Source organism: Colletotrichum orchidophilum (assembly GCF_001831195.1).
Source record: "Colletotrichum orchidophilum strain IMI 309357 chromosome Unknown Scaffold_25.1, whole genome shotgun sequence".
Lineage (NCBI taxonomy): Eukaryota > Fungi > Ascomycota > Sordariomycetes > Glomerellales > Glomerellaceae > Colletotrichum > Colletotrichum orchidophilum.
The window spans coordinates 97,611-334,629 of record NW_019172981.1 but is presented as its reverse complement, the minus strand read 5'-3'; the positions used below and the strand labels follow the sequence as shown (position 1 = coordinate 334,629).

At 49.1% G+C, this 237,019-nt stretch overlaps 76 protein-coding genes across 76 annotated transcripts, besides 1 other annotated feature; 42 read left to right on the top strand and 34 right to left on the bottom strand.

The window, feature by feature from the left end:
* Positions 1-4,375: 4,375 nt before the first annotated feature.
* On the top strand, positions 4,376-7,045 carry CORC01_04054 (OPT family small oligopeptide transporter; the record flags this gene model as incomplete). Its single annotated transcript, XM_022615702.1, has 5 exons — positions 4,376-4,645; positions 4,705-6,622; positions 6,684-6,808; positions 6,870-6,875; positions 6,968-7,045. The coding sequence occupies 5 exons, from the start codon at positions 4,376-4,378 to the stop codon at positions 7,043-7,045; spliced, it is 2,397 nt and encodes a 798-aa protein (XP_022477879.1).
* Positions 7,046-10,271: 3,226 nt separating this feature from the next.
* On the top strand, positions 10,272-10,842 carry CORC01_04053 (uncharacterized protein; the record flags this gene model as incomplete). The annotated part of the gene is made up of 2 exons (XM_022615701.1): positions 10,272-10,442; positions 10,510-10,842. 2 exons carry the CDS (start codon positions 10,272-10,274, stop codon positions 10,840-10,842), a joined length of 504 nt encoding a protein of 167 aa, XP_022477878.1.
* Positions 10,843-11,774: 932 nt separating this feature from the next.
* CORC01_04052 (uncharacterized protein) lies at positions 11,775-13,361 on the top strand (the record flags this gene model as incomplete). The annotated part of the gene is made up of 1 exon (XM_022615700.1): positions 11,775-13,361. One exon carries the CDS (start codon positions 11,775-11,777, stop codon positions 13,359-13,361), a length of 1,587 nt encoding a protein of 528 aa, XP_022477877.1.
* A 3,029-nt stretch (positions 13,362-16,390) lies between these two features.
* On the top strand, positions 16,391-16,954 carry CORC01_04051 (intracellular hyphae protein 1; the record flags this gene model as incomplete). Its single annotated transcript, XM_022615699.1, has 1 exon — positions 16,391-16,954. One exon carries the CDS (start codon positions 16,391-16,393, stop codon positions 16,952-16,954), a length of 564 nt encoding a protein of 187 aa, XP_022477876.1.
* A 634-nt stretch (positions 16,955-17,588) lies between these two features.
* On the top strand, positions 17,589-19,503 carry CORC01_04050 (sodium/hydrogen exchanger family protein; the record flags this gene model as incomplete). The annotated part of the gene is made up of 3 exons (XM_022615698.1): positions 17,589-17,838; positions 17,896-18,749; positions 18,805-19,503. 3 exons carry the CDS (start codon positions 17,589-17,591, stop codon positions 19,501-19,503), a joined length of 1,803 nt encoding a protein of 600 aa, XP_022477875.1.
* A 247-nt stretch (positions 19,504-19,750) lies between these two features.
* CORC01_04049 (uncharacterized protein) lies at positions 19,751-20,908 on the bottom strand (the record flags this gene model as incomplete). The annotated part of the gene is made up of 1 exon (XM_022615697.1): positions 19,751-20,908. The coding sequence occupies one exon, from the start codon at positions 20,906-20,908 to the stop codon at positions 19,751-19,753; it is 1,158 nt and encodes a 385-aa protein (XP_022477874.1).
* Positions 20,909-24,104: 3,196 nt separating this feature from the next.
* CORC01_04048 (major facilitator superfamily transporter) lies at positions 24,105-25,884 on the top strand (the record flags this gene model as incomplete). Its single annotated transcript, XM_022615696.1, has 5 exons — positions 24,105-24,379; positions 24,438-24,444; positions 24,500-24,949; positions 25,154-25,576; positions 25,636-25,884. 5 exons carry the CDS (start codon positions 24,105-24,107, stop codon positions 25,882-25,884), a joined length of 1,404 nt encoding a protein of 467 aa, XP_022477873.1.
* Positions 25,885-27,099: 1,215 nt separating this feature from the next.
* CORC01_04047 (uncharacterized protein) lies at positions 27,100-28,622 on the top strand (the record flags this gene model as incomplete). Its single annotated transcript, XM_022615695.1, has 5 exons — positions 27,100-27,435; positions 27,500-27,536; positions 27,604-27,674; positions 27,749-28,119; positions 28,172-28,622. The coding sequence occupies 5 exons, from the start codon at positions 27,100-27,102 to the stop codon at positions 28,620-28,622; spliced, it is 1,266 nt and encodes a 421-aa protein (XP_022477872.1).
* Positions 28,623-30,541: 1,919 nt separating this feature from the next.
* On the top strand, positions 30,542-32,123 carry CORC01_04046 (uncharacterized protein; the record flags this gene model as incomplete). Its single annotated transcript, XM_022615694.1, has 5 exons — positions 30,542-30,728; positions 30,785-30,841; positions 30,898-30,968; positions 31,056-31,435; positions 31,490-32,123. 5 exons carry the CDS (start codon positions 30,542-30,544, stop codon positions 32,121-32,123), a joined length of 1,329 nt encoding a protein of 442 aa, XP_022477871.1.
* A 96-nt stretch (positions 32,124-32,219) lies between these two features.
* Positions 32,220-33,694, bottom strand: CORC01_04045 (FAD dependent oxidoreductase; the record flags this gene model as incomplete). The annotated part of the gene is made up of 4 exons (XM_022615693.1): positions 32,220-32,701; positions 32,755-33,304; positions 33,366-33,585; positions 33,639-33,694. 4 exons carry the CDS (start codon positions 33,692-33,694, stop codon positions 32,220-32,222), a joined length of 1,308 nt encoding a protein of 435 aa, XP_022477870.1.
* An 805-nt stretch (positions 33,695-34,499) lies between these two features.
* CORC01_04044 (OPT family small oligopeptide transporter) lies at positions 34,500-36,932 on the top strand (the record flags this gene model as incomplete). The annotated part of the gene is made up of 3 exons (XM_022615692.1): positions 34,500-35,349; positions 35,400-36,661; positions 36,735-36,932. 3 exons carry the CDS (start codon positions 34,500-34,502, stop codon positions 36,930-36,932), a joined length of 2,310 nt encoding a protein of 769 aa, XP_022477869.1.
* Positions 36,933-37,188: 256 nt separating this feature from the next.
* On the bottom strand, positions 37,189-38,880 carry CORC01_04043 (uncharacterized protein; the record flags this gene model as incomplete). The annotated part of the gene is made up of 1 exon (XM_022615691.1): positions 37,189-38,880. The coding sequence occupies one exon, from the start codon at positions 38,878-38,880 to the stop codon at positions 37,189-37,191; it is 1,692 nt and encodes a 563-aa protein (XP_022477868.1).
* A 1,806-nt stretch (positions 38,881-40,686) lies between these two features.
* Positions 40,687-41,697, top strand: CORC01_04042 (uncharacterized protein; the record flags this gene model as incomplete). The annotated part of the gene is made up of 1 exon (XM_022615690.1): positions 40,687-41,697. The coding sequence occupies one exon, from the start codon at positions 40,687-40,689 to the stop codon at positions 41,695-41,697; it is 1,011 nt and encodes a 336-aa protein (XP_022477867.1).
* Positions 41,698-42,263: 566 nt separating this feature from the next.
* On the bottom strand, positions 42,264-45,663 carry CORC01_04041 (DSHCT domain-containing protein; the record flags this gene model as incomplete). Its single annotated transcript, XM_022615689.1, has 2 exons — positions 42,264-42,444; positions 42,497-45,663. 2 exons carry the CDS (start codon positions 45,661-45,663, stop codon positions 42,264-42,266), a joined length of 3,348 nt encoding a protein of 1,115 aa, XP_022477866.1.
* A 670-nt stretch (positions 45,664-46,333) lies between these two features.
* CORC01_04040 (cytochrome-c oxidase chain VIIc) lies at positions 46,334-46,637 on the top strand (the record flags this gene model as incomplete). Its single annotated transcript, XM_022615688.1, has 2 exons — positions 46,334-46,547; positions 46,609-46,637. The coding sequence occupies 2 exons, from the start codon at positions 46,334-46,336 to the stop codon at positions 46,635-46,637; spliced, it is 243 nt and encodes an 80-aa protein (XP_022477865.1).
* Positions 46,638-46,984: 347 nt separating this feature from the next.
* CORC01_04039 (pentatricopeptide repeat protein) lies at positions 46,985-48,835 on the bottom strand (the record flags this gene model as incomplete). The annotated part of the gene is made up of 1 exon (XM_022615687.1): positions 46,985-48,835. One exon carries the CDS (start codon positions 48,833-48,835, stop codon positions 46,985-46,987), a length of 1,851 nt encoding a protein of 616 aa, XP_022477864.1.
* Positions 48,836-49,224: 389 nt separating this feature from the next.
* On the top strand, positions 49,225-49,986 carry CORC01_04038 (37S ribosomal protein Rsm25; the record flags this gene model as incomplete). The annotated part of the gene is made up of 2 exons (XM_022615686.1): positions 49,225-49,598; positions 49,662-49,986. The coding sequence occupies 2 exons, from the start codon at positions 49,225-49,227 to the stop codon at positions 49,984-49,986; spliced, it is 699 nt and encodes a 232-aa protein (XP_022477863.1).
* Positions 49,987-50,362: 376 nt separating this feature from the next.
* Positions 50,363-50,923, bottom strand: CORC01_04037 (uncharacterized protein; the record flags this gene model as incomplete). Its single annotated transcript, XM_022615685.1, has 1 exon — positions 50,363-50,923. One exon carries the CDS (start codon positions 50,921-50,923, stop codon positions 50,363-50,365), a length of 561 nt encoding a protein of 186 aa, XP_022477862.1.
* Positions 50,924-51,559: 636 nt separating this feature from the next.
* CORC01_04036 (uncharacterized protein) lies at positions 51,560-54,160 on the top strand (the record flags this gene model as incomplete). The annotated part of the gene is made up of 4 exons (XM_022615684.1): positions 51,560-51,583; positions 51,725-52,078; positions 52,138-52,968; positions 53,021-54,160. 4 exons carry the CDS (start codon positions 51,560-51,562, stop codon positions 54,158-54,160), a joined length of 2,349 nt encoding a protein of 782 aa, XP_022477861.1.
* A 4,791-nt stretch (positions 54,161-58,951) lies between these two features.
* On the top strand, positions 58,952-60,382 carry CORC01_04035 (tyrosine phosphatase; the record flags this gene model as incomplete). Its single annotated transcript, XM_022615683.1, has 4 exons — positions 58,952-58,984; positions 59,221-59,777; positions 59,836-60,028; positions 60,086-60,382. 4 exons carry the CDS (start codon positions 58,952-58,954, stop codon positions 60,380-60,382), a joined length of 1,080 nt encoding a protein of 359 aa, XP_022477860.1.
* A 1,093-nt stretch (positions 60,383-61,475) lies between these two features.
* Positions 61,476-61,986, bottom strand: CORC01_04034 (uncharacterized protein; the record flags this gene model as incomplete). Its single annotated transcript, XM_022615682.1, has 2 exons — positions 61,476-61,837; positions 61,911-61,986. 2 exons carry the CDS (start codon positions 61,984-61,986, stop codon positions 61,476-61,478), a joined length of 438 nt encoding a protein of 145 aa, XP_022477859.1.
* Positions 61,987-62,765: 779 nt separating this feature from the next.
* CORC01_04033 (DnaJ domain-containing protein) lies at positions 62,766-63,911 on the top strand (the record flags this gene model as incomplete). The annotated part of the gene is made up of 2 exons (XM_022615681.1): positions 62,766-63,306; positions 63,376-63,911. 2 exons carry the CDS (start codon positions 62,766-62,768, stop codon positions 63,909-63,911), a joined length of 1,077 nt encoding a protein of 358 aa, XP_022477858.1.
* Positions 63,912-66,638: 2,727 nt separating this feature from the next.
* Positions 66,639-67,271, bottom strand: CORC01_04032 (uncharacterized protein; the record flags this gene model as incomplete). The annotated part of the gene is made up of 1 exon (XM_022615680.1): positions 66,639-67,271. One exon carries the CDS (start codon positions 67,269-67,271, stop codon positions 66,639-66,641), a length of 633 nt encoding a protein of 210 aa, XP_022477857.1.
* Positions 67,272-68,920: 1,649 nt separating this feature from the next.
* CORC01_04031 (uncharacterized protein) lies at positions 68,921-71,683 on the top strand (the record flags this gene model as incomplete). The annotated part of the gene is made up of 1 exon (XM_022615679.1): positions 68,921-71,683. The coding sequence occupies one exon, from the start codon at positions 68,921-68,923 to the stop codon at positions 71,681-71,683; it is 2,763 nt and encodes a 920-aa protein (XP_022477856.1).
* A 965-nt stretch (positions 71,684-72,648) lies between these two features.
* CORC01_04030 (3-oxo-5-alpha-steroid 4-dehydrogenase) lies at positions 72,649-73,691 on the top strand (the record flags this gene model as incomplete). Its single annotated transcript, XM_022615678.1, has 3 exons — positions 72,649-72,732; positions 72,809-73,012; positions 73,092-73,691. The coding sequence occupies 3 exons, from the start codon at positions 72,649-72,651 to the stop codon at positions 73,689-73,691; spliced, it is 888 nt and encodes a 295-aa protein (XP_022477855.1).
* A 547-nt stretch (positions 73,692-74,238) lies between these two features.
* On the top strand, positions 74,239-75,545 carry CORC01_04029 (uncharacterized protein; the record flags this gene model as incomplete). The annotated part of the gene is made up of 2 exons (XM_022615677.1): positions 74,239-74,981; positions 75,083-75,545. 2 exons carry the CDS (start codon positions 74,239-74,241, stop codon positions 75,543-75,545), a joined length of 1,206 nt encoding a protein of 401 aa, XP_022477854.1.
* A 1,789-nt stretch (positions 75,546-77,334) lies between these two features.
* Positions 77,335-78,993, top strand: CORC01_04028 (uncharacterized protein; the record flags this gene model as incomplete). The annotated part of the gene is made up of 1 exon (XM_022615676.1): positions 77,335-78,993. The coding sequence occupies one exon, from the start codon at positions 77,335-77,337 to the stop codon at positions 78,991-78,993; it is 1,659 nt and encodes a 552-aa protein (XP_022477853.1).
* A 1,931-nt stretch (positions 78,994-80,924) lies between these two features.
* Positions 80,925-82,427, top strand: CORC01_04027 (uncharacterized protein; the record flags this gene model as incomplete). Its single annotated transcript, XM_022615675.1, has 3 exons — positions 80,925-81,227; positions 81,285-82,086; positions 82,141-82,427. 3 exons carry the CDS (start codon positions 80,925-80,927, stop codon positions 82,425-82,427), a joined length of 1,392 nt encoding a protein of 463 aa, XP_022477852.1.
* A 1,043-nt stretch (positions 82,428-83,470) lies between these two features.
* Positions 83,471-84,612, top strand: CORC01_04026 (alcohol dehydrogenase; the record flags this gene model as incomplete). Its single annotated transcript, XM_022615674.1, has 5 exons — positions 83,471-83,629; positions 83,720-83,803; positions 83,855-83,927; positions 84,149-84,275; positions 84,384-84,612. The coding sequence occupies 5 exons, from the start codon at positions 83,471-83,473 to the stop codon at positions 84,610-84,612; spliced, it is 672 nt and encodes a 223-aa protein (XP_022477851.1).
* A 4,181-nt stretch (positions 84,613-88,793) lies between these two features.
* On the bottom strand, positions 88,794-88,997 carry CORC01_04025 (uncharacterized protein; the record flags this gene model as incomplete). Its single annotated transcript, XM_022615673.1, has 1 exon — positions 88,794-88,997. A coding segment is annotated over one exon (204 nt), but the record flags the coding sequence as incomplete, so codon positions are not given.
* A 453-nt stretch (positions 88,998-89,450) lies between these two features.
* CORC01_04024 (uncharacterized protein) lies at positions 89,451-89,600 on the bottom strand (the record flags this gene model as incomplete). Its single annotated transcript, XM_022615672.1, has 1 exon — positions 89,451-89,600. A coding segment is annotated over one exon (150 nt), but the record flags the coding sequence as incomplete, so codon positions are not given.
* A 1,447-nt stretch (positions 89,601-91,047) lies between these two features.
* Positions 91,048-91,200, bottom strand: CORC01_04023 (uncharacterized protein; the record flags this gene model as incomplete). Its single annotated transcript, XM_022615671.1, has 1 exon — positions 91,048-91,200. A coding segment is annotated over one exon (153 nt), but the record flags the coding sequence as incomplete, so codon positions are not given.
* Positions 91,201-92,282: 1,082 nt separating this feature from the next.
* CORC01_04022 (uncharacterized protein) lies at positions 92,283-92,420 on the bottom strand (the record flags this gene model as incomplete). Its single annotated transcript, XM_022615670.1, has 1 exon — positions 92,283-92,420. One exon carries the CDS (start codon positions 92,418-92,420, stop codon positions 92,283-92,285), a length of 138 nt encoding a protein of 45 aa, XP_022477847.1.
* Positions 92,421-111,161: 18,741 nt separating this feature from the next.
* On the bottom strand, positions 111,162-111,632 carry CORC01_04021 (uncharacterized protein; the record flags this gene model as incomplete). The annotated part of the gene is made up of 2 exons (XM_022615669.1): positions 111,162-111,396; positions 111,493-111,632. The coding sequence occupies 2 exons, from the start codon at positions 111,630-111,632 to the stop codon at positions 111,162-111,164; spliced, it is 375 nt and encodes a 124-aa protein (XP_022477846.1).
* Positions 111,633-113,083: 1,451 nt separating this feature from the next.
* Positions 113,084-115,555, bottom strand: CORC01_04020 (3',5'-bisphosphate nucleotidase; the record flags this gene model as incomplete). Its single annotated transcript, XM_022615668.1, has 3 exons — positions 113,084-114,290; positions 114,468-114,622; positions 114,944-115,555. The coding sequence occupies 3 exons, from the start codon at positions 115,553-115,555 to the stop codon at positions 113,084-113,086; spliced, it is 1,974 nt and encodes a 657-aa protein (XP_022477845.1).
* Positions 115,556-123,603: 8,048 nt separating this feature from the next.
* CORC01_04019 (amino acid permease) lies at positions 123,604-125,499 on the top strand (the record flags this gene model as incomplete). Its single annotated transcript, XM_022615667.1, has 2 exons — positions 123,604-124,106; positions 124,305-125,499. 2 exons carry the CDS (start codon positions 123,604-123,606, stop codon positions 125,497-125,499), a joined length of 1,698 nt encoding a protein of 565 aa, XP_022477844.1.
* A 507-nt stretch (positions 125,500-126,006) lies between these two features.
* Positions 126,007-129,720, top strand: CORC01_04018 (uncharacterized protein; the record flags this gene model as incomplete). Its single annotated transcript, XM_022615666.1, has 7 exons — positions 126,007-126,242; positions 126,345-126,559; positions 126,624-126,773; positions 126,958-127,131; positions 127,214-127,238; positions 127,312-127,893; positions 127,953-129,720. 7 exons carry the CDS (start codon positions 126,007-126,009, stop codon positions 129,718-129,720), a joined length of 3,150 nt encoding a protein of 1,049 aa, XP_022477843.1.
* A 379-nt stretch (positions 129,721-130,099) lies between these two features.
* Positions 130,100-130,598, top strand: CORC01_04017 (uncharacterized protein; the record flags this gene model as incomplete). Its single annotated transcript, XM_022615665.1, has 2 exons — positions 130,100-130,251; positions 130,451-130,598. 2 exons carry the CDS (start codon positions 130,100-130,102, stop codon positions 130,596-130,598), a joined length of 300 nt encoding a protein of 99 aa, XP_022477842.1.
* Positions 130,599-131,112: 514 nt separating this feature from the next.
* CORC01_04016 (uncharacterized protein) lies at positions 131,113-132,225 on the bottom strand (the record flags this gene model as incomplete). Its single annotated transcript, XM_022615664.1, has 3 exons — positions 131,113-131,814; positions 131,879-131,919; positions 131,982-132,225. The coding sequence occupies 3 exons, from the start codon at positions 132,223-132,225 to the stop codon at positions 131,113-131,115; spliced, it is 987 nt and encodes a 328-aa protein (XP_022477841.1).
* Positions 132,226-135,100: 2,875 nt separating this feature from the next.
* CORC01_04015 (uncharacterized protein) lies at positions 135,101-137,005 on the top strand (the record flags this gene model as incomplete). Its single annotated transcript, XM_022615663.1, has 2 exons — positions 135,101-136,081; positions 136,160-137,005. The coding sequence occupies 2 exons, from the start codon at positions 135,101-135,103 to the stop codon at positions 137,003-137,005; spliced, it is 1,827 nt and encodes a 608-aa protein (XP_022477840.1).
* Positions 137,006-137,233: 228 nt separating this feature from the next.
* On the bottom strand, positions 137,234-138,624 carry CORC01_04014 (alanine racemase domain-containing protein; the record flags this gene model as incomplete). The annotated part of the gene is made up of 4 exons (XM_022615662.1): positions 137,234-137,661; positions 137,730-138,216; positions 138,282-138,398; positions 138,454-138,624. The coding sequence occupies 4 exons, from the start codon at positions 138,622-138,624 to the stop codon at positions 137,234-137,236; spliced, it is 1,203 nt and encodes a 400-aa protein (XP_022477839.1).
* A 684-nt stretch (positions 138,625-139,308) lies between these two features.
* On the bottom strand, positions 139,309-140,499 carry CORC01_04013 (cytochrome P450 17A1; the record flags this gene model as incomplete). Its single annotated transcript, XM_022615661.1, has 3 exons — positions 139,309-139,996; positions 140,068-140,379; positions 140,447-140,499. The coding sequence occupies 3 exons, from the start codon at positions 140,497-140,499 to the stop codon at positions 139,309-139,311; spliced, it is 1,053 nt and encodes a 350-aa protein (XP_022477838.1).
* Positions 140,500-142,047: 1,548 nt separating this feature from the next.
* Positions 142,048-143,151, top strand: CORC01_04012 (uncharacterized protein; the record flags this gene model as incomplete). Its single annotated transcript, XM_022615660.1, has 1 exon — positions 142,048-143,151. The coding sequence occupies one exon, from the start codon at positions 142,048-142,050 to the stop codon at positions 143,149-143,151; it is 1,104 nt and encodes a 367-aa protein (XP_022477837.1).
* Positions 143,152-143,588: 437 nt separating this feature from the next.
* On the bottom strand, positions 143,589-144,626 carry CORC01_04011 (uncharacterized protein; the record flags this gene model as incomplete). The annotated part of the gene is made up of 2 exons (XM_022615659.1): positions 143,589-144,445; positions 144,512-144,626. The coding sequence occupies 2 exons, from the start codon at positions 144,624-144,626 to the stop codon at positions 143,589-143,591; spliced, it is 972 nt and encodes a 323-aa protein (XP_022477836.1).
* A 1,055-nt stretch (positions 144,627-145,681) lies between these two features.
* CORC01_04010 (uncharacterized protein) lies at positions 145,682-146,554 on the top strand (the record flags this gene model as incomplete). The annotated part of the gene is made up of 1 exon (XM_022615658.1): positions 145,682-146,554. One exon carries the CDS (start codon positions 145,682-145,684, stop codon positions 146,552-146,554), a length of 873 nt encoding a protein of 290 aa, XP_022477835.1.
* Positions 146,555-147,108: 554 nt separating this feature from the next.
* CORC01_04009 (uncharacterized protein) lies at positions 147,109-147,651 on the top strand (the record flags this gene model as incomplete). The annotated part of the gene is made up of 1 exon (XM_022615657.1): positions 147,109-147,651. One exon carries the CDS (start codon positions 147,109-147,111, stop codon positions 147,649-147,651), a length of 543 nt encoding a protein of 180 aa, XP_022477834.1.
* Positions 147,652-148,032: 381 nt separating this feature from the next.
* Positions 148,033-149,728, bottom strand: CORC01_04008 (FAD binding domain-containing protein; the record flags this gene model as incomplete). Its single annotated transcript, XM_022615656.1, has 2 exons — positions 148,033-149,591; positions 149,704-149,728. 2 exons carry the CDS (start codon positions 149,726-149,728, stop codon positions 148,033-148,035), a joined length of 1,584 nt encoding a protein of 527 aa, XP_022477833.1.
* A 216-nt stretch (positions 149,729-149,944) lies between these two features.
* Positions 149,945-151,817, bottom strand: CORC01_04007 (major facilitator superfamily transporter; the record flags this gene model as incomplete). Its single annotated transcript, XM_022615655.1, has 4 exons — positions 149,945-150,601; positions 150,666-151,056; positions 151,123-151,475; positions 151,542-151,817. 4 exons carry the CDS (start codon positions 151,815-151,817, stop codon positions 149,945-149,947), a joined length of 1,677 nt encoding a protein of 558 aa, XP_022477832.1.
* Positions 151,818-153,482: 1,665 nt separating this feature from the next.
* On the top strand, positions 153,483-162,608 carry CORC01_04006 (amino acid adenylation domain-containing protein; the record flags this gene model as incomplete). The annotated part of the gene is made up of 5 exons (XM_022615654.1): positions 153,483-154,423; positions 154,476-155,359; positions 155,567-159,839; positions 160,047-161,038; positions 161,617-162,608. The coding sequence occupies 5 exons, from the start codon at positions 153,483-153,485 to the stop codon at positions 162,606-162,608; spliced, it is 8,082 nt and encodes a 2,693-aa protein (XP_022477831.1).
* Positions 162,609-163,225: 617 nt separating this feature from the next.
* CORC01_04005 (uncharacterized protein) lies at positions 163,226-164,470 on the bottom strand (the record flags this gene model as incomplete). The annotated part of the gene is made up of 3 exons (XM_022615653.1): positions 163,226-163,984; positions 164,051-164,179; positions 164,240-164,470. 3 exons carry the CDS (start codon positions 164,468-164,470, stop codon positions 163,226-163,228), a joined length of 1,119 nt encoding a protein of 372 aa, XP_022477830.1.
* Positions 164,471-167,274: 2,804 nt separating this feature from the next.
* Positions 167,275-168,212, top strand: CORC01_04004 (uncharacterized protein; the record flags this gene model as incomplete). Its single annotated transcript, XM_022615652.1, has 3 exons — positions 167,275-167,563; positions 167,660-168,065; positions 168,128-168,212. The coding sequence occupies 3 exons, from the start codon at positions 167,275-167,277 to the stop codon at positions 168,210-168,212; spliced, it is 780 nt and encodes a 259-aa protein (XP_022477829.1).
* Positions 168,213-171,631: 3,419 nt separating this feature from the next.
* CORC01_04003 (uncharacterized protein) lies at positions 171,632-172,924 on the top strand (the record flags this gene model as incomplete). The annotated part of the gene is made up of 1 exon (XM_022615651.1): positions 171,632-172,924. The coding sequence occupies one exon, from the start codon at positions 171,632-171,634 to the stop codon at positions 172,922-172,924; it is 1,293 nt and encodes a 430-aa protein (XP_022477828.1).
* Positions 172,925-173,749: 825 nt separating this feature from the next.
* On the bottom strand, positions 173,750-175,250 carry CORC01_04002 (protein kinase domain-containing protein; the record flags this gene model as incomplete). The annotated part of the gene is made up of 5 exons (XM_022615650.1): positions 173,750-173,922; positions 173,995-174,160; positions 174,226-174,521; positions 174,613-174,941; positions 174,991-175,250. 5 exons carry the CDS (start codon positions 175,248-175,250, stop codon positions 173,750-173,752), a joined length of 1,224 nt encoding a protein of 407 aa, XP_022477827.1.
* Positions 175,251-176,085: 835 nt separating this feature from the next.
* Positions 176,086-176,169: a sequence feature (Short protein (CORC01_04001, OHF00684.1) was converted to a misc_feature.).
* Positions 176,170-177,870: 1,701 nt separating this feature from the next.
* On the bottom strand, positions 177,871-178,968 carry CORC01_04000 (uncharacterized protein; the record flags this gene model as incomplete). The annotated part of the gene is made up of 1 exon (XM_022615649.1): positions 177,871-178,968. One exon carries the CDS (start codon positions 178,966-178,968, stop codon positions 177,871-177,873), a length of 1,098 nt encoding a protein of 365 aa, XP_022477826.1.
* A 2,325-nt stretch (positions 178,969-181,293) lies between these two features.
* On the bottom strand, positions 181,294-182,186 carry CORC01_03999 (uncharacterized protein; the record flags this gene model as incomplete). Its single annotated transcript, XM_022615648.1, has 3 exons — positions 181,294-181,742; positions 181,927-182,011; positions 182,076-182,186. The coding sequence occupies 3 exons, from the start codon at positions 182,184-182,186 to the stop codon at positions 181,294-181,296; spliced, it is 645 nt and encodes a 214-aa protein (XP_022477825.1).
* Positions 182,187-184,399: 2,213 nt separating this feature from the next.
* On the top strand, positions 184,400-186,898 carry CORC01_03998 (uncharacterized protein; the record flags this gene model as incomplete). The annotated part of the gene is made up of 7 exons (XM_022615647.1): positions 184,400-184,693; positions 184,778-184,793; positions 184,854-185,066; positions 185,128-185,594; positions 185,690-186,174; positions 186,242-186,605; positions 186,671-186,898. 7 exons carry the CDS (start codon positions 184,400-184,402, stop codon positions 186,896-186,898), a joined length of 2,067 nt encoding a protein of 688 aa, XP_022477824.1.
* A 1,104-nt stretch (positions 186,899-188,002) lies between these two features.
* On the top strand, positions 188,003-189,878 carry CORC01_03997 (C6 zinc finger protein; the record flags this gene model as incomplete). The annotated part of the gene is made up of 3 exons (XM_022615646.1): positions 188,003-188,128; positions 188,184-188,645; positions 188,697-189,878. 3 exons carry the CDS (start codon positions 188,003-188,005, stop codon positions 189,876-189,878), a joined length of 1,770 nt encoding a protein of 589 aa, XP_022477823.1.
* A 253-nt stretch (positions 189,879-190,131) lies between these two features.
* CORC01_03996 (isotrichodermin C-15 hydroxylase) lies at positions 190,132-190,287 on the bottom strand (the record flags this gene model as incomplete). Its single annotated transcript, XM_022615645.1, has 1 exon — positions 190,132-190,287. The coding sequence occupies one exon, from the start codon at positions 190,285-190,287 to the stop codon at positions 190,132-190,134; it is 156 nt and encodes a 51-aa protein (XP_022477822.1).
* Positions 190,288-190,311: 24 nt separating this feature from the next.
* On the bottom strand, positions 190,312-191,908 carry CORC01_03995 (isotrichodermin C-15 hydroxylase; the record flags this gene model as incomplete). Its single annotated transcript, XM_022615644.1, has 4 exons — positions 190,312-190,530; positions 190,597-190,911; positions 190,976-191,776; positions 191,843-191,908. The coding sequence occupies 4 exons, from the start codon at positions 191,906-191,908 to the stop codon at positions 190,312-190,314; spliced, it is 1,401 nt and encodes a 466-aa protein (XP_022477821.1).
* A 1,165-nt stretch (positions 191,909-193,073) lies between these two features.
* Positions 193,074-193,916, top strand: CORC01_03994 (glutathione S-transferase; the record flags this gene model as incomplete). Its single annotated transcript, XM_022615643.1, has 1 exon — positions 193,074-193,916. One exon carries the CDS (start codon positions 193,074-193,076, stop codon positions 193,914-193,916), a length of 843 nt encoding a protein of 280 aa, XP_022477820.1.
* A 1,134-nt stretch (positions 193,917-195,050) lies between these two features.
* CORC01_03993 (1-pyrroline-5-carboxylate dehydrogenase) lies at positions 195,051-196,966 on the top strand (the record flags this gene model as incomplete). Its single annotated transcript, XM_022615642.1, has 4 exons — positions 195,051-195,182; positions 195,248-195,720; positions 195,776-196,725; positions 196,794-196,966. The coding sequence occupies 4 exons, from the start codon at positions 195,051-195,053 to the stop codon at positions 196,964-196,966; spliced, it is 1,728 nt and encodes a 575-aa protein (XP_022477819.1).
* Positions 196,967-200,702: 3,736 nt separating this feature from the next.
* On the top strand, positions 200,703-202,409 carry CORC01_03992 (transmembrane amino acid transporter; the record flags this gene model as incomplete). The annotated part of the gene is made up of 5 exons (XM_022615641.1): positions 200,703-200,846; positions 200,918-201,179; positions 201,248-201,439; positions 201,508-201,899; positions 201,975-202,409. The coding sequence occupies 5 exons, from the start codon at positions 200,703-200,705 to the stop codon at positions 202,407-202,409; spliced, it is 1,425 nt and encodes a 474-aa protein (XP_022477818.1).
* Positions 202,410-203,915: 1,506 nt separating this feature from the next.
* On the top strand, positions 203,916-204,236 carry CORC01_03991 (uncharacterized protein; the record flags this gene model as incomplete). Its single annotated transcript, XM_022615640.1, has 2 exons — positions 203,916-204,051; positions 204,127-204,236. Coding segments are annotated over 2 exons (246 nt in total), but the record flags the coding sequence as incomplete, so codon positions are not given.
* A 298-nt stretch (positions 204,237-204,534) lies between these two features.
* On the bottom strand, positions 204,535-206,481 carry CORC01_03990 (uncharacterized protein; the record flags this gene model as incomplete). The annotated part of the gene is made up of 4 exons (XM_022615639.1): positions 204,535-204,572; positions 204,623-205,482; positions 205,549-206,127; positions 206,210-206,481. The coding sequence occupies 4 exons, from the start codon at positions 206,479-206,481 to the stop codon at positions 204,535-204,537; spliced, it is 1,749 nt and encodes a 582-aa protein (XP_022477816.1).
* Positions 206,482-207,933: 1,452 nt separating this feature from the next.
* On the top strand, positions 207,934-209,823 carry CORC01_03989 (uncharacterized protein; the record flags this gene model as incomplete). The annotated part of the gene is made up of 3 exons (XM_022615638.1): positions 207,934-208,725; positions 208,776-209,112; positions 209,171-209,823. 3 exons carry the CDS (start codon positions 207,934-207,936, stop codon positions 209,821-209,823), a joined length of 1,782 nt encoding a protein of 593 aa, XP_022477815.1.
* Positions 209,824-211,207: 1,384 nt separating this feature from the next.
* CORC01_03988 (uncharacterized protein) lies at positions 211,208-213,798 on the top strand (the record flags this gene model as incomplete). Its single annotated transcript, XM_022615637.1, has 5 exons — positions 211,208-212,289; positions 212,426-212,740; positions 212,794-213,303; positions 213,361-213,374; positions 213,578-213,798. The coding sequence occupies 5 exons, from the start codon at positions 211,208-211,210 to the stop codon at positions 213,796-213,798; spliced, it is 2,142 nt and encodes a 713-aa protein (XP_022477814.1).
* A 587-nt stretch (positions 213,799-214,385) lies between these two features.
* On the bottom strand, positions 214,386-216,722 carry CORC01_03987 (ABC transporter transmembrane region 2; the record flags this gene model as incomplete). The annotated part of the gene is made up of 4 exons (XM_022615636.1): positions 214,386-215,112; positions 215,192-215,865; positions 215,923-216,138; positions 216,198-216,722. The coding sequence occupies 4 exons, from the start codon at positions 216,720-216,722 to the stop codon at positions 214,386-214,388; spliced, it is 2,142 nt and encodes a 713-aa protein (XP_022477813.1).
* A 964-nt stretch (positions 216,723-217,686) lies between these two features.
* On the top strand, positions 217,687-218,047 carry CORC01_03986 (CSL zinc finger; the record flags this gene model as incomplete). Its single annotated transcript, XM_022615635.1, has 2 exons — positions 217,687-217,881; positions 217,967-218,047. The coding sequence occupies 2 exons, from the start codon at positions 217,687-217,689 to the stop codon at positions 218,045-218,047; spliced, it is 276 nt and encodes a 91-aa protein (XP_022477812.1).
* Positions 218,048-219,086: 1,039 nt separating this feature from the next.
* On the bottom strand, positions 219,087-219,700 carry CORC01_03985 (uncharacterized protein; the record flags this gene model as incomplete). Its single annotated transcript, XM_022615634.1, has 2 exons — positions 219,087-219,241; positions 219,307-219,700. 2 exons carry the CDS (start codon positions 219,698-219,700, stop codon positions 219,087-219,089), a joined length of 549 nt encoding a protein of 182 aa, XP_022477811.1.
* A 2,784-nt stretch (positions 219,701-222,484) lies between these two features.
* On the bottom strand, positions 222,485-226,190 carry CORC01_03984 (leucyl-tRNA synthetase; the record flags this gene model as incomplete). Its single annotated transcript, XM_022615633.1, has 8 exons — positions 222,485-223,250; positions 223,302-223,464; positions 223,511-224,678; positions 224,728-225,296; positions 225,349-225,475; positions 225,528-225,779; positions 225,834-225,921; positions 225,973-226,190. 8 exons carry the CDS (start codon positions 226,188-226,190, stop codon positions 222,485-222,487), a joined length of 3,351 nt encoding a protein of 1,116 aa, XP_022477810.1.
* A 566-nt stretch (positions 226,191-226,756) lies between these two features.
* CORC01_03983 (uncharacterized protein) lies at positions 226,757-227,266 on the top strand (the record flags this gene model as incomplete). Its single annotated transcript, XM_022615632.1, has 3 exons — positions 226,757-226,982; positions 227,035-227,105; positions 227,159-227,266. The coding sequence occupies 3 exons, from the start codon at positions 226,757-226,759 to the stop codon at positions 227,264-227,266; spliced, it is 405 nt and encodes a 134-aa protein (XP_022477809.1).
* Positions 227,267-227,401: 135 nt separating this feature from the next.
* CORC01_03982 (uncharacterized protein) lies at positions 227,402-228,027 on the bottom strand (the record flags this gene model as incomplete). Its single annotated transcript, XM_022615631.1, has 2 exons — positions 227,402-227,899; positions 227,959-228,027. 2 exons carry the CDS (start codon positions 228,025-228,027, stop codon positions 227,402-227,404), a joined length of 567 nt encoding a protein of 188 aa, XP_022477808.1.
* Positions 228,028-228,585: 558 nt separating this feature from the next.
* On the top strand, positions 228,586-229,325 carry CORC01_03981 (frataxin; the record flags this gene model as incomplete). Its single annotated transcript, XM_022615630.1, has 2 exons — positions 228,586-228,945; positions 229,053-229,325. The coding sequence occupies 2 exons, from the start codon at positions 228,586-228,588 to the stop codon at positions 229,323-229,325; spliced, it is 633 nt and encodes a 210-aa protein (XP_022477807.1).
* Positions 229,326-230,021: 696 nt separating this feature from the next.
* Positions 230,022-230,492, bottom strand: CORC01_03980 (uncharacterized protein; the record flags this gene model as incomplete). The annotated part of the gene is made up of 1 exon (XM_022615629.1): positions 230,022-230,492. The coding sequence occupies one exon, from the start codon at positions 230,490-230,492 to the stop codon at positions 230,022-230,024; it is 471 nt and encodes a 156-aa protein (XP_022477806.1).
* Positions 230,493-231,708: 1,216 nt separating this feature from the next.
* CORC01_03979 (uncharacterized protein) lies at positions 231,709-233,073 on the bottom strand (the record flags this gene model as incomplete). The annotated part of the gene is made up of 1 exon (XM_022615628.1): positions 231,709-233,073. The coding sequence occupies one exon, from the start codon at positions 233,071-233,073 to the stop codon at positions 231,709-231,711; it is 1,365 nt and encodes a 454-aa protein (XP_022477805.1).
* A 955-nt stretch (positions 233,074-234,028) lies between these two features.
* On the bottom strand, positions 234,029-235,020 carry CORC01_03978 (RTM1 protein; the record flags this gene model as incomplete). Its single annotated transcript, XM_022615627.1, has 2 exons — positions 234,029-234,741; positions 234,852-235,020. 2 exons carry the CDS (start codon positions 235,018-235,020, stop codon positions 234,029-234,031), a joined length of 882 nt encoding a protein of 293 aa, XP_022477804.1.
* Between the last annotated feature and the right edge of the window lie 1,999 nt (positions 235,021-237,019).

Here is a 237,019-nt window from a genome sequence, read left to right as displayed (position 1 = left end):
GGGCACTAACCTCGAGTTTAGGCCTTCGTTTAGGATCGAGAACACCACTGCCGCAAAAGCCATGGCTCGATCCCTCCGTTCGACATCTACTCATCGTTTCTACACAAAATTGGTCCTGTTTCAAATTCACATGGAGCTGGAAATCTAACCAATAACAGCCACTTGATCGAGGCAATATCTCATGTTCGTCCTCGAAAAAGTGATCACGGCCCCATAGTGCGTTGCCTAAAGTCATTGTAGGAAACAACATCAGTGCTGCTAATGCTTACGAAGAATCTCAGCAGCTGATCAACATTCAGAGTGTAGAATTAAAGTACGGGTGAACATCCCGATGTTATAAGCATTCTAATTGACGACTACAAAGAATTTTGGTGTGCAAAGTTGGTAAAAGATACTCGCAGCTGGAATCTCACGTGAGCTGGGTTCGAGAGCAACGTGGACGTTGGATTTGTCATGAAGATGAAGTTTGCATGGAACAGGAGCCATTTGAAGACCACTAGACGTTCTTGGTAAAGCATCAGTCAAGATACCGCGGCATCTGTTTCTAGATAGAAGACATACGCTTAAAGATTATCCTCCAACGCGATGGTGAGCGTCGATTTGAACTGATCTCTAGCGACGATCTGATGATCTTTGGTCTTAATAGTTGGACAAGAGGGGGATCGGGTCTTAATATCTCAGAGGCAAAAGCAATAACTGCATAATTGGGAAGCAGACCTTCAAGCCAGGACATCATCACAAAGGGCCAGGATCGGCATGCGCAACGTTGCGCGTAGGATTCTTGAATGTGGCTTGCTGTTGGCGCAGGCACATACATACTAATAATACTAGCCTTTGATCCTCGACCAAATCGATGTCAAGGCTCGCATACTCGGTCGGACAAGACCGAGCTGAACGGGTATAACCCGGACCGTTAAAGTGTGCCTCGATCCTGCAGCAACCAACCCGAGGTCGACTGAGCCGTCAATAGCTTGCTTCGGCCGGGTGGCGGCACCGAAAGAGGACCTACCATGTCATAGACTAGCTCGAAGATGATAAGGACCGAGCTGTCATTCGCCTGAGCAGGTTTATCCGGACGAACGCCACTACCGTCTCTTATCCCAACTTCCAACACACCTCGACGCCCCGCCACATGCCATTGGACGTTTGGCCGCACCTTTTGATCCGACTGATACGACATGCCACCGAGACCAGGTGTTGCCCGCAAAGTCAGTGTGCATTCGGCTCCATCAGCAGACCCAGAGGGTGAGAGACCCAGCGTACCGGCCTGGCGGGAAGCTGCGTGGGGTTTGGAGACATTGCCAGTTTGGGATTGCCTATCTCTGGGATCGCCTGCTCCTGTTTTCCAGATGGCCAATGGCAAAGACCCGGGTGTTCTTGCAATCATCAGGACATGCCATGCTTCGTCGACAAGCCTTCTGCAGGACGGTCCACAAGGCTAGGTAGGCCGCATGCTTTCCGGGCATGTCACTCACCTACCCGAGATACCGAGGAGACGCTGCAACAGTCTGGATCAGAATGCCTGCTGCCCACCCCGCAGAATATATTTTGGCATAAGCGTTCGGCGGCCGGGTATCGCGGATGGAACTTCACAACATCTTTCGCCATCTCGCGTGCCTACACTATGCCCCGGGAACCACACGAGATGGTGGCATTGTGTACGGATATAAGTTGTATACATGGAGATTGCCCAGGCACGTGCCAGGGAGCCCATGTCTGTTTGCCGCCGTGTAAATCATTATCAGTTGTGTGAGATAGTGTTGCCGTGTGAGGAAGGCATCTTCAGGCGACACTTGTCAACGCTTGAATAAGCACAAATTATCCCAATCTAATGGTTTGGTTGCCGGCCAGGGTGGTGGGGGGCATTCGTGGCACCGTGCCATCGCGGCACGGCGGTTTTTTCCAGCTGGCGGGGACCTGGGGAAATGACAGGAGCTTTACGTACGAGAATCTTTAAATCCAGTCGTTCTCGATGGCCTTAAACTGCTACCAAAGCGCCGGAGATTCTGTCGCGTGTAGAACGGTGAAAAGGGCATGAGTAATCGATGCGATGGTGATTTGTCGGGGTAACACAGGTTGCTTGCCTCTTGTTTGTTCCTCGGCGCCTATTTGCTGATCAAGTTTGTCTGTTGTGCTACCGCGAAAGACGGTGAGACAGCTGGATGAGAAAGGATGCCGAGGTTGCTGCCGAGTCATTCGCGCCGATTCGCTCCTTTCTCGAGGGATGTGCTGAATGAATGACATATCCCGTCTCATCACCAACGCAGGAATACCGATATAATCAAATCTGATCATCACCGCATTGCAAAGGTCCTTTTGCGTCGGACTATCGCGTGGGGCGGAGGTCACCCATCAGGAAAGTCTGCAAGCGCATTCGGACGAACCAACCCTCTCCAGCAACTCGGATCCCAAGCGGCAGGCATCTGCCCACCACAAAGGGCGCGCCTACGGAGCACAGAGGGACGTTTGTCACGCTTCCAGAGGGAACAAAGGTGGGGGGAGGGGCTTCAGGAACTTTTTGTTCATCCACTTGTGTCCAGAATGTATCCAACAGTCTAGTGTAACTTGCTCGTGCTTGTGTCATTAACCTGACAACCTTGATGCCAACTTGACGCCATGATTGGCTCTCTGCCGACGCAACATGACATGGGTGGCCTCATTTGCCGTTTTTTCCGGCGTCCTTCCCGAACAGTGCAGATTGGCGTCCTATTGTCGCGTCTCTGAGTGGCCAGCCGACATGGAACTGGCTTCTCCAGCTCAAGGCATATGCCTGTGGCATCGTTGCCTCTCGCGTGCCCTTGCAGGGGTTTAACTCGGCTGATTAACTGAGAAAGGCTTGGACTCGAAGGGGGACAGCCGCGCCAGACAGGCATCATCCTCGGACCCCAAGGACCCTTTGCTATCGGCAGATCCACTAAAAGCAGGGCCCCAGGCCCTTTTGCTTTGAGATGACTTTTTGTCAGAGGAGTGGCGACGCGGGTTGGTTAGCTTCCCTCACCTTGCAGCCAGTCCAGCCACCAACGCGTTGGTCTTGCTGCCCTATTCCTCTTTTTGGCTCTAGCCGTTTAGCCCAGGGCGGCTTCTGGCGATGCTTCCCACGCTTCCCCGACCTTGGCCACCCGTCCACTGCCGTCTTGGATATTGCTTGAGTTGCTTGAGTTGTGCTTGGCTGCCACTCTCTCTACCACACCTAGCGACAACCTGTCCTCTGAGTTGCGCCGCCTCTTGTGCTTGGCGCCCAGCCCTCTTGGCGATCGACCCGAGATGCCGCGATGCGGCTCTGGGAGTGGCCTGCTGATTGCTGAACGTCTCACCTGTCTGGCAGTCTGACATTCTGGCAGTCTACCAGCTTCTACGTTGTGCGCCCCATGTCATCAACTCCAATACCAGAGGTTGGGAGGCGGCGGTGACCGGCGGCGGCAGCGGAGGATGTGGCAGCGGGATGGATCAATTGCCAACGCCCCAACGCCCTTCCCGCCCAAACGGCGCTCCCTGGCCCTGGCCTAACCATCGAATGACAAGAGGCCTCTTGGCCGTTTCTGGGAGGCGGACAAGCTCCGTGACCGCACGGTCGACACTCGGCAGTACCGTACCTAGTTTACTCCAGTCATGGTGGCCACCGAGAAAGGCCTATCAGGGGGTGGAGAAGACACGGGCGGAATGTGTCCACCCCCAGAGAACCCCTCCCACACTCCAGCCCGTTCACCTCGAACCGTGGTGGTTCTTCTGGAGTCTGCGAGGGTGTCGGACGCGGGTTGGCCGGTTGGTCGGTTGACTCTGCGTGCCGTGGTATCCTATCAAACGGCACGATCACACGTCTTTCAAGCAGCCAGAACCAACCCATCCCGCCCTTCTAGACGGTGGCGAGGAAGAACAAACCCAAGCTAGAGACGTTGGACGACGAGCGATTGGTACACAGCAGGGGCGATTTCGTTTATCGGGCATGTCAGTGCGCCTGTCAAGGTCAAGCTACCGGTGTGGTGTAGGGTACACCAGACACACACACCCTCCTCTCATCCAAACAAGCTTCCGCTGCATTCAGCGCAATATCTACAAAGTAGACTTTTCGTATCGCCCGATGCTCCGCCAGGGGTTGGCCCGCTTCGTCAACGACTGACTCCATTAGGCAGGTCCTTATCTCGGCCCACTGGTCGCCGATATGGCAACCGATCATGGAGTCCATCGACGAGGCCCTGGATGTGCGACGCATCTAAATACTACCCGACGCGCCTCCCTCGTCGTGCTCGATTTTGGTCTCTTCAGCCCACTCGCTCTACGACCAGACACTCCCCCCTTTGAGTTCCATTCTACTGAGAACTCAGGGTGAACCCCCAAATTCAACAACCCGGAAACAGCAACTGAAAGATTGCCAACCATGGCCTTCAGCAAGTGGAGGGGCAAGGTCGGAGAGCGGCCCATCGTGGTCGACGCCGTCTCGACCGGCGTCGATGCCAACGGACTCGAGACCGTCAACCCGGACGCCGAGCTCAAGAAGTTCAAGAAGATCCATAAGTGGGATCCCTTTTTGGACATTGACAAGCTTGATGCCGCCGACGCCGCCGTCCAGTCTGGCGACTACGAGAAGGAGGCGGCCGTTGAGGCTGCTCTCCACGAGGACTCTCCGTACCCCGAGGTCCGCGCTTCGGTAGGTGTTTTCATCAACTTCTCTGGTCTAGTTACGGGCATCATGACTCACATTCTCAGGTTCAACCTTTTGACGACACTGACCTGCCCATCAACACCATCCGTGCGTGGGGTATCGGTGCCATCATGTGCACAATCATCGCCGCCTGCAACATTCTCCTCGGTCTCCGTCGATCGCCCATCATCATCACCTCCACCGTGGTGCAATTAATCTCCTACCCCTTGGGCTGTGCCTGCGCCAAGTTCACCCCGGAATTCAAGTTCAACCTCTTCGGACACGAGCTCAACACCAACCCTGGTCCCTTCAACGTCAAGGAGCACACCGTCATCACCATGATGACCGCTGCCGGTGCCACCGCCAGTTACGCCATCGACATTCTCCTCGCCCAGGAGATCTTCTACAAGCAATATTTTGGCTGGGGCTTCCAGATCCTGCTCATCATCTCAACCCAAGCTATGGGTCTGGGTATCGCCGGTATCCTCCGCCGCTACCTCGTCTGGCCCGCCGCCATGGTCTGGCCTGCCAATCTCATCACCACCACCGTCATGCACTCGCTTCACGATCACTCGTCTTCAGATCCCGCCCTCACCAACGGCTGGAGGATCGGTCGCTACAAGTTCTTCCTCATTGTGGCTGCCGCTACCTTTGTCTACGAGTGGATTCCCGAGGTGTTTGCCCAGTTCCTTCAGGTCTTCACTTTTGTCTGCTGGATCGCCCCCAACAACGTCGTCGTCAACCAGGTCTTCGGTGGTCAGACCGGCCTCGGTCTCATTCCCATCTCCTTCGACTGGAGTACCGTTTCCGGTTTCTTGCTCTCCCCCCTGCAGACTCCTGCTTTCGCCATTGCCAACGTCGGTGCCGGCATCATCATCATGATGATTGGCTGCATCGGTCTTGCCTGGGGCGGACCCGACTTCTACCGCTACCTCCCGATCAGCGCCAACACCAACTTTGACCACTTCGCCCAGACCTACAACACCAGCCGCATCTTGACTCCCGAATTCACCTTCAACGAGACTGCCTACAAGGACTACTCTCCTCTCATCCTGGGTCCCGCCTTCTCTCTGTCTTACGGCATGGGCTTCGCTGGTCTCATCAGCACCCTCGTTCACGTCGGTCTCTTCTATGGCCGCGACATTATCGACCGCACTCGCTCTGCCTCCAACGAAGAGGCTGATATCCACCTGAAGCTCATGCGCCGATACAAGGAGGCCCCCGAGTGGTGGTTCATGATCATGTTCGGCATCAGCTTTGCCTTTGGCATGATCGCTTCCCAGGTCTGGAGTACCCATTTGACCTGGTGGGCCTACATCATTTGCATCATCATCGGCGCCTTCTTCATTCTCCCCGTCGGTATCATCCAGGCTGTCACCAACCAGCAGACCGGTCTCAATGTCATCACTGAGATGATTATCGGTTACATGTCCCCCGGCCGCCCCGTCGCCATGATGTTGTTCAAGTCCTGGGGCTACATGCTCTGCTACAACGGTCTGCAGTACGTCTCTGACATGAAGGTTGGCCACTACATGAAGATCCCTCCCCGCACCATGTTCGCCGCCCAGACCTTTGCCGTCGTCTGGCTGTCCCTCGTCCAGATCGCCTCCTACAACTTCCTCCGTGGCAACATTGAGGGTATTTGCACCCCCCACCAGGCCCAGGGCCTCACCTGCCCCGGCGCTCGCACGTTCTACAACGCCAGTGTCATTTGGGGTGTCATCGGACCCCGCCGCATGTTCGGTGCCGGCCAGCTTTACTCCTGGGTCAACTACTTCTGGCTCATTGGTGCCGCCTTGCCCGTCATCCAGTTCTTCCTTGCTCGCCGCTTCCCCCGCAGCTTCCTCCGCTACGTCTTCTTCCCTGCCATCTTCGGTGCCGCTGGCAACATTCCCCCTGCCACCACCTGGTGGTTGGGCCAATGGGTTATTGTCGGTCTCATCTTCAACTGGTGGATCCGCGGCCGCTACTTCGGCTGGTGGAGTAAGTCTATTTCCCAAATTAACTAGTCTTGGATATCACGTTGTGCTAACCTGTTCCTCAGCTCGCTACAACTACCTCCTCTCCGGAGCCCTCGATATCGGCACTGCTCTTTGCATCGTCATCTCTGGCCTTGCTCTGGGTCTTTCCAACACCAACTTCCCTGATTGGTGGGGTAACACTGTATTTGTACGAATCGCTTGCCTTCCCCCTTTCTATTGTGGTTCACATGCTAACATTTTCGAAACAGAACAACGTAAGCCAACTTCCTTCCGTCCCGTTGGACTTGAAGCTCCTCTTCATGAGTTCCCTTTCCGATTTCGTTGTGTATACTAACTCTTCTGACAGAACCTCGACGCGAACGGTGCTGCCGTCACAAAGATTTTGCCCGACGATGGTTCTACCATCGGCCCTACCCACTGGTAGATCAAGAGAGGCAGTAACATGTCTGCGTGTTTTGTTTAAAATTAGTACATAATGTGTGATAATATTGATATTGGAGATGCCACTACTCAAAGTAGTCGGCTTGGAGCGTAACAAATCTTATGACAATGAAAAGATATCCCTTCTTTAAGAAAGACACCCAAGTTCAATTTTACCGCGAATGACCGGTGACCTCTTTGCCGACTTTCACTGACGCTTTCCAATGCACCGAATAATATTGTCGGATTGGAAGCCCAATTCGACCTCGAGTCAGTGCCGGCGCAGGGGCCACCTGAGGGTCTCTATATCAGCGTTCAACCGGCGATCCAACCCACGGTTGGAACCTCTCTTTTCCTCTTCACGCAGAGATCAATACAAGTTAATTGACCCTTCGTCACCACGGTTCAATCGAACAAATCACCCTGTGATACGTAAACCAACAAAGGTGTTTAGCGCTGAAAAGATTACGGACGTGGCTACGAGTTTGACACGGGTTTTTGATTTGCAATGGAATGTTGTCCGTCACATCTGAAGTGCTTTTCAGAATCAACAATTAGGGTAGTGATGTGCTGATGCAATTCATGAGGCTGTGTCTGACCTCCTCACAATGCCAATTTTCTCGCATCGAGGTTGGGTTAGGTTTTTCGCCTTCACCTCGCGTCCTGAACTATCACAACCTGTGGGCCTTTGCCCCTTCCAGGCCTATGCCGGCACGCTCCAGTTGCTTTTCGACTGGGATATAGGCGATGTAGTAATTGCGTGTTCAGAGCAGCCTTCCCATCCGCGTAGGTGTCTGGTATGGCTGTAGCTCAATAGAAATCCGACTTAGGCCTCGCAGTATTATCATGATCCTACTTGCTTTGCATCAGCTGACAACTGGTCCGGGAAAGGAACGCTGGACAAGTTATTAGGCATTGACAAAGGAATCGCCAGGCAAGCCGACTGGATCGTTCCAAGCAACGAGACGTTGACTTGGCTTGGCCGGCCAAATTAAACCGGCGTTCGCTGCCGTCCCCCACCATCTTCCTGCACGTGCTCCAATCTCCGGCATCCGATGGACCATGAAGAAGGCCGGTCCCGGTCATCACCCCACTATGGGCCCTCGCATCGCAGGTACGGAAACGGATGACGCTGCGGGCCAGCACTGTGCTTGCTTGACTGCGGGGAATCGCGGGAAATCACTGAAAGGGGAGGAAAGACTCTACACACATACCTTGACGAATTTACGGTTCCATGTACTATTGTGCCTATAATTAACGATCTCCACCTGAGCATGTCAATTGCACCTCAAAGTCAAAGCTTTGGGCACACTCCAATCAGCAAGAATTGTTTCTTCGATTGCATTACAATGGCAACTATGCTATGGCTCATCTTTCAGTCCTCAACTCAACCGACAGTAAGGATTCAGTCGCATAATGTCCTCATGGTAGAGGGCTGTCATGTTGAAATTGACTAATAAGTTTCCATAATATTGAGGTTGTGTATGACCGCACAGTAACCTACTAAGAGACTAAACTAGTGAATACATCAAGCCAAAGTTACTTATGTCTCTCACTGGGCGGTAAACTTTGGATGGAAAGGCAGCTTAAGGTAAGCTTAGATATCTGACCTCGGTCTCAAGCCCTCATTGAGCAATCACTCTGACCCACTAGAAGTACAGCTCGACCGACTGTCACTCAGCACACTCTTCAACTAAGTTACCTGCTATTAGTCTTAGACTTCTAGTTGCCAGTAATCATCTTATCCCTGCAATCCCCATCATTCACTGACACGCTTCCCAGTACCTGGATTTGAGAAAGTCGCGGCAAGTTTAACTGGGCATTTGAAGTCTCGAAGACCTATTCTCAACCCTACTCATCTTCCCTCTCGTAGACAACTCATGTAACATGCCCAGGGCGAGATAATTTTAGTGTTGTACTTGTGTTCATATATCTGCTGAGCTGCTTATATCTTTATTTGTAACTGACTTGTTCGACAAAGTAGATTGAAGACAATTTTACTAGCTCTCTATAATTCTCTTCTATGCCTCTTTTCTAATTCGTTTAAATTTTTCGGGTGCTCTTATTTCTTAGCTTCTGACGGATCTGGCCCAATAGCTGAATATATATGTTAGGCATGCACTTAAGTTGCCGCTGCCGGAGCCTTTGACACGGCTCGAGTTGGGCGGATTGTGTCACAAACCTCGGATTCGGACTCGGAACAACAGACCAGCAACTTAAAAAAACCACTGAAGCTTTTATCCACAGCGCAAGCAGCCGGGAAAATGCATCATTGCATGCTGATACGCTGCTCAAGTCAGGCGCTACTCCAGCATTATGCCTTGTCTATTGTCAAGCTGAGCTGGACTTTGGAACATACCGTCGGCGAGCACGTGGTGCAATTTACTTGGATTCGTGCGGATTTGAGTTACGAAACCACGTGAATCACCCCCAACGGACCGAGGCAGTGAGGACGTGGTTACAGAGAGAAACGCCCCGGCCCCACTGCAGCCAAGGAAGCTTGCTACTAACAATTCATGCCAAGAACAACAAGGCTGTACGACCTAGTGTGATTTGACCAATTGTCGGCGCCGGGATAACAGTGGGGTAGGATTGGGTATGTTTTCTCATAATAGTTGGCAAAGACTATTGCTGCGATCGCCGGCCGTGTGTGCGATGCATGTCGACCGCCGGCCGAATAATCGACGAATCCTTGCCTAGTGTCTTCCCTGCACCTGCTACACATTACACTTCCCTATGCATAATCGTTTTCGGGAGAGGGACATGAGTTTCTTGCTCGAACCTGTTTTTCGGGACGCCTCGTCAGAAAGGAACCCATCAAAAAGGCTTCCCTGGGTTCTGTCGGGGGGCTCATTAGAGGCGGAGGATCGCTGGGCGGCCTCCGCATCGTTTCATGTTTCGAGGCCAGAACATGGGCCACAGCTCCCAAATCGCCGGGCGCTTGAAGCTGAGGTTCTCTAGACACGTCATAGCTCAGGGCTCCCCCAGATGTGTTTGGTTCATGCTCTAGGGGTCAGCTACTTTTTGGACGGACAGAGGTGTATGTGGTCCGAGGTAAACAACGGCATGTGAATCACGATGATTTGATTCTACGGATGATAAAAAGGCTTCAGATTCACCTTGAATCATACTGGAGTGCCTTCATCATCATCTCATGATAACAGAAATACATTTCACCAACGTAACTACCATTAGCAATTCCCGACAACAGTCAACGCACAATTAGCACAATGTCTTTCGCCGATCTTACTAAGAGCTTGAGCGACATCGAGCGCAAGGTCAACAAGTCCATCAAGATTCTCGGAAAGGGCAACGACATCAACTACAAGGATGCCATCAAGCTGGGCTCCAAGTCAAATTCAATCGTCAGCACGATCAACAAGGGCATCAAGGACTACTCGGTGAGTTTTCAGTACCCCTGGGGTTCTGTCACGCAACGGTTGGGACTGACACTCGAACCAAAAATAGAACTTTGACCCCTCCGAAGATGAAGCGAAGAAACTTTTGGGACAGATGAGCACCATCGTCGACTTGACCGAGACCCAACTGAGCGCCATGGTGTCGAACCAGGCCCGTTTCGAGAGCTTGAAGGTCGGTGGTCTCGTGAAGAAGAACGTTGCCAAGACCGAGGCAGCAGGCAAGGAGCTCTCGGCGGTCATGATTGCCAAGGCTCCCGCAAGTGTCAAGGGCGATGCTGAGGCACTGGAGAAGAGACGCGAAGCTGCCTTCAGCAAGGCTACTGGAGCATTCGCCGGATCCACTGGTGGCGAGGATGAGCAACTCGGAGACGATTCCGACTAAGTGTAGCGCTATCTCACAGTTCACTATGTACAATGGCTACAAATAAGAGTTTACCTTACGGAGAGTCTGACGGAAGCTTTTGATACCTACTTTTAAGAGTGCGCATAACCCAACCAGTCTGACGGGTGTTCCACGCTATATTGAAGCCCATCGTTAGAAGAGCTGGTTTACGATAGCGTTTATGTCGCCTGGGTGTCAGTGTTGCCAAATACATCTCGATTCGAGATAGCTGGACACAGCAGCGGAAGTTTGTGACAGACGAAGAGCCTGGACCACCATGCGTCACTTCGGTGGGCCTCGGTTGCGGTACGGCCCGCCGCTCTGGGTGGACTTGAGTGTAGACCATGCCGACATACTGACTCGAATTCATATTCCGCATCCATGTCCTCTGAGGGAAATATATCAATCGATGCAGCTGAATATGCGAGACATCCTTCATTAGTCGCCTTCATCATGGAACAGAGGGGGCACATTCAAAATTTTGAAACCTGTGAACGAGACACATTTCCTACCTCAAATTTTACGGCCGGTGAACTGGGGGAAAAGGGTGAAGGGGCCCCTCGCAGTCTCTAATTGAAGAATTACGAGTGAAACTATTATGAAAATTGACAAAATAATTTCTACTCACTCCTTGTATTAGCTTAAGAGCTTCGCAGGTTGATCCCCAAAGCCAGTCAAGCCGGAAAAAAACCCTCATGAGAGTTAGTATCGGAGTAGGCAAGATCTTTGAGCTAACCCAATAGGGACTAGCTCTCGTCTCAACACTGGTCTTCTTTGGGTGGAGCGCGGGTTAAGTTGTTGCTGCCTAGGAAATATCGAATATCGGGTCTTGGCCGCTAGGGAGGGGTTGACTAGGTTTGCATTCCACTAGAGCCATGACAACCTCAAATTGATCTCCCCATCGATGGGTTGATATACTCACCCACGCCAACATGGAGACTCTTCCGCAGGATATAGTTGATGACATCATCTCTTACTTAGTACCACAGCAGCACCCCACACCAATACAACCTTACGACACGCGTGTGCGACCAATTCGGCCACTGGCCCTGATAGCCACAGTCTCGCGTCGGCTACAAGCCGCCGTGGAGAGAGCTACGTTCAGATCTCTCAAAATTACCAGCGACGAATTTCCGAGGTTCACCGAGCTTCTCACTCCGGCGAGGCGGTATCATCTTACCAGCTTGATCGTTACCATCATTCTTCCGGCTTACGACGAAGCTGCAAGTCACAGAGCTGAATCGCCTGAAGAACGACTTGTCAATGATAAGAGCTATAGCAATGGAATCAAATCGCTATTCGAAATCCTTCGTGGGTGGGAAGACCAAGATCCGGAGTCAATAAGCTGTCGCCTTGCATTACTCATAAATCACCCAGAATCACCTTCTGACAGGCCATGGCCGACCAAGTACGTCCCATGGGGTGAAATCTATCCCGAGGAGGAGGGAATTTATGAGGGCCGGTACTTGCATTCTTTCATCGAGCTAAGAGATTGCCAACTTCTCCCAAGCCTCGCCAGAGTCAAACAGCTCGTGATGATGCATCAAGAGGGGAGGTACGGTCGCCGTAACACCTACCCCAAGGTGCCTATTATCCTTGCTTCCAAGATGCCGAATCTCGAACGCTTGAAGCTTTTCATGGACGACGACGAGAAAAGGTTTGGCGACATTCGAATTCGTAACCGGAATGAAGCGGCACAGGCTATTCAAGAGCTGTCATTACCAGCACTGAGGAAAGCCGAGTTCGAATTCTTCCAAAGAAGATACCGGAACGAAAGGGCAAGGCCACCAGCCTTGCATGAGCCTGGCATCCCAGACCCGCTGAGCTCGGCTCTCTGCGTATTTTCAGAAAACCTTGTAGACCTGAGTGTCACCGGGGCCTTTGACCACTCCCTCCTCCGGCCAATGCAGGGTTTGAACAAGACAACATGGCCAAACCTCAGATTTCTCGACATCAACATGCACGCTACTAGCCCTTCAGGAACTTGGTACTTCATAAAGTCAGACGGTAGCCCTGACCACCGACCTTACAACCACCGGTCCAGCACAAACAACGCCCACTCGGATCTGCACAACGAGGAGTTTAGCTTCGTAGAGGAGGCGGCGTACGCTCGTATGACCCCGGCCGAGGTCTTCCGATGCAAGCCCGACGACGGCCAGATGGCACCCTTTATCGACGCCTACGCCGACGCGCTGAGCGTGATGCCCAAGCTCACCTCGGCGGCGTTGAACTTCCAGCTCGAGTACGAGGCCGAAGACGACGAGCCCATCTGGATGTGCGTCGCGTACTTTGCGCCCTGCCGCACGGCGCCAAAGCACCCGCCGAGGATGCTGTGTCCGCACTGCAACCGAGGCGTCACGCGCCAGCTAGTCAAGTTGTACCTGGACTGGGAGCCGAGCGAGGCGCTGGCGGCCAAGCTGCGTGCGATTGGGGACGAGTTCTACGAGGCGCCGATGGTAGAAAAGAACATGGCTGAGTTTATGGATCAGCATGAGTTGGATGATATTACCGACGCCTGAGGGCGGAGAGAAGGTTTTCTCTGGAAGTCGAAAGCGGAGCAATATTGCATCCTGAATAGGTACATGTATATAATTTGGAAAGTAGCCCTTGATTAACGAAAGGAGACGAGCCTTTGTATCAAATGCCCAGCACGAGGTATATCACAACTATCGTGGCGTTTGGCATAACCGGGGTGGCTATCGGGTAGTTGAGACTGGATCAGGCGGGTAGGTACTCACCTTGAGCCACGACTTGAACGGCGCTCGGAACGCTATATACCCTACTATCAGTTTTCTTTCAAAGTAGCTGGAGCCATTGATTACCATGTCAGGGGCAGGTCATCTTTATGAAATCCAAGATAATAGAGTAAATCTAGTACATAATCAGACCCTTTTTCTTTTTTTTTTTTTTGGCACGTACTCAGGCTTTTCAAAGAGAATAGAAGACTAAAGAATTGATGTACACATGGCGCCTATTTTGTATCTAGTTATGATACAGTATTTAGACAGACTTATTCTTTATGACAAATAGAGGGGAAGTATAGTCTAGTCAGAATCATTCATCACACAGCTAGTTGATGAGTATGAAATCTTTATTGTAGCAGGTGTGATAAAATCTGGGACAGATCGGAAGCCACTCGTTTAACAAGCAATGCAGGTTCGAATCCTATTGCTCTAGATCACAACCCCAAGTCGCTTATGTCAAGAACTTGGAGGCTTACGCCTGGGGTAGTTAAAACGCCCAATTCATATCATTGACACATACGTCGTCTCCGTACTGGTACGGCTTCCCACGATAGTCATGAGGAGAGATAGACCGTCGACTCCTCTAACCTTGTCAAGATTACACCTCGACTAGGTAGTCATTCCATGCAAATAGAAAGTGTTCCGGGTGATCAAACACGGCATGTTTCTGGAGCCGGTCACAAAAGTCAAAACCAAGGCAAAGTCAACATAAGGTAAGCATAGGTACTAAGCATATCACTGCGGTGCTGTCCGCCATTTCTTTCTCCCTTAGACCATCTTGGGGCAACAATGCCAGGTTTTGTTTCGGTGCATGTGCTTTTGCAATCGAGACGAAGATTATATGGTCACCAAGCTGGAGATTATGACCCTCTTTGGACTTTGTGTTTATATTAGTGCTTGCTGAAAAGGTGCATCACTTTGGTAGCTCGCCTCATTCAGCTTTGCACCCAAGGGCTGCCACCAAATCACACTCACATTCGGCTTCAAGAAGAGCGGTTTCACCTGATACATGTAGCGGTCTAATTGCGGAATGCCTCTCGGCGCCCTTACCGGCATGATACCTAGTTTGAAAAATTAGATTCGCAAACACAAGGCCTTTACCGTCAGGGAGTGCGGCAGAGGGCTCCTGTCTTCACAGGAGAGTTGGCTCTGACGATTGATTCACTCCAGACAATTGTCAGCCGTAGAATTCCCCGATCTCTCATCATATTTCTTATGCGAAAAGCCCGGTAGGCGCAGTCGCTCGCCTCATGATGCTCCAATCTTCATGCTTCCTGAAGTCTTCCAAATGCCAGTTTCATCACGATGGATACGTGGAAAATGGGAGTGAGTTCCGAAATTCACAGAGACACCACTTTTGTAAAAGACAAATCAGGTCGACCGACCTCTGCTTGGCTAAATATGCAAGAGTCATCTGGGTGTGGCTTAGGGGTTTAAAATTTGTAAGACGTGTTCCCTGGCGTAAATCGGATTCGGGTCCCGTCTCGTGGGTGCCCACCAAAACGGGCTCTACACTAGTTCGTCTGTTCATTTTTCGCAAATCATCCCAGTTTGCTGAGTGGCAGTGCCATGCGTCGGAACAATTGCGCCCTTGCTGGAACTTCTAGAAGGAATGGCATTTTGTCATTGGCCTTCATTTGCAACAATCAAATTCTAAAAGCATATATCTCTCACAAGCACAAACAGGGAGATCCGCAGTCACAGCTCTGTGTCTTCAACTAATATTGAAAGCAAGCATCACCTCGTTAAAGAAAATCACAGCAAGCAAACCGGGAACCTCAACATCCAGCGCGCTAAATAGAAAGCTTGTGTTGGGCTCTATCCCACCCGTCCCCGGGACTGACTCGAGAATCAGCGATTCTTGTGGTCATCTCTGAAGACGTCTGTAGCATAGAGTTCGACAACATGCGAGAAACCGTCTGAGAACGGGTGCTAACGCCGTCTCAAGTTGCTGGGTCCGTCTGTCCCATCCTCGGCAGCTCTTCCCTGTCAAACTCTGAAGCACGGCAGAACCAGTGCTTTGCGTGATTTGAAGTCTTGGACTGAGCTAGAACCTGACACACTCGAGCAGCCCCCGCGCTGGGCTGGGCTCCCGTTTCAGCGTGTCTCCTTCTCGCTATTACGACGCGCATCTTTCCAGACTCCCCCCCCCCCCCATATTTTAAGCTTTTTGGCTACTTGCTGTCTGCGGCGTTCACGGGCGACCTTTGTTTAGCATCCCCTTCCCCTCCTCCGCAACAACATCGAAGCCAACGCTCCCACGCTACCACCCTCGCAACCCACATTCTGCCCGCTGGCTTTCGCTTATACCGGCTCCATCTAAGACTCTTAGGGCGGGCGACAGGGCTTAGTGTCTGTTAAGCATGTTACATTGAGGTGGATCTGGCAGCATGCCGGAGTGGGCAGCTCAACCTCGAACTCTCATGTCTGGCCAATCGCACTGGGTCTTGCCAACTGGCGGACTTGACCCCAGGCCGTCCGGTGACTTTTGGGAAAAGGGCATACAGGAGCGGTATCATCTTTGATATAAAGTTGACTTGACAGACGAGGGGAGGGGGCCGTCTCACTTCTTCTACGGGCCAAGCCATTCTTTTTCTGTCCACAGTCTCCCTGTTCCCAAACCAGACGCTCTTTCAGTCACATATATCCCCCCGACATCCCACACCTAGTAGGCGTAGGTTTTTGTGCACGTTGTCGATTCTGCCACTCGTTCGGTCGACGAACAGTCTGTCACAGCTCTTTCATTCTCTTTCTCTTTCTCTACACATATCGACACAAGTCAGCAGCCAGCATCCATCGTCACCATGCGCTCCTCAACCCTCTACCTCGCCCTAGCCGGCCTAGCCAGCATCGTCCAAGCCAACCCGATATCTCAACCAGACGCCCAAACAGACCCCCGAGGCATCATCACCCGCGGCCTCTCCCACCTCCTCTCCTCCCGCTCTGAACCAACACGCTCCGGGCCGCCCCCGACAAGACGACAAGCAACGACGCCACCGCCCCCTGTACCAAGCAATCCCGGCTGCAGCATTCCCCCAGGCGGCGCCGGCATACCCAACGCAAGCCGCAACATCACCCTGACCGTAATTGGTGGTGACACCCTAGGCCAGATCGCCCGCCTCCTCAACTCGGGAATCTGCAACATCGCCAAGCTCAACAACATCGCCAACCCGGACTTCATCTTGATTAGCCAGGTCTTGCAGGTGCCCATCAACATCGCGAACCCGGACAACGAATCGTGTCTCAACCGCGGCGGAGCGAACCCGCCACCCGCGAACCCGCCCGCCAACCCGCCGCCCGCCATGCAGAACTCCACCGCTCCCGGCAAGGCTACGAAGGTCAGGCGGAGCGGGGACCATGTTTTCTGAGCTTGGTCACGGGCCGCCGTTAGGCTGATTGGGGAATCATTCAGCGAGCTCACCACAACGAGCTTGATGGTTTGTTCGTGGGAGCGAGATTGGGAAATGCGCACCGTGACGGTGTGAATAACACGACACTTGGCAGCTGGCAGCAGGTCTAAGCTGGGAATTTTCTCCTCAACATTTGACATGGTTGGAGGTGTGAAGGATTAGGCGGTTTTATGTTATTGTGGTTTTCATTTCGTCCTTATAATTACCCTGGCTGGAACAGTCTGTTTGAATGTTGAAATCACAATCACCAAAAGTTTTCGTTGCATTCATGTGCTTGACGGACGACTTGCTATCATTCAAACACATTGCCCAATGTGCCTTCTTCGGAAAGCATGACGTCAATGCGCCAAGGGTTGTCACTGAGTCAGCAAATGTGTAGGGGATGGGAGAGTTTGAGAATCATCGCCAAGAACTGCGTCAATTTTTTGACTGCAACTATCAATCGTGACGATAATCACGCACGGGATATATGCAGTAGGGTCTCAAACCGGAGGGTAAAACCAGCTGCCATTCTTGATATGGACGTTCTTCAAGCCTTGAAGATTGTCGTCCCATCCAAAACCACGCCTGATCTCTGATCATCACCGCAACCATGGCTGCAACAGAATCATCGCTGGCCTATCACGAGCCATCCATCACGACAATCGCCATCCTCTCCGTTTTCCTTCTACTACTCAATACCATAAACTACACTCTCGACAAGATAGTGTACTGCGGCTTGATCGGCCAAGTATTCCTCGGCATCGCCTGGGGAACCCCCGGGGCAAAATGGCTCTCCAAAGAGATGGAGCACTCGGTAGTGCAGCTAGGATATCTCGGCCTGATCCTGATCGTCTATGAAGGTAAAATTCTTCACACACAATCCTATTTCCAAAGAGAAACTAACTCTCGGTGCCCAGGAGGTCTCTCCACATCTTTCAAATCCCTCAAAGCCAACTTGCTACTCTCAATCGGCGTCGCCGTCACCGGCATCGCTGTCCCAATGGGCCTCTCCTTCACCCTGAGCTCCCTCATCGGCGCCTCACTACTACAGGCCTTCGCCGCCGGAGCAGCGCTCTGCTCGACTAGCCTAGGAACTACATTCACTGTCCTAGGCACGAGCGGTCTCACAACAACCCGCATGGGCGTTGTCTTGACCAGCGCCGCCATGATGGACGACGTCGTAGGCCTCATCATGGTCCAGGTCGTGTCGAACCTCGGGGGTGGCGGCAGCGGCGATACTTTTAATGCCGTGACTGTGGTCCGGCCGATTCTCGTCTCTCTGGGTTTCGCGATCGTCGTACCGGCGGCGTGTAAGCTCGTCGTGGAGCCGATTACGCTACGTCTGAATGCGCGACGGGAGAAGAATCCTGGGTCGAAACTCGATCAGCTTCTTCGCTTACGACAGACGGCTCTCGTCGTTCATACGTGTTGGCTGTTTGGGCTCATCGTAGGAGGGGCCTTTGCCGGGACTTCGACCTTGCTTGCGGCATATATTGCGGGTGCTACCATCAATTGGTGGGACAGCGAAGTGCCTCATCTTCCATCCCGCAACAAGGGCAAGCAGAAGGCGATCAGAGGTGAATGCGCAGCTGCTCCGTCCGACCAGAAAGGTGTCGACGCGGATACTTCAAGACATCCGAATTCCGAAAGCTCAGCTGCGGCCGTTCCGAGCTCTAACAGTGTTGAAACCAATGTCTACAACTCTGGCATTGAGATCTACGAACATCACTACAGCAAGGCTGTTGAGCGCGTCCTGAAACCGTTCTTCTTCGTAAGTCCGCAAGCTAAACCACTATTGTATTAACACCACGCGCTAATCTCAATAGGCCTCCATCGGGTTCTCTGTACCAATAACGAGAATGTTCTCCGGCCCTATTGCTTGGCGTGGACTCGTCTATACCATCTTAATGATGGCTGGCAAGCTGATCTGCGGCGTCTGGCTGTTGTCTTTCGCCAGTCCGCTCCAGGCCGTGCAGCGGATCGCCAAGAAGGTCTCTGGTGCGGGGAGAAAGCAGTCGAAGAAGTTAGCTCCCGGTACGCAATGTGCGGGGACTGAATCAGATGCGGCGGCGAACAAAGAAGAGGATCGGCCGCAACGGCAGCCGCAGCAGGAGCAAGAGCGGCAACACAGTCTGCATGAAGTCCACACGGAAGACATGCGTCTCAATCAGATCGAGCCGCGACAAGCCGGGAATACTCCAAAGAATGCTTCTCCGAAGCCGGAGATGCCCGTATCCGTTTACCCGGCATGCATCCTCGCCTTCGCAATGGTCGCCCGTGGTGAGATTGGCTACTTGATATCTGCATTGGCCGAAAGTACAGGCATCTTCAGCGGCGGATCAGACGCACCCGATCAGCCTTCGGAGATGTTCTTGATCGTGACGTGGGCGATTACTCTCTGCACCATCATAGGACCAATTTGCGTCGGTCTGCTGGTGAACCGGGTAAAGCGGCTTGAGTCACTCAGTGAGAAAGGGCCGACCGGAGGAAGACAGAATGTTCTCGGCGCATGGGGTGTCGAATAGAGGGCAAGAAGGAGGGACGCCCTTCCGGTGAGAAATAGACAGGCAGTTGCAGCGTTCTTCCTGAACCTACTTCATGTTGGCATGGTACCAGCCTCAGGTAGCGGATGCGCCGGGCACAACTCCAGCCTGTAGCCAAGCAAGGTCATACAATGTAGCGTCTGAAACCGATACAAAGACTTTGACGTTCCTGACGTTCATGTACGTGTCATTCGGCATCATCTGTATGGATTGAATGTGTTGTTCCGAGTCATGCGCCGTCGAGTGCCATTCCTTGTAGACCCGACTGCTCCCACCATTGCTTCAGGGCGTCAACGTCGCACCAGTCAAACTGCTGCGGTTCCTCGAACCACCACCGATTGCCGGGATTTGGCTTGTCGCTGACATATTTCTTGAGGCAACCACCATCAAATCGGTGATTCTTGACTCCGACGAGGAGTACAACACTCCCTACCTTGGGGGTGAAGGCCTCGGCATCGAGAAAGACGGTTAAGATGACTTGTTTGCTGGTGCTCGGGTCGACGAGCCGGGCAGTTCTTTGTGTGTGGTGCGGTGGCATATGGGACGGCTCGACTTCGGATAGAGATGCGACGACGGCGAGAACGTTGACAGACCAGTTTTGCTTGTAGGGCAAGTTTGGGATGGACCGCAAAGAAGTAAGCTTCAGCGGCATATTTGGATCTGTCCAGTCGCGTGGCAGGGCCACAAGCCCTCCCTTGTTCTTCGCTTGCACCCTGCGTTGAGTTGCCTTTGTCTCCGACACTTTCATGACCTCGAAGCCCTCTTCGTCTTCATCGTCAATCTCTGCGGTTGCCCCGGTCGAACGGGCGCGTCCCATTCTTGGCCTTTGAGTCGATGTCGGTATCGGAATCGGGCGTGGCTCTCGTGCTTTTGTGGGACTCGCGACGGGTTCCACGTCGCTGTCGGAGACAATATCGTCTTCGGTCTCCTGTTCTGGCGGAGCTTGAGGTATCGCGTCGGGTTCTGTCAGGGCTCTGTGCCATCCAACAGTAACTAGGTCACGGACAATCAGACAAACCATCTGTCGAGTCCCTCCCGAGCGATCGCCGTCACCAACAAGGTCCTGGAGACGAATTGCAAACTCTCCCAAGCGGACGTAGCAGCCGACCCGGATGCCTCCAGTGTCCAGGAAGCGATGCATCTCTCCACGGAGGAGAGCCTGTATACAGAGCTCGCCATCCCCCAGCATCAGCCGCATGGTCCTCCATCGTTTCGACCGTGGCACAGGGAGCGACTCGACATCTTCGACGAGGAAGATGGAACCGGGAATGCAGTAGCGGGTGCGCAGGAGATCGTTGATCAAGGGTTTCGGAACGAATGACTCGGCGTCATTGGCAAATGCTACCTCGGCTGGGGTCGTCGACTTTTCGGGCGCGTTGGGGGACATGTGGACGCGTTCATCGTTTTCGCGACGACGCGACGTGGGAGTCGAGGGCGAGGGCGTCGAGTGGTGATGTTTCTGTCAAATAACCCCGCCAGTGGAGGGATAATTAGCGTGAGGTCACTGACAGGGCCGCGACATGGCGGGCATGCCCACTGAAGATTCGCTAATGCAAGTCATTGCGTAGCTTTACGCAACAGCTAGGGACTAAGGTACCCCGGCCCGGCCTAGCAGCAGGCCCTTCCCTCCCCACTGAAACCGCGTCTCCACCTCATGTGACAGAGCTCAACCTTTACTTTGCAATGGAACTCGACTTATTCGTGGGACTCATTCTCAACTAGCACTTTGCGTTCTGTCTTTTACAGACACTTGGTATCTAATATGCCAACTGCTACATGACTATCTCGCACCAGGCAATCGCGTTACGAGCTTGGCCATCACATAAGATCTTTACCTTCACATTAGCATCATTACTCCTGTCTGTCTCAATGTGTCGCAACTTTGTTTGCCTGATCAAACAGCAGGAAACCTGCCAAGATTTTAAATTTCAACATCATAATTTTGTGTCCAAACATATGAGTACAAATACAGCTCCGAAGACAGGGATAATTATCATATCCTTTAATCCCATGTCATTACCATTTGCCCTGATTCTGATCACGAAGGGGAATATCGTGGGGCATTAACCTTAAGGCCAGCAGAGCTATTTCTCTCTTGTTCAAACTCGTCGCCTCCTATCTTGGCTGTAAAACTCAGCCAGCTCACCAAGACCTCTGTGACAAGTGCCCCTCCCTCTATTAGCGTTTTCAATGAGAGGGTAACTTCGCCCCCCGCCCCTCCAAGGCCCAGCCCAAGTTGAATCTGAAAGTCTTTCCGCAATATTAACCAGATAATAGTGTCAAGCAAGCCAGAAAGTAACCAAAGACAAAAGCCCAACATGAATACCTTCTTTTGCTATGTCATCAATTCTTTTCAATGCTTTCGTTATCACTCCTTATCAGAACCTAAGACTCGAGGAGATTGACTGGCAAATATTCCACGTGAGAAGAAATAGTTCGCCTCAGGCCGGGGGCGACACATTTTGGACTGTGATGAAAGATGAAGAAAAGGCTTTGATGGTATCGCTTAGGAGCTGTTACATATAGTCCTTGATAAAGTGGCACTAGAGTTGCAGCGGGCGGTGTCATGCTCCTTATGACTGGGTCAGCTTTGCGAAAGCGACACTGGCAAATCTACAAAGTTTGCTTGTTTATGTTTGGTACCGAAAGATATACGACCAAGCGAGCATCGACAGTCTCTTTCGACAATCGGATACTAGGGCTCGCCTGAACATTCTCTGGCGCCACTAAGAGAGCCAAACGAAGGATTTCGTCCTTGACTGGGTCTGCACCGAGAGTGACGACCATCCCATTCAACTTCAGCCACATAAACCCCATGCATCGCCGCATCAGCCCCGGAGCCGAAGCATGATAACCACCAGCTCAGACTGCCAGTTTTCTTCGTAGCGAGAGCATGTGAAATGAGGGTCTGTTGCCGACAAACAACCTCACCTTAGCAGAAAGATGAGACTTCGTATAGCTCAAGTCGCGTCAACAACCTTCACAACACAAATAACTTTGAATGGCGCACTCGCTCGACCTGCAGCGTTGCGTTCGACATTTTGATGGGATACTATGGATTTAAGAATGATTTGTAGACGTACTTACTCCAGGTGCGGAGTTGTTAGAGAGCCGCCTTCGGCCTCCCAAATGGAGGGAATCTCCATCCAAGGACGTGGTTCTTATTTCTCCTCGTATTACATCAGCAATCCGCGTATCCAGGTTCAACGCCTGTATCGCCCACTAACCCAGTAAGGTGGCCCTCCTGGGACAAGATCGATGCTTGGCCAAATTGTAACCCCAAGTCCGACAGCTGAGGGCCTTGGCACATGCAATTAAGGTCCCAACACTCCATCCTCGGTCGTTTTTGGTTACCACTGCTGCCTTGAAAGGAACAAAGATTCAGAATGGCGGGCCCTTGCAAGAGCCCGGCGCTGCGGCAAGATCCGCCTCCGCGTCCTAAACAGTTACTCGGTGGTGGGGAAGGGAACGCCAATTTAAAGTCTTGATTCCCCCGCAGGGGACCTGGCCGGCGGGAGTTATGCAAGCTCCGGACTGGCTTATGCAAACCCGGGTCCGAATGACTTGTTCTGCAGAAGTAATAGACAAACAGCATAGACACTTTGCGGTTAGTACGCTTGCTATCTCGAATGCAGTTAAGGCGCTTCCAGTGTGCCGCACCAGACTAAGAAAAAAGCTCGACGCGGTCGTGCGATAGATCTATTCTGAGGTGTCCCGGGCGTTTAAGTATATTTAGCTTGCGCCCATATTTGAGTCGTGATACGCAAGATATGTGACTCTCCTGACCCAATACGAGAAAGTTCACGTTACCGATATTTACCTACCTCTATGTTCCGCACGGATACCGAAATGGGGGGACGCAGACGTTGAGGCTACCATCCTCCCGGACTTAGGGGGTGAAATAAGCACCAGGAGTCTGAAGATTACCCGTCTAATATTTTGATAGAAGCGCTTGGTCTCCCAACAGGCAATCAGATTCAGACTGACATGATGGTGAGCCACGACGGGAACGAAAAAGCGAGGAAAATCCTTCACTAGAGCGAACCATCAACACGCAGTGCCCCGTGTCCTGCCTAGTTCTGCCATGTCAGCGCCGCCTTTTCTGCCTTCTCTCATCAAATGGTTCCAGACCGTCTAATGTTCAAGGAGGGGGGTAAATCCCTGCGCCAATCAGGTGTCGTCCAATCGCTGAGTAGCTCGCGCTCGCTTTGTCAGGGTATCTCGCTTTCGGATTATTAATTAATAGTGTGGGAACCAGTCAATCCCGTCCAACTAGTGCCGCGTATGATCCAGCCATTGCACAATTTTGTGCATTCCGGACCTGGCCCCCTTCTCAAAATCCCGGGGTTCCTATGTGACTCTAGGTCTCATGCGCCGAACATAATGTAACTATCTTCCCGTCGATTTTCGAGCTTTAGTTTTTGAGGTTCAAGCCAAACATTTCTGCTTTTATATACCTACGAATAGCGACTACGCTGGACTTCACTCCCGGATTCTATGTTCAGCAGCTGACTTACACCACCGACTTACACACGATATACGTACACACCAGGCACCTCGGTATCAGCACATTGTTACACACCATGGCGGATACAAAATCCCCGGACTCTACCCCGATAGATGGTGACATTGAGAAAGTAATCAGCCCCAACGCCACAGATCTTGAAGGCGCAGCCATCAGACCCGAATATCGACAGGAGCCAGTGGGAAACACAAAAGATGTCGCCGACAAGGAGGCTAACCAAAATCCCATCCTCGTTGATTGGGACGGACCCGACGATCCTGAAAATCCTCAAAATTGGCCCATAAGGCAAAAGTGGCTCAACATTGCCACCATCTCAATGTTGACCTTTGTCACGTAAGTCTCGACTCCATTCCAAAAGACAAAGTACATCTGCTAACCCTAACCCCGACAGGCCACTTGTAAGCCCTTGTGGCAGGATTTCTCCAATCGACCGAGCACTAAAATTCTTCCCAGGGATCCTCAATGTTCGCACCCGGCATCCCCAAAATCATGGTCGAATTCGGCGAGACCTCGGCCACCATAGCGACGTTTGTCGTCTCGGTTTACATTCTCGGCTTCGCCTTCGGTCCTCTCATCATCGCTCCTATGAGCGAGGTCTTGGGTCGCGCGCGGCTCTACATCTACGGCAACATGCTCTTTACCATCTTCACTGTCGGAACCGCTCTGTCCCAGAACATGGCCACGATGTTGGCATTCCGTTTCCTCATGGGTTTGGCTGGTGCCGTGCCAGTGACCATCGGCAGTGGCAGCATCGCAGATATCATGCCAATCGAGCAGAGAGGCCGTGCCATGTCTGCCTGGGCTTTGGGACCCCTTCTTGGACCTTGTATTGGTCCCGTTGCTGGAGGTTATCTCATCAATGCTGCAGGATGGAGATGGGTGTACTGGCTTGTTGCAATTGTGGTACGTGTCTTCCTAACAAAATAAGACAAGTACGGAATACTGATCAGTTTTCAGGCCGGAATTTTCATTCCCCTCTCCTGGCTCATGATGAAGGAGACCTTTGCTCCTCTCATTCTCGAACGTAAGGCAGCTAGACTGCGCATGGAAACCGGTAACATGGACCTCAAAAGCAAGCTCGACGATGGTTGCACCACGAAATAAAAGTTCCAGCACGCCATTGTGCGACCCTTGAAACTCCTCTTCGTTACGCCAATCGTCACGCTCATGGCTCTCTATGTCGCTATCGCGTACGGAATCCTCTACCTACTCCTCACGACTTTCTCCTTCGTCTACAGAGACCAGTACGGCTTCGACGAGGGAACTATCGGTCTCACTTTCATCCCCGCCGGTATCGGTATGATAATTGGGGTGGTCACCTTTGGCGCGCTCACCGGCTTCATCGTTATTAGAAACAATGCAAAGGGACTCGTCCACATACCTGAGGCCCGTCTTACTCCCATACTCACCATACCTTGTGGTGTGGTTCTCCCTATCGGACTCTTCATCTACGGATGGACCACTGACAAGGGGGTTCATTTCATTGTTCCCATGCTCGGCGTGGTCATCTTTGCCACTGGGCTCATGGGCGTCATGGAAAGCCCTAATACTGCAAACGAATATAAGAGCGTCACTAATTCGCTAAGCAGATGTGCATTCAAAACTACCTTCTCGACACGTACCCCCGATACGCGGCTTCCGTCACCGCCGCGCTAGCTGTTCTTCGATCCTTGGCTGGTGCTCTTCTCCCCCTTGGAGGTTTGGAGATGTACAACACCCTCGGCCTCGGATGGGGCAACAGCTTGCTAGCATTCATCTCGGTCGCGTTGATCCCTATCCCTCTTGTCTTCTACATCTTCGGTGAGCGCATCAGGGGTAGATTCAAGCCTAATCTATAAAATTCTGTGTTTGGGATATCCAATGGTCTATGTTTCAAGAGCAAGGCGCAAGGGGGTAGCATTCTATGGTGTAAGAAGTGCCATCCTGCATGGATGATGAACCACACTGCATTGGACGCATAGTTGAGAGGATAAGGCTTGGCGTCGATGATAGTGGAGGCGGGAATAAGGGGTGGCTTCAAAGCAAAGCGCACCTCTTCCGACAAATTTGAAAAGTTGAGGTTGGAAGTTGAGGTTGTAACATTGTGGCCGTGTTACTGGCGATGATGTCTTCATCACGGCAATTTGCTGACTGGAATGGGCAGGGCTACTGTATCTTTGGCACAGTAAACAATCAATTACTGGGACTTGGTTCTGCACGTTTCCTCCTCAAACCGAATGAAGTCTCAGACAATACGGAGGTGCCGTTCAAAAGTTTCTGCTAGCCTGCCAAGACAAGACAGGGAATATCACCTGGTCAACAGCATCATTATACAAGTCTATTTTATAAATTTAAACACCTCTTATACACGCCTTGAGAATAATCTTTTAGACCGTCTACTTTTTTATAATATCTCATTATAAATAAGATATTGTGAGACGTATTTATCCTCATGTGAGGTCAGATTATCTAAGCAGCCTCAGCAGAAACTTTTGAACGGCATCTCCGTACTAGCCTCGTCAAATATAGGAGGTAAATAATAAGTGCCCGCTCGTGATGGATGGCTCTCAAGGTGATGGTACGTACTTTAGCAAGACATGACGGTCCAGATTAGATCCAAGATGCGGGACAATGAATCGACGCATGCTAGCTCATTGCCTGTTGCCTATGAGAGGGAAGAAAGAGAACTAGATGTAAAAAGTTCAAATAGCTGCGGGTGTTCCCTACGAATGAGAGTCTTTGGATGACGCCACGCAAGCCGGGTGCGGTGTAGGAATGCATTTGCGCGGCAGTTCGCGGCGGTCGCATCATTCCAAGACAAATCCGTCCTCAGATACGGCCAGCCCGATAGATAGCGGCAACTCAATCTATGCCCTGTGGCCACCCACCTGGAGGGACCGTTTGGAGGGTTTTGTCCTGGTTTGCCCCCTCTGATTCTCCTTCATCTTCAAATCCCGACACCCCGGGACCCTTGTTTCGACGACACCAACTGGGCATCACATCTTCAAAACAACCGGCGCGAGCATGGATTCTTTCTCATGATCAAGTCATCATTTTGAAATGTGGTCGGATCCATGAGAGAAACATCAGCCCGCGACTCGATTACCACAAACGCAAGAACCTTGCCTGTAACCCTCATAATCCCGGGTCTTTGCCACCTAGTCGACTGCTTCATTGTTTGCCGTTTCGGCCGTAATCTCAGGATATCCAATATGAGCCACACGACAGGACCACCTGGAGGGCTTGCTCCAGACGCATCCCTACCAACCGACACCAGAGCGCCCTTGGTCATCGGCATTATGTCAATGTTCATTGCCATAGTGGCTGTCTTTATGGTCATCCGGATCTACATCAGGGGGTACCTTTTGCGAGGATGGGGGTTAGATGACTCCATGTTCATTTGGTCTTCGGTAAGTTTAGGTTTTCAAACCGCTGAGAGCCACCAATAACCACATTACTGATGCTTCATCGAAGATTCTCGTGATTGTCCAAGGTGCAACAGTACTATGTAGTAAGTAAATACAGCCGTGAATCTTTTCAACTAGGCTCCTTAACTGACTGTGTTCATTATCAATCAGACGTGATCTACGGAAGTCTTGGATCGCATATCTGGGAATCGTCAGCTGAAGAATTACAGCAGGATCCCCGCGTAAGTGTCAAGACCACGAGGACACAAAGTGGCATCCAGACTTACTGTAGGATATTTGCTGACGTCCATTAAAGTACTTGGTAACGGCAGTTATCATGTATCAATTGGCTTTCGCTTGTATCAAAGCAACCTTCCTCCTCCAGTACCGTCGAGCCTTTGCACTGCCTCACATAACTTTATTCTGCGACATATTCTTGGGAATCATGTTCCTGGCACTGTCGGGGCTGCTGATTTCTGCCATACTTGTCACAAAGAATTTTCTGAAACCCGCGACTATCCCAGACCTGGGGGATGGACCGTTCCTTAGATTCAGCTATGTCAATGCCGCCGTGCATCTCTCAACAGACGTCGTCATCTTCATACTGCCACTGGCACTTGTAGGAAAGCTGCGCCTTGCGACGATGCAGAAAGCTGGCCTGATTTCCAGCTTCGGGGTCGGAATCTTGTAAGTAGGCCTGCGTCTTCATCGCCCAACCTCTTTTCTGAACCACGCACAGCACCAGCGCAATCTCGGTATTGAGGATCGTCAGCCTGCCTTCTGCCACCAGCGGCGACGATGCGGTCTATCAAGCCGTTCCGCTGGTTCTCCTGAGCATGGCCGAGCCCACGTCTGCAGTCGTCTGTGCGTGCGTTCCGATCATGCGGCCGCTTCTGGCGTGTTCTGGTACTTCGAGATATAGCAGTCAAGGCTCGCGAAGACCTCTGCCAGGGGCGACTGACGATTCGGCGGGACAAAGACGACAAACACCCAGTGTGCCTCCACAATCACCCACAAGCACGATAAGTCCATTGGTGGCACAAATGACACACATATCGACTGTTGCGGGGAGCACAGGTGGGGATTTGGAAGGAAATATCTCGAGCCAGCGGGCCATAGGGAGCATCAACGCAAGGAACCCTCTGACCATGCACCTATCTTCACCCACCAGACCGGAGCAGGGCTCATGATAGCTTGGCGTTATTCTTTTCTATTTACAAAGCAGCTGCAAATTTTGGATCTGGCGTGGCGTTGAAAAATACATAGGCATTGGCCTATGAGCGAAAATACTACTGAGTCCCGTCACGGATGAGAGACACGACGCAGGTTCCACCGAAGCACCTCCCTATATCAAACTACGCAAATGGGCAGACTCCTATTCTCCAAGATGAGAGACATTCGAATCATCGAACCTTTAAGGATTAGCTGCCGGAACTCTGGGAGATCTTTCACACGAGAGCGCCTTGCAACGAAAGTTTTGGGCGGAAATGTTGTTAATCATAGTCAAGATTGCCAACATTGAAGTCAAGGATATCATCAGCCAATATTTTCGGGTCTGTCTCATGAAGCAGGATCAATATCCTGAAGCGAGTTCAGAAAGCAAACACAGACCCTAGCAGCGGCGCAGATATATCACTGGGGGTAGGGGGGACAGGTATCAATCAAGTGGAAAACTGCAAGGCCCGCCGACGGCACTGTGCTGGGATTCACTGTCCTCGAACATTGAGGCAATGCCAGGTCGAACTTCCCAGGTTACTCGTCGACTCTCAAGGCTGGTGCTGGCTCGGACTGTTGGCTGTGGACACGAAGTCATCTCCCAAATCACATTCTGGTTTGATTAGCAACAGCCAAGCCGGGAGTCGAATATGTTGTTTGGGAAATTTCTACTGATTTTCAACGGCGAGAGAATATCAGCAGACTTGCTCGAATAATTTAGCTACAGATTTATGACTTAGGCAAAGCTGTCAATACCCGGATCTTATCACCCGACACGAGCATCTCAGTATCTTCTAAAGTTTGAATCATATACATACATGTAGCCTCAAATGATAGGATACAGCACGATGATGCCTCACAGGCGAAAGTATCAAGTTGAGACGTCCGGTTAATTCTTTCTTGGCCCATCTCAGAATGGGTTTTCTGCTCTGGGCATGCCAGCCGATAACTCGTACGGGGGCTGCAGAAGTGGGTTGCAAAGCCTAGAGCCCCATATATACCAGCGCGAATCATTGGTAGAGATATTTGAATGCTGAGTGTTGTTTCTTTTTCGAATGCCAGCGCGAGAACCCCACCCTAGCTTGTCTTGCCTCTCTGTTGGTTGTGCGGCGTGCCTCCGAAGATGAGGACGGTGGGGTTTCGACAAGGGAGACTAGCTCGATGCAGTAAGGGGGAGAATGGCTGCCCACGGACAATGCTAGGGCTGTAAGGGGGTATAGGGGAGGCGACTCGGCCAGAGAAGCCCCAGATTTCGCAAAGTCGGCTGCGGATCTCTCATGGAAGTCAGGTCGAAATGTGCTTGCTTGCTTTCGGAACCATGGTCCTCAATCTCAATCTCGGAAAGAGGATCGCGGAAGAAAACAAAGAGCACTGGCACATGTCAGCTGTCAGTTTTCACGCGTCAGAATAATAGCGGGAAATAAGTTGGGGCTTGAATCTCAGACAACATATTGCTTATTTTCCCCCCGACTTATCACAGACGGCCGCTTGGGCGGATCCCATTGAGATGACCTGGACTTCGCTTCGGAAAGTTGTCCACTCAAACATTGGGCAAGATTCCTTGTGAAAAAGTGAAGGAATTTCCGCCGCTGACAGACCGTAAGCTGACACGGCAAAAATTCTGTTTGCTTGTCAGTTCCCTGTCGCCGCGGAACCTCCCCATTGCCTGGGCTGTGCACCACATGCACGCTCCGATGGAGTAACACAGCAGGTTTCCAAGGGATGACCAAGACCCCAGCATGCCATTCCTTGTGAATAAATCAACCCAAGTTCCCGAATGATCAGTTTCGGTCCTCGTGGTGGCTTGTGCTCCTTTTCCGTTCCTGAGCTCCTTTCCCACCAGTGACCTCCTTGTTCTCGGCCTAGGAGGCGTGACTCGTCGTTGGATGTTCAGATGGCCTCTTCCGAGCCCGAATACATGGCCGAGCCGCCAGAGGGCCAAGGGCGATTCGATGCAGGCACCATCACAACCAGCGCGCTTGCGTTGGGCGGAATACTGACTTCACTTTCCATCATCTTCGTCAGTCTGCGAGCCTTCACGAGGCTATCCCTTGTGAGACGAGGACTTGGTCCCGATGACTGTGAGTAATATTCTTCCAACTATATGTCAATTCTGTTTTAATCCTCCCTCATGCAGATCTCATTGGTATTTCGCTGGCTTTGGCCATTATCTTCTATGGGCTCTCAGTCAAATGTGAGAATGCCCCGTTCAGTTGCCACGTGTGGCGAAGGCGTGTCTAATTTCAGCAGTGTGCGAGCTCGGCGTGGGTGCTCACCTTTGGCAAGTCGAGCAAGCCGACTACTCGCCCTCATTCCTCCTTGTAAGTTGTACTTTTTTCGTTAGATTGACTTGGGATTCAGCGACCATTCACAGATCCCGAAGACCTTGAACTAACGCAGTAGTTCAGCATAGCATCGTCACGATAGTGGTCTACTCACTCAGCGTAACCACGGCAAAACTGTCGCTCCTCGTCCTTTACTTGCGTCTTTCACCCGAGCGGTGGTTCAGGATCGTGACAATGACCCTCATTGGCTTCGCAACCTCATATGCACTGGTATACATGTTTCTCATTCTGCTTAGCTGCAGGCCAATCCAGGCCTCATGGGATCTTTCGGTGAGGGAGGGAGCGATATGTATCGACAAAAACCCGGTCTACTTGGTGCTCAGTGCCACCAACATCATCATGGATGTCGTGTGCCTTGTTCTTCCTCTGAAGATCATCATACCTCTGCATATGGCCAAGCGGCAGAAGCTGTCCCTAATCCTACTCTTTGCTACAGGAGGCTTGTAAGCTGGTGTCTCATGCAAAAGTATACGAACCGGTGCTGATCTCTTTGCCAGTGTCTGTATATGTGCCATCAGACGCACGATTCTTTTACCGCCTCTGTTCAAAAGTACGGACTACACTTTCGACATCGATAAGCAACTGAACTGGGCGTCGATCGAAGTCAACGCCGGTATCGTTTGCGCCTCCGTTCCGGCGCTCAAGCCTTTCTTCGTTCGCTATCTGCCCTTGTTTGTCACGTCGCACATCACCGGCTCCAAATCGAAGAAAACAACTCCAAAGTACCAGAATTACCAGCACTCAAATCCATACTCGACCACAATCGAAGCCAACAAGAAGCGGCGCAATGTTCAGTCAGAGGCTTACGCGCTGCACTCGCGTGATGACCTATCTCTTTCTTCAAACGATGTGCGCAAGAATGGGTCCAAGGAAGATATTGCGAGGCTATGGTCCGGTAATGCATTCCGCAAAGATAGCAACAGTCACCGCAAGACCATCATAGAGTCGAATGTCATAGACGCAGATGATAGAAGCGCAGTCATGATCGACGAGATACAACCAGTGGTGGAAACCACCCGCCGAGGGAAGCCGCCGCAGAGAGTGGCAAGCATGAACGGTATCAGGGTCACCACAGAGACGCGGGTTGAGTACGAGGTGCCATGGCCAGACCATCACAGTCCCAGGGGATGAAGACTCGACCTTGCTCTGTCTTTTGCCTCGGATAGGTACATCTCTCGGTACCTGGGCTAATAGACTACACTTATGGATTTCATATTCATCTTTTCTTCATGCACTTGTCAAGTGCAGCATATCTCGTAGGTCTTTCACCTCTGTACCAGGCCTCGTAGCCACAGGCTTCGACTTTCTGTTGCCATACTTCCACTCCCTCCTCAACCCCCTTTCTTTCCCCTCCAAAGCATCTGCAATGTAGTCGCCGATGATGGGGAACATCTTAAACGCGTGTCCAGAGTCGCCTGTGGCCAGTAGTAGCGATGGGTGCTTCGGGTGGTTATCAATGAGCCAGTGGGAGTCGGGAGAGTCGGTGCACCAGCACACCCGTGCGCCCAGAAGCGGCCGACCCGAGAATTGCGGCATGACCGTGTCGATGAAGCGATTGATAGCCGTAGCTGCTTCGTCGGGGATTCCGTCGTCGGGGTGCGTGCTCGCGTAGCGAGGGATCGAGTAGTGTTCCACCTTGCCCGAGGGGTCGGTGTAAGTGCCGACTTGGTACTGGTAGCCTGGGGATCCGTCGCAGATCTTCATCCACTCTAAGAGGATTGTTAGCAGACAGATCTCTGTGTATTAGTGTCATGGCACTTACTGGTTTCTGGATCCGGTTCGAATGTGAAGCCCAGCTCAAAATTGTCGACTACGGGGATCCCCTTCCACTGAACAACCTCTTCATCACTCAACTCGATGTGGGCCAGGGACCAGCATTTCGTCCACATCTCCCGGGATAACTCTGGCAGTACCTCTGGTGACGCCGCTCCAGTACAAAGGATATATCGATCCCCGCGAACCACGTCGTCAGAGGCGACTTTGATCCCGTCAAGCCTGCCTGAACTGTCAATGCTCAGCCCAGTCATGGTGCCTTTGGGACCCGATATGAACTCGACGCCCATGTCCTGCGCTTCTTTGCCCCATTTCTCGAGAGACTTCTTCGCATGTGCCCAGCCGCCTTGGCTGTTCCAAAGTCCCTTCCAGTTCTCGATTCCGTCTGCGCCGCGGAGCTGAGGAACGTGCTTGGCAATCTGCTCTTTGCCCTCCACCATTTCAAGGCTGCCAGCCTGACCAGCCTTTTTGAGATTCTCGTACGACTCTTTGAGGTGCTGCTCTGCCAGCGGGTCCCCTAAAGTCGTCACGATGCGACCCTGCGAGGTTTATGAGGAGCTGAACGAAAACGATGATGGTTATGGGAAAATTTTGACCGACCGTCTCATGGAAGATCCCTTGCCACTCTTGACACCTCCAAGCATTGAGTGCTTCAAGAGCCAATTCGGTGTACAGCGGCTCATCATATTCCGTTCTGATGATTTTGTTCAGGTCGTACCCCGCAGAATCAAGACTGGGAATAGGGTGACGATCGAGGCATCTGACATTGGTGTAGCCACGCTTGGCAAGGTGATATGCGGTACTGATTCCAAATGTGCCCCTATCGAGGTATAGTTAGAACGGCTCAGGCCGAAATAGTTCTGGCCGACTTACGCGCCGAGGATGACAATGCTTGATGTCTTTGGTAGAGAGGGGGTATCGACGTTCATTGCTGACGAATGGTTTCGATTATTTTCGAACAAGGGGAGGAGATTTGAAAATGAACTGTTCCAATTTCAAAGTTGAAATATGCTTCGAAGGCGCTTCTCGGTACGTTTCGATGAGATATGTAGTGACCAAGTCGGCGTTGCCATACCCCCAAACAACTCTCCAAAAGAGGGCCAACTTGGTCAAAACATCGCCATCCCATTGGCTCTTTGTCTCACCCCTCGTCTTGCACAGTTACTAGCCTGACCCCTACCATGTAAAGCACGCATCTAACCAGTCAATTTCAGGGATCTATGCCGGCTTGGACCTTCCCCTCCACCTCGTCTCTCCTCACCGGCCTCGGAGATGTAACGTCGGAACCCTGGACACGCCAACAAGCTTTCACAGCTCCACATTACTGGCGCATTTCACCATCTCTTCACAACGACAATGGCTGTACACGTAAACGGGCCGCGGGTGAAGTCGCGGTAGCTCAGGCCAGATAGCTTGGACCTTCCACAGTGTTCTTCCCCGGTCACTTCTAAATTTCAATAGCCAGCGTATCATGGAGAAACGCCCGCGCCACGCCTATCTCGACTGCGGGGTCTGGAGACCAGGTCGAGAAAGACAGCTTGTGATGGAGGATTCATATTCCTGAAGGCCGATACCTGGTAGTTCGCCCATGTGAGACTTGCATCTCGGCTCAACGGCAACGGTAATATATAACTACAGGCCTAAAGTCACCGTTCCGCATCAGTAGTAAAGTTCAGACCAGCTCAAATCGCCATTCGTTCACATCAACACTTTTCGGACTCACCTCCGGTCATCATGTCTGACGCGACAGACCAGCACGGTAAATTGGCGGCGGAGGGGCCGCAGCTGCAACCCGATGTGGAATCTCGCGACCGCGATGTCGACGACCTGGACAAGGCGATGACCTACGCCATTGACGAGATCGAGGAGCATTTTGACATCGAATCCGACAACTCGCCGTACCCCGAAGTCCGCGCCAACGTGCCTAACACGGACGATCCGACCGTACCCGTCAACACGCTCCGCATGTGGGTTCTCGGGGTCCTCTTCACCATGATCGGCACCGGTATCAACCAGTTCTTCTCGATGCGCTATCCTGGCGTCACCATCTCGTCTCTGGTGGCACAGCTCATCGCCTACCCCGTCGGCTGCGCCGTAGCCCGTATCCTGCCGGTGAAAAAGGTGCGCGTCTTTGGTCGCTGGGACTTGGTGATCAACCCGGACCACTACTTCAATATCAAGGAGCACGCGGTCATCACCATCATGTCCAACTTGTCTTTCGGGCCGTCGTGGGCCACCGATATCATCCAGGCGCAAAAGGCGTCGGCGTTCTATGGACTCGACACACCTGTCGCGTATCAATTCTTGCTCGGCCTGTCGATGCAGCTATTCGGGCTTGGTATGGCTGGGTTGGCGTACCGCTTCATCGTAGAGCCTCCTCATATGATCTGGCCCTCGACGCTGGCCAACGCGGCGCTGTTTCAGACGCTTCATGGTCGGGCGAACCCCATCGCGGACGGCTGGAGGATCACGAGATATCGGTTCTTCCTATATATCTTTGCCGGCGGCTTTCTTTGGTATTGGCTACCCGGGTATCTCTTCACCGGTCTGAGCACATTTGCCTTTGTGTGCTGGGCCGCGCCAAGTAAGTCCCATGTGGAGTTGATGATGGTTCCGATCCACTGACAAGAGCAGACAACGTGGTGGTCAACAACCTATTCGGCATGTCGACGGGCTTGGCCTACCTACCTGTCACCTTCGACTGGTCTCAGATCGCTTACAACGGATCTCCTCTGGTTGTTCCGTTTTGGGCCCAAGCAAACGTCTTTGCCGGATGGGTCATTCTCTTCGCCCTCGCAACACCCATTCTGTACTATACCAACACGTGGTATACCGCGTTCCTCCCATTCTCGGGGGCAGATACTTACGATAACACCGGCAAGATCTACAACGTTACTCGCATAGTGGGCAAAAACGGCAACTTCATCGTGGAAGAGTATGAGAAATACAGCCCTCTCTTCATGCCAGTAACGTTTGCGCTCAGCTACGGCACATCTTTTGCAACCATGACCTGCGTGCCGACCTACATCTTCATCAACTATTACAGAGACATCGTCGGTGCATTCAACCCAAGTCGGAAAAAGGACGTCCATACTCGCATGATCGAGAGATACCCGGACACGCCATGGTGGTGGTACGGCATCATGACCGCCGTTGTCCTGGCATTGACCATCATCGTGCAAGAGGTCTACAAGACCCAAATGCCAGTCTGGGGCGTTTTCTTAGCTTTCGGTTTGGCCTTGATCTACTTGATCCCGACTGGCAGTGTCTACGCCGTCGCAAACCTCAACAGCAATGTTCTCACCGTCCTTGGCGAAATCATCTCAGGATACGCCATTCCAGGGAAGCCCATCGTCATGCTCATCTTCAAGTTCTACGCCTACACGGGGCTCAGTCAAGCCATGATCTTCTCCTCGGACATGAAGCTCGGCCTCTACATGAAGATACCCCGGCGAACGCTGTTCGTAGCCCAGCTGACCGCCTGCATCATCGGCTCTCTTACGCAGAACGCCGTTCTCCTGTGGATGCTGAACCACGTCAAGGACATCTGCCACGAAAGCCAGCCCAACGGCTACACATGTCCGCAAGGACGAGTCAACTTCTCCTCGAGCATCATCTGGGGTGCCATCGGCCCCGCTCGGCTATACAGCGTCGGCAAGATTTACTCTGGCCTGCTGCACCTGTTCTGGATTGGTGCACTGCTGCCTGTAATGACATTCTTTCTCAAGAGAAGATTTCCAGACAATAAGTTCCTAAGATACCTTCACTGGCCCCTCTTCTTCGCCGGGACGGGCAACGTGCCTCCTGCCACCGGGCTCAACTACACTTCGGCGTTTGTGGTCTCCTTCATCTTCAACAAGTGGCTCAAAGGCAAATTCCCGCAATGGTGGGCAAAGGTATGTACCTCTACTGACACAATGGCTCGCCTCCCAAGATTGGGCGGTCCTTATACTGACATGGTAATGACAGTACAACTACGTCCTATCGGCGGCTCTCGACTCTGGCCTAGCGATTTCTGCCATCGTAATCTTCTTTGCTCTGGTTTTCCCCGGTGTCCAGCTCAGTTGGTGGGGTAATAACATTCAACAGTCGACAATCGACGGCCAAGGCATTCCCTTGAAAGCTATTCCGCTTAATGGCACTTTTGGCCCTACAACCTGGTCTTAGCCACGTCTTGTTCTGTTGTCCATCATCAGTCAAAGAATTTCCTGTACTTTCATGGCACTGATAAACCATGGTTTCCAGTAGTGAACCCCAAGAAGACACACTTAATACGACTAATTAACACATTGCGTCATAACACTCGCATGTCGCCGCTACACGTAAGCACAACACATCACAGAAACTGGGTTCTTGGCTTCGCACAAGGCCATCAAGACTTGCATTCATCTTTGGAGACGCGTTGGCGCCTGAATTATGTAGGTCAAGCAAGGCTAATGTTGTGACAGAGTGGCGCAACGAATCGAGCCCAATCATTAAACGCCTTGGGACTGGGGGAAAGTTGGTGATCCAAAGACAGGAATGATGCCGCCTCTCGTTGCTTCCAGACTTTTTCGATGACAGAACGCGTCCGGGTGACGTTTGAGAGTGAATCTGCCAACCGATCGAGTGCATAAAGAACAAGCGGCCGTGCGTAGCGTGGTGTCGATTCGTCGTCAGCGTCGACCTCGGCCCATTCGAGCTCCTCTGTGGGATCGAGCTGACAAGCAGCCATGAAGAGTGGCCACGTGAGCCCAGCTTTTACACCTGCCTTAAGCAGCATCGCGACGAGGCGCAAGATCTTCTTCACATTCTGCCGGATCACTGGTGTTGCGGGAGTGGAGTCGTCGAGGGCAGAGTGAAGATATAGCTCCACCGTCAGCCGCTTCAGCTCGACGGTATTCTTGATGATTTTGTCTTCGCTGTCGCTCTTCAGATGCGGCTGCTGAAGCAGAAATGTCAACCTCGTACGCTGGCGCTCGAGATCCTGCCAGCAGTCCTCCGCCGTCGCGGACGACGTATGGTGATACTTGAAGCTGAGCTCCGTAATCTCGCCAATGATGCTGACGAGGTGCGGCGAGCAGCCCATCCAGAGGTCGAGCCGCTCGTCCTCCTGCGCGGACCAAAAGTCATTGCCAAAGATGGGCTCCTCGCCGCAGGCGGTTCGTCCCATGACGTCGTGAAACGCAAAGTACCGCTCGGTGAACTTGATGATTCGCTGCCAGGGGCTCTGCTGCCGCGCCGCCATCTTAGCGGCGTCCGAAGTCATGCCTCGTCGTCTGAACCTGATGAGGTCTCGGGCCCCTCGCAGATGCGTGACCCAGCGCTTGTTGCATTCTGCAATGATTTCCAGCTGGCATAGCAGCATTATCAGGACGAGGATTTCCGAGTTGGCCGCAATGTCGATGGACGACTTGTTTTCGAGGGTCAGGCGCAGCGATCGGATGACCTTGGCCGAATAACTTAGAGCTACCGGCTGATAAGTGTAATCTGACCTCGCTCTGTGCGATGCGGCGAGGCCTAGTAAGGCGTGCATGAGGGCCGGCGAGGCGGAGGAGACGGCAAAGGGGAAGACGAGGGCGGAAAAGGGAGATTCGCTTTTGGCGCACGGGACTGTCATGGGACAAATTCGATCAAGGTAATAAGATAGCAAGTGCGATTCGGCCTGGCTGTCAAGTTGAACGTACTTTACCGGCCGTTTGATGGAGTCCAACTTCTTTCTCAGTGTAAGAGCTGCCGATTTGCGATCATCCGTGGAGCTGTCATCGCTGGAGAACGTTGAAGACTCTTCCCTCTCAAAATCGGCGATAAAAAAGTTCAGGAAGCCAAAAGAGTGGACGTAGGTAGGTAGACTCGAGTAGTTGTCCAGGGTCGAAAGCGTTGTCGCGGATTTATTCTTGTTATTGCCAGCAATCCCAGATTTCGACCACACCCCGGCCCTCCCAAAGGCGCGGCCGACATAGTCCGTCTCCCATTTGAGGATTCGGGCGTAGATGCAGTCGGCGTAGCCACGGGAGGTACACGGCCCGCAGTGAGGTTTGACCTCATCGCATCGGATCTTGTGGAGACGGCAGCGGTGGCAGCCGCGGTGGCTTCGTCGAGATACTTGCTTGGACGGGTCTCTCCTGCGCGGCATTTTCTTTTACTAGAGATTTGCGAGCGAGTTGTGGTAAGGCCTCGCTCGAAAGGTCGGATATTGGGCTAATGAAGACCGCAGCAAGGGGTCGATTGCTTTGGCGCTGATGGGATTGAATTGTGGATTTGACGATGGGGCGTGACACGGAACTTCAGGAGAGGATTCCGGGGAGACGGATGGGGAGGCCGGGGTTGTGAGGGGGCGCAGTTGTCCGAGTGATGGAGCAATTCGTCGGCTGACTAAACGCCGATATGGAGCCTGGCTCCGACTTTTTAATCATCGTCAACACTTGGGCTTTGAGATAGAGTTCACCGGGATGGCTGAGTTGTTAATCGAAGGTTCAGGGTAGGGAGAAACACCCAGATGGGAAAGCATTGGGTCCTCAAATTCTGGGAACTGCCAATCTTGAGGTGACTTGATGTTTTACTACTCACCTCAGACCAAAGCCAAAAGATTAAAGTTGAGCTGTTGCCCTACCTTATCTCGAAGCAACGTAGCTCAACTAGACTGCTATTGTCCGACTCGTTATGAGATAGATATGTGTAATAAACCCTTGCCAAACCATGGTCGAAAGTAATGAAAGGAGATCAGAACCGGTGAGAAGTGGTGATGATCTGTGTGATTGAAAGTGAGTACTAGTAAAAATGGCGAAAAGAAACTGTGTCCCCGTTGTTTTGATGGCTTATCGACTGCAAGTTCTCTTCGGGATGTCTGCTCCGCAACTGTATCATGAGCAGCGTCGCCCGATACCAATTGCTCTCAGGGATAATGCTGACTTCTGACAGTGGCACTGAGTTTAGAGCAATCTGCGACAAAGCGTCTCAGAGCGGGGTGACTTTCGGAGAGGTCAAAAAAGGACGGCCTAGGCGGTATATCTAAACTGTATCCCGTAGTAGCCCTTTAGTATCAGGTCTCAGGGACTTGGTTAATGTAGTGCGTGTCAGGGCCTTCTGTAGCTCTTCAAGGAGGGGTTGTGGAGATCCCAAGGTGCCATCGCGGGCTTGAGCATGACTCACAGCTCCACCCACGAAATACAGTGAGCAATGCCGCCAGATATCGTACTAATCAGCATAGGTCGGTTAGCTCAGTTGGTCAGAGCGTGGTACTAATATTTCACCTGAAATGTTGTGTAATGCCAAGGCCGGGAGTTCAAGCCTCCCACTGATCATATCTTTTGTCTATGTGACTGATTAAAGGTGGAACGTTTTGAGGTTGGCAACACCGCAATTCTTTTTTATATTTTTTTCTTTGTGCAAGGTTCAGATTCTCGGAGGTGCGGGGTCTTGAGCGCGGGTGCGCAAGTAATAGCAGGGGTTTAATGCAGCCAGCCGTATTCTCCATGTCCAAGTCGGTGCTGACTTACACCTGGATGCGGAAATGGTCCAAGAGGCAATAGAAAAAGCCAGCGATGAACGAATAACAGGATGTCTATTTATTCACTGGCTTAAAATTCAATAGAAGGAAAATAGCCATGTAGACCGGAAGCCAGATATAAAACCATGTGAAGTGAAGTCTCGGGCAGTTAGTTGCTTTTAACCTGTTTTTTCCGACACAGGGTGATTTGGCCAGCCTGTGACCCTTTAGATGCATAAGAGGATGCCTAGTCTGATATGTTGTAAACAGTGTGCGATAACGATAAGTGTCATCGAGAATGTCACCCCAGCTCCAATTCAGGGTCTCTCGTCCGACAAGCTCCAAGCTACAGCTCCCCAAAACACAAATTCAAACCAAATATAAAATTCACAAAACCCCCTTTAGCTCGCCCGACTTACCACTCCACAGTCCTCTCAAAACAATGCCGCCAACATGACAACCCCGCGCCCATGGACCCCTCCCCTCCTCCTCCGCATCCGCTTCACAACCTCCCTCCCAGACCTCGACCTCGACATCCCCTCCCCCTCGCAAACAACAGTCGCCGCCCTCAAACACCTCATCCGCGGCCGCCTCGCCCAACCTGATTCCCAGCGCCGCCTCCGCTTCATTCACCAGGGCAAGATCCTCCCCGACGCCTCCGCCCTCAGCGCCGTCCTCCGCCCCCTGCCGCCTCCACCACAACACTACCCGTCCTCCTCAAATCCGACAACGCCGTCGACGCCCGGCGCCGGTTTCGATGATCCAAAGGGGAAAGGCAAGGCGAACGCACACGAGACGGCGCCGCCGCAGAGGGTCTACGTGAACTGCAGCATCGGCGACAGTCTCACTGACGAGGAACTCGCCGTCGAAGCCGAGGCAGCTCTACGCGCGCCTTCGGAGCGGGGCGGAGCGACCGCGCCTTCCTCCGGACTAGGGGATGGACAGGGCCACGGCCAGCAAGGCGGCGGTTCCTATGGCACCCAAAGCAGCCACCACCATCACCACCAGCAACGTCCGACGCCGAGGGGCTTCGACAGGTTACTCAACGCAGGCTTTACGGCGGCCGAGGTAAACCAGCTGCGCCTCCAGTTCCGCGAGATCCGCGCGACCCAGTACACGCCCGACACGATGCCCAGCCCGGACACGATGCGCTCGCTCGAGGACACTTGGATAGATACCAATGCCGGCGGCGCATTACCAAGCGGTGGGTCGGGGGCGGGGGCGGACGGAGCCGACGGGAACGGCGGCGGCGGCGGTGGGGATGATGCATTTGGCGTCATGAGCGGCATACTAGACGTCCTTATCGAGGGTCTGATTGTCGGCTTCTTTTGGCCATTGGGGTGCCTGGGCTGGCTGTCGAGGGAGGAAAATATGCTCTCTGGCCGGTGGCATGATTTCATTGGGTTCGGTGTTACCTTGAGCATCATTATTGGCGTCATCAGAGCCTTCTCGGGCGATCGATAGAGCGAGGCCATGTTGGCTTACAACGTTCTTGTGGACCTGGGTATGGGGAGGGGTTATGCCTTCGGGCAGCTTGCATGAATGCTTTGCGACGGGTGTCACATTATGCTGTATTATACATGGGCGTCACCGTGGCTTTCTCGGGCAATCAGTAGTATGATTGCGCATTTTCTTACTAGGGGTTTGGGCGTTGAGAGATGGATGCTCATTGATTTCAGGTGATGGTTTCTTCCACTTTATTATACCAAGCATCAGGAAGGGAAGACCGGGGGAGCGCAGCATGAATCACATAGATAGAGACAGCGAAAACACAAAAAGGGCCATTATCTGCTTCATTGGTGGCCATGGAGAAAGCGACTTTTTGAGAGCCGCCACTCCGAATCCGCACACACAAAGATTCTACATGCATGGTATAAAACCTCGAATAACCTGCAAACGCCATGATGTCCCTGGGGCTACCTAAAAAAACAAAAGTACAACGGGCTGGAAAGGGGGAGGCGGGAGGGCTATTCGGCGACTGCCAGTAAAAAAGAGGTGGCCAAAGTCTTGAGACAAACCTTTTTTGAGTTTTACAGGTACAAACTCTGGGCCGCAACGATGTCACGGCGAATCTTGGCGAGACTGTCCTCGAACTTCTGGGTGAGCTCGTCGCTGCCCATGACCTTGGCGCCCTGGCCCATCTGGCGCAGGAGCTCTTCCAGGCGACGGAAGAGGCGGATAAGTGAGCCCTCGTAGGCATTTGTCATTTTGCTGTAACGTGTCAGTGGATCAAATCCAACGAGTGCTTGGGGGGGTAACGTACCAGATATCTGCAAACGGTTTGCCTTGTGCCCATGAGTAGACAGTCTCCATCAACTGCCACTTGAAGCCAGCCAGGTACTCCTCCTCATTGAGTTCAAGCTTGCTCTCCCGGCTGACCTTGGCAACCTGTTTCGCCTTGGCCTGTACTTCCCGATAGGGCTTGGCCAATTCCTCACGCAGCTGCGCTGTCTCAAGCTTCTCGTCCAAGACGAAACAACTGAGCGTCGCGGCAATGAGCTCAGGTGAGAGCTCGTTGAAGAAGCGATCAAACAGAAGCTCGGCAAGAACAAGTTCGTGACCCTCGGTCGACGAGATCTCGCAAGCGACACGAGCCTTGAGCTCGACAACCTCCGATTCGTTGAGGAAGCCAAGACGGCGTAGGACACGCTTGCGCGCCTTGAGCTCATCCATCTGGGCAATGCTGTGGAGTCTCGCAATCTCCTTCTTCTTGGACTTGATTTGTTCGCCGAGCTTTTCCTTCGCGCGATACTGGAGGTACAGCTCTGGCAGCAGCGGCGATCCGTGAAGTGGGTTGGTAAGAAGACGCGCCTCCAACATCTCAATCTTCCTCATTAAAGCTCTGAAAGACTCGTCGGTGATGCCCATGTTCTCGACGGGGTCCAAGATGGGCAGTCCGTCTGGGAAGCGTCTGTGAACCTCGCGAAGGGAGTTTCCGACTTCGTTGAGGGCAGACTGGGACTTACAGTCCTTTGGCATGAAGACTCTAATCTGACTGATTGTCTTGACGCAAGTCAACAGGCAAGGGATAATCTCGAAGCGAGCTCCATTGTCCGGCTGTTCAGGATTCGAGTAGGGAACCAGACCTGATGGCAGATCCGAGGTCAAATGTCTGGAGCCTTCGGCGATGGGTGCGCTCTTCTGGTCCACGACCATCATGACATCAATGAGGCAGGACTCCTGAGGAGGGTACTCGGGCTCGCCAGGCTTGCGGTTACGATCACGACGGATCAGGTTCGCCACGACACCCCAGCCGAAGTCGGTGCCACCAATGGTATTGTTGGTCTTCTTGGGGTCATGAATACGAACCAAACGGCCAGGCTGCATGAAGTCGGTGCAGTGCTCTGGGTGCTGGATGACAGCACGCATGTCGCTGGTGTACTGCTCCAGCTGGTTGCGAAGGTTGTAGTAGTCTTTGACGGTAGCCTCATCAGCGATGGACATGCTGTCCCTCTCTTGCTGGAGAGCGACCAAGTCCCGTTCCAACGCTGGTACGCTAGCACCTGTCTGGAACTGATGGAAGCAACGCTCAAGCATGAATTCAGGAGAGATGGCTTCGATTCTCAACAGGTTGAGAATCATGTTGTAGCCAAGGTAGAAGGCGGAGTTAAGACGGTCCTGCTCACCCACGACCATGCCGCGGGCAGTGTCAGGCTCCATCTTGTCGTCGATCATCATGATGACAATACCACGCGTATCCAGACCTCTACGACCAGCACGACCAGACATCTGGATGTACTCGGACGGAGTGAGAGGTCTCCGTTGAACTCCATCCCACTTGTTCGTCTGAGTGAAGACGACGGTCTTGGCAGGCATGTTCAGACCGATGGAGAAGGTCTCGGTTGCGACAAGCACCTTTATGAGCGACTCTTGGAAAAGAATCTCAATAGTCTCCTTCAAAATAGGAAGAAGACCAGAGTGATGCACACCAATGCCCTTTTGCAACAGAGGGAGCAGGTTCTGAATCTGAGGAAGCTCTCGGTCAGCCTCAGATAAGCTCTGAATGGCGTTGTTAAACACGGTCTTAACCATGGCCTGCTCGGAGTCGTTATTGAACTGGAAGTGGGAGATCTGCAAAGCCAGGTTCTCGACCTCCTTTTTGCTGAAGTTGAAGACAATGACAGGGTGGAAGCTCTTCTGCATGATCATGCGAATAATTTTGGATATGTCAGACTTCATGTCGGACGCCTGTCCACCCTTCTGGGTCTGTTTCTTTGCACCCTTGCCCTTCCAGCTCGCGTTGGCGTTGTTGGGGTCCTGTCCCTTGCCCGCCTCAATAAGGGCCATGGTCTTCTGGAAGTTGCCTTCTCTGAATACGCCCTTCTCATCGACGACCAAGAATATACCACTGCCGCCTGCAGGGAAGAAGTAATTCTGAAGGGGTGTCGGACGGAAATCGGTGTAGACAACGTGACACGCCTGGTGATGGATCTTGGCGATCCATTCGGCAAACTGGAAGGCGTTGGGAATGGTAGCTGACAGGAACACGTAGCGGACCTTATCAGGAAGAAGAATGATGGTCTCTTCCCAAACAACACCTCTGGTCTTGTCTCTCATGTAATGAATTTCGTCAAAGACGACCCAGGCAACCTCGCGCATGATCTCAGAACCACGGTACAACATGGAGCGCAAAATCTCGGTCGTCATGACTAAACAACTCGCAGTAGGGTTGATCGTGACATCGCCAGTCATCAGGCCGACGTCACCAAACAGCGCTTCGAAGTCTCGGTATTTCTGGTTGCTGAGCGCTTTAATGGGACTCGTGTAAATTACCCTCTGGTTGCGCTTCAGACATTGCGCAATCGCATATTCGGCGACGACAGTCTTTCCGGCAGAGGTGTGGGCAGAGACCAAGACACTCTCCTCTCTCTCGATCGAAGCGACAGACAGGGCCTGGAAGGGATCGAGCTTGAAGCTGTACTGGCGCGCGGGCTCCGCGGGTGGCTTATGCTCGGAGAGGGGGACGTATTCGTAGTCAAGATCAGGTGGCAGAGCGACTTGGTGCTGGATGTTGTGGGACAGTACAAGCGATTCGTCCTGGGCCGGGGTGAAGACTGCCGCGCCGGCAACCTCTCGGGACTGGGCAGTCTGGAAGGTGTCGGTCAAGACAGGCTGGGCCTCATCTTCCTTCTTCCTCCGCTTATCCTTATGGGGCTCCTGTTGTTCGTCAGACGAAGCGGCAGCGTCCTCAGCTTCTTCTGCATCCTTGCCATCCTTGGAGGTCTCGTCGGCATCGGGCATGTCGTCGTCCTCTGGCTGTTCGGCGACGCCATTTTTTATTCCGCCATCGGCTTTGCGCTTTTTGCTTTTCTTGTCCTTCTTACGCGACTTCTGAGGAGGGTCGACGACCTCGGTCTCGTGTTCGGGCTCGCTGTGTGACTCGCTTTGCGCGTCGGGTTGAGCGTTGAAAACATCGAAGAGCTCGTCCATGGTGGGCAATTGTTTGCCGTCAAGGGCTGAATTACGAAGTCGGGTGTCTGCGCCTTGTTGGTCTTATGTATGGCGTCAGGGACTCAAGGTTTGTTGGCGGTCCAATCGCAATGGACAAAATTACAGCCTTTGCAAACTGAAAGTACAAAGAGACGGGACGGAACACTGCAAATGCAGCGATGCGTCTCTTGGATTCTGCGGTGTGAGACAAGAGGCAGCTCCTCAATTTTGTAAGGTCCCAACAATGTGCGTCGGTCGCAATTCACAGGTGCCCGGGCGAAAAAGTTGGCGGGTCGAGCCAGGCAAGCAACGGAAGAGGCAGAAAAAAAATTCCAAAATGCATGCATGACGGTTGATGGGTCATCCAGGCACGGAAGGCGGTCACCCACCTCGGTAGCTTCGAAATCCCAGTCGCGGGACTGGACCGTTGGCTGCTACCTGTGGCTTGACATAGTCACGTGTGCTTACATAACTGGGAACAGACTTGGAGATCTCTGGAGCTAAGCCGGCTCACACTCTCAGACCACTCTTTTGGATGACTTCAACACCACAACCGCATCTCTCTTTACCCCCATTGCGCTTCGCGATCGCCTCATAACACACCGCCAAAGTAACGATAATCTCCTGAGTACTCCCAGGAGTTCAATTGACGCTGACCCGGTCTCTGTAGATGTTCGCCCGTGCCGCCGCTCGCGCGGTCCCCAAGACTCCCTCCATGGTCGCCCGCCGCGGCTTCCAGACCACCCGCGCCCAGATGTCCTCGCCCTACCACTACCCCGAGGGTCCCTACTCCAACATTCCCTTCAACCCCAAGGGCAAGTTCTTTGGCGTCGGCTTCTGGACCTACTCCTTCGTCGGCTTCTTCGCCCCCTTCGGCATCGCTGGTGCGTGCTTTTTACCTATGCTCCGGGCTTCGCCGAGATCGAGTACTGACGAGTTTCGCAGCTTGGCAAACTTACAAGCCCAAGGTTTAAGCAACCTATTACGTATTTTCTTGAGTCGATCGCCACTGTAGAGCATGGATTTGGTTGAAACGGAGGACGACTGTGTACACAAGCAGAAATAGAGACTTTTCGTCCTCAATGGATCAGCACGGGAACCGAAATCATGCTCTGCCGCCATATCGTTCTACGTGATAGGATGCGAATCGCAATACGGGAGCTACGCGACGCTACAGAGTATACTCGCACTGGAACAAATGAGAGATTCCAATTGACATGCCGATGATGAACGGCACCCCGACTGTGAAACAAGCCATCAACGAGGAAGAATGGACAGGTAATTGAAATTACTGGTATCTTTGTCTATTGTATAAGTTATTTTACATAGGCCGTTTCCTGACCGCCTTGTGTTTCTTCTGCTGCCCGGACATATGTCGGAAGATGTATGAATCTTTCCCGTCCATGAGTCTGGCAAGATAATGATCCATGAAGTCCGCTCTGTCCGGAGCAAGATCCCACCTCTGCTTAAAATCTTCGTACACCTCCAATACCTTTTCGTTATTTGTACATTTCATGAAGGCCCGAAGCGCCCATATCATGAGCCAGGTATCGAGTCTTAGACCCTGGACTTTATTGTCAATCGCCTCGAATAGCGCCTGCAAGACATTCTCCAGCCGTTCAGCTGTCCAAGGAGAAAAGGGAGATGCGCCGTACTTGCTGAATCCCTCGAATATGGCGAGGAAGATGCTGCCATGGACCGGAACTTCGAACTGTGGCATCTCGTCCAGAAACTGAGCAGTCTTGCTGAGGTTTCCCTTTGTTATGGCGAAATGCTTGATGAGAATACGGTACGTTCGCATATCCGGGGTCTCATGCGCAAGCTCTTGCAGCTTAGGTTGAAGCTCTGGTATCCTTTTGCTGACACGTGCAAACATGGAGTGGATCTGAATGACGGCCTTGTCCAACGTGGGATCCATCGGCGGTATCTTGGCAGCCGCGGAATAGCTGTCTTTCATATAGCCGTAAACCTTCAGCGCCGCATCCTCGTCTCCACATCTCAGGAAACTGGAGATGACACAGTTGAGGACCACAGTGTCAACCATCTCCCCAGCCTGCACCAATTCCTTGTATGCAGCCCGGACGCCGTCGGGGTCTTCCCGGAGCCCAAAAAAGTGAATGAGGCTGACGTGGTGAAAGCGATTGAAGCTGTATCCGCGCTTCTTCATCTCCTCGTAAAGCATCTCGGCCAGTGCGAAATTTCCAGCTTTGGACGCTGCATCGAATAGGATGTTGAAGGTGACAGAGTTTCCCTTAACCCCGGATAGCTTCTCCATCTCCTTCCACAATTGGAGAGCGGCCTCGGCTTCGGTGTCCGTGACTCTACCAACGTATCTGCTAGCCAGGGCCAAGGCATGGTTCCATTCACTCTGTCGCAGAGCGATCCCGCAATCCTTTGCATCGCCGATGAGGGAGAAGTAGCGTAGCATCGTCTGCGTCTCCTTCTTCACCGGTGTGCCAAATATCCTGAGCAAGCGATGGCGCAGCTTTGCCGGCATATGAATCATCCGAGGTTCCGGTAGCGCCGCGTATAGAGCGTGTATGGAGTCCAGATCAACCCTTTGTGGATATCTCATCTTGATGCTCACAGCAGTGCCAAGCTTGGTGACGAGCTGTCCGATATCTTCGTCGCCACGTAGTGCTTCGTAATATGAAGGATACTGCTGGTCCTCTTTCCTTTCCGATATCGTGAGCTGAGTAGGCTCCGGCTGAGCATATCTGTTGAGAAATGGATCCCGGGCGAGTTCCAAGTGTTCCTCGACTGTTCCAACATCTTCGTGCTCCACGAACCCGAGTAGAACCTCCTTGTTCTTTCGCAGGACGACCTGATCCGTTCGGCTAGCTGAGGCGGCGGCGGCGGCGGCGGCGGCGGCCTGGCTGTATGATTGAGTTCGTCCGCGGGTGGCCGAGGTCGAGCACGTCGAGGCACGGGGGCGGATAGAGAAGGGCGCCGGCAGAAAGGTCGACAGCAGCCACGAGGCTGTCCGAGGACATTGAGTAGCCGGTGGGCGAGTGCATCGCGCGTGGCCCCTATGGTGCTGGGACGCCGGCGCCCTCGAAGGTCTCTCGGTTCGGAGCTCTGGCCGGGAAGAAACTGCAGCTCGAGCTGCGCAGGGTCGAGCCGAGAGAATGGCACCGCATACGGACCCGTCTATCCGGCTAAGTACTTTCATGGGTTGTCGAGCATTGCGGCCAGGGCATCACCGTTCCATCGAAGAGCACGCGCTCGCTGGCGAGTAGGAAAAGGAATTGGCGTTTGGGTATTTGGTGAGCTGCCAGCTGCGTTACTAAAAGCTCCGGGATGATTGGGATAGGAATATTATTTCGCTGGTGAAATGCATGGGTAGAGTGGGGCCGACCGCAAAAGCCGGTGCCGGCGTTAGGATTGGCCGACGCTCCAAATTTCTGAGATGCAGTTCGCGACCGACGGAGCTCAGCACCTTCCTGGGGAGACGTTCAGTTAGGAACAGTCGCTGTGCCACCTCCGTCTCGATCTCAACAGTAAGTGCCAGATTTCCCAAGACATGAATTACTAAAAACCTAATAAACTTGTTAGATCAACATGGGTCGACAGATCAGGCCTGCGCGGATCTACCAGACCGTGAGCCAGGAGCTTACCACCAGAATCCTCCCCAAACATCAATTCCAAGAACCACCATGGTTCCAGGTCATGAGAGACATTCCCCCTTCCGAAATCCTCACAAGGCCGGTCACGGTAACGGGCACATCCAACCGCAAGCTCCGTAAGCCGCGCAATATTTTTAAACCTCAACCGATAGTGCACGAGGAGGACTCCTTACGGACGACGTTCTTCAAAGACCACCCTTGGGAGTTGGCGCGCCCAAGAATGATTTTGGAATCAGATGGCAAGGATTATCAGAGATGCGACTGGTCCAGGGGTCTCCGTCAACCTGGGCTGCCCTTGACCGGTGAATGGTGAGGCCATCCCCAATGCCCAGCTCCCTCCCCAGTTTGGAGCCCCAGCTAACATGCAGACAGCGTCATTCAGCGGCAGCTTTGGCTCATGCGCAACAGATCCCTTCCACGAGCAAAGGCCTACGACACTGCGAGAAAGGAGTTTTACGCATTGCGCCAAGAGGAGGAGATCGAGAAGCGCGTTGCCAGGGAGGAGGCGAGACACGTCGGAGCGTACTTTGGCAAGAACAGATTGCAGATCGCACAGGATCTGGAAGACAAGGAATACGAGGTCTGGAAGGGCTGGGCCAGCCACCAAGCTGTCGCGCTCGAGCAGCAGCGCAGTTCCACCTACGCCACCTTCGGTGAGGAAACAGAGGAAACCCCTGAGGAACCAGCAGCGGTTTGAGCGGAGAAGTCCGGGGCCTTGTAAGTATATGTACTACAAAATTCTGTATAATACCACTGTTCCAGCATCGAACGACGGCAGCGAACATAAAGGAGCATCCGTACCTGTGTTGTAACCGGTCGACTCGACTGCCGTGGTCGTCATGGGCGTGATGTTCACATCTCAAGAATGCTACAACGGGTCACTTGGTTTCTTCAAAATGCTAGTATATTGAAGTATTACTAGTGGCAATGGTACGAACACCTGCTAGTACAAGATCATTGCATGCATTATCTGACCTGGATGAATAATTTACGGCGATCTATTCTCTTCTACTACATGACTGTTGACCTCGTCTCGCCACAACAGTTTTTATATCCTTGACTCAAATACGCCGTCATCTCTTCCTTTTTACAACCATGCAACCCGCATTGGTAACACCGTATGTCTTGGCCACTTGATAATGTTGAACCAACAAGATATCGGCAATCCCGGTATAGTGGAACAGTTTCCCGGTCAGACTCAAGGTGCGGATTCTGGCCCACGACTCGATGTAGAGGACCTGCATGGCGTCCTCCGGAACGACGTAGAACACCTTGAGGAAATAGGCCACCAATCCAACGATGAAACCGGTAGCTGGACCATTGGTGAGGATGATGTCTGGAAACTGTTGGCGGCTTCTCGCGCCTTTAAAAGGGGAGGATAAGAGCAAGGGGAAGATCTGGACAACCGACATCAAGGCAGTGAAGGGCGTCGTCAGTAGGCTTTGGTGAATCTTCCTGGCTCTCGCAACGATGTGCTTGTCAAAGGTTCCCGCCTGCTCTTCACCGTGGGTAGTTCTGAGCTCGTCTTCAAAGGCATCCAAGTGTTTGAGTGACATTGAGTCGCCGCTAGAGATGAGATAGCGTCGATGCATGCTGGGAACGTTGGGAAAGTTGATTTCCATCATGGCTAACATTTCTTTGGTGTGGCCGCCTGAGCCCAATACGATTAGGAAGTATGCTCCCTTCAATAAGCCGAGGCTGGTTGACTCTTTTGCGGCAACATCGGACAAGTGGATGGGTCTCTTCAGACGAGACTGCTGGACTTGGAGATGACGAGCCTAAAGAATGTCATTACGGACTGGTTCTAGCAGAGTAGAGATGTAGCGCTAAATTACCGTGACGAAGACAATGAACAAGACAGCTCCTAGAGCCAGAGTTGAGAATGAGGCCTTCCATGATGACTTTAAAATAAGAGCAAGGCCGAGAATACAGAAAGCACATGGGATGCCGATCAAGGTAGATGCACCCGCCATGGCGTCGTCTTTCAGATTGCTTTATATCTGTGCTCAAGTGCCATGCCTCATTACGAATATGCTGCTGCGGCGTGGCTCGAGTCTGTAACAATTAGTGTCAACAGTACTTCGTGAACAGCTGTTCTTCGCCCTGTAGGCGAACCATTACTTACAGCTGACCTCCTGTAAGTCAATGATGTTACTTTCCCTCCTATTTAGCAATTTCTTGGTTGAATGAAATATCAACAGCGTTTTGATTGTGTTGAAAACAACAATTCTCACTTGTCGCCGAGGAATCAAAGGTCCTCAATTCATGAGATGGACAATCTTCAAGCGCTGGATGTTAACGCACAGCTGGCAAAGTCGCTGAGGAACCTAAATTGTGGGGATGTGATTGGGTCCAATTGAACCGCCTGCATGCTTTGTGCTGCCCTGTGTTGTGTCGAGGGCGCTGGACTGTGAGCTTCCGCCTTGCACCGTCAGTTAGTGCAGCCCACTAGGAGGTTCCTGACAGAAAAAGCGGATGACCTCATGTGCCTGCTGGGACTTGACGACCCCTGTGGCTTCCCCTGCTTTCTGCCAGGAACACGCCCAGACCGCCCGGCAGAATCCAGAAAGTTCCGGGCTACAACAATATCGAGCAAAGACATATCGTCAACCTGCATAAATGCTCTGTGTGGCCCGAGGAGCCTTGAACCTCAAAGCGCCATGGCGAACTTGAGAAGCGGCAGGCTGCTTACCTGCTTTTACTGCGGGAAGCGCTCATCAACGCGATACGATGGCCTGATTCGAGAGTTCCTGTGCCTGAAATGCGACGCAACCAACTACTTGGACGAGGTAAATAAATAAACCCACGGCGCATCGCGAGTCGCGGTTGCATCTGACAGTCACATCAGCGCGGAGACATCACCGACCCTCCCGTAGCCAAGACAACCTCGACGCCTGCTGCGACGACGTATGCGATACCACGATCTCAGTCTCCCGACTTTAGCAGCCCATCACAGAGCATCTTCTGTGCGACATGTCTCAAGAACCAGCATTTGTTCACCAGCTCCCTGGCACAATACCTACCCGAAGACCCAGATCACCCCGACTATGTCGAGCTCGAGAGGAACATGTACAAATTTCGCCGCCGACTCGAACAGCGATACCCCCAAATTTGCGCCCAATGCGAACCCAAAGTCCAAGCTCAGTTGGATCAAGCTGGCTATACGGCGCGGACCGACCACTTGCGACGCATGATGGATAGGAGCAGGAAGGTCCGGGTCGCTCCAAAACAATTGACGTCGCTGGATATCGCGGCCAAGGTGGGCAAGTGGCTCTGGTTTGTGGGAATCTCTTGTCAATACCTGTGGCATGTCGCGTCGTTGTCTGTTGTCTTTGCGGTGGACCAGAACGAGGGACCACTGCGCGATCCCGATGCCGAAACAACAATGGCTCAAAGGCTGTCGCTCGCTCTCACACTGCTTCTCCCTCACCCTGAGAGGTTGATATACTGGAGTCTATGGGCAAATGCTGTGAGCATCTGGTGGAATCCAAAATTTGTCCAGGTCTTCCGCGGTTTCTCTCGCCATATCCTAGGTCTGTCGCACTGGTATACCTTTCAGGGGCTCATCATCTTCACGAGATTTCTGGCCATGAGAATGACCGAACTGAAAGGCGGTCGATCGGCCGAAGGGAGCGCCCAGATGAGCCTTCATGGACTGATGGCTCTATTGATGTTGGCTGTAAGCACTGCTCCTCCCAGTGTTTTGAGATGCTGCTGACTTCATGTTGTAGATATACATACTCGCCCAACGATCTGTACACGTCGACATGACACCACTATTCCAAAACACCGGAACACCTGCTGCGTCACCACCGAGACCGCAACAAGCGCAAGCTCGAGAGGATGACAACAAGAACATGGCTAATCTCCTCGACGACATCCTGGCCGAGTCCAGCCCGAGGCCCGGGATTCCTCCGAGTCCAACGAGTGTTGGCTCAGCTTCACCAGCACTCTTCCAGCGGGAACTGCAGCACCGATCGAGCAACCGAAACATTGGCATTAATACTCCTCATAAGCTACCACAGCCCCAGTATTCGGAGGAAATGGACTGGTCCCCGACTCAGTCCAAACACCGAGCCTTTAACGACTTTGGACCTCCGAAGGCCCCGAACCAGGTATTTGGGCAACCAGATCCAGGCCCGAACTCGAGCCCGTTCTGGTACAAGGTTCCTCCCGCGCCGATAACACCGGCGCAGAAGCTTCGCAACGGTCCCAAAGTGTTGACGAAACCGGTGGAGAAAAAATCCATCTTCTCAACCGGCAGGACGGATGCGTCTCAAGCGCGGGGCGAAGACGCGAACGGCGACGCGGGCAGGGTGGCATTCGCGCAGCCCACGTTCTTCGCGCCCTCGGCATCGAACCCCAGCGATCCACGCAGCTCCCTGGCCGATCTACTCAATTCGAGTTTCACGCTGAGCCTAGACGACGACGACGACGAGGGAGAGACGACGACAACGACGGAAACAGGAAATAGGCACGCCGAGCCTGCGCTCCCCGGACCCTCGGTACGAACGGTCGGTCTGCGTAATAACCGCCTACTGGACGTTTTCACCTTGGCGATCCTCCTCGGCGCGTGGCTCCACGCGACGTCTGCATCATACCCGTACAGCCGGGACGTAATGCTTGGCGCCATGCTGCTAAGCATGACCATTGCCATCCACCTCACCGGCGACGCAATCAGGGACATGCGCAACGAGAACACGCCCACCTGGGCGTCCATCATCAACACGTCGCTGGGGATAGCGGAGCTAGCGGTGGCATGTCACTTTGCGCTCCAGATCTGGAGCGATCGGACGCCGACGTCCGGATTACATGGCGCTTCGGTCATTGGTGCGATACTCGCACATGAGATGTGGAACGCTGCTTGCTAGAGACGGTAGATCCCGTTTGGAGGTGTGGAGGGAGAAACATCAAGAAGAGAAACTTGGAATGAGTAACACGAAGCATTGGGTTGGCATTGTTTATCGGCGTTTGTCAGACTTTGGGTATAAGGCTGCATAGGGGTACATAGTAGAGCATTGCCCGGGCGACCACAGGGAGTTTTTACAACAGAAGAGAAGGTTTTGCTGCGTCTCTCGGTTGGTTATTGGTACAGTGGAACTTCGTCATTAGATAGACATTGATACGTCGAACGGTGTCACGCTCCGTCGGGGTGGCCTAAGGGGCTTGGTGAGATGGGATTGGAAATGGGATTATCGATCACTGCACACTGCCGCTGTTCCACGCTCTTTTTTCCCTCTCCTTTCTTTTCGCCCGCTCTTATTCTCTCTCCATCTGTCTCTAGAGAAATGTGACTTGTTAGCCTCTGCGAGTGGTGTGGTCCAGCTGTCTGTTTGGCACCGCTAGCCCGCCCATTAGTGGTGCGACGCGCTTTTACTTTCGGTCGAGTCGGGTGCGCCGTTGAGCAGAGCTTACACGGCTGACCGAGACGGACGGATTTTTACTCGGCTACCCTCCGAGGTAGACCGACGCTACGGGCCTACGGCGTAAGCTAGAATTTTACTTTGATACTGCTCCAAGCTAGGTCGTGTGCTTGTGTGCTTGATGGGGGAGCTAGCACACGCCAGAGGCAACGCCATCGCGTCGTTCATCGCATGGCTGGACTCGCCTGCATGCCGTCGGAGTTGCGATTGCATAACGCTACCGTGTTTTCGTGCATCGTGGGCTTTGGGAGAAGGGGGGGGGGAAAGCATGGGGGTTTATTTTCTCGGACGGTGCACGCGAGGCGGCGAGGGTCGTAGAGGGGTTCCACTAGTTTACGGTCGGCCGTGGGAAGCAAGATGCCCAGGATCATTGTCGGCATCTCAACTTTTTTGGGCCTTCTAGGACAGAGACCCGAAATTGTGGACAACTGAGAGTGAAGCAAGAAAGTCCGATAGACGTTGATGAGAAATGCGGGTAGTCTCCGCCTGCGGTGGGACGCAAGCCCGCCCGTTCGCGAGGTTACCAGACTTAACACCGAGATCGTTACGGATCATCCCTGGTCAGCCTTCATTGAGAAAGTCTGACAGGTATCCGCCGCTCGGTGCCGAAAAAGGCGAATGTGGCCGGTCTCCGCGAGCCCTGTCGGCGCCAACCAAGGGTCCTAGCTCGGTGAGTGGAAGCGGCTTTAGTTGTATTATTATCCTTGACCAAAAATAAAATATAGTGCAGAGAGAATTTTATATTGCGAAAAAAGTTCATTGTGCACCTGTATACATTATAGTCGCCATAAAGTTACGGATACCGTAGCCTGAAAACATTGTGAACGTGTTCGTTTTCGTGTGATGCTTGCGGGGGTTGTTCAGTTGTGTCGGTATTTCCGAGTGCGAAAGTTTTTCTTGATTTGAGGCTCGGTAGGGCAAGCCAGCGTCACCGAAACCGTGACGGAGGCGGCTCGAGTGTACAGGAGGGCAGGCAAAGGCTTCAAATGTTTGGCGAAGAGTGAGGTAATGCCGTCACGTTGAAAGCCTGGTTGAGACGGAACTGGGTTGGTTCGAGTTGGAGTGTTTGCTTTTTTCCGTCTTTTGCGTCAGCTCAGGTACACCAATGTACCTACATTTCTTTCCTCGCCGTAGGCCAAGGTAGTTACCAGGAATTCGGTACAGAAACCCCCAAGCCCACCTCGTCCGACCCATGCGTGGGATTCCGTACGGCTTACGCAGCCTGACAGACTCTGCTGAAGCCGCGGATGTTTGCACCATAAGACCTGCTCGGTCCCTCTGAGGGCAAATGACGTACCAAACAGGCTGGCACTACGTAGACAGTGACAGGATGCCATGGTCTGGAATGACGACGAAGCACGAGGGGCCGAGAGCAGAGCCTCCCTTTGTGCCTGCCATAACTGTGCATCATTAATCATCATTAATACTATTCACTAGATGCCATGTGTTTTGTGTGGAATTGAAGCGAGTCCAGTGAGAGACGAGGCAGGGCCAGGCCTGGAATGATCATTTAAGAGTCTAGCATCTCATACCGAACTCTGGCGCACCTCTGCAGCGGTTGCAGGTCGACTGAGGCGGGAAAGAGTCATGCTGCCAGGCATGGAGATCAGTCATCCAGCCTCCGTACGTCGTCGGCGCTCGATCGACGCAAGACGAGGCTGTCCGTGTGTGGCTGGTTGACGCCGTCTCGACTCTGCCCCCCGCGTCCGCGTGACATTTCCCACTAGCAATGACATGGCACGACAGGACGCAAGTGGAACAGCGGCCTTGACCCGGGGTGATGCAGGCGATGCAGGCGATGCAGGGCGCCTGTCTCTGAAGGGGCCAACCACTGCTGGACAACACCCATGCAGTACTCGTAGTCTGTAGACGTCGACCACACGACGCGCCTGTTGATCGCTGATCGCCCATGGTAGTGCGCTTATGGGAGAGTGATATTTGGAGAATCCCTGCCCGACTCTTCCCCCTCACTGGTCCAGTGACACGTGAGTGGTTGGAGACTGGTACGATGCATCAACAGCACAGTTTGATGTAGCTCGACCGACGGACTGTTACGAGCGGGACCAGGCATGTTTCTGAGATGCGACTCTTACTCGTGACTGGCAAAGTCTGGGGAAAGTCGGCGTCTGCCAACCAGTGCACTGTGCCTTACTCCATAGGCTGTTGATCCTTGGGGTTCGCGTTGTAGCGAAGCAGCCGTAATAGTAGGTAGCGTGGACGAACGCGCATCGCTCTGTCAGCCGGGTTTGAAGGGCCAAAAAAAACCGCCACTCGCGGAAGACGGGAAGAGGAGATCACCGATCATATCAAGTTTTGAGTTGAGATAGAGAGGCCCAACCACGCCGTCACGCCATCTCTGTGACGCGGCGGCAGAAAGATCAGTCGGTGCTCGCCGCCTTCCCTTTTCCTTTGCCTAGGTACCGTCCTCGTCGTGCGCCCCGTCGCCCCGTGGCTGAGGGTTGCAGATCATCTGTGGCTTCGTCAGCGCTCAGATCATCGGCGGGTTTTTTGCTCTCTGCCGCCGTTTTGCTGGTCTCTGCGCTTTCCTTTCCCTCTCTGTTGGCTGGTTCCTGATCGCTTGGCGTCCCGTCGCTGTTGTCACAAGTTGTTATGCTGTTGAAAGCAGTGCGAGACTGCCCATCCAGCCATCGTGGCATACTCTCACAGGCCTAGCATGGGGCGTGAGGATGCCAATGCTTCGTTGCTGCTTCGTTGCGCCGCCAGCGGATATCCATCTTGCCAGGTTGATGCGAGTTATGATGTTGCTGTGGATGGCATCTTCAGTACGCTTTGTGCTCCCCTCTGGAATTGTGGTACTAAACTCCGAGGGAAAGACGGTCGTGCAAGCAGGCAAGTTGCTGGATAAGAGTTGAAGGGATGTCGAGGGACGTGCCTCGCATTTCGCAGCAAAAGGGTGCTAAGAATACGGTATTACCAACCTTACCCTACCTTAGGTATGCCTAATAAGGGATTAGAAAAGGTACGTATCGCAGTCGAGGGCAGGCAGTCTGTACCTCTCCTTTTCCTCGCCCTTCCCAAGGTTTCTGTGTACGTACCCGAACTCCCAAACAACGGCCTTTCTGCCTTTCCAGCTTGGCTTCCACGGCCTGCGGTGGCCCCAAAGCTTACAAAGTCAGCTCGGCTCGGTGGCCCAGTGGGTGTCGCGGCGTCGCCATCCCAGAGTCGCACCTTGTTTGTTTTTGGTCTAGTAGACGTACCCTTGCTGCGTCCCCCACACTGAGATCTGATGTATCTCTAGCTGTGAATCGGGCGAAAGATACATGGTCAGCCGAGTCTTCACTCTTCCCGGCCTCTCTCTGGCCTGAGGTCTGCATTGGCCAGGTCCAGCCCACCTCGTACTGGTCACCTTGGGCGCGTCGCATTTTCCCTTTTTTGATTTTGATTTTTTGTCCCTGTCTGTCTCCAGCGCCCTCCAGTCTGAAAGTGAACTGTCCTACCTAGCCAGCAGTCAGAGGTGTCGATGTACCTACCACCTACCACCTGTGCAGGTACGGCAGCTCTGGGCAGGTACGTCTCTTCCCCAAATTTTGTGATGCCAACACCCCACCCCTCCTCCTTTTTCTCCCCTTCCTGGTCCTCTCTTCCATGCTCCGACCTCCGCCTTCTAAGTCCGTCTCCCATTCACTCAGTGCCATCACCCTTCACCCATCAAAGTCAATCTTTTTTTTCTCCTGCCTCACCCTCCCCTCCCTCCTACCAAAATTCGAACCAATACTTGGGCCTTGAACCTGAGACAACCCCCAAGTCAGATCAACAAGAAGAAAAAGGTACGTAGCGGGCCTTCCCCGTCATTTCCCTTCCACTGCTGCAGGGCAGGCACACAAGTACCTTGTCACCAACCCCAAGGCCTACGGGTACTTGAGCCTTCTGGTGCTGGCGCGCTTCCTCCTCCACCGCACCCACGTCCCGCCCACCTCACGCACCGCACCGTGGACCATTCATCCAACCCATCCCACACATTACGATGCTCATTTACTAACCCGCTCCTCCCGCGCGCACCCAGGGTCCTCTGCCTCTTTCTATCTCTGCCTCACTTCTACAGCCAATACCAGTCAACCGTCCCAATAAACCCCCGAGCACTCCCCATCTCTTTCTCTCTCGCTTCCACAACTGGGACTCCCAAATTCGTCACCGAGAAACCTTGCGAAACCAACTGTCACCTGCGCCTGCGAGTGCGACACCACCATACAGACCACCCTAGCCGCGACTCTCGACAAGATGGACCTCAATTTCCAACTTGCCGCCCGTCAGGTTTCCGCCTGTGCTCTGTAGAGACACGCAAAGGGACATTTTTCAACACTGCCTCTTGTCCCACGGGAGGAAAAAATCCGATTACACGCTTTTCAACACTCCTCAAAAAATAACTACCAAGCATCACCGCACAGCGCTGTGCTCACACGACCTCTTACCCTTTCCTAACCTTTCTCCGAACCCTGAACTCTACCGCCCACGAACCCCAGAAAGCATACTTTGACGGCCGTGGACAGTCACGCGATCAAGCTCACTCCACGATCACTCCACCCACGGCTTACACCAAATCCCAAACAATGGCTGGTGCCGTGGTCTCAAAACGAAGTGCGAGACAGTTTCTCGAGGACGAAGGCGGCCACCCTGCAGAACATCCCACCTACCACCCCGCGAGACGCAATTCCAAGCAAGAAGATCCCATCCCCATTGAACTGGCCGAAAAGTACCAAGTAAAGGGACCCTCGCGGCAAGGATCGCGCGAGTCCGTTGCCGGCTCCGACTCTACTTTGGACATTTCCATACAAAAGCAGATCATGATGGCGATGGAGGACGAAGCCCAAAAGGCCGCAACTCCCGGAGAGAAAGTTTTGGCGAGGCGCGAGGACGGACTTCTCAAGGTCGCCGAGCAGTCAAAAACCCCCCCGGCCTCACCCTCGTCCCCTGGCATTGAGCGAATCTTACCCATTGACGGAAGGCCTGTCAACTTTGGCGTTGTTGTCCCTGGAGTTTATCGAAGCAGCTACCCCAAGCCTGAGGACTTTGGCTTCATCCGTAATCTTGGCCTCAAATCGATTGTGTAAGTCTTCTTGGCTGTTCAAGTATTCCTGGGCCTTTTGTACTAACCAAAACTTCAGTACTCTTGTCCAAAAAGACGATGTTGACGAGCCTTACACTGCTTTCATGTCCAGCAATGGCATTCGTCACCATGTCTTCAACATGAAGGGCACAAAGAAGGAAGCCATTCCCATTCGTACAATGAAGGCCATTCTCCGGCTGGTTCTGAATAGAGAGCATCACCCTCTTCTTATTCATTGCAATCACGGCAAGGTATGCTTACGGACATGGGCAAGTCTCCAGATAGTACACCCACTAACATGACCATAGCACCGCACTGGCTGTGTTGTTGGCGTGGTCCGCAAGGTGACCGGCTGGGAACTCAACACAATTGTCGACGAGTACCGGGCATATGCCGAGCCCAAGATCAGAGACTGTGACGTTAAGTACCTCACCGACTTTGATCTCTCAGATCTGTCAAACCTTTTCGTCCATGAAGCGAATATGCGGTTTCGGATCCGGCACTTTATGCGAGTGACGCTCTTCACTGTCTTTGTTGTGTTCGTCTGGTTCATCTCAGGGCATAGAATGCAGACCACAGCCAGACGAGTCAAAGAAGTGAGGTGATTGACCCTCTCATGGACATCACAGACTCTGGGCCCTTTGCATGATTCTTGGCATTGGGCAGACGTTCACCGGTGTCTGAACTTGGTGGAGCGCAGCACTGCACGGTGCAGCATTTCAGAAGAAAACTGGAGGCCATCACCCCAGCATCGATACCTTACACGAAGACAGCAGAAGACCAGAGAGCAATAGTGAAGGGCAGGGAGAGAAGGCTACTACAGCACCGGTGAGAGGATGATCGACGAAATGAGTCGAAGTATATGAAAGGGCACAGGAGAACAAGGACACACAAAAAGTTTGGTACATTGGGACAACCGCCCAGAAATATGCAGCACAGACTGCCAGGGCAGGGTCGGCTACTTCATTTTTCCTTTGTATGGATAGACAGAATACCGGGGACTCATCAAGAGCTGAGATGTCTCCTTTTGGCGTTTTACTCGAGACTTGGGAGGTCATCGACAATGGCATTTCATCAAGTACAGTTTTCTTTTCGGCTGTATTGTATTACTACCTTGGTAGAGTGGGTTGGACAGCTGACCGTTAGGAGAGGTAAATGACATACATCTCTGCAAACGCAATGAAAAACAGTCACAGTAACTGGATTGTGCATTTTCAAAGTTGGTGTACATGGTATTCTAAAAAGTCCATCTTTCTCATCTAGTTGCCGGCTCTCAAGTCTCTCTACCCATACTACTACTGCCTTGAGGAAGCCTTGGCTCTCCGAGGGCTCATCAAAAGCAATAGCATGATGTGTCGATCCATCATCCCCAGACGCCGGCGTTTCGCGTAACGGTGTTTCGTCCCATGACTCGACACCTCTCATTATCCGACGGGCTTCTCCTATAATCGTACAATCTTTCCTATACAGTCAAAACTACTAATATCCACCTTGGCTTGGCATTTCAAGTATTTGCCCATAACTCGGGCCGTGCCAAGACCAACCACCCGGCAAAAGAACGGCAGCAGTATGGCAGAAGTTCATGAGAAGGAGCAGACGGAGGAACATCACGCTCGTCCGCCACATCCTATCCCTTGTCTTTCTTCTCCGCACTCCCGCCACTGGTTTTACCCCTCTCTCTTCCTCTCTCTCTCTCTCTCATGACTCCCCGCCCCAGCGATTCCTCTCTTTCCTCTCTACCTCGTCCTTCTCCCGGTCGCCATTGGCGTAGACCCACGCGCCGGCGGCCGAGTTTGCGAAGCCCATACCAATGGCGGTGCCGCGGACCAGGCCTCGGGCCGTGAACTTGCTGCGAATAGGTTGCCGGCGGCGAAGGGCGAGGAGGGCGTAGAGGCCCGAGAGGGCGCAGGTGAAGCCCGCGCTATCGGTGGGGAAGCCGGCGAGGTTCACGTAGCTGCTGAAGAGGAGGGCTGGCGCGAAGGAGGCCGGGAGGATCTTAAGGGGGCGGCCGTGGAGGGCGCCGATTAGGATCGCATGGATTGCTGGCGGGAGGGGGTTTGCTGGGGAGGTGGTGATGAATGTGTTAGTGGGGGGGGGAGGGAATGGAAGGGTTGAACGGGGGAGGACGCGTACTGCCATAGTCGTGGATCTTGCTAAAGATTGATGTCTTGACGTCCTCCGTGTCTGGTGCGCTATTGTCGGATGCCATAATTGCGGCGTTGCTGGGGCTATGGTGACGTCGGCGCAAGACTTGGTTGATTCCGCGCTCGGAGAGGGAAAAAGAATATCGTCACTGATTTTTTGGAGTCGCTGCTAGGGGAGCTTTACCATAGGAGTGCTTAAGGTACCTACCTTACCTAGCTTAACCCCGTATAAGTGACGTGGGTTATCGATAAGAGGAGACCCTGTTCGGATGAGTCAGCTGAGCCTCATACCCAATCAGCTAGTCTGCGGTGCCGGTACGCCGGGGTGTCTGTCAATTTCGACCTCCATCGAGTGGATTAGAAGTTGAACAGTGTCTAGTTCCCCCAAGCTGGTCGGAACCATTGCGATTTGGTTCTCTTTTTTTTCACCTCCCTCTTCCGAGATAACAACGCGATTCCCTGCGTCGTAGAAATCAAGTATTCGACGACGAGTCCTTGACGCTCTTCAAGAGCTAATTGCAAAAAAGACCTCAAGTCAGCGAGAGCTGTCTGCTGCAGCTGGTGCGGGGGAGCATCAAGGACGCGGGCTCCAGCCTTGCATCGCCTATCTTGCCAGATTGGCATCACCCACCACGCAACATCGCATCATCCAACGAATGCGCGTAGTACGACCGCAACGTTTCTCTGTCTCCCAGATCTCATTACAGCGGTCCCATACAGAATATCGTCGATCGCAATAACTACTTGATTCCGGCCACCCTATAGCGACCACCTCGGTCCGACCTAGCAACCATCTCCACACCAACCAAAACACACACATATACACAAAGCAACCCGTCGAACCATGCCGAGCGCAACAGCCTCGGGCGCAGACACGGGCGGCGCCCGCAGCCGCGAGCACAACCAAGGTAACCAGGCGCGCGCGTACACCGTCGACCAAAAAGCCGCCGTCCTGCGGATCCGGAAATGCTCGCCGACGGCCTTTTACGACATCCTCGGCATCGAGGAGGTGAAGACGACAGTGACGGAGAGCGAGATCAAAAAGGCGTACCGCAAGCAATCACTCCTCACCCACCCGGACAAGAACGGGCACGAGCACGCCGACGAGGCCTTCAAGATGGTCAGCCGCGCCTTCAGCGTACTGGGCGACAAGGAGAAGCGCGAAAAGTTCGACCGCTTTGGCACGGATCCCGATTCGAGGTTCGGGCAGGCGCAGGCGCAGAATCCGTTTAGCGGATTTGGTAGGCGGCAGGGCGGTGGAGGAGGAGGGGGAGGGGGAGGAGGTGGTGGTGGTGGAGGTGGTATGGAGGAGATGACGCCCGAAGAGATGTTCCAGCGCTTCTTTGGCGGCGGCGGGTTCGGCGGTGGACCTTTTGGAGGTGGAGGTAAGAATGAGCAAGCCGGAATGAAAGATTGAGCGAGCAAGGCGGTCTTTGCTAACGACGGCGACGCAGGTTTCGATACGGGACCTCAGTTCGTGTTCAACTTTGGCGGCGGTCCGGGATTCAGGGTACACCAGTTCGGCGGGGCGCGGCCGCGGAGGAGGCCACGCGAGGCGACGGAGCAACAGGGCGGCGGGCTCTCGACGCTCATGGGCCTGCTCCCTATCCTGCTACTCTTTGTTTTCCCGCTCATCTCCAGCCTCTTCAGCGGCGGCGGGCCCGCGGCGCCGAGCATCGTCTACGACAACCCCAAGGGGGCCTACACGCTGGGGCGGACGACGCCCAAGCTCAACGTCAAGTACTTTGTCAACCCCAAGGAGGTCGAGTCGTTTTCCAAGGGGAAGCTCAGCCAGCTGGACCAGACGGCGGAGAATAATCTAGTGCGGACGCTGCGGTTCGAGTGCGAGAATGAGATGATGGCGAGGCAGCGAATGTATGATGCCGCGAGCGGGTGGTTCTTCCAGGACCCGGATAAGATGCGCAGGGCGGACGAGTTTGAGATGCCTTCGTGTAAGAGGCTGGAGACGTTCCGTGTGGGGAGGTCATGAAGCATGAAGTGCCGTACGGTGTTTATTTCTGTAATATGACGTCTAGAAGGGAGGAATAGAGTCAGCAGGGGAAGAGAGAGCGCCGATGAGGCGGAGGGGCATTTTTGTATGAAATGGAAAGGCTCGGAATAGCTGAGAGACGGACCCGGTTCCCGGTGGGAGTACACATTTTTTTCCCCGTCCTCCTTTCCTTTTGGCGTTTTTTGGGAGGCTTTTGAGATTCATAGCATTGTTGGGAAGCTGCCCGTCAGGCATTCTTCTCCAGGCCCTTTTCTGCCATCCTCGCGATGCAGATGCAGTATTCTTCTCATATATTCTTCATCCCTCCTCACGTCCTATCCTATCCCTCTGAAACGCGATTCGTTCTCCACGACTACCCATCCTGGTTACTAGTTTTTTTTTTCTATCCAACAATTTCCTATCTGTTGCGGGCACACATGACTTTCTCGAGATGATCCACAACTACAACTTTACCTTACTGCCCTGCGACACGATGTTGGAAGCATTCCTATTCCCCACAACGTCGTGGGACCGTCAACCCACAGGCACTCCAGCAGCGAATCCCTGTTCGACTCAACATCCCCGATGGCACAATTGGCTAGCGCGTCAGACTGTTAATCTGGAGGTTGGTGGTTCGAGCCCACCTCGGGGAGTTATTCAGTGGTTAGATTCCACAGCTTCGGTTGAGAACACTTCTTTTTGTCCTTTTCCCCTTTCCCCCTGTATTTGGGAAGGGGGGGGGAGAGGGGGGGCGACCTGTGCTCCGTACAGGGTAGTGAGTGTATCGAGCCTATCGTGGATGGACGGGATTATGAAGTGATGTGGCGGTCTTTTGTTGGTGAAAAGGATTTTGACCAATTTTGTCTTGTTTTTGCGACACTCTGTTGATTCCTCCATGTGAATGGCTTGCTTCGCCTTTACTGGTATTACATACTAGCAACACTTCAGATCCAAGTCTTGCTGCCACATGGTGTTTATGATTTGAAAGCAGCACATGTGTTACGAGTCCGTAGTTGCATCAGTATAAAGATTTACATCTCCACGACACCTTCCGGAGAGGAAACACGTCTGCCCGATTCATCCTCGTTTCTCCAGCCACGCCGGTGAAAGTTGGGTGGATTACATTCGCTGCATATTCTAGTATCTGGGTTCATCCGAGGTAGGATAAGTCGTTGAAGAGCCGCTTGGTATCATCCGTCGGTGGATTGGGACGGTTCCTCAAACTCCCCGAGACGTTGTGATACCAGTAACAAGCGCAAAATCCGCATCCGCAATGGGAAATTCATTTTTAAAAGACTTTTTGTCTTCCAAGAGGAGATCTGAGCTCTGCAGCCTTTTCTCAAACTTGGGTCCCCCCCCCCCCCGTCCTTGTTTGTTGATCGCAAAGGGCTTCGCGGAATTATCGGAATCGGGGAGTCTGGATACCTGACGGTGCAGGTGTCTACCTCGCCGCCTAGCCTCTGGTGGACGCTCTCATATCATTGCCGTACTGATATCGGCCGCCGAGGTCTCCGATGAAAGAGGACGGGGGATGGCCGGCGGTCGCAGTGGTAGCTCTGCTGCGCCGGATCGAATGGCCCGGAGCTGGCCATTCGAAAAACGCAAGCGTAGACTCGAAACAACTTAATCCAAATGTCATGAAGACGGAAAACGATAGCTTCGTCACGAGAAATTGAATGTGACCTAGAGATGGATAGCTTTTGTGACAATGGTCGCCCGGCCCACCCCCTCCCACCTCCACCACCCCCCCTTCTCCCAAACTTACGAACCGATTATGATAGTGGTTCGGCAAGAAAAGAGCGTGAACCCGCTGAATCAGCTTTATCTAGAGAGGTTCATTGAGGTAGCTGCAGGTAATTGCCGCTGCGCCGAGGCGAATTCCATCGACTGTCACCATGGAGAAAAAGGCGAATCCGGTGACCGTTCCTGCACGAAGTAGACCTCCGGCCCGCCCGTGTCGTCGAAATTTCCGGAAGCGGGACGGCGGAGTAAATGCCCCGAGAATCGTTCGTGAAATAGAAAGTTTGTTTATTGAACCCGGATCCGAATGATGAAGTCTGATCTCGTGACTCCTGCGCCTCGAAACCGGGCGCAGCTCTCCTGAGTGCCGGGGATGTATGGCTCACGCCTCAAGGGTAAACTTGGGTGCTGGGAGGGCTGTTATGGAGATGTGCCCGCTTAATAACACTTGAAACGAGGAGAGGGACGGAAAGAAAAGGTTTGCTCAAAGTTTAGACTATATACGGAGGCCTCTGTTGACCGACAGCTCCTTGCAGTCCCAAATCGGAACATTACTCAAAAGAAGCATCTCTAGATCAGGCTACATACAGGTCAACGTGCCTTCTCTGAGTAAGAGATGAGTAGTCGCCAAGTGAAATAGAATGACGGAAAAGATGCCACGACAGAAGCTTTGCAACTCATGTGTCTCCTCCAGGTAAGAAAAAGGACGCAGATTGCATCAAACCCACCCTCACCTAGCGTCAAACCGTCCCATGCGGTAGGTAACGAACGGGCACTATGGGGCACATTCGAGAGATGCGGTGCCGAGAGGAGGTGAGAAGGGGGGGACGAGAGATCAGGAATCGAGATAAAATCGACTGCCATGGATTCCCGGAACAAGGTTCACAGGCTTGGACAATGGCCTTGGTGTTAGTAAAGCCCACCCATAATGCTTCGAACGAGATTCATGCCACCGGGGGTTGTCTCTTTTCTCCCAGGTCTACTTGGTCAATGGGAGGCTCGTTGGCTCGCAAAGCTGTAAATCCAGACTATGCACATAGCCTCGTGGCAGGAACCGGCGTGTCCCCCGTCTTTGACCCCGTCTTGAAACGGAGGCTCGGGCCTCGACGAGTTGCAAAAAGGGCTGAGGGTTGTGTGAACTGTGGGTGGGCTATATGCGCGTACACAAAGCCCTGCGAGCGAACAGAGCTTTTCCACGACACTAACGTGGTAGGCGTTGGCATCCCGCAGTCCGCTGCTAAGGGCGGTTGGCAGATGGAACTTGGACGGGCGGAGGGCTTCTTCGTGGTGGACGGAGGGGCGGGGTCTGTCCCTGTCCGGATAGGTCACGGGCACGGAGCACCGGACGGCAAGCTGCGTCATTGCGCGGGGAGCACCCATGAGCAATATGGGTAAATCGGCCGGTACGTACCATTTGATGTGTGGCTGAAGCTGTGGACGCCACAGTTTACCCCCACTGGGCAACGGCGTGGGTACCTCTTCCCAAGGGTACCGTTTCTTGCTTTTTTCTATTTCCACTCGCCGTCTCTGGATGTTCCATGATGATTGATTCAATCTAGTCTCGGCCGTCTGGATCAGGCCGTAGGTGAGAACGGCTCTTTTGTTTTGCTGCCCAGTCATATCTCGGTACCGCAATGTCGTCCTCTGAGCATCAGACAGCGGGCGGGTGGTTGGCGGTGGATTGCGCGCGTGTTGATCGAATGGACGCGCAAGCTTTCGGCGACATGCTGTGCCATCTTACCCGGTAGCTCGACAGGAAAGCATCTAGGGGAGCTGCAAATTGTCGAATGGCCATGTCGTCGTCACCGTGCGTTTGCCGAGTTCGCCATATCCGCTAAAGAATGCCCATGTACTGATTGTGCTGTTCTTATCTTCCCACGGAATCAGCCATTGGCCATGACATTGGGCCCTATACGATGCTTTGCTGCATTGTAGTGAGTAGGTCTCATATGATTCCTGCAACGCTGCGGCCTGTATGCTGTTGCCTGGCGACTCTGCTTTATGGACGGAGTAGACGACTCGAGGACGTATTCAAGGATGTTCCCATGGGGTGACGTCTAACCCGGGCCAGTCAATGAGCACGTTGGAATTGCCGCTGGCTTCCGTCCCATAGGTGTCTGTCTGTATTGGAACCAAGCGCTCAGCGCTCTACGAGAGAACCTCTGGTCGCAGCTGCGGTTCCCTGTCCGCGTAACTCAAAGTGCTTGTGCCGCGCCGGGCCTGCGTCCAGAGGGCCCACTTGGTCGTGCCGCAGCGGGGAGGCGATGGTACAGAGTAGGTGGTGAAGCGAGACGGAAGATGGTGTTAATCGTTGAATGGCTTCTGGGATACTCAGGGCTGGAGACGCAAGGCAGGAATGGCAGGTGCTTCTCCGTAACAGCGTTTGTCCGAAGTCTTGGATAGCTGGCGTCTCTGCTGCCCAGACTCGAAAGAACACCGCCGGGTCCCAGTTCAAAACGTCGAGGTGTAGTAAACCTAGGAGAGGTCCGCTGAGGACTTGAAGGAGAAGAGGGAAAATGGGGAAACTGGAACGAAGAGGGGGCCACAGTCAGCGGTACGTACTGCTAGAGGTACCTTACGGAGGTGGGGAACGAAACCTGGAAGTGTAAGGCGCACCGCCACTGGTGCATGCCCGGCCAGCGTTGCGCCGTGTGTTTGCGTTGCGTGGGCTTCCTCCGTTACGACGGCTGCTGTGCTGCTTGCTCCTGCTGAAGTGCACCGGGGTTTGCTTGCTCGTTGCCGCCGCAGCTGCTGCAAGCTGGTCTTGGCTTCCATTGCTTTTGGCTTCCCAGCAGGTTCCGTTCCAAAGTTCCTCGGACTCTCTTTCTCCCAAACTCTGGCAACCTCAAGACATTTTGCTTCATTCACTTGGCAGCCTGCCTTTCACAGCATCCGGAATACACCGGGCCTCAAGAGCCTACCGCTTGACTATCTACACCACCAAACGGTCCCGGGATTGCCGTTGGACGGATTGTCTCTTGTTGGCTGCTAATCGCTTCCAGCGCAGTAATTGAGAGGTTTCCATTAACAGCCCACTACGAATGACGACACCCACTGGAGCTTCAATCTCACGCTCGCTCTCGACCTTGCCCAGCCGCTTGCTGAACATTCCCAACCTCGCTCGCAGCTCTCTCGACCGTCGCATCTTCTTCAAACCGAGCATACCCTGATCTCTCATTAATTCTCTTTCCTTGCGACGAGGGTCAGCCATCCCAACGAACCCATTCCACTGTACCCCTCCAGTCCGAGACCTCGGGACCCTCGTCGACATGGTTACCCGCAAGCCCGTCCTCAACGAGACCTCCCTCGAGACCAGCGCTGCCCCGCGTGTTGAAGACATGCGAAAGGAGGTCTGGAGGACAACAGACTCACCGTCTGACGTGGACAGCGTTTGGGACGATGCTTCGCAGCAAAAGGGCGCTGCTGCTCTAAGCCAACAAACGATACCCCACGACATTCCCGAGTCTCTGAAGCCTGGCGGGGTTGCGGCACAGGGGCCCGAGATGACCAACGGAGTTTGGAATGACGTCGCTGGCCACCAACCTTCAACCGCAGGCGAGCCAACGAGCGATTTTAACGATGTACCGCTGGTGTTACGGCCAGGACCACCACGTACACGCTCCGACACGAACCCATTTAAGCGGAAGGACGTCCGTAACGACTCCAATCCAACATCGCCGCCGGCGAACGGTACCCCGACTATGTCCCCGGCGCAACCACTCTCTCAGATGAGCACCGGCGAGATCAGTAATAATCCATGGCAGCCGGCCCTCGATCATCACGCTCAGAGAGCAGCCGCGGCCGACGCCCCGCAGCCTCTGCGTACTCAGAACAGCGGAGAGTCCGAGCGCGATGCTTGGGCTGCAACCCAAGAGCCAAGATTGCCCGCTATTTCGACGTCTCCTGCACTGCTTTCGCTCCCCTCGGAACCCACCTCACCGGCATGGGACGACCTGCCAGAGAACCAGACAAAGAAGCCAGTAGAACTGCCAGCAGCGTCAATTCCCAGCGATGAAATTGCGGACCAGAATGCCTGGGACGACCTAGGCGGTCAGAACAAGGGCAAGGGGAAGGCTCCAACCCCCGCTCCCGTTGGTCTCCCTCCCACAGTCGAAGACGGTCCCATGGATGATTGGAACCTCATCGACGTGGAGCCGCCAGCTGGCCCGCCGCCAGTCAGATCGCAAGCGCCAGACCAAATTCGCGAGAGGTCTGAACTGGTCACTGACGACAAGGTAGCGCCAGCATTGCCCCCGCGGAACGATGATGAAGCGCAGCCTCCGCGCCAACCCCCGCGGCCTGTGGATGGCAAAGCCGAAACATATCAGATCAAGAATGTCCGTTGGCATGACCACAGTGCTGAGAAGAGTCCTCGGGTCTCGCCAATTCTCGTACAGAATGCCAACGGCCCTTGCCCGCTCCTTGCTCTGGTCAACGCGCTTACACTAACGACCCCGTCATCTCAGTCGGAAACGGCCTTGATAGAGGTCCTCCGCTCCCGGGAACAAATCAGCCTCGGTTATTTATTGGACGCTGTCGTTGATGAGCTGATGAGGCGAACACAAGAAGCTTTGCCTGATGTGTCCCAGTTGTACGATTTCCTGAAAGGGCTTCACACGGGAATGAACGTTAACCCACGTTTCGTTCCCACCCCCGAAATCATCAAGGCCTTCAAACGCACCTCCTTGACTCACCTACACCCGACCGAACGGGACGACTTGATACCTGGAACTTTCGAAGATACCAGAGAGATGGCGCTGTACGCTGCCTTTGCGATTCCGCTTATCCATGGGTGGCTGCCCACTAAAAATGATCCGGCCTACTCTGCTTTTGAGCGTCAGGCCGCCTCTTTTGAAGACGTGCAAACGCTTCTATTCCGAGACGAGGAGCTGCAGGAAAGGTTGGGAGAGCTGACAGAAGAGGAAGAGCGGATATACTCAGACATACAGTCGATAAAGGCATTTTTGGAGACTTCAGCGACCCAGTTGACGCCATCTGGATTGGACGTTATAACCAAAGCCATGAAGCCTGGTTCTTTTGCCATTCTCTTCAGGAACGATCACTTTTCAACATTGTACCGACACCCTGCGACGCAGCAGCTGCTAGTGCTTGTAACTGACGCAGGATACGCCACCCACGATGAAATTGTGTGGGAATCCCTGGCTGATGTGAACGGTGAACGAACCGAATACTATTCCGGTGACTTTAGGATTGTGGGCGGAGAGCAGCCGCAGGGCAATTCCCGGGGACAACCTACCTCAAGAAACAATGCCCAAAACCGACCCAGAATCGACACGAGTAGCGTCAATGATGGAGACTGGACTACTGTCCCCGGCCGCGGCCGCAACAAGCATCTCGAGGCGGCAGCACAAGGTGACGAGATGCCCCTGTCGCCGAACCACGAGCAAGAAGATCGGGATCTCGCCCTCGCGCTTCAGTTGCAGGAAGAGGAGGAACAACGCCATAGGGCAGAACAGTCGGCCCGTCGACGCGAGAGCCAGCTTAGCGAGCAGTACATTGAGCAACAAGCCCGATTGCAACAAGGCCCAACGAGCAGACGTGCAGCTGATAGGCAGGCGGTCCGGGCCGGCGTACACAGCAACAGCAACAGCAACTTGGCGGCTTCTCGCGGCAGCCGCCGAAACTCGAGCACCAACATTAGCAACGCTACGGTACCGCCGACGTCGGGTCGCCAGCCGGGGCAACCGCCTCAGATGGTGCGGCCGCTGGTTCCTCCCACGGTTCCCGCACGCCGGCAAGGTGTGAACCGACCGGCTGACGAAGGCCTGGATGATGCCCCGCCGACATACGAGCAGGCGCAGGCGGCTGCCAAGTACGAACCACCTCTCGGGCACCCTCACCATCATGCGAGTAGTCCTGCCAACCGACAAGGTAACGGCGGGGCCGGGCCGTCATACTCACTGTCGTCCTCGAGGCCGGGGATGGGCAGCGGTCGTGGGCGTGTGCTTGGACCTGGCGGAGTGGTGGGAAGTTCGCAAGGAGGAAGAGAAAGGGATTGCATCGTAATGTGAGCGAAAGCGGCGCTCCGGCGCTTTGGTGATTGGGGCGTTTTCGTGTCATTTGAAATCTCCTGCAGGGCATGGACAGACTGCGGCTCTGCCAAGCAGAGTTGCACAAGCCTTTTTTTTTTTTTTTTGGTTGGTGGAGACGGGGGGGGAAGGGGGGGTGCGGGGGGTGGGGGGGTGGGGGGGTTGGGGGGGATTTGGAATGGTCGGGAGGGGGTGGAGAGAAGGGGGCTGAGGAGAGGAGGGTTGCACCAGCCTTTTTTTTTTTTTTTTAAACTGTACAAACAATTTTTTTTTTTAAACAGCGGGCGGCGTTGGAAACATGACTCTCATAGGATCGATAGCTGATGCGAGATCATATTTGGCGACGTTGGGGGTCCCTCGGAATTGTGTGAGCTCCCTCTTTAAGAAAAAAAAAAAAAAAAAAACGGGGGCGTGGGGGTGGGCGGCCGGGCGGGGGGCGGGCAGCCGGGGGGCGGGGGGGGGGGGGGGGGGGGGGGGGGGGGGGGGGGGGGGGGCCCTCGGAATTGTGTGAGAATCCTCTTTAAAAAAAAAAAAAAAAAAAAAAAAGGTTCCTTAGCATATTCCTCGAGCTGTGGTGGATGCTGCAAGGGGTAGCTGTGGAGAGTGCACAGAGGAACCTCCCGATTTGAAGAGCAGCTCAGGAACCCCCACCAACAGCTTGATTGAATGGGGAAAGCGGTCTGGAGAAACGTGGGCAGACCTGCAGGGGTCCCAGCGCGTCGCAGAACGGCACCCGGAGCCGCCGCCACCACTTTCCCTTGCTGTCATTGATTTTGCTCCCATTTAACATTTCACAGCGGGGGTTTGGTGTACGAGGGAAAGCATATCACACGTCGCAGTATTCATGAGGGTTTGCTCAATTGATTTCTCCTTTTGAAAACCTTTGCGCTGTCTCTCCCAATTGCCTACACTTGAATCGTCTCAGATACATAAGAGAACGAACAGGAATGTCACTGATCGAGGGGTGGCTCCCGCCAACGCGGGAGAACTGGGAGACCATCACGACGGTGTGGCAGCTTTCCTGGCCTGTGGTACGCACCAGCCCTTGAGCCGTTGGATCAATACATTTGTGGCTAATCTGTGTGTACATCTTTAATCGAGGTACAGTTCGGCTCGCTGCAGTATGTCATCAACTGGTACGGCATGGGCAAGACCTCGGTCACGAGCCGCCTCAACATCCCCGGCCGCCTTGCGTGGTTCCTGATGGAGATCCCGGGCGTCACGGTGCTGTTGTACATTATGAATATCCTGCCGCGGCAGGTCGGCATCGAGGATCTGCCTTGGCAAAATAAGGTGTTAGCTGGTCTATTCGTACGTCCACCCAATCCCCGGCCTCCCCTTGAGGTTATATAGAGACCAATGTTTGGCTGACAGAGTAACGACCAACCAGACTATACATTACGCCTACCGCGCCGTCCTCTTCCCGATAATCCAACCCTCCATGTCCCCAATCCACGTCCTCGTCGCCGCCTCCGCCGTCCTATTCCAGCTCATGAACGCAACATGCCTGGGAAGCTACCTCGCCGCCTACGGCCCCACGACAGCCGCAGCCTGGGACTCTGCCCTCGGCCGCGGCGGGATCGCGCAGTTCGTCGCAGGCATCGCCGTCTTCTACGTCGGGCTGACGCTAAACTACTTCCACGACGAGGAGCTGCGCGAGATCCGCCGGACGGAGCAGCGGCGCCAGGACAAGATTGCGAAGCAATCGAGACAAGAGGGCAAGGAGATGGTCAAGGGCGTGGACAAGCACTATCGCTTGCCCGAGACGATGCTGTTCCGGTATATGCTGTACCCGCACTACTTTTGCGAGTGGGTGGAGTGGTTTGGGTTCTGGATGGCGAGCGGTTGGAGCGTTCCGGGCAGGGCGTTTTTCCTGAATGAGATTTTTGTCATGTTTCCCAGGGCGAGGAGCGGGCGGCGGTGGTACGTTGGGCAGTTTGGGGAGGAGAAGGTTGGGAGGAAGTGGACTATTATTCCGGGGGTTTATTGAGGTTCGTCTTGGTGGGGAACCTTGCGAGTTCCCGCGATGGTCTGAAGGATTTAAGATGCGCAAGACATTTGCCATCAATAGAGTGGTGGATTTGAACGCTCGAATGCCTCTGAACAACTGCCATGTTATCGAAAGTTTTATCGACCAGAGAATGTGAAGGTTCTGCGTCGCTTCGCTCACGGTCCCGTTCGTCTCTTCACACCCTCGCTCCAAGCCCCCGGCTCTCACCCTTTCCCCCTCCTTTTTCTATCCTTCCATGTCCTTTAATTCTCCTACTCAGTTGGGTACCACGCTGGGTAGGGTAGCGAAGCATGAACGTGGTCGCTCGAAAGCATATTTTGACGGACGGATTGCTATCGGAGAAACGATTTGCTGATATTACTAGATGTTTGCCTCCTCGAGAATGATCTTTACCGCTACCTTTTCCGTACTTTCAATGACACATCCATCTGAACAGTAATCTTCACACTGAGTTAAATTAGAAACCCGTGAGATTTCAGCTTCGTCAGCCAGGAAGGCAGCAGGTTTCATCAGCAACTGTTCATCAATGGCCGCAATGTCCATAGACTCCCTCCCAAATGAGATTCTTTTGCTCATCGTAGGAAACCTCGAAAACATAGTTCCCCGCTCTCCAGGCGACATCAAAGAACTAGAATACAAGCGAGCGTCTTCAGATAACGTTGGACAATACCGGCCATTGGTACCCTTCAGCCACCACCGCATTCGCAAGGACCCAGGGAGAAGAAATGACATCCTCAACATGGCGCGGGTCAACCGCCGGTTCTCGGACATCTGCGCCGAAGTTCTGTACCAGCGTATCGTCGTTTTCGAGGACCGCTGGTGTACGAAGTCGCGCAGCCTAAGGAACACACTGGCCGGATCGGGTGCCAAGCTCCAGCAAAAGGTCACACATCTGCTGGTCGACTATTCCGACCATTTCCAGCATGGGGAATGGTCAATGATGAATCCGCTGAACCTCTCCGGACTGAGGACCCTCGAGCTGGCCGGCCACGAAAACTCCGTAAAGAGGATCCCGTCACAGCCCCTGGCCCACTGGTTCCGCATCATCCCCAAGCTTTCCGGTCTCGAGCGTCTGGGGTTCTGGGGCTTTTACAACTTCCTTCATGACTTTCAGGCCGCAAAGATGCCCGTCTTGCCGCGTATCACGGACCTGTGTCTACACGACTGTGACCTTGCCGTGGGCAGACTCAACCCGAGGGAGGATTCCGCGGTGGCGTGTGACTTCTTCGGGCGCTTCCCGGCGCTGCGCAGCCTGGCCATCACGGAAACGTGCGGACGCTCCGGCACGACGGCCCAGGGTGGGACGTCCTGCGCTACGACGCCTTTGCGCCGTTTGCGGACACGTTGGAGACCTTTACCTCGCACACCAGGGGGCCGGGGTGGTTGAGGGTCGACTCCGCGATGGCATACCCCCTTCAGGCCTCTGAGCTCAGGGCGGTGAAGCATTTGAAGGTGCCGAGCCTCCTGGAGCTCATGTGCGGCGGCGTCGACGGCGAGTTTGAAAAGACTGTCGAGACGATTGAGCTCATCGACCCCGACTTTGACCTGGGCCATGCGCCCCGGGTGCTGAGGGGCGGTGTGTTGCATGGACCCGTCTCGTACAGTTGGCGGCCTGTTCGAATCATTCGGGAGCTGCTCAAGTTCCTGGTGGGACAATGCCGGGACGTGTACCAGCGCGTTCGGGTCCTTGACATTCGGAGCATCAATGAGGTGGTTCTCAGGTTTCGGTATAGAATGACGGAAGAAAAGGATGACATACGTGGTGTCGTGGCGCGTTTCGCAAAGATTTTCGAGGAGGAACTTGGCGTTGTTTTGTTGCATTCCTTATCCTGATGGATCCTGATGGGAATTCTCTAAATAGCAAATGGGCGGCCTTCCTCATCCGTTTGTGTTTAGTTCAACAGTATCAAACACATGAAGATATTTTATAAAAGGCATTCGAAGGGTGATGACATACGCGACAATCACGGATATGAGCACTAGGAGGATTGCAGGTTGTAGGATATCGAGGGACTGACTAGTTGTTAAGGTACCTTGGTAGACATGTCGTACCTGGTGCGACTTACCGCTAGACTTGACAAGGACAAGTGGTAGAAAAGAATCAAACATGGTGAACCTTCTTACTTATTTTCGTGTTGTTTACCAGGAACATTGGGGGATTCCCGTGCGAGTCTATTTACGATTGAGAACGACATCGAGGTTATTTCCCGAGATGGACTCAACTCTACGCCCCCGAAGCCACTATTTCTATCGAGCCTAGTTGATTGTAGGTAGGTTATGAAAAAATAGCAATCTTTGGAATCTGACCTGACCTCAATTTCAAAAGCCGTTGGATAATTTGCAATCGTTCCAGTCTTTGAGCAATTGTCAAGGCCATGGTCATTAATGACCTGACGTCTTCTCGAGCCTTTCTTTTTGACCCAGTCCTACTACCTGGATAGGAAAGCTCGGTTCTGCTATTTGAAAAAGAAAAGCTCAGAGAATCTCGATGTGAGCTCTCTTATCAATCCTCTCGAGACATGCACTTGGCTTGTCCCTTCATCAATATTTAGACGATATCACCATACTCTTCGCCAGCTCAGGCGCTTGGAGCTTCTGAAATAGCAATCGATCGAGGACCTCTTCAAGCCAATCTCGAACAAGGCCGCCTTCCATCGAGTTTGTACATGACGGGGAAGACAGAGACTTGGCCGCCTTGCATGAGGATGTTCGAAACGAGAGCCCGAATAAAATTCGGGGTCTCGTAGCAATGATTGAAAATAATTTTTGAAGGAGGTGGCCAAAGGTTCGGGTTGTTGATATCTCCATTCTCTCGGCTCACTTTCATGGGTACCAGGTTGCGCCACACGTTCTGGGGCAAGCTCGCCAGGTCATTGAGGACGTGAAAGAACGATTTCAGCGGGAGCTTGGTATTGAATTTTAGATATGACGAGTTTGACGATTTCTAGACTGCCACATTATCAGCCAGAACTCTCGCACAAAAGGAATTCCGTGTGGATGGGCGGTGGTGCGTTGGAAGAAACACCACCAAATGGCCTCGCAATTGAGTTGAAAAACCAAAACATGAAAGAAATAGGGAAAAGAACTGAACCACTTCTTGTCGGTATTGTTGGTTAGAGTATGTAACTTGAGGAGGAAGCAATTATGACCAATGACGTGGTCAATATCTGACGGAAGAACCACGTCCTCAAAGTAATTAATAGTGACGCTGCGTTATACTGTGTTATAGTGTTGTCTAGCAGGAACAATGCTGCAATGTGAGTCTGAGAACCCCTAGTGCTAAAGCTAAATATCAGACATCGGATGTAAGATGCAGAACGGATGCGAAGAACTAACTTATATGCCGATGATTGGCAGACTTAATGACGCGCGGAGAGGATTTGCGAGACCACTAGAAGACACTGACATGTTTCATTGCCAGCACCAAGAAACGAGGGGAAGAAAGATCAAGGGGCCGATCCTGGTTTGCTCCAAACTCTAAGCTACATTACCTTAGTCATGCGAAGATTTACCCCAACATTATAAGACGTCGAGGGATTGCAGCATCGTGGCATCGAAGAAATAACTTCAGCTCTCCGCATCCCAGATTTATTGGTCTCCAAAAAAAGAAACACTGCTCAAGATGCACTTGACTTATCCTGACCTCGTCCGCCGGCTCCACGACCTTGAGCGTCTCGCCGAACCCCCGTTGGCCGGAGAGCGCGGCGGGTGTATGTCAAGCTATGACCGGGCCTCGCGCTATGACCCAAAGGAAGACAAGTACATCGACTGGGACGCCAATGACGATGGGCGAGGCATCATCCGCGAAGAAGGCGAGTGGGCAGTTGCCTTTGAGCAGCGGGGTCCTGGAGTCATCTGGCGGACCTGGTCCGCCATGCCTGATGTTGGCCGAATCCAGATCTTCATCGATGACGCGCATCACGTCAAACCTGTCATTGACATGCCTTTTCGGGATCTGTTCGATCGGTTTCAGGGGATGCCACACAACTTTCCCTCGATAACGCCTACCCTGTCGAGGGGTCGAAATTGCTTCATCCCTATTCCCTACAACAAGTACGCCAAGGTCCGCCTTGGACCTGGCTGGGGGGCATACTATCACTTCACTTACACTTCGTTTCCCAAACACACAACACTGCCGCACTTCAATGGCAATTTCGATCGAGAGGCTTGTCTAGCGTTGGCTGCTGCCGACCGCGAACTCAGTCGCCGTGGTTGGTCAGCGCTGCCTCGGTCAAAAGGCGACACACTGGAAACATTGACTGTCACCATCCAACCTGGGAAGAGCCATACTGTGCGGGAGCTGACTGGCAACCGAGCAATCACTGGCATGCGCGTGGTGCCGTTGGACCTCGTCCAGGACTCTCACCGCACCGCTCAAATTCTTCGAGAGCTCGCTATCCAAATCACTTGGGATCACGACAAGTCGCCAAGCGTCTGGGCGCCTCTGGGTGACTTCTTTGGCAGCGTTCCTGGCATTCAGACTTATCGTTCCTTGCCTCAGGGCTCGACGGACGGTGGTGGGTTTTACAGTCACTGGTTCATGCCATTCTCCGATCGCGCCGAGATCATGTTGGTCAATGATGGCAAAAAGGAGCAGAAGTTGTTTTTCACCATCTGCCACCGCCCACTGGAAAAGCCCGCGAAACACATGCTTCGTTTCCACGCAAAGTGGCACCGGGATGCCTTCCTCGAGAAGCCCATCAAAGAGGGCCGCGAGATCGACTGGCCCCTCTTGATGTTAGATGACGGCCCCGGACGGTTCTGCGGCGTGCAAATGCACGTGTGGAACCACTGGAAAGATCCCAAGGTCCCGTCAAAGGACTGGTGGTACGGCGTCGGCAGCGAGAAGTCGATCGACTGGTGGTGGGGCGAGGGTGACGAAAAGTTCTTCGTCGACGGTGAAAAGTTCCCGTCAACGTTCGGCACCGGCTCTGAAGATTACGTGGGCTATGCGTGGGCGGCCGAGCCGCCATTTCCGACCTTCGACAGCGCATATGCCTGCCAGCCGTATATTGAGCTGGATGCAAACGGGCACACATCGGTCTGCCGCTTCCATGTTTGCGACGACGTACCTTTTCACAAGAGTTTCGAGGCCTACGTCGAAAAGTACAAACCCAACGACTGGGGTCACAGAAACAAGTGCCTCTATGCTGTGGTTGCTTACTGGTATCAGAGGGCCGGTGGCTACGATGCATATGAGCGTGTGTCGGTAAATGAGCGCTATCTCCAGGTTAAGGAAGATCGCGACCGCCCAGTTGGCAAAGGTGGGGAAGACCTCTGAAATCATGATGAACAATGTAGTAAAGTGTATGCTCTCTAATTGACACTACGAGTTGCAGGCATCTAGGGGTGGATCATAACGTTCTTCTCTCCAGTTGCGGTATTAATAGTGGTGAACCACAAACTTTGGAGCTGATACTTTCAGACTATACGGATATTATGCCCACATGTGAGTCGAATGTGTGTGGACCATCTGGCCCAGGGTGTCAAGGGCCGGCGGAGTAAACCAAACGGCGAGCAGAAACTCAAATCGGTCGAAAGTGAGTGGCCACTGTCGGCTCGGGTCGGGATCTCATCTCGTAAGCGTCGGTTTGAGATTGCGACACTTTCTGCCTCGTTCCCACGTCATCTCCCAACCTGTGGAGCTTTTCGCATCCTACCAGGGACGTATTGCCTTATTCTCATATGCGCCATTAAATTACAACCACGGGTTGCGTTGTAGTGATCTCGGTACCAGCACAAAACTGTTCCGACGACTGTCGAGATTACAGCAGAAGTTTGCACGGACGACGGGGTTCACCTACCACCCGTTCCAGTCAACCGGGCCAACTGGCTGGTAACTTGAGCCTCACAAGCATGGGTGCGCCTGCTGGCGGATTCAAGTATCAGACAACTTGATAAGCTTCCCGGTGGGAGGCCAAGGTTGCACTTGAGCGACAGGGTAGCCACGGAAGGGGCTTTCTGAAGCCTAGCAAGCCCCGTAAGAATCGGCCAAAGCAACCCTGGTACGGCGAAAGGACACCCCGTTACATGGGGTGACCCTAGTCACCCATACGACAGACTGCGAATTTAATGAGTTCCGATGTACCGGCTCATAGAAAAGTCCGCGCAGCTGTGGTCCAAGAAATGAGTAGGTATGGAGATGGGTTGTATTGTCTAACTTGGTACTCCGTAGAGATTCTGTCACACCTGGTGAGTTCAACCTATCTGGCAGGGGTGCCGCGGAGCTTCTGGATCGGGGGAGCGGTTTACGGATACACCTCAACTTACCCCCCCCCCCCCCCCCCCCCCCCCCCCCACCCCCCCCCCCCCCCCCCCCACTCACCCAAACTTCAATTATTTTATTATGTTTGTTTTTTTATGTTTTGTTCTTCTTCTATTATCACTATAAACACCCACACCGACTCTGCCCCACCCGCCCACCGGGAACTCGACCTACCCCTATCCACCCACAATGAGTAATAGATTCATGTTCCTATTATGTTCTTACTCTGATGAATACGTGCTCCCAATTTCTATCAAAATGTCCACAAGAAGTCTTGGAATATACTCTTAAATCCTCTACTAACTGAGCCCTAACCCAAGCCCGAATCCTAACTACCAACTATAACTGTTATTAATCTTTAGTCGTCTATATTATTATCAGGATACTTACATGTCTCTGGCATGATTCACTTAATGTGGTGGACTACAGTGCACGGGCCTGGGGGGGTAGGCCGAGATTCCAAAGGGGGGGTAAGGTGAGGCGACTGCAGGATCGGGGGGTGCTCACCCACCCGACTGATCCTTCCACCTCACACTCATTACAAGTGACAATGGGGACAGCCAATTATAAGGGCCTAGAAGGACCAGGGACAGATCCCAACGGCTGCAACGGAATGCGAGAGTTTCTGCGGAAAAGTTAACATCATGAGTTGAACCCAGCAGCAATATACAATTTCGAGCAGCCAAATGTATGGCGGCCTCTCTGATAAATTGATGATAAGGCATAGCCCTTCCGCCCAAGTCCATTTACCCTGGACAAGAGAATTGGCAGGACTCGACAGGTAACAGATAGATAGCCGGACCACGCTGCGTGAAACCTAAAGGCCGGTAGGCGGGCTATGGGAAGATGAGGCATTCTGGCAGGTACGGTATAAAGTGGAAGAGAACGCCGTCCCAGTTTGAGAAAATCAGTACCCCTGGCCAGGTAATAATGGACGACTGCAAACGATGATATCGAGCAAGCCGTTTTTCATGTTGGTCAGAGAGGTCCGGGTGTTGTACTGGAGTTGTCTGAGTTGCGTTGTGATATTGGTGGTTTTCTTTAGTTACAACTCGTTCCCGCACTTCGACATCCACTCGATTCAGTCTTCGGGAAAGAAGACCAGCACGCAAACGAAACCTGAGGATTCGTCAATTAAGAGTGGTGGAAGTAACGAGGATGGGATGTTTGACCATGGTTCCAACAAGAATGAGACGTTGGATTCAGAGAGGTTAAAGGAACTGAAATATGCAATCATTCTCCCGACATATGTAAGTTCTTCTTATTGGGAACGTTTAGAGTCCAAGTGCTAAAAGAATGATACCCAGAGCGATCACATTCCGCTTGCGATCGAATTCTTACAGTCGTACATGTGCCTTTGCACTGACCACTCGGATATCGACTTCCACGTTGTCGTGTCAGACTCGAACGAGGTCACAATGTTCCAAGATGCGATGAAGAAGTTGAAATCTTGCGGGCCATCCTTTAGCATTTTCCCAACACCTCCAATGAACATTAACGGGCCGAAACCGAACATCAACATAATCAACTTTTTCGACATCCTTCCCCCGGTCTTCCACTCCATGACCACCGGCAAGATAATGGGCAATGATACCTCGGCGGTACTGAAAGAACGTGGAAAGTACCAGTACCAGACGATCAAGAAGATGGCGGCGGCGGCGGCGGTGGATCTTGATTACGACTATGCACTATGGCTTGACTCCGAGGCCATTGCAGTACAACCCTTCAGCATGCGCCAAACGTTTGACACCTACGTGAAGGCGCCCACAATATGGAGGTCGCAGATGACGAATGACGATTTCATGCGAAAAATAATTGGCAGTGCGGCCGATGTGCTCGATCGATCCTTGGATTCATTTGGCTCCGACTTTTGGAACCTGGAGAGTAATGAGTGGATTTTTGAAAAGGCCGTCTTCAACGATATGGTTCAATATGTGGAAAAGGTTCACAAACAGGATTTCTGGACGGCGTGGGTCACGCATGGCGGACCATTCGAGGTGAACCTATACAACATGCACATCCAAGCACGAAAGTTGGAGACTACGGACCCTCTGTTCACCAAATATCGTATCATTGAAACTGAAAGAGAGATGGCGAAGTTCGGCATGAGTAAGTTTTTGATCTATTGTTCAAAGCATTCTTGAGTCTGACAAGCTCCCCTAGTTGACCCAGCAAAAGCCGTGATCGACGCTATAGTAGGACATGGTCTACTGGAAGTTGGCTACAAGCTGTTGGCAGTCCCTGAAATAGGACCGAAATTTTCATCCTTGTTGAACGAATACGGCGAGCGGCTTCTCCGCTTCGAAGATCTTGACGTCGGGCCACCAGAAGTTGTTGATCGATTTTTGTTGGACACACCGATATATATGTTGTGCTCGGGAGCTCCACCATTGCATAGTTGGTGGGAAAAGAGGAAGAAAATATTTGAGCCAGAGATTGTTCATGAATAATACCCCATTTGCTTTACATCACCAGGTCTATCGGCATTCGGAATGTGGCCGATGCGGAAGAGTGACAAGTGCAACATGTGGCGTCTTACGCCAAAGTCTAGCTCTTCAAATTAAGACGGGACACATGACCACTGGTGCCATTACCCCATGATACGGCGCCCGTAACAAAAATTACCTTTGCGAATGGTTCAAGTCGAGAGCCACCAAAGACGCAGCGCCCAGAATAGGCGGGGTTGCAACGACAGTCTTTCCTCCTCGCATAAAATCGGTCCCAAAAACCTCCTTAGGGCCGTTCGTGGCCATGTAGGCTGGCTTGCCGTCTTCCGACAGGGTAAAGTCGTCAACAAAGGCGATGTTGATGGCCAGAGCCTTGACAGGGCTAGCAGTCGTTCCGCTGGCGAGGGAGATCGGAACTGTGCCGAATAGGCCTTGACAAGCTTATGAAATAGAGTTTGTTATCGCCAAGGATGTTCGTTAAGCCACATGGCAAGAACATGCTTTTCCCTTTGCGAAAACTTCACACAGTTCGCGTTGACTGCCGCTTTCCCGATGCTTCAACAGGGAACACATCGGCGGAACTCCTCCTCTCGCTTGACTTGACTTCGTTGGAAGGGGCGGGAAGCCGTAAGGCGACTTATGCACTTACTGAAGTACGAGGCCGAATGCGAGTTGTACGACACCTTCAGAGAGTCGACGGCTGCTTGCTTAAATCCAGGCTCTCGGAGGAAGTATATTATATCCGTGTAAGTAGAAAAACAGTCCTTTATCGGCTCGAGCACGGGGCTAAAGTATTTGGCAACGTTTCGTGGCGCCAAATCAGGGGACGGAGACCGTTGGGTCCACATTCTAGTTGTCAGCTAGTCGCATATTATCGCCGTACTCCATCGCCATATCGCGTTCGCTCCAATTATGTCACAGGGAATGCGTTCACCAACATGACTTGAACGGCTTCGTGTCCAAGACCTTGTTCAATTTTCGGAGCCCCAAATCACTTTGATCCTCTGGAGATAGACGTTTAGAATATCTCGTCAAACACAATCAAAATGGCCAAGACTTTTACCTTCCAAGACATCCCAGTCAAATCGCCAAGCTTCGGTGCCATGGGCCTGAGTTTCGGCATGGGAAGCAAGTTAAGCCTCGAAGAAGCTGAGCACGTGCTTCTCCAGGCGATTGAGCTGGGATGTACCCTCTGGGACACATCTGTTGGTTTGCAACTCAAAAAAGCGTTCCTTTTTATTCCTGCGCAATACTCCTTCTAATGCGCACATTTTCTGAGACGCTGATGGCGACAGATCTTCAACCAGGTTGTTTACGAGGCTGGTGTCGACGAGAAGCTCTTAGGCGACTTTACCAGAAAACATAACGTTCGCGACAAAGTTCGACGTCTTTGAAGCAAGCGGTATCACCAACTCTACTTCCCACATAAGGAGTGCATTGAGCACACAATCGAGAGGCTCGGTTTCACACCTGACCTCTACTACCTTCACCGCATCGACCCTAGTGAGCAATCAGTGAAACCAAAAAAAGGGAGAAAGAGGAAACTTTGGATTACTGGTCTAAAGACACACCGCTCGAGGAATCGACCACGACGCTCAATTAAATCAGATAGGCTGGAAAGACCAAGTACATTGGCCTCTCTGAGTGATCAGCGGCAACCCTGCGCGAGGCCAACTCTAGTTGGTAGCACTTTGGAAAATGCTCTGACCTTTAACAACGTATAGTTGCCAATATCGATGCTCTCCAAGCTGAGAACTCGGCATTCGAGACCCTCCACGAGGCCGATGGCTTAATTGAAGCTGCCAGAGAGCTTGGAGTGGCATACGTGGCTTACAGCCCACTGGGTCACGGGTGGCTTGTTGATGATTTCTAATACAAGAGCCCTGACGACTTTGCCCTCCCCGATTTTCGTCGTGGAAGTAGGTGAAAACAAGCAAACCGAAGTTCACGCAACGACAGAGTGATAAAGACACTACGTGGAGGTCCCAAGTTCCAGGGTAAAAACCGTTACAAGAATAAGGCCATCGTTGACGAGATCAAGAAGCTCGCCAACCGTAAAGGATGCAGCCTGCCTCAAATTGCCCTTGCGCGGGTTGATGCTCACCGAATGATTCCCATCCACGGCACAACCAAAACCAAGAGACTGGAAGAGAAGTGGGTGTCGAGGAACGTCATTTTGACAGAATAGGAGGAGAAAGAGATGCAGAATATAATCAATGCGGCCAATCCACATGGAAACAGACACAACCAGAAACAGCAGGCCAGGATCGGCCATTGGGCCAGACATGCGGTAGACGAAATTATGTTAATTTCGACACCACTTGAAATGCTGTCGACATTGCCATGGGATGTGACTTTTCAAGTGACTAGATCATTTCGAGAGTATTTATGACACTCTGGCATTACCCTTATCGCTTCCACGACTCATCAAATGTCTTAGTGCCTGATTTTATGCTGTCTAGTACCATGCGGGGATGCTTGATGACGGAAAGGAGGATTAATACGATTGCGTATGAATTTTAACTCGGTGGTAGAAGAAATAGTAGAATATCAACATTGAAATCATAATGTGTTAGTTCCGACTGTTTGTTGCCCTTCTTTGTAGTTCAAACATGTCTCTACAGTTGATATGATCAACTGCTGGCAGTGAATAGTGGCCTTCAGATCAAAGTCGACTGACTCTATCTCTTCAGAGGACAAAGAACAAGGCGTAAATTAGGGAACTGGAACTAGGTGACATAAAAGCTTCTCTCTCGGGCAGTCTTCGTCCAATTCTTGTCCCATAGGCCAATCTCGAATAATCCAACTCTTTGTGCCACCAGACCAGGCCTTGAGTGCCAGCTGAGAATGCTTCTGGCCATTGAACCGTAAGGTATCTCCACCTGAAGCAGCCCGATCTCAGCCAAGTCGTCATTGTTCGGCAAACTTGTCCAAGTGCCAAGTCTCAAGCAGGACAATTTGATCTCGGGCAGCTTATACAGACTCATATCCATGATGACGACGCCACCCGCCGATGGGACTGAACGCCTAGTGAATTTGATGGGACTGATGTTTTTCTTGAGCATGGAATACCACTTGGGGACCCCAGCTTTATCAACCGAGTATTTGGTGAGAGATTTCTCGGATATCACGATCTCAACGGCATAGTTTTCAATGCCTAGAACACCCCACTCGAGCTCGCCAAACTCATAATTACTCTTCAGGGACATGCGGCTAAAGACAGGACAGAGGCTTTTAAGGAATTGAAAGATTGTCTAGATCTCGGCCTTTGGGGTTCAAATATTGAAACCCAATTGGCGGAGGTTTCTCCGCTCGTCTATTGGCGCATGGGTATCGCACGTGGCCATCGATAGATATCCATGACCATGACGGTAACCATGTGAATATCTGTTCAGACTGTGCTATCGGGACGGGATCGAATGTGACGGAGATCTTGAGGAGTGCGGGCCAAAACTCGTTGCTCGTAGACCTCTATACCTCTATTCCTCCACAACAGTCCTCTCTCCAGATCGCAATACCACGTCCCAGCTACAAAACAGCTAACGTCTGGGTCGGGCCTGTGGATATTATGTTCAAAGTGCGCCGCTGAACCGGCGATCGCGGGAAGTTGATCTTCCGGCTTGCGGAGAGACCTCCCAGAGTAGTAGGCTTCGACGACGCGCAACCAGTCTTGTAGCCACGGCCGAACCCGCTCAAAGCTTTCAGCTAGCATCGTTCTGTCGGTTATCCGGCCCTCTTCATACGTAATGGCTTCATCTTGAAAGGAGCATCTGTGCGAGTTACCCATTTAAGCTTAGAATAAGCTTCGGAGCTTATCGAAGTGCGGCATTCCCAGAGCACTTGAGTCTTTGTGAAGTAAATGACTCGTTTTGAAAGTTGCCTTTCTTGGAAACACCAACCGCGTGAGAACAAAGAGCCGCTGGTGATTGGCTGATTCCAGTCCGCCAAGTAGAGTTGACAGGTGATGGAGAACTTGGCCTCCGCTTGGTCAAAGGCCTTGCGTATGAGGCCATACTCGTACGCTGGATTGGCGCCTCGAGGTAGGAAGAAATCTCCTCGTCCATCCTTCGAGCCAGATGCGACAATGGTACAGATAGCCATTGAGTGGATGATGTCCATCAGTGGCAATTCGCGGTTCTTGTCGGCAATATCGTCTTGAACGATACGCAAGGAATCAATGCAGAGCCACCTCGTGTTAGGCTTTCTTGTAATCTTGACGGCATGCTGAAATGTTGGGGATTATTCATCGTGACGAAGACTACTTGATATGATCTGCGGTAGAGTTGCAGTTGTCCTCTGCGACACATGGCTGGGATCTCCCCAATAGTGACTTAGTGCGGTGTAAGAAAGCCCTAAACCGCCTTCATCTCACTTCAAATCAGCGGAGTTCACCAGAACGATTTTCTCTCAGTCCTTGCCGACTCGCACCAGTCTCGGAGGTGAAGCAAACTCTGTCTTCACAAAAAGATTCCCTACATATGAGCATGAATCCAAGTGGCTTCTCATGCACTCATCCAGCCAAGAGTTAAGGAGTCTGAAAACTCCAGGGAAATCCGATTGTGTGGCCAAAGGGGAAGCCGATGTAACAATGACTGGCTTGCAATCCGATTAGCGCTTCTCGACCGGCTCAAAGTTCTTTCAGCGCTTATACCCAAACAAACAAATTAAATATAAGGTTCGTATTTAATTATTTACCTTATTTTTTGCGCTATATTTAATTATTTAATAAATAATTAATAAATTTAACTAATTTCCTAATTAGGAATAAATAAAGTTATTACGAAAGTTTTTATAATATTAATTTATAAATTTTATTTTAATTAGCTTTTTTAATTAAAAAATTAACTTTTTATTTTTATAATACCGCCGTAAAGCTAGTTTTTAAGATATTAAACCTTTTTTAATATAAAAGATTTTATTAATAATTATTATAAAATTAAAATTAATTTCGTAAAGCTAAATATTTTTTTGTAATTTATTATTATTATTGTTACGGCCAGCTAATCGTAATAAGGTTTATATTAATAAAAGTCGGGGCTACGATACTCATAAACAATAATCATCGTAAAAATAGCTTTAATAAAACTTATTATTTATAAATCGTAAAATAAATAAGGTTTTAATAATTAATCGTAGTTTTATTAAATAAGTTTTTAATAAAAATAACTAAAAGCGATCGTTAAATCTAATATAAAAATTAATTATTAAAAAAGCTATAGAAATTTATCCTTGAGCCTAGCTTAGGCTATCTTATATATAAATCTTAATTATAAATATATCCTTTATAATATCTTATTTATTATTATTTAACCGTTTATTAAACGGTTATCTATTTTATATTTTTATAATCGTTTATTTTATTTATTTATAAGCGTTTATTTTTTATTTTATTATATAATCGTAATTATATAACTTATCTATAGTTTTTTTATTTTAAAAGAGGCCGTCTAAGTTTTTATTATTATATATATAATATAATAACCGCCGTAGGTCTTATAAAGCAGGGCCTTAGTTTAATAATACATATTAAATTATAATATTAACTCCTCCTTTTAAAAATCTAATCTCTAGGCTTATAAATAAGTTATTTATTCTTAAATTAAAGAATTATTAAGTATTTTTATTAAAATATATTAATACTATATTAAATCGAATTAAAAAATCGAAATCGTAAATAGCTATATCTCGTCGTCGTTTATTATATATTATTCGTTTCTTTAATAAAAGTATAAAAATAATACCGTATTCGAATTATCGTTTTTAAATAATTTATTATTTAGTTCTTTTTAATTCTAATATTTACGGAATATATTATTATTTAAATATTTTATATAATACTTTTATTAATATTATTTATATTTATAAATTTCTTAAGGACTGTTTTTTATAAATCTTAATTAATAAATATAATAAATCGTTTAATAATAAAATCCGATCGTTTTAATTATAAAAAATAAATAAAAAAGTCGTGGTTTTAAAAAAAAATTATAAAGCTATAAAAAAAAGCTAAGGCTTATTAAAAAGTTTAAATTAAATTAAATAAGTCGTTATTTAAATTAAAACGCCTTCGTTTTTAAAAATAAATAATATTTAAAAAGAGTCGTATCGTATTAAAAGAATTTCCTAAAGATACTAAGAGTATTTCTTTAGTAGCCTAGGAGGCGTAAGTTAATAATACTTTTAGTATTATTAATTAAGACGTTATAATAATTAAGAATTTTAGGTTTAAGTTTAATTTTAATATTCTTTAAAAAGCTATTAAAAGTTTTAAAAGTTCGTAATAGGTTTTTATATATTATCTTCATATCTATAATTTTTTTATTTAATAAAATACTCTTTACGTCCTTCCTTAGTTTAATAATTAATAACTTATTTAATTTTATATTTTAATTTATTAAATTTAATAATAATACGATCTTTAGTATATAAGCCTTTAAATACCGGCTTTAAAAGTAAAATATAAAAAACTAAGTAGTATCGTATCGTATTTAAAAGTTTTAATTTAAAATTAATTAATAAAACTTTTTTAATAATTTCGAAAGGTTTAAATTTTTTATAATTTAATTTATTGTTTAGTCGTTTTATTTTAATATTATAATAAAAAAGGTATATACTATCTCCCTTTTTTAAAATTAATTTATTAATTTTTAATCTATCGGCGTATTTTTTTATCCGTTATTATATAAATTTAAAGTCTAAAAAGGCTTTTTTTTAAATCTTTTTAAGTTTATTTACGTTTATTACGGCTTTTATAACCTATAGTCCTTTACGTACTTTTTTATATATAATTAATTAGAATCCGTAATTAAAATAAAAAAGGGATTTTTTTATATTTTTACTAATTATATTATTATATATAAACTAAGCTATTAATAATAATACTATTTAATTATCTTAATTATAATTTATATAATAACAGAAGTATATTTTAAAAATTTAGTTAATTTTTTTCGTTTATCTATCGGTTTATAAATAAAAAGAAGTTAATAATTTATAATTTATATTAAATTACGAGATTAAAGATTTTTAAAACTTAACGGTAAATAGCTTATCTTTATTAAAAACTATTTCTTTAAGTAAACCGTAATTAATAATAACTATTTTAAAAAAGGTATATATTAATTCCTTAATATTATTTACTTTTTTATATAATATAAAATAAATAAACTTAATAAGTCGGTCGATGATAATTAAAATATTATTATATTATATATTTATAAATAGTTTTTTAAACTTTAATAATTTAATAATGAAATCTTAAGAGATTAAATACTATACTTTTAATAATACCGGTAAAAGTTATAGCTTTTTATAAGGCTTATAAAGGCTATTTTTATTTTTTTTATAAATATCGTAGTTTTTAATAGCCTTAACGACTTCTATTTTTATAATAGTTTTATTATAATATTAATAAATCCGTTTTTATATTTTTATAATACTTTAATAACCGTATACTTAAATATTATAAACTTTTATAATAAATTTAAAAGTTATTTTTTTAAACAGGCTAATATTAACTCTTTTAACTATTATAAAAAGTTTTATAATAAATATAAAATTATTGTTATCGTTATATTTAAAAATTATTTATATTTTTTTAAGGACCGTAATTTAATAATTAAGTTATTTATTAAGAGCGTTTATTTTATTATTTTTTAAACTTTTTTAATAAATAATTTAGAAATTAAATTTTAATAAAAATTCGCTTTATCTAATTTATTATTTATTTAAATTTTTATTTATTATAAAATTCGTAAGGTTTTTATAATTTATATAAATAGTAACTTTATATTTAATTTTTAAAAACTATAGTTTTTATTTTTTAAAAGTTTTAATTATAATTATTAATTCTTTATTATAAATTTATTAATTTAATTCTATTTTATTAAACGTTTTAAAATAAAATATATAAAAGTAAAATACTTTTTATTAGTTTTGTTATTTTAAAATAGCTTTTATAACAAAATCCGAAGCGTCGGTCTCGATTTTAAACGGTTTTTTTAAATCCGGAATTATAATTATTAATTCTAAAATAATTAAATCCTTAACTTTATTAAAAACTTCTTTATATTTTTTATCCTATATAAAGGTTATATTTTTCTTTATTAAGTTATTAAAAAGTTTAATAATATTAATATAGTCTTTAAGGAATCGTTAATAAAAGTTAATAAATTTTAAAAATAACTATACGTTTTTAATATTAATAAGTATAGGCTAATCCTTAACTATTATTATTTTAAATACCTATATATAGATTCATTTTAATATAATTATATAATTAAAAAAATCTATTTTTTATATATAAAATTCGTATTTATTAAGCTTAGCGAAAAGCTTTACGTTTTAAAATTTTTAAAATATTATATAAACGTATTTTTTATATATTTTAAAATTAAAAAAAAATAAAGATATTATTAAAATAAACAATTATAAAGATATCGATATATTTTTTAAATACGTAATTAATTATTATTTAAAATATAACGAGTACGTTAATAAATTTAAAAAGTATAACTAAGTATTCGTAAAATCTTTTACAAATTTAAAATACCATTTTTTATTTATCTTTTTTTTTAATTCTAATTTAGTTAAATACTTTTTTAAAATTTATTATAATAAACTATTAAGCTCCGTATAATATTTCCTTAAGTTCTATAATAAAAGGTAATAAATAGTAATTCTTTTTAATAATTTCGTTAAGTCTTTTATAATCAATTATAAATCTAAACTTTTTTTTATTTTTCTTAAATATAAAAAAAATTAGTACTTTTATTAAAAAAGATAATAATTTAATATAACCCTTTTTAAATCTATTATCGATATACTTATTAAGTTCGTTATATTTAAATTAATTTATAAAATATAGTAAATAAAACTTAAATTATATTCTTTTTTTTAATTCGATTTTTAAATTTTAATTATTATATTTTAATAATCTTATTTTTTTTTAAAGCGAATAGTTTTATATAAATCCGGTACTTTTTAAATATAGTTTAAAATAAATCCGATCCTCGATCGTCCGTACCGGGTACGAATATCCTAATAGGTTCTATTATTTTAATAAAAGCGATATATTTAGTTTATTTTTATTTAGGGAATTAATATAAAGGCATACAGAATTAATATAGAGGCATATACCTTACAACGGCATACATATTTACCATCGTAATTAGCTTAAAATTATAATACATTCCTATAAAAACAATAAAGGTACTTATAATAATATTTCGATAACTTAATAATTCTAAAGCTCTTACTAAATAGTATATACCTTAAATTATTCCTTATAAAGTATTTATAAAATCCTTAAGGGTAATAAAAAAATAAATAGATAATTACCTTTACTTTAATTTTAACGTTAACTTATAATAAATTATTTAAATAATAAATAAAATAATATAATCGTAAATTCTTTTATTCGCTATTATTTAATATTATTTTTTACTCGTTTTACCGCTTCTAAATATTAAGTTATAACGGCCTTTTATTTATATAACCTTTTATTATCCTTCCTTTATTAAGAATACTAAACTAACTTTTTATTTACTATTAAAATTAATCTAGTGCCTAACTAGAGATTAAATAGCCGGCCCTTTATAAGCTCTTAACTAATAATAATTTATTACGGCTTCCCGGCAGGCGGCCTTACTTACGGCCGATTAAGCCTTAACTATTTTATATTACGGTAGTTTAATATTAAGATTATTAGCCTTGCTAAGGTAACGTAAGCTTTATAAAAACTTATTATACTATATTTTTTAATTTATTATAAAAAAATATTATAATTTTTAAGTTTAAAATCTAATAATAAGGATTAAAAAAAGACGTTACTTAAAATTATTACCGCAGGTAAACCTTTTATTTATTAAAAGTTAATAATTCCGTTATCTTTAAAAAAATCTTATAATAATATAGGATACTTAGCTTAACTAATATAAAATAGTTATTATTATACTCTTTAATAAAGGATAAAAACGGCCTCTTTTTAAAAAGCATTACTTTATATATAAGTCGGTATTACTTAATAATTAATCTAAAATATTTTAATAAAACTATAGTCCGAAGTTTATTAAAATATTCTAAGCGGGGGCCGAGATAATCCCGGCCGGTAAGTATTTTATCTTCTATATAGGCTTAGTAAAAGCATAGCTCTTAATTATTAATTATATCCTATATAACGTCGATAAGCCGATATAAATAACTAAGATTATTAAAAAGGTAGCCTTTAATATTATTATTACTTAACTTAATACTAAAAGTAATACGAATATTAAAATTTTAATATTAATAAATAAAATAGCGAGCTTATTATACTCTTATAAATAAGTATATTAAATATAAATATTATAAAATCGGGCGTTAGTTATCGAACTTATTATAAAGCTTTTTCCACGTTTTCTTAAAAAATTACTTTATTTTAATAAAAATAATAAGCTTTTATATAATAAATACCCCGTAATAAATATACGAGATAGCTTAATTTATTATCGTATTAATATAAACGTAGTCTTTTTCGCTAAACTCCATTACTATTTATATTATTAAATAAAGATCCTTTTTATTAGACTTATTATTATTATTATTATTACTACCGGCTTTAATTTACTTTTATTTAACTTTAAGTATAATATTAAAATTAATATAGTAAATATAGAGCTGTTACTAAGTATTTAGAAACTCTTTACTAAGTACAGCTTTTATCTATTTATTATAGTTTATAATAATAATTATAAAGCGACGAATTAAGTGTTATTTAATTAGTTATTTTATATTTTTAAAAAGAAATCGGAAGCTTTTTAACCTTTTATTATTAATAAAACTAAATATTATATTATAAATAGATCTAAAGCACGTCTACCTAGTTATTCAAAATAATAAAAGCTTAAAGCGATTAGTATTATAAGTATTATCGAAGTTAATTATTTCTAAAAATCGCTTCTATATTTAGAAATAATAAAAAAAGGTCTAGATAAGTTTAATAAAGCGGTCCGGCTTATTATTAGCCTACTTAATAATATAAGGAATCTATTACTTATTAAATAACTTAATTAATACGGCCGTTAGTAAATAACTATTTAATTTTTCTTAGTTTAAACGTGCTTTAACGTTATAAATATTATGCTAAGTAAGTATAGAATCCGGGAATTATTTTTATATAATAATACGGACGTTACGTACTTAAATATTAATATGACGGTTTATATTTTTAATAAAATCCTTAATAGGTTAGGTAAGCTTTTAGTATAAAAGGTAGGTAAATACCTTAAGGCTTAGTTAATAATTATATTAATTATAACGAGGGTTTAGTAAGTAATGTAAAAACTATTTCTTTTCCTTTTACGCTTTTATAATTATTTATTATTAATAGCCGTACTTCCGAAACCTTTATTGTTGGATACTTACGCTTTTTAAAAGACCAGGTTTATTAAATTAATTATATTAAAACGAATATTATATAAACCGACCTATCTAAGAGGTATATTTATACCGCTTTACAATACCGAATCCGTTAGCTTTTATAAATATATTAAGTTAGTTAAAAAGGGCTTTTACAATAGGCTCTAGGCTACCTAGGATCGATAGGTTTAAAATAATATTTAAAAAAGGGGAGAAGGATTTTTTAAATTAGGTATAATAAGAAGCTATAATTTAAAAAAATAATAGACTTAAAGGAGGGTCTTATCGCGGAGGTAAATATAAAAATAATAGGTTTATTTAAGAACCCTATGTTTTTTATTAATAGCGGTTTAGCTTATATTATTAGAAAAGGGCGGTCGTTAACTTTTTATTAATATTAATAACTTATTAAATAAGTTTAAAAGTATTATTAAAATATTCTAAAGTATGTTATTAAAGGTTTTAATAATTATTATTAAAAGACGATAGACTCCGCTCTAACAAAATATAAAAGAAAATAATATATTAAGTATTTTATATCCTTTTTAAAAAACGGCGTATAAAATAAAACGTAAATTTAAAATACTCGGTATTAAAAGGAGAGGCGTTACGGCTAAATAAAAATTAAAATAATATAGTAAGTTAAAAGGAATCGGTTTTATTAAGGAAACGGCGCTTAAAATAAAATCTTAATTCGATTCTAAAATAATAAGGCTAATAATAGGATAATAGTCGTATTTTTTATAATAGCTTGTGTTAGAATAATAATAACTGGGACTAAACGTACGGTATATTGAGAGTAATTGAATCTCTGTTTAGTCACGTGGATATTCCGATACGTAACTAGCTCTGGTCGCGTATGTAGATATATTCCGAAACGCTTTCCTTATTATACGAATTTAAGAAGATTATTATAGAATAGAATTACTTTTTTAATTATTAACTTATCACCGGGATCTATATATATATCCCCCCTAATCCGTTTAATATTAATTAGTGAATTATATCGGATAATTTATAAATTAGTTAGTATGAAAAGATAAGATTTAAGCTCGTGGATTAAGCTGTGCGAGCTTTTTATGCTTTATCTTTAAACTGAGATTGTGTTGCCTTATTAATAAAACTAAGTAAAAAAAGTTTAGGACGACTTTTAATTTTAATTTTTATATAAAAAGAACTCTTTATTGTTATTTTGAAATAGAACCGGATAAAGAATTATTTTTATATAATTAATAAAATTAATAGTATACGTTATTGTATAATAAATTTAATAAGATATCGTACGATTCGATACGATTACTACTTACTAAGACCATATCGGTATTATCTTTAGACCTTTAATTATTAAGAGGGAAAGAGATAGAACTAGCTTAATTAAAGATTAGAGTTAATACTTTAATAGACGAATCTTTAACTGAACTAGACTCTAAACTATAAGCGATATAAACGTATAAAGACGTTAGCGATAGGAGTGCAATCCTTTTAAAAAACTAGATTAATATTATTAATTTAGTATTTTGGGATAACCCCGTCGACCTCCGTATAAACTTATTAAACTTATAGATAACTATTTATTTCGTACGAGCCTTAATAGACATTATTTAACTTAATTTAATAAAAGGATTATTATAAACTTCGCTCCTTAAGGATTTTAAAAGATAAATAAGGGATTACTTTTTTTAAATAAACCGTATTTTTTTAAAAAAACTCGTACGAATCTTTAAAGATAATGATCTTCTTATGCTAATAAATAGGAATTATATTAATCGATTTGTATAATTTATAAATATTTTTGAGGAAAAGTTAAAGGAGGCTTTATGATAATAAAGTATATAGAGATTAATCTCTTGTATATCGATAATCCTTATACTTATTCTTTTGCTGCTATAGATTATAGCTTAAAAAAGAATTAAATAAACGTATAAATTAAAACCTGTTAAATTAAATACGACTAATTAATTAACCCCGAGCGAGTTTCCTAGACGAGTCGTATAATAAACCCTATTAAGAGTAAAATTTTTTTAAAAAGTCGAAACTTTTTTATAAATACTTTATTATATAACCTTAGATTAAAAAAAACCTATATTTATATACGACCTTTTATCGAAACGACCGATTTAAAATAGCTTATATAATCCTATTACGATTACTTTATTTTAAAAAGGATAGAAAAAAGAAAGGAACTATATTAGGAAACCGTACGATATTTTTTATAATAAGGTCTAAGTATTTATTAGTTTTTATTATCGTTTTAGAATTATAAAGGACTAATACTATGTAGTTTTTTTAAATATATTTACCGATCGTGCGGAAGAGTTTTATTTATATTATATTAGACTAGATAAGAAATAGGACTAGATTTATAATATATTAGATAGCTATTTTAATATTAATATTAATTATAATTTTTACTAGACCGATTAGATAATATTTATATTCGTACGAGTGAAAAGGGAAAACTTAGATAAGATATTTATAGAGGTCCTAGAGATGCTTTTAGATAAATTTTAAATTGTATAACGTGCTTTAAGAGAAAGATATTAGGGAGAAGTTATATTTTATATAATAGTAATTAAAATATGTCGCGGTGTTTTAGAATTAGAGTTAGCGATGATTTTTTAAAAGTTAATATATAAAGCGTTCTTTTTAGACTTATGGGTATCTATTTAAATGGCTATAAATAGGACTTTTATATTATACGATATTAATTAAATCGACCGCCGCTATATTTTAAATTTTTGCCGCTTTTAGAAGCTATCGTATAATTATTTAAAACTACTTTTTTTAAGGAAGCTACCTTAGGAATTAAGGAATAATACGAAACCTTTCGTACGATTATTTAGCTTAACGCCTTAATACTAAGGGTTTTTAGATAAGAAGTGCTTTATGTATAAGAAGGTAAGGTGCTAGTTTCGGAACTACTTTATAAAAGAACGTAACTAGACTAAAGAATAATTTTTTTAAGACTATTTACGAATATAATAGAATTCGTACGACGAGTTCGAGGTATACTTATTAGAATATAAAAGCTAATTAAAAGACGCTTCGTACGATAAAGAAAAAGAAAATAGTAACGAATTTATTTTAATATACTTTACGATATTAATATTTTTATATTATACGACGGGATAAGATGTATTTACTATTTTTAAAATTACCGATATTTAATTTTTTTTATTATACAATACGTATTTTACGACGTATTAAAAGGAACTATAAGATATAGGAGTAGCTAAGTTTTTAATAATAGGGAAACCTTAGCTTTAAATATATTTAAAAGAGTACCCCCGTACAAAAATTAATTAGAATTTAGGATCTATAAACGTATAATTCGGTGCGATTAAAAGTATATTATCTATAAGGTCGGTTAAGATTAAAAACCCTATTGGACGAGTTATTTACTACATCTTAGATATTTTAATACCCTTTTTATTTTTATTATAAGATATAAACCGTTTAAGGGCGTATTTTAATAATATAGATAATATTATCGTACGACGAGACGGTACGACAATCCTAATCCTAAGGAAATAAGGATATCTATTTTTTAACTTTAGTCGTACGGAAATAAGAGTGTTTTTTATAAAGGGTTAGCTCCGAAGATTATATCGACGTTTTAGGCACCCTCGTACGGATCGACTATACCGACTCCTAAAGGATGTTAGGTATAATAATATAAACGAATCAATCTTTTAAAAAATTTAAACCTTTTATTATTATTACTAATTATACGACCTAATACCAAAAAGATTTAAATTTTTTTTAAAAAATAATTATTATTTTAATTACGAAATTGTTATAGATGTCGTACGACTAAAGAATAAGAATATCTTATATATTATCGATACTAAAACTAGCTTTTAAAAAGTAATATTTTTAAAATTATTTTCCGTATGAGATACTTAAAATGTACTATATAAATATTAGATTTATACGTATATAAGACTATTAAACTATATCTCGCACGACCTTAAGATAAACTTTACGTTAATAAAGTTTAGGATATAAGCGAAAATTATAAGTATATTATATAAAGAGATGCTAATCGAAGTATATTAAGTAATAGGAAAAGTAAAGAGGGTATATATACCTTTACGACGAGTATACGAAATCTTATTTAAAAAACTTAGTTATAATACGGATAAGAAAATAATTTTTTAAATAGTAATTAAGGCTTTAAACGACACTATTGGACTTAATAGAATTATATTAACCTTATTAGTCTTTAGAATATACTTAAGGATTAACTTCGATTTATTACTCTTATTAAATATTATATAACGGGTAGAAGTAATTTAAAAAGCTATAAAAATATTTAGAATAATTAAAATAGATATTAAGATTAATCGTACGATTAATATTCGGAATAGACTTAATATTTAAAAAGTCCTTTTGCTACTTTTTTAAAACGACGTTTTTATTTAAAAAAAAAACTAAAAGTAGATAAGACTTTATAAGGTTATGAGTATTGACTATATAATAATTACGGTGGATATAGTTAATAACCCTACTTAGTTTCGTGCAATATATATTAAGCTATACTATTAAGAAAAGGCTATATATAAAGACTAAGACCTAAACTAAAGAAAAGTTTAATTATTATAGCTATTAACTTAACTAAGGTTAAGAGGGAGGCCGAAGAAGAAAATAATATAATAAGGCCCCGTACGATAATCGGCACGACTCTACTTAATTTAAAAAAAAAAGATAATTACGATTTAATTATTAAGCTACGATAAGATAATATTATTACGACTCTTAAAGGACCGTACGAAAAATTTAATACTATTAAGATCGACGCTTTTATTATTTAAAAGGTTTTTGCTTTTATACGATACGATTAAAAATAATATAGATTTCTTTATATTTATAAGATTAAAATAATATAAGAAATTAAAAATAAATTTATAAAACTAATTAAAAAATTAAGATTAGTTATTTAAAGGTATAGGGACGAAAAAAAGGAAAGTATCCTTATATAAATACCTATCGTTTAAAAAATAAGCTAAAGATTAGTTTTAGCTCTTAGTCTTACTTTTATACGAGATTTTAAAGCGTAAAGCGAACTACGAAATATTATTTAAGCCTATACGTAATCATACGATAAGTTTAGTAAGACTATCGTCGCTTAACTCCCTAAAGAACTCTAAGATAAATACCCTAAGGGAACGCTATTATATATCTTTAAACCTTTATACGGATTAGTAAAGTTAAGGTTATATTAATATAAAACTTATTATACTTATTATATCGATAATCTCGATATAATATAATTATTATACGACCTATACTTATTTTATACGACAAAGAATTTAAAAGATTTTAGGCTTATAGTAATATAAATTAATAATACTTTTAGTTTTATTATTATACGATTTTTAGAGAAGGAGGAGGAATAGTTTAAATTTTATAACTTTTATACGAAGCTTAAAATAATTCTAGTTTAGGACTAACCGATCGAATTTAATAAAGGCCGTATTTTAATCTTAAATAAGGATATTTTATTTAATTAGAAAGGATAAATTAAATAGCTTTATACGATCGATAAAATAGTACCCGATATTTTTTAATAATACGTTATATAGCGAGTAAAAAGGATATATATATTTTTTATATATTAGCTCGAAGCTGTATATGACTTCTTAGTAGCGGCCTAGTCTAAAAAACTAACGTTAGAAAATATAAACAATTTAAATGTACGATTATAATAGTAAATTAATAATTTAAACCGAGGGTTAAAATATATGCCATTGGATATGTTTTGTATAAGTATTTATGTCTTTATCGATAAATTATTTATTAATAACTCTAACTTCTTTTTTTAATTTGGATTTTTAATTATTTTTAGTAAGGAAACTTTTTGTATAACGATAGAGTTTAAAATTAAAAGGAATATTATTTATTAGAGTTTTATAAAGTATAAACGTGTTATACGAAGCGTTTTAATAAGTAAGCTTTATGGAATGGTAATTAGGTTCGATAGTACTATTGCTATTCGTACGATATTAAATAATATCCTAAATACTTTTATGTGTCCTAGGATTCCTTTTGTTATCTATTTTGACTCTCGGTCGCTGTACGAATGCTTAGTTAAATTAGGTATTATAAACGAGAAAAGATTTATAATTAATATAATATTATTGAGGGAATCGTATAAAAAAAAAGAAATCTTAGAGGTAAGATAGATTAATAGGAAAGATAATCCGTCAGACGCTTTTATAAAGAAGTCTCTAAATACAGTACTTAAACGACTTATTTTAATTAACTATTTAAAGATTAGAATTAAGGTATATGTAGATAAGTTAGAAAGAGAAGAAGAATATACTACTAGTCGTACGATATAACTAGTATGTATAGAGATTGTTTTTATTTTAATTAAAAATTGTTTTATTATTTATATTGTATGCCTAAGTATGTATTTATTTTATCGATCCTTTCTTATTATTTCCTTATCGCACAAACTAAACTAAAAACCTTAGATCCCTTACTTTAATATAATAAGATACTTTTTAGCAATTTTAATACCTTTAATCGTAAAACGATTTTTAATCGCACCACGAGGACGATTACTACTAAACCGACCTTTACTAAACCGACTTCTACTAAACCGACCTTTACTAAAACGACCTTTACTAAGACCGCTATTTCTATTATTATTATTATTCTCGTACGAACTACGATTAACATACTCGCAACGAGTATTATGAGATTACTAAACGTATTCAGTATAAGCTCCGTTTTAGTAGTTATAAACTCATACGTACTTACGGAACTAAGTATTAGATTATTAATATTTCTAAATATAACTTCGTACGATAGAGCTACGGGATTAAACTAAAATAGCTCGGAAGTAAACCTTACGACGGATAATACGAGTAAATAGGAAATAGAGATCCTCGTTAATAGGGAAACGTATTTAAATATCGCGCGAGGGTATCTAGGTAACCTAGCGCTTTTGATTTTGGAAAGATATTAATATAAATTAAAAAATAATAAGGAAAAGACTATACGAATATTAATATAAAGAGAGATTATAAGGTTACGATTCGGACTAGATTTAATAAGTAGAGTAACGTAACGAATACCTTAGGGATCCGTATAAACTTTAATAGCTCCTATCGGGGTAATAAACTGAGTATTCTAGTTACCGAGAACGAGCTGGTTAGTAAGAATAAAAGATATATTAACTCGTACGAAGTTAATATGGAAAGTTATTATTAATATATAATAGAAAAAGCTTTGTTATTTAGGTTGTTTATGGAATTAATATAGAGGTAAGAAAATAGAGGGCTAAAAGGGGGGCAGAAGCTGCTTTTATATACCCTCTTATATAAATACTTAAGTGAGTATTTATAGAGGTAGTGAATTAGTATAGAAGGTCTATACGGGTGATTTACTATAGCTACTTCGGATTAAGTGAATTAGTACGATAATCGTATATGTGATTTACTAATGAGTTTAATCTTAATATCGACTTATCCGTTAGTTAATAAATAACTGTTTTGTTTTTATTTAATTATATAACGGATTGTTATTATATTTATTTAGGTTAAGGGCGTAGGAGTTTTATTTATTGTTTTAGAAAATAAGTAACTATCGTCGTATAATAACTTATTTATTTAGTTATTAATTAACTCGATAAGACGATAATTAGTTTAACTTAGTTATTAATTTAGGGAATGGCGTACGTTTACTAATAAAAAAAAAAAGTTTTTAATATTAGAATAATAATAACTAGGATTAAACGTACGGTATATTAAGAGTGACTGAACCTCTGTTTAGTCACGTAGATATTCCGATACGTAACTAGCTCTGGTTGCGTATATGGATATATTCCGAAACGCCTTCCTTATTGTACGAATTTAGGAAGATTATTATAGAATAGAATCACTTCTTTGATTACTAACTTGTCACCGGGATCTGTGTATATATCCCCCTTAGTCCGTCCAACAGCTCGGTTAATAAGTCGTTAATTAAGTCATTATATAATTAAAGATCGCTAACTTTATAAAATTAGCCGATATTAAAATAACTACCGATTAAAAAAGGAGATAATAATATATTTATACGTTAGCGTTTTAGAGGATATATTATATTATTAAGGCTATATTCCGTAACTCGGCGGCATAGATTATGCCGGGGTTTAGCTATTAAAAGCAATATATATTAATATTAAGTATAAAGACTACGATAGTAAAGGAAATTTAGAATAAGGAAAATATATAGGAGTAGACCGGCAGAATCTGGATGTATTAATAATAAAATTTTGAGCTAATTAGGATAGTAGATGTGCATGCCGCTGTAAGGTGCATGCCTCTATATTAATTTTATATGCCTCTATATTAATTCCTTTTATTTATTAAATATTACGTAAGACTTGTTTAAACCCTTTTCCTTAAGTCGTTTAATAACTAAATCTATTTAATAAAGTTAACCGGTTTTTTAATTTATTCGTAGATTATACTTTTATAACTACGAGATTCTTAAAATAACGTCAATATCTTCAATCTCTATAATATCGTATTTTAATTATTTTAATTAATTATTAATATATATCATAAGGTATATAGTCTCCTAGTTAATATATCCATCGTTATAATTAACTTATTCTTTTTTTACCGTTCGTAAGGTATATAAGTTCGTTTTTTATATTTATAATAATTTATATTTATTTACCGTTCTTAATAAAATAAAGATTCCTTAAGCGCTATTATTAATAATAACGTTTATATCGTATTCGTTTATTTAAAATTTAAGTCGTAAATATTCCTTATCAGGGAGTATTATAAAATATAAAAACTTATTTATTTTAACCGCTTTTTATTATTTTTTAATAATTAATATACTTAGTTTTTTAATATCTTAAGGGCTAGTACTCGTTCTTTTTTTATAAGCCGTTTATAATTAATTATTAAATCAGGACGCCTCTATCTTTTAATAAATAAATATAATATATTAATAATATCGTAAATATCATTCATTTTTTTGTTAATAAGTTCTCTCCCCTTAAGAAATAATTTATAATTTCTAAATATTTTAATATTAAATTATATATTTAGAATATATTGGTTATATAGGTAATCTTTTAAATCCTTAGTAAGCTAATTTAGTTCTTTTTAAAAGCTTATAAATTCTTATTATTCTAACTATTTATTTAAATCGGCTTCCTCTTTAATAATAAAATCGTTAATATTAAATAATATTTTATAATCGATTTTTAATTAAATATATCGTCGAGCGACGTCGCAAGGTTTATTTAAGTTATAAAACGATTATTAACTTATTAACTATTCGTAATTTAATATATTAATATTATCTAAAAAGGGGTCGTAATCTAGTCCCTTAATACTAAATTCCATAAATATATCGTTAATAATTTCTTTACTTAAATTATCTAATTTAATATTTTTTTTAAATATAAAAAAGTTTTATTTTAAATAAAGTATATTATTTTTTATTATTATTTTAAATTATTTATATAATCGCTATTATAAAATAATAAAGACTATTGCTATAATTAAATATTAAAAAATATAAACGTTTATTGTATAATAAGCCTCGTTTAGTTCCTTAATATATTAATAATAACGTTTTTTTAATATCTAAAGTCCGTATATTAAATATATAATATCTATTTTTTTATTAATTTCGTATTTTAATTAAAAAAAGTCTTTTTTTATTTTAGTTTTTAATCGCTTTTAAAATCGTTATTAAAATAGGGCGAGTATTATTTTTATATTTAATTACTTTTTCTTTAATAATCGGCCGGCTTTATAATAACTAATTAAAATACGAATATAATCTTCGTTATAATCCTCTATTATTAAAAAGCGTTATTCATAATATTAAATTATTTTATTAAATATTTATTATATTATATAAATAGATTTATTTAAAATTTATATTTTATAAGCTAAGATCTCGTTTTTTAACTAAAATAGGTCGTTTTTATTTTTAATTACTATCTTTTTTTTAATTTACCTCTTATTATCGTAAAAGTTTACGCTCGTTTAAGAAAATTAATAAGTTATATTTTAATTATTTTATATATTATTAATAATATTTAAATATACTCTTTATTATAGTTTTCAATAATTTTAAAACATTAAACTACTTTTTATTTATTTATTATAATAAGGGTTCTATTAAAGGGTTTCTTAAGGTATTATCTTTATTATTTTTTACTATCTTAGTAAATAAGGTAGTTATCGTCGTAATATATAGTCTAAAAGAGTAATTTATAAAATATTTTTTTAAAAGTGATATTAATTTATTTCTTAAGGATAGGTCGTTATTAAATTTGTTTAGGCTATTTATAATTTTTAATTATATATTTTAGCTTATTATAATTATAATATTTAAATTCTTTTTTTTAATAGGATTAGTCCCGTTTCGTTATATTAAAGTTTATAAGTCTATTATATTATTTATAAATAGTAGTTTATTAAGGGTTATTATTCCCGTTATAATAATATCTTTAGTTAAAGTTATATTAAAATTACTATTAATATTTATATTTTAAGTTAGGTTCTTATCGTTATTTTTTTTTTTTTTTATAAAAACGGTTATTAATTTTAATTATAAGTTCTATATATTAAAAGAAATCGTTTAGTTTATTAATCTTAATAAGTTCGTTCTTAACCTTATCTTTTAATCTTTAATAAAATATAAAAATCTTAATATCGTTAATAAAATTAAATTAAGTATTAAAATATCTAAACTTAACTAAATAGTCCTTTATTAATTTAATTTATCAAAGTTATAATATATCGCGCTCGATTCATCGTTTTTTATTTAAATTTCAAAAAAGCGATTTAAAAACTTTTTTAAACTTATTAAAGTTATAATAAATATTTTATATTTCGATAAAATATTTATTAAAAGTCTTTTTCTTAAAATACTCTTTTTAAAAAAATTTAAATTATTTAAAAACTCGTTTTTTAAAAAAGCTAGCGGCGTATACGACCTTCTCGATTTTATTATTAAAATCTTTTTAATAAAAGTTTTAAAAATTTTTAATTTAAATTAAGAATCTTTTTAAAATTCTAAAGGTCTTATTAAAAATAATAAATATATTAAATTTAAATTTTTATTATCTTTTATTAAAAAAAATAATAATAATATTAATAATATTTTAAAATATATTTACTTAATCGGCGAGGTTTAAAGCTTTTTAACGTTTACTTTTAAGTTTTTTAAATATAATATTAAATATTTTTTATATTTTAATAATATCGCGGTCGTTTTTAATTTAAGCTTCCGTTAATTAAACGGTATTAATATTAAAAAGTTTATTTAATTTTTTATTACATTTAATATTTTTTTAATAGCCTTACGTATCTAAGCGTATATTATTTAATTAAGGATTACGTTTTCGTTAAAATCGAATTTAATATTAAGCATTTTTAAATCTTTTTTAACTTAAAAGAGTTTAGTATTTAAAACCTAAGGCTATTTATTTTTATTAAAAAAAAATTAAATAAATATCGTTCGTACTATTTAATAAGTTTTTATAAAATCGATTTACTAAATAAAAATAATTAAAATATTATAATTAATTAATCGTAATAAAATTTATATTAATAAAAATTAAGGCTATAATATTCGTAAATAATAATCGTTTTAAAAATAACTTTAATAAAGCTTATTATTTATAAATCGTAAAATAAATAAAACTTTAATAATTAATTATAATCTTATTAAATAAGTTTTTAATAAAAATAACTAAAAGCGATTATTAAATTTAATATAAAAATTAATTACTAAAAAAGTTATAAAAATCTATTTTTAAGCCTAGCTTAGGCTATTTTATATATAAATCTTAATTATAAATATATCTTTTATAATATCTTATTTACTATTATTTAACTATTTATTAAACGGTCGTCCGTTTTATATTTTTATAATCGCCCGTTTTATTTATTTATAAACGTTCGTTTTTTATTTTATTATATAATCGTAATTATATAACTTATTTATAATTTTTTTGTCCTAAAGGAGGCCGTCTAAGTTCTTATTATTATATATATAATATAGTAACCGCCGTAGTATTACGACTTAACACGCATTGCCAGACCAAGGCCCTGCCCTACAGGACCTACAACGGCTACTATACTATATATATAACAATAAAAACTCAAACGGCCTCCCTCAGGACAAAAAAACTATAAATAAATTATATAACTACGATTATATAATAAAATAAAAAACGGACGCCCGCAAATAAATAAAACGAATAATTATAAAAATATAAAACGGACGACCGTTTAATAAATAATCGGATAATAATAAATAAGATATTATAAAAAATATATTTACGATTAGGATTTATATATAAGATAGCCTAAGCTGGGCTTAAGGACAGACTTCTATAGCTTTTTTAGTAATTAATTCTTATACTAAATCTAACGATCGCTTTTAACTACTTTTATTAAGAACTTATTTAATAAAATTACGATTAATTACCGAAGCCTTACTTATTTTACGATTTATAAATAATAACTTTACTAAAGCTATTCTTACGACGACTATTGTTTATAAGTATCGCAGCCCCGACTTCTGTTAATATAAACCTTACTACGACTAGCTGGCCGTAATACGTAGGTCCTATAGGGCAGGGCCCTGGTCTGGTAATGCGTGTTAGGTTATAACAATTGTAAGGATTATAAAAATATTAAATATAAGTTTATTTAAAATTAAATAAGTTAGTTAATAGTTAATTTATTATTAGATTAAATTAAAGACCGGCTAAAGGATAATTTATAAGTAATATTAATTAAGCTTAGGCGTATAATTAATTACTATTTTTATTATTTAAAATATTAATTATTATTAATATTATAAGTCTTTTATAATATTCTTTAAAATCGTAAAAGTAATAAAAATAATTTATAATTATCGTAATAAAAAAGGGAAAAAAGGATTTATTATCTCGTTTATATATTATTTTTATTAATAATTATAAAGCTTTTTTTTTATATCGAATAGCTAATAGTTTTATTTAAGTATAATTTATCTTTTTTTTAACTATTTTAATTTTTATTTAAAATAAAAAATAATTATTATAATATAAAATAAAAAATCGCTTAATTTAATATAATATTTATTAAAAACTTATTAAATATTAATAATTAATAATTAAAAATATTTTTATAAATTAAAATTATTATTAAGAAATAGCTCCGCCCGTTCTTTAAATATATATTTAAATTAAATAAAACAAAGGATATTATTTAATATTAAAAATTAAAAAAAAAGTTAAGATATAAATTAATAACGAATTAACCGTTAATAAAATAATATTATTTATATTAATTTTAATTACAATATTATAATTTAAAAAGCCGTAAAATATATTTTTTTTTTAAAAAGTTTATTATATAACTTTTTTTATTTTTTAAAATAGTTAATAAAATACTCAAGACTTATTATTATTTTTTATAAACGGTTATAGCCGTCTTTTTTATTTTAGCTTTAATATTTTATTATTTAAAAGTAAAATAACTTAAATATTGTTTTTAGTTTAGCTAATAATTATTAATTATTATTATTAAGAACGTTATTAATAAAGATCCGTTATTTTAAATTTTTATAAATTTAATTAATTATTAAAAAGGTATAAATCTATTTTTTTTTATAAAAAGCGCTATATTATAGAATATATTATTATTAAATATTAATATAAGCTTTTATAACGACTTTTTAAAAAAAATAAATATATTATTTTTGTTAATCTTATTATTAATTTTAAAAAAGGCTTTATATTATTGAAGCGATAAGTAAATAAATTTAATAACATTTTAAAACTTATTAATAAGGCCTTTAGTATATTAAAAGTTAAGATCTTTTTAAAATTATTTAGCGTTAATTAGTATATTTAATTTTTATTTAAATGTTTTTTTATTATTACTAAATAAAAAAGCCTTATTAATAAGGTTAAAAATATAATTATAGTATTTAATTTTTTAGTTAAAAACGTCTTCTTAAGTATAGGTATAAAATAATATAAAATATAAATAACCTAAGTAAATATTATTATTTAAAATATTATTATAAATAATTACTCCGATTTAATTATTTAATTTTTAATCGTTTATTATAAATTTTATAATTTAAATAATATTAACTTTATTATAAGTATTATATTAACGTTATAAAATAATAAAATATTATATTTATTATTTAATATAATTTAAAAAATAAATAAAAACGGCGATAATAATATTCCGTATTAACGAGGTTTATGAATTAAATAATAAATAGACTTTTATTATTAACTTCCAAATCTTTATTTTAATTATATTTTTCTTTTTAATAAAGATCCTATTTAGCTCTTTTTTTATATTTTTATATAATAATAAAAATTCGTTAATAATATTATAATTTAATTAATAAAAAAAAATTTAGAAATAAAGATTTTAAAAAGTTATAAATAGGCTATTATTATTAATAATATATTTAATTATTAATTCCTTAATTCTCGTTACTTAGCCTTTTATAATAATATTAAAAATAAATTTCTATCTCTTTAGTATAAAGTCGTATTTTAAAGATTTTAATAAATATAATAACTTATTAAAATTTAAATTTATTATTTAATATTTTAATTTTAAATAAGCCGTTATTAAGTTTATAATTATTATTTTAAAATAAATAATAATACTTATTTTATTATAACGACGATAAAATTAAAAGATTTTATTTTAATTATTTTTATTATAAATTTTTTAAATAAAGACCTTTTTTAAACGGATTTACGATTTTTTTAGTTTTACGCTTTTTTATAATATTAAATTATTATTTATAAAAGTTTTTTTTTTTAAATTATTTTTAAAAAGGCGAGGAGGTTATTACGAATATTAAGGTCGGTTAATAATATAAAATTAACGTTTATTAAGGTTTATAATTATAAAGTAATCCAAAGCGGTTATAGTATATTAAAAATCGTGCGATTTATTATTAATTAATTAATTATAATATAACGAATCGATTAATATATAATTTAATTAATTTTAATAATAATTATAATAATTATAAAAAGTTAAAAATAGTAATATATAATTTCGTTAGTTTTATCGATATTAAAAAAAAAGGGTATTAATTAATTAAAAAGGTTTTTTTAAATTTTAAATATTAAAGGGTATTAAATCTAACGCTATATACTATTTAAGCTTTTTTTTTAATAATAATTATTAATAATATTTTATATAATTAAATAATATAATACCTTATTTATAATTATAAATAAGGAGTCGTAGGTTCGAATTTTATTATAAAAGTTTATATTATTTATAATAAACTTAGCGGTTTATTTAAATAATATATATTTTTAATTAATTTAGCTTTAGATTTTCTTTTTTTTAAACGATTTTTATTTAATTAAATAGGTTAAATATAAGGCCTTACGATATTTAATTATTTGACTTATTGAAATCCTTATATTTGATTATTTGTTTGATTTATTTGTTTGATTGATTTGAATGGGTAGGTGCGCTGAGTTCTTTGTCTTGCTGTATAAGTCCCAATCGGTCATGTAGATACTTGGTCTCTTGGAGATCGTATCATAGTGGATGTTGAAGCAGAGCTGGCTAACACAGCCACGCAAAGACAGTGTCAACAACGGACCAGGTTCTTCTTTCCCAACAGGACGCAGAGCGCTTGGGAAAGTAGAAACGTGGTTGTCGACGTGCCTCAGTACGGAGAAATCCGCTAACTGCGAGGACTTTTTGGGCCTCGACGTAGTCCATTTACTCTTTAGAACTCCCTTTCTTGTCGATTGTGACTCCACTGTGCTGCCTCTGCCCTGCTTCAAGAGCGTCGTAAATCAAGGTAGAGAAGTGACAGCCTCGTTAAGCCGAGAGCTGCATTCGTTTGACAGCTTCATCGCAGATCTAGAGAAAATGCGAAGAAATTGAACCTGGTTCGAATAAGGGTTTCGGTATCTTCAAGCATTCGGCGCATTGGAAGTTCTTTGATGATTCCCCGCGAGGGTATTTCTCGACTTGAGCCATGGATGATTAGCTGGGGAAAAGTTTCGTAGGTTTATTCAGAAAGTCCTATCCACAACTATTTGTCAGGTAACGGGGACGCCAGAAAGTTCAGGCCATCGTCATGCAATTAAAGCCCGTTGCTATTTTGTCATTAATGATCCAGAGTTACCTACGAGGAACAACGAAAACTGTAGCTGCAGCTGGATCGGGTGAGAATGTTTTCTTGTCTAAATAAAGGGCGGAGAATCACATGGTTCGCCATTGCCTATTGTAGGCTAAAGAAACATGCAGTAGTCTCTCTGCATGACTAGTTTTCTTTGGGAAACGAACTAAGTTTCCACTGGTTAACGATGTCTAGGATGGTTGCACAGCATGTCCAGCTGCTCCCGCAGGTCACTATTGTCATTGATGATACCCTACCCAACAGGGCAATTGACTGGTGTTACTCTGCCAAGCAACATACGAATCCACGAATCAGTCAACCACGCTCTGATAATCCGCTTGTCCTACGATAATCGACGGTCACAACGAAGACCACGACCCTATGGCTCTAGCCTCCGACGTTTAGGTGCAGCCCATGTGAACAGAATATTAAGTACGGCTACTGCTATCAGCTCACCTATGGTTTTCAGCCCGGTATCCATAATCCTCCACTTGGACCGTTGTGCCTTAGGGATGTCATTCCACGCAGTATATGTATAGTCTTTATGCCGATAAGCACATTGTTCAAGTTGAACACTCTATTTCTAAGGTTTCGAAAACAGCAAGTCTAGCGGCTACATCGCTTCCAACAGCTTCTTTATTGCCCGGTGTCTGTTTGGCTCTTCTTTGTCTGCCCTCTTTGTACACGGGTCTTTATCTGAGTTCCTTGCCATAATGAGTTTGCAGTAATCCTTCCCAATACTACTTGCGTCATTCTATAGTTGGTCCTCGGAATCAACGCAAAACCGAAATGGAATAGTATGTGGCTATCTTACTATCTCTGCAAATTTACATGTAGGTACCTAATCATGGATGAAGTTATTCCCGTCTTTCAAAAGACAGTCCGCATGAACATTGGTGGCGGGTATTCCATTGATGTCTCAGTGACGCCCAGCAGCCCTAATCTACCATTAGACTAGGCAGACCAGGATTCGGATCAATCCAAAGGCATCAGCATCGTGGCGCTAGGTGTCGGGCAAATGTGGGGTGGAAGAGCTTGCTGGCATACTGAAAAGTCCTGTTTGAAATAACTGATTTATTTGATCAATCAAAATCGCTGGAAAGTAAACTTGCTAAGCCTACGCATCAAGAACGCCATTGATTCTATTTAGGAAAGAAAGAAGAAAAAGAAGAAACAAAACATCGCCGCTTAAGCGTTGACGCAAGAGAACTTGGAAAGTTTGAAGAATCCGCATTCGCCCGTCGTAGTCTTCCAGGCCTGACAGTTGCCGCAAACACGGTCCACCGTAACTCTACAGAAATGATGATAGCCGCGGCCGTCGACGCCGCGCCAATTCGAGGTCGTCAGGCCTCGGTCGGCGCCGGGGATGCGGGCCGAGACGGTGGAGCCAAGCTCGATGGGGCGGGCGAGGCCGTCAAACGTGCTATATCCCGGGTACCAACCGTCAGTTCAGTGCCTCATACCAGACCAAACTGTCAAGAACGATATTTTTTTTTTTTTGGAAAGGGAGATGTCTTACGCTGTGCACTGGCAATCCTGGGGGGCGGGGCAGTTGCCGCGCGCTACGAGCTCGGCATTCTGAGGAGCAGGCTGGGCGCTGGGGGCAGCGTAGGCAGTCGAGAAAAGGGCAATTGATACAAAAACGAGTGAGAACTTCATTTTGATGGAAGTAGTCTTGAAAGAGTGAATTGAAGTAAAAGGCCTAGGTGATGTACTGAAGGAGTAAAGGAATGAAGTTGATCGAGCTTGGACTGCAGCTCATTTGCCGTGAGACCTCAACGGTCATCTATATCTTTCATTTCAGATGTCATCCCAGCGGCTCGTCTTGGCTCATTAAGGTTTCCCCAAAATCGTCTAGGAAGACTGCGATGAGACGAAACTAGTTCGATAGAGTTCGGATTGACCCGAAGCTCTAGTACGCCTCGTCTCATGTTGGATCCAGCAATTTCCTCGTGGGTGGCGCCGCTGTGAGAGCAATCCGTTCTTTTTCATGAGGCAGGAAAGGAAATTTGATTGATTGCTTCAGACTATCGTATCGGAGGGCCCGGGGACGTGCGATTGCGCAGCCAACATTAGGTCTAGCCTGTCTTGCGAGTCAGGAAATGACCGAGTTGCTGGCAACTCGGCTCCAGAAACTCGGCTAATTTGGGCCAAGTACGAGATTATATGTCGAGAATGCGAGATGCGAAAGTCAAAGAGTGCGAGTTGTAGCCAAGAGGTAATTGCGAGACGCTGGTGGCATATCTATCTGGGTGCGTCCAACCTTTTGAAAAAGTATGGTCATCGTCCTTTTGCAGCACTGAAGGCACGAATAATTACGCTGAACTTCTTGGCTGGAATTCGTTTCGTTTTCTACACGTATCATATCAGACACCCGGTTTTCCTTTAATCGTAGAAGCATGAAGTATTTCAGTATATAGCAACTCTATAGAGTGCGAGTGCTCCACTCTGATTTGACATTCCCAGTATTTCTGAATTAGGCACTTGGTCATGTCAAAGTCGGTCGGTTAAGAGTCCTCCTGGTAGTTGTCCTCGCAGTTCGAGCTGATCGTGGTGGTTTGGTAGGATGTGCTAGTGCATGTCTCTGAGAAGTCGCCAGTCGCGACTTGGACAACAGCAATGGCCAGCAGGGGGAGAGTAGCAAGCACAAGCGTGATGAATGATGTGATGACAGAATAACGATGAAAGAGGGTAAGTAGCAATTTTGTGTTTGTAATGGAGGTAAGAGGCGAGCTACTAGGAGTTGTGATGTGCTCTATATGCCATACTAGTTGAGCCGACCCTTATGCCAGGTTTGGCCTAGTGTGATGGAGGCACGGTGTCCTCGAAGAGAACGCTGCAAACCCTGAGGAGCTGCTGAGTCACGATTACTTCTGAAGCTTGAAACATGAGGTGGAAAAGCTAAATCACTTGAAGCTCGCATTAGTCTTGCCGCGCAACGCGTGGACAGCAGAGTCGGCATCAGTTCGCAGGCTGTCTCTCAACTTCAGAGGCTGATTTCGTCCCCGACGAATACAGGGTGCGGCTTGATATGAAGTCCAGCAGGCGCTGATAATGCAGGTATCAATTGTCTCTAAATTTCCTAAAACTCCGACGGGACCACCCTCTCTTCACCCCAAGAGCTCGTGCAGACCTTCTTCCCTCAGCGTCTCTCTCACTGCCTCTAGAACCCTCGCGTGAACCGACGGCGGTGCCGCAATGAAACCGTAGTTGGCCTTCATTTTCCGTCCCGCGACGAGATTGACAGGGTTGCCGTCCACGTCCGTAACCTTCCCGCCCACCTCCTCGAAAAGCAGCATGGCGCCCGCGTGGTCCCAAATCTTGGCAAGTCGGTCGCGCCGCCTGTAGGCCCAAAACGTGCAATTCGCCTGGCCGAGACCGAGGACCGTCCACCGCAGCACCCAGCCGAGCAGGTCGTTGCCCGGGTACGCGACGCCGAGGCGGTTGGCGACTTTTTGGTGGATCCCCGGCGCCCCCGATTCGGAGCCCTCGATGCAGGTCACCGAGACCAAGGATTGCGTGTCCACATCGGCATGGCGGGGGATCTTTGCGGGCGCGAGATCGATTGGGCCTGGAAGCGGCCGGATAAATGTTCCGTGCCCTCTGACGGCGAACATGATGCTGCCGGTGCCGGTGGGGTCGATGGAGTCGTTGTTGATGGGCGCTTTTGCGTCGGCCGAGAGCAGCGGCAGACCGACGATGCCGACGCTCTGCTTCCCGTCCTCCATCAAGCATACGTTGATGGCGTAGAGCTCGCCTCGCACAAACGTCTTTGTCCCGTCAATGGGGTCGAACACCCAGAAGCGACCGGTTGGTGAAGGATCGCTCAGGCCGCACCAGTCAATCATGTCGCACATCTCTTCTGGGGACGCCGGCAGCTTGCATAGTGAATCGGCCTCCTTGTCGTTCTCGACCTGCTGCAGCAGTGCCCATACGGACGCGAGGAGTTCGGGGTTTTCGCGGAGGTCGGCGGCGGACTCTTCGCCCACAAACTTATCGTCGGGGAAGGCGGCGTGTAGTGTGCTCGTCAAGAGGGCCTGGATGGCGAAGTCGGCGACGGTGACTGGGCTGAGGTCCTCCTTTGTCACGACGCCCTTGTCATCTTTGACGAGGACGCGGCGGCTGAGCTTGGCGCCATGCTGGATTGCTGCGATGGCAGTTGCCAACTCCCGAGCGTACGGTCCGTCCATGGTCGTCGTTGAAGGATGGGATTTGCCGTGGAGTGAGATGAGATGAGGTGGGTGGTGGTGAGGAGTCTCGATGATAGGTGGGGTGGATTTGACAGCGCTGATCGTGCAGAGTGGGTTCAGTGAGTACCTAGGCAGTTGATGAGTCAGACGATTGATGTGGATGCTGATGAGAATGCAGAATGCGGTTGCGGTTGTTCATGCAGGTTTGACGTTCGCAACCTAAAAGAATGTGGTGGTAGCCGTTGATGTCCTGGCATGAGAATGTTTGAATGCAGTTTCTGGAATGGCACCGATGATGTCAGACCACAAGGTTAGGCGCTCTTTTTCCAAGTGCCTTCCCGACGCAAATTTTGCCGGGAGAACTCCGGTGACGTGGTAAGCTGTGGCCCCGGCATCGGTGTCGGCAGCCCCGGCTCGAAAAGCGGGCCCCGTCTCCGCCTTCAAAAGCTTCAGATCCGACTTTGAGGGGCAACAACATTCAATATGGTAGGAGCTTATACATGATGCATGAAGGGTATCACAAGTTCGTCGCTGCTGACCTATCTTCGTTACCAAGTTGAAGTTGAAGAGAGTCTACTGAGTGCCACTCCTTGCCCAGAATCTCATTTTGGCAGGCCCGAAGTGCAGGTTTGCATGATGTATTTCACTGATGGAACATCTGGTAAGCAATACTGCCACTCAAGTCAAGGCAAGAGAATGTCACTTACTTTCTTTCCACGTGCGTCGTTTGTGGAACAACACGCCACGCAAATACCACAGCCGGGCACACCACACAGCTACCAATGCATCTCGCATCGCCCGGTCCAAGGACACGAGAATGTTGAGGCTGTACATGCCCGCCTGGGCTTCCTCCACTGCCAATCTCGATCCGTTACGGTCGAGCCAGTCAAAGACTTCATTGTTGCGCCGAACGTCAAATAACAGCTCTCGCGCCTCGTACTCAATCCTGTTGTTCGCCTTACGACCTACAAGCCACGCTTTACACTCGCTCTTTCCGATTTTCAGAAATTTGAGCCCGATGCTACCCAGACCGCTCCGAGATGTTGGTTTAATGTAGTACGGGAAAGCTTCTTGAATGATGGCGGGCGGGCGCTCCAAGTTAAAGATGTGCCTCGGATTCGAAACGATTTCAGGAGCAAGGCCGGAATCGTAGGCGCGTTTCTTGATACTGTAGTCGATACGGCTGAACTCCACCAGTGTATCAGTCTCCCGCAGAAAATCTATCTGATGGTTGATCTCAAAGATGCCAGGCGCGTCGATGTTCCGGGAGTTGGCGGAATGGATGTACCGGCCTGCCAAGCGAAGTGTGTCTGGTGGAATGCCCTCTTGGACGGCAGCAGCGTCAGCCGCGTAGTCCGGCGGCAGATCCGGATTGGCGTGGGATTCAGCCATGTGATTCTCCGATCCCTTCTTCTTGGTCTCTACGGAATAAAAATATTGTAGTGAGACTTTGGTTATCGAGCTGCTATGAAGAAAGATTATGCAGCCGAAATAACACCTTGGTCATGTTACTTGTTGGGTAAATTGCAGTGAAATGAAAGCGCAGAGGTCGAGCGTGGTGGCATGGTTTTGAAGGTTAATGAGGTCATGCGCAACATCAAATGAGCCGTGAGAGGCCCAAACAGCAAGCGTTGACCGGGCGTGCTTACTGTACGTGCAAAGAGCTAATCAATTGGCTCGTTGCTACCGCTGCCTAAGCAGGTGGGCGACAAAGAAACATGGGAACGCTACGTCGTGCGGAACTACGGCAAACGCATCACAATTTGATTGGGTCTTGTGCTCTGTCAGCAACTCGCCCAATGCGTGTGCGGCATATTTGAAATACCGCAACAACGAAGTCAGCTGCGCTCACGTAGTTGCCCGAGTTGTATGGAAACTCAGTTTTGCAAAGATGTATGGAGTTCAAGACAAGTTGCGCCATTTCCAATCACCCATGAATCACTTGAGGTTCCGAGTGATGATCCGCCAACTTTTGTGTTCTGACTTCTTCCATCAGAGCATGCGTTTCAGCCTAGAATTGTATTCATTGTCCATTTCGCGAAGTTGATTTAAAAGTTGTTTTTACTTGCACTTGAGGTTATATCAGCTCGGTGTAGCAGATGGCTAGTGTTGTTATCAGCAATACCTTCAGCAAAGTTTGGTCTAGTGCAACGGACTAGTGCAACGAATGCAATGAACGTTCTTTGAGAGTGACACTCAGCCTCATGTTGATCTCATGGCAAGGTAGCAATTGAATCTGTGCGATTGCGGAGAGTTTACAGCCCCAAGCACTTGCTCCCATATGCGTTTTTGTCAACTCAATAAGACGGACTCGCAACAGGGTTGTGGATTCTGGTCCAGCAACTGTTTAATGTAAGGCCAGACAAGGGTGCTAGACCTCTAATCCCTTGCGGCAAAGTGTAAAGGGAATGGCGGCGGTAGAAGATGCTTTTCCTAGATAGCAACGTCTCTGCAACTGTACACTGGCCGTAGGCCTTCCAGCGCTTATACCCAAACAAACAAATCAAATATAAGGTTCGTATTTAATTATTTACCTTATTTCTCGCGCTATATTTAATTATTTAATAAATAATTAATAGATTTAACTGATTTCTTAATTAGGAATAAATAAAGCTATTACGAAAGTCTTTATAATATTAACTTATAGACTTTACCTCGATTAGCTCTTCTAATTAAAAAATTAACCTCTTACTTTTATAACACCGCCGCAAAGCCAGTTTTTAAAATATTAAACCTCCTTTTGCGTAGAAGACCTTATTAATAATCGTTATAAAGTTAAAGTCAACTTCGCGAGGCTGAATATCCTCTTATAATCTATTATTATTATAAAAATCGTAAAGATATTAAATATAAGCTTATTTAAAGTTAAATAGGTTAGCCGATAATTAATCTATTATTAAATTAAGTTAAAAACCGGCTAAGGGATAATCTATAAGTAATATTAATTAAGCTCAGGCGCGTAGTTAATTACTACCTCTATTATTTAAAATATTAACTATTACCGGTATTACAAATCTTTTATAATACTTTTTAGAATCGTAAGGGTAATAAAAGTAATTTATAATTATCATAGCAAAAAAAAAGGAGAAGGACTTATTATTTTATTTATATATTATCTTTATTAATAATCGTAAAGCCCCTTTTTTATATCGAATAGCTAATAACTTTACTTAAGTATATCTTACTTTTTCTTTAGTTATTTTAATCTTTATTTAAAATAAAAAATAATTATTACGACGTAAAACAGAAAATCGCTTAATTTAATATAATACTTATTAAGAACTTATTAAATATTAATAACTAATAATCGGAAATATCCTCATAAGTTAAAATCATTACTAAAAAATAGCTCCGCCCGTTCCTTAGGTATATATTTAAACTAAATAAAACAAAAGATATTATTTAACATTAAAAATTAAAAAAAAGGTTAAAATATAAATTAATAACAAGCTAACCGCCGACAAAGTAATATTACTTATATTAATTACGATTATAATACTACGATTTAAAAAGCTATAAAATATATCTTTTTTTTAAAAAGTTTATTATATAACTTCTTTTACTCCTTAAGACGGTTAATAAAGTACTTAAGACCTACTATTATTTCCTATAAACGGCCATAGCTATCTCCTTTACCTTAACTTTAATATCTTATTATTTAAAAGTAAAATGGCTTAAGTACCGCCTTCAGCTCGGCTAACAGCTACCAGTCGTTATTGTTAAAAACGTCGTTAATAAAGATCCGTTATTTTAAATCTTTATAAACTCGATTAGTTACTAAAAAAATATAAATCTATTTTCTTTTTTATAAAAAGCGCTATATTATAAAATATATCGAATTCTACTTTATATCGTTATTAAATATTAATATAAGCTCTTACGACGACTTTTTAAAAAAAATAAATATATCGTTCTTATTAATTTTATTACTAATTTTAAAAAAGGCCTTATATTATTAAAACGATAAGTAAATAAATTTAACAACGTTCCGAAGCTTATTAATAGGGCCCCTAGTACGCTAAAAGTTAAAATCTTCTTAAAATTACTTAGCGTTAATTAATATATCTAATTCTTATTTAAATACCTCTTTATTATTACTAAATAAAAAAGCCTTACCAATAAAGTTAAGAATATAATTATAGCACTTAATCCTCCGATTAAAAACGTCTTTTTAAATATAAATATAAAATAACATAAAATATAAATAACCTAAATAAATATCGTTATTTAAAGCATTATCGTAAATAATTACTCCAACTTAATCGCCTAATTCCTAGTTGTCTATTATAAATTTCATAATCTAAACAATATTAACCTTATCGTAAGTACTATACTAACGTTATAAAGTAATAAGGTATTATATTTATTACCTAACATAATTTAAAAAATAAGTAAAAACGGCGATAATAATATTCTATATTAACAAGGTCTATAAATCAAATAATAAGTAAACTTTCATTATTAACCTTTAAATCTCTATCCTAATTATATCTTTCTTTTTAATAAAGATCCTATTCAGCTCTTTTCTTATACTTCTATATAATAATAAAAATTCGTTAATAATATTATAATCTAACTAATAAAAAAAGGCCCGGAAATAAAAATCTTAAAAAGTTATAAATAAGCTATTACTATTAATAATATATCTAATTATTAACTCCTCGATTTTTATTACCTAGCCTTTTATAATAATACTAAAAATAAGTTTCCGTTTTTTCAATATAAAGTCGTATTTTAAAAATTCTAATAAATATAATAACTCGCTAAAGCTTAAATCTATTACTTAATATTTTAATTTTAAATAAGCCGTTATTAAGCTTATAATTATTATTTTAAAATAAATAATAATACTTATTTTATTATAGTAATAATAAAATTAAAAAACTTCGCCTCGATTATTTTTATTATAAATCTTTTAAATAAAGACCTTTTTTAAATAGATCTACGATTTCCTTAGCCTTACGCCCTTTTATAATATTAAATTATCGTTTATAAAAGTCCTTTTTTTCTAAATTACTTTTAAAAAAGCGAAGAGGTTATTATAAATATCGAGGTCGGTCGATAATACGAGATTAACGTTTATTAAAACCTATAGTTATAAAATAATCCGAAGCAGCTACGGCGCACTAGAAATCGTATAACTTATTACTAATTAATTAATTACAATATAACAAATTAATTAATATATAATTTAATTAATTTTAATAATAATTATAATAGTTGTAAAAAGTTAAAAGTAGTAATACGTAACTTCGTTAGTTTTATCAATATTAAAAAAAAGGGGCATTAATTAACTAAGGAGGTTTTTTTAAATCTTATATATTAAAAAATATTAAATCTAGCGCTATATACTACTTAAGCTTTTTTTTTTTAATAATAATTATTAGTAATATTCTATATAATTAAGTAGTATAATACCTTACTTATAACCGTAAGTAAAGAGTCGTAGGTTCGAATCCCACTACAGGAGTTCATATTACTTATAACAAACTTAACGGTTTACTTAGGTAATATATATTTTTAATTAACCCGGCCTCGGATTTTCTTTTTTCCGGACGATCTCTATTTAATCAAATAAATCAAATATAAGGCCTCACGATATTTAATTATTTAACTCGCTAAAATCCTTATATTTAATTGTTTGTTTGACTTATTTGTTTAATTAATTTGAATGGGTAGGTGCGCTGAGGCCTTCTTCCTTGCTAGTATTCCCATGCAGACTTCCGACTCCATCGATTCCCCACAAGGTGTAAGTAAAATCTCCTCTTATGATCTGAAGCGTGGAAGATCATCGTGGATCTCCAAGCATTTCCAGATAATCAGTGTTTACCTACTTTGTCCGTGGATGAACAGGAGACCCACAGGCTGTGGTTCGTGAAACAAATCAGCCATAGCTGTGGATTACAACAACATGTAGCAGTCCAAACCGAGTCGTTTTAGGCATGATAAATTCAAGAACAATACGCTTGGTACCTGCCTATCTCTGGGAGTTAAAAGCTCGGAGAGAAAGATTTCATCACACAGCCAAGACTACGATTGGGCGATTCCTTTTGTTGGTAATTGTTGGTATCCCTATCGCAGGATAATCTGGGTTCGAACCGTAGTTTTAACGTGGTGACGAAGGCTCAATTGACTGTATGTTGATTTCTGCGTGAAGTGGAAAAGAGAGGTTCTAATCGTAGGCTAACCGGTCAGTTAGCCCATCAGTTGGAAGCTGATATAGAGGTCCGTAGATGGCCCCTGCGCTTGCGCTGACTCGAGGTCGAATTGGACTTCCAAACGGATAGTCATTATTATCCAAATCCGTGCTTCAATCCTACAAGCACCCATGACCTACCAAAGTTCACCAGGAACGGCTGGGTCAAGGATAAGAAGCGCTTGTGACATTTAAAGCCTCGTGCGGCTTGCTAGGGATAGCCCGATAGACTCATCTAAGCGACATGGATGACCGGTGAAAGGTCTGAGTACAGCTATTGGACGCTGAGCGCAAACAAACCAAAAAAAACTCTAACCTTTAATTACTCCGAGAGGTTTTCTCGCACCGTGCTCGCTATGGTGAATTCATCGCCTGATTTGGGAAGCAAGAGGGTGAAAACTCTGCGAAACCTTGAATTCAGCAATAGACAACAAGGTTGGCATTAGATAATTGGACGACGCATCGATTCATTCCAATACACCACATGTTTGCAGCCGAGGCCAACCGGGCCCGCGGTGCCGTACAAAGTCGCTCCCTTGGGTGAGTCGAGTCTCTTTACGGGAATCAGTCGTCTGACACGGGCGCCTCATGCATGGATCTTTTCTTCGACGGCCCGAGTCTGCGCGCAATTATTCGTCGCTAGCAGCGCGTATCCTACGTCATCGAGCGGGAGATACAGAAAAAAAAAAAAAGCCTTGCTGCGGATGCGCAAGGTACAAAAGGACCCATGAGAGCGCCAAGCCACGCAGAACGGGTCAAGCGGCAGGCATTCGAGGAACGGCATGGTGGAGTCTCTCGGTCCCGCAGGGGTGGGGCCGTACGGTGTTGAGCAGTGGTCCACTATGGCCCATTGTACGGTTCCGTTCCAATCAAGCCGTCGGAAGCATCCACGCCGTAGGACTCGGCGTCCTGCGCGTCGTGCCATTCTCCACTCCTCCTCGAGGCAAAGACGAGACCTTGGCAAATGGGAGCCCGTCTCTCAAAGTCTTTACCCTTGCGCCCGCCCGCTGCAGTTCCTTGGGTGTTTCTGTGACTTGCCTGGGTCCTCTCTGCTCAGGATCCCTACAAAACTTAATGGGCACGCCCAGCGCCGCGGCGGGAGCATGCCCAGCAACACCTGCCCTACCCTATCGGCCAGCCATTGCGGCTCAAAACACCAAAGTCTTATCTGTGCGCCTGATGATCGACTCCTTGCGACGTCGACCCTGAAGGTGAGCTTCTTTCAACGACGACTCATCAAATCCTCGTGGGTGACATTTTGCATCTCACCGGGAACATACACCGCCCGCGGTAGGCTCCTTTCAACGGATCCCTCCACAAATTCGCCGCCCACCGACTCGAGCCTGTGGAGTAGTCTCATTTGGATTGGCCCGCCCCCCTTGGAATAGGTAATGAGTGTGAAGTGTCCCACATCCCTTTGGGTTGGGCATTGACTGGCGGCTGCATATAAAGTGGATATTGGCGAGCCTTTTGAGACACGCTCGTTGGTCGTTTAGCTAAGGTCTTGCACTATTTGTCCTAACTGCGACGATAGTGATTGGCCGGTTCTCGCGTGTTTAGATGACATGAAGACAAATATTCGTTATTTCTTTTCCCACTGGCTCAGAGGAGCTGGGCTTTTTGCCGCAGCCGGGCAAAAACTAGTGCGACACTGCGACATGGTGTCTTTGGATACCCCCCGGATTCGCCCCCAGCCTCGCGCCATTCTGCCTTGGTGCCTCGGTCTTGAGGAAGTATTTTCCCTCCCTCCGACTGCACTGGCGACTGCGGCGAGTAGGATGATGGAAGTCAGGCAGACTCGCGTGTCGGCATCTCACCGAAACACCAGAAACAAAGGGAGATTGGCCACCGACAACATAGCCCGGGATGATGAGTCCGTCTGATGCTCATTGGCTCCCTCCCCCGGGCAGCCAGCGTCCGTCACACCAAGTGGCCCTCGCGTAGTGTACAGATAACCCACGGACTAGGTATCTGTTCTCCATTTCTTCCCCCCCTCAGCAAGTGAAACCCTTGTGGCCCTTCAGACAGCGCTGACAAGTGAGATTGGGATGAGCGACAACTCTGTTGTATGGGGGATACGTATCTGATAACCCCGCATAAAACTGCCTGAGATGGCAATGTGTCCCTGCAGATAAAGCTGGAGATTGCGCCTCCCCCATTCTCAATCCTGCGAGGCGAACGCTGACTTCCGATATCTCTGTCACTGTGCTGATATCGATAAGCCACCACTAGTGATATGTGTTAGTCAAGGCAAACTCGATACAATCCCAGACACGGTGGAATTCAAAGACGGCTCAGAATTCCCATGTCGGCGAGCACTGCGAGCAAGTAGCCGCACCCAACCAAGCCAACCCCCGCCCAGCCCCCCCCGAGCGCCACACACAGGCCCCCCCAACCCGTCACTAAACCCCCACCCCTCCAAGCCTCCACCAACCCACCACCCCCCCCCCCGCCCCGTCCAATGAAAAGATGCATTCAGAAAGCGGACGCTAACACAGGGAATGACGACATTGCGGAAATATTCTGCCTTAGCCCAGCGCCGCGCCGAAGGATTGGGATGGGGTCGAATCCATGGATGGCAGGGGTTGCCACAACGCCTGTGTACGGAATCAGGGACGAACCCAGTCAACTCCACACAGACTTTTCCAACGTTCCTGGCCCTCTAGTAGGATACTCGTCGTGTCCCTGAATTTCTGATGCACTCAACGCCGAGAAGCCGCGGGTTAGTTTGAATAGTGACCCGGCCTCTGCTGTGGATTGTTTAGCTGCAGAATTCAGTTTTTTAAAGAAAAAAAGGCTCTGCATTGGTGCGTAACTCGGCGCGGCGCATTCTCTCTCTGGCTCGCTGGCTCGCTGCGGGTAGTGTATCGGTATCGTTACACTGTGTGTGGCATGTGGCACGTTGCCTTCAGAAAGAAGTTCGCCCAGTTCGCAAAGGTTTTCCCCCAGTCCCCTTGAACGAGACGCTGATCCATCTGCCTGCTACCTGCCACCCTTAAAACTAAACTCTCCCCCATTGAGATCCCTCGCGTGCTTCGTTCGAAACGTCTCGTGCTCTCTTCCCTTCTTCTGTCTGCTTCCTCCCTACATCTCGCATTGTCCCACGGTTTCCACTTGGCTGAACCGTTGGACCCTCCTCCACATGCACTCAGTGGCCTCTTCCCTCCGCCTCTCACCATCATACCTCTACGGGGACGAGTCCAGGTGAAGTCGTCGCGCCTGAACGAGCCTCCACTCTTCCACCATGTCGGGTTCCGAGCAACTCAAGGGCCCGGTCGAAACCGTCCCTGGTGAGAGGGTCTCCCTCGATAGCTATGGCTCGTCCGTGCGACACAACTCCGATGGCCTCCAGCGCCGCCTCAATAACCGTCAAATCCAACTGATTGCCATCGGAGGCACCATCGGCACCGGTCTGTTCGTCACCATCGGCGGTGGTCTCGCCAAGGGCGGACCCGGCAGCCTGCTCCTCGCCTATACCCTATACGCCTGCGTCGTTGCTCTCGTCAACAACTCCATCGCCGAGATGAGCACCTATATGCCTGTGTCTGGTGGTTTCATCCGCCTGGCTGGTGTTTGGGTTGACGATGCGCTCGGCTTCATGGTCGGCTGGAACTACTTCATCTACGAGGCACTGCTTATTCCTTTCGAAATCACTGCGCTCAATCTCGTGTGTTCCTTCTGGAACGAGAAGATCACAGAGCCGGGTCCGACAGCGGGTTTCTGCATAGCCATCATCATCGCCTATGGGTAAGTCATTATCAAAGTCTTGGGGACGATTGACTCTTTTCTTCTCTATTACAGAGGCGAGCAACTAGACCGAGCGGACACTCTAGAGCTCGTCGCGTGCCCACCGTGAAACCCTCCTCATTCTACTCACTGCATCTTTCCTCTTGCTTCGGTGGTGCTCGTTATGTATGCATGCTAAACGTCAATGTGTGATTATAGTCTTCTGAATGTTGTTGCCGTTGGCATCTTTGGTGAGGCAGAATTCTGGCTATCCGGCGGCAAGGTCCTGCTCATCTTCATCCTCTTCCTCTTCACCTTTGTCACAATGGTGGGAGGAAACCCCGCGCATGACGCCTACGGATTCCGATATTGGAAAGAGCCTGGCGCGTTTGCGCAATATATGACGCATGGTGACACCGGTCGCATGGAAGGCTTCATGGGTGCTCTGGCCACGGCCACGTTCACCATTGTCGGCCCAGAATATATCTCCATGATCGCCGCCGAGGCGAAGCACCCGAGTCTGTACATCAAGGGCGCCTTCAAGACCGTCTACCTGCGCTTCGGCCTCTTCTTTGTGGGCGCCGCCCTGACGTGCGGCATCGTGCTCCCCTACAACGACCCGACCCTCGTCGAGATCTACCTGGGCACCGGTGGCGGCGGCGGCACCGCGGCGGCGTCCCCGTGGGTCATGGCCATGGAGAACCTCAAGATCCAGGGTCTGCCCCACCTGGTCAACGCCCTGCTCTTCACCACAATCTTCTCCGCCGGCAACACGTACGTCTACTGCGCGACCCGGTCCCTGTACAGCTTGGCGCTCGACGGCCGCGCCCCGGCCCTGCTCCGAAAGACCACCAAGAACGGCGTGCCCATCTACTGCTTCGCCGTCACCATGATCTTCCCCTTTCTCTCTTTCCTGCAGTGCGGCAGCGGCTCCGCAAAGGTCCTGAGCTGGCTGCTCGCGCTCATCACCGGCGGCGGCGTCATCAACTACCTCGTCATGTCCATCACCTTTATCAACTTTTACCACGCGTGCCGAGCCCAGGGCGTCGACCGCAAGCAGCTGCCGTACTGCGGATACTTCCAGCCCTACGGCGCCTACCTTGCCCTCTTCCTCCAGACCGTCGTCATCCTCGTCTACGGGTGGTCCGCGTTCCGCCCCGCGTTCGACGTCGGCAACTTCTTTTCCAACTACACGATGCAGATCGTCGCGCCTCTCCTGTTCATCTTCTGGAAGGTCCTGAAGCGCACCCACTGGCTCAAGCCTCACGAGGTGGACTTGACGTGGGACCGTCCCATCATCGAGGCCTACGAGCAGCACGCGATGGTGCACGAACCCCCCACCACCTTCTGGAGAGAGATGTTGCAGATGATTGGAATTGGTCGCAATAAGGTGATCAAGGGCGAGAAGGCATAAAAGAGTAATTTTAATGATGATGAGGGTGGAAAGCGCGTGATACCCCAGTGTGCTAAATATACGGTCGGCTACATGTATGCAGCGTAATATAAAAGTTATCATCATTTCTTCACCTTGCAACAAAAGCTTCAGTTCAGTCAATTTAAAGGAGTCTATAGACGCTTCCTCCAATCCTCATCAGTGCGAAGGCACACCCTCATCCGCTGTAGCGTAATTATAGCGGTAAAAAATACAGTAAGCAAGCAGCCTGAAGGTTTCAGCCCGCGCGGTATTAGTGCGCGACCGACGCCACAGCTGAAAACGCGTTCTAGGTCCATTTCAGCTCGGAAAAAGATATTTGCTCTTCCGAGCTTCTGCCTATCTGATCATTCAGAGCGCATATGGACTTTCAAGCGTCGTTGGCGGAGGGTCTCTTAAAAAGGGTGGGGCAGCCCGTCCCGTCACCGAAGAGGGCTGAAGTACGACTCACATCTCATTCCTGCATAGCCTAGCAACCAAATACGGAGAATGTCAGTCGCAGACAGCCTGGTAGAATCCGTCGCGACATTCAGAGGAGTCCTCACTTCAGATGAAAATGCCGCGCTCCAAGCTTCGCTCTCAGACCCTCTTCCTGATGTCGGTGCGGTGATCGCCTTCACGGCATCCCTTGATCGTGCAAATGCTCGTCGCAAGGGGCCGAGTATTGCCTCTCGGCTATATTCCATTATTGAATCTTTTCAAACATTTTCTGCCATGGTCGAGACGTATGTTTCTTCAAACCCACAGATCGCTGCTCTGGTTTGGGGCTCTATAAAGCTGGCGCTAATGGTCTGATACTACTAATTAACCCCAAAAACATAAGCTAGCACAGTGCTTACCTACATGCAGATCTTGAGCAACTTTACTTCCTACTTTCAAGAATTCTCCAAAGTGTTGATCAAAGTCGAGAGGATTCGTCCCATGTTTGAGGAATACAAAACCCTTTTTCCCGACTCCGAGGAACTTCAGAAGGCCGTCTGCGAGCTCCACGCATCTATCCTCAGATGCTGTACACAGCTGATCTCCATCGTTCGGCGCGCATGTACTTCTCGCCTCCGTTAACGGAAAATATCCTTTTAGTTGCAACACCGCTGATACCAGTGTAGGGCCCGTTCATCTTCTCCATGCGGTGTTCCAGTCACTTCCTTCCGAGATGCGAACCTCAACTGATGCTATGTTTGACGCGGTGGAAGTGGTCAAGGAGCAAATCTCTATGGCCAAAACTCGGGCGCAGGTTCATGAATACAAACAGCAGAGTCAGGAAAGACAGATTGCGAGCAAACATCGATCCCTACTAGGGAGCTTCCTGACTCTCAATCAAAACAAGGAGCTTGTAGATATCTCCGAGTCAAAAAGACAGCTCGCTCACCAAATTTTAAGTCTGAAAGCTTCCCCCCTCCTTTGACATCCGATAACGAGCAATCTAACGTCTAGTATTAGTGGGAAAACGAAGAGAGCTTCTTGATGGTCTTTCAAAGTACGACTATGTCACGGCTTTTCAACAAGCCCGCCAGAAAAGATTCAAGGGGACTGGAGAGTGGATTGTCTCAGCTCCTCAGTTCATCGACTGGCGGAAGAGGCCAACATCTGGGATCATAACCTTGACCGGAAAAAGTACGCATGGATGCCTCTCTGCGTTATCTGCGTTATCAGCGCCGGGGGCTGGGCCTCATACTAACATATGGTTCTACTCTAGTTGGTTCTGGCAAAACCATTTTAAGGTATTTCAATTCTACATTTCTCTTGGCATGGAGAGTATCCGATCTTTAATCTCAATGGCTCATATCTTTCAAGCGCAGCCGTTATCGACTCCATTTTTGAAAAGGATGGCACCAGTTTGCCCGTTATGTTCCACTTCGTTCGATTCGATGAACCAAAGTCCATGGATGCTGAAACTATTCTGAGATCTTTGATTCGCCAAAATCTTCAACCCGAGTCTATGACGGAAGAGATCACTAATAGTCTTGCCAATGCGGCGAAATCTCTCTACAGCCCAGAGTCGCTTCGCACGCTACTTGAAAGAAAACTCATCTCTCAACAGGAGACCTGCGTGGTTATAGATGCTCTGGACGAATGCCAACATTCTCATCAGAGAAAGATATTGCAGGCACTTCTGTCAGCGATAAGCCTCCCATCCATAAATTTGAAGCTGTTCATTTCCAGTCGAGGAAACCTCTCTGGTCTGTTTCAAATCCGACAAGAAAAACCTCAAATTTTGTTCGGCATCTCGACAAGTTCTGACGCTGCTGCTCACGACATTGAAGTCTACATCGAAGATGCCCTGGAGACAAAGGTCACTGAGGGAGAACTTGCATTCGAGGACCCTGGAATTAAAGATGAGATACGAACAGAGCTGTCAAAAGGTGCTCAAGGGATGTGAGTTACCACGCAAGCGTACGGAAGCTTGACATGTCGTTTGGCTGATAAAATATCAGGTTCCTATGGGTCGCGCTCGAAATTGAGGACGTTTGCTATCAGTGCAATGACGAGGCCATCAGATCGGTACTACGAGATTTGCCGAAAAACCTAACAGAGACCTTTGATCGCGCCCTACAAAGAATACGCGCTAGACACAAGAACCAAGAAGCAATCGCGCAGAAGGCCTTGCATGTCGTAGCGGCAGCCAAAAGACCCCTCAAGCTTGCCGAATTACGCATTGCCATCTCGATTGAAATCAACCAAAGCCATTCAAGGCCAGGCCAACTGGTGAACAATATTGATCTAGTTGCGCAATGGTGTGAGAACTTGCTCTATGTTGACGACTCAACAAATACCGTCCAGTTTGTTCATCATTCAGCGTTGAAATACATTTTGGAGCCCAGTAGCTTGGCGGACATTACCCATTTTCACCGACCTCTGGACGATTGTCATCATGAGCTGGGCGAAATATGCGTCACATATTTGAACCTGAACGACTTCAGGACGACAATGATCAAGCGGCCCAAGCCCTTGCCTATTATGGACCCCAATGCAATTCAACGAGTGGCCCTCAACGCTTCATCGGTGAAAAATAGCGTCGTAAAAGGACTGGAAACGCTGCGGAGCGGATCTCCAATTAGACAAAACGTACCGGTACACACGGCCTCGGTCGCGCGGCTGGAAAGGTATCGCAACCAGCCAGCCGCCGTCGTGACTACCGAGTCGGGCGGCGCTCAAAACTTTGATATTGGGCGTTTGCTTGACTACGCCGCTGAATTCTGGATACATCACACGTCTTCTTTCCAATCGGGGAAAACCCACGAGGCCATTTGGGAAACATGGCATTTCATGATCAGCGGCGCTCATGACCTAGCAAAGACTCCGTGGACAGAAGAAGACTATGCCCAAAAGTCTGCCGTCGCAGTGTCTTGGGCAAAAAACGTGGAGCACGTAGCCCTTCTCGAGAGGTTCTTCTTCGCGGAGAACTATCCTGCAGAATACGACGCCGTGGATGTGCTGTCTTTATTTGTCAACATGACCTCGAAACGGCTCCTCGCACGCCTAATTTCTCGCCTCAGTCACTCAGACTCCATTGATTGCTACGGAAGGGCAATTGCTCGAGGGTTGATAGCCTCGCCCGCTGTGCTCTTTAAGGAGGTTTCCTGCCAGTGCGGCAGTTCACGAGATGGCCTCCTACCTGATTTGTGCCAATCTGCAACGCTTGGCACCTACCAACCAAACCCAGCCGGTCCAAACTTTAGTGAACTTGCATTTCTTTCAGCAGCGTGGTACGATATCCGGATCACCCTCCAAAGACTCCTCTACTATGCCCCTCCCTGGCTTCATAATCCTACTGCCATGGGCAAGTCGGCATTGCACTTGGCAGCAGAAGCCGGCAACGTTACCGCGACCAAGCTTCTTCTTCAAGAGGGCTTCGAGTTTAGGGCTCTGACCAAACCGGAAATTGGGAAGAAGACGCCTCTTCAAATTGCCATGGATAGAGGGCATGGGATCGTGATGAAGATTCTCATAGACTGGGGGAAAGAGCACAAAGATCGTCCTCCCCTCTCAGATGTGCCGGAGTGGAAGGGGAGAAGAAACACGATAAGATCAAACAGGTGGGGCAAGTATCCTCCTGAAGCTGAGAGATACCTTGACCTGCAGGAGATGATATCTGGGACCAAGGTGCCACGTGTTAGGGCGGATGATAAGCATCCCACAGCGCTTCCTCACATCTTGAAGGCCAATGGGTTGGATTGGGAAGACAGGGCTAAGTTCTCATGACTTGGATATGTAGTGCCTCGATGGCATTCCGCAGTTAGGTACCTACGTTATATGTAAGCTTACCTCTATTGTTGTTTTGGTAGCTTCAAGTGTCTGTATTGATTGCATATGTGTATTTGCGACACCCATGTGCTGAAGACTTTCAGCTTCTGCGTGGAAGCTCGTTATTAGCTCGTTACTTCGTCTTCTTGGTATGCTACCTTGAGTCAGTGGCATAGACCCTGGAGAGGGCACCAGGCCAGTCACTCTGGGAACATTCTTTATCTCGGGTAGAATGGTACCTTAGGTAAAGGTCCACTGACAATGATGGATGAACCAGCAGACAGGAGGATGGCGACGATCAAGCTAGTGTGTATTACCCGTAGCAATCTAAGCATTCATGGAGTCAATTTTGGAAGCCTGCCTCGCCCTGAGCAAGAACTCTCGAGCTCAAGCAAGCAACTTGCTCATTGTTGTAGATGGCGTTGCCACGATCCATGAGCCGAAAGAGTTCTTCAAGGCTGGAACATACTTCATCAACGGAGATGAAATGTGTGATGATATCGGGCATGGAAAACCTGGTCTATACTAGGATGCTCTCATCAGAGGCATATTCTGGTCTCATGTAGTGATTATGTACTCATACGTCGCCTTCTATTCCTGCCTGAAATAGATGGCATATCAAGATGAGTCCCAATCACCAAGGCCAAAACTCTACTGCCTTTATTGCGTGCTAACCCAGTGTTATCAGATATTCCGAGCGCTCTTCGGGACTGCATTATGGAAACCTCAAGGGTGGGTACAAGTATGAATTCAAGTACGTGCCGCAGTATGATGTAAATACTGGTGCTGAGACGGCGGATGGGCTGCGACCCGCGAAAGGTGTTTTCCCGTTCTAGATCTTTGGTCTCGTTGTCTTCTCCAACGCAATGCTGCTTACGGCCGGCTCTTGACTGTGACAGCTAAGCTGGCCGTCTCCTATGCGGCCAACAATCCTCTTCAGGCAATCTTTGCTGTTAGTTCTATTAAAATAGAGGATATTGTTCGTGTGCAAAGGTTCAGAACCCCTCCATCCATCCTCTATCCCACTCCAATATCAGCCGGTAGTGCTGCGAGGACCTTTGATTGCGACATGGCCTCAGTGTTAGAGTCTCTTCATTTCCCTGGAAAGAGCACACCAACTCAGGGGCATCATCGAGTGGTGAACCCTTAAGTTAATGACTACTTGACTGGTGGCCTAAGCGTGTTTGATAGACGTGTCGACTTGTGATTTTCTGCTGGCTGTAGGTGTCGTAAGGTGTGCGAATGGATTAGAAAACATCGCCTTGTTAAAATTTTGCTCTATTACTATGAGCGGTCCGTTCACGTTCTCTTTTCCGTAGGTAAAATCTACTGCAGGGTATCATTTTCGTTCTAACGGTACTTCAAATCATCCCTCCGAGTCGGTCTCGCACCGGAGTGCGCTGCGTCTAGCTCTGCTGTATTCGATGCCGCGGCATCTAGTTCATAAGTCGGCTGCGTCGCGGAATCCATTTCCGCCCGTGGCTCTGGAACTGCGAGCTCACTCATCCCACCGCCGTTTCCTCCGTATCCTTGTCCATCCTTTCGTTCGTATGCCCACGCCGATGAGCCCTCTCCCAAAGCAGGGGTTGACTCAGCCTTGGCACCAGCCGCGTTGCTCTTCTTTCTCCGCCAGAGGAAGAAGATTCCCGCCGCGAGTAGGGCGCCGCCAGCGACGCCTCCGATGACAGCACCGGCTATCGCTCCGGTAGACAATGAAGATGATTCACTAGTTCCAGATGCTGTGGCGGCACCCGTAGACTCGGCCGTGGCAGACGCTCCGGTATTGGTGGTCGCGGTCGTGGATGCCGCAGTCGCAGTCGCTGATATTGTGGCCGCTGTCGAGGTCGTCGACGTCGTGGAGCAGGACGATGTGCTGACTGGCTCGGCCCAGAAGATGGTTGACGCAAGTGATGTTACGGTCGTGGGAGTACATAGCAGGGCGATCCCGTTCGAGTTGTCTCGGTACGTGCCGTTTTGCCCGGACTGGCAGCACCACCCGCCATTGTCGAGTTTCCCTTCAACGCCCCAGAGTGTCCAACTCGAATCCGGGCACTACGATGATGCATGGTCAGCCCTGTCTTGGTCGTCTCCGGAGCTGAAAGGGATCCATTCTCACCTTGGGATATTCTAGCGACAAAGCTCTGCAGTCTGCGGGATCTGTGTGTGGCCAGGGGATCAGGGTATTGCTCGATCCCGAGGTCGAAACGGTATCCACTAACCTTCACAGCAGTAATTGCCCACGTAGTCACCATCACCGGTGCATTTGAAGCCAGAAGGGCAGCACCTTGGCTGCGCTCCGGTGCCGCACTCGACGGGTGCGCTCGGCGGACACGATCTGTCGTTTCGAAGTGCCCATCCTCCTTCATAAGCGCATTCTTGCGCAATAGATTTGTGGACCGCGATGGATGCTGCGGCCACGATCGCCCGGAGACTAAATTGCCATCTACTCGTGTCGGAATTCATGGCTTTGCAACGGCAGGACAATGTTCTCCCGAGGTGACGATGGTCCCAGGGAAAAGAAACGGAAACATGTCAGAGCTCTCAGAATGGGACCAGGACCATAAAACAGGAGTACAAAAACACCTTGGTAGGAGGAAAACAGAATTTAGGATCCACAACGTTGCGGAAACCAGTGCAGGGGTGGAATTTCGTCAAAGGATTCAGCTGACGGGGACCTGAATGGTCAGCCCTGCGGGCGACTGCATATTTGCCGTCCTCCATACGAGGCGAAGCTGGTGCAACGGGCCGCTGGTTCGTCGGCTTAGCGGGTGGAATCTGACATGTGCCACCATTGGGTGCAGAGTCGTTTCTTCTTACGCGCTGCCAAGCGTTGGCGAATGACATGTTACTGCCTGTTTGACCAGTCCTCCCGGTATAAGCCATTCCGAATAGGGGAACTGATCACCGAATTGACCATTCAACTCGCCAAAGCAAAAAAAAAAAAAAAAAACACGCCGTCAGATTTTAGGAGGGTGGAGACAGCGGCCGCTAAACCTGGTTTCTTTAATTCTGTGGGCATGTTGACCGCTTACTTTTCTGTTGGGACAGAGACAACCTGTCTAATGAAAATAACGGCGACCTGTTGCTGGAAACATTTTGCAATAAAAAAGGGTGGCAAACAATTTGCATTGGCGGCCGTACTGTTTACGTCTCAGAGCGTCTGGATACATGTACATATGCCCCTGTGCCTCTTCAGGGTTACCTGCATGGAGGTACGGACACAAAATAGTTATTGTGGCTACCTACCTGGTCTGGGGTAGATCCACTGGACGGAAAGCTAAATAGGTAGCTTAATCTTGCTTTGATGCTGGTTTTGACGCGATTCATTGCTCGCAGACACTTTTTGACTTGATGCCCATGTCTTGCTTGTGATCTGACTTTGGCCACGACCTTCTTTTTTCATCACATAAACAACATGGATTTGCCGTAGGTGCAGGAGCTCCGTAATTGATGTGTTCTTATACTTAGGCACATTTTGATACTCGCGTTCATTTCAGACTATGTGTGACGGTAAAAGACTCACTCGCCGGAGTTGACTCTGAATGGTGAATTCCACAAGCCTTTTGAACCCGGAAGATGCAAAGTAAAATATGGTATATCATCTCGTTGCGTGTCGCAGCCGCCGAGATCTCAACAGAATATGGCCTCCGCTGGAACCCAAACACCATGATCGAGGAGAGAGAAGAGAATATAACATTGATCACTTCGATGACTCTCGGAATCTTGGTAGGCTACTTGTGCCCAATCATAGAAGAAAACACCCAGTCCAACATCCTCCACATAGCACGTACCGGCTTTCCGCCCTCAAAGTTCGGATAGGATTCCTTCATTGCCTGCTTCACAGCCTCCAAGCATTCGTTCTTGCGCTTGCGCAAGTTCTCCAGGTCCAGCCAACCGTAATTGCGATATCTGTCCTCCTACGGTTCCACCTAGCCCTACGAACTTAAAATAATGATAGCATCCTTACACGTATCGAAGACAGTACGCGGACTTGTCGGGATGAAGCTCAACGTAGGTAATTGATTTTGGAGAACGTTGAAAGAATTCTTCACCGCCCACGTAACAGCGTCGCCACGCCAGTCGACCTACTTCTTGTGGTGGGTCGGCCTCTTAGCGCCGCTCTGGGTATGTCCCCCTCTATCTCTCTCACCATTTCTCTGCATCTCCTCATGCGTTCTCTATGTCTTGTTCTCCTGCCTGTGGCCTTAAAGCTCACACACATGATCAGACATAAAAACTACCGCTGCTTGAATGGCTTCATACCTTTATCCCAAGAAAGGATATCCCAAGGACGCCTTTTCATGGTTCCTCCAGCACTGCGGTGGGGCAGCCATGGTCCCGGAAGATATAAAAATGGCACTTGACATTCTCAGCAACTAGCCTAACGGGAGACATCAATTCCACAGGAAAAAATTGGAGAAAATTAAGTAGGTAAGATAGGTAAAAGGGCGACTGCGAGAATCCGACCGAGAGAAAGGCTTCCTCCAACATTGGCGTCCAAAAGCCCAAGGGTAGAAAGTACAGCGTCGAACTAGCTGATCACTATATCTACCATCTACGAGGCCAATGCCAAGACCATCGTGGCTGCTAAGAAATGTAGTCAAGCTTGGTCACAGGCTCTATGTGACGATGAGTTTCCGCCTGCACATCTCTTGGGGGGTTTTTTTTTCCTTCCCCACATTGGGATGTATCTCTCGCAAGCCCACACGAATCACTCAGACTGGGCTATCTTTATAATTGCCGAAGCTATATTGCCATCCCTACCAGTATGGAAGCGTTCGTTAGCCGACCACCCCGCAAAATGCTTGTTGTCTTTGAACGCCACGTGGATCAGCTGGGGAGATCTGATCAACTCTCCTCCACATCTCCGAACACCCAAGATAGGTTGAGGCTGGAGAGGGCTAGGGTGAGCTCAGGTGGCTGTCAATTGAGGGCAACAATGACATAGTCTCAACTAGGCCCTCGTAAGGGTAACCCGGCCGAGACATGGATGATGCGGGGTGACCAATCTGGTTCTTTACCGCGCTGGCGCCGGCGACAAAGTGGGTCAGGCGGATCCGGCGGACCGCGCTCGAGACACGAACTGTGCCTCTTCACACAACCCCGGCAAATTTTCCTTATCTGGTCCACGCAGGTGCATCCGTTCGACATTCAACTTCGTGTCAACTACCTTATCCAAGCAAGATCAGTCTATCTCATCAAACACACAAGCGTTTGCGGCTTGCTCTCCATTCCATTGGGGGGCAGAGTTCCTAGAGTTACCATTCCGTCGGGACGTTTCACTTTCGGCTTTCTTGGCGTCTCTCACTTAACGGGGCCCCGGCCGTTCAGCCATCAAATGTCAACGAAACCCCGCCGCACCCTTGCGGGGCCAATCTTCCGCGTCCGCACGGGGTGTCTGACGTGCCGCGGTCGCAAGAAGAAATGCGACGAGACAAAGCCGCGGTGTCGCGGCTGCGAGCGGAACCGCCTAGAGTGCCGCTGGCCCCCAACGTCCTCGTCCCAGGCCGCCTCCTCTCAAGCCTCCCAGAGCGGCGGCACCTCGCGCTCACCCCGCGAGACAGCAAACTCACCAGAAACAGCGCGGCAGGACGACGGTCAGCCTGTTTCTCACTCGATCGCCTCACCGTCAGGGTCTACAGCGGCACCTCCGAGCCCCCAGCATCTCCCCGATCGTTCACTCAGTTTCTCGTTTGCATCACAGCCCGCGTCCTCAGAATCGCCGAGTGCCGCCACGACGGACTCGAGCCCGAGCCCAGCAACTCAACTTATCACAACGGACCCCAGTGGAATCATCGTCACGTCTCAGATACCGGAAGAGAACACGGCGGCTTCCATAGGACTTCAAGACTCTTCCATCTTTGCAGTGTTTAACCCCGATGACCCGGACGATGACGAGAGTACGGGCCAAATGGTGTCTTCCCCACTCCAACCAACTTCGATCTTCAGAGACCACCATGTACCGAGGTCGATGAACCTGCTGGCTGGCCATCAGGACAGCAACTCTCTTGAGCTTCTCAGCCATTACCTCAGCTCAACGTCGCTCAGCATGGCCAACGGATCCACGGCTGACAATCCATTCACTGCACAATTGATACCGCTCGCTTTCAGTAGTGATCTCGTCTTACAGCTCCTTCTCACGCAAAGTGCTGTACACCGAGCAGCCAAGTCTCTAGTGCCGACCGATCAAATCGCCACAAAATATTACAACCAGTCGCTACGACTCTTCCAGCAAAATATATCCACGTACATGGGTGGGCAGCATGGCGAGGAAACACTGATTTTGGGCATCGGTGCCTTGATTCTATGTTTGGTCGAGGTATGTTGTACAATCACATGCGCCAAAGGCTCCCCCTTCCCCTGGCTTTGTATCATGGCGATATTGATGTCCCAGTAGACTGCCAAAGGTGACGTGAATGGCACCATTTTCGATCATCTGATGGCAGCCCAGTCTCTGATCCTGCCCTTTTTATCTGCAAACAACACGTTTTTGCACAAGACCTTGAAGGACTTTTTGACCGAATACTACATCTACACGGCAACAGTCAGCATGATATCTATAGACGCACGACTTGGCGATCAGCTGTTCCTCAGCAACGATCTTATCCTTCTCGCCACCGAGCTCGTGGCGTCCTCGTATATTGGCAGTTTGTGCGGATGCTGGCTGGATTTGATTCTCCTAGTACCCTCCATCTTCGACCTAGGGCGTCGAATAATGAGCCACATGGACGAGCCGAACTGGCGACCATCAGCCGATGACTTTATCCTGTTTTCACAGCTGCAGAGCCAGATCCTCAACTGGCAACCCAACCCCACGGTGACTGAAAATGTTGCCTTGGCGGGATATATATACCAAAAAGCCTTGCTGCTCTATCTGCACACGGCATTACATACTCTCTCCCGGGAAGAACACGGTTTGCAAGCAATGGCCATTCAAAACGCACTCGGCGGAGCTCTCTCACATCTGGCACAACTAGACCCCAGCGTCCGCATAAACACCAGCTTGTGTTGGCCCATTACCATCATCGGATCGTGCGTCACGGATACAGGACAGCAAGAGTTCTTGCATGAGAGGTTGGGCCACATGTTTGCTACTATTGGGCTGGGCAATATTCGCCAGACGTCGGTAGTACTGCAGCACCTCTGGGACCACAACGAGGCCACGCCGGCAGATATCGGAGCGGGTCCCTGGCAGATTTGTCGGGTCATGAACGAGAACCAGATTTGGATTTCATTCGCATAGACGCGCGCAAGAGGGAAATGATTGATACGAATAGCGGTGGCGTTTACGGGTATTCGGGGGGAAACGAAGGACGACGGCAGTGTAGAAAACTCTTGGCACATATCTTGATTACAATGCGTGTACAGCTGTAGAAGGTTTTCAAACGAGAGCGGTCGAATATGATACCATGAATCTTTTTTTCTTCACGTTTTGGACAACAAAATGCTTCCAATATTGTCGTATCAATCATCACCACCCCTTCCACGGAACCCAGGTGTCTATCACGACATCATTTTCATCCACAACGTAATACACATAAAAGGCCGCGGCAGTGATGCAAGCATGCTGGACGTGGAGCAAGATCTTATCCCCCACATCGAAATTCGCCTCCACATCTCTGCCCGGTTCAGCAGTCTTGGAACCCGGTGCCTGTACCTCGCCCAGGATACCATGCTCCTGCGACATTCGAACAACAGCCCAGTCGGGCTTGCCCACCACTTTGCCGTAGCCCGGGTCCGGGCCCGCCTCCTTGGACAAGGCAATCGTCCCGGCGTTGATGAGGGCCTCGTTGCGCTCCGGGTACACGCTGCAGACCTCGGAGAGGACGCGAATGGCCTGGTCTTTGGCGCCGATGACGCTGGTCGCGACTTGCTGCAGGTCATTTGTCGGAAAGTTTCCTGCAAAGGCTTTTGTCTCAGTTCTAAACAGTCTTCAACGTTAATTGCCAATGCCAGTGATTACATACCGGCGTGCAGCTCCAATGTGACATTCTCGGGGATCGCTGCCTTGAGAGTGCCGACAACATGGGCCGTTGGCGTAGCCCCCACTGATACGGTGAGTTTTCGGTCGCCGGTGACTAGCTTTGCGGCGCTCAGGACGCTGTTGATCTCGACCGCGAGGAGATCTTCTACTTCTTGTGGCGTGCGGCATCCGTAAGAGTGGCCTGCATGGCAATAGAAACCGTTGAGAGTGACGGCGGACGAGTTGCTGACGCGTTGAATCAACTTTTGTAGACGTTCGCTGTCCAGGGGGAGACCGGCGCGTTTGCTACCCACGTCGAGCTTGATGTAGATGTCCCAGGGCCTGGTTGTGCTTTGCGTGTTCTTGTCGGCAAAGTCCTCCAACAGAATGAGTTGCTTCTCATGGTCGATCATGAGCTGTATCTTGATGGACTTGCGTAAGTCTTCCAACAGGGGAATGGTGCTTGCCGGGGGAGGAAGCCCATATAGCACCTATAAAGACAAGAGTCTCAGCTCTGCGAGTCCTCCCAGATCTTCAATCATAAGTCACCACAAACCTCCTCGAGGATTCCCTCTTCTACCAAGGGTAGTAACCCACGGATTTCCGATAATGTGGATGCCACAGTCTTCTTGAACTTGCCATTGCCAAGCATCAAACGTGTGATTCCCAGACTCTGTGCGCGAATTAGTCACTATATGCGTGAGCTACGAGAAACCCTCAATACCCACCTTTAGAGTCTTGACATGAGGTCTTAGTGTAACCCCGGCCTTCTCAACATCTTGATGCAGTCTCTCAATATTCTTCTTGATTGTTGGCAAACTGAGCACAAAGGAAGGCGTAGGCAGGTCTGTGACCTTGGAGCCAATGAAGGAGCGGTGGTTCTGCAACGAGTAGTCCATGGTAAATTGCCTAGGAAAATGCGCGTGCTGCAACTAATGCTTCTACGAATGGAAAGGACTGTCTGCGAGTGATTGAGAAGCTTACTTGACTTTCTCCAGACCTTTTTCTCGAAACCTTGTCACTTTCCGGCCGACCAGTCGGAGTCGACCTGTTGACATGGGCACACAAGCAGCAGGGAGGGGGGGGGGAGCAATGGGTGCGACCGAGATAGCCGAAAGCGGCGCTGGGGGCGGTTGTGGGGCTTCTCCCCGCTCCGGCGCCGGCAGGATTCAGCGCGGAAAACGTCTTCATTGGCAGAGTTGCCCGCCCCTTGTGATCGCTTATCGTCGGTTGCTCGACGCCGGAGCCGCTGCCCGGCGTTGGGACAATGAACGGATAGGTAATCCGGTAGAGAGACACCGCACCCGCTGGAGAGTGATTCGGTCTTGATCCGGTCTACGGAAACTTGTCATGGATGCCACTCTTGGCCTTTCGCTGATGGCCTTCTTAGACAGTAGATATTTTTCATTCCCCAATTTAACTGACATCAAGTCTGTTTTTTTGCAGGATTTTGGACAATATGCTGAGGGCAAAAATCTCAGGAATGATAAACACTGAAATTGATCCGTACCTACTTACTTGATTTAGACTATTGCCCTAAAAGAACATAGAGGAATCACAACCTGTTGATTGTGACGCAGACTCTACTCCACCCGCGGCCTCAACTGAACAACAAAGCGCTGGTTATACGCGATACCTCCGACGACCACAAATTGACCCTCCTCCTTGACCTCAAAGTCAAACTGACGAACAACTTCTGGGAGTAACTTGTACATCTCCATGATTGCGACATCCTTACCGAGGCAAACTCTAGGCCCAACGCCAAACACAAACGCAGACGCATCCATCTCGCTGATGAGCTCCTTTGAACTCCCCTCGGCCTCAAGCCACCGCTCTGGACGGAATACTTCTGGGTCCGGAGCATACAGATGAGGATCTCTCTGAACGACGTACGCGTAGCTCGTGATCTCCGCACCAGCCGGAACCCAGGTCCCGTCCACGGCCTTACCGTCCGGCGACGGCGCAACTCTTCCAAAGAGGTTCGTCGCGGGAGGGTGTAGTCTGAGGGACTCTTTGATGCATGCCACAAAGTAGGGCAAGTGTGTCCTCGTCTGTTCGAATTGAATGGGTGTGCTGAGAAGCTGTGCGTTGGAAGCAGCAGCTAATTCGGCACGCACGCGTGCAAAAACGGATGGATGCGTCAACAGGAAACGGAGGGTGCTGCCGAGCGCCGTTCCTGTCGTGTCGGCGCCTGCTTGGATAAGCAAGGTGACGTGTGCTCGTTTTTGCATTGCTGTCAGTGGTTGTCCGTCCATTTGTGCCTCGAGACACCTATACACAGCTAAGGTCAGTAACCCTAGGTGTAAAAGCGTGACGAAAGAACGGGTATTGATGTGACTGACAATTGCAAGAAATCTGGTCTTTCTTGTGAGAAGCTGTTTTGCGATATGTGCTGCTCTCGATCAGAGACTTCTCTATCCGCCTGTCTCATCAAGTAGCCCATGCCGTTGTCGTCGCTTGTTCCTGGTAGGAAGTATTGACCCCACGAGCTCTTCAACACCAGGTCGCGAAAGAAGCGGAATCGGCCGGCAAAGCCAAAGAAGACGAGGCCTTCGCGCCAGCTCTTGAGCATGTTGCGCTCATCACGACTGTTGTCGACGAAGCCCCAAGGGTTGGTGAAACATACCAGGGTCATGATATCAGCTGCGAACTCCCTGATATATGATTCATAACGTCAGACCAGTGGGTTCGAGAATCACTTCAAGCTGGGTGGCGACTTACGCTACCTTGTCGGAGAGAATGACAGGTTCGTTCTTCTCCGCAAATTCAGTCATTCGCTTTACAAAAAGCTGAATGTGGTCGTCGATGCGAGGTTCCCAATTATTCTTCAGCCCCCCAACTGACCACTAGAAAGTCAATTGTCAGCCCTCGGCGCGGCTAGCAGGAGTTCCACAACAAAGGAAATTGAATAATAAAATACCGATGGGCCACCTAGGGCCTTTCTCAAAGATTTGTGTACACCTCCATCAATAGTCGAGAAAAGTTGTGGTGGACCAAGCGCGCCCGAAGCATAGAAAGGGGCTTTGGTATTGCATTTTGAATCCCAGTAAATGTCTCTGATTGCCTTGGACTGGGGGAACAATAAAAGCGACGGTGCTATACGGATCGGCTTGTCATCTTTACCGCAGGGATAGTGTCAGTGATATCAATAACTGGCGCCTGTTAGTGATGGTAAAGGCAACAACTCACATCCGTATTGCTTAGCCAGATGGAGCAGCCAATGTGGTTCAAGCCCGACGACAGATATAACAGCGGAGCAAAGCGAAAATGAAGCCGCATACCACGGGCCGTGGAATCTGGACAGGGGATGCAAGTACAAGTTATAACAGATTCGTAAAACCAATGCAGAGATTGTCGCAATGGACAAAAACGCCCCGGTCGAGGCCAACGACAGCTCTGGCACATCTAAAAGCACCATATTTGAAAGCTCTCTGGTCTGGTGAAAAAGGTCAATGAGAGACTTTCTGTGCTCATTTATGGGGTGCAAAGAGTAAGGTTTATATAATGGCCAACGTTTGCAGATCTTCTCGATTTTCTCATGCCTCCTCATGTCATGGTGTTAACATGTCTTAGAACAAGTCCATATGATTCCATCTCATAAACACCTCATTGGGGTCAGTCGCCTGACCTGATATGCAGCAGACGTCCACTCCTACTCTGACTGCTGTCTGCTACTCACTATACAACATGCCCCTCATCTATATGGCCTATTAGCAACCAGAGATCAGCCCTTGGATGCTGCTTTGAGTAGGACGGATAAGTATCGTGCTGAGTTTGAACGATGCTGCATCCATGATGCAACCACGCAGCGGTTATTCACTGGAGTACGCTTCAATTGAATACCCAGAAGTGCCAAGCCGGGAAGAGGACCCATCGTTCAAGCACGATTTACTGGGTGCCGTGTCTGGGCGCAGGAAAATGCAAGCCGCATGTGCGTACGTGCAACTCGGACAGTGGTGTATTCATGTGTTAGTGAGACCTACATGTTGACCGAGATGCAGAGTATACACCATTCTTTCTTGAAATCTGAATTCTTTCTCCTTCCATTGGAGGAGCCCGTAACAGCAAGGAAATGAACGGGTTGATCAAATTATGCTTTGGGTATTCCGCGGACAACCACATATAGATAGGCTGATTAGTCACGCCGTTTCCGACGCCGGAGATCCACCCCGAACTGTCTTATCTGGCTCTGAGGGTGCCGACCCCGCAGCCAATTATATGCGGGTTCTTGGAGTTCCGTCTTTTACTTCAGCTTTGACATTGACCAAAATGTTTCTTTTCGCAAGACATCTCACTTTAACGACTCCAAAACCACTGCCAAGATGTACACCGTCAACGTGGGCGACCGGCTGGATAGCCTAGACACGCCTTCCATGATCGTGGATCTCGATCTCATGGAAGCAAACATCAAGAAGCTTTTCGACAGCCTACTTCCCACGGGCGTCAACATCCGCCCTCACCTGAAGACAACAAAGAGCGCAATTCTCGCTGGCAAGCTTGCCGCCGCCGGTGCCAAGGGCTGCTGCGTGGCCAAAGTATCAGAAGCAGAAGCCATCACTGCGGCGGGCTTTGACGACATCCTCATCACCTGTGAAATCATTGGCGGCCCCAAAGTGAAGCGTCTTGTCGACCTCTTCAAGAAAAACAAAAAGATTAGAATCGTTGTCGACAGCGAGTTCGGCGCGACGGCAATCAACAACGCGTTGGAGGAGGCCGGCGTCGAGGAGCAGATCCTCACGCTGATTGATCTGGACGTTGGGTTGCATCGGACCGGCGTGGCCGCGGGTGAACCCGCTCTGGCCTTGGCCAAACACATTGGCAATCTCACGCATCTCCGCCTGATTGGCGTGCAAGGGTACGAGGGCCACCTACAGCACCTCCACGACCGGGACGATCGAAAGAAGCAATGTCTCGAGTCCATGAAGACGCTGACGGAGACCGCGGCGGCGCTTCGTGAAGCCGGTTTCGGAATTGACGTCGTCACCACCGGTGGCACGGGTACCGCCGAGTTCTGCGTTACGGTGCCGGGCGTCACGGAGCTGCAGCCGGGGTCGTTCATCTTCATGGACACGGACTACCGCAACGCGGTTGGCTCGTTCTACTCCAACAGTCTGACGTTGCTGGCTACCGTTGTGAGCAAGCAAGGCGAACGGCAGGTGACGATTGATACGGGGCTCAAGTCCCTGACGACGGATAGCGGACTGGCCGAGTGTAAGGACCGGCGCTACACCCACGCCAACCTGGGAGATGAGCATGGTGCGCTTAGCTGGGACGAGGGGACTCCAGCGTTGGCTGTGGGAGATCGAGTTGAAATGGTCCCAAGTCACATTGATCCAACGATCAATTTGCACGACTGGTACTATGCCCATCGCAATGGCGTTATCAAGGAAATTTGGTCGGTCGATTCTAGAGGAAAGGTCCAATAATGAAAGCAAGCTTTACGTCTCAAGTAGCGCTGTGGAAAAAACACCAATACACAGCAAAACGACCGACTGGGCTCGTGGCATGTAAAGCATGCAAACAAAGCTACATAGCATTCAGATCATAAATCAAGTTACGCATGTATTTTTCATTGAGACTTTTCCTTTCCTTCGAAGAAAACAGTCGGTTTTCACTTCACGTACTTATAGTATTTAAAAAACTTTTCAAGCCAAAGAGGAGACGTCGTTGTCATTACTCATCGCGCCATCATTGTTTAGTGCGTCTAGTTACTCCAGGCTACTCACTTGAGACTTACTAATCATTGACCTGGGAAATAGGCCATCTACAAATGTCAATAACAAAAAAAATAAGGAAGACCGGCTCCGTCAGAGGCACTCGAGAAGCTCATGTTGTGATATAAGTGTACGTCTACACCGTGCTCCTAAATCTTTGCTGTCGAATGACTCCTCTCTTTCAAGTTTCTCTCAGCGGGCAAAACCATGTTTACATGTGTACTCAAAGCAACGACATCCCCAGTCTGGTCTAGAACGATAACCTCGAGATCCAATCTACCATTCCGGATAACCTTGGCCATTGTCCGAATAAAGAGCCACTCTGCTCCCTCCTCAGGTAACGCCTTCTTCACGTCCAGGTTGAGTGCAAGTGTCGGATACCAAAACATTTCATCCGACCGAAAAGGCGTCTGCTCTTCGCTGCGCTTCGGTCTCCATGCTTCTATGACTGTCGGGTACGCGTCCACGACGTAGCCGAGTGATACGTTTGTGAACCTTTGGCCCGACTTCAGGCGCAGCCAGAGATCTACGACGCCCCGACGAGTATCCTCGCGGGGAACGTAGTACTCGAGATTGCTGTGGGCGCGGGCGTAGGACGCCGCGCGTGCATTGAGCTTTAGTTTCTGCACCCAGTGAGGGTCCTTGTCCAGACCGAGGAGGGCAAAGTCGGCGGGTTTGACTGGTGGCGTCATGGCCCAGCCGCTCTCGAGCGTGAGGCCCTTTTCTAGAGTCAAGCGCGTGTTGATCAAGTAGGCGACGACCTCTTTTCTGGACTGTGGTGAGAACCAGGGAGCCGACGGCTGGAGGTCATGTTGGTAGAGGGAGACGTGCACCGTCGAGAGGTTGCGGCCTATTTTGACTTCATCGACGATGAGAATTGCGGGACCTATCTCGGTGCGGTTGACGTATTCGAAATGTGCAGAGATGGAATCAGGCTGTCCGCGCTCTGCAAGGTGCAGCGATGCCGCGCGAAGAATCACCGATGCTACGTAACCGCCATTCGGAACTGCGCAACATCAGCTATGAGCTCAATAAAGGTTGGAGGACGAGCATGCGACGGTGAGTGACTAACCTGAGCCAGTGCACCAACTTGGCACCAACTTGGCACCGTACACGTTAGGGCCGAGTTTCGTTACTGTCGTGGCATTCGAGAACGGAACAAGCTCCTCAGAAGACGAAGAAGTCATGGTAGATATCGGCAGGATGGAACCGCTGCTCAGAGCAAAAGAGCCCTCCCTGCTGTCGCCAAGAAATTCGGTTACGGTAATGCTTAATCGTCTCTGCGTTACGGCTGGACGGTGAGTCGATGAGCGTGCCCAATGGATGAAAGAGAGATCTGAAATCAGAATCAGTATTTCTGTAACAAAATATGGAGAGAGCGGAGGAATTGCCGTTTTGCTGGAATCCGGGGTAGCTCCTCCGAGTCCTGGGGTATCGGCGACGTGGGCCCGGTCATCGAACGCTTGTTGGTTCTCACAGTGCCCATCCCGACGATTAGAGGGCGGGCGGATTTCATGCCGATTCCCGGTCCTGCGTGAGCCTCGGCTTTGCACATGTCACCTGACTCGAGACCACTAAGTCTCACTCAGTGAGAAAGAAGCTCAGACATGTACCATAGTAGCCATTGGTAGCAGGAGAGGTTTTTTTTTTTTTGCCTCGGTAAGTGGATCCAAATGGGCCATCAGCTCACGCCGCCAAGCGCATTCTTAGCAGCGTTGGTGAGATGAGTCTCACTCCGTCTCACTCTCAGTGGCTCTCACTCACGGCTGAAAGCCCCCCTAGAAAGCCCGCCCAGGGCCGCCCAGGGCGCGATGACTGGTGTGAGATTTGAGGCGCCACAGAACACGCAATCGGATCCTCCCAGGCTCCCCAGAGTGACGGATCCTCGGTGGACTATGCCCAACGTCGGCCGTCGTACGGTATCGAGGCTATTGCTCCGATGCTGTCCCAACAGTTAGGTTCCTGGGTCCACGGCGCGTCCCAACAACGGCGTGGCCGGGGGACGCCTACCGAGTCTCCGGGCCTTTGATAAGATTATCGCTGAGATGGGATCACTCATCAAAAAAGAACCCGACTTTCAAGATATGAAGGCTGACACTCCCTACATGTGCTTGCACTTATGAAGCTGATGCCCTGCACTTCTGCTTATTTTTCTCACAAGCCTGCATCTGTTCATTCACCAGTTTTCTCACTGTAATTAGCATCTCATTGTCCGTGGTGCGCCCCCCAAGCAAACCTCGAAATGGCACCGAAATCAGACCGGTTCCAAGGCTTCACAGCCATCACAGACCAAATTTTCTTCCGAGAAGGCGAGTCAGTAACAGAGGGCACGCAACCGCCAGCAGGCCACCCAAGAGTCGTCATCATCTACAGTTGGGGCGACGCCGTACCCAAACACGTCTCCAAATACGCCGATGGATTCCGCAAGCTCTTCCCGCACGCGAAGCAAATCGCCGTGCTCTCGCCCATCCTCAAAGCCATGAGGGAGGACCTCCAAACGCGCTCCGACAACATGAAGCCCGTCGTCGAAGCCGCGTATCCCTCAGCCACGTCCGGCACAGCAGACCCCCACGAAGACGCGGTCCTCACGCACGTCATGTCCAACACGGGCGGCATCAACTACGCCGGCACGCTGCACGCCTACCAAGAAAGGTTTGGCCGCCCCATGCCGCACCGCCTGTCCAGCTACGACTCGACACCCGGCAGCGTGATCATGACGTGGAACAATCTCAAGCGCTGGTCTCTGGCCATGACGCTGGGCACCGCCGGCTGGTTTCCTTGGCCCTTTGTCGTGACGCAGTGCATCATGGGCGTCTTCCTCCTCCTGAACCACGGTTTCGAACACCTCACCGGCCGGGAGAGCGCACCGGTCTTTAGTGTCGCGGCTATTGGCGACACAAAGTATGTCTCCAAGGGGTCGCGGAAGCTGTACCTGTACAGCAAGGAGGACCCGCTTATTGGCTGGGAGGATATCGAGGAGAACATGGCCGAGTCCAAGGGCAAGGGCTACGCCTATAACGCGGTGCGGTTTGAGGGCAGTGGCCATGTTGGGCACATGCGCATGCATCCTGATCAGTACTGGAGTGCTATCGCGTCAGCCTGGAATGAGACGTGAGCTTTTCCGCAAAGGATTCGATAGGGAAGAGGGCTCATATCAGACCTTATCGGTCAGCTCGGTCTCGCAGTAAAGTGTTATTAGAGAGAGTCTACCTCCTCTTTCCCTTCTCATTAAGCTCCCAGGTTATGGAAATGCTATTCTTGACTAGACAGACTAGAGCTAGGGGTGGCAGGCGTTCCTGATTCAGACAACTCCATGACACAACCCTCACGGAATGTCACGGTATCGAGCTGTATAGAGCTTAGGATGTGTTTGAATACAAAGCTAGGAGACCTGTGCCACTTATTAGAAGGCTTTCTTAGGGTTTGGACAGCATAGTCTCACGAATGTAATGAAAACAAATAACGAGAATCAGATATACGGGGTATGACGTCAACATTTCTTTATGCCTGAATTACTTAGGTTGGTCTCTGGCTCACTATCTACAGCTGCCGAAATTCGAATCCTCCACCTCGAATGTGTCTCTGAATATTCCATCACACTGTCGCAAGAAGCCATCTCCAATCAGCAATCCCAAGGGGCTGATCAAACTTGGTTTCGGGATTTTAACCATGGCAACCAAAGCCGGCCTCATGCCATTGTCATCACTACGCGTCTCCAAGCATTTCATCCCGGCGTACGGGCTCCTCCCAAACACAACCATTCAGAACAAGCCCCTGATGATCTACCACGCAGCATTCCAGTCTGCGAGTGCATCGGCCATCGAGTCGCATCTCACCTCCGTCGGCGTCGTCGAGCCGCAGTGGCGATACACCATGTACAGCACAAGTCACTTCCACAGCACGACGCACGAGCTTCTGTGTATTAGCAACGGCCGCGCCAGGCTTTGCTTCGGGGGCGAGAATAACGAGGGCCGGATCGAGCCTCTGGTAGAGAAGGGCGATGTGATTGTTGTGCCGGCTGGAGTTGCCCACCACCTACTGGACGACTTTGGAAGCGGGTTTGAGATGGTTGGGAGTTATCCGAAAGGCCACCACTGGGATATGTGTTATGGTCAAAAGGGTGAAGAGGAAAAGGTCGATGCAATTGCCAAGGTTACGTGGTTTAGCAGAGATCCAGTGTATGGAGATGATGGTCCGGCAATAGGGGTTTGACATCATGTGGCAACCGTTGCAAGCTCATCAATATCAATATTGTCGTTCACACATTGGGGCGATAACGTGATACGCAATACAGAGTTTTGGTGTTCTTTTCATTCCCAGCAACAACAGCCTTTGATATGAACTGTGACAGGTATCAAAACGTCAATCATCCAACTAAAGTACACCGCACAGAACAGGCCCCAAACTCCATGACGTATGCAGAATGCATAAAAACACGCCCTGCTAAGTCCAACCACGCCGGAATTCCGCACCATCATGGCGACATGCCCTCATAACACATTACAGATGTCTCAAGTATGAAACTCAACAGTGATCATCCCCAATAGATGTCAAATCTCCAACCCCTACCAAACCATGTGAACCAGTATGCTCTCATTTCCGTATCGCAGACCAAACACCGACGAAGCCAGCAAACGGCCATGTTATCGCAATCCTATCCTTGAGCGACTTCTTCCTCCGCTCTTTACTCACGTCAACCGTAATCTTGTCGTACACCGTCGGTAAACTCGTGGCGCCGTACCGGTCTCGCAATTTCGTGTACCAATCCTTGTCGTACACGTCCCAGAACTGCGACTCGGTGTAGTACGCGTGGGAGTACAACACCTTGCGCCCGCCCAGCTCCATGAGCTTCGCCTCCAGATCCCGGTTCTGGCGGACGAACCTGTCAATCTTTTTCGACGACAACCCCCACACACCCACGTTCAGCATGGGCTGCGGCGTCTCCCCGCCGGGCTCCGTCGTATAGGGGTGGAAGCTGGGGGACTCGATGGCGCGGAGGGGGCACAGCCAGAGGGGCCATATCTCGAGGTTGTCCGCGACGTAGTCGATGAACTCTTGGACTTTGATGTATGGCAGAGAGAGGTCGTGGACTAGGTATCTGAAGGTCATTCGGCTACCGCCGCCGAGTCCGGCCTTGTATAATGTCCTCGTGTCCATGAGACGATTCAGAGCCCGACGAGTGAGTCTATTGAATGGGACAACGCCGAAATATTTGAATGCCAACTCGCCCATCCAGAATGCACCCCGGTCATAGCGAAAGAGGTAATCCTGCAGCGGTACGTAATCTGGCGTCGGTGTGCCATTTGCGATTCGTTTCCGTGCATGCAGGTAGAACCAAGGATCCTTGGACCTGCTGAACGTCTGTGGCTGGCACTTATCCGGCAAATCATCCGTCATATGGCCCGTGATAATAGCAGCACTCGTCCTTGAGAAGACCAGTCCTTCGACATAGTCATTATGCGCCAGATTCGTCTCCCGCTGAATCGCAGCAACGGCTTCCGGAATCGTCGAATATGAGTGATAGCTGAGCTTTACAAATTGCTTGGCCTTGAGCAATCGCAGCTCCAGTTTTGTGACGATACCCAGGGTCCCCAGAGCCCCTGCCGCACCCTTGAAGAGATCAGGATTCTCCGTCTTGGAAGCGTTGACGACCTCCCCGCTCGCGAGGATCATCTCGACAGACTGCACCGTCTCGTCAAAGTACCCGTAGCGGAACGAGCTGCTCTCTCCGGCCGACCCGGCGAAGCCACCGCCGACGGTGATGCCGGGAAACTCCATCACTACGGGGGGCACGAGCCCGCACCGATAGGTGGCGGCGACGAGCTGGTCCATGGGGACGTTGGGTTCAACGACGGCGACAGCAGCGGCGGCGTCAATGTAGAGAACATTGTGCAGCTCGCTGATGTCGACGACGCGCTGGCGGTGGGCGGGCCGGGTACTGCTTGTGGAGCCGTGGAAGATGCGAAAGGGTTCCCGGCGCGAATGGAAGTCCTTCACCACGTCGGCGATGCGCTTGACCGCTGCATTGTGGTCGTCCATTGTTGTGGGCGATGTGGCAGCAGCAGCAGCTGCTGCAAAATGGAACTCTGCTGAAGGAACCTCGAGTCTCGAACCTCGACCTCGAAGGCTCGACCCGATGGCAGCTTGGAGATCTGGGGTGCCGAGGACGGGAAGTCAATTGTCCAAATGTCAATGAGAACGGACGGATGCGACGCTGGCCAAGGTAAGTTGTAACGGGGATTGTCAGAAGTTGGCTTGACCCACTCCGGTGAGCTGGAACCGCCTTCATTGGACCTTTGCTGCGATGCATGAACGATGACTAAGACAGGGATTCTGTTATATGAGTGCTGGGATGCATGACTGACAACCCTAACCCTGCATGATGCGTTATATTGCACCAACATCACCATCCCCTTTTTGCAGGCTATCGCTGATAACAATTGACATTGAGGCTCTTACATACGTTCTGAAATACATGGAAAATCCGTGTTTCGAAACAGAGAAATCACTGGCTTTCTGTGTCTTTCTTTTCATCATCCTCATTGGGTATCTTCTTCAGACCGACGCCAGCAACACCAATGATGCTCGCCGCCGCCATGGCAGCAGCAACAATGTATGTTCTCGTTATGGCATGATTGTATACCTGCAACAACGTGCCGAATTGGTCTGGAGACACCAAATCCCTTAGCTGCGTGGCACCCGAGTTCCTGATAGCTTGCGGATCAACGCCCGGGATCTTGGCTGATATGCCCGATGTCAACGTGCTCGCAAACACGGCCTGCGCAATTGTAATGGCAGTCGTAGGACCGAAGCACTGGAAGAAGAGCACAACCGCCACTCCAATAGCAACGTCGGCCTCGTCCAGACTGCTCTGGACGGCGACCGCTGCTTGTTGTGTCGAGACGCCAATGCCAAGCCCGGCGATGACTTGAAAGGGAATCCAAAGGTTTGCGCCCGAGGATGCCTTCAGTGTCGAAAGGAGACCAGAACCAATGGAGAGCAGAAAAGTCCCGGCGAGCATGAAAGGCTGGTAGTAACCTATCTTTGTGACGCCCCAACCGCTGAGGAAAATGGTCAGGATGAAAGCTAGGCAAAGGGCCAGGTACCGAACACCAGACTCCTCGGGCGTGGCACCCTGAATGGCTTGAAACCAGAGAGGCACCTATGACCGACGTTAGCTGTCATTTCTTTTCTGAAAACAATCACAAGAGTTTCGGGCGCCATACGTAGTAAACGAGGGTGAAAAAGGCACTATCCAAGCAAAAACCGAAAAAAGCCCCAAAGATGACAATACGCATTTTGGCCAAGCGCGGTGGCACCAGCGCCTGTTCGCCCATCCACCACTGTTCGACCATGAAGCCAACAACGAGAACGCCGGCAACCACAAAACAAGCGATTGTCCGTTTGTCATCCCACGTGAACAGTGCGCCCCCGAATTGGAGAGCGAGGAGAAACGAAGTGATCCCTGGCAGTAAGAGGAGCATGCCAAGATAATCCAAGCCCCGGATTTTCTGCAGCCAAGGCCGCCGCTGCTCGTCGGTTAGTGGGGGCGACTTGATCAGAAACAACGTCGCAAGAGCGGGTGGTGCGGCAATTGGGAGGTTAATGTAGAAACACCTGATGGAAATCATCGTCAGTAGATGATGGATAGCGAGAACATCAAGCCACGAGAGGGATGCTCACCATCTCCACGTGAGGTAGCTGTTTGTGATGACGCCGCCGACCACCGGCCCAAGAACGGCGGCAACGCCATAGACCATGCCGATGGCACCTACGTACGTCGGCAGGTGTTTCGCAGGCAGAGCTGCCGAGATGAGAACCAGACAGCCGCTCTGGAGGCCGGATGCACCGAGGCCAGCGATAGCGCGTCCGACGATGAACACTGCCGAGCTCGGGCTTACAGCGCAGATGAGGGATCCAATCTCGAAGATGGCGAGAGAGATCACAAAGATGATTTTGATGTTGAACTGGTTGTACAGACGTCCGAAGATGAGTTGGAACGCACAAAGTGTCATTTGGTAGGCTGATCCATACCACTGGGAAATTTTTAGCATAGATGATTCATTGCCTTGGGTTTTGTCTGAGAAAATAATGCGACTTACACCGACGTCTGTGAGGGAACCGAATTCATCCGTAATGCGCGGAATAGCTGTTGCAATGATGCCTTCATCGAGAAACGTACACAAAACACCAAGTGCAATCGCCAGCCAAATAACGAAGATTTTCCATGCCGGAAGGTTCTCGCTTGCCTTGGTTTGAGTCTCTCCCGTATGGGAATCATCGGACTGGGTGCTGCTGTCTAGCACAATGCCCTTTTCCCGTTGAGAGTCCATTATGACACCGTCTGTCTCAAGAGCAGGTGATTTTCTAGTAGCCATTCATGAAAGTCTTGAAAATTCTACAATTTGAAGAGACAGCAGATGATTGCAGCAGAGATAGATGCAATGGGATCATCTGAATATCCCCTCCGTCGTATCCACACTTCCAGAGGAGCGAGTTCCGAAGCCGTGGCTCTATTTCGAGAATAGCACGGCGGAACCTCAAAAAGAACTCGCCTCGCCCCGCTGAACCGGCTGACCGCCATGAGGGATTCAAGCCTAGACATGGATCCCATCACACTGCCCCCAACCCGCATCCGGAAGGCCAGGACGAAACATCATGGGTAGATGTCTGAGGGGTAAGACAGAATTCGACATTTTCATGTTTGCAATTCACGACATCGGCTGCAACGACCCCGCCGCTGCCTTATCGCTGACCACCCCCATCGAAAAGGTGACCACCCCCCCTTTCGATGTCACCTTTCGATGGGGCCCGAAGGATCGAGACATGCGCTGCTACCTAGTCACCAGGCACCTGCATCAAGGCAGGTTCCTTCAACCATTTCTGTCATGGGCTGCATCGCGGCCCGCTATTGGTTCCCGAGGCACGGGAAGAGTCGATGCGAACTGAATATCCGGAAGACTGCGTACGAACCCATGCAAGGCACACAATATGCAACCACTCTAGATTGCATGCACTACAAAAGAACCGATGGCGGGTAAACAGGGCTTCCAGGCTTCCCGGCGTGGCGAGTTATCACCACATCACTGACGAATGAATGGATTCACGCACCCAATAATTGGAGATATGTCGCAACTCCATTCATCCTTCTACTCCATAATATTGCTTAGCCCTTAGCTTCTTGAGTCTTGACAGAGACATATGATTCAGCCCAGAGTCCCGCTCAGCCAATCGGAACGCTTTGCCAGCGTTGCCAAACACCAAAGAAGGCGCGTAATTGTTGTACAGATTCAACTCATGGCACTTTGAGCTGGATAGAACCGGCAAGCCGATGCCGCGAAATGCCGCACTCCACCTTCCTTTCGGTTTATGATCTGAAATTGAAGGACAAAACGCCTGTCAATAGTTACTTTTCTGGACTCAAGAGGAGGTGGTGGAGGGGCTGCAGCATCCCGGTCTCAATTGAAGGGAGTCACCCGCCGGGGCAAACAGGACTTGAACAACCCCCGTGAAAAGGCGCAGCATCGAAGGATTGACGGTGTGAGAGATGCGCCGGCATCGTTGCCTTTTCAGGTAGGTCGTAGAAACCGACCGAGCAGTCTAGAATACGTGTGTGATTTGGAAGATTCGAGGACTATCTGGTGTGACTCTTGCTCTGTCCCGCCGAGCTGTCTGGACTGTTCGGTAGTTACGCACGGCGTGAGTATGGCGACATGAACTGGAACTATTACGGGGACCACTGGATGGAAGTGTCAGCTACATGTGACGTTGAAGGATTTTCTGTGGTCCCTAGTCTCGCCTCTCGGACTGGAGAAATGCAAAGGTGCCAGATGTAGTCCGAGAGTGTGATGCCAGATCATGCAATGTCGTCCACGCATGTATTGAAGACAAGTAGTAAGCTCCTGAATCACCTCAAGTTGCTCCAAGTCGCTTTATACAAACAACGCTGTCCAAGACTTCCTGTCTTGGCGCCACGCTTCTAGTCTTACACCTTGCATGCATCTTCCGTACCTGCGCCGCTGCAAGCAAGCCAGGTCCTAAACATGTTATCTACAGACGGGAAATGGAAGCTCACACCCAGGCTTCACTCTGTGAAGTTTGTCTTTGACGCTCCGACCCCGGCAGATGCGAGGACTCCCGATGAAATCGTTTTCGACAATCCGTTCCCTACCAATATTCCCGGGGTGCCGAAGCGGTTCGTCTTCAAATCACCCACGACTCATGATGTTAGTCAAGAGGCTGTAGTTCCTCAAACATCCACCTTTGTCGACGATGGTCTCGACACTTGTTTCCCAGCCGAGGCACAGGCGTCTGATGTGCAGCCCACTACAGAGACAATGACGCCATTTGGCGAAAGTCTAACCAGCGAAACTACGACTGCGGAACCAAATTCAGACTCTGTCTCTCATCTTCAAGGACCTATATTTGACTCACCGGACGATGTCGAGGCAATTGTGTGCGCTGCATGGGCCTTGATACTGTCCTCGCTGAACGGCAGCGAAGAAGTCAATTTTGGAATATGCGTCCCCAGCGCTAGCAATTCTGGGCCTTTGGGCAGGGTGACCTCGTTCACTGTCTCTGTTCATTCTCAAGGTTCAATTTCGGCATTTCTAGAGCAAGCCAGAGACCAATCGCTTGTGCCCGTGGAAAATGATCAATTTTCCGAGGCAAGGCCTGGGGTTGGAGAAGAGCCATTTGCCAACACACTCATCAACTTTTCCACAACTGTTGGATGCCGGCAGCAACCAGTCAATCTTCCCGGTTACGCTCTTCAGCTTGTTTGCCTCGTCGTAGGACAAGATTTGCAGCTGTCTGCTACCTTCGACGAGCGAGCAATTTCTAGGTCAAGAGTTCGTCTTCTGCTCAGTGACTTGGAGCACGTCATCTGGCAGCTGGCGAACTTAACGGGAGAGCAGAAAGTGCTGGGAGATGTACAGATCATGAGCCCCTCAAGTCAGCGGCGTCTTGTTCAGCTCAACAGACCGTACGTTTTCTTTCTGCTCTTGAGTTTTAAGTGCTTGGCTAACTTGATGAAGACTTCCAACACAAGAGGAAAAGTTTGTACAGGAGTCGATAGTAGAGCATGCCAGATCACAACCTCACGCTCAAGCCATCTGCGCTTGGGATGGCAACTTGTCGTACTCTGAGTTGCAGCGTTATTCTGAGAATCTTGCAACGCATCTTTCCAGTCTCGGAGTCGGACCCGAAGTGGTGGTACCCATCATCTTCGAAAAGTCTGTCTTCAGCATCATTTCTATTCTGGGTGTGGCGATGGCCGGAGGTGCAGTTGTAGCTCTGGATCCCTCACTTCCCGAAGCGCGGATCAACATGATTATCGAAGACGTAGATGCCCAACTTGTCGTGTCGTCTTCACTGAGCCAAAGCAAGATCCCATCAGGCATTCACCAAGGGAAGCGAGTTATTGTCAGCCAGCCTTTCCTGGAACATCTCTCGATCGCACGGCGATCTTTGTCGACCCAAGTCTCGCCATCTCCGAACAACGCTATATACGTTGTGTATACGAGTGGCTCTACGGGCAAGCCGAAAGGTGTCGTGGTCACTCACGGAGCATTTTGTTCCAGCGCAAAAGGCTTCTCCAAGGCCATCCACCTCGACTCTCCCACCTCCCGGGTCCTGCAATATTCCTCCTTTTCCTTCGACATATCCATGCTTGAGATTTTTGCCACCTTGATGGCGGGATCGTGCCTTTGCATTCCATCAGAGGAAGATAGGATGAACAGCCTGGCTAGGTGTATATCCACCATGAAGGTCAACTGGGCAATGTTGACACCATCAGTTGCCAGTCTGATATCCCCAGAGGAAGTCCCAAGCCTCGAGGTTCTATGCCTTGTGGGAGAGGCACTTCCGCAGGCTGTAGCTGACACATGGGCCGACCATGTCAAAGCCATCAACGCTTACGGTCCGGCAGAGTGCTCGGCAATCACCATAGTCAGCGAGCCAAGGACCAGAGGAACGAAGAGCATTTCTCTTGGACGACCACCCAACTGCGCCGTTTGGATCGTGCGAGAAGACGGCCAGCTTGCACCTTTCGGTGCGATTGGTGAGATTGTCGTTGAGGGTCCGCCTGTTGCGCGTGGCTACCTAGGCGACGAGGAGAAGACGACAGCCGTCTTCATCGACGATCCGGTCTTTCTTCGCGGCGTCGTGCGCCGGCCGATGCGATGCTATCGCACTGGTGACCTCGGAAGGATGAACCATGATGGAACGATTGACTTCCTTGGTAGAAAAGACACTCAGGTCAAAATCAACGGCCAGCGAGTCGAGCTTGGGGAGATTGAGCATCAGCTCAAGCAGCGTTTGGAATCCTACGAGACACAATTGCCTACCGAGACGAGATGGGAACTGGCAGTTGAGCTTATACGGCCTGTTGGAGGGGAACACGGTATCCTTACAGCATTTATCGCGCTAAGGACCACTTCAAAAACTCCTTTTGATGGAGAAGGACGGGTCTTTGCAGAGGATGTGCACCCTTTATGGGCGACGATGCATCGGAAATTTCAAACCGCTTCGACAGAACTCTCCAACGTTCTTCCTGCATATATGATCCCGAGGGCAGTTGTACCATGTTACACATTGCCCCTGTCATCTTCTGGCAAGGTCGACCGGAAGGCACTCCGCACATACGGAACGACAATGACGGCACAGCAACTGCTGAGATCACCAAGTGGTATTGAAGAAGATCATGTCCCGCCCGCTGAAGTTCCCCAAGCAATTTCTAGCGACTTCCCCGAAAGCGAGGAGGAGTCTTCCGTTGGACAGCATACGTTACTTTCCGACACCTATCCTTCAACCGAGGCTTCAATGCCGCTCTCCGAACCTTCACAGCCTAGCCTTACTCCAGTTGAGGCATCGCTACGCCTGGCCTGGTCAGAAGTTCTAGGAGTATCCGAAGACTCAATCCTCCTCGAAGATGACTTCTTCAAACTCGGCGGAGATTCTATAGGAGCTATAAAGATCGTCGCCGCTTGTCGCAAACAATCACTTCAAATCAACGTGGCGAGCATCTTCAAAAACTCCGTACTAGGCAAGATGGCTCTCGTTTGCAAGACTACAGCACCTGGAAAGCACACAGCGCCCGCCACCAGATTCAGGCCATTCCAATTCCTACTCCACGAGAACATTACCGAGCTGCAAGAGGAAGTCGCCTTCCAGTGTGATATCACTGTCGAAAGCATCGAAGACTTGTACCCTTGCACGCACATGCAAGAGGGCCTGATGGCGGTCAACCTCACACGACCAGGGAGTTACACTGGCCGATGGATCCATCCGCTGCCCAGAGACGTTGATCTGTTGCGGTTCAGAAAGTGTTGGGAGAATATCCACGCCACATCGCCAATACTGAGGACCAGATTTGCAACGACATCAGCTGCGGGATCCTTGCAAGCTGTCGTCAGAGAGAGAGTCCAGTGGCTGTTGCACAACGACCTCGAAGCTTATCTTCAGCAAGACGACGCGAATCCCATGTTTCCCGGGGATTCACTCAACCGCTTCGCTCTTATCACGTCCGAGACTGGCGTTGTGACTTTTGTGTGGACCATACATCACATGCTCTACGACGGCTGGTCACTAGCAATGCTTTGCGATAGACTCAACGATTCGTACCACGGCCGCTCCACCAAGCCAGCAACCGACTACCGCAATTTCATTTCCTACACACAGCAGATGACGCCAAGTAACCATGTGGCGTACTGGAAAACAGAGCTGCAAGGGGTGAATCCGTCAAGCTTTCCTGCGACTCCCAAGCCTGGCCATCAATCCTTTGCCCGAGCTGTGGTGCGCGATGAACTCGACATCAAAATTGACCAGGCTTCCGGAATTACCATGTCGACCATCGTTCGAGCAGCTTGGAGTCTTATGATAAGCCATTTCTCGAAATCAGATGATGTCCTGTTCGGCGCAACAGTCTCAGGTAGAAACGCACCACTGGACAAAATCGAAAGCATCGAGGGACCGACGATAGCCACGGTCCCTGTCAGAGTCCGTATCGACAAGGACTCCGACATTCTCGAGTTTCTGCGGAAGATCCAGGACCATGCTACTGCAATGATACCTTATGAGCAGACCGGTATCCAGCAGATCAAATCCCTCAACGGAGATACCAGGTGCGCCTGCGAATTCCAGAACTTGCTCGTCATCCAGGCGGGCGGCGGCTGGGACGAGACTGGGGACGGTCCCCTCGGGAAGCCGATATATCGCGAGGAGTTTACGACGTTTCCTGTTACGTGCGAGGCTTGGCTTCATCCTGGACGAGTCGAGTTTGCGACGCATGTTGATGAGGGTGTCACTAATCGTGTCTTTGTTGCCCAGGCCATCGAGACTGTGAAGGTCGTTATGAGTCAACTTGCTTGGGCTACTTCCCGTGACTACAATTCCTCCAAGGTCCTCGACTTGGCCTTTGACGCGAATTCTATATCTATTCAGCAACACACTTCCGCATTTCATGGAGTAGAACAGGTCTCGACTACTCTTCATCAGCTCATTGGAGAAAGGAGTCTGGCACAGCCCCAAAGGGATGCAGTGGTTTCAACAGCCGACTCATTGTCTTACGAAATGTTGGATGGAATGTCCTCGGCACTCGCGGTCCAGCTTATTGAGACGGGCGTCAAAGCAGGAGACATGATCCCCCTTTGTTTCGAAAAATCGGTCTGGACTGTCGTTGCGATGCTGGGCGTCTTGAAAGCCGGCGCTTCCTTCGTCCCCCTCGACCCGAGCCAGCCCATATCTCGTCTACGAAAGGTCGTCGCACAAGTCAGAGCGAGAACTGTTCTCATGTCTACATTACAACACAAAGCAACAGATCTTGGCGCCGTAACGTCCATGATCATTGACCAGGACGCCCTCGGCAAGATCACGAAACTCCCGCACCAACTCCAGCAACCGGCTCATCTCGATCCCAGCAGCCCAGCATACGTCATTTTCACGTCCGGGTCGACAGGAGACCCCAAGGGCATCGTCATCTCTCACGCCGCGTTTGCTTCCAGCGCGCTAGCCCACGGCTCAGTGTTTGGCATGAATAACAATCACCGCGTCCTACAATTCTCCGCCTACAGCTTCGATGCCAGTTTGTTCGAGATCCTGACGACGCTCATACATGGCGGGACTGTCTGCGTCGCCACCGAGAAAGAACGTTTCGAGAGCCTCGGAGACTTTACAAGGCAGACAGGCGTCAATCTTGCGCTCCTCACCCCATCTGTGGCTCGCATCATTCGTCCCTCGGAGATGTCATCACTAGAAACCTTGGTGCTAGGCGGCGAAGCGCCCGACAAAGCCTTGGTCAAGAAGTGGCTCGATGCCGGAGTGACTCTGTTCAACGCGTACGGACCGAGTGAGTGTTCAGTCATCGCTGCGTGCCATTCATGTTCCTATAACGCAGACCCGAAAACGATCGGGGTCCCGGTCGGTTGCTCTGCGTGGGTCGTTGACCCAGACGATGACACGATACTCGTACGGGATGGAGAGATTGGTGAGCTGCTGATTGAAGGTCCGACTTTGGCAGATGGCTACCTTTATGACGTTAAAATAACGAACACCGCTTTCATTTCGCGACCGCCTTGGGCTTCGGGACAGAACTCGATGGGCAAAGGTCGCCTGTACAAGACAGGGGATCTTGTGAAGAGGATGGCCGACGGAAGCATGATATATGTAGGCCGGAAAGATCTTCAAGTAAAGTTGAACGGCCAACGAATCGAGCTTGGTGACATTGAGTCAGATCTCGTTGGTTGCAAGTCTGTTAAGAGCGGCATCGTTGTGTTCCCATCTTCGGGCCCTTTCTCACAGCAACTTGTGGCGGTTTTGGAGCTCGAAGGTGAGAGCGATAGACCCATTGGTCTCCGACATATCATATCTCGCTTCAACATTGTTGCGGAGAAGGTTCGTCAAGAGTTGGCTGGCAAACTTCCAAGCATAATGCTCCCGGCACACTTTGTCGACGTTGCCACTCTCTCTGCTGAGAGATTCCCGCTTTCTTCCTCGGCCAAGATAGACAGGAGACAGGTAACAGCGTGGCTCGAACAGTTGTCTGTCAGGGAGTCTGAGATCCTTGACAATTCTGCACCGATACCGAGCACAGTTGCGACGATCCAATCCGATGAGCTTCCTGCCTACGAGCTGGCAGAAAAGATCATGGATTTGGTGCCTCAGAGAACATATTCTCCTGGATCTCGGCTGGGTGGCTTCGACGATGTGCTGTTGAACACTTCTGGTCTAGACTCTCTCAACATGATGTCGCTCATGCACTTCATTCGCCTCAAGTACCACGTAAGAGTCAGTATGCAGCTGCTCATGGACGAGCAAACGAGCATCAGGAAGCTGGCAGCATTCATCATCCAAGCAGCTTCGAACGAGTCTGTACCTCCGATTGCTCAAGCTATAAACACGGGGTCTCGCCAAATTGATTTGATGGCCAAAATTGATCGCCTAGATGCGGAGGTCCAGGCACTTACCAACACGATGCCTCAAGGTATTCAAGCTACCTTGACCAGGAAAGAAAAGGATCTCAGGGTTTTCCTCACTGGCGCAAGCGGATACTTAGGAACCCAAATTCTGCGGCAACTGCTGGAGCGGCGCGATGTTGCCCGCGTGACCAGTCTCGTACGTGGTGCAACGCCCGAAGCAGCAAAGTCCCGTGTGCTGGAAGCGGCGCAAAAGTCCCTTTGGTGGACCGAGTTCCACGATGAGAAGCTGGACGTCTGGATAGGGGATCTTGCGAAGCCTATGCTGGGCCTCGGTCAAGAACAATGGGATCTGCTAGGGGATGGCCAGACTTTCGACGTCATCATTCACAATGGCGCGATTGTCCATTGGAATAAGAGCTATGCCACACTGGAAGCCGTCAACATTCAATCCACGGTCCAGCTTCTCAACATTGCTGTGCAGAATCCGGCTTTGCATTTTGCCTACGTGTCTGGCGGTCGACAGTGGAAGGGCATCCAAGAACAGGACGAGGATGTCGCGCAGGAGCTTTCGGATGCGATGGGATACAGCCAGACAAAGTTCGTTTCCGAGGTCTTGGTCAAAAGAGCTGCGGAGCGATGTCAACTCGTACGGCGGAGGAATATTGGCGTCTTCCGACCAGGGCTTATCATAGGAACGCCCGCGGAGGGGGTAGCAAACCTGGACGATTATATCTGGAGGCTCACGGCTGCCAACATTGAGATGGGAATCTACAACGTCGATGAGGAGCAGGCATGGTTGCATCTCTCCGATGCTGCTACGATTTCTGAAGCTGCCATTAGCACCGCATTTAGTCCGGAGTCATTGGCCTCTCCAGTGACACAGCATGAAGAGGGAATGACCTGGGGCACATTCTGGAGGTTAGTCAAGGGGATGGGTTACGACATCCGTCCAATGCGGGCTGCTGAATGGCTTTCGGAAGTCAAAAAGGATATCTCAAGGCGGAAAGAGAAGCACCCGCTTTGGCCTCTGGCTCACCTACTCGAGGATGGTAGCATGGACTGGGAAGCGACAGCCAACGACCATAGGGATTGCCCGCTGCAGCTCAAGGTGGCTATCAAGAAGAACATCGAAGCCCTTGTCACTGTGGGCTTCCTACCGGCCGCGCGTCGAGAGCTGGAAACAAGTCGAGTTGTCGGGGGCCCATTTTCTAGGACATGAGTGTACCGGATACCAGTGGTTGCAGAGTCATGGGATTGAATTCGTTCGATATGGAGATGCCTAGACGTAGTTGTTACTTGTCAGCACTTCGCGTTGTGTTCGTAATGTCAGTTAGGCACTTGTTCTTCCATGTCACAGGATCTTACTTGAGTTGGATCTTGGCGCGTAATCTAACTGCTGAGATGAGACCCCTGCCCGCGCTGCGGTGACGTAGGTGGTGCACCATCACAAAGCGAGACGATTAGGTTGTCATTCACGCCCTTATACCCCCATGGTAGCCTAAAATGTCACAGAAAATAAAAAAAGGCTTTCTCCTCCGCTATTACTTATTAGCACTCTTGGAACTCGAGTTGCTTGCAAGATCACGACGCCATTAGCAACTACTCTTGCTGGGCCTCACTTCAAGCATCAAAATGGATGATTCCATCACCATCAAGGCACAATGCTTGTGCAAGGCACACAAATTCTCTGTTTCACTTCCCAAATCTGCGTTGCCGCTCAATGCGTCTTGCTGCCACTGCACTTCCTGTCGCCGACTGACAGGATCTCTCTACAACCCTGCCGTCGCGTGGCCAAACGCCTCTGAAGACCTATCCGCTCTGCGCAAGTATCCGTTCTCAAAACACTTTGATGTTTACTCGTGCTGGACTTGTTCATCGCAACTCTTCGCTCGCGGCCACAATCCCAACGTCGGCCCCTTGGTCACAACCGGTGCGTTGGAGAACATCCCCGGTCTCGTCAAATATGACAATCACATGTTTATCGGCGATACCATCGATGGTGGTCTTTCACCATGGCTTCCGAGGGTAGAGAATAGGGATACAGTCAAGCGCTGGAAGGGGCATCGCAACAGTGAAGAGGTTCCATTCGACTGGCCAATCAGCAAATCTGTCCCTGCTTCTCGACTGAATGCCAGTGCCTCACCTTCGTCAACGCCATTTCACTGCCACTGCAAAGGCATCCAGCTATCGTTGAGAAGCGCCACTGATTTGGAGGCGGACCCTGCGAAGCCGTCTACCTCTACGTGCGTGGATCCCAAGACACTAAAGTTCAAAGCGTGCTGCGACTCGTGCAACTCTTGCCGCCAACAGTTCGGGTCAGACATCATCGCCTGGACATTCGCCCCTCTCACGCACATCAACTTCAGCTCAGAACCCGCATCCGCGCCTTCTCAGTTCCCCCAGACGATTAGCGCACTTAAAGAAGCAGTGCAATCCGAGACCAAAGACCCTCGTCTCGGGACATTGGCGGTGTACAACAGCTCTCCCGAGGTAGAGCGATACTTTTGTTCAACGTGCTCAGCCAGCGTATTCTACGCCGTCTATAATCGTGAAGACATGGTTGATATTGCGGTCGGGTTACTTGATCACCCTGACGGCGCTCGTGCTGAGGGCTTGCTGGCTTGGATTCATGAGCTGGTTGGGTGGGAAATGGATGCAGCAGGCGGATGGCGAGAACAACTAGTTGAGACGACCAAGAGTTCTATGCAGGAATGGGCCGACTCCATGAACGCAAATGAGAACTTAGACAGCTAGGTTCCGGTTCAAAGAATTTCAAAGCAGCAAAACTAGCACACAAGAGATACATGAACGAGACACTGACCTGCGTTGTGAAAGGGTTGTTCCGAAGTCGAAATTTGTGACCATATTATCTTGCTCTATAGCATTGTACCAACTTGCATCTAATAACCAATCATCAGCGTCGATGGTTTAGTGGTAAAATTCTCCGTTGCCATCCAGCAGCGTCGGGGAGCCGGGGGTTCGATTCCCCCTCGACGCAGTCTTTTTGATTTTGGCGGTCGGTGGAGGAGGCCACTGTGCGAAAGATTAGTCTTCATAATGGCCGACACAATAGCATGTTTGCTACTAAGTTCCTGACCTATAAAGAGAGCGAAGTGGGAGGGAGATATATATCTTGTTACCTTTTTTCGACCTCTTTGGTGATTCCCTATTACCTAATCTCCTTCAGTAGCTACTGTAGGGATTGATATCTAGTTGCGCGGCCTTGTGCAGTGGAGCTCGATTGCAAGGAATGATCGAAATTGTTATCTAACTAAGCACATCTGGCCAGTCTTGTGATGATATTTTTTAGTAACAACGCCTCCCAATCTACATCTGCTTCCAAACAGTGTGCATATTCCCTATTTCAGCTCCTACCACAAGCGGAAGACCGAAAGCTCTCGATCTGTGATAGAGTAATCACTCGGTACCGCCATCGTTGATAGGAACAGGTTTCCGAGACCTTCCGTACCCAGTAGAGAGTTGTAGATGATACCAAGAGGTGACGCAGCAAGCATGACTGAGGTACCATTAGTGATGGTCAAAAGCTTCGGTGCTAGCCGCATGAGCCTGAGAGCCTCGATTGATGGCTGCCATCTGTATTTGACATTGTTTGGTGTGTACAGAGGTTCGTCGGCTGCCTTGAGCATCGATATTTCAATGTCCGGAGGAAACGGCTGTGGATGCCGCACACCTGTGTCTAGCAGGGCTCGCAAGTTCATCAGCTGTATGATTGAAGCGTTGTAGATGATCAGTTCGGCAGCCTGTTCCGCCGTCTTCACCGCAAGTGGCCTAGACAACAAAACCTTGGCCCAGGGAAGTGAGATGCCATCCGCTTCTGCTTCAAGAGGCAGATCTACTTCCCTTGCAGCACCGGGGTTGTCAGATTCCCAGTGCCATCTCCAGTCCTGAAGATCCGCGAGAAGCTGATCAATCCGTGCATGAGCGTCAACCTTCTCATTGTCGAGGTAGAGCCGATTTGGTGAAGCGATGGAAACGGTAAGACCAGGAATGATGACGAAAAGATCCATCAGTAGGTCATGAGATGTCTTGGGTATAAAATACCATGGAATAGTTTTCCACCGGGTTTCTTCAAAGAATGAGCGATCATGCTCATTAAATGAATTGCAAGCCTTGAGAGAATGGTTAGGAAGGATATCTGAGGAAACATACAAGTTCCAAGCTTGATATTGACTTACGTGGAGTGCCCTAATCTGGCGAAAGTAAGTCAGCATGGGCTCTTGCTGGAAACATTCTGGTCCACATAATTCTATAATCTTTGACATGCCATAATAGTGAGGAACGTTGGCCACATTCTCTACCGCATACTTTAATTATCAGCACGCTAGGTCCATTCAATCGACCAAAGTTCCTTTCAAAAGACTTACTTGGTAAAGACTTAGTATGATGATGGTAAAGGCCCACCGAGCTAGTTCCTGTTTGGACTTGGCTGACAAGGCAGCGTGCAACGCCCTAATCACCTTGCCGTTCAACTCGTAGCCCTCCGCCAGCATTTTTGGCTCCTTGACAGAGTTCCCCATGAAGCCAAGTGCCGTCGCCAGACTTCCCGTGTAGTCGGCTTTGGCTACGTCTGATTCTGTATCCCCTTCCAGTGACATGCGAAATAGAGGTTTCCAAAATGGAGCCCATCGATAGTTTGTGACAAGATGTGAAAACGCCATTTGATTACGGAACGCTGTAAACGGGAGTTCTGGGACGACTCTCTGCTGTGTGACGGCGCTCGAACTTGTGTTGGACAGTCTTACTAGCTGTTGACTGCCGCCGGAATTGCCGGAGGCGGCGAAGTTCTGCATACGAAGCGGCAGCTCATAGCCCAGGCATTTGTGGCCGGACTTGAGGCATCTCTCACATGCAGGTCGGGTTTTGTCTAAGTAGGTGCACTTTCATGTAAGTAAAAGGCCTTTTGCTGAGACTTTCCGTTGAGATTATCACTTGAGTGACGGAAACTTCGTATACGTACCACACTTAACCCGTCTCCGTCGACAAGTATGACAATAACCGCTAGATGGTGGGCGTCCCATGATGATATGCTTGAATTCGTTGGTGAATCTTTCTGTGAATAATTCGCGATGGAAGCCTGGGCGGAATTGGACCAGAAAAAGAGTTGGGAAATTCGTCGCAACTGATTTGCTTGTAGAATAAAAATACGCAAGATTTAAAGTGCTTGCAGAGCTTAGTGACAGTACAACGTCTTGATTTATGGCCAAAAGAACCATGTTATTGACCGTATCTCACGAGGCCATGTCGCAGTCCCACCACCGACCGGACTTGATGGAGAGCATCGAAGATTGAATAAGCAGGGCAAGGGGGCACAACCCACTCGGGCGCGTCGGCAGGTACCTTTTGAGCCTTTAGTCATCGTGGAAGAGGTAAGCTAAGCCGAACTCCAATTCTCTTCAGTTCTAATGCATCCCTTGGCGAAACGTCCCAAGCCCCCCTTGGTCCTCGACGTCTCCGTGCTTCTTGGCCAGTGTCACGCTGACTGTGTCCCCAATAGGCATTTCGTGTTCCGGCCCAATCACAGAGACTTGTTAGAATATGTACGCAAAGATCGCCATGGGCATTATGGTAGACGACCGTGAGGATTGTATGCCGAAAGGAGGCAGTGGTCTCATCTCCGTCAGCAGTGATCTCGTCGTCTCAATTGACCACATCAGTGCCATAGTTCAGAGTCGCATATTGACCTATTTCTGTTTGCTTACCTTATGCATACACATCACGTATCGCCACTTGTGTGAAGGCATGGAGAGCGCTGCTAGCGATTGGTCGGGGATCCGCCAGAACATTCGATGCACTCTATAAGAATTGAGTGTTGATGATCTGCATCTCGGGTCGTATCCGCCAATGGCAAATATCCGCGCGTTTCAATGGTCTTTGATATTTGGATGAAACATCGAAGTGTTGCAATCACAGCTTCAACTCATGGGCTATTGACGTAATCGGGGATTAGAAAGAACAGTAGTAGTGAAGCGACATACCAATGAGAGATATAAACCAGCGAACATAGAGCACCCGGCTTTCCGCTGTCACCACCTCGTACTGAAGCCAGAGTCATTAAGGCCTTGAGCTTCTCAACATCTTCGTATTGTCGTCTTCAAATTATTACTTCAAAGCTTACCAGCCGCCGCGGACCATCTACAGCACATCCTTAATTGATCGGAGTTCTTATTCGCTATTTATAGTTTATCCATAGCTTAACAAAGCTCGGCCTAGATATCCTTATTCCGTAGCTCTGACTTCTTCCATACGTTAAAAACCACCTAGAGTGATATGTAAAGCTCCTTTATCTACTTTCCCACAACTAAAAGCAGTATTCTATCATCGTCCTCAATCGCCTTGGTCCTTTCTCTGGCGGCTAACGCGCCCTTGGTGGTCGCCCACCGCACACCATTTCTTACCAGCTCGCTCGGCTTTACGGTTCTATCGTCAAAAATCTCTCGGTTTCCCTCGTTTAGTCGGGCCTTGGTCGTCAGTTTCTATATCCGTCGAAATGGTCGTGCCGTCCTGCTGACCTCCCCCGAATCGGAGAGTCGGGAGTCCGACGCGATATTAATCGTGTCCGAATCCGCCGACATATTTAACGACGGGACCCGTCGAAAGTGTGTTCACTATTGCTGCGCCTCTTCATTAATTCCCATATGCAAATTAGCTGATTTTCTCCCTTCCCGTCGCTTCCTCGCATCTGCGGAGAATACTGATGAGACACAGTCTAGCGTAGTTTTCCCGAAAAGTACGAAGCAGTCGGCATTGACATCGTCTTAACAATAAACTCCGTAATTATCGACCGGGGATCTACTTTTGTGAGACAGATCCCTGAGTAAGGTACCGAGAAATATGCCAAGTGAAGAGCAGAGAAAAGCCTTCGTCTGATGACTGGTCACCGGTTTGGCGACAGCCTATGACTGTGAGAGGATCATATGTACTCTGTACATCTAGTCACCTGACCTGACTTCCAACATCATTACCAGCGCTCGCCATGGTAATCGTATCGATGGTCAAGTTTCATACAGACCGCGTTAACATTGTATTTCATGTTTGCAAAATCAGTGCTCCGCTCGGCATCGGAGTGAAGCTGACTCAAACTACAAGTAACTAAAGCGACAGGGATAACGCCAACTCGCCATTCATCTTGTTGAATCTGCCCATGGTAGATGCTAGCCTCGAGCTCCAGTCACTGCAGATAATATCATCACCGTAGGTTACTAGCATTCATCTAATCTAGGTATCCAAGCTGGACGTGATCGAAGTTTGAAAATTGGAGTTAAATTACACCATTTTATTCAAGACCTCTGACGTGCTCGGTTGTTCTGCCCGAATTCAAATATTGATTTAAGAGGATTGCTGCACCCTGCGTTCGACTGCTGGAAAATCAGGAAAATCAAACACCCTATAATTTAGCACAATGTCTTTTTCAGTCAGGATATCCACAATGCTCGCCATCTTCCTGTCGAGCTTCTGGATTTTCCCCTTTGTTTTCGGCGCAGCAAAACCGAGTCGATCTTCGCGAAATTATGAGCGATCCTTAGACAGCTGGGTATCGGTCGGCCACAATGGGAACTGGCCATGCTCCAGTGACGAAATTGAGGTTATCGAGAACGCGGTAGAGTATACCAAGATTCTGGCGAATGGGGCGATAGTGGCTTTGGATGATACGGGAACGTCCTCCTCAGCATATTTGCGCTGGTTTGGTGGTGAGACTATTACATCCCTACCTATTTAATGGGTGTCCGGTTCGGTTTTTATGCATCGAGCTGTCACTGACATTGAACTACGACTTTGGCTCATAGACGGCAACGCTTACGAATCTGACCTCGAAACCATCAGAGAATATCACTATGAGGCTGTAATTTCCGAGCTGCGAGCCCCTGAGTCTGGAACCGTGGACTCGGTAGAAGAAGGCGGCGAGGATCCAGAAAGACTCGTTTACGCCTGTCCTGCCGCGGGTGACTCTTTCTGCGCGTCAGGCGAGGCAGCTGCGGTGGTTAACGCCGGCGATTATGGCTTCAGTGTTAATCTCCTCTACGTCTGTCCTTCATTTTTCAATAAGGTCAGCCACTCGCGGATGCTATCCAACTGGCGCCAAGGTACATATACGCCGTCCGCTGGCTTGGTTCTTCTTCACGAGATGCAGCACCTCGATGCTGTCGTGGGTTCAGAGAGACGCAGTGTCGATCACGCCTTCTCAGTCAGAGGGTAAGCTGACCGTTGCCAAACAAGCCCTTCGTGAAGCGGAATGCTAATCATCGAGTGTTCAGTTGCGAGGATCTTGACGACGAAGAGAAGATCACGAATGCACAAAATTTTGCTTTCTTCGCATTGGACGTAACTGCAAGCCCTTAAGCTAGAATGGAGGCCTATGCAGTAGATAACCAACTGAGTGGAACTGAAGATACATATGTACAAGCGGTAGTCTGTTCTTTTGTCATCGCGCTGTACTTTATTGGTGAACGAAAATATTAAATATAATGGTTGTTGCAAAGTCACATGTCCATTAACACGTCTTAATGAATCAATGGACGCCGAAGTCGTATCAGCTGGCGAGATATTCGCTTGTCTCGGCTGACCACATCTACATCACTGGATCCGAAGCGCTTGGCGATGACTGCGAACACTGCAATCGGAGTGTCGCATTTAGGACCGTTCTGAGTGTACTTGGATGAATCACATATTGAACGAAATTTTCGGATCTTTCGATCCAGTAGCAAAGTCAAGCTTAAAACGCTGAGAGGGCTGACGGAAAACTTGGTCTTGGTTGTGGCCAGGGCCGAGAGAGACAAAATGAGAGAGGCACGAGCCCGCTTGAGGGAACAGAAAGGTGGCCGGCGCAGATAATGACCACGCCGTCTTCATCAGCCGGGCCATCAGCTCGAAAGAAAAAAGCATTAACAAGAGGGCTAGCGAGATGTGGTCGATCTACTAGGACCTCGAAGACGGCTCTCCCTACCTCAAGAAGTCTGTCGAGTGTAGACAGCTCCTTTACTGAGGCCAAGTCTGTGAAGGCAAGCTAGTCTGAAAAGAATGGAATGAATGTACTGACTGAGGGCAAGCTGACTATCTGTCTGATCTCTCTCTCTCTCTCTCTCTCTCTTTCTCTCTCTCTCTCTTTCTCTCTCTCTCTCTGTGTGTGTGTGTGTAGAAGAGAAAAGCCAAGCTAGCTACAGGTGTGGAGGTGACGTCGAGGTGAAGCCGAGCAGAGCCTGCTGACTAATCACACATGCCAAAGTCAGTATCAAAGTTGACGTTGCAACGAAACCTTTCTCAGGACGTTTCGGTGGCTATTTCTTCGGCCGCATGCCGTCTGTACGCGATCCTCGCACTCGGTCGTTTGCATGGTCAATTCTCTGCAGAAACGGCACCATCTTGAACTTTCCCGGCCGTCAGCATGTTATAGGGTAAGATGAACCTTCACCTTCGATAGTATGTGGAGGGAGCCAGGAATACGATTGCATCGCTCATCCCGGGGCAGCCGAGTCACGCGAGTTCTATTAGGGAAAAGAAGAGGAAAGCCAGCCACGCGTCTGGTTGCCCAAGGGGTAAGCCGTGGTCACCGAAAGCCCGGGCAGTGGGCCGGGGGCCGGGCGCTACTCATGTGCCAAATTATGCTCAGCCGATCGGCTGGTCTAATGGCATGGATATACCTGCACCTCCGCCAGTGATCATCAGCGCAAAACCCCTCGTAGTTAGATGACAGGAACCCACCGCAAGGCACCCTGACAGTGTCACGACGACCTTAGCGCCGCGGGCCGCGCTCCGCAGGATTCCAGCATGATCCTATATCAAATATGGAGCATGGGAAGCTATATGTGTCACTCGAGGGGTAGATTGAGCCGCAAAAAACCAATCATCACCATGCGGGGCGCTCATCTGCGGAATCTAGGCTGTCTTTCCTGAGTTTCCTAAGAGAGCAAGAAATTCGGGCTGCGATCCTGCCACTCCGATCGGCGTTGTTCACGTAAAGACATCCTTTCCCCTCATCTTATACTTTGATATCGCTGTACATCATCATTCCAGTACGCTTTGGACTCTTGGCGTCAAGGTCACAGGTTCCGTGGGCAAGTTGAGGAATAGATTAGAAGCTCAATAGGTCGTGTCTAGTATCAAGACGTAGCGCGATGAACAACGGCGAAAAACGCGCTGCGCAGCCGGTGCTACTAGGAAAGGAGCTGATGCCCATCTTACTAGATTCTCTCTTAACCTTATCAATCTTACCTAAGCAACTGTCAGCCTGCCCAGTAATCCGTCAGTCACGTAATACGGATCGCATTTGTGAGGTAACCGCCTTACTTATTTATGTACGTCCAATTACCAAAGCAGCACCCCTCAAGGTACAGAAAGCAATTCCTGGTTGACACTGCTCACTCCGATCATGACCACCCAAATCAACACATACTTAATCGTCTCGAAGGTAGACTTCACTCAAAATCCACAATCGCGAATCTTAGCACTTGAAAACAGAATTCAACAGTGTTACTCAATCACTATAGGTAGTCGCTCGAACACAAAGTTAATAACTTCCGAAGCGATATCGAGTCCTATCTTAGCAATACTGTCTAGTCTCACCTTAATTGCTATAAATAACGCGTCGAGGCTCGTCTCTACCATTTTCAATAACGGGCGCTTAGTTCTAAATAATAAAACGCCAAATTACTGTAAACCATAACAAGCCTCAGGAACCACATTATCCGGATTCCGCCTCTCCGAATCCACCCCTTCTTTACCTACGATCTAAAGCGGAGTATCATCAAACCAGAGCATAAGTGGTTTCCGAAGAACATAAATAAGGTCTACTTATTAAGAACCCCAAAGAACCTTCGTCAACACCGCATGCTAGACTACTTAGTCAGGTTTTATAATATATCCCATCACATCAAAGCCTCAGTTAATACGAGCGAATCAAGTAGTAAGGCCGACGTTAATTAGGGACCCGAAGTGGCACTTTGGAGGTTTGGGCCTGTGAAATATGCGAGAATCATTCCACCACGGATATCACACCAACGTTACAAACCACCTCTTTTTTCAAGGTGTAACGCTATTTATCTAACAAACTCGGGTTGATGAGGACTGATTGGATTATATGAATGGAAAGACGGTCATCTGATCCCACTAACACTAGTCTTCAGGTCGTGTAAGAATTATTTCACCGTCGATACTACTTAAATGTAACGTCCTACCACCTTTGTGCCATGATCCAAATGTTGACTTACCACTGTCGGGAGATAAGTACCACAAGATGAGGACTGGCTTAGTGGCCCGACTAAAAGACGGTCATCTGATGCCTTTAGAACCAATCACTGTTTCCACATCTAGATGTTGTGGTTCACCGGATGCAACAACATCAAAGGATGCAAGCAAGAACTTATCTGCAGGTGGAACGATCTACAATGTTCCTGTGACGACGCGCGCACTCATATGGGTGCCCAGGAGCGCGCCGAAGGTACTACGAAGTGGGATTGGGCCCGTAATGCACTGCAGTCAGCATAATTCGTTGGCTAAATACTAGCTACAATACCATGTGTATACCTTGCTGGCTAGTAAGCTTTCTCCTTGACTCACACTTTTCTCCCTCTTCCGCCTTTTCCCTCTCACCTTTCTTGTGACTGCCTCTTTTCCTGTTTTGTCTCCCCTTTGGTATTCACTCCTCCCTAGTCTCGTGCCTGCAACCTCTCGTTAAGGTACATACACCCACCCACACACACACACACACACACACACACACACACACAGAGCACGACACAGCACTGGTGCGTGGGCTTTGGATCATGGAGTCAATCCCACACAAAAGTAGCGCAGTGTTGTTCGACTTGGATAACACACTTTTTGATCACTGCCATTCCCTGAGATCCGCTATCCCGTCCATCCAGGCAAGCTACGACAGTTTCGAAACGCATAATTCCCAAGACCTTATTTCCAAGTACAATAAGTCACTTCAGAAGGCCTACGACGAGTATCTCCGGAACGAAATCACTTACGAAGTGGCAGATTTCAAGAAGGTTCGCTTGTTTTTCGGTGAGATTGGGCTCTCAGAGCCAGATCACAAGCAGATCATTGAGTTCCGGAATATCTACAATTCATCATACCGGAATCATCGAAGGGCGACGCCGGATAGCGTTGAGATGCTGATACGTCTACGCGAGAATGGCTTCCGACTTGTACTTGTTACCAATGGTCAACTCAAGGATCAGTTGGAGAAGGCGGAAGCCATCGGAGTGCGTCACCTTGCCGACAAGATCATCACCTCAGAAGAAGCAGGTTGTTGCAAGCCCGACACCAAGATGTTCCGTCTGGCAATTGAGAGATTGGGGGCGTCGCCTCAGAAAAGCTACATCATAGGTGATTCTGTGAACTCCGACATCAAGGGCGGCCTTAAAAGTGGACTCGACGCCATCTTATATTCGCCTATTGCCACGGACTCCACGCGCGAATTATTTGGGACAGCTGTGCCAGTCATCCACAGCATGTCTCAGCTCCCGGAACATCTCAATTTCAGCCTCCCACGATTCGCCCCACGTATCTACTCGCAGCATTCCCAGGTTATCGTAGAAGGAATCGGGATGGATGTGGTCACTGAGCCACGCCATTGTCTCTGGTTAACAAAAGACACTGTGAATAGCCTTTCGAGGCAAATAGCCGGTGTCTTTGAAGACATTTCCAAAGAGAACTACATCTCTGCCATCTCCCGACTTGAAGCGATGATCAAAAAAGTCGCGAAAGCTGCCTCGCCGATCGACGAGACTGCCATTCAGATCTCATACCCCGGCCAGGACCACCAACTGAGCGAATCGATCACCGATTTCCCATTTCATATCACGGAGAGACTGCATAGCGTCCGCGTCGACTATGAAAAATACGTTTTCGCATCCAAACTGACGATTCAAGCTCACTTACGAGAGTGCATTGAACTACTTCAAAGCTACTGCGACAACCTCATGCGAGACCACCCAAGAGCAGCACTGCGCAACCTTCGGTCCGTGATGTTGATACTGGCTAAGGTTGCTGGAATACAAACTTCTACAGTCGTTAAGGGCGAAGGACTTAGTCTCAACACGATCTGAGAAACCAAACTGTTTTTTGGTAGTGGCCGTTAACTTATTAAAGGGCGTTCTCGGTCTCAAAAAAGAAAATTTTATCCATTTCAGGCGGCATATGGAGGAGTCAAGCAGACGCTCAGCAGCCCTCACTGGCAAGCGATCTAACATCGAGGAACACGAGCGAAGGACCGCGCCCAAATTATATCAGCCCTCGGTTTCATCGATATCGGTACGTTGGTGAATAGTTTCCTCTCTTCTTTCGGGCTCGGTATTGGCAGACGCGGCCGTGCGGCGCGTGGAAGAGTTTGCAGGTTTGAACTGGAGAGCATTGCCCGAGCTCTGATTCTCAGAAGAAAGGAGAGAAAAGTGTTCAGCTCTATTCGTTTCGTTCAAGGCCACGACGTCAAAAATCCAGACAAGCTCGGCTTATTTTTGTAGGCTTATAAGAATTATAAAGTCAGGGCACTATCGTACTAAACAGCATAAGGAGCAGCTTACGACTTAAGGATATTCTGCCTAGTTCTTAGCCCTGACGTAGCAGTCTACTACCTTTTCGACTTGTCGACAAGTGTTTAGGCGGTGGCCCGGGTCTCTGATGCACTCCCAGGCGGCGATGCATTACAGATTGCTTGTGTTCCGGAATGCGAAGAAGCTGGTGTGTATCATATGTAAAGCGGTGGCTACATGTAGCCTCCTATGGTATATCCGTCTCACAAAGCTACTATGGATAGGCCTGCCGCTTTGCTTCACCTAATCTGTGACAGAAAAATAACGCGATCCTCGCCGACAGTTTCCCATGGTCTTTGCTGAGGATGATTCACCATGGAACACTCATTCGTTAATCCTAACTTAGCCCGTCAACCATGGGTCTTGCAGAAGTTGCCTCGCCGTAGGCCGAGCGTTCGGATCCCACGTTAGGGCCCTTCGAATGAATTGCAGAAACTTGAGATTATTCTCAAGTTTGGTCTCCAATGTCTCAAGAGTTTTCCCTCTTGGGATAGGCAAAAAGTTGCCCCAGTTCCCTGGAAGACAATGGTCAGACTTCCCATGAAAAGGATTTACCACTGGAACGGAAGAGATTTCGCTGAACGAACCTTGTGCATCCCAGTACTCGAGCGCTCGATTGCGATGCCGGTTGAGGAGCTTTAGAGGCGGTGGGCCCAGTACGGCAATGAGTTCAGCGAAGTGAGCACCGTCCGAGAAACTGCCATCCTCTTTGCGGGCGCTGAACAACGTCTTTCCTTCAAGGAGATCCCATGCCTGACACATAGAAGGAGTGGTTAGGGAATCCGTCAGTGGAACTATGATTTGATCTGAACACATACTGTAAGTCCGACGCTCCAGATATCGACCGGGCAGCCCCATTGGATGTGCAAGAGCGTCTCCGGGGCTCGGTACATGATTGGCATGATGTCGCCAGCGTGAGGACCAGTGCCGAGTCTGGCTTCCCCAAAGTCAGAAAGAAGCAGAGGCCCAGCCTTAGGCTTCATCAGGCGGGAGAGGTAGATAGTTCGGCCATCAAGTTGCTTGCGAGGAACGGGGTTCGAGAACTCATTTTCTTCCAGTTTTTGGAAGAGAGAGTCGTCGCTTGTCCCGAGTAAAAGATTGCCGGGATTAACATCTGATCTCGTCTCAGTTGCGATGCCTGGTTGCCTGGCATGATTGTTCCTGCAATCGTATGGAAAGAATGGTATCAGGGAGCACACACTTACCAGTATGTACAGACTGTACCTCGGTATGCAGGAAATCAAGTGCTTCGAGAAGCTCCTTGATGGCTCCCTTCACAAACCCCTCGTTAAATCCGCGACCGTCCATGAATACCATGTCCATATTACGAATGCTCATTTGAGAAACCTGAAGAGCAAGTGCGACATGTTTGCCATGGGGGCCGATTACTTCAAAAGAAGAGAGTAGACTTCTGATATTTTTCGCGCCAGGGTGCTGACTTGGGAGGAACTTGTCTAAGTGCCTGTAAAATGGCAGTTCACGGTGCTGGGCTGAGTTGTGAATGTAGATTTTAAGGGCCACATATTGATGGTTCCTGTTCCGGATGATTAGCACAATGTCGCATCAAGACTGAATTAACTCACTGCAGGTCACGCGCAAGCCAAATGGTGGAGGATGAGCCGTAGCCAAGTTTCGCCACGGTTTGGAACCGGTCGTTGAAGATTTCTCCAAGTCGAACAGGATAGAAATGTTCTGAGATGTATTCTGGTATGGTCTCCTCCTCGACAAGCTGATCTTGCCCGATGACATCGAACCCTGACGCTGGAAATGCCCGGGGCATTGACCGTGGACGGTGAGACGACAGCCTGAACGTGGCAGGTAGAGAGCTGATTGCCGAAGCCATTGTTTTCTGAGCTCGAGGGGGCAAGCAATGATTGTAGGAAGCCGGTAAAACAGAACGGCGGAGTCGTCGGCAGGTGAATCGGTATAGCGCCATGGCGGTAGCTCAGGAGCATGAAGGTGGTAGGTTTGGTGATGTATTTGGCCATGGAAGGCTTGTAGCAGAGAACGTCATGTCCGGATATTCCCCGGAGACCGAACTTTCCCCAAGCGTGGCTGTAGTCAATTGTGCCACAGAAATTGGCGCGCGCCTCAAAGTCACACGCCCCATCCTGGCGCGGCGCCCAGACGAAGAAAGTCGATAAGGTTGCCCTTAGTTATTCCGATTCTTTCTGCCCTAAAGAGGATATAAGTCCCCTTCACTTGATACGACGCGGCCTGACATATCGACAGCAGTGCTACACAATATCTCCCACAAGACACCGACCAGACTATCAAGTCCAGTTACTTGAAACAACTACAACATGTGCTGGAAATACACCAACATGATGCCACGGCTGGAATGGAGCTTCTCTATGTGGACGGTAGACGTGCATTCAGTAGTAAACATCTTGATGCATCCTCTGGGTCTCAGCCTAGAAACTCTACATGTACCTTATGCATCAATTACTACGACTCTTTGTCACCGCCGGTCATCAACCCTCGCTATTTCTCTCACCCCTACGATACTCAAGTCTTGGCCAAGTCGACACGGTTCAATAGAAGATTGTCAGCTGCAGCGCCAATCCAAGCTCTTGGGGCAACAGTGTTGAGATGCCGACAACATTGGCGACAGCGAAATTTTGGATTTCATCAAATGAATAAGCTCTACATGGTTTAATTATGCTGGGACTTGCGCTATGCTTTCGAGGGCACTTGGTGGTGTCGTGGACACCCAACCTCAGAGTGCTTGGTGTCGATGGCTCGAGGATAGTAGATGCTAGTATTATGCCTTTATTTCCATCGGCGCATATCCAGACGATGGTCTAAGAGATCGCCGAGAAGGTAAAATCTCTTATAAATTGCGCTCAAGCATATAGCGAAACAAGTGTAGTCTGGTAGCAACTTCTCCTACACAGGCAGTCGACAACATCTTGTAGCAGTAGTATTCTTGATGTATCGCGTCTGGATTTAGATTATTAAGGATTAGGAATGGGACCAGCAGACATTGATATACTCTCTTGACGTACCGCTTTTTGGATGAATGCTTTTTGATTGAAAGTCCCTATATTCGGTCATTTACTAAGTTTGTTTTACTTCTGTGACTGGTGCGACCTGCTCTTACTTTGGCAATGACTTGTCAACCCTGCTCAATGCGGGAAATGTCGTCATTGAGGAGGTGCCCGTCAGCTTTCCCCTGGAATATCTGACTAGCAAAGAACTCTCAATTGCCTTAGACTCCTAAAATCATCATTTCTCAGAAATCAACGGTAGCCACAGCCCCTCGCGACTTGTAAGAGCCACAGAGGGACAGCAGACAGGGAAGGGAAGCTTAAAAATCCTTGTGTGCACTAGAGGGCTGGACCGGAATAGTGGTGTCGCGTTTTGCAAGTCAGCATGGCCCGCCGCCAGGATGTGCTATTCGAGCCAATAGTGATCACTGTCAATTTTCGCGAGCAGGGAATCGGCGCCCCGATCAATTCAACCAACCATTTGGGAGGATGACCTTTTGCCTAGTGCTTACCCTGACACTGGAGTCACAGGGCACGGCTTCGAAATGTGCTGTTCCAACGTCAAGCAGCATCCCGACGTTAGACATTGGCTCCAACACCTTTTTATGCAGTAAAACTAGCAATAACTTGGGTTGGAACGATAGGGTTTGAAGCCTGCTTTGCTAGCTCCATTAGACTGAAAGACGGTGTCGGGGCGAACCTTAGTTGAGCTGTAACCAGGCACAGATGATTGAATAAGACGGCGACTACATTCGACACTAGCAAAGCCGCTAGGGGTTCATATGACCACCACGCGCTGTCGAGCCGGAGAGCCCTATGACCCTGGTCACCCAAGACCATCTGAATCATCTGTTGCATTTATTCCATTAAGCAGAAATGCAGGGGTTATACGCGATACCCGAGCCTGCTCAGGGGCCGATTCTGGCTGCCTAGCTAATTATTCTGTCTCAGCTAGGCTCGCGTCAGGCTGACTGCGGCTGGCTGCCAACACCACACCACAAGAAAACTCCTGATAAATTAAGGTTCTCTTCGAGGCTTTTCCTCTCGCAAATAGCGAGGGGCGAGGTCGATCATCTCCGATGCTTCGACAGATGTGATTGCTCACGGCCAGCAGCAACAGATTAATGATGTTTGGTGCATGCTTGTCTTCAGGATGGTGTGCTGGCTGCTTCTGCATGATTTCCATGCTAAGGATATTCAGGTTGAAGAGAGCGAGGTATTTGGAAGCCGTCTGCCGGTTTATATCACATGAAGGAATGTCGGTGGGTGACATAACGAATTATGATATAAGGGAGAAAGTTGGAAGAATGAATCTGTGCACTGCTTGGTTCTGAAGCTGTCCATTGTGGAGAACGGCTACTTCAAGTTCTTTTGTCAAATGTCTCATGTGGTATTTCAGCTACTATGTGGACTGACTATTTACATGAATGCATTCCGTCGCAAGAAAGACACAAACGCTCGATTATTAAATCTTCAAGCCCCGTTGGTGCCGTTTTCGCGCTTCTTCAATTCTTCGCGGACTGCAGGTAGGATATAGCGACCGTAATCGATGGCATCGTTGAGGTTGTCGTAACCACGGATCGAAATCAGCTCCGCGCCAAGATCGACATAGTCCAAGATGGAGTCGTTGATCGTCTTGGGAGATCCAACCAGCGCCGTAGAGGCTCCACGGGCGTTGGTCGCAGTGACGGTAGGGTACCACAACGCCCGGTCCTGGACCTCGCCCTTCTTGGCAATGTCGAGCAGACGCTGGGAACCAACATTCTGAGGCTCGGGACCGTTCTGGCCGGGCTTGCCCTGTCCAGCAGAGATGTTGCCCTTGAGCGCGTCGAGCGTGCGGTGCGCCTTGGCCCAAGCAAGCTCATCCGTCTCGGCGAGGATGGGACGGAAGGTAACCCAGATGCGGGGCCGGTCCTTGCGGCCGGCCTTCTCGGCCTCGGCGTAGATGCGGTCAATCTGCTCCTTTGTCTCCTTCAACGGCTCACCCCACAGGCCGAAAATGTCGGCGAGGGAACCACCGATGCGGTACGCCTCGGGCGACGAGCCGCCGACGGAGACGGGAATGGTACCCTTGGTAGGGCGGACGCTGCTGTGGAAGTCCTTGAAGGTGTAGTACTTGCTCTCCCAGCTAAACGGCTCCGGCGACTCCCACGCGCGGCGGAGAATCTTGATGTAGTCCTCGAGGCGGCCGTACCGCTCGTCTTTGGAAAGGAAGTCGCCCTCCTTGGCTTGCTCGGCATCGCTACCGCCGGCGATGAAGTGCACGACGACGCGGCCCTTGCTGAGCTGGTCGAGCGTCGCCAGGGCCTTGGCGGCGACGGTGGGGTACAGGGTGTTTGGCCGCAGCGCGATGATGACGCTGACGTTCTTGGTCACGGCGGCAATGGTTGCGCCGATTGTGAAGGGGTCAAATGAGTTTGAGCCGTAGGGGACGAGTGTGTAGTTGAAGCCGTAGTCGTCCAGGTTCTTGGCGTAGCGGACCAGGAACTCGGGATCAACGCCAGCACCGGGGATCGGGTTGATCTCCGTTGAGGCGTTGGGGAACGTTACGCTGATGAATTCGGTCGGCATTTTTGCTTTGTTCTGTTTTTTTTTCTTGGGCTTGGGTATCAATACTGCAGATTAGTCTCCTTTGCAATCATTCAGTCTGTGAAGTAGGTATGTCGTCGCCTATATACATCCGTCGCACGATATGACGACAACTGCAAGATAATCACGCCTTACACCCCGAGCCGATTTCGGCAAGGGTTTCCCTAGTGAGATGTCACCATAACCCCATCTAAATCTAGCACGTTTTATCAATGGGGGAAAAGAGCAGCATCTTTTTCGTTAGCTGTTTCGGAGAGCCTCAAGTGAAAATCGTCGGTTCTTCAACGCAGCTTGCTGTCGGGCGGGCTGCGATCGGTGCGCGGGCACTTGGCGACGCGGGTCCAGACCGGGGCGAGGGATATGCCTACCAGACCTTGCATCAAGTCCAGTACTCACAACCAGAGAATGACATATCAAGTGATAGCTACTGAAACTGCCGAAGACATCTATCAGCACCTAGCTACCCCGCTCCTAGCAAACACGCAATTCTCAGGATCAGTTCCACACATCCACAACTTGGGGCCCAGGTCGGACATACCCGCAAGCCTGAAGCCCCGAACGCTCGATATTGGCTGATTGGAGAGGCGCAGTACTCCCAATACGGATCTTATCGTGCCATTTACTTACAAATCAACGATTGTGCAAGAGGCAAATTATTCTGCTGATTTGTCAACGAATAAGGAAACGTATGCCGGATGCCCCTCCGCAACCTTCGGGCTCACCACGGTCGGCAAAGCCGGAGTCGCCCCACGGACAGGCCCCCATTCACGGAAGAAAGATGACCCAGGTATTTTAGGTTAGGACATCATCTTCAATTATGTATTCAATCATAGTAAAGCGTACTGGGCGATATTTTCATCAGCGACGGGCATCTGCTTAAGCCTCAGACCGAGATAAAAGACTGATACTTCCAGAGAGAACACGCGTAACAGCTTATAGAACGCCCGAGTGATTCAAGAACTGTGGTCCTTAAGAAGATTTCTTCTTAATTTTCTATATTTTCCTGGATCCAATTCAGCTATTGTATAGTATCCAGTGTCCAATGCGGATCAAAGTGCCAACTCAGAGAGAAGATGCCGATTTCATATCAACACATTGCAGTAATCTTTTGACTTTTTCAAGAATAAAATGAATAAATAAATCGGATGCTAATTGAGAACCATTCAGCCTTCTAGAAAAGCGGCTGAACGACTGAAGAACCCCTTCGACGGCTTCCGTTCTTCAAGAAGTAAAACTAGGACAGCTCAAGTCTATGGAGTAGGAGGATTTCTTCTTCCGAAGCTAAGCGAGCGAATGCTTGTTCGGCACCCGAGCCAGCCAGTACTGCGACAGCGCTGCGAACAGGTTGAAAATAAATCAGACACACATTGGCCTGTACGACCGCCATTCGCTGTCGTAGGACGTGGATGTGGTGGTCAAGAACATGTTTGTCGTAGATCGCGTACAGCACTGGCAGACGTCGGTGCTGTTGGAGTCATAACTCTGCCGACAATCATTTGCATGTACGGCGCAATGGAATCACCGCACGTGCTTGTATTTGCCCGAGGAGGACTGAACTGTAACAACTCGAGTTGAGAGCACTGGACGTTGTTGTGCGCAAGACTTGTTGACAAGAGACCATAGACAAGGCAGGTCAAGTGTGAGAAACGATATATGAAGTTCCAGAAACCCGGGAGGGCGTCCATCGGGGCAATGACACTCTTAATCAGTCGGTTACAGGTTTACAGGCTTCAAGATACAAATTGAATGTCTTGGAACTTACCCGCAATAGATGAGACACAAAGTAGAGAGTAGAAGAGAAATCTTCTCCAATCTCCGCCGTCGGCACACCAGCGACAACCATGTCGGCAAAAGTCGATTTAAATAGCATGAAAGCCCAGATGAGTAAGAACTTCAGGACACCACGCTCCGTGACCGCATCTATTGGGACGACATTTGTTTACATGCCGACGAGATAGTAAAAGGGGAAGACAATGACGAGAAGGGCTAGAGCGATGCGAGGAATCTCAACAATAATACGAAGAGTACGCCCGAGAGGCTCGTTCTCTTGCCTCGTATTTTTCGCTTTGCAGGATAAATTTGAGCATTTTCAGATAGATAGAGACGGCAAAAACCACCAACAACTTGAAAATATTCGGCTGTGGAGGCCTTGCATCGTGAATGTTGAGTTGTGAAATCACACCCCGATAAACAAGCCCTACAGCAACGTCATTTATAGACCTGTGGGACGTCGATAATCTGGGCTGGAAGCATATCGTGCCAACAGGCAAGACCAACTTGGAATAAAATCAAGATGGCGCGTGCCAGTCAGTACGGCTGAAATACTCGCTCAGTGCACAGCGCCAGCTGAACGTGGAATGGCGCGGAGTAAGAAGACATCTCATCGGGACTCGTTGCAGAGCCGCTGATCGCCACCCCCCCGCTCCAGACACTCGAGCTCCCAGCGCGTCTCAGCACACTCGTGGCTCTCATTCCAGTTGAGGTCTCGGGCCAGTTCCTCTCGGCCTTGGAGCCCGGCGCGGCGCCGATGACCTTGAGAAGCCAGTCGGCGGGAGTTTCGCCCTGTCCGCAGGGAGATGCTCCATACTGCTTAAAGGGACTCCTAATTACTCTGGAGTTCTCGCCAATGTCGCCAAAGTAGACTGTGTTTCCGCCATGTGTTAAGAAGAGAAGACGGTCGAATTGTGGGAATAAGAGGGCAGAAGGTTGGTAAATTATGAGGAGACTGGCCTGGCCGTTTTCGGAGGGCTTCCAGACTGGGGACGAGATTGACCACGTGGTTTAGCTGTCGAGACCCGAAGTAAGTTGTCGAGAAAGACCAATGAATAGGTTTTGGCGGCGAGCTCGACCCCAGTAGTCAGCCTGTCCCGTTGCTCAACAATCAAGCTTGGAGCAATGGTTTAGTGAAAGACATGGCTTGATCGAAACACGAGGATGAACCTTCTCCAGATACCCCAACAACAGCGTCGGCATATGCCTCCATCTCTAAAAGCGCAATTACCGCTTCGACAAAGGCATACTTGTCCTGATTAGGTGCAGACAGATGCTGGCTGGCGTAACATGGCACTGAATCGTAAAGCTTCCCTGACAGTGGACATCTTAAGATGGATCTCTTGTTGCTGCACGTCGCTGGTCTTTCTCTGGAAACATTGGTCTCTGGGAATGCCGTTGACCAGTATATATCTGGAACCCACGCCCATGGCTGCTCTATTGGCTAGTACATCGAGCAGCGTAGTTCCACCAATGCTAGTAGAGCCTGGGGATAATAGTCAGCCGAGAGCCCTTAGGAGAATGAAAATCAACCTACTATCAAAGCAGTCACAGTCCTCGGCATTACCTATCCGCTAGCTTTATATAGGATCCCGCGGTTGTAATATTCGATGGAGACGTCGTAGTAAACACATGCATCCTTCTAGTGGAAGACCGACTGGCTCTTCTGGATTGCAGCTTACTTAATACCTGACTGGGTACGATGTCTGTCAGAATTTTCATGTTGATAAACACGCTGGGAAAGACTGATCTCTTCGTCGTGAGGGACCTTTGCTTGTCTCGGAACCGGATGACCGCGTCGGAAGATCAACACCTCGTCCTTGGAGCGATCTGTGGTGATCTATTGCCCCGCGAGCATGTCAACACACATGAAAAAGATGATGAAGGTGATCAAGAAGCCAAAGTTTCTGAGCAATCCGCTAATATCTGTACCAAACCTCCACACTTACACATGACGAAAATGGCATGCCTCCAACTGTGAGACTTGTAGTGATTATTTGAAAGCAACGTCTAGGTCGACAAAGTCAGCACCAGGCGCAGCGCCGGCAACCGAACATGTCACATTCAGCGAGGCGTTTGGATAATCTGGGAAACCGAGGAACAGGGGAACTGCTGGACGGTGAAATCATTGGAGACCAGGCTCTCGAACACGTAGGCGATGGGGTTGGTGTAGTCAATCCAATGGAGTCAGCTCCTAATATCGCGAACATCACTCCCCGTCCACACGGTTGCTAGACGTTAAGAGCATTCTTCTGGTAGTTGGTACAGTGCCGTGTCTATGAACATTCAAGTCATGATAAATTGATTCAGCATCGAGTCTCGAGTAGCCTTTGGGATGATGGTGAGAGTGCTGAAGAAGGGTTCGGGCCCATATCTTGACGTTGAACTCCTCGCGACAGCTCGGGTCCAGTGCTGCGTGCTTGGCCAGGAACGGATTGATGCCAAGGTCAATTCTTGACGTCGAATGAACCAGGTCAAGACTATAATGCCGAACCAGCTCGTTCACTTGGGCATCATTGGCTTCGATGTCCATCTCATTTGTTGGTGGTCGTGTTCCTGAACGGCTTTGGCATGCAAGGGGTCATCTGACGGCTTGGACATGACGTTACCGCGTTGATCCTTGGGCGCGATTCTTTTTTTGTCTCGTCTTACTTCAAACCAGATTAGATGAGAGATTCAAGAAAGCAGAAAAGTAAGGGCTCAAGCAATATCAGACAACGGAAATCAGGGGTGAATTATAATCAGATGGGCCTCCCAAAAGAGGTTAAGCCTCCAGTCGAAAGTAAGTTTATAGCAAGCATGAAGCAGACACGTGAATTTTAAATCCAAATACGCTCTGCGAGCGTCAATATTGCAAGCGAGTCGAAATGAACGGGGGAGAAGCCAAAAAGGAGGGTCCGGATCACTAGGTTCACGTCACCAAAGCTCTGAGGAAAGAGCAAAAGAGCACCGCAAAGATCTACGTTGCAGATCCCGGGGTGCCGGCGTCATGATGGGGTCCGATGGGTGCGTGGAGTTTGCCCGATCGGGCATCTCGGGGCCGAGGCACCACACCCAAATAGCGACCGAAACTGTCCAGCAGTCAAAGGCAGCCCCCCACTCCCCAAAAAAGGCAAAAAAAAGTGAATGCTCTTTGTGTCTCGGTCCATCCACCCTCGTCTCCGACCTACTCATCTTTATCTGTCGGCTTTTCTCGTTCTGCATGATTTCATCCTGTGGGAGCCGAAGATGACTGCTGATAAGCCACGCAGTGCTCCTGGTTTTGGGTCTCGAACACACAAGTCCTGCGACGCTTGCAAGTCACGCAAAGTCCGCTGTCCTAGTACGTGACTGGAAAGAGAGCTTGTTGCATTCCATTCCTCGCTCACGAACAGGCGGGCTAACTCTTTCAACAGGTAACGGACCGCCTGGACCTTGTGCGAATTGCATTGTAGGTCAAACCCGCTTCTACTTCTCTTGAAGGCCATGCATGCCCGTTTGCTCACAACATTTGCACTGAGAAGCGTCGAAAAGAAGAGTGTCGCTTTAGCGTAAAAAGGCTAGCCCACAGGCGTAATGGTAAGCACGAACAGCAGCGCATACAGCATACAGCATTTACACACCCCTCGAGAATTGAGGCCACCACATTTTTGGACGAATTTCCATGGCGACATGGAGAGATTGCAATTTGCTAAGTGAGCCCTCAGTTGCCGGGCAGCTTCTCCCGACAAACTACTCGCCGTCGAGCAACCGAGCTCCCAGTCTCCCAGACGCCCAAGCCGTCCTGGACTTGTCGACATCCGATGGAGAAACCAAATCTGTAGTCCTACCGGACCGCTCGTCGCCAAAATCCCCTCCTCACCGTATCCAAGATCTCCACGTCGATCGCGTCCTCGCACGGGCACAGAGACCAAAGATCTCTGCCGGAGGAGGCCAAGAGGAAGCCATGTTTGTACCGGTAAGCACATGCAGTCAGGGGGCTTGAATGTTCAAGTTGCTTGCACATGCGAGATTCGCTGGAAGCTGACCCGGGATCGCACAGCGCAATGGCATTTTTGGTATTGAAGCGCCACATCATAACCCTCAGTGGCCCCGCGCGTAATTACTGACAGATTTAGGGGGCCGAAACAGCCTCACGTTCTTCTCCGACAGCAGGCTTCTGTCCTTGTCGACGCGTCTCCAGAATCGAAAGGTAAACGACCTCGTGGGACGAATTTCGGCCGTTGTCAATGGGCGGTTACGCCGTATCGACTCGACCACGACGAATCCCCGGAGGGCTCAACCTCCCGACTTGGGCACCGATAGAACCCGCGTGGCCTTGTACATCCGCCGTAATCATTTCCTTTCCCCTTTTCCACGACACAGAATGAAGGGGACGCTAAGCATGGCCAGTCTACTTTGAGCGGGTGCATCCCATGTTCCCGTTCCTCGACCGCACGACTTTTGAGACCACAGTATCCAGTCCAAACTTTCCCGACCTTCTCGAACGGAGCAAACCTTGGTGTTGTCTCTACCACAGCGTCCTTGCCTTGGGGTCTCAGTATGCCGATGGCGGCACATTCGAGCCTGGCAAGGGCGAGTCATGGCGACTATTTTCTGTCAGCTTGAGCGGCTTCTCGGAGCTTCTGTTGCTACCTGATTCTCTCACCATCCTGCAAGCACTGACGGCCATGTCGGTGTTTGGGCTAGGAGTCTCTGGCTTGGCTGTCGAACCTGTCATCATGTCAGAGGCGACAAGACGGGCCCAGATAATGTCGAGTCATAGCTTTAGTGGCCCGACGGCTCACGCTTATCAGAAATCGTTCTGGATTTTGTACGTAATTGAGAAAATTGCAAGCTTCCACTTTGGGAGGAGTTCTGTAAGTAACCATGATACTCGGCCCCTTACCACGCCTTATATTCCGACGGATCCATGCTCCTGGTTTCTTGTATAACGTCTGTTAACGATGCCAAGGGATTCGTCGACAGTGACATATCATGTCCCATCCCCCTTGTGCCCGAAACAACGACGGGAGACTTCAGCTGGTTCTTGCACTTTGTGCGCTTCGGTCGCCTCCTATCTCGCGCCTACACATCGCTTTTCTCGGTTGGCGTCTCGGGCAATTGCAACTCGTATTACCTCGACGTAATTGACCAGTTGAATGGCGAACTAGAGCAGTGGAGAGCGTCTCTGCCCGACAACGGCTTTCGTCCGGGCGGATTCATACGGCCGCAAACCGTATCTGGTTCTAATAGGAGATCGCTGGCTGTCATTGTCCATTACCTCTACTACAGCCTGTTGTTAACGCTAGCAAGGACAACATTGTGTTACCTGCCTGTCCCGGAAACCGCGGCGGTAACGGCAACAAAGGATGACAGCATGAAGAAAATTTTGAACGCGTCGAGGGTCATCTTGGAGCTGACCACAATGATCGAGGTTGAGCCATACACGGTGGCATGGTAAGTAGGAGTGAAGTCCAATCTTCTCGTCTCTCTGCCGGGCTTTCACTCACCAAAAGCATTATAGGGCTCTTGCTGGGATTCCCATCACCGCGCTTTTCGTATTATTCGACCTTGTGATTCACGACCCTCGGCAATCGGGCACGAGCTCCAACCTAGCCCTGCTCGACGTGGTTGCTGGCCACTTTAGTAGGATCGAGTATGCCAGTGGTGGCACGGTGCCCGGTTCTCTGATTGCCGAGTTCGCAAAAATTGCACGAGATTACGTGAAAGAGATTCAGGATTCAGAGGCCGGCTTGACGGACTCTGCGAGTGCGAGAGGACCCATGAGTACGGTTACGATGCCAATGGTATCGCAGTCGTCTGGGCTTGATGCCGAGAAAAGCAGGCAAGCGCCCAGACAAACGCACATGACCCTGGACCTATCAGAGGTGAGTCGACAGCCCTTCACCGTGTCATCAAGAAAATGCCTTTCTAACCGGCGTTTATAATGAAGGCTATGGCGAGAGATGCCATGATGTCTGGCCCGATGCAGCAACCGGGATACACCGACTTTTCTTTCGATCACGGGATGAGTCAAATGTCTCCTAACGCACTCATGGGGACAGACGTGATGGGCATCTTTAACTATTTTCTGCCTGATCTGGACCCCATGTTCTACCAGGGGTTGACGCAAGAGTACGATCTGATACCGAATCAAGGGGCCGTCGGCGTGGAAAAGTGAATGCGGACGGGGTGCAAATCTTAATTTCCGTCCGTTGATCAGGACGGATGCGGCATGACATGACATTATTTTCGGAGCTATATTAAATGCCATGGGCCCCTCGCTAGCACGTTATGTTGCTACCACTCCCCGTATCACAATCGTCAAGGTCGAAATGTCGTACGGATGGATTCAGTCACGCGGGCAAAGAGATGACAAAATGCTTATTAAAGCCAGAATCGGAAAGGTTCATGTTAGCTGACTGCCGGCCCCAGAATCCAAAAAGTAAGGTGGGCGATCACTCATTCTCGGTGGGATTGGCCTCCGGGATCCCGGGCTTCGCTCCGGTCCGCAGCAGGGATCAGCCGGGTCCCGGGCGGTCCAAAGTAGCCTAGCGTCTCCACCAAAGTCCGCGCCTGTGGATCCCTAAATGTTGCAGGCCCCTGTCTTGTTTCCTGCAGAAATGCGCACGCTTTAAAAAGAAGACTGGGCCGCCTGGGGCAAAAGAAAAGAGGGCATACTTGTCTGGTCATGCGATGAACGTCAACATCTCAACTCTGACTCTGTAACAACTTCCCCCCTTCAGAACAAATTTCTTCGGTTGATCTTGATGGCACCCGAAAGCCCAGCTTCGCAGGCGAGTACTCCGGCAGGCGATAAATCTCGCAGCGCGTTGGCTTGCGTCTTTTGTCACCAGCGCAAAATCAAGTGTGACCGCAAGTCCCCTTGCGCGAACTGCATAAAGGTTTGTTTGTCAGCACCTGGACCCCCTCCCCCCCTCTTTTGGCCGAAAGACCTGAGGTCTTTGCAAATCCACACCACCCACTCACACTCACACTCACACTCACACTCACACTCACACTCACACTCACACTCACACACACACACACATATGTACATATACGAGCACACTTGACTGATGCACGCGCCTAGTCTGATCAACCGTGTGTCCCATCGACGCGAGCACCTCCCGGAGCGGGTAGAAGGCACGTCGTGAAGGACTTATTGGAGAGATTGAACCAGTGTGAGAGTCTGCTGAGCCAAGTAGCTCCGCGAGATACCGATGGACGTCCCGTCAATCCAGATACGCCGGGGTCCTCACGCGATGTGGCCGACAGCCCTACAATGTCGTACGTAAGCTACGAAGAGGCCCGGAAACAGCCCAGCTCGAGGCCCAATGGCAAGATTGTCTGCGATGATGGCCGACCTACGTTTATGGAAAATCCGTTCCGTGGAGACGTTCTTGACTACGTGAGTGCGCTTTTTGAAGTCTACCGTCTCGATACAAGTCTTAAGTCAATCCCAGCTTCAATTTTCCAAGCTCGGTCTTGAAGACAACGACACTGAACAATCAACGAATCCGTCCGGCTCCACCAGTGTCTCGGAAGGCGGCGATGCTGTTCATCAAAAGCTGATGGATTTCGATACGCTGGTCCTGGGACCAGTCGAGGTTCTGCGCCTTTGGCAAATATTTCTGGAACGCGTCAACCCCATGATCAAGGTCGTCCACGTCCCTAGCCTGGAACCTCTCGTCTTCGAAGCAGCAACGGACCGCTTCAACCTGAGCCCGGACCTAGAGGCGCTACTCTGCTCCATCAACGTCGTCGCAATCATGGCCCTGTCCGAAGCCGAATCAACGCAGATGCTCAATGTCGAAAAGCCAAAGGCGTTGCGCAATTCCATGTTTACCCTAAAGAAAGCAATGTCCAAAGTGGACATTTTACGAAAGTATAACATGACCACTCTGCAATGCTTAGTGTTGTACTTGGTAAGATTTCTGTCTGATGCATTAAGGAACTCTCACTGAACCGCGGGCTAGGTCTCTCTCCAGGGACAATTCGATCGCCATGCCGCTTGGGTTCTGACCGGCATGCTCGTCAGGATAGCGCAGAGGATGGGCCTTCATCGCGACGGAGACCTCATAGGCCTACAACCCTTCGAGACCGAGATGCGTCGTAGGATCTGGTGGCAGATCATAATGCTGGAGACCAAATACGCCATCCTCGCCGGGTTCGGCGACACGCTGCTCCCGCTCAACTGGGACACGAAACTGCCATCAAATGTCAACGACGCCGATCTTCTACCCGGGTCGATGGAGCCAGTAAAGTCCCGCGACGGCGCAACCGAGATGGCCTTCTGCCTTATGCACTATGAGTCGCGGGCCTTTTTCTGCGACAACCCCATGCCCGAATTCGAAGCAGTGGTCCTGAGCGGGGAGAGAGTCAGCCCCGAAGACTCGAAAAAGTTCTCCGGTCAACCGCTCGACAAGTACCGACTCCTCGTCGACCAGTACGACGAGAGGCTAGCGGCCGCAGAACGGCGGTTCTGCAACCCGACCATCGGCGGCATCCACATCGTGGCGAGCAAGATCCGCTCCTTTACCGCACAGAAGCTCCGCGACATGATTATGCACGCGCGGGAGCCCGGGGACGACAACAAGGACGGCGGGGCCAGCCAGCAGTCCTTTTTCCGGGCGTGGGTGATTTCCTTTGAGAGCGACGTCAGCTGGTACGATACGATTGACGACAAGTTTCTCTGGTACCTCAAGCTGCATTTCCAGTCCGACGCCTTCTCCGTCATGATTGAGCTCCTGCAGTGGCAGCCCGTCGGCACGCTGGTGGACAGGGCGTGGCGGGCGATTGACCGGCTGTACCACCACCACCCGGAAATGTACGACGTGAGCAAAAAGGACAATATGCAGCGCGCGGAGAACTTGCTGGCCGGCTGGACGAGGCGGGAGCTCGCGTTTCGCAACGTGGGCATGTCGTGCGACACGCCGCTCGTCGTGGCGCGGTTCCGGAGCAACGAGATCTTCAAGGAGAGACAACCGGGGGGCGGCGTCCCTGTCGATCAGTGGCTGGCGCCGACGCCGGATACGGCGTTCTTTTCCGATTTCAGTCCTGCCGACTTTGAGACGTTTGACGGCGGTATGCCTGGAGATTTGCATGGTTCGAGTTTTGGTCTTTGGGGTGGAGGGGGGCCGGGACAGCATGCTTTATGATGACGCCTGTGTGGTAATGGTACTGCAGGAGAAGGAAGGGGGGGTGTGCAACAAGAGCGCAAGACATGACTTAATGACACATAAGCGGAAGACGGCCCAAGGAGACACTGTGATCCAAAAAGGAGCTTATCCCTCTTTTTTTCTTTTTTTTTTCTTTGAGAAACATTTGGGTTCCTGGACTATGAATCTTCTTCTCAAAAATCCACTGATAAACATTCTGTTCTCCATTAGTTACAGTTTCGAATGTTGCTATTCAAAAGGTGTTTCCATGTGCTACTGATTTCAAACGAACACTCAACGGGATTCTGTCCCACAAACCGAAAGCTCTCTGTTTCTCTATCCAAGGCCCGTTTCCCTCACCCAGTTGAAGATCAAAATCATAAACAATTCGTGCCAAGATCAATCTCATCTCCGCATACGCAAGGCTGTTTCATTAACCATGTGTCAGTGGCAGTAATACCTCAATAGCAAGAGGAAACTCATACTTCTTCCCTATGCAGTTGCGAGGGCCAAGGCTGAACGCTTGCAGGGCGTCCAAGTGGTTATGTTCCTCTTTGTTCACGTCCAAGAAACGTTCCGGTCTGAATTCCCATGGTCTTGTCCAGTTATCAGGACTGTGGTTTGCCGACCACTGCTGAACCTCGACGAAGGTCTTGGAAGGGGTCATGGTTAGTTATTGGTCTTCGAATGAGTAGGCCTATTGCGGAAGAATACTTACTCCTTGCGGCACATGCTCCGAGCCAATTTGGTACCCACCTTCCGGAACCTCCCGAACGAGGTTTGAGGCTACCGGAGGATACATGCGCAATGCTTCGTTTAGCACAGCGAGCATGTATGGCAATTTGCTCACCGAGTTGATAGTAATCTCACTAGAACTGCCAAAGGCCGAGCGTACCTCCTCGTTGAGCTTCTGCAGGACCTTTGGATGTCGCAAAAGTAAATATGTCGCGCCAGATAATGTTGTAGCCGTCGTTTCAGAGCCTGCAAGCACCAGAATGAGACCATTGGCTGACAGTTTCTCGAATGAGATATTCTGTCGATGAAGACTACGTTTAGCTTGTATCATTTTACGCCGAGCGACTGTGGGCTCTTCATACCCATTCTTCCTTCTTTCTCAAGAGACCCTCAAACAGGTCCTTTCGGTCCGGGTCCATGTCTAGGCGTGACTGCATCATTTCATCAGTGCTTTCGCGCAATTGCTTCATCGCAGCGAGGCCACCGATTTTGAAGATGCCTTGAACAATGGGATCGAGACCAATGTATTTCATGGCTGTCAAGATGGCATTGAATCGAATCGTTTTGAATATGAAGGCGATCCATGGGTGGTAGTCAGAGCGATTCAGACATTCAAAGGATTGCGCAAAGATGAGGTCGCCAGCGATATCGAATGTCGTCCAATTGTACCAAGCTTCGATATTGATCGGCGCCTCTTTCCTGTCGCAGTTTTCATGCAAGCAAGAAATCAGCTTGTCGATATACTTAACAATGATGCCCTCTTGCGCTCTCATGGAGCTGTCTGAGAATCCGTGGGATAGCGCGCGCCGGTATCGCTGGTGTTCTTCTCGCTCGGCATTGACGATGCTCGTCGGCACCGTTCTGATCGTGGTCGTGAACAGTCGCGACTTGGGAATCTCGTTCTCGCTGAGCTCTTTGCCGATTTGGAAGCCGTAAATGTCCTTCCAGGCCTTCACATCGGTGAAGGAGAGGTGATTGGGGCTGATTCGGACCACGGGGCCATATCGGTCGTGGAGGCGCTGGGTGCGAAAGGCCTGGTAGCCGGTGGCATGTTGCCAGGCCCAGATGAGAGGCGAAGCACGTTGGAGGACGGGCCCGGGAAACCTTCGGAGCGGATGGAGGAAGAGGTTGTATCCGGCTAGAAGCAGTTGCCAGAGGACGGCCTGGCAAGTCAGCCTCACAACTTCAGTCATCCGCTGTGTTTATGTGTGGCAAGCTTCATTACTCACTGTTCCCAAGGCAATTGCGAGAATATGAGAAGGATGCTCTAATAGAATTGTCAAAACACCCGCCATTTTCGTAGTTGGGTCATGGAGATCTCAAGTCTTGCGCGAGTCTTCTTGCGACACGATCAAATAGCAACCCCGCATTGACGTTGGCGCGTCGTTTATGTAGTATATTTTCCCGAAAACGAGGAGCTTTTTGAGCTCCCTTGGCGACAAACCTTTTCCGTTTACTGTCCAATGAACACATCAGTTGGTGCTGCGCAAACTTTCCTTCCTAACCTTGACGCGGACGGGCTTATCTAAGCGGTAGAAGTTTGGATTTATCAGACGTTTGTTTCATTACCACGTTTTTTCCTCCTGACCAATCCACTGTCCGAGTTTGCAACACTCATGCCTGCAGCAAGCGCAAATGTGCGCGGGGAAGGCTGGGATGACTGATCATCAGCGGGCGTTACTCCGCAGTGGTGTTGCACGACCTATATGCTGATTGCTACAAACAATGAACTGTTGATCGAAGGAAGATCATGGCCAAGTAGATACCCTGTCTATCAGAGGTCCCTCTATTTGGATTGAATTGGAGTGAGTTGCTGAGGGGTTGGGCTGCACTATTCAAAGGTCGACGCTATGAACACTCCCTGGATGTTGACCAAGGCAACATTAACAACGATTAGGAACGTTTCCCGCAGATACATGACATTAATAAATGCCGCAAAGTCAAAATCCCTGCTTTATCTGCGTTCAAAGGCAAGGGTAGTCTTCCGCGACTGAGAGTGAGTTGATTCTACGGGAGGCAACGTGAAAGCCCCCTTTGTCGACAACACTTTTAACTACATCATCTCAGATTCTCATACCAATCATCACAAACGCGAATCTTCTCAATTGGGGAGGGATGCTTCCAGAGACGCGGGTTTCGGCCAGAATTGCTCTCATGGTCTACATCAGTGAGATGAGAACATTGAGCTCAGGGGTTTGATGCAGAGATGCTCGCCGGAATAGACAGCGTGAAGTGGGTCTTCGCGATGAGAGCCGGCCGAGACCTCCATATTTCCGGCAGTTTGCCATTCACAATTACGTCATCAGAGGGGTTACGCCGCTACACGTCTTCACCATCACTCGGGCTTCATCATCGCCACCAACGTATCTTGATAGTTGAGCTTCTGCGAACAAACAACAAGCCGGGCACCAATCCCTATTACCCTGACCACCACCGAGTTCGACAAAGACTACTCGCAACATGGCAAACGTGGATACGTCAATCAGCGCCCGTGCCACCGGTGCCGCAGCCGACTTTGCGGCGAAGCACTCAGAAGAGCACCCACTGAAGCTATACGGCGGCTGGTTCTGCCCCTTTGTGCAGCGATCATGGATCGTCCTCCACGAGAAGAATATCCCTCATCAGTACATTGAAATCAATCCGTACAAGAAGGATCCCGAATTCCTCAAGATGAACCCTCGGGGGCTCATCCCGACCTTGGCCGTCCCCGTAGACGTAAAGGGCAACGAGCAACGGCCGCTCTACGACAGCACAGTGGTGTCCGAATACCTGGAAGAAGCGTATGCCGGCAATAACCACGGCCCGCATCTTCTTCCTGAGAAGGCGTATGACCGCGCGAGGTGCAGGCTGTGGATCGATCACATCAACTCGCGCATAGTGCCCGCGTTTTACAAGTTTATTCAACACACGCCGGAGAAGGCGTATGGTATCGAAAAAGCACGTGATGAATTCTTGGGCCACATCAAGGCATTCGTCAATCAGATGGACCCCGAAGGTCCCTGGTTCTTGGGCAAGACGTTCAGTCTCGTGGACGTTATGATAGCCCCATGGGCCGTGCGTCTGTTCCTATTTGATCATTACAAGCCAGGCGGGCTTGGGATTCCCTCTGATGGGGAGGCTGGCGAGGATGAGACGGTATGGAAGAGGTGGAAGCAATGGTATGATGCTATCACAGAGAGGCAAAGCGTGAAGGACACACTCAGTGACCGGGATGCCTATATTGAGGCTTATAAGCGGTACGCCGAGGACAAGACGGACTCTGAGGTCGGGCAGGCGACACGAGGTGGAGGCAAATTGCCGTAAAAAGAGCTCTCTGGGCAAATGGTAACATTCTGACCGCTTCTTATCTCCTCAATTTGGTCAAAGTAGCCGGCGAGATTTGTCAACCCCACTTGGTCCGCTTCGTGGCGGGGGACCTCCCGTTCAGCGCCGGTGTGAGGGGTAGCACTCTTGACTAGCGTAGCCGAAGGCTGGACCAGAGGCAAGCTGGAAGCTAAGATCTACGGGAGCGAGACAACATCCGAAAATGCGGAGAGTCGGGCTTGGGTCGTACGGACGCTAATCAACATTGCGGAGATGGTCTCGCAGTCTCTCGCGACAATTGAGATCCGAGGGGCCGGCCGAGGAAGAAGCCGTAGTCCCTTAAGCTTGGTGCATATGGCCAACGCCTTCCTCGTCTCTGTTCTATATCGATTCTTCATCCACCGCCTCTATACTTCACACTGATGTGCTACGGATAGCCCGTGATAGATAGCCATTTTCCAGTTCCAACAATACCTTCAGGTTACTGCACTGTCTTTGCTTGGAATCCATCTTCTAAGCAAAAGCTGAGAGCTGAGCCCCATAACTGTACCGATTTGTCTTTGCCGTGACGCAGTATTTCTCTGGATATTCCAATCAGAGCCCAAGAGTTTCGCAGTATAATCGGACTTGTCTCCGTGAAGCCATCGTCGACTAGATAAACACACCAATATGAGAGGTAAGACTCAGACCGCGGTAGGGCAAGGGGAAAAAACGCCGCCGGATGCCACCCTCAAGGTCTTCAACCTCCAAATATGCGGGGAAATGCACCGCGACTCCGCACTCGGCGGGGACCCTGAATGGAGATATCGGCAAGGCGTCCGAGACCCCTCCGCTCCGGGATCTACCCCCGTCCGATCTCGGTATGGCTGGCAAGATGACATCGATTGCGGCCGTGATTGGTTCATGATACAATAGAGCTTTCGGGAGCTTGACCGGTCCAGCACAGCCATTGTCAAATAAGACGATGAGACTGCGAAGCTGTCGCACACACCACGAGAAAGCTCTGGAACGCTAAGCTAAATGGTTCAGCAAAGATAATCCTTTTTCGAGAACGTAGACGCAAGCTCCGTGTACTATTTTCTACCTTTGAGCGACTTATCCACTGCATCAGTAAAAATGCAAGTCCATAGCGTCATGAGGTCGACGAGACCAGTTGGATCTTTGAGATCAGGATTGCGCCCTACCAGTGCCCCCGCCGCTGTGACGCAAAGAAGAACGAAGGCAACTGCGCCGTTCAGACTACCTGATCCTAGAAACGAGCCCAACGTAAGTTGAGAAAACAAATCGACTGATAAACCTCGTGCACTAGTTGTCTGATAATCGCTTGACAGCCCACATACACAAAGAACTCCCCAGAGCGCGCAAAGCTCGAGGAGGCCCTCAGGAAGCTGCGCGCTCAGCTACCAGCCAAGAGCGATCTCTTCTTCAACGGCCAAACCCAGGCGGCAGCCAAGTCCCTCGACACCGTCCTCCCTTCCGAGCACAAGACCAAGTTCTCCAACTTCCCCCTCGCGTCCAAGGAGCAGGTGTCGTCCGCAATTGAGTCGGCGTTGGAAGCCAAGGAAAGCTGGCAGAACACACCGTTTGTCGACCGGGCTGCCATCTTCCAGAAGGCGGCAGAGCTCGCCGTGACAAAGTACCGCTATGAGCTCATTGCGGCGACGATGCTCGGCCAGGGCAAGAATATGTGGCAGGGAGAGATTGACGCGGCTGCCGAGTTGGCCGACTTCTTCAGACTTAACTGCAACTTTGCGGCAGAGATTCTCGAAAAGCAGCCCACCCGTGGCTCTGACGGCATGTGGAGGTACGTAAAATGGCAAGCTGTCTGTAATGACTTCTTTGCTCACAAGAATGGTTAGTCGGCTGGAATGGCGTCCTCTGGAGGGCTTCGTCTACGCCATCTCGCCCTTCAACTTCACTGCCATCGGCGGCAATCTTATCTCCGGCCCCGCGCTGATGGGTAACGTTGTTGTCTGGAAGCCTTCGCCGAGCAACATCTACGCCAGCCAGATCCTCTACAACATCCTCTTGGAGGCCGGCCTGCCCCCGAACGTCATCCAATTCGTCCCCGGCGACGCCGAGGAGGTCGCCGACATCGTCCTCAGCCACCGTGAGTTCGCCGGCCTCAATTTTGTCGGCTCCTCCGACGTCTTCCGCTCGCTGTACGCCAGAATCGGCGAGGGTATCGGCAAGAAGACCTACCGCGAGTTCCCCCGCGTCGTCGGCGAGACCAGCGGGAAAAATTTCCACCTCGTCCACCCATCCGCCGACATTGAGCACGCCGTCAACCACACCATCCGCGGCGCCTTTGAGTACCAGGGCCAGAAGTGCTCTGCCACCTCCCGCGTCTACCTCCCCGAGTCCAAGGCCGAGGAATTTCTCTCGAGCTTGACCTCCAAGGTCAAGGAGATCACCATCGGAAGCCCCGACGGCAAGCTAGACGCCTTCATGGGACCCGTCATCCACGAGCGCTCCTTCAACAAGATCAAGAACATCATTGACGAGAGCAACAAGGACTCGTCGCTGAAGCTGGTGGTCGGCGGTACCTACGACGGCTCCGACGGGTACTATGTCAACCCCACAGTCTACCTGGCTGACTCTCCGGACCACCGTCTCTTCAACGAGGAGATCTTTGGTCCCGTCCTCGCCGTCTCGACCTACCCCGACGCCGAATGGTCCTCCACCCTGAAGAAGGTTGACCAAAGCGGAGGCGGCTTCGCCTTGACCGGAGCCGTTTTCGCCAATAACAGGCGCGCCATCCGCGAAGCCGAGGATGCCCTGCGTTACTCTGCAGGGAACTTTTACATCAGTGAGTCCACCCCATGTCCGAGCCCCCCACCGAGTTCATCATGTACACTAACCCATATGCTCTCCCAGACTGCAAGACCACGGCTGCCGTGATCGGCCAGCAGTCCTTCGGCGGTGCCCGTGCCAGCGGTACTAATGACAAGGCGGGAAGCGCAGACGTCATGCGTCGCTTCGTCAGCCCCAGATTGATCAAGGAGGAGTTCTTCCTTCAAACCGAGTTCCTGTATCCCAGCAACAAGTAAGTAGCTTCTGTGGAATGCCGATGAGTCGAGGTTACGGTTGCATGCAAAATGGCGCAAGGCGTAACTTGGGGATAGTCAAAATGAACACGTTTTTAACAGCCATCCCCATCACTTGAGAATTACCATTTGCGCATCAAATGAAATTTGTTGCTTAGGTACCCTTGTTATGCAATGAGTTTGGTATTAACCCTGATACAGATGCGCGGGTCTAATGTGACTGCTTGAAGCTTTCATCGTCCGACTGCTAGAGGAGGACAACGTCGCCTATGTACTTCTATTTTTGGCCCGCAACTGTCATTAACCCTTGACGTAGATAGAGCTGAGTCGGAGTGTCGAGGTTATCACAATGGCGGTAGTTTGATTCTAAAGATGTCAAGTATTAGGGCCACAATCTTACGAGTCACAATGGTACAAACTCAAGCGCAGTGACCAACAACAAATTAGCGGGATTCTGCGGACCTTGGGATATCATTATCGCTATTCCAATGTTTTCCGCATAAATAGTGTCCGAACATGACTATAGAGAAACAAAAATTATGTCTTGACGATAGGGTGGCCGGTTGCGCGACCGGCGTGGTACGCCCGGTCCACTTGGGACACTTTGACCAATAGAACGAGAGCAAATGACGGGTTGAGCTCCCGATGTCTCTTGGACTGATAGTCGGCTCACCGTCCGCCTCGATAAGTGTAGACCCGACCTAAAGCCACGCCTCTGCGCCACAAGCAAGCTCCAGGCATTTGAGTTTCCCAGTCGTGTGGCACGGCAGCACGGCATCTCACATCTCCGCTAGGCGCGGCAACGCTAACCAAATACCCTTGAATGGATATTGTGCCATGAGTATCTCCAGCATCTTGGAATCTGAAGCCGGCGCAAGGGCCCGAAGCAAGCCAGTCCTGGATAGATCATGGAGGCCATATACGACTGTTGGAGAAACTACACTTCAATGGCTAGTAGCGCTGCTCCAGGCCCTGTACTCATACCGACTCAAGAGTGTACTCATGGGCATATCACTGCCGCCCTCATCTCCTACTGTCAGCTCAAATATGGTCTCTGAAATAGAAGTAGTGTTATTAGGAGCAAGTAACTATTTACTGCTTTAGCGGGACGCTGGCCGTCCTCGATTGACGCTTGGGATGGCTCATTGGTGCTTCGGCTTCGCTCCTACCGTTTGGTTCTCTGTTGAAAATCGATGATGTAGATAGAACAAGCACGGCTAGTGAGCCGGGACAAAGCGAGTCTTCTTACGCTTCAGGGAAGAGGTCCCTTTTACTTGCCCTCTGGTGACGACAATTCTGAATCTCGTTTGTCAAAGGTCCATGACTGTTTGCGCTTTCCACATGCATCGCATGGCTGGGAAAATGAGCATTTGATTTTCTGTCGCCGACAAGGCACACAGCTGTCATCGAGGCACAAGTCTCGCTGCCAATAAGAACGGGAAATCCCAGGGTATAGCCTCAACTGTGATGTGACGTTTTTTCGCGAAAGCAGAACGCGGAGTAGTGGTCCTCTTCGAACCCTCGAACAAGAGGGTTAGCTTCTATACATCTATCTCAGTCTCCTAAAGCTATCCCGAGATGCGCAAGCAATAAGTAGGCGTCGGCTTTCCAACCAAGATGCTCTGCATGAAGACTAAGACCGATGCCAGAATGCTGGCGGCCAGCGGGGACTTGGCTGCAAGATACATAGGCCGCGTTGATAGTAGCCATGTTCCGTGAAGGCTAAGGCGGTCTAGAAGGTTGTCACATGAGATACGGTCTGAACTTTAGAGACCTTCCATACATCGCTGCATTGCGTTGTCAGCATTGTGTTGACAGGTTTCTACATGTCGGTGGACATCTCGAGCGTCTGTCAATGGGGAAATTAAGCGCAGTATCCTCTGTGACTGCGAGGGATACGACGATTCAAGTGACCAAGACGGAAAACTCCCCCCACGCTATCAAAAGCCCGTGGGTCTGTAGATAATTAAGCACCGAGAAAGAGGACTGGGGGCTGACTTTGCAGTTTGTTTCGCGGCAAGAGAGCTCTGTTTAGGCCTATCAATTACCTGGTGTCATACTTTATGCTCTGTACTAGTCGATCACTAATTACGGGCCGTCCGAATGCCTATTCTGATGTAGCCCTTGTCCCCAGGTGGTTATCAAATGATGGGCAATTTGTCGCCGAAATGCAGGTTTGCCCGCCATCCGGGGAATCTCAAACTCCTTCTCTCTGGGTCCGGGGTGGCAGCAGTATGGATTGTCTGAGAGTTCCTGTTGCTAACGGGGTGGTGCGATTGTCATCTCACGTGGTCTTGATTCTCCCCGTGGGGAAGCGAAAGTCAACCCAACGTCTCGAGGCAAGAATCCCCGGCATCGACAACGTTGTTGCTGCACGAGTGACTAAGAGGAACTCATCGTTACATGGGCTTTGGGATGGATCATGCTCTGTTTCTCTCTCGAGTCTCACGCTCTCATATGCCGGCTTGTGGACGTGAGGTGGCGTGTGCGAGAGATGAGGGGAAAAAGTCAAGTCAGTCAATTGTCGGGATGACCTCCCGACTTTGCCAAGATGGGGCGGGAGGTCTACTGGGTGAGGATCCGGCGGTATGAGTTTGAAACGGAGGCTCCGCCTAAGCAGGGATCTATGCAGCGAAACTATCCTTGCCCCAAAGGAAGTTGTCCGCGAGTCGTGACGACGGCGCCTCCGCTTGCGCGACTTCTACGCCAAGTCCAAGTGTCTCTGTGGACAAGGGAAGAAGAAAAAAATTGGCCCATTTTGTGTTATTAAACCTGTCCATGTCGCATTCTACTCTTGCGACGATCCTGTGGAATCCCGAAAGTGCAGTGGCCTTGGGACTTGCCAACTCTTATCCGGCCTTTCCGTCCGATCTATCCCACGAGCGTGCTGAGGGTCAATGAACATTCGCGGACTCGGCTGAAGTCTAAAGATAGTAGATAAACAAAGTTACCCGGTGAACACCTTTTTTTTAAACAAAAAACGCAGCATTGATGATTAGTAGAAAGATATTAGGATGGCACCCTGTCATCCCATGGTAGTCGAGCCTTCGACCCTCCCTAGTGAGGCGTATTTTCCACACCAACATTTCTTCGAGAAATCCCGCGCGAGTCATTTTTCTCCCCCTGAACCCTTGGGAAAGAAGGCATCGTCCCGCTGTGACGTAGGGGGCCCCCCGTTGCGAGGCAGTCTGGGGAAAATATGGGGTATGTTCTCCCTAACTGGTACGTAATCTAAATCAAGCGATAGCCGGCTCTCTGAAATTCAGTGCAGGACGAGGCCTGTCAGGCCGATGAAAAGACAGAATCTTGGCAGCACATCCCGGCTTTTCTCCTGGGAGTTCGAGGCTGTACGAGGAGAAACCTCGCGCTTGGACTGGTTTTGTACAAAAGCGCATCATTCCCAATCCCAACTTGGGAATGAATCTTCTCGTCACGCCTCTAGGCTATCCAATCTCTTCAGTGAGCAATATTGGCAGTTTGTTTTAGTGTCAATGCATTTCATCGTTTGCTTGGCCATTCATTCCTTGTCTCAAGCTGTCTAACGCCATCAACAACGACAACGACATATGACTTTCCTGTTGTCCTTCAACTTTGACTAGTCCAAAAGACGCTATCGACGAATTCCTTGCTTCACATGTGACCTGTGTCTCTGAAAGACTCGAAAAGTCACAGTGGACTGATCGACCGCATACGAACCAACGTTACGTGAAAAAACAGCTAGGCTTCATCAACTGTCAAAATGACGCAAATGAAGAAGGAGGATATCGAGGCACTGGGACCCGTCTCAACGCACTCCCAACAAGGCCAGGTCTTGGAAGACTTGAACACGTCCTACGATGCCGTTTTTGGTGAAATCAAAGAGGGTGGTCCCAACTACCGCAACGTAAGGACCGATTCGGAAATTCTCGGCCAGGACGCCTGCCCCCCTCTCGGATACTAATCAAACTCAACTAGGTTGGCTGGAAAGGAACAGTAGCCCTCATGATGAAGACTCAAATCGGTCTGGGTGTCTTGTCCATTCCCGGTGTCTTTGATGTCCTTGGCATCGTGCCAGGCGTGATTGCCCTGTGTTGCATCGCCGCCATCACTACGTGGTCTGATTACATTGTCGGTGTCTTCAAACTCCGCCACCCCGAAGTCTACGGTATCGACGACGTCGGACGCCTCCTCTTTGGTCGTGTTGGCCGCGAATTCTTCGGCGTCGTTTTCTGTCTTTGTGAGTATCTTGAGGTAGTTGATTGCTTGAGAGAACCACGCCGAGACTAACCAGATTTCTCCCACCAGACTGGATCTTCGTTGCCGGCTCTGGCATGCTCGGTGCCTCAATTTCCCTCAACTCGATGTCTCTTCACGGTGCATGCACCGCTGGCTTCGTCGCTGCGGCCGCCGCCATCGGATTCTGCTTCGGCAGCATCCAGACCCTCGGAAAGATTACCTGGTTCGCCTGGATTGGCCTCATCTGCATCATGTCTTCAAGTAAGTTTCCCATTTTCCTCGGCAAACCTTCAATACGTGGAACACAGATCCTAACCACGCCTACGCAGTCTTCACCCTCACCGTTGCCGTGGGTGTCCAGGACCGACCGGCTGCCGCGCCCCAGACGGGCCATTGGACGTCGGACTACAAGATCGTCGGAAGCCCAACCTTTGCCCAGGCCTCCTCGTCGCTTTCGACCCTCGTCTTTGCCTTTGCTGGCACCCCTGCCTTCTTCTCCATCGTCTCTGAGATGCGTGACCCTCGTCACTACACGCGCGCTTTGATCATCTGCCAGACCGGCGTGACGGCCACCTACATTGCCATCGGATGCGTCGTGTACTACTTTTGCGGTTCCTACGTTGCTTCGCCAGCTCTTGGCTCCGCCGGTCCGACCATGAAGAGAGTTTGCTACGGTCTCGCGTTCCCCGGCCTGGTTGTTACCACCACTCTGGTTATTCACGTGAGTAGACTCCTCGGCCTTCTGCCCCCCTTTATGTGTACCGCTGGGCATCGTTACTGACATGAATGATATCAGCTGCCCGCCAAGTACATCTTCATCCGCTTGTTGCGTGGGTCCCGTCACCTGACCGAAAACACCATGAAGCACTGGGGCATCTGGCTCGGATGCACCGCAGGCATCACCATCATTGCATACATCATTGCCAGCGCCATCCCCGTCTTCGACGGCCTGGTGTCCCTCGTCGGTGCACTTTTCGGCACTCTCCTGTCTTTCCAGCCAATGGGCTGCATGTGGCTGTACGACCACTGGGCCGAGGGCAAGATGGACAAGAGACCTCGATGGATTGCCATGGTCTGCTTCAGCTGCTTTGTTGTCATCAGCGGCACCTTTTTGATGATCGCTGGAGCGTACGGCTCTATTGTTGGTATCATGGACAGCTACAAGAAGTCTGGCGGATCGGCCGCGTTTTCTTGTGCCGACAACTCCAACTCCGTATCCTCTGCCCATTAGCGTCTTGTTCGCATGGTCACTTGGGGTTGGGCGAGCATTTTTTTTCCGCGGGAAAAGATCCGCTGCTCGTATCTTGCAAATATACCCACTATGTTCTGTTCCTGACCAATTTGCAGACATTAGTATTTCGCGGTGACATGCTTGCAAAATTTACCTGCTTGGCTGTGCTTTGATTGCGCCCATGGCACACATTATGATGAGCAGATTTCTGGCCGAGTCAAACGCCGTTGAAGAGGCAGCAGCTGAAACGCAAAGTTTTCTCGAGAAAAACGGGGCAAAAAACTTTCGCGGATCACTTGTCTATTAAGTTGTATAAATTATAATTGACATGCCCCTTAGCCCCATCCCTGAACCCTTCCGGGAATAGATCTGTGGGATGCGGGAGGACTTGTTTGAAAGCCGTTATCCAGGGCGTTCCCTTCGCCACAGGAATAGTAGCATCATACTCCCCAACCTTTACCCCACTGTGTACGGTGTGTCCGATTCGAAGTCTGATAGCGGTTCCGTGAACTCGAGGACACTGACGCCCCAAAAATCTGCGCCTTTTGGAGTGTACCGGGCTCGTCTGTGTTTGAACTGCCGTCTTGATCCGTTCACCAATGTCGGCCAATTTCCTTTTCGTTTCCAGTCTTGGTCTGTAGACCAACTGAGCTTGTGTCGACCAGCGCAAACAACAAGCTTTCCCACGTCAGGGTTCTCCTGGCAGGCAGACATGTGGGAAATATACCCGGAGTTATGGCTCAGGCGACGAGCGCCGCTGGTAGAGATCACGCGAGGAGGGGGGCTGGAAAGACGCGGTCCTTGTTGACAATCCCGAGATAGCCTGCGCCTAAACACTCTGGAGAGATTTGATCATTACGAGCAACGTCGCAGCGGAGTGCATCGTGGAGGTTGGAGAAGGTGAAATTTCGCGTAACCAGGGAGGGAGACAGTATGATGAGGTGACATGATGGTGAAAGACAACATGCATGGTACAACTCAACAGGAACACTTGCGTCCTGTTTCGGCAAATAAAAAGCAGATACCAAAACTTTAGGACGTGCTACTGCAGGAGAGGATCAGCTTTCAAATGTAAGCGCGCCCACCGACTAGGCCCAATTTGCATCGCCCAAGACAGCTTGCATACCTTTCCTGGCTATGTGCTCTCTGGACTTCCGAATCTAGACAATATTTGTAGAATCCCATGCTTCCCTTCGTATAGCTCAGATCTCCAACTTGTTCAAGATTCACCGGGATGAATCACCAAGGCTAGGCAGTGACATACCCAGACTGGCATTCCAAGACAAGGCACAAGTTTGACTATAAAGAAGGGTACTCTCTCCTCCGTGTAATCTCTTCTCCTCATGAACTCAACACGCACATCATCACAACTACCATCCTCATCACCAGACAAAAACCACGTCTCAAACCTATGAACCTCTTTCAACATGCTCTTCAGCAACATCCTCACCCCCGTCGCCACCACCACCCCCCCCTTGATCCCCCCGGCTCTGGCCGACGACATGACGGCCAAAAAAACGCGGCAAAACCAACTGCTCCGACGGCGGGGGCAAAACCAGAGGGTACAATAGAGGCATCTGCCACGCCCTATACGAGACTGACCACGGGATAAGAATCATCGACTACAACACTAATTGCAAGAGTAAGACGCAATCATTTCCAAGTCCCCCGGAATCGAAGCATCTATCCAAAGCTGCCTTCCTAACTGTCATGCTAGTGAGAGGATACCCGGATGGGAACTGCAGGGGTAATGTGGTTACGGCTTTTAGTACGAGGCAGTGCCACTCGTTAAAGGGAGTTTGGTCTATTCGGGTCGAATGCACTTGATCAGACAACACATCCACCGGAAAAATCATTAGTAGATATACATGTGCTTTTGGGGGGTTCAGAGCTAATGTCATGATAATACATGATTCACAGTGGGGGTGACAGAGAGTGGCTTGTAACCAGGTAACCAGAGAAACAGGACCTATGAATCAATAACGTCATACGATATTTGTATCGTGTACACTATCACTTCGTCGTATGTGCTCAATCAACCTCCTGCCTTAAAGCCTTCATGTAGACACACTTTCACATCCCATGCCTGCCACGACTCCGTGCGTGTTTGGCCGAGTTTCGAAAATTAAACATACTCCGCCGTCACCGTGTTGTACCGTTGGTCTAGGGAGAGTCAGTATCCATATCAAGATGCACTTTGAAAAGTAACTCACTGTTATAGAGCAACGTGTACGTGGTTGAGGCCGAAAGATACACGGCCTCGATCTTACAGTTCAGCTCGTAATACCACTGGCCATCAAGTCCCTGGCGGCGGGAGAGCATATGCTCAGGAATGTGTCCAACATCAGCCTCGACATGGACAAGCATTGACACATTCTCGTCTCGGGCAACAGGCGCCATTCGTTGGTTGCGATCTGCGTAAATATCCATCTTGATCTTTTTGATACGGCCCTGGCTGACCAGACCAGTCCACACAAAGGATGTGTAAAAGGGCTCGTTTTCGGAGACGTTATCGCCGCGTTGGATGAACCACTCCATGGTGTACACTTTGTAACAACCATCCAAGCCGCACCAATGTCGCTTCTGCTCGAGATGCTTGTGCGCCTTTGCGTCGTACTTGCTGCGCCACTCGGTGCCGTAGTGCTTCCTGGCCTTGCGATTCTGAACCCTGACTTGCGTGAGCTTGTCGGGCGATACTTGAGCCAAGCCCTTCATGACGGCGCCTTGAACCACAGCCTGCCAGGCGTTGGGCGGCTGCATGATCTGAATGCTCTTGTCAATAGCGTTGCGCAACCGCTCCTTGAGGTAGTTGGATGCGCCGAAGCCGCCGACGAGGAGAATAGCACGAATCGGCACATTGCTTGCTGTGATCTGGTCCTTGACAAGCTTGATGCACTCCAGGACAACAGGTTCAAAGATGGTTTGAAGATCCGACGCCTTCAATGAGAATCGACCGCGATTGATTCCGAGCTCTTTATTGTTGGCAAGACCACCGACTGGAATCGTGTAGGTATCATCAGGAGCGGCGCCGAGGGTGAATTGTCGCTTGACCTGCGCACCATTAGTCAAAGAGCTCTAATCAAGATGATAATAGGGATCAAAGTATTGACGAAGGTGCACACTTGCCTTCTTCTCGAACTGTTCCATAGCTTCGGCCATGATCTCGTCGTCGAATCCATCCTCTTTGCCCAGCTTTGCCTTTAGGAACTTGGCAAAGCGCATGTTGAGAAATGTTGATCCGCACAGCGCACCAGAGCCAGGAGCAGCCTCTTGAACTTCCAGGATGGGCTTGAGACTTGTAATAGTGTAAGAGATCAGGTCGACAGTGCCGCCTCCAGCATCAACCACTACCACAGTGTCGTCAACCTTGAGGCCATGTGGGTCGAGACCATGCAATGCGTAAATCGCAGCGGCTTCTGGCTCGGAGACGAGGTGGATGGGAGCGACAGCGTTAGTAGTGGTGTTGAGACCAGCTGCCCTTTGGCAGGCTTGTTTGGTCTTGTCCTTGGCGAGATCTGACCAGATAGCAGGCACTGTGACGACGAACTCCAAGGGAGTGGTATTGACAACCTGCTCCCCGAGCTTCTCCTTCAGGGTGTACAGCAGATGGTCACCCAGAGCCGAGATGTAGTCCGTCACGAGCTTGTCGACATTGCGGCCACCTCTAGCCTCTGAAGATACAGATTGACCCATGCTTTGAAGAGAAGGATCGAGATCGCTGGACTGGATTAGCTCCATTCCCTCCAACATTTTGCGAACCAAGTACGCCGAGAAGATGTCTTGGTAGGGATAAAACTCACAGCTTGAACCACTCGACGACTTCATCTTGCGGTGCAGTGACGGGGATAGAAAAGCCCCATTGAACTTGGTCGCTGGCATATCGAAGCTTGGTAGGGACTTTGTCGGAAGATTCGCCCTCGCGAATAGTCTTGCTGATGGGCCAAGTGGTGATGGCAGTTCGTCGGTCGGGACGTTGAGTTTCTGCCCAGGCCACTCCGGAGTAAGTGGTTCCGAAGTCGATGCCGACAATGATTTTGCGCTCGCTGACGGACAGCTTCTCAAAGTTGTCCATGGCTAGTGATTGCTGTGCTGTTGGGTATCGCTTGAATTTGAACAGGGTATCAAGAGGTAAAGGAATAGTCGCGGATGTATGTGAAAGCAATGTTTGAATATCGTCCGGATGATCAGCCGGCAAGGGAGGTCAGGACAGAGGGAACCTTTGGTATCGATATGACAGAAAGCAAAGGCTCGCTTCCCGAATGAAGCTGTATCCGATTTGGCTTGAAGCGCCTGAAGCTGAGGTGAAGGTAGATCCAGTGGCGAGAAGACGAAAAGTCCAAAGTAAACAGAGACGGGAAAGAGGAAGTAGGTGGATCGCAGAGTGTAGGAGGGAGGGCGATGTCTGAAGCTGGTTCTCATCAAGCTCGGTGGACAAGAAGTGCTTGGGTAAGGAGGTAGAGGTCAGAAGACGAAGGGAAAATCTGCCTTGATGAAGCTTGGGTACAGGAGTTGAGGGCGCAGGGCAGTAAGAGGCACTGGCTGAACCTTTTTGCTCTCAGGTTGTGGATGGGCCGCGCCTCGTGCAAGGTCGGCAGGATGCTTGCTATTCGAGAATACTGTAGGCAGCTCCGCTTGAAGCATACAAACGACCATCAAATCCAGACAACCAGCCCTTTGAAGAACTGACTGCCTCATGCGTCAAGCTCATGCGGGTCCTGGTTTGTTAGATGCATCTGGATGCATCTGGGTGAAATGCAGCGGCCGCCCGCGTGGTAGGTCTAAGCGCCGAGAAAGTTGTCCTTCATGCCATGTCTGGTAGCTCAGGCGTTCTGACGGAGCATCACTCGGTCCGTACCATGTCCCTCGAAGTCCAGGGCGTACAATTTTCACTGCTTAATAACATAAATCAATGTATGTAGCTGCAACACAGCTTGTTGGACTAGGTACTTTGATGAAGTAGATTAGTACTTCCCACGTCAAGGGGAACAACCAGGGTGTTCAGCCTTATAGGAACGTACCTCGGCACTGCCCCACCTTACCGTTAGACGCCCCCACTTTGCGGGGCAATGAGGGCAGGCAGCTTCGAGGTGACAGTCGACCTTCACCGAAAGCTGCCTCGGATTCAACCCGATGTAGAAGCTAAGGTCAGGTAATTTGCCTCACCTTAGAATTCGATCAAGCTGAATCAGGGAGGATGCTCTGGCATCTTCCCTATTCTAGGTTACCTTCTCCAGCCTCGGGCTTTCATGACACCTTGGTCGGGGTTTAATGGCCTTGGCCACCAGTCCCGGGCATGAGAGACGGCATTGTCAGGTACCTTTACCTTACTCACTCGGTTCTTCATGGCCCCCGAACCTTCCATTCTTCGCCGTGCACGTTTCCCCGGGCCTCTCTCTCTTGCGGCAACGTCTCATCTCAGTTCTTCCTCCAAGTCGTTCTTCTGATGCACAGGTAGACTCGGACCTCTTTTTCGTCCAAACTTCCCCTCCGTTGCTACCGCCGTCTGGCATCCCTCGTCGAAAATATGGAAGATCTTAGACAGGCAGACCCGACTCTTCCGCAGCATCGCGAGGGTAACAAACCCCCCATTCCGGACAAGAAGCCACTCGACACTGACGCCGGGTCCATTGCCCTTGACGACATGGGACTTACCTACAGTCCCGCCCCCAAGAACCAAGTCACTGTCATCATAGAGCCGGCTAGCCCGTTCGCGAATTCTGAATCTGACATGATGGGCTTCACCAAGGTCGAGATGCCTGCTCCGGAGAATGGTGCTCAGAGCAGTGGCCCAAGGCAAGCTCTGCCCAAAGGCCTCGTTGCCACTCGCTTCAATAATTATCCTGCCTCCCATTCTTCTCGTCAACCCCTATCCCCTTCTTCGACGGTGACCTCTTCTTCCTTTGTTGAATGCGATCTCATCGACCTTGGGACTGACGTTTCCTCGCCTTCAAGAGAATTTTCCGAAAAGGACGTCAACACCACTGCACGCGACGGCGAAGACGAAACAGAGGTCAGCCAAGAGTTACTCCTACGCCGTGAAATCGAGGAACTACGTTACAGACTCAAGTCAACAACGGCTCGAGCCGAGATTGCCGAGGAGAAGGTTGAACGAGCGGAGCAAAGAATCGGCGAGATCAAGTCTACCGTGACCTCGACCGTTACAGAGATCAAGAACGATACGGGGCCTCTCGCTACAAAATTCGATGAGCTCGAGACGGAGAACTCAGCTTTGAAAGAGCAGCTCAGGGACGCCCAATCTCACATCTTCAGCTTGCAGCCCTACCGCAAGGAACTCACACCTGAAGAAGTCGGGCGCGTGAGTACCCTCTCGCGGCCAGCACTGATATTGTTTTAACAAGTCTCCAGGAATACGATGATCTTATTGAAGGCATCAGCGATTGGGTAACCAAATTTATGGACCCATTTCTAGATGATCATGAAAAGGGGGTCGAAGATATCATGATGACTGCCCGCAGGAAGCCCACCGACGCTCTCAAGTTGAAGCGGATCATACATCTATATCCTGACCTTGTTCATGGCGCAGTATTCCCAGAAACGGACGAAGATATTGCTGTCGCGATTATCATGAGGTTTCTCAACGACAACATTTTTCAAAAGATTTTGTACGGCGCCATCACCAACTACGTTGAGGTCCTCAGCTTCGTGGAAATAGCACTGCAGAACCACGTTGATCCCAAGCGAGGTACGAGCACTCTTTGCCCTACTACTCTTTGGATTTTCATACTGAATTCTTGGGGCAGACCTCTTCGCGATCAGAACATGGACAGCAGAGGCATACAACGCAATCTTGAGCTCCCGGGAGTTCAAGGGCTGCCGGGAGAAGAAGATGCGTGAACTCACAATCGAGCTTGCGGGCATTTTCAGGATCTTCAATCGGAAAGACAAGATAGATGGATTTTACAAAAGCTTCGAAGAGCATTGTATCAGGCCAGCCATGCAGCTCTACGAGAAAATACAGGTTTCCACCAACCATTTCTATTTCGACATCAACCCATACATCATGTGGGGCGGGGACGACGAGATGCAAACGTCGACCGACTTCCTCGACAACTTGCACGATCTCGACTGCAAGAACATTCTGCAGAACCGCAAAGCCTTCAATCTGGCCAAGATCGACCCGCAGCCTACCAAGAAGGAGCTGTATCACCACCTGCTCAACGTTTGCACCCTCACACCGGCGCTCTACATGCGACAGATTGGTCGCAAGGACGTCATCAAGGAACCGCAGCTTGTGCGGCGTCAACAGATGTTGGTGGCGTGGGGGCCGCAAGACAAGCGTGACACGTTCCAGGAGAATGGTGATCGTACGCTGCTGAGCCAACTTTACTACGCAAAGAGCGATCGAGAGAGGCAGGAGGCCGGTGGATGGACGAACTTCCGTTGGGGAGGCTAGGGGCATCGCAAACGGGTGGTGTCTTTCTTTTTCTCCCCAGGCCAGCATTGATCTTATAGCACATTCTGTATATAGGAACTACCAGACAATGTGAAACTGCACGTACTCAATGGTGGCTTTGGTTAGTAATATACCCGCTAAGGGACGAGGAGGTGCCGATGGCAAAGCTGATAATCTCCTGGGGCACTGCGTCCTAGCCTTGGGTTTTCCTTCAAAGTGCTTCGTATGGATCTATCCTATGCATCGTGTACGAATCCATTGCTCAAGACCCATCATAATACCCGGTCAGCTTGGAAAACCAGAGCCTCTCTCAGGAGACTGTTAATAGATTAGCCAACTAGGTAATTTCGTACGCTATTGAGCTAATCATTTGCTTGGAGCTTGGCGTAGGCGTTCTGGAACTTGAAGGCCCCCATCCGCGCAGTGAGATACCGATGAATCCAAGGAGACGCCTATTCCCAGTGTTTGAGGTTGAGCTTAGGTGATGTATAGGCAACTTAAGTCGTAAATGGCCAATGTCTTCCAGCTGAGAGCCCACTTTACCTAAGGTATAGTAGGTAAAGGACCTTACCTTGTTGGACCCGAAGTCTGCCCCAAGAACGCTGGCGGGGTTCAGCAAGGCTTCCAGAGGGAGCGGGTTGCCGCTAAAGACGGGCAACGGGGCAGTGACAGGCAAACGGGCTCTAGCGAGTGGGTCCTGGCGGCGCTGCTCCCCTGCAACGTGCCGGGCGATCTGTGACTTCCAGGTACATCCGCCAGTACATGCGGTACGTACCGGCCCATTCCTCAGAGCAAAGTGGAAGAAAGGCAGGTCCGGTCCGCCTTGGAGCTGTCTGACCATGGCATGAACCACTTGGACGTCAACCTGGAACTACTTCCCCCTTCAAGATTCGCCATCGCCTCTCGTTCGGGCTCATCTGATGGTCTTCCAGTTCGTTGCCTCATGCGCCCGCCGTTGTCGTCTACCAGAAACGGCATCACAAGGCAGAGCCAAGCTGTGACACCTCTTTTTCCGCCTCTTACCTTCTACCACGATTGTCGCATTGCAAATATCCCGGCGGCAACAGGACGGATGTATGTATGCCATTGAGCCTAGGTTCTGCGTCTCGCCCTCGTCCCAGAAAACACCCGCAATTACTGTCGCCATCTAACGATGGTCTGGGCTGAGTCCTGACATCGGGTTCTACTCATCCTTAACTTTCTTAGTTGGTCCTCTTACGGGAAAGGGTACTTGGCTAATGGAACTTTCAGCTACACTACGAGCACGTTGTCTCGTGGCCTTTCTGCATCAGCTATATGCTCGGACGATGATGCAAGGTTAAGGTCCGAGTTGAACTCCAAGCAACCAGCAGGGGCACCCCAGCCAGCTTGCCGCCAATTCGGCATGTTTCGATCTCTGAAGGGAAAAATTATTGGCGCATTCCAAGACAATCCGCAAATAACAAACAGTTCGTCAGAATCCGAACCACAGCTGTCCATGCCTCCCTCTCGTTGGTCCCTTCCTACAAGCGGGCGACGGCCAAACACCGTCACCGAGGAGAATCATTCCACCTCAATCCTTAGATTCGACTCTCCTTTCCCGAAATCGCACACAAAGATTACGCCTCGTCTTACTACGAGCCCCTCGACGTCCCATCTGTTACCCGCGGACTTTCTCATTGACGGTACTCCAGAGCGCTTCACAGAGGTTCCGCAGGTATCGGCGGCAACACAGGAAGCTATTCCAGCAACCGTAGCATCTGAGGAAAGCTCTCGCAGACAGCAGACAGGCACAGCCAACGGCTCGGAACCGAGATTCTCTTCACATGTCGAAGATTTCTCCTTGACGAAGATGTTTGCCTCTCCCAACAACGGACTACCACCTAGCTATCAATCCAGTGCCAACCCCTCTCTGGTGGGAGGTTTCGGTAGCGATGGGCTCGATCCCGCTCCGGCCTACGACTGGGGATTGGCGCTGGATGTTGACGGATCGAACAACGAGCAGCAAACTTCAGCACGGCGTGTCAGTCATGATCACCACCAACCGCCAGCTTCCTTACCTGAGGTTCCCCGTCGAATCAACTACTACCGCGCAACAAGCGCCGATATTCTGGCCGACTTTGACTTTCCACTGCCCGTAGCCAAGACTTCTACCACAATAATGGAGGCCACGATGCCTTCTTCTTCCACCCCACCGCCACAAAGAGGCTACCTGCCAACACCAGCGTCCATTCTTGAGGATTTTGACGCGGCGCCCTTTTCGCCTCAAACCACCGGCGGCAGCTCAAGCACTGCAGCAAGTACACCGCCAATACTATCACCGCCCTCACGCCCAAGATCAACATCAAAGCTAGCATCACTGTTGTCAAACAACCCATACCTTGAGATCTTTGAACAGAAAGAGCAAGCAATGACGGTCGCATTTTTGCGCAGTCAAGAAGCAGTATCTGGATCTCGCTCCACGGATCTCGCAGCTGATGACTTTAGGTAAATATACACCTTCAAGCTCAGATCGACACCGTCTCTGGCTTGACCCATGTGATAGACCTTGCCTGAATTGGGCTTGACACCCTCTTTTTACTAAGCAATGCCTCTCAGTTCACCAAGTGCTAACAAATAGCAGCTTCGGCCAGAGGTATCACAAGGCGGCAGACACAACAGACGTTGTCGTTACTAGGCAAAGGCTACCGGCCAACGACCTGAGCGGTTCCCGAGAGTGTCCAATTTGTGCTGAAACAAGAGAAATTTCAATGTTTCCGGTCCTGAGTGTCACCCCGATGTGCACGCACCCGCCAGAGACGTGCTTGGCGTGCCTTCAAATGTCCATAAAAGCAGATCTGAACAGCAAACTATGGACTGATATTCGCTGCCCTGAATGCCGCGAGCTGCTGGAATACGTCGACATTCAGAAGTATGCAGACGAAGACACATTTGCCCGGTAAGCCACCCCAACTTCCTTCCAGTATGACAAGGTTGCTGATGGTATCCAAGATATGAGGCATTGGCTCTTCGAGCTGCTATGGCTGAAGCCGACAACTTCATTTGGTGTACGGCTAACTGCGGCTCTGGCCAGCTCCATGACACCGGCGGCGACCAACCTATAGTGACATGTTTACATTGTGGCCAGCGGTCTTGCTTTAGTCACAATGTGACGTGGCACGAGAACTTGTCGTGTGAGGAGTACGATGCGCTGCTACAAGACCCGGAGAACTTCCGCTCGCGTATTGAGATGGAGTACGACGAATTTGACTCGGCGCGACGGGCGCAAGAAGATGCCGATCGAGCGATAGCGCAAGGCCTTATGGCTGAACAACAGGCCGAGATTCAGGAGCGGGAATTCAGAGAACGCGCCGAAAGAGAGAGAGCCCGCAAAGCGGCCGCCCTAGCGAGGAAGGTTGCCGCTCGTCGAAAAGCGGAAGAAGAGCAGAGTCGAGTGACTGTGAGCCGAACGACGAAGCCGTGTCCTGGTTGCGGATGGGCCATTGAAAAGAACTCTGGCTGGTGAGTGATCTTTCGCCTACTTCGGAGCTGGGCCTCAAGCTAATTACAACATGATAGTTCACACATGACCTGTAAGTCTCGTCGTTCCTTTGAGTTGTGTCTAGACCCTTATTTCATTTCCCTGTCCCTCGCTCAAATTTGCTGTATTGTTTGTCAGACTCAAGCCAACATCATCACAGGCATCAAATGCCGCTACGAGTTTTGTTGGGGTTGTTACTCTACCTGGGAACGGGCGCACAGCGTTCGATGCCGAGGTCTTGTGCCTCCAGTCTAGGCCAGGTAGTGGGCTCCAGCATGCAATGCAAGCAAACGGACAAACGAAAAGGAAGCGGAAAAGAACAGAAACCATCTAACCTGGATGACCAATTCCTAGGTTCCAAATGCAAGCACGAGTTCTGCTATGAGTGCGGGGCGGATCATAAGCATATTTTACTCCTTGATAACAGCATACATGGCGACGACTGCCGCTTTCATCCAAACAACCTTGTCGATTGACGGTTGACGGCGCAAGACGGTCTAGCTTCGATACGTGAGATGGACACAGGTAGCAGGCATGTCACCTGAGCTGCTGTGGTTGTAGACTATTTGTATCTAGTGCAGATGGCAACTGCTATTTCACATTTCCACAGCAATGGGTTCTGATCAATTTGGAGTTTTGTATTTGCGAAATGCATTCAAAGTGGCAGATTGAACCATTCGAGGGGATCAGTCGAGCGTCTAGAGCATATGGATTTCCCATGCCTGATCTGGATGTTGCATGTTGCACGCTCACGCGTGAGCTGGATCAATGTGGGCGAACGACTGTTCATTTATTGAGTTGTGTAATTATTCTTTCGATTTGCCAAACCTGTTCTACGCCGTATCCTCTGTAGTGTTGTGTCTACCAACATTTGTGTACAAATTTGCGGGGAAAAAAAAAAAAAAGGAAATCATCAGAAACCATCCAAGTCATGCTTCTCTGCCCTAGAAATTCGCCTCCCTTCCCAACAAGCGCAGAAAACAAAGAAACATGCACGTTGAAAACATCACTGGTGAGAGACCCCTTTGGATGGGAACAGACAGAGCCCCCCCACCCCCCATGTTTACGCGGCACTCAACTCGGCAATACGCCTCTCAATCTCGGGCACCTGTCGCAGCAAGACCTCGAGGTCCTCCTTTTCGTCCTCGAGCTTCAGCCGGCGGTCGGCGTCGAGCTTGGTGAAGACAAAGTTACCCTGCCCGTCAAACTGGAGGATGCGGCTGTGGTACTTCCACAAGCTGCGACGGTGGCTGACAGTCATGAGGGTGATGCCCAGCGCCTTCGCGTTGTCGTACATGACCTTTTCCGTCTCGAGGGTGACGCTCGAGGTGCACTCGTCGAGGATGGCGTAGCGGGGCCGGTGGTAAAAGAGCCGGGCCATGGCGACGCGCTGCTGCAGGCCGCCAGAGAGCACGTCGCGCCACTCGGCCTCGGCGTCCCACCCTTCCGGGTAGAGTTCGGGGAGGTGTTCTAGGCCGAGGAGGGAGAGGATGGAGAGGAGGTCCGCGTCAGTGACGGATTTGGCGCGCATCTGGCGGAGGGAGTCTGGGTAGGTGATTTGTTGGCGGAGGGAGCCGCGGGAGAGGTAGGGGCGTTGAGGGATGTAAAAGATGTCGGAGAAGGGGGGTTTGTGGACGGTGCCGCCGTAGACGGGCCAGAGGCCGCCGAGGATACGGAAGAGGGAGGATTTGCCGCAGCCGTTGGGGCCGACGACGAGGAGGTGGTCGCCTTGTTTGAGGGAGAAGGAGAGGGCTTTGATGAGCACGTCGCCGTTGGGGGAGATGATGGGGCTGTTTTTGGAGGTGTTCGTTAGTGTTTGTGAGAAAAAGGGGGGAGGGGCGAAGTTAAGTGCAGTAGATGATGACTTACACGTTGATGAATTGAATATCCTTGCTCTCGACCACGGTACCACGGCCCTTGAGAACGGCCTCGTTGTCCTCAGTGCCCGAGCTAGAGACGAGCTTCTTCTCAAAGCGGCCGGCGCGGATGTCGTTCATCACCTCGAGGAGGGAATCGACGCGCGAGGTGTAGCCTGCCAGCTCCATGATCTCACGGTACGAGAACATGATGCGACCAAAGGCATCCGAGGCGGACAGCAGCATGCGACGGTTAGTGACGAAGCTCTCGGTGCGGTCGCCCATGTTCATGGCGATGTGGCCGGGCATCTTGACAAACACAGGCACGGAGCAGAGCAGCAGGCCGAGGGCACCCCAAAAGTACTTGATAACAAAGTCCTCCATGAAGCCGTGGTAGAAGCGGCGGCGGAGAATGTAGTTTACATGCTTAATGAGGGTGAAGTAGCCCTTGTCGAGGGTGTCCTTTTCGGCCTCGTGACCAGAGTAGAGGGCCACCTCTTCCGCGTGGTCAATGAGGCGCGAGTGCTGGAAGCGGAACTCGCCCTCGAGGCGGGCCTCGTCGGCGACGTATTTGCCAAAAGGCGGGGTGAGTGCGCGCATTACGTTTGCAGAGAGCTGGACGAGGAGGGCCATGGAGACGACGCCTTCGCCTCCTACACTACGCGATAGCGAGTGCGTGTAGATTGTCTACCGACGGTTAGTCTTTGGGTGAGACGAGGTGATCAGAGAAAGGGGGGCTTCTACCATGTCCAGAACGGGTTTCGCGAGGTTGCTAAAGAGCTCGGCCAAGCTATTTGAGAATTTGGCGACATCGACGGCAATCAGCTGGTCGGGGTTGTTTATCCGGTCGTCGAGGGCAGATATGCCGTAAAAGGTGAGCTTCGACAGGTACTTGTCGTGGATGTGCTGCGTCAACCGCGTCCGGTATTTGAGCGACAGCTCCGCTTGGTGGTAGGACAGCTGCCACGGCATATTAGCTTGACTCTATCGGCGGGTATCAGGAACCAACGCGGACGTACCATTGAGTTTGTAAACGTCGCGGGGATGGCAATCAGCATCCACCACACGATGCGCATCAGGAATTCCCGCCCGTTACCCTTGACTAAACTCTTGACAATGGCGCCGTCCATGGCCGCGACCTTGAGACTGATCAACGTCCTGACGACGAGGAAGAAGGAATGGCTGATGAGCAGCCTGGCCTCCTTGCTCCGCCATCCCGGTATGACAATCTTGAGCAAGCGCAGCAGGGAACGGAAGAAGTCGCGGTTGAGCTCGACTTTTTTGCGCTTCTTGGTCATGTCCTCATCCGAGACGGCGACGGTGGCGCGGGACTCGCGCGCGGCGGCCTCGCGGGCGGAAGCGGCTTTCTGCTCCGAGATTGCGTGGCGAATGCGGTTCGCGAGGGCGAGGAAGAGTGTGATCCAGACGGCGCGGGAGATGCGCGAGCGGTTTTGGAGGTAGAGCTGCGTGAGCTGGAGAACGAGGTTGCGGACGGTGCGGTTGGAGGGGAGCCCGACGAGGGAGACTTTGGATTGAGAGGCCATTGTGGGCGACTGTCCGGAGGAAAGGGGTGTTTGCGCGGGCGCGCCGCTGAGTGGGCGACGATACTCTGACTTCTTTTGTCGTCTTGCGATATCTGTCGAAGGAGAAGAGGGGTTTGTCGCAGTGTGGTGGTTCCGGTGCTGGTGAAGATGGACGAGATGCCGCGGCTACGTCACACCGGCAGCTGTGGGGGGGACGTCCGTCGGTTGACGCTGGGATTGAATCGTCAGCGCATTCGTCGCGGTGTTTCGATATTGGTTCGTCGGCCGCAAAGGGGGGGTCTCGTGGGGAAGGTTATCCAAGGTATTCGCAGTCAGTCAAGAAGGTGAAGACGGCGGTGTTGACAACGGCCATGGCTGATGGCGGGTGGAGGTCACACGGCTGGCAGGTCCTTCCGGACAAGGCTTTCGGTCGGGGGTAGTACCAAGTCCAGTCCCCTTCCGCTTCCAGATTCAGCGGCCAAACGTTAATTCAGCACTGGGGGTGGGATTTGGGGCTGCTGGGGAAAATGGGGGAAAGCTGGGCGCTGTGTTCTTTGTCTCTGTCCCTCGGCTCCCCGGAGTGACACTGTACAAGGGTGCTGGAGAAGGGCGGCCCGTAGCGGCGAGTGATGTGATTGGCGAACCCCGGAAAATGGTCTTTTGGTCCGTTCCCATGTGAATTGGATGCCGATGGCATGTGATTTGTGAGGTTTGGGGTGTCAGGGTCACCCTTGACCCGTGTGCCTGAGGCGCAAATGTGTAGTCAGAATTGGAGTCAGATGTGGCTTGGGAGAGAATGTACATAGTAAGACACTCACTCACCAGCCACATCGCGGGGCAACCTCTCCATCATCTTTTTTCTCTAAATTCTTTTTTACTTTCGGCTCGCCACCCCTCAACCTCAATGACTCCATCGCCGCCATCCTAGTAAGACGAGATCACGATCCTATTATTCACACACGGCCACACAACCACAAAACCAAAAATGGCCGACGACAACATTTCCATCTATGACGAGATTGAGATCGAGGACATGACCTTTGACGAGGACATGCAAATCTACCACTACCCCTGCCCCTGCGGCGACAAGTTCCAAATCGCCCTGGCCGACCTGCGCGACGACGAGGACATTGCCGTGTGTCCCAGCTGCAGCCTCATGATTCGCGTCATCTTTGACAAGGTACGGCTTTCTTCTTGCCAGTATCGAGCTGCAAAGATTCATATAGCGAACGCTGTTTGTGACTGACAAGGAGTCGTGATTGCAGGATGACCTTCCCGAGGACCCCGAAGAGGACCCCGAACCGGCCGTCGAGGAGGCTTCTGCCCAGATTCCCATCGCTGCTTGAATAAGAGAACCCTCAATTCAGATTTCTTTGAAGAGCTGCTGAGCCACCGGAAGATTGCCCAGTAAGGCCGCTCCGAGAAGCACCTCAACATGGTCGCCGCAGCCAAACCAAGCGCCGAGCCCAGCGCAGACACAGGCGCAGAAGCAGGCGCAGAAACACAAGCGCCCTTACCCGACCGGCCCTCTACCATCGCTTGGCGGTACCAACGAGGCACCCAAGCTCATCTCAGGAGGAAGGGAGGCTAGGCAACTATTTCAGAGGAAAAGAAATTCACCAAGTCGGACAAATACTCTAGCAGCCTCGCGTATCACAAGGCTCGGTTGACTTGTCACGGCACACGTTAGCCTACACGTCTGCTGCGTTGCCTCCGCCCCGGCTGAACCCCTCCCGCCCCCCTTTTTTTCATTCATTGTGGTTGAAGAGGGAAATTGGATTGTGCCGCAGATGTAACTGTCGAGCAAACATTTCTAAATGAGGATACCACCTAGGCAAACGCCGATTCAGTGACAAGCCACTCACTGTTATTTGGTCAAACAGAAAAATTGGTGCCACGCCATTTTTGTTGCTGGATATACGCTGCTCATGAGTCACGCGGTACGTGGACAAACCATGAGATGCCGCAGTTGCCAAATCATGGCCGGACTGGCTGAATCGGCATGCGTCGAGAAGGAATCTGCTTGCCACCATGGATCAAGTAGTCGAATCGAAGAAGGGAGGAGGTAGCTTATAGTGAATAACACAAATCATAAGAGCGAGCAAAGGGTATGTGAAACTATTTATTTATTTCATAAGATTAATTAGCGGTATTAATGCTATATCGTGATGACCGTTACTCATCATCGTATGCAGAATATCCAACGCCGTTGCTCCAAGCCGTGAAAAAGTCATCAAACATGTCCAAAGCAGCCGTTTGCTTCCTCATGGTTCCGTTTCAAGTAGTGTTGTGAAGAAATTTCAATCCCGCCCGCGCCTCTTCCCGCTTTCATCATTCAAGCGTAAAAATTCCATGTCCCCGCGACGCTTTTTTTGGTATGGTCTCTTACAAAAGGAAGAAGCTCGCAATGCCAAAGGCGATAAGGCCGGCGGCAGAGCTCTTGACCTTGTCGGCAGCAGCGGTGGGCACTGTGACGGGGCCCGTGGTGGTGGCGTTGGGGGATGAGGTGAAATAGGTCTGGGTGAAGGTAGAGAGGGTGGCTAAAAGAGCCCATGTTAGTTTGCTTGTTCTTTCGGGATTCGGGGCCAGAGGTAAAGAAACTCACTGTTGATCAGAGGAGGGATGACGACGGTGATGGAGGAGGCCGCTGACTCGGTGATGGTGGGAAGGGTCACGACGGGGCCGGTGCCGGTGGGAACGACGATGGGAGTCGTGACGGTGACGGGAGGGTCGCTGACGACAACGACAGTAGTCGTCGTGATGCCGCCCGGGACAGTGGTGGTGCCCTCGGGGATGGTCACAGTGGTGGAGGGCGAGGGCTCGGCAGAAACGGAAGAAGAGACGGTGACGGTGGTCGCGGGGACGGTAGCAGTGACGGTCTCGGTAGGCTCAGGGAAGACCGGGAGGGTCACGGTCGCCGTGATGCCGTCCGTGATGACAATGGAGGTGACCTGGGCGGCGGCGAGGCCGGCAGCGGAGAGGATGGCAAAGGAGCGCATTTTGGCTTGTTGTTTGGGTTACAAGGAGGAGGGGAGCTTAAGAGCCGTTGAATGGAGGTTGAATCAAGAGATATTAGTGCCGTAAAGGGAAGCGACTGGTTTCACTCGAAGGCTGAGGCTCTTGTGGACAAGTGGAGGCGGGAGTAGTTTTGAGATATGCTGAACTTCTTGTTGTGGATGAGACATAAGAGTAGAAAGACTCTGTTTGGAAAGGAGACTGGATGGGAGATATATAGTACGAGACGGAAGTGAGGGTCTGCGTGACGAGCAGAGCCTAGGCCGTACGACTACGTACGACGTATACAGAACATTGTGTGCTGCGAGTCGGTGACAGCAGTGATGCCAAGAATGGCGATTTTGCACGACATCATCTCGACGAGGGGTGCCGTCACTGGGGGTTGAGAAAGCAGAGGGTTGGTAGCCTGGTTGCCGGGGGTGGTATTGGTGGTGAGGTGGGCAGCTGTATGCGGGGCCTGGGCGAAGCAGGGAAACGCGACCTGGAAGCCTTTTGGGCCTTGAACCGTCTGCCGACCTGGACCAGACCAGACCAGACCAAACCAGACCAAACCACATCATGTTCGCTTGCCTGCAAGCACGTTGGTGCTGGATCCGGACTGGTCGCGGACAAGGGTGGGATGAGGTGGAAGCAGCCGAGCAAGGCGAAACAGGGTTGTCGTCCATCGACCCAGGAAACCAAAAGTGGAGTTGGGTGGGTAGTTCTTCGGGAAGCACAAAGTGAATGAAGGCTGGGATGACCGTGGTCAACTCTGATGGGGTGAATTGTGCCTAGTGAAATGGCTGGGGATGGCTTCACTTGCAGCAAAGAGCAACAACGGCGAAACGCAGGAATGGCACAATTGATGAGCCACAACAGACATGCGTGTTTCCCCCACCACCTCGATTTTCGTTTCACGTTGCTGACATGCCGTCTCACTGGCAGATCCAATGCACATCAGCTTATTATTCCCATGTCAGAGTTTTGACGAATACCATATCCCATGGGTATGCGCCATAATACGAAAACGCAGCAATCGGTCGCCGGGATTCAAGCCCTTTTGGCGGTCATCTTTCAAGCTCGTCCACAAAGCAGACTTCTTCTGCCCTGATCCCGGGGTAACTCACCAACCCAGGTCGACAGAACTCGACAGGAAGAGATGAGTGACGCTTACCAACGGTGTTGGTCTGCCGAGTTTCCGCAAACCTGCACACTCGCACAAGAAGCATCTCGTCATTTCGGCCCAGGATCGAGGTTGGGTGACGGAAGGCGCGCAAACACGAGAAATCAAGTAAGCACCCATTTCCCCGTATACTGCAGCTGTCCCGGGTTCTTTGCCAGTAGCGCTAGCAGGAAAGTACCCGTACCAGAGGTCGGGGGCCCAGATCAGCCAGAGGATGGCCTGGGGGAAGACCAAGTTGGCGATCCTCCGTAGCCGATGCCGTGCTCTGTTGCGTCATACGTCGACGAGGGCCAGCGGGTGCTACAGCTGGAAAGAGGAGCAACGAGGTAAAGAGGCACCGTAGCAACCGGAGACTCGTCCCGCAGAACGACCCATGGAATTCAGAGAGAATCGAGATTGGTCCAGTGAAAGTGTTGCGGGAAAGAAGCAAAAGCGGCTGTAACGGCTCCCCCCTTGTGCCTGGATTGGCCGGGCCACTGCATGGTATTGGCAGGCCTTTGGTGACGCCTCTCGAGGGCAGAGATCTCTCGCCATGAATCACATCACGCTTACCCGTTAGGGCCGTGCTGAGGATTCCCCAGGGGTCAAGACTTGAGTTCTCCTGATGGACATGGGGTGGTGGTGGTGGTGGTAGTGGTGGTAGTAGTCGGTGGTCGGGCTCGGTGCCGAAGCCAACTCGATGAGATGAACATGGCCAGTTCCCTGGAGTTGGAGGACGGGAGAGACGGTGAACGGTGAAAGATCACCACGGAAAAGAGGGAGGCAGGGACCGGGGTGAGAGGTGTCGACGCAGCAGGGGTGCCTGCCAGGTTTTCCCACCTTCGCCGGTTTCCTCATCCAGTCACCTCTTTCCCTTCCAGGTTCCTTCCAGGTTCCTTCCAGATTTTTGACATCCGTCACCGCATCACCCCAGCCACTTGCCTCCAGGCGGTCCACAGCCGTTGCAGCCAATCAAGCCACAAAAGAGACCCACCAGCCACTATTTCCTGACCTTTTTCTGTGCGACTTCAACGGCCTTCTTAAGCAGCACCGTTGTTTCTTCCACCAATCAAGGAACAATCAAGGAGCTCATCCGCGCATGGCCTCCAAGTGTCGGCCACGCCTCCGGTATGCAGATGGTTTGCGCTGTACTGTCACACTCTTTAAGGTACCGCTTGACAACACACGCATTCCCTGATTTCCTTCAAGCCTCGAAAGCCAGGAAAGCCTTGCTTTCAGGCCGCAACCCAATACCACGGCCGAGTCCTAGTCTTGCTCCATTCTCCATTCACCATGCAGTCTTCTCCCTCTGCGGAGAAGTCTACCAGCCTCACCGGCAACCCGGCTACCTAAAGCACCTACCTAGCTGTCCACCGACGGAGTCCCAAGCCGAGTCCGGCACTAAACCTGCATGTCCCGGTCTTAGATCCATACCATACCCCCTTTAGTCTCAAGTTCGAGAATGGAACAAGTTGTTTGATATTGAACAAAAATCGTCATCATTGATATCGGACTCTTCTTTTGTTTCCTTTTCTCGCCCTACTAGGCTAGACATCAGGATGTGACGAACTACCTCAAATGGTACCGTTTTACTCTCAGACGCTGTCTACCCCATACAACTTGCTGCTTATGATGATTCAACATTGGCAAACAAAAAGTTGGGAGCCCCCGGGACCGCGCCTTCGGCGTTGGGTGCAAGACTCTCCTCCACAGCCCCGGTAACCAGATCCGTGCCCTTCTTGCCACCCTCCTCCACTGCAACAATCTTCACCTCGACAAGGTTGGCACTGCGCTTGAGACCCTCAACCATGTCCACCAGCACTGCCTTCTCGTCAAACGCCAGCTTCCGCTCGAGGACGGCGCTCGCCGGCTCGCCCGTCTGGAGACGTCTCTTGAGACCCTGCACGAACGGCATGGCCTTCTTCATCTCGCCCATCTTGGCAATCTTGCCGTTGAGCGCCTTGTCGTCCACGGAATTGGTCTCGGGGCTCCACATCTCCTTGAGAAGGTCAATGTAGGCCTGCTGCCATGATGGGAAGTTTTCGCTCATGAAGACGGTGAGCTTCTTGGGCTTCTTGGGGTCGAATGACGTCTCCTTGCCCTTGGCCTTCTTCTTCAACTGCAGAGACTCGGCAGAGTTGACGTTGGAAGCCGTGACCGCAATATACTTTCTCGCTGCCGTAAGAGCCGCGTCGGTCTCCGGAATCTCGGGGAACGTCGCCTGTTGGATCGATGTAGGCTTGCCGAGAATTTCGATCCAAACTGACTCGGACCAATGGGGCGCGATAACAGCGAGGAGGAGAGCCTGGAGCTCGATGTAGCGCAGGACCAAGTCAACGTGCATCTTGGACAAGGCACTGCTCTCACGGTAGAAAGATAGGGCGTTATTGAAGCTATTGGCACATGTCAGAATTACAGGGCGTCGTGGTACTCGCCAAACTTACTCGTAGAAAGCCGCCTTCAAAGCCAGCTTGTAAGAGGTGTCGGAGTACTGCTGGATAGCCTCCTTGGCAATGACGTTCATCTCGTTGTTGAAGACCTTGTCGAAGAAGTTCCACTCGCCCGTGCGAAGTTCGCTCTTGTTCTTGACGACATCGTCGCACCATTCTATTGCTGTTAGCATGATACGCCACATGTGAGAGAATGAACATACCTCTAAGAGTGTGGAGACGGAGAATGGCTTGGTTAGCAACATCCTCCTCAAAGTTGCTGTCTCCGTTGGTATCACCAGCGTCGGCCAAACCAATACGGGCGGCGTCGGCACCAAATTTACGAGCAACGTCCTGCAGAGTCATAAAGTTACCAGTCGACTTGCTCATCTTCTCACCGTTGAGCATCAGGTGACCGTTGGTACGAATGCCCTTGGGCCAGTACTCAGGGGCGAAGATGGCGAGATGGATGTAGAGGAAGAAGGTCAAGTGGTTGCCAATCAGATCCTTTCCAGAGCTGCGAAGGTCGAGAGGGTAGAAGTACTCAAATGAACGGCGCATGCTCTCCAGGGTCTCCTTGGGAATCTTACACTCCGCGACAAGCTTCTCGTCAAGCTCGCGACGGCAGAACACGTAGTCCCAGACCTCGTCCTTCATCTGCTCGGGGGCAATACCGCCAGTGCCCTGCTCTCTACCAAAGATGTCCTTGTGGAGGTAGGGGGCAATGGTGTAGTATGCCATGTAGATGGTACTGTCACTCAGCGACTCGACGAGGAACTGGGGGTCCCAAGGCAGCTTGGAACCAAGACCGTACGATCTGGCACAGGCCCATTGGTTGAGCCAGTTGAGGACACCCTGGAAGGCGTTCTTGGTCTCAGGGCTGAACGTGTTCAGGCCCTTGCCATCAGTGTTCTCGACCCAGTCGAGGGCGGTCTTCTTCCAGGACTCTTCACCGTAGTCAAGGTACCACTGGTCCATAAGGGAAACGATGCAGTCGTCGGCGGAGCGACTGACGACCTTGCGCTCCGGCTCGGAGTAGACGAACGCGAGTCCCTGGTCAATGAGGGACTGGCGGACCTTGGGCTTGGCGGACTCGACAGGCTCGCCCTTGAACTCGCCAATGTTCATGGTTCCCTTGTAGAAACCCTCAGAGTAGGCGGTCTCCTTGGCCTTGTCAAGCTGGACAGTGTCCTTGGGGGAGGCAATCTTCAGCTGCTCGACCAAGGTCTTGGCAATCATGTCACCGGACGGAGTGTTGATGATGGAAATGATTTCAAGCTCGGCCCACTCCTGCTCAATACCGTAGTAGGCGGCCTTCTTGCGCAGATCCATGGTCATGACCCAATCGGCGGGACTGTCAGAGGGGACGGATGTGACGACACCAGTACCTTTCTGGGAAATGTCAGAGATGTACAGCACAATGGGAAAGGCTCATACATACAGTGGGTAGGATAGACTCCATGGGAAGAACGCGAACGCCATCCTTGTGGACGGAGAGGGGGGCGTCGACACGGGTACCGATAAGGGCGGAACCGTCAATCTTGGTCGTCTCATCAACAACTCCATCCGCGACAAAGAGGCCCTGGTAGGCCATGTTCCGGGCGGCACGTTCAGTCATAATGTAGTAGTCCTTCTCGGAGGCCTTGAAGACGCCGTACGTGATCTTGGGAGACACGAAAACGGCGTTCTGACCATACATTGTCTCGGGACGGAGGGTGGCGGGGATGAGGAAGACGTTCGCGTCCGCGGGAAGCTGGGACTTGAGAGCCTCCTCGGCTTTGGGTGCCCACTCGAGGACCTTCATCTTCAAGCCGGTGTACTCTTGAGGACCAACACCTTCACCCTCAGCTCGGTCGTGGTCCATGCAAGGCTGGCCATCCTTGATCGAGTAGATGGTATATCTCTTTCCAAACTTGATCTTGTTGAGCTCCTTGAGACGGATCATCTGCCAGCGAACGAAAGCATCAAAATAGGGGTTAGCCTCGGTGGTGATGAATGATCTCCGCCAGTCTGAGGCCAGTTAGCTGATGCCGTGGCTAGAGCCACCCGAAATGAGACTGACCGATTCTGAAACCAAGACTTGTGAGATCCTCTTGAGCCAGAGGGGGGAAGAAATCAAGCCAGTATGATGCATCGGCAAAGAGGTGGATCTCCTGTCTGGGGATGCCCATGGCCTCCATGATTTGGAACTGCACAGCTGTCAGTATTAGGCGACCTAGAGCCAAAATGATCGATGCACACCTGGTACTTGGCCTTGATAGTCTTGGCATTCGCTTTGCTCTTCTTGGTGGAGAATTTGGTAATGTCCTCGCGGGCCGCCTTGGCATCAGCAGGCTTGTCGTCAACGACAACCTCTTCCTCCTTGTAGCCCTCGAAATCACGGCCGAACCAGGCAACCTCATTCTTGAGCTTGTCGGCAACAGCCTTGATGGGCATACCGGTTGCGTGCCAGCCCATGGGGAAAAGAGCACGCTTTCCTTGCATACGCGCGACCTGGGAAGAATCATTAAACCGGTCCTCAATGCTTCATTGCGAGACTTCTCTTACACCAGCGGCAAACTCGACCTTGCTCACGGAGAACAAGTGGCCTGCGTGAAGTCGGCCGTTCATATAAGGGAAGGCCATGCAGCCCATCCTATATTCTCGTCAACTATAACCCTTTAATTCCTAGCCAATTGCGCCGTACCATTTGGGCTGTTGCTCGCGCAGCTCGGCGGCGGTGATGGAGTGCAGGGGGACCTCCTTGGTGGAGGGGGCGTCGACCTCGAAGATCTTGTCCTCGGACCACTTGCGCTGGTACTTCTTCTCGAGAGTGATCAAAAAGTCACGCTTCTCGGTACCCTTGAGCTCCTTGGTCTTGGAGACCTGGAGGGCCTCGAGGGCCTTGGCAGCTTCGTTGGCCATAATTGCGGGTTCTCGTTCGATTCGGTCAGGAATTGTCGGGAATGCAAACACGCAAGGCCAATTCCTGGCGGACCAATGCGTATTATGTGTTTCGACGGTGACTCTTTCGCCGGGAACTGAGAGTCACGCTGGATATCGCGCGGTCGCTTCTGCTCCTTCGAGGTAGTCGCTGTCGGGGATACTGAGTCACAGATCCAAGCGTGGGGGAGATTTCGTTGCAGCTCCGGTGTTTTTTTCGAGGCTGAGTGTGCCCCGCGATGGCTTTGGTGGTTATGGCGGGGTACTGTCGGGTCAGTGGTCACTGACCGGTCCTCTGGCATTCGAGCCAACCTTAATCGGTACGTACCCATCGAGCTCTGACCGTTCGCCGGCCCCTGTTGGAAGTGTGGCAAGTACTGCACATACATCGAATAGTGTGGCGCATGTGGCTGAGTATCTCGATGAGCTTCTCCAGTCGCGCAGAGCCCAGGCGCATATTCGGAATCCGCCTTGCCCATGCCGTCCTGGAAGTCACCAACAGCGATTGAGACCAAACCATCCACAACCATAGCCTGACCGCACCGACAATGCTTCCCACGATTGCCCGGCGAGCAGCCGAAGCAGCCGGCTCCAAGTTCACAGTCTTCACCAACCCATACCGAACGAAAAAAGTCTGGCCTCCCAACTTCACGAACCTGTCTCCCCAGTCACAGCTGCGGTTTGAGAAGAAGTACAAGAGACGCCTAGCATTGGTTTATGCGCGCCCGAGATGGAACAAGGCTGTAAAGCTTGCTCAGCTTGCCACTGTGATCGGTTAGTAAAGCCCTTCGACAAGCTTCTTGCGCTACATGCTGACCAATTCCAGGTTTTCTTGGCTGGACATTCTTCTTCTCCGAGCTTGAGTTCTTTGGCAAGGAATATAGACCATCTGAGGAGGTATATGACCTCGATGACTCCGGGCCCTGAACGATGCTAACTATGCTCGCCAGATCCGAAAGCGTGTCCGCGGTCTCTTTGGCACGATCGAAGCTGACAAACGATACGAACGTCGCAGAGATGCGCCCGAAGCACCCGCTCCCGTCGAGACGCCCAAATAGACAGACCCTCGGCCGATTGAAAAAGTACCAGCATCTGGTGGAGTTTATGGCGTTTTGAATACCCGGCGAAAAAGCCATGTGTAAAATATTGTTCGAACACAGAGTCATTTCCTCTCAGAAAGCGAACCGTCTACATCAACGTCCATGCCAGACAAAATTACCTCCCATGCCCAGTCCACTGCCCAGCCCTGCGCTACGCCCTTCGTTGACCGGTCTCTTGGCCACGGTACCTTGCGCTCGTACTCCGGAGACAATGCGATCGAGATTTGTCTCAATAACCACTCCTCCCACAATCATCTCGCCCAGTGTTGAGTGTAGCGTTTCGAAATTGAATATGAGGTCTAGCTCGCAAACGTTTTCGAAAAGCTTGTCGAGGGCCTCGACGTAGACTTGTATCAAGTCGATCAGGGCAAGCGGTGACTCTGTGGATGTGGAGATGACGATGAAGTAGAGGGTTGCATAGTTGCGGTAGGTCACGAGGGAGGGAACGTCGTTCTCCTCTTCCGACGATGAGTGTGAAGTGCCCGAGGCAGCGAGCAGCGGAGGCAGCGGGAGGAAGTTGCAGGATCCGGCCGGCCGATTTGAGACGAGGGTGAAGATCTCGGAAATCAGACGTTGCTGCATGCTCGTCTCCTGTGTAGAAACATTAGTTGGCGACGCCAGGTTCGCTCAGAGTGCTTGCTCATCCATACCAGCTGAGTATAGAACTTGGTCAGCCGAGGCTGACCCTGGCCGTTAAAGACCAGAAATGCGTTGATCATTGTGTTCTCTTTTGACGGAGCATCCCGACTTGGCGGTCGTTGATTCCGTCGAGTAGTTTCGCAGGTTGAGTTGTCCAGGTCCTTCGCAAGACGACCAGCTAATGTCCCGCCAGCCGCAAAACGCATACACACGCACTACCTTACGCTTCGCGGTGTTCTGGCTTTGGTGGGGTCAGTGCCCAGCCTTTTCCCGTAAGTGCGAATTAGCTGCCACTGGTCCGCCACTGCCACTGGAACCTTGAGATGCACGGCTCGCACCTGCACATGACTTTCTGATGTAATCATCCCTGCCGGGGCCGCTTCCTGGCCCAAGCTCGTCATCCCCTTGACCATAGATGGGAGCTCCTGCAGCTTCCGTCACACCTGCAGCAAACGTGGGGAAGCAACGGAGCTGCCTTTCACCTGCCGTCTTTTACGAAGCAAGCCACTTCTGCAATTCCCTGATCTACAACGGCCACTCGAACTCCTCTTCCAATCGACCACTCGACATCTTGATTCCTCCGCAACATCACAATCGAGTCCCTGTCCATCGCTCATCGACACCCAGAACTACCTACCATGGCTCGCAACAGCATCACAAAGCTCACCGGCGCGGCCACCCGCACCCTCCGTGCTTTCTCGCAAACCCGCCTGGCCGTCCCGCGCCGGTCTGCCCTGCTTCTCACTGCCTCAAAACCTTCAGTCTCCGCTGCTCCGGCTCGCAAGCTCTTCACGACATCGGCAGTCGCACATCGTGGCATCATGCCCGACACTGATGACCCTCAGGTCAAGGACACCCCCAAGGAAGAGGTGAAGATAAATGTCGTCGAGCTCTCAGATGCCGAGTATCATGAGTTATCCGAAAACTACCTCGATACCATTGTCACTCGGCTCGAGGAAATTGCCGATGCCCGTGAGGGAGTTGATGTCGAGTATGCTGTAAGTTGACATCCTGATCTGACTTTTCCGTTATTGTATCCACCGTCGCCCTTATGCGAAGCTCAGGGTTTGTCTAAGCAACGAAGCGCTGACTGTTGATGATACAGGCTGGAGTTCTGACCATTACCTTCCCGGATGCTGGTACCTACGTGATCAACAAGCAGCCCCCGAACAAGCAGATCTGGCTCTCATCACCCGTGTCTGGGCCTAAGCGCTACGACTGGGTTGTCGTCGGCGATTCGCAGAACGACAAGGAGGGCACTGCCTCTGGAGCCTGGATCTACACCCGCGATGGCAGCAGTCTGGACGAGGTTTTCCTCAAGGAGCTTGACATCGACTTCAGCATAGCTCCATCGACCTACGGCGAGAACCAGTCCTAGTACGGCAAATGCGGTTCCACTGGGAACGATGTTCACCAGATGTGAACTCATATAGGGGCAGAAGCCTTTTTGTTTCTCTTTGACATGGGCGTGTGCAACGCATCAAGCTCTTGAATGTATTCTAGATGACAACAAGGAGTTCGTAGGGTGGTTTTAGCTAGGGATTGGCAGCAAGCGCCCTCACTGAGAGGAGGCGATCCCGAAAGGTCGACATCTAGGCCTTTGTACACAAACCTGGTAAAGTAGGTGCTCAAACGCGCAATCCGGCCCAGGATCGCGGTGAGGCTATGAAGTGCTGTACTTGAAAGGGCGTCGAATGTGATGTGACAGTGCAATGTGCCAAAAGTTGCGTGAATGTTTGGATTGGATCTCGATCTATTTACGGTATAATCATGTTCCCGTTCAATTTCTCATCCATATGATTTGGTTGTAAAATGATAAAAACCGCTTCACTGCTGCCCTGTTCCAAACTACCATCTCACGTATTATAACACTATTCATCATACTCATGGGCAACAGTCTTTGCGGCGGGAGTCTTTCTCACAGAGTCCGACTCTTGGTAATAATGCGTAAGCGAAAGTACGGCTTAGCGAGGGTATCGTGGGTCTCATTCCAATTTCGTTCATCAGACTCGGCGAGGCGCCATCCATTTCGCCCTTCGTCCTCACCCGCCCCGGCAGCGTCGCGGCGTTGGTGTTACGCGGGCATCTCGTGCCGCTCAACGGGAGCGGGAAGTTCCACCGGCGGGCCTTCCCGTGTCTCGGGCATCTCGTGTACGGCTCTCGGTGCTGGCAGTTCGACGGTCTCCCCCGTGTTTTGGGCCATCATCATGGCGGCGTCGTCGGGCTTCTCCGGATCCTCCATGACGGTGTCGAGTGCTTCATCGCGAGCGGCCAGCTTTCGAGCTCTCCTCCTGTTCCAGAACCAGACGAGGGCGACGACGAAGAAGACGAGGCCGGAGGTGGCGCCCACGGTGATGCCGATAATCTGCCCCGGTGCGAGACCGGACTGCTGCAGAATGTTGTCGGGGAAGGGCGACGAGTCGGAGGTGGTGCCGCCCGTGGGCGTGGGCGTGAATGTGACGGTTCGTCCTCCTTCCGTCACCGTCACGGCGGTCGGGACCGTGAAGCCAGGGCCGAACCTGGATGTTGGGAATGGGAGCGACATGCTGGGCCGCACAAAGGTTAGGGATGGGAATGGCTGCGCCAGCTTGGAGAAGCTGGTGTGGGTTGTTTTTTGTTTAAAAAGTGGGAAGACGGAGGAGGATTCATCAGAAAAGGAAAAAGATGCAAAATTAGAAAGCTACGCTTTGCGAAACTTTTGCCCCCATTTCCTTTTTTTTTCCATTCATTCATTCCCTCTTCTTCTTGGTTTTTTTCGTCGCCTTCAAGCCCTCGGTGTCATGGGCGCGGGAGGCGCAGACCTTTTTGATAAAGTCCCCATGTCAAGTCCGACGGCCATGGCGTAATTTCTGGGCGTTTTGGCGCCCCGGGTTTTGGAATGGGGTAGGACATGCATATGCAGGAGCGAGCGAGTGAGAGGGAGAGTGAGAGTGAGATGAGGTACTGTGCGGTAAGGTGAGAGGTGACTTGAGGTGAGGTGAGGTACGCGAGGTGGTGTGGTTGAGCGCTGCACCGACTCCCGGGCGTTCTGGCCGCCAGGTGAGACGGAGGGGGGAGAGGACCACACGTCAGATCGCGAGGCCGTGTGTTTTTTTCCGTCACCTTTAGCTTCCTTCCCCCTTCCCTTCCCCTTCCGCCCCCAAAACATTTAAAAACCTCTGAGCCCCTCCCCCAGACCCGAGTATCCGACGTACCGCATCCCCGGCGTGTGGACGAATTGGCGCAGTTTCTGGGCGGTTTGGCCAAGGCAGCGCTGCGCTCTTTTCTTGTCTCTTGGGCGACTGCGGCGGGTTCGCTCCTGTCGATGAACGTCGGTGGCGGGCGGGTGTTGGGAAAAATGTTTCGGACTTTGACGTCCGGGTTTGCTTAGTACGGCGGGGCGGGCGGCGGCGCAAAGCCCGAAGTTGAGATGGGGAGGTCTTGCGCTCCCTTACCCGCGCACACCCGCATCCACAGACCATTTCGTTCCATGTCCATGTTTTGAAGTGTTGTTAGTTATTGCAGTTCGTCCGGATATTCAGATGCTGGCTGCGCTTTCTGTCGCCCGCCACCGGCAGGAACAAGCGGGGATGGATGACTACAGACGTGCAGTTCTTAAAACCGATCTATTTCTTCCTTCTGATGCAGGACAGAAAGAGAGAGAGAGAGAGAGAAGGCTCCCTGCGCAAAGGGTTGATGTCATTGTGGCAGTCGCAGGAGCGGAGAGGTGGGCCGCGAACCTTGACCGGCTTTTTCTTTCCGTTTTCTTTCTCATCAAACTTTCAGCCCGCATGCTCCTCGAGCGCCGCCAGAGGGAAGGCGAGCCACTCTGACCAGTAATCGCCCAGGTGCGCCGAAATGGAGCGGATGATCCACTGACCGGCATCGCCAAAGACCCAGTAACTGCGGCACCAGTGGAGCAGGACGGCGTAGAAGGCGAGGATGACGAGGGCCTCTGGCCGGCGCTGCTTGACGACGTCGATGAAGCCGGTGGTGACGCAGACGCCAAAGGACATGACGGACGCGGACTGGTGTCTGCTGTGGACGGCGATGCTGCGGAAGATGACATAGGACTGGCGGAGACTCTCCGCGGCGTCGCGGCAGGCCTGGAGGGAGGCCGGGCCGAGGTCGGCCTGGTCGAGCATGGCGTGGAGGACGTCGACCTCGCTGGGCTGCTCGCGGGAGGGTTTGTTGGCCTCGAGGAACTCGATAAAGGGCTTGCAGCCGGACTCGCGGATGATGTGCCAGGAGCGGGCGGTGACGGTGCTGACGCCGCGGTGGAGGCGGAGGTACCAGGCAAACTGGTCGAGGAAGCCGTTCAAGTCGGCGCGGTAGCGGCGGAGGATGTCGCAGAGGACCGAGGCGCCGAGGGTGGAGGCGAAGAGGAACATGGGGATGCAGGTGTCGTCGTCAATGTCTTCCTTTGCGTCGTTGAAGAGGGCGAGGGCGCGGGTCTGGAGCTGGGTGGCCTGGTGGTTGTACACGGCGGCGCGGGCGGGGTTGAGCTCGGCCAGGTGCTGGGCGGCGAAGCCGAGGAGGACGTCCATGAGGTACGGGGCGTTGAGGGCGGCGGCGAGGTTCATGTCGACGATGGGTTTGATGAATTGTTCGGCCGGCATGAAGGTGTTGGAGCTGGTCTCGAGGTGGTGGAGGAGGCGCATATGTTCGAGGGTGAAGAACTGGCCATTGGGGGGGCTGGCGATGTTGTGGTCGTTGTCGTCGTCGGTGCGCATGACAAAGTCGTTGACGACGGCGGTGACGGAGGGGGAGGTGGCGGCGGTCGTGGTGGCGGCGCTGTTGCCGTTGCTGCCGGAGCTGGCCGGGCTGTGACCGGAGGAAGGGACGAGGGCTCGCTTGGCGACCGGACCCGTGCCGCCGGCGCCGGCGCCGGCTTTTGAGCGGGCCGATGCCGGGAGGGAGTCGAGGTAGGAGCAGTGACGCTCGGCCGTCGCGCAGTTGACGCAGCCCGGTCGTGTCTCGTCGCACTTTACATGGCGGCGTTTGCATTCTTTGCATCCGTTGCGTGATTTCCTGTGTGCCCGACGAAGTTTGACATCTACTGCTGCTGATGTTCCTCCTCCTGCCGTGCTGGTGTCGCCGTTTGACGAGCCGGTGCCGGGGGTAGGAAAGTTGTGTGAGAGGTCCATGCTTTTCCAGGTAGAGAGTTTGATTTGTCCAAGGAAAGGGATGGGGAGGGGATGGGAGGGGAAGGCAGGGGGGTGTGGCTCAAGGTGATGGATGTGTCATTGAGGTTTCTCGACGATCGGCCGAGTGAAATTCACGCGTAGTGTGTGGGGCGGATGAGGAGAGTTTGATTCTTTTCATGAAGCTGGAAAATGAGAGACATGGACGATTTTGAGGGATGCGAACCCGAGGAAGCTCAGCCTTTTTTTGGTGGGGAGTGGTCCAAGGTGACTATCCGTACAGCGGCACAGCAGGTCCACGGCAGCACTGGTTGGCGTATATACGGGGGGGCGGAGAGGGGTTGCTCGCCTGCTACAGGAGCTAAGGAACCGGTAATGTACCGAAACCTGACCAAAAGGCCCTCTAGGGTGGTAGATGGATGCTGCGCCAGCAAGGTCCACGCGGCTGTTCCCCTACCCCCCCTCCAAGGTACGATACTCTTACTAGGTAAGGGACTCAGCTGCTTCGAAATGCCCCGGGGTGGATTACTAGCCACTCTGTAATTTATTCAATCCTGACCCGGTCGAATGCGCCGAGAAGAAACAACATTTGGTGCCTATAACCTACCTAGAGTGGTAACGAACATGAACACGAAATAGTAAAAAATCAAGAAATAATTATACTCAAAATCCCGGCCAACAGAACAACGATTTTCCCATTCGTCATTCCAGTGCCCCCGCTACCCACCTTTCCGCGGCTGTACCTATCGCTATTACTACTAGGTACATACGGACATCTCGGTGCTATCTCCGCTGACTCCAGACGCCCGAATCGCCTAACGCCTCCGGACGATCATGACATGGATCATTGCCCTCCAAACTCTGCCAACTCTGTCTTCCAATCATACAATGCGAAGCTTCCATGAAGAATTTTTCCACAACGATAACACAAACTAACGAGAACCAAAAAAAAGGCCTCTCATCGCATCGTCTTGCGCATCGAGCCGCGCTGCCGCTCCTTGCTCTCCACCGCCAAGTCGTAATTCTCCACGTCCGAAGCCGACTGCGAGCCGCCCTTGCGAATCTGGAACGCAGCCGGGAACCGGAAGCCAAAGGCCACCATGACGAAGAACATGAGCGTGGCGTCAAACACGTAGAGCGTCCACTCGTGACGGAGCGGGTACCCGTCGCCGCCAAGGACGTACTCGATGAGACGGAAGACGGACCGCACCATGATGCACGCGCTAACGAAATAGAGCATCCACAGGCCCGACCTCCACGGCGAGGCGCCCGCCAGGGACGCCTGCGTGGGGTTCTTTGCGAGACGCGCGTGGAAGACGACGGCGGTGACCCAAAAGAGGGCAAAGAGGAGGATCTGGATGACGAGACCGGCGACGATGAGGGTCTGGCCCATCTTTTGGCTGCCGTCCTTGACCATGAGCCCGCCGCCGGAGGCCTGCACGAGGAAGGAGAAGCAGTCGCCCGCGACAAAGATGCGCGTGAGCCAGTTGATGCGAATCACGGACAGGGGCTCGCCGTGGACGCTGCGGATGATGCGGCCGAGGGTCATGTAGACGGAGGCGGCGAAGAGGGCGGGCGCGATGAGGATCGTGAGGGACTGCATCACGTAGGGGCCGATGTCGCCGGTGCGATCGCGCGCGATGGCTCTGCCTGCATATCCGACGATTTCGACTAGGGAAGACATCGACTGTCAGTCAATGATCTCGAAATCACAGAGGGAAGCGAACGAGTTTGGGGATGGGGATCATGGAGACGAGGTCGGGATGGCGGCGAGCACTTACGTATACCGCCTATGACGAAGACGATGCAGAACCACGTCCTTGTCCTGGCAATCTTGTACGCGTGGAAGAGCGTGGCGAGGACGAAGAGGACTTCAAAGATGATGGCTGCCACCGAGCTGGGCACGTAGTGCCAGAGGTAGTACCCGTTGTGTGACTCAAGCGTAGGCATCTTGTGTAGTCTGTAGGTTTCGCAGGATTACCGATTCTCAATGGCCACTTTTGTCCTTCAATCTTGTGATGATATCGAGTAGCTATGCTTGTGAGAGGATTGGATCGCGAGATTGGACTTGCTTCTGATGCCGGTGGCCTTTAGGAAAAGACGGATGGATTGATGTTGGAAATTCGTTCTGGGATCGCGTTGGTGATTTGGCGTTGTTGGAGCTGAATCTGTTGCCAAGGTCCAAGAGGGTGTCTCGTAGCTGTAGCCATCTTTATATCCTTGGGACTCTGAGGGCTACCTGCTGCGGCCAGCTCATCGTATACGTGAACTCGAAAATTGCTCTTTGACGGCATCTCCATACGCGTTTGTCCTGGGATAACACCTCAGGCAAAGGTCTAGATGAACCGTGTCTGATCTGGCTGTCGTTGTGCCAAACCACAGCCCCGCTGAGCTTCCCCATAAGGATGTATACGCGGAAATATCGCGATTTGATTGGCTTCTTTGGCTCTACCCCAGCTAGCCCTCCAGGTGGATACTGCCGGATCGCTCCTCGGGTCAGCCAACCATGTCTCGTCCTATACGCGTACAGAGGCTTGGGGTGGGGAATTGTGTACAAAATCACAGTGGCTAAGGCATGTTAACCTCGCTATCCCCCAATCATGAATCTTTTCTACGGACATGCATGCTACCTACCCATCTTCCCTCCCGTCTAATCTGCTGCAGGGATAATGCCACACTTGTTAAGGGGATATCTCCATCCGCAAGCTTACGTACCCTCCCATCAAGCTACCGTTACGTGTATTCCCCCAACATAGTTGTCCCCAAATACGAAGCAGGTCTCCTTGTGGTTTGAGACGCCGCTCTATATCGTCACCTTTGGGGCTTAGCCGGAGCCCGCACGCTCCTTCGGGTTGACCGGTGTCTCGGTTTCGGTTTGCCTTGGTCTGCAGGGACCTTTGTTCCCGCGCGGGCGGAACAGAACAGTCTTCGCGGCGGACAAGGCAGGCTGGACGAACCTTGAGGTTGAGATTAACCTCGCGTTGGTAAACTTTGTTAACTGATATAGAAAAGGGATGGGTAAAACGTGGTTGGAGATATTCGAGTGGGTTGACTACCAAGTACGCGTGCTGTTCGAATTTCCACACCAAATACCAGTAACACCACGGCTGACATGGCGGACGTATGTGTATTATGTTGGTCCCCTAGGTCTATAGCTTATATAAGTGCCTAATTGCCCTGCCTCCCGTGTGGCTTTGACGAGGCATGCAGGCCTTGCCTGAAGGCGTAGAGACAAAATTTGGTGCTGAGTTCCTGCCTTGCATCGACATGGAGACCAGTCTGATATTTTGATTATAATACTCTTCGAGATGATTTCGGACGTGAGGCCCGCAGTGGGCCTAGAACTGTTGGCCGCAGTTTATTCCTATGTTTTTTTTTTGTAGACTTGGATGAAGCGTTCTCTGTACCTGACTGCCTTCTTTTCCCAACTGACTGCTCGAAACTGGTAGGTTTCTGACGGCCTTTTTAATATACATATTCGGGGATGGGTCCCGGAGTACCAAGATCCAGATACATCATACGTGGAACCCGGGTACTAATAGTGCCGTAGCACATCAGAATCTTTACTCACGTTGTATAAACTCCCTATATTTAGCAGCTTGAGCCAGCCCAGGAGACTGGGATTACAATAACGTTCTTGGTCGTACGTTGTGTGACTTTATAAGGCTGGGTCACGAACCCCATGCCAGCGTCAGACTCCAGTTGCTTACTAGAAATCGCCTAAGACCATTCACCCATTGTTTACTAAGGTGGATTCATTTGCTCAAACAAAAGTTTGCTATATATATGCAACATGAAGACATCGCCATACCGCCGATAAGAGACTAGGGGCAACAAGGCCCGAGCTTACAGAGATACTTCCAGTCGGCAAGTCGGTTATGCCACCTCGCCACCTTTTATTCACTTATCCGAGCCCGACGTCACTGCACATGTGCAGCAGATCACCCCG